The sequence below is a fragment of the Gambusia affinis genome, linkage group LG03, assembly GCF_019740435.1.
Source record: "Gambusia affinis linkage group LG03, SWU_Gaff_1.0, whole genome shotgun sequence".
NCBI classification, from domain to species: domain Eukaryota; kingdom Metazoa; phylum Chordata; class Actinopteri; order Cyprinodontiformes; family Poeciliidae; genus Gambusia; species Gambusia affinis.
In genome coordinates, this window is record NC_057870.1 from 21,142,930 (window position 1) to 21,431,287 (window position 288,358).

General features: G+C 37.7%; 11 protein-coding genes across 33 annotated transcripts in view; 4 read left to right on the plus strand and 7 right to left on the minus strand.

The window, feature by feature from the left end:
- Nucleotides 1-4,877: 4,877 nt before the first annotated feature.
- On the plus strand, nt 4,878-34,864 carry LOC122828778 (transducin-like enhancer protein 1). 4 transcript variants are annotated; one of them, XM_044112646.1, is made up of 20 exons: nt 4,878-5,633; nt 7,453-7,553; nt 8,832-8,895; nt 9,659-9,703; nt 19,354-19,416; nt 19,547-19,651; nt 24,340-24,559; nt 24,803-24,819; nt 26,844-26,957; nt 27,038-27,091; nt 27,918-28,067; nt 28,156-28,294; nt 28,570-28,769; nt 29,950-30,026; nt 30,180-30,429; nt 31,213-31,460; nt 31,628-31,775; nt 31,947-32,097; nt 32,204-32,280; nt 33,209-34,864. In XM_044112646.1, exons 1-20 carry the CDS (start codon nt 5,610-5,612, stop codon nt 33,314-33,316), a joined length of 2,355 nt encoding a protein of 784 aa, XP_043968581.1. In that variant the 5' UTR covers nt 4,878-5,609; the 3' UTR covers nt 33,317-34,864. The 4 variants fall into 4 exon arrangements, with proteins under 4 accessions (XP_043968581.1, XP_043968582.1, XP_043968583.1 ...); XM_044112647.1 differs by having other exon boundaries at nt 24,343-24,559; XM_044112648.1 differs by having other exon boundaries at nt 19,547-19,621.
- Nucleotides 34,865-52,156: 17,292 nt separating this feature from the next.
- Nucleotides 52,157-70,405, minus strand: rasef (RAS and EF-hand domain containing). Its single transcript, XM_044112469.1, has 18 exons — nt 70,344-70,405; nt 66,472-66,801; nt 62,583-62,729; nt 62,414-62,504; nt 60,191-60,286; nt 59,074-59,151; nt 58,866-58,981; nt 57,089-57,157; nt 56,935-57,001; nt 56,703-56,791; nt 56,102-56,369; nt 55,755-55,895; nt 54,933-55,083; nt 54,745-54,826; nt 54,484-54,598; nt 54,004-54,111; nt 53,412-53,488; nt 52,157-53,201 (listed from the first exon to the last, which is right to left on the minus strand). Exons 1-18 carry the CDS (start codon nt 70,370-70,372, stop codon nt 53,102-53,104), a joined length of 2,154 nt encoding a protein of 717 aa, XP_043968404.1. The 5' UTR covers nt 70,373-70,405; the 3' UTR covers nt 52,157-53,101.
- Nucleotides 70,406-73,481: 3,076 nt separating this feature from the next.
- On the minus strand, nt 73,482-120,190 carry frmd3 (FERM domain containing 3). 6 transcript variants are annotated; one of them, XM_044111948.1, is made up of 16 exons: nt 119,771-120,190; nt 104,933-105,037; nt 103,359-103,401; nt 99,336-99,417; nt 97,629-97,726; nt 95,834-95,957; nt 94,690-94,777; nt 93,316-93,404; nt 93,026-93,089; nt 92,662-92,697; nt 89,011-89,099; nt 87,481-87,555; nt 86,232-86,300; nt 85,981-86,105; nt 79,789-80,026; nt 73,482-79,128 (listed from the first exon to the last, which is right to left on the minus strand). In XM_044111948.1, the coding sequence occupies exons 1-16, from the start codon at nt 119,873-119,875 to the stop codon at nt 78,648-78,650; spliced, it is 1,911 nt and encodes a 636-aa protein (XP_043967883.1). In that variant the 5' UTR covers nt 119,876-120,190; the 3' UTR covers nt 73,482-78,647. The 6 variants fall into 6 exon arrangements, with proteins under 6 accessions (XP_043967883.1, XP_043967882.1, XP_043967884.1 ...); XM_044111947.1 differs by having other exon boundaries at nt 79,789-80,029; nt 99,336-99,414; nt 119,771-120,189; XM_044111949.1 differs by lacking the exon at nt 92,662-92,697 and adding an exon at nt 92,200-92,208 and having other exon boundaries at nt 79,789-80,029; nt 119,771-120,189.
- Nucleotides 120,191-120,630: 440 nt separating this feature from the next.
- Nucleotides 120,631-125,164, plus strand: LOC122828672 (probable gluconokinase). 3 transcript variants are annotated; one of them, XM_044112437.1, is made up of 6 exons: nt 120,631-120,843; nt 121,885-121,962; nt 122,336-122,366; nt 122,472-122,582; nt 123,873-123,916; nt 124,512-125,164. In XM_044112437.1, the coding sequence occupies exons 2-6, from the start codon at nt 121,925-121,927 to the stop codon at nt 124,855-124,857; spliced, it is 570 nt and encodes a 189-aa protein (XP_043968372.1). In that variant the 5' UTR covers nt 120,631-120,843; nt 121,885-121,924; the 3' UTR covers nt 124,858-125,164. The 3 variants fall into 3 exon arrangements, with proteins under 3 accessions (XP_043968372.1, XP_043968374.1, XP_043968373.1); XM_044112439.1 differs by having other exon boundaries at nt 122,472-122,558; XM_044112438.1 differs by having other exon boundaries at nt 121,890-121,962.
- A 1,777-nt stretch (nt 125,165-126,941) lies between these two features.
- LOC122828715 (ubiquilin-1-like) lies at nt 126,942-133,969 on the minus strand. Of its 3 annotated transcripts, XM_044112527.1 has the most exons (12): nt 133,715-133,969; nt 133,451-133,605; nt 132,195-132,319; nt 131,981-132,096; nt 131,834-131,893; nt 131,505-131,672; nt 131,271-131,418; nt 130,993-131,114; nt 130,561-130,644; nt 130,241-130,356; nt 129,424-129,592; nt 126,942-128,889 (listed from the first exon to the last, which is right to left on the minus strand). In XM_044112527.1, exons 1-12 carry the CDS (start codon nt 133,844-133,846, stop codon nt 128,746-128,748), a joined length of 1,539 nt encoding a protein of 512 aa, XP_043968462.1. In that variant the 5' UTR covers nt 133,847-133,969; the 3' UTR covers nt 126,942-128,745. The 3 variants fall into 3 exon arrangements, with proteins under 3 accessions (XP_043968462.1, XP_043968461.1, XP_043968460.1); XM_044112526.1 differs by having other exon boundaries at nt 131,834-132,096; nt 133,463-133,605; XM_044112525.1 differs by having other exon boundaries at nt 131,834-132,096.
- Nucleotides 133,970-134,447: 478 nt separating this feature from the next.
- gkap1 (G kinase anchoring protein 1) lies at nt 134,448-140,626 on the minus strand. Of its 3 annotated transcripts, none has more exons than XM_044111298.1 (12): nt 140,467-140,626; nt 139,906-140,177; nt 138,717-138,875; nt 138,378-138,455; nt 137,794-137,929; nt 137,623-137,645; nt 136,997-137,158; nt 136,767-136,853; nt 136,319-136,382; nt 136,162-136,232; nt 135,999-136,076; nt 134,448-135,244 (listed from the first exon to the last, which is right to left on the minus strand). In XM_044111298.1, the coding sequence occupies exons 2-12, from the start codon at nt 140,161-140,163 to the stop codon at nt 135,203-135,205; spliced, it is 1,158 nt and encodes a 385-aa protein (XP_043967233.1). In that variant the 5' UTR covers nt 140,164-140,177; nt 140,467-140,626; the 3' UTR covers nt 134,448-135,202. The 3 variants fall into 3 exon arrangements, with proteins under 3 accessions (XP_043967233.1, XP_043967232.1, XP_043967234.1); XM_044111297.1 differs by having other exon boundaries at nt 137,794-137,932; XM_044111299.1 differs by lacking the exon at nt 138,378-138,455.
- Nucleotides 140,627-141,780: 1,154 nt separating this feature from the next.
- On the minus strand, nt 141,781-150,684 carry LOC122828706 (kinesin-like protein KIF27). The gene is made up of 15 exons (XM_044112511.1): nt 150,182-150,684; nt 148,971-149,165; nt 146,996-148,008; nt 146,724-146,867; nt 146,411-146,587; nt 146,094-146,314; nt 145,589-145,701; nt 145,332-145,451; nt 144,847-145,034; nt 144,368-144,427; nt 144,077-144,247; nt 143,805-143,996; nt 143,498-143,725; nt 142,562-142,760; nt 141,781-142,468 (listed from the first exon to the last, which is right to left on the minus strand). Exons 1-15 carry the CDS (start codon nt 150,480-150,482, stop codon nt 141,894-141,896), a joined length of 3,897 nt encoding a protein of 1,298 aa, XP_043968446.1. The 5' UTR covers nt 150,483-150,684; the 3' UTR covers nt 141,781-141,893.
- A 152-nt stretch (nt 150,685-150,836) lies between these two features.
- Nucleotides 150,837-157,748, minus strand: lg03h9orf64 (linkage group 03 C9orf64 homolog). Its single transcript, XM_044111315.1, has 7 exons — nt 157,418-157,748; nt 155,761-155,957; nt 154,810-154,957; nt 153,603-153,715; nt 153,035-153,178; nt 152,224-152,419; nt 150,837-151,512 (listed from the first exon to the last, which is right to left on the minus strand). The coding sequence occupies exons 2-7, from the start codon at nt 155,947-155,949 to the stop codon at nt 151,283-151,285; spliced, it is 1,020 nt and encodes a 339-aa protein (XP_043967250.1). The 5' UTR covers nt 155,950-155,957; nt 157,418-157,748; the 3' UTR covers nt 150,837-151,282.
- A 598-nt stretch (nt 157,749-158,346) lies between these two features.
- On the minus strand, nt 158,347-170,586 carry hnrnpk (heterogeneous nuclear ribonucleoprotein K). Of its 2 annotated transcripts, none has more exons than XM_044111314.1 (17): nt 170,500-170,586; nt 169,462-169,534; nt 169,184-169,346; nt 168,780-168,877; nt 168,543-168,599; nt 167,564-167,607; nt 166,115-166,187; nt 165,398-165,511; nt 165,031-165,159; nt 164,412-164,740; nt 164,003-164,050; nt 162,270-162,309; nt 161,479-161,494; nt 161,103-161,135; nt 160,540-160,607; nt 159,806-159,975; nt 158,347-158,711 (listed from the first exon to the last, which is right to left on the minus strand). In XM_044111314.1, exons 3-17 carry the CDS (start codon nt 169,239-169,241, stop codon nt 158,681-158,683), a joined length of 1,308 nt encoding a protein of 435 aa, XP_043967249.1. In that variant the 5' UTR covers nt 169,242-169,346; nt 169,462-169,534; nt 170,500-170,586; the 3' UTR covers nt 158,347-158,680. The 2 variants fall into 2 exon arrangements, with proteins under 2 accessions (XP_043967249.1, XP_043967247.1); XM_044111312.1 differs by having other exon boundaries at nt 164,003-164,053.
- rmi1 (RMI1, RecQ mediated genome instability 1, homolog (S. cerevisiae)) lies at nt 169,569-181,020 on the plus strand. 4 transcript variants are annotated; one of them, XM_044111311.1, is made up of 9 exons: nt 169,569-169,648; nt 171,250-171,473; nt 173,590-173,700; nt 174,878-175,027; nt 176,277-176,347; nt 176,530-176,653; nt 176,775-176,856; nt 177,637-177,808; nt 179,126-181,020. In XM_044111311.1, the coding sequence occupies exons 2-9, from the start codon at nt 171,312-171,314 to the stop codon at nt 180,288-180,290; spliced, it is 2,037 nt and encodes a 678-aa protein (XP_043967246.1). In that variant the 5' UTR covers nt 169,569-169,648; nt 171,250-171,311; the 3' UTR covers nt 180,291-181,020. The 4 variants fall into 4 exon arrangements, with proteins under 4 accessions (XP_043967246.1, XP_043967244.1, XP_043967245.1 ...); XM_044111309.1 differs by lacking the exon at nt 169,569-169,648 and adding an exon at nt 169,881-170,055; XM_044111310.1 differs by lacking the exon at nt 169,569-169,648 and adding an exon at nt 170,634-170,721.
- A 30,368-nt stretch (nt 181,021-211,388) lies between these two features.
- The window catches only part of ntrk2a (neurotrophic tyrosine kinase, receptor, type 2a), a 94,975-nt gene continuing 18,005 nt past the window's right edge, over nt 211,389-288,358 (plus strand). The window contains exons 1-19 of one of the 5 annotated variants that reach the window (XM_044110766.1): nt 211,389-212,136; nt 214,621-214,695; nt 215,351-215,422; nt 215,921-215,989; nt 218,394-218,542; nt 226,956-227,089; nt 227,913-228,045; nt 228,143-228,214; nt 228,336-228,563; nt 229,457-229,480; nt 233,787-233,795; nt 234,074-234,088; nt 234,959-234,996; nt 235,217-235,316; nt 272,244-272,432; nt 280,475-280,605; nt 286,882-287,054; nt 287,239-287,394; nt 288,084-288,174. In XM_044110766.1, coding sequence (XP_043966701.1) covers nt 211,883-212,136; nt 214,621-214,695; nt 215,351-215,422; nt 215,921-215,989; nt 218,394-218,542; nt 226,956-227,089; nt 227,913-228,045; nt 228,143-228,214; nt 228,336-228,563; nt 229,457-229,480; nt 233,787-233,795; nt 234,074-234,088; nt 234,959-234,996; nt 235,217-235,316; nt 272,244-272,432; nt 280,475-280,605; nt 286,882-287,054; nt 287,239-287,394; nt 288,084-288,174 — 2,112 coding nt within the window. In that variant the 5' untranslated portion in view covers nt 211,389-211,882. The remainder of the gene's footprint in view (nt 212,137-214,620; nt 214,696-215,350; nt 215,423-215,920; nt 215,990-218,393; nt 218,543-226,955; nt 227,090-227,912; nt 228,046-228,142; nt 228,215-228,335; nt 228,564-229,456; nt 229,481-233,786; nt 233,796-234,073; nt 234,089-234,958; nt 234,997-235,216; nt 235,317-272,243; nt 272,433-280,474; nt 280,606-286,881; nt 287,055-287,238; nt 287,395-288,083; nt 288,175-288,358) is intronic. The other 4 variants (XM_044110768.1, XM_044110767.1, XM_044110769.1 and 1 more) reach the window with 4 other exon arrangements.

Below are 288,358 nucleotides of genomic sequence, written 5' to 3' on the forward strand. Positions count from 1 at the left end.
AAAAATCAATTTCAATATTAAATTGGTGTCTCTTACCCCACATGTAATGCATACTAAATTAATAGAAACTAGTAGAAATACCTTTCAGTTTGAATAATATGAAGACTTGTGTTTTCTCATCACTCTTGTGAAAACTACACATTGCACTAGTTGCTGCATCACATGCCATGTGTGCACATCCACACCTTCAGTTAAAAAGTAAATACAATGTGTTTCACACTGGATATCTGAGCATACCTGAGCATATAAAAAGGACTAAACAAATAATTTATGAGCTTATTCCAGTGAAGGTTTCCAGTAAAATTTGATAAAGAGAGCAAACAAAGTAAGTAATCTTCTGTTTGCGTCATGCATCTTCTTTGGTTCCAGTTGATGTTGGCACCACAGGTTACAAACATACCCGGTGTGGTTTTCATTTTTATATTGATCTGAACAAATACTGAAATGGGACCTGATCTCCTTTTTCTTCCGTCTTCTATTTTCTCAAAAACCTTTTGGTCCTTCTTCCAGATTTAAAAGTGGTCATCCTCTGAAACATGCAAAAGTTATTCTTTTCTCTCCCAGGTAAAATACAGAGAGAGTGGCACCGAAGCCGGGTCAGTGGTATTCAAAGGACGTCCTCGGCTCTCCATTAAAAACAGAACATTCAAAAAACAACAAAAGAGCTCCAGGGGACAAGTTTGCTAAAAACCCTCACGCAAATCATCGGCTGTTGACACACACACCACCTCCTGATCATGAATGCACTCTTTAACACCATCTCCTGACACACATAGGCACCACCACCACACACACATACACACGGATACAAAACAAACTAAGCAAATGTGCATACACACACATTCAAATAGCCCACAACCCAACAAAATGCACATTTGCATATAGGTTCAAACACACACATACATAGCAGCCGAAAAGCTCTTCTTGTGTTAAGTAGAACGAGAGTGGGATCACTCTATTTGCCGTCCCACACAAAGCTGCTTGTTCAGCCATTATCTGGAAGAGCCTCTTCTCTCCTCTACAGACAAGATGACCAGGTCACAGCTAAAACAGCCTCTTCTCTCCCCTTGCCTCCCCTTCCTCTCCCCCTCTCCCTCTATAAACAAAGCACAGCCATTTGTTTTAGCCTCTAAAATCAGAAAGAAATTGGACATTTGCAAACCAAATGAGGCTCATATGGCAGGTTCTTGTACCCCCATCCATGGCAGAGGCTAATTGTGTGACTAGCCACTCTAAACAAATGACTGGGAGAGGGGGGTGAGGCGGAGTGGGGGATGGCGAAGTGAATAAGGGGATGGACATTTGTTAAGGAAATCAGGAGGCCAGTGAGCTCATGTGGCTTCACCGTCTGATTACTGGAGCGAAACACAGAAAGTATGGCTAAGTGTATTCAGCAAGTTTGAAAGTGCAGAAAACTTTGAGGATTTAAAAAACATGCATGGTGCACAGTGTAAGATCACTAACTTTGAAATCTCAACTCTGGAAGGACACAAATGTAGCCGTAGAATGTTCCACGCTGATGCTGTTCATTATTTCATTCACCTTGATAAAAACTAGTTCCTACTGAAGAACGGCAGACACAGATCATGATGCTTCCACCACCCTGTTTTGTTTGCCTTTAGGAAATGTGGCCAAATGTTCAGTTTAGCTTAATCAGACTGAAACTTGTTGTTTTTCTAGTTTTGGAGGAATTTTAGCCAGCTCTGAAAATGTTTCCGTCTTTGAATATTATCGATTGAACTGTTTGGTGAATACAAGATGCAGCTGTCACGTCAAAAAACACAACCATTAGTAACCTGAAGTCTATGCAGCTACACCTTTGTAATTGTCAGGTGATTGGCAGCCTCCATAATTTGTTTCCGTCTTGCTTTTTATGAGTTATGGGGAAGTGTTAACTTTTAGCAGTGTTACTGACTCTCAATATCATCTCCAGCTGTTGGGTGTTTGCTGTGCCATGATGGAACATATGTGGTGTCTCCTCCTGACTGATACCTTTCTGCAATTAAATCATTTTGATCCTTCGCAAGCTTTAAGCAAAACTACACAATAAACAAAATCAAGGAATTCCCAATAAAATATCTTACCTTTATCAAACTGTTAATCAGACTCTCTATAAATGATGGCATGTTTACCTAAGAGGAACGAATGCTGTAAATTTGTTTTTAATAGCTTATTTTACAGTTCAATGCTGCATGCACATGTCACATTAAAAGGCGCAAAAAGTTCAGCAAGTCTTTCTAAAAACCATAGATATGTCGAGATTTTACATCCACCTAATAGTAGAGACCAACGTAAAAACTACACAAGACTGCAGTGAGTAGTTTGTTTCACTGACAGTGAAAAGAAATATTCTGTAAACATAATAATGTGCTCAAAGTTCATGTTGCGGAGCGTCTAAAATTCAAAGTTCATTCCACAGTGGAGCTACGAATTCACCTATCAGTGTTATCAATGCAGGTATGCGGCAGGGTAAAGATTTGTCTATGATAAAATGGGATCAGCTCACACATCCCTCACAAATCAATGCATAGTTTCACATTAAACCCCTCCACACACCAAAGCAACCCACTCAAAAGCACCTGCAAGTTCATGCACGACTGTGAGGTCTGGAAAAAAGCTATCGGTTGGTCACAGTCAGGAGTCTCTCATATGGACTGGATCAGCCGTTGCAGGTGTCAGAGGTTACAGGGTCAGGGGTTGAGCTCTTCAAGCCAATCAGAGGTCAGTATGTGGCTCAGGGGGGTTTTCCTTGTGAAGTGAGGGGTGCTTAGATGGGATAAGTGGAGCAGAGAAAACTCTGGGCCTGCGGGATCCAGTTCCAACCAGATACTTCACAGTCACTTTATCACGTCTGTTGTTCGTCAGACACGTATTTATGATACTAGTTGGATTTGCCAGATCACCTACGATAAAAAGAAATTTGAATGCAGCTGCTATCGCCTCGTGTGTGACTGAACCTCAGATGAAATAAATTTGGAAAATTGTGAATCCATCTTTTAAATTTAAAGGAAGATGTTAAGGGTTCTCTGTGCTCCAGCCCAGAGATAATACATCTGCTTTGTATTTGTTTGACATGAGAGAAAAGAAAATTATACCAGAAGTTTAAAAAAAGAATGAGCATAGGATCAGATAGTATTGAGATGAAAACAAAACATAAAAAAAAAATTATGGTTTCTTTCACAACTTATATAATTACTTATCCTGGTTAGTATTTGCATCTTTTTCATGTTAAAAATAACAAATGGAAAAAACTTTATAGCAAATATCCACATTTTCTTCCCATCCATTTTATCTTACCCTTTCTGTGAGCAGCTCTGATATTTTGGTTATATTCTGTTTATGTATGTCTATGCAGCTTGTCTGAGCTTTTGTTTGTGTTCTGGGGATGATATTTGCATTTAGACCAAGATGTATTTGAGAGATAATGAGGTCAACTTCTCAATGAACTCAGTCTTTTTGTTTATTTTTGTCGATAAAAAGCTGATGCAAAGTGATCCATTTCTACAACTTACTGCAGCATACAACAACTTGCATAAACTTGTGACAGATGAGCAGCATAATTTGATTTTTTCTTTATTCTACAGAAGAGTCCATTGAATCTGAGTGATAATTGACTGTAAATTGAGTTAAAACCTCATGGAGACAATGTAGGAAATAATCTAAAACCAGTGCAATGTTACAGAAGATATGCTGCTCCCTTAACGTACGACATAGGAAAGAATATATTCCCTCTTACAGTTCTCTTCTCTTTATCTTTTCTGTCTTACTTGGACGAGAAATTCACCTGAATAAATATGAAATACAGTTTTCAAATGATGGGTGCAATGGCTTTATAGCTGTTGTTTTGGCTGTACATTTCCTCACAGAAATGTACAGCCAGATTGCTTTGGTTTACAGTTCTTTTCCTTCTATAAATGAAGTAACATTTTGATTGTTGTATTTAGTCAGATTATGTGTGATTTTCTATAATGATCCTACATGTTTAGGTGTCACAAGAATATATATATAAAAATACAAATTTTAAAAATACTTTTTAATTGTACAATTTATGATTAGTGATGTAGAGGTGTAGAAAGCTCATGCTAAACCAGTTAACAGAAAGAAAAGTGACTGGACTGCTATCCCTCTATTGAAATATTTACCAAACTGCATGCATTTAAATTTGAAGCCAATACTGCACTGATAATTTACAAGGCACACAATAATCTCCTTTTGGAATGAACCTTTTACTAAAACAATATGTGGACTAGACTTGATAAGACCAATCTTAACTTCAAAGTAATTTTCATCTATTAGTGTGTCTTTTGGTCAGTTCTGTTACACTGGTTGTTAAAGTTCACAGGCAGGATAACCTTGCGCAATGATTCATCTTTTTGCTGCTGAACTTTCTGGTTATTTACATGTGTTGTGCAAACGTTAATTCTGACCTCAAATCAGTAGGATGATTTTTACTGTCCATAGACATAGCTACCAGGTAAAGAAGAGCGAAAGGGAGGACTTTCATAAATTGCCATAAGACTGTTGGTAAAGTTTACAGCCGCTAAAGAACAATATTTTGTTTGTGTCTGGGTTGATTTGCCTGTGTGTGTTTACGTGCATGTGTATGTTTCCTCTCCTCCTGCTGAGCCCCCACGTTACTTTGATTGACAGCTGATACTCGCCTCTACACCAGCGCTCTAACCCGCCCCTCCGCTTCCAGAAGTGGCAGCTTCTATTAGGGCTCTGATTGGCCGTCACTGGCGGAGCTCCGCGAGGTCAACGGACCCGAGGAGATTTGCGTTGCGGCTATTGGTTAATACTGAAACCAGGTCTTGTCCCCACGTGGAGCGGCAGCTCTGATTGGTCAGGAGTCGTCTTGTGGGCGGGGCTGTAGTTTCGGTTAGTCTGGGAGCGTGAAACCGCGTGAGAAAGTTGCCATTGATGTAAAGCGCTGCTTTGAAATAGGAGCATTCGCAGCGCTGTGGGGATTTTCGCTATCAAAACTAACAATATATTTCCTTCTTTTTTCGTAAAATCCAAACGGACTCCATTTTCCACAGAAGCCCGTTGAGGAAATACATATTCCGGTTGTTTTGACTGTTTAACCGCCAAGTAGCGACCGCGGCGAGTCAAGTGGGAACTCTTCACAGCAATTAACTTGTGTGGATATGTTTCTGATGCGCTCACTGAGAACCGACAGTTTGCGGCTCTGTGGCTTGTTCTTCTTTTGATTTGATTGAGTTGGTGGGCTCTTTGTACCTGGAATACCCTGAATAAACCTGAAGACAAACGCCGGAGTTCCTGAGGTGGATTCGAGGTTTCTCCTTTCTTTCTCACCTGGTTCGTACCCTTTTATCTAATGAGACCTTTGCCGTGCTTACACGGTTGATTTGCGGCCGCTGGAGCGCACCAAGAGACAAGGACCGAGAGACAGCGAGGAAACGGTCCGTAAATTAATTCAGATCAGCAAGCAGAGGGGGACTCGGTGTCTCTGAGAAATAAACGATTGTTGGCCACCATAAGCAAGGCGGATGGATTTGTTTCCTTGATCCGGAGCTTTATAAACACACCCCTGTTCTTTGATTCCTCCTTGGCGGGGCTTGAAGCACTCCTTCCCCCGGAGAGAGAAGATGTTTCCCCAGGGGCGACACCCGGTAAGTTACTTCCCCTCCAGCAATGCTTCACCTGGCAGTAAACGACTGTTTACGCCTCCTCTTGCAACTCATCGTTAGATTTTCTTGTGCGAATACCATCCCATATTTGTTCAGAGGAGCGGAGTGGATTGACGGCCAATATAACTTAAAAGTTGTGGGATATTTTAAATGTGCGCCTGCTAACAGGGGCGCCAGCAGAAAGGTTTGTAAGGGATCATCAAATGGAAGGCCCCTTGGAGTAACACTGAGGTTGGTTGATAAACTTCCAATTTTATTATCACATGGTCTTTTTGTATATCTATTACGATAAAAGTGACAGTAATAAAAGGGTATCATTAAACAAGTCACTAAAAATTAAACATACTATCAAGCAGAATTACATTCTGGCTGCAATCAGTTGTATTTAAACCATTAACACAAATCATTCAACACTACAAAAATAGTTCAAGCACTTAAAGTAAATTTCCTCACTACATTATTTTGTGAGTTTATTTAAGTTTGTTGTAATGGTAAAACTTAATATTTATGTAAGTTTATGGTTAAATTAATTTTCAAGTAGCTTTGTACCTAATAACTACCTTGTATAAGCTAATTTGTGATATTGGATGCGTGGATGGTTAATTTTCCCAATGGGCCACATGAGTGTTGTTGATTCCAGTTGAGGATCACTGGATGTAAAATTATTTCTATGAATCAGTCATCATAACTGAATGTGGTGGGGAACTGCAACACGTCAAGCTGAAAACAAGAGCTACATGATCTATAACATTGCAAACAGTATAAATTTGTGAAACCGTGCAATCGTGTGGGTTGGATGCAATATTTGTCAGGATATGTGATAGACATTGTTGGATACACTTGATTATCTACACATGATGTTTTTAGTGGCTGAGATGCTAAACCTCACAAAGAGTTCTGGGAACATTGTGGTGAAGGAATAGAGTTTGGAGTCAATGCAGCTATATTGAAATGATAGATTTTCCTAATTATCTGAAGTCTTACTGAAACATTATAATATTCTAAGGAATTAAGTTTAGAAAAAATTATTTAAAAAAAGAAAATCAAAGTTGTTGTATTTGTACGTTTATTCTCAAAGTCCTATTCAAGCAGACATCTCTATAACAGCAGTCTGTTCTCCACAATGAAAAGCCACTTTATTTGTGACTTTTTAAAATAAATATTTCACAGTAGGGCAATCAAGTTGTTCTTGCTGCCCTATCTATATGACCTTTTAGTGCTCATGCCAGGTGTGGGCATCTACTACAGCGAGACTCTCAATAGGGTAAATGTCTTCTCAAAGTATTGCTAAGAACACATTTGGCTTTAAAGCCAAAATGTTTTGTTTTTTTCCCTTTTCTAAAACATAAGCAAGGCATCTGGATCTGTTTGCAAAAGTAACACACATTCATGCAGTGTTCTCTATTGACAGCGCCTGTCTGGAACATTTAGCCAGATGTGGGCTGCGGGCCATTACATATCTGGATCTGTGTTACAAAACTCTTGTTTTAGTACCTAAACACTTAGTCCATGATGGTTAATACACCATTTTTTTTCTTTTTTAGCTAAACAGGTGATCCTGGTATTCTTTAAGGATGGTAACAGGAGTGAGTGACAAACATTTAAAAAGGGACACTAAAGAAATCGCCAAAGAAAACATATAAATATATAAATGACATGTTGCAAGTTATCAGACCTGGTCATTTCTTCTCTTAAATCCCTGAATGTAAATATTGTTCCTATAAGATTCGTAAGGCATTGCCCTTTCAGCAGTGATGGGCTATAATGATGCTGTTGATGATTCTGTTTGTTTTTGTGTTAGACACCGCATCAGGCTCCAGGCCAGCCCTTCAAGTTCACCATTCCAGAGTCACTGGACCGGATAAAGGAGGAGTTCCAGTTTCTCCAAGCACAATATCACAGGTACGTTTTCTACAATAGCTATAAAGATTCTAATCATTATTATTATTAGTTGTATAATGCAGTTAAATTCAGGTTACTTATATTATGCCATTTCACAACTACTGCTGCCTTCTGCAGGCATTTTACCAGACAAGCAGGTTAATATCCATGCCAGTCTGACTTTATAGGCAGATTCAACTACATACAGAATGATCAGAATTATAATCTAAAACAGGCAAATCCAATTGCTCACATAATGCCAGATCCAGCAAACCGCATTGAGTCACTGAATTTGTAGGAACTCTTTATCCTGAGCATGCGTGTGGCGATGGTAGAAAGAAAAGACTAGTGTTAGTTGTAGAAGAATGTTCAGCAGAACCAGACATGGTGTCAGCAGATATTTGCTGTGACCAAATGGGTATTTTGAGGACAGAAAACTGATAGAAAAAAACCCCCAGAGACAATCCAGGTAATTGCAGCAATTATTTCAAATAGTACATAAAAAGGTTGTTCTAGGAGAAAGTGAAAAAATGAAGTGCGGGATTAGTATGTTCCCACTGTCTAATCCTACAGCAACAAAGCAGCAGTGATAGCTCTGGAAACCTTAAGGCAATCTGACTATAAGCTTTTTCCAAAATGAAGGTTTTACACCATGCCTCTAAAGTAGACAATCACAGAGTTCAGCTGTCTTTACAGAGAAATCCCTCCACATTGTCCTGTACTTTTTAACTATGAATCTCACCCTACCCACAGTCATTTCCCTCTTACCACAAAGAAAACAGCAATTCTGGTTTCAGCCTAACCCATAAACCTGGATTAGGTTCACATACATGAACATGAAAGCACACACATTTGCAGCAGGCATCAGTGTTGGTTCTTAGACTGCGGTAGGTCTAAGCCTTAGTGATGGGTGAGAGCCAAAGGGTGGCGTGTGGGCTCAGTTTCATAAATCACCCCTGATTTTTTTCCTTGTGTGTGTGTAGTAGTAGTTGTGCACTATAGGCCAGGGCTGCTTGTGTGCGGTTATCTTCCCTTGTGGTGGTTGTGTGTGCACAGGCATTTGTTTGTGTTTTTGGTGTGGGTTGGCAGCCTACCACATTGTGTTTTTAACTTCACATCTTGATAAAGCAGAGTTGAAGCAAACCTCCCACATCCAACACTTTGATTTTCAACATTTGACAGTAGAAATACATGTTTGCTTTGGTGACTAAATGGAGGCTCAAGTAGAGATGGTTGTTTTTGACAAGATGTGTGGATGTACAACTCATGACTCACTCTTTTTTTTTTTTCCCCCTACAGTCTTAAGCTGGAGTGTGAGAAGCTGGCCAGCGAAAAAACAGAGATGCAGAGACACTATGTCATGGTGAGATCCCGGCTTTCAATTTATTGGCCCTGCAATGTTCCACATGACAAACTGCAGCAGGGCTGCATAAGTGTCCTTGGGGTAGATCATGTTGTTCCCTACCCAGATGTAAAAGTGAACTTTAATCTTTTCAAAGAAGGGGAAATGACTAATGTGGATACTTTATTACCTAAATGAAGAAGGCTTGTATAAAAACCACAGCAACCTGAAGTACCTCTTGTTTTAATTATGTGCAAATGTTTCTTATCCTTACTGAGGCATGCCTGTAGATTGTTGGTATATAACAAAAGCTTAAAAATACTAGACATTGCAATGGTGCTCAAAAACACAACGGTAAAATCTACTCTAAAGAAAATTTACATATATCTCAGTATAACAGCAAAAAGCCGACATTTTAAATATGATTTTATTGTTTACATTGTTTATCTGTTTATTTTTTGTCCCTACATGAACGCTGTAGGGAATGTTTAGCTTACTCATTTGAATGTTACTCAGCACAACATTTCAAACAAGTTATGTTTGGGGATGACTGCTGTCTCAGTTGAGCTCTAGCAGTTCTTCTAGGGTGCATACAGCCACCTTTCAGTCGTTAAATCAGACTTTTTGATTGTTTTATGGGAAACAACGTAAATAAAAAACAGACTTGATATGTTTAAGTGATAAGATGCTGTAGTGCTGAACATTCATCTGTAAAGTTGGGTTTACGCTTTAATGTTTTATTGTGACAGGTGATGCTAACCCTCTGACTCTCTGTTCTCCTCAGTACTATGAGATGTCATACGGCCTCAACATTGAAATGCATAAGCAGGTATAGCTGCCTATCTGTCTGCTCACTATATCTTCTTGTGTCTCTTCCCTACGTTCTCTCTTCCACTTCCTCGTGGCGGGGTTTTGATGTATTTAGTGTGTGCGCCTATTGATGTGTCCTTGTGTGTGTCTGCGCGCAAATGTGTTTGTGTGTTAATGGTTTGTGTTTATGTGTGCTACACTGTATCTCTGCCCATGTGTGGATGTGTGTTTATTTGTGATCGATGGGGCTCTGTCTCCATTTCCCCAGTTAGGGCCGGCCGGCTGAGCCCGGAGGCAGAATGAATGGCTCTGTAGATTGATTGGTGCTGTCTAGGGGAGCGGCCTGCTTTATTACATTAGATGGGCAGGGCAGGGGAGGGCAGAGGAATCGATCAACGCGAGGCCAACCGAGGAGATACAGTGTAGCTTGCTCCTCTATTTTTTAAAATGTATTTATTTTGATGAGCTGAAAGCTTAAAGTCGATGCAAACCTTGAATGTAATGTAGTAAAGAATGTTTAATATACACACTGGTACTTGCTGGAGGGGACTCTTGTCTCTAAACTTTGTATAATGAAAATGAGACTAATTTAATGTGGTTTAGAAAATTAATTTAATCATGAATGCAGACATGTTCACAAAAGAGTTCACACAAACATCCGCACATTTCCAATTTATAAGAAATATAGTTGACGAGGGAAACCTCTCACCTTTTACACACGCAAACCAACATTTCCCACAGGAGTGCTGCAGAGCTGAGAGCTTTTGCCAGTAATTACCACAGCTATCGACCAGTCAGACCAGAGGAAATTGGAGGTGGATTGGCTTGGCTACTTCACTGAAAAAAGGGAATTTTTTCCTTATTTTTCACATTCTTTCTCTTTAACGTTTTTTTTCCCCTCACATTCTTCATCTCCTTTGTTGCCTTTCTTTTTATACTCCAATTTTCTTCCTTTTTCTCATCACTTCCTTACTCTCCAATAACTGGTATGGGATCTCTTTCTTCTTTCACCCGGACCCCCACCATCCATCGCCTTTTTTCACTCCGTCTCTATTCACTTTGTTCCTCTTTCATTTTATAGCCACGTGAAGCTGGCGTTCACTCTTTGTGAGGGAGATGCATCTCCTCCTATTGTTCAAACACGTAAACACAAACGCACATACACACACGCACGCATACTAAAACTCCAGGGGAGGTCATTAGCTTGGGGCTGCAGTTGTCAGAGCAACAGGCTTCTGTGGGCGGGTGGTACGGGGATACAGACTAACAACCCACCTCCTGCTGGGGATGTACAGGGGGATGGGGTTTGTGTGGTAGTAATGCTCCAATTATACGTGTAATGGAAAGTCTGTTCTTTTTGAACTCGTTCTATGTGCATGTGGGAATCAAAACTTTTCTCTATCTACAACTTAGTTTAACCCCCCCTGTCTCAATTAGAAGGCTGCCATGTATTGTTAAAATTAAGTTTCCCAAAAAAGCACATTGCTGTAAAAAGAGCATTACAGATGACTTTTGTTTTTGCTGTTTTGTCATACGTAAGAGTTTTCAAATCAAACAAATTTAATTTCTAACATGACGTGAGTAATTCTAGTGTTGGAGCATTCAGTATTTTACATTAGGTGTGGTTTTGCTGGTGGTATGCTTTAAATTATTGGTCCTGCTACTTTTAAATTTTAGACATAGTTCTCATGTGGCGTCACACTTGCGCATACTCTGTAACTGACAACCATCTTGGTAGGCAGTTGCTATGGAATTGTTATAACAATAACCAAGCTACAAACTTAGAACTAGCTCTCTCATCATTCCTGTGTAACTTGTAAACAATACATTTGTTACAAATATTGCTCGATTACAATTTTTGGGTACTCTACCCATCTCTGTGTAATACTAAAATAAATATCAGTGACATTTACTGTAGTACCTGGTATCAAACTAGCAAAATTAGCTTAGCTAATTAGCTTTTATCTGCATGCTAAGATGGACATGTAGCCTACTTGTATGTCACTACAGGTACTCACTCTGCCAGTCATCAGAACCTTGTTATTCACATGAAGAGTTTGTACATCCTTTACAAAGCCATTGAAACACTGACTGTGTGCATCCATGGAGTTCAGGCTGCGAAGCTCCTCCATGGTTCAGACGTGTGTATTCAATTCAATTCAAAAATCAAATCTTCAAAGAGCTGTTGTAGATGGTAGGATTAAAGACACCGTTGTTGTGTAGCAGTCTGATGAAGCGGATGTACACGATTGTCTATATTCTTAACTTCTTGATGCCTTCCCTCCACCTTCTTTATCACCCTGTTTAGCCTTTTCTTTAGACTATGATTTTGCTGGCCCAAAAAAACTGAGCCCACAAACTGAGGGCCGAAGGTAGTTTTCATGATTGCCGGTCCTCCAGATCCAGCAAAGCATCCTCACACTTTTACACTACTACCACCAAGTTCAATTGTAGAAATGAGTGTCTACTTCTAAAATGGTATTTAGTCTTACAAGAGTTGGACCATGACTCAAACATTCAAGATGTTTGTTTTTGAGGTCTTTTAGTCTGTTGTAAGACAGGTTTTATTTAAGAAATCTATTGTTTTCTGGCAGAAATTTAATAATGTCAGTCTCTTATTAAATGAGTTTATACTTTGAAAACTACTTTGTGTATTTTCTATACTGTTTTTGCCTCAAATTACATTTTTGTTGATATGGAACTTTAAAGTGTGACAAGAAGCAAAAGAAACAAAGTCTACAGGGTGACATATACTTAGTGATCAATATCAGTAGACTTTCTATGTTAATTTTTTCATTATTTTTAAAAGATAAAGTCACAGATGTCTGTTGCAACTTTGATTAATCGTGATTTTGTTCAGTGGGTTAGATTAGCTGGGATAACCTGATAGTAGCTTTGCTCAAGCTATTCTACCTGCCTAATCATTTAACCTTTTCTACAAAGCTAATTATAGGCTTACGACAAGATTCTGTAAATGGATGAACACATGTAGTCTGCCTGAAATAGATCTGTATTTAAAGCTCGTTAAGCATTGTTGGCTGGCTTGACATTGAGTCTTTGTAGAATGAAGGTGAGACCATTTAAATAACTAAGGTGTGTTTTTGCCTTAAAAGGCAAAAAAGGCAGTTTACTGTGAGAAAAGGGATACACAAAGTTACCAGTGATGAGTTTGGACATAAGTATCGGTTTAGACCAGTTTTTATCTCTCTAGATGACAACATTTTCTGACTAAAACATTGCAGAAAGTTGACATTTTGGACATAAATGATGTAACACAAATCATTCTACAGATTATTCTTTTTAGTTGCAGGTGATTTACAGAGTTGCTTTCTATAGTGTACTATTTGTTACACAACACAGAACAGGCAAAAGACCGCTTTCTACCTGCAGCATAACACATACTCTGCAGTAGGCAGATAAGGTGCAAAGTTGCATACTGTGTGTAACACAAATAGAATCACCTTTGATCTACCGTTGTTTCATCGCAGATAAACACACTATTGATTATATTTCAAATGCATACACTTACTGATCTCATGTCAAAAGCAGTTCCACACTGACTTCAGTTTGCGCTGTTCCGAAAATAAATGCTGTATTTGCTGGAGTATGTAACCCAATGATACGTCAGTTTACAGGATGAGTTGGATCGTAGCTTTCATCTTTAAAAGGTACTCAAGTATTTGAGATAAATTTGATTACATCTGTATAAACTGTCCTAATCTCCGTTATCCAGAATAAAAACAATGTAATGAAACGACAGCCAATTTCAGATCATTAACCTCAGACTGATGAATAAATTCTACTGTCACATTATAAAAGTCAGTTTGATGAGGTCACAAGACTTGTGTGCTTTCAGAGCTTAAAGTTGGGATTAAGGAACCAAACGCGTGTGGCTTACAAGTCGCAGCAGTCACCTGAGCAATATGTAAAACATGTGGATGGTTTGTTACCTTCCTGAGGTGTATTAATGACATGATATTTGGGCGACTCCACATTCTGTGTGAAAAGCATTCACAAGGAGCAAACAGCATGTAGCTTTTTAATTGAAACAATGATCTTAAAAGGCTTCTGCTGCAGAATTCTTCTCAGTACATTTTTTATTACATTACTAAACTAGTTGCTAATTTTTTAATTGGGGCCTGCCCATAGCAATGCATAAGGAGAGCAGTGACTGACTTGCGAAGCAAGTCAGTCACTGCCTCCATGCATTACATGGCAGGCACCTATTGTTCTACACCCAATAGAATGTCTCTTTATTGGGGCCTGCCCATAGCAATGCATAAGGAGAGCAGTGACTGACTTGCGAAGCAAGTCAGTCACTGCCTCCATGCATTGCATGGCAGGCACCTATTGTTCTACACCCAATAGAATGTCTCTTTATTTATTTATTTTTCTTCCGTCAACCGAATGCGGCTCGTGCGCTGAGCTCACCCACAAAAGTGGTATCAAAAGCGTGCGGCTCGATCCCGGAGGAGCTATTACTTTGGTGGGATTTGGAGTTACCATGGCGGCGTAAAAAGCAAAAACGACCCCAAAATCACTAACGAGCTCACCAGGTGCAAGTCTCTGCGTCAAGGGGATGAGGCAACCAGTAAATCCTGAAAATACCCTATTTTGAGGATTTTCTGTGTAAATCATAACTTTATGTAGAAACGCCATTCAAACTTCATTTTGTAGATCGTCCGTGATCTCTTTTAAAGTGAAGCCAGCACGTCAATATGTATTATGGTTTGTCCACAACTTCTTTCTAAGCGACCCAAAGTTTTTGATTTTTGGAAAAATCAGAGTGTGAAGGCCGCTCCGCTAGAGTGAGAGTCAGAGCGACATTTTGACCCCAAATCATTTTTTAACTCGCCCTCACGCTCACAAATATTGCATGATTGGTATCAAACTTGGTCATGACATTGATCGTGCCTGCTCGGTCAAATGTTTTTCAAAAATTATCTAAGCTTACAGTTTTCTCTCCAGGTGCTTCAGAGCAAAGTCATGCGCCAGGGTAGCAGACAGATCTCACTGATTCACTTCCATGTATTTCTGAAAAATTTCAGACCTTGGCACACACTTTTTTATCTCATCGCTGTTAATACTGTGGTGAGGTAGAGATATGAATGGCGGGACTATGTGAGGCGACAAATAGCCTCTCATATGCTTCAAGCGGTTTTCGAATATGTATTCTACGGTTCCCGAGCAGGAAACAGTTTTTTGCAATGCTTTTTTAGTCAAACTGGCTGGCTCAAACAGAGAATTGTCTCCCCTGGATGTCTCACTCACAGCTGGCAGAGGATTATTTACCATGGCCGGAACCCAGAGCAGGGAGAGCTGCTTGAGGACTACAAATCGCATCACTGTAGTTCTAACTACTAGTTCAGTTAAAACAGAGGAGGACTGAGCTGGCCTTTAGAAAACTTGCTGCTATGGGCTGTATATAACTCATTTAACCCTGTCACTGTTACACATGGGATGAGTCTAGCCCTTTGAAATGAAGCTTACTGAAAATTTCAAAATAAAAGCCCTTGAAAATTTTACATCAGGTCATTGCTTTTTGAGCGTTATATGACTGATTTAATCCAATGACTGTTACACATGGGATGACTTTGACCCTTTCAAATGAAGCTTAACAAAAATTTCAAAATAAAAGCTTTGGGCAATTTTACATCATGTATTTGCTCATTTTGGCTTTATGTGACTGGTTTATCCAAAGCACTCTTACACATTGGATTAGTGTGGGCATTTAATATGAAGCTTACTGCAAATTTCAAAATAAAAGCCTCAATATGCCCCTCTGGACAGTGCACGCCGGGCCGTGCAATGATATCATTCTGCATTATCTGTTTATCCGAGGTTAGGGAACTGCCTTAGCAAGGCAGTTCTATTAACATTAGCCTTTAGCTTAAATAAGCTATTTTCTATTTTTCAGACTTATTAGCCATGTTTAGTATACTTAATGGAGTAAGTAAATGACAGTAAACATTCTAATGATACCCCACATGCTACTGAAAGTATTTATGCTTATATTAGCATATTTGCTCATTTTAGCTAATACACTTACTTTATCATACTGAATGTTGCATGTCCAGCTTACTTAACATTCTTGTGATTCTCCACATGCTATTGATTACATTGCAGCTTTCTTTAGCATTGATGCTAATTTAGCATCAGAACGCTGGGTCCAAACCGACGGGCACACTTTGGCAGGCCCCAGTTAAATTTCTTCAGGAATTTTCTAGTTTATTTATTTTTTCTTCCGAACCGGAATGCGGCATCGCTATGCAGCCCACCCACAAAAGTGGTATCAAACGTATGCTCGATCCCGGGCGGGGAGCTATTACTTTTGGTGGGATTTGGAGTTACCATGGCGACGTAAAAAGAAAAAAACGACCCCAAAATCACTAACGAGCTCACCAGGTGCAAGTCTCGTCGTCAAGGGGACGAGGCAACCAGTAAATCCTGAAAATACCCTATTTTTGAGGATTTTCTGTGTCGTCATAACTTCATGTAGAAACTCCATTCAAACTTCATTTTGTAGATACGTCCGTGATCTCTTTTAAAGTGAAGACAGCACGTCAATATGTATTATGGTTTGTCCACAACTTCTTTCTAAGCGACCCAAAGTTTTTGATTTTGGAAAAATCAGAGTGTGAAGGCTGCTAGAGTGAGAGTCAGAGCGACATTTTGACCCCAAATCATTTTTTAACTCGCCTCACGCCACAAATATTGCATGATTGGTATCAAACTTGGTCATGACATTGATACGCGTGCCTGCTCCGGTCAAATGTTTTCAAAAATTATCTAGCGCTTACAGTTTTCTCTCCAGGTGCTTCAGAGCAAAGTCATGCGCCAGGGTAGCAGACAGATCTCACTGATTCACTTCCATGTATTTCTGAAAATTTCAGACCTTGGCACACACTTTTTTATCTCATCGCTGTTAATACTGTGAGTGAGGTAGAGATATGAATGGGGACTATGTGAGACGACAAATAGCCCTCTCATATGCTTCAAACGGTTTTCGAATATGTATTACGGTTCTAACGGAAACAGTTGTTTGCAATGCTTTTTTAGTCAAACTGGCTGGCTCAAACAGAGAATTGTCTCCCTGGATGTCTCACTCACAGCTGGCAGAGAGGATTATTTACCATGGCAACGGAACCCAGAGCAGGGAGAGCTGCTGAGGACTACAACACGCATCACTGTAGTTCTAACTAGTAGTTCAGTTAAAACAGAGGAGGACTGAGCTGGCCTTTAGAACAACTTGCTGCTATGGGCTGTATATAACTCATTTAACCCTGTCACTGTTACACATGGGATGAGTCTAGCCCTTTGAAATGAAGCTTACTGAAAATTTCAAAATAAAAGCCCTTGAAAATTTTTACATCAGGTCATTGCTTTTTTGAGCGTTATATGACTGATTTAATCCAATGACTGCTACACATGGGATGACTTTGACCCTTTCAAATGAAGCTTAACAAAAATTTCAAAATAAAAGCCTTGGGAATTTTTACATCATGTAATTGCTCTTTATGGCTTTATGTGACTGGTTTATCCAAAGCACTCTTAGACACTGGATTAGTGTGGGCATTTAATATGAAGCTTACTGCAAATTTCAAAATAAAAGCCTCAATATGCCCCTCTGGACAGTGCACCGCCGGAGGCGGTGCAATGATATCATTCTGCATTATCTGTTTATCCGAGGTTAGGGAACTGCCTTGCGCAGCAAGGCAGTTCATTAGCATTAGCCTTTTAGCTTAAATAAGCTATTTTCTATTTTTCAGACTTATTAGCCATGTTTAGTATACTTAATGGAGTAAGTAAATGACAGTAAACATTCTAATGATACCCCACATGCTACTGAAAGTATTTATGCTTACATTAGCATATTTGCTCATTTTAGCTAATACACTTACTTTATCATACTGAATGTTGCATGTCCAGCTTACTTAACATTCTTGTGATTCTCCACATGCTATTGATTACATTGCAGCTTTCTTTAGCATCGATGCTAATTCTTAGCATCAGAACGCTGGGTCCAAACCGACGGGCACACTTTGGCAGGCCCCAGTTAAATTTCTTCAGGAATTTTCTAGTTTTGGCATTAAAGTGTAGAGGAAGTATTGTCTGTTATCTCTGACTTTACAGTCACGACAGCCTGACTTCATGGGTATTTTAATTTATTTTTGTTGATGAATTTTTCATTCATTGTCTGAGTTTTCAGACTTCTCTTTTGATTCAGCCTTCGTTTCAAGTTGTACTGTAAACTCCAGTGTTAGATTATCTTTGTTGACATTGAGTGTTATGCAACTGTGGTCATAAGGATGTTGAAGCTGAAACAATGTTATGTAGACCAAATAATGAGTTAATTCTGTTTGTTAGCTTAGTCTCAGTTTACTTTGACCTTATTTATATTCGTCTGGGTTGTATTATTATAAATCTTTCCAGTTGTTATCTTTTCGTACTTTTTGCATATAGTCATATAGGTTAAGGAGTTGCTTGTTTGGTTTGGGATCCATTGAGAATGCACTGGTTCCTGCTTAAGCTCCTTCTAGCACATAATTGGATGAACTGTGGCAGGGTTTGTAGTTTGGTGAGTTGCCAAGTATGTGTGTGTTGGAGCTTTCCAATTAGAGCAAGTATATTTAAGCTTAAAGGGAAATTGCTTCCTCATTTTCAAAGGAATCCACTGTTTAAACCAGTAAATACTTGTGGTTCAAGGGGTGACAAATATCTCAGCAACTTTTATTGAAATAATCCACGTCTTAATTACAATTCATGCTGATGTATAGCGGTTAGTGGAAGTTTTTTTGACATCTCAACAACATTTCCATGAAGTTTTTGGATTTAAATTAATTTCAAAGTTTATTTTCAGGAGTTCAACTGATGAGGTCACTTTTCCCACATGTTTGCTATGAAATACAAAATACAACAGTGATTATAGCCTGGTGAAATGTGAATAAGTTCAAAGCATATGAACAGTTGTGGGTGATATATTTCCATGCGCCATGTTCTTCAGCTTCTATTTATGTTGGGTGGGACGTTTTCTCTGTTGAGCCATGACAGCTGATATTTGATGGCTCCTCCGATTCTCTCCTCACGCTGGACGTTGTTGTATCTGTTTGATTGGATGATGTATAAAATGGGACACTTTATCTGATTTGGAGCTACTGAGGGGGGTATCTGGTTTCAGCCAGTTGTAGCCACCTCCGGGGGGTTTAGGGGCAAGCGGATGTGTTGGCATGGATACAGGGGGAAGGAAAACTAAGTTAGGAGGTGATTTGATTATGTTGAAGTGCTGATGGGAAAGAAGGACAAGAACACAGAGGATAGAGACTGAGCTAAAAGACATGAAGAATAAATTTACAGAGAAACTTGACATCCCCAGTTGTAATTAGAAGAAAATGTTATTGTTCTGATCTGAACAATAAGAACCATGAACAATCAGAACCAATATCTGAAATGAATTTGAGTGCAGATAAAAGTTGTGTTTATGTGTAGCTTCAGATGAGACTTTCTGTCTGTGCATGGATTTGTTCTTAAAATGCATGAGTCTGTATGTGTGTGTGTTGCACTTGTATTGGTTTATTGGTGTAACTGAACAGCTGTCATTTCTAAATGGATGCAATTATGTTATTAACAATCGAGTCTCTTTTTATCTCCGTGTGCCTCCTCCATCATCAGACTGAGATTGCCAAGAGACTAAACACCATCTGTGCGCAAGTCATTCCCTTCCTCTCACAGGAGGTAAGTATATGTGTGACTTTCCTCAACAGACTGTGTTTTGTTTGATGTTTATACACCGTTTTTTTCATTTTAGTTATACAAGCTGCCTCTCAGACATAAGCATTGTTCTGTCTGTCTGCGTGTGTTATAGCATCAGCAGCAGGTGGTTCAAGCTGTGGAGCGGGCCAAACAGGTGACCATGGCAGAGCTTAACTCAGTCATCGGGGTACGTGGACTGCCAGGTCTTCCACCTACAGTGTGTATTCCTCTAATTTCTCTTCACTTACACAAATCCCATGTTTTTATGTTCTTAAAAATGCATTTTATTTTGAAGATGTGGTAAAAGTATAAGCCTATGTCTAAGAAAGATCCTTGGAGAGAAAAGGGGCCTTTGTTTTGTTTTCTTTATGTGGCTTGAATAGTCTGTGTGGATTGTGTTGTGTGGTTGTAACAGGTCTATATACACACCTTTCAACTTCATTTGATTAAAAATTCCTTTAAATAACCATTATACAAATGCAGTTCTGATTTAAATGTAACTGCACTCTTAGATTAGATGTATTATTTACCTGATTGTGCTTGAAGTTAGAGCTGCACCAGTCAGTCTACCAGATTGAAGAAGAGACCAACCTAATAACACACAATTTGCTTATCACGTAACATATTGATCAATTTTGATGGAGTTTTTTTGTTTAACAAAAGCGAAATAAGAAAGTAGGCACAACTTTGTAGATGCAAAAAAATGAGTAATTTAGAAATTTCTTAATTTTCTGTTGGATTAAAGACGATTACCTATATTTAATTACTTGTAGAACATTGTTCATTTTTTGTTTTTGCCTTTAGACTTAAAATATTGAGTTGGTCAAAATTAGACTTTGCTGGCCAAACCTTTAAAGAAAATTCAAAAGTTTGGTGTTGGCAGAAAAAGCCTGATGGCTGAATCTCTGATGACGATTTATCACATAAATTTCCATTCTTTGTCAGCTGTTAACACCTGTGTGTGTATTCCATAAACTCTTTTATAACTACTGCAGCTATATTTGCAGGTCACTGATAGTTCACTTGCTGGTCAGTGTTTACAAGAATGAAATGGGAAACTTGGATAGTATTCAAAAGAAAGATGAAAGATTTAAATATTAGAGTCAATATCACAAGCTGTATTATTAAGTGTCTTTGTTGTAGAAATGTCCCATTCAGGTTTGTCTGTGTATTTAACATTTTGAACTACAGGAATTAAATTGAGTCCAAAGAAAAAAAAAAAAGTTAAGTAACCCTTAAGTTCTAAATCTAAAACTTGTATCTTACACTAACTTAATTTTATCTACAAGCTAAAAAAAAATACAATTAAAAATCATCCTTTTGTTTTGTGATTCACAAATGGAGCAATATTTAAAGAAATCAAATATAACTAAAATAAAAACAAGCAAACACTGTAATCAGGTCAGACCAGTTCAACCATTAAAACTGGACTGAAATTATTTGACAGCAGAGACGAACAGAAATGTTGTGTTTGGTTGTTTTTTTTAACTACAGTGCTTTCAAAATGTTTCTACCTTGTATGTCACTGATACCATTTCATTTATTCATATTGGGTTCCCAAACGGCGGCCACACAAACTATTATAAGATGGTGGACACTTGGTGCTAATTTACAGCATGTTATCCAAACACAATCACCTTATTTCAGGAGTCATTCATTAAACCTCCTCCAATAATACATTTGACCTAATCAATAAACTTTCATTGTTCTTTATACCAACACCTGATTTACATCTTAATGATCAGAGAGCTCATGGAGAACCGTGGCAGTGTTGCAGTAATAGAAAAGAAACAATTGTGAGGAAAATATTGTTGTTGCAATATTCAACAATATTCTAGCAATGCCATGTTTGTTGTATTATAGTGCATTCCTGTAGAGTTGTTCAAAAACACTGTTTTTTTTTAACATGCTCTATTATTTATTTTCTGCAATTTTGATTGTTAAAGTCAATTTGAGTAGAAGAGATCTTCTGTATTATATTGCCCAGTTGCCAAGTCGTCTACCATAAAACTTTATTACTTTTCTAAACTTCAGTTTTTGAAGTTTTTGAATCAGCAATTTGTAGAAGTATGGAAAAAGGTTTGGATTGCACACAGACTCTGCATCAGCAGATACACTCTCTTAAATCACTGAATCACGCTGAAGGTACTCGCTGGACACCAGTAGTGGAATATTTTCTTTTTTTGTAATAAGTTAGATTTATTTAATTAAATGTATTTAATATTTTGTAGACGGAGAAGTATAAAGGACATCGATGAGATGATTGATGGAGAACGCTCAGCTCCAGAATGAAACAAAGTTTCCGCCCACTTGGTGAATGAGATGATCTTTAAGTAGGAATTTAAAAAAAAATCTGAACCTTTGTAGCCACAGGGTTGGAGGGGGAGGATTAGAAGTCTGAGTTTGGGGAATTGTGGGAAAAAAGGGGGGTGTATGTAGCTTTTGTTTTTGCAAAGAGTGGGCAGGGGGGATCAGAGGGTTTGATCCCACTGGGTTTGGTTAAATGTGGGGAGGGCTTGTTAGCTGGCGTGGACTGATGGGGGGCTTCTGTTTTTTGTGTGATGGGGTGAGAGGTGGATTTGGCAGTTGCTTTTTGAGTCTTAATTGCAGGATTTTAGTGTTTGTAAAGGAGGTGAAGGCAGGGGGGGGTCACAACGTTGTCCTTACACCCAACCCCCCCCCTTCAACCTCCTCGTCTCCCACGCCGGTCTGTCATTCACCCTGTTTGTGAGTTAAATGAGTGTAATGAAGCATGCTGCCCCTGCCTCCACTCACACACACACCCCAAATATATTTGTACACACCCACTCACACTAACATCCCATGACAAACTGGGCTCCCCTTGCCTGCACCAATACTTCCCCTCCATTTACTCCCATCAGGGGTGCTTTTTGTGTATCTGTGTGTGAATGTTTGCGAATCTGCTTGTGTGTGTGTGAAGTGTAGCAGAGCATACATTTCTGTTATCCTCAGAAAACAACAAGCAGCAGTAGGATGGTTGAGTGAAGGTGTTTCTGCCTGCCTTGTTTATTTAGACTGTGTTATACGTGTTTGCATGATCTTGTGTGACATGGTTTTCTCAGTTTTTTTGTTTTGTTTTGTTTTTTTTATGTTTTATTTTTTGAGGGGAGGGGGCGCAGTTAAGCCGGCTCTGGAAATTGAGCGTCAGGCAGGCCATGTGGCCAAGAGAACGTTTAGTAATTTTACTTTCACTCATTGTGGATTGGTGGCAGACAGCGAAGGACGGATGGAGAGGAAGAGAGAAGGTGGAAGCTCAGAGGGTGGGGTGGGTTAGTCAATTAGGTGAGATAAAAGTCGGTTTGACCTTCAGCACTCCTCCCACCCCTGCTGAGTCGCCTCCTGTGCCCCCACGCCTCTCCTCCCCCATCTTCCTCCTCCCCTCCTAGCGGCGAATCAGTGAGCTCGGATTCCCGCGGCTGCTGTCTGAGGAGGCAATAATGATGTTTGGGAACACAAAGACATTTCACGCTCAGACGAGCGCCTGATTTGGTGTGAAAGAGAGCAGGGCTGCCAGCCAAACTTGCCCTCCCTTTCTGGTTTTGACCCTCTTGTCTCCTTCTCTCCTCTCTTCTCCTCTCGGCCGCCTCGCTCCCTCACCAGATCTGACAGTGCAAGCAGCAGCTGGGACTCTCCTCCCTCTCCTCCTTCGTCATTCCTCCTTTTCCTCCTGGCCTCCCTCCCCCTCCTTTCCCCATCCACATCCTCAGGCTTTGGGCTGTGATCCCAGCTGTCAGTATTGTTCAGTGTTTGACCTCAGAAAGAGGAGTGTGTGTGTGCGTGTGTGTGTGTGATGGTGTGTGTGTGAGCCAGTATATAGGGGTGATGATGTGTTCACCCTCTTGAAGAAAGCAGCAGCTTGTTGAGCTGCTGTAAACCCCAGACACCAAGGATCCCATTCCATCTGTTGAAGACTTTAATTGGGCCACAGTGTTGATTGATAAGCTTACAAAGTACTATTGATTTTTTTTTTTTTTTTTTTTTTTTGCATGTGTACACATTAGAGGTCTATGTTTTATTTATTGGGGCATTTGGGGTGTATGTGTCAATGGTTTTCACATTTTTGGCAGCTGATTTCAGTAGTTCAGGCAACGACTGGAGAGCTTTTTTGCTCATTTAATTGTCAGCATTATGTCATTGGTGTGGTTTAGATTTTAGTTTTTCAAATACAATTATTTTTCAGCTCGTTCATGAGTTGCTAAGTTAGTAGTTTTTTCCTAAATTGGATTTGGCCTTTTAATACAAAATGCAGAAATATGACAATCAAGGCTAATTGAATTTTTTTCCCCTAAATATTAGGATTTTATTAGTCCATGTATGTCCCTGTAAAATTTAAACTTCTTCAGCAATATGTCAGTCTGAGGTTTGTTTAAAAACTAATCTTTTTACTGCTAAAAAGATTGGCAACAGACCTACTGTTGGATGTTTAAAATCTGTTGTAATATCTTGTGTAAATTCATAGTTTTCTTCTCCCTTTAAGAAGTTAATCTTTTTGGAATTTGCTGCATGAAATCTTCAAATTGAATGAATTAATTTTGTTTAGCGCTTTTAGATCTAAACTAATAGTTCTTGAGGCCGAACCTATGACATGTACCTGTTTTTTTTATATATATATATATAGTTTGACATCTTTAAACTGTGTTTTTGTGTTGTATTTGTTACTGCCAACTTAATCTCAGTGGATTTTTATCCTGGTAAAATAAAGGTTAAATAAAAAAAATAAGCTGCAATTGGTATCTGGAAAATTATGGATTACTTAATTAATTGCAGAATTCTCCACCTTCAGACCCTAATCTCCAGCTTTGTCTTGCAGCTGAACAGTGCTCTGTCTCATCTCCCAGCTAATCATCTGTTCCTTTTCTCTCTTGTGCTTGCCTTGGCCTTCAGCAGCAGCATCTCTCCCATAACCATGGCGGTGCTCCGGTTCCCCTGACCCCTCATCCCGCCGGCCTGCATCCCTCTCAACTAGGTGGTTCAGCAAGTCTCCTGGCGCTGTCAGGAGCACTTGGTGCTATTCCTCCCCATCTGGCAGGAAAGGAAGGAGGTGAGAAGAAGCCTCACCTTGGTGGGCCAGATTCTCACGCTGCAGGACCTGATCACCTCAGGGGTAAGAAAACTTTTCTACCACCGAAAAGCCAGATGATATGAGATCAGTTGAGAAATTGGTTATGTTTCCACTAAAAATGTTTGAATCAGCTAATCATGATCAACAAGGTTTTGTCTGAATGTTGCAGAAATTTAAATTGCTATCTAGAAAGATGCACTCAATGTTTTCTCGTTTGTTTTTCACTTCGGCGAACACCCAACCCTGCGTCCTCAACCACATGCTTGCTTTTTCCAATGGCAACAGAGAGAGAACCTGGCACAGTAAGTTCTTCCAGTTTCTGCTCCAGCACTTTCTGTTCCAGCAGCATGCTTTCTCCTTTTGTTTGTCTTTAAGGGAGAGTTTGGTTTGGGGGAATTGGAGATGCATGAGAAAGATTTGCGTTTCTCAGTTGGGTTGATATCTGGTTCAGTAAACGTCAGTTTACGTCAGCCAGAAACAAGTTTAAACAGTCAGCTCTAAGTAAATAGATTTTACACTACATGGGAAAGTTTGTCTTGGAGGTGCTTTCAAGTGGGACGATACAGTCTGATTACATCACTTCACAAAATGCAATATGAATGTATAATTCACATTCACATATTGACAAGGTTTTATACGCATTGAAGACAAGACTGGGATTAAGTTTTGAAGTAAAGTATTTTACAAATCTTACAATAGGAATGGCGAAAAAGTACAAAAAATCGTATTTTCAGGTTTTTATCCATCTGTCCATCTTTCTGTTCATCTGTACATCTATCCTTTTATCCATCTGTCCAGTATTAAGTTTTTATTTTATTCTCTTTAACCTCTGTTTCACCTTACAGATGTCACTATGAATAGAAGTACTTTGTCTGTTTCACACTGAAGTGACTTTCATCCTGCATTAGTCTTTTTACTTTTGTTTTTGAATGTGCTTGGGGAATCTGCTTTGGTAGAGGTTAGGCCTGCTTGTTTAGTTTTGCCCCAGAACTGCTGTGAACTGTTAGATTTCTTTTCTACTCCAAATGAGCTTTTTAGCACGCTCACACACACACAAAAATAGGCGCACACACCTACAACACACACACTTTTCTCTCCTAGTCTGCATTGTTGTGCCTATTTAACACCTCAGTGAGCAGATTACCCCCTTCCCTTCCCCTCCTCTTGCATCCCCTGATCCTGCGCTTAAAGACTCTCATTGTGTTTAATATCAGCACTGCTGAGAGGGGAGGGCTTGGGAAAGGGTGGGAGCGAGGGAGCAGCAGTCATATGACACTAAGCTTGTGTGTGAGTGAGAGACACCATGCTAAAAGCAAACGGGGGGGAAAAGACCATGGCGGAGGGGGAATTGCTTGTGTTTTGCGGGTCAGTGCATCTGAGCTCGGCTCACTAAAACCTTTCAATAAAAGGGAGGAGGAGAAGAGGGAGGGGCAGCTGGAGGAGGAGGACTTTGGCAGTATGCAACCCCCTCTCACTCTCTTCCTCATCAACCTTTCTTTTACTCCACACCCTCCCATCTTTTCTCTTCTAATCTCATCTCCCCCTTTTCCCATTTTTTTTTTTTCGCCACCCACTCCACTCCCGATCCTCCTTCATTTACCCTTTCCCCCCTCAAAGTGCTGCTCGCCCCCTCGCTGGATGTGTGCATGCGCTTGTGTTTGTTGGATGCACATTTCATTGACAGACTGAGACTATAATGGACTCAACATGAAGCTTTAATCCATTAACAATAGGATCCGTTGGTCAGGAGGCCAGGGGGGAAGACTGCTCTGTCTTTGTGTGTGTGTTTGGTCTTGGGACTCTAGAATATTATGCAACTAACACACACTGACAGCCTGTTACACTTTTGATTCTACACACGGGCTTTCACAGTCAATTACACAGTGCGTGCACCCACACACACACACACATGCACATGCTGCAGCTTGTCAGAGCCAGGAGGAGAAGGAGTACTGATAGATTTCGAGAGCCACTTAATGTAATCATCAGCTTCAGAGGCATGTGTTTGTATTTGGCTCTGACTGGCTTTGGTCAAGTGAAAAAGCGCTTGTTGTTAAAGTGTTAGCGCTGCTTAATTCATAATTTTGCCAAACGTTAACCTATTCCTGGGCAACAGTCAGTTTTTCTAACCTGCTCTACACATAGTTGGAAAACACTTGTAATTAGCGACTAGTGGATCCAGCAGTTAACGGGTTCATGCAAAATGCACACACAGCAAAGCAAAACCTAAACTGTGTAGTTTAAATTTGTCTTCCACTTTCTTCTATCTTTCTCTCCAATCTCTTTATTTCTATTATTTCCTGCTCTTCCTGTCCTCTACCTACAGAGCAACTCTTTGCTTCCGGAAAGTTTGAGAAACTCGGATAAGCGCCGCAACGGTCCTGACTTTTCTAATGATACCAAGAAACGCAAAGTGGAGGATAAGGATTCCAGCCATTATGTGAGAAGTTTTTCTGATTTCCCGTCTCTTTTTGTCCAAAGTAAGGCTTTGATGATTGATTATATGATGAACTCCATTAGGATAGCGATGGAGAGAAAAGTGATGACAACTTGGTCGTGGATGTGTCCAATGAGGTCAGTGTGTTTTTATATTTTGTTGGGTAAAACTATTTATACTGCTTGACTTTTTTGTCATATTATGTGAAACTGTACTGTATTTTATTGAGATTTTATGTGATAGAGCAGTGGTCCCCAACCACTGGTCCGTGGAAGAAATAATTAAATATGTCCGTTTTGTGTATTGACTCTGGAGGAGCTTTTATTTTGAAATTCCTAAACCGGATGCTGTCGGTTACATTTGTGCGCCAATATGCAGCAGAGTGAGTAAGAAACAACGGCATCGATCTCGGTCCCTACAACGCGCGCACCCCTGTGATAGAGCAATACAAGGCTGCCCATTTTCCAATGCAGCTTTACCAAATTTCCCGATTCCAGTGCAAGAATAGCATACACACAGCATGGTGGGGCCACCTCCGTGTTTTACCATTCAGATTGTGTATTCAGGTTAATGTGTGCTGTGAGATTTCTGTCACACATAGTGTTTTAATTTTACTCCCCTTTGACCAAAGCATCTTCTTCCACATGTTTGCTGCTTCATCGACACGACTTGTAACAAAGTTCAAACTGGGCGTCTTCTTGCTTTCATTCAATAATGACTTTCATCTCTCCACTCTTTTGTTAAGTGGTGATGTCTTTTTGAAAATAAAATCCATTTATTCTGAGGAGAAATTACTTAGTCAAATTACACACTTTGTAATGCCTGTGGTATCTTGGAGGGTCACGTTATTCACAAGATTAATGTTGACTCTTTGCTTAGTTTTCTGATAAACAGGAAAATCTCTACATCACTGTTGAGGAGCAGCTTTGTTCTCATGTACTTCACTGTTTGTTTTTCCATCAGGATGCAGCTTCTCCTCGCGGCACGCCACTTCCATCCCCCAGAGAAAACGGCTTGGATAAGGCACGTCTTCTCAAAAAAGATCCTTGTAGTCCAGCCTCGACCGCCTCATCGGCCAGCTCCTCTTCTCTCAAGTCCAAAGAGATGGCAATGGTACAGTTGTATATCTGCGTTGCAGAAAAACACAGTAAATGACTGAATATATTGTATTTATATTCTTTGATTTGTTTCCTCTTGGCAGCGAGATAAGGCTGGGACCCCTGGTTTAAAGTCTAGCACTCCGACACCCAGAGGCGACTCTACACCTGGTCCGAGCTCCACTCCCGGGGTCAGACCAAGTCTATCGAAACCACCATCGATGGAGATACCCCATCCACCAAGTAGGTCATGCACAACAAATGTTTCAAATGAATCAAAGAAATATATTAATTCCTGTAAAAACATCCTGTTGATTGTAATAGAATAGAGTTTTCTTGCTCAGTCATTTATTTTTATGGCACACATGTATTCTCTAAATGCCCCGGTAATGTTAGATCTTTTAGCTAAATTTGTTTGTCCTGATTTCTCTTTGCATCCTGGACAACAACTGAGTTTTCATCAAGGATTTTTTTTAAACAAGAGGGCAGACCTCACTCTCCTTGTTGCATTTCTCCAGCTGCAGGTCTGCGGACTCCTCTGGCGGTACCAGGCCCATATCCGGGTGCCTTTGGGATGCTGCCCCACGGAGCAGGAATGAATGGAGAGTTAGCGGGTGCAGCTAGTGCTGCTGCTTATGCTGCAGGCCTGCACAACATGTCACCTCAGATAAGTGTGGCTGCTGCAGCCGCTGTAGCGGCATACGGTCGTTCACCAATGGTGAGTAGAAAATTAAGCAATTTCTGGAACATGCTAACAAAATAATATATATTTTTTCTTCATCTGTATTAAAAATAAGAAGATCAACCGTACTAAATTAAACTTGCAACTTAAGTATAACTTAAAAATTTTAATTAAAACTCTTTTTTGAATTTATTTGTATAGTTTTAATCTCCAAATGTGGGGCTGGAAAAATTTGGAAACTTACCTTGAAAATGCTAAAAATGTGCATGAGTGAAATTAGATTGAAATATTCTCAAATGCAAAAAACAAAAACAGTTAGTTAATTTTATATCTGCCCAGTGTGGGTATTAGTAAGGTTTAGATTAATAGGAACTTGAGTACCAATACTAATACTTCATTGGGCTCTATAGTGGTTGCTTATTTTTTCCTTTGATTTTCTGTAAAATCACAAGTGGGCCTAAAGCTGCAGTTGGGTCTTAAGCTCCTTTTTAATTTACCATCTTAATATTTGTTACTTTGAGGAAGTATTCTTGATGTTTTAGTATCCAGAAGGTTTATGACTCCAACATCTGTGTAGCTCAGTTGATATTTGTTTGTCTATAGTAGGTTTTGACAGTAGATCAAACATTTGCACTTTCAGCTATAAAGATCAAATTCACTTGTCACGCCTTAATCAAACATGGATGCCATCGATTTCTGTATTTAGGGAGTTCACTTTTTTGTTCTACATTCTGCGTTGTATTTGTAGTTTTACTTGAACAAATTTACTTTGAGGTTGAGCGTTATTCCAACAGGAAGGGGATGAAATACTATTGGCTTCACTGACTGCCGAAGCATTTTATTTTCAAGCTGTGTGAAAAGTTGACGAATGGTGAACATCATTCCACTGGTCTTTGTGAGCAATCAGCTCATCACTTCTGGGTGTATTTGCTCAGTGTTCATTACACAGTTTAAATAGATTTAGGAGACACAGCTGAGTCTGGGCAACACTTGATACGGGGTTGTGTACTTAGCAGCTACATGACTTTGTGTGTGTTGGATCAATGTGGGGAGGAGGGCAGTAAAATCATGTTTGTCTTGTGATCATGAGGGTTTGTGTTGTTCTCTGTAGGTTAATATTGAGAAACTGCTTGTGTGTGTAATATTGTCTTTCTGATGTCTATTTATGGGACATATATGTGAACTGTCCTTCTAAAATGTGTCTCCTCTTTTCAAGGTTGGGTTTGATCCTCATCCTCACATGCGAGTCCCTGGAATGCCCCCGAGTCTTACAGGAATTCCTGGCGGAAAGCCGTAAGTATGATTTTGCTGCCGGGGTGTGGGGTATATATAATTCCTAAAAAGCCATGTTTTGACATTGTATAGTATATTCCTTTCATGTTGTCTGTTATGTTTTGCTCCCATAATTTTCTGCAATTAATTTTCTCTCCTCTTTTGTGCATTCAGTGCATACTCCTTTCACGTTGCAGCAGACGGACAGATGCAGCCAGTTCCTTTTCCCCCAGATGCTTTGGTGGGACCAGGAATCCCTCGTCATGCCCGCCAAATCAACACGCTGAACCACGGAGAGGTGGTGTGCGCCGTCACCATCAGTAACCCCACCCGCCATGTTTACACAGGCGGAAAGGGATGCGTCAAGGTCTGGGACATCAGTCACCCTGGAAATAAAAGCCCTGTCTCACAACTTGATTGCTTGGTGAGTAAAGTTTGAAGTTGTTTGATATTCTTTTTGTTTTTTTATAGGATGGTTGGAAGAAAGTGACTACATTGTGTCATTTGGGTGAAAAAGCAATTGTGGGGTTCCCAAGGATCCATTATTGGGCCACTTTAATTAATCTATCTTTAATTATAGAGTACTACAATGTGACTCACTAAATGTATGCTTACAAAACAACCTTATTCCTGTGTGTCACAACAGCCCACAAGAATCAGTGAGTCTAAAATAACAATGAATTGATGGGACAGAAAGATTCCCTTCTGCTAACCAAAATCAGAAAAATGGGTCATCCTACAGAAGTTCTTAAATCACTGCACTGGCTTCCTGTTTGACATGAAAGACTTTAAAGTTTTCTTGTTGGTCTGAAAGGAATTTAAGAAAAACATTTCTAAGTTACTTCTCAGTAATTTACCATGTAGCCTCCTTAGGTTTTCAGATAACAAGTAGAGGAGTTTAGGGACTACGCTCCTCGGCGCTGGAACAAAATACCTGAAAAACTGGGATGTTCAGACGCCTTAGGACTAATAATATTTGTTTTACGGCAGTTTTGGTTCCAAGAGTCTCACTCATAAACTACTTTCCCAATTATTGAGAAATCAAAGCTTGAGATTGAAGACAGACATCATGACTCTTCCAGAGCAAAGCGACAGCTTTTCCTTAGCTATTCATTTGCTTTAAAATTACATTTAAATTTTAAATTTTTTATTTCTGTGTGAGATTTTAAGTGTTCAACATGCATTTCCTTTTATCCCACATCATTAGAACCGGGACAACTACATCCGCTCCTGCCGTCTCCTCCCTGACGGTCGAACACTCATCGTAGGCGGTGAGGCGAGCACGCTCTCCATCTGGGATTTGGCCACGCCCACTCCCAGGATTAAAGCAGAGCTGACATCATCAGCACCTGCATGCTACGCTCTGGCCATCAGTCCCGACTCCAAAGTGTGCTTCTCCTGCTGCAGTGACGGCAACATTGCAGTCTGGGATTTACACAACCAGACCCTTGTTAGGTAAGAGACGAGATGCGTTGATTCTGCAACTAGAACTGACGATGTGGCAAGTTCTCTGTCATAACTTTAAACGCCTCCGAAATCAACTGTCCTTTTTGAATTCCCGCTGGAGCGATGTTGTGTCTTGGTTCTTTGTTTAACCATGACCTTGTATGTGTATTCTGCAGGCAGTTTCAGGGTCACACAGACGGAGCCAGCTGCATCGACATCTCCAACGACGGCACCAAGCTGTGGACAGGAGGTCTGGATAATACTGTTCGCTCCTGGGATCTCAGGGAGGGACGGCAGCTTCAGCAACATGACTTTACTTCTCAGGTGAACACTCGCATCAGAAAATCAACTATAATGCAATTTCTAAAATTAATAGAAGTTGCTTAGCATATTACGTATCAAGTAAGAGTTAATAAATCCCAAGTGAAACAAAGATACATTTTCCCACCTAGTTATAAACTCAAAGCTAATGCTGTTTCTGCCTTTTCTGTCCAGATCTTCTCTCTTGGCTACTGTCCGACGGGAGAATGGCTCGCTGTTGGAATGGAGAGTAGCAACGTGGAGGTCCTTCATGTCACCAAGCCTGACAAATACCAGCTTCACCTACATGAGAGCTGCGTTCTGTCCCTGCAGTTTGCTTACTGTGGTAGGAAACTCCGTCACACATTCAGGAATGTTTATTTATCTATGGTTCCCATTTTGTTGGTAACGGCATGTTGTTGACAATGTGATTGTTTTTGTGTTTCACACAGGAAAATGGTTTGTGAGTACAGGGAAGGACAACCTGCTGAATGCATGGAGAACACCGTATGGAGCCAGTATTTTCCAGGTTGGTTGAAGGAGTTAAAACATTATCTGATTAAATATGTAAAACTGTAACCTTCAATTTAGCATCCACCTTTGTCATTTCGTTACTCTTTCTCTACTTTGAACATGACTCCATTTCAATATTTCCATGTCATGGTACTAAAATATCAGGATATTGTCCACGTTTAACCGGCTGCTTCAGTGTGCTTCAACTTTATGTGTTAGAATGCTGATCCTTCTGAATATTTGTCAGTTTATGTGCATTTCCACTATGAGGTCCAGAACTGTGACTTTTATGCAAATCATAACTACTGCAGATGTAACAAATGTCCCATCTCTTTTGATTAGAATGGAAAACCTTTTTGTTTCCTTCCCAACATTCAAACTCTGTCATTAGTTCAGTTTTAGTGATCTATGGAGGAGCATCATCATCCACAAAGTTCAAAATGCAAATTAAATCAGTGAAATAAGTCAAATACTGCATTCATCTAAGTAAATTATATTATAATATGTATAAAATGTTCTAACATTGTTATTTTCTCTGCCTCCACTGATGCTGAAAGTGGAAGTCCACTTTTCATTTAATGTTTTCAACAAAGCCAGCAGATTCATTACTGCATTACTGAATATAAGCTCTTTAAAGCATTGTAATATACAATATGAGAAACTGCTTTATATGTCATTTACTAACAAAAATATAGATCACAAAGTGCATTAAACATGCAACCACAACCAACCCAGTAGTTCAGACTACATACCAAAAATGCAACCTTCCTACTCCAGTTGTTTGCCATCAGTGTTTCAGTTTTATAAAGGATGTTGTGATAATTACTCTTATTACATTGGAGAGGGAGCACCAGACATGATTCATAAAGCGTTTTGGTTTCACTTGAAGCTTTTGTTTCTTACTACTTCCTTTTCCCTACTTGTTTTTTTTTTTTTCTTCTCAGTCTAAAGAATCCTCCTCGGTGCTAAGCTGTGACATATCTGTGGACGACAAGTACATTGTTACTGGATCAGGAGACAAGAAGGCCACTGTTTACGAAGTCATCTACTGAAGATATAACACAACCCACAAACATTTACAGAATTCTGATAATGTTCACCTCCACTCATGAAAAGGGGCGTGCACATTTTTCTTTTCCATCTACTGAAAAGACACAGATATTTGATCTGCAGATATTTATTGTGCCTGTGAACATGCCTCTGCAACCACTGGGAACCTTTGTGGAGCGGTATGTTGCCGGTTGAGGACGAGGAACCGTATGGCTGTCAGTAGTTTCTGCTTTCTGAGGTGGACCAGCTGCTGGTCGGTGACCAAAGGGGAACTCTGTCAGACCGGACCCCATTCTGCTGATGAACACTAAACTCACTGTAACAACCAGAGGGAGATGCGGAAAAGAGAAATGAGCAGGACAGGCGGGAAAAAAACCAACAGATGGACGTTTTACAGTGTGTACAATATAAGCTGTTCTGTATTTTACTTCAGAGATCAGTCTGTGGAACTGCCAGCATTGACAGTGATGACTTTTGACCTCGGCTTGCGTACCTGACACACCTACCATCTAAGATGTCTTAACAGTAACTCATTTTTTTACTAACTGCACTGTAGGAGTAGCAGTTCACCCATGCACTGTACCTTTTACTGTTAAAAATGACTCAAATGGGATGTTTTGATTTATTTAACACAACAATACCACAAACGAGCCGCAATGACATAATTCACACAAGTTTCAGACATGGAAAAATGGAAAAGGTGTCCATTGTCTGAAGAATTTTCAGTGTTACAAAGGGACCTAATGGGGCTTATAAATGGGGGGATATTTCTTCTCTAATCCTGTTTTAAAAGAACAATTGGTGAAAATCTGAAGTAAGAGTTTAAGGGGTTTGATTTAATCCTCAAATTCCATTAATGCCCTTTTCATAATTTGCCCTTTTAGCATCCAATTTCTACCTTACATTTTCTCTCTTCTTACTCACTGTTTTCTCCAGGGCATTTACTAAAGGTTAAAGCTGTTCATCAGTGAAAAAGTGTCGAGCAGTCTTACTGTGATTTACTTTTTATTTCCCAGAACTTAATCTATTTCAGCTTAAGAGTCCACAGACTTGTTCTGTTAAAAGTACATTCCCATCAAGCCTTTCACTGCAAAACACTCAATGTCTTGTTTGAATAGTTTACGCTTTGTAAACTGGAACCAACGATGATTATTCTGTCAGCTGGGTTAATCTTCCTGAGTTAGCTGGTATTTAATGTCACTTGTTCTAACATGTTGAAATAAAATACTACCGTGCTGGGGGGGGGGGGATTCTCTCTTTGTGAAGCATATTTTAACGGTAGAGAATTAAATTATTGAAGTCATACTTCAGGTTAAGGAGGAATTTGTAATTTTTACAAAACTCATTCCTTGTCCCTCTCTCTTTTTTTTTTCTTTTCTTTTTTTGTGGTCTGTAAAAATGTATATATCTTTTTTTCTTTCCTACCAGACATGCTGTAGAGATGACAAATTGTTTTTGTACATGTTTTACATTTAATCAGGAATAATTCTTAATGGTCTTAAAGTAGCCAAATAATCGATTGGTCTCAATAAATGTGAGTTGTTTTTTTTAAATTTTGTATATTGCCTGTTTTACTTTCTGATTTGGTCAAGCACACAGGGGCCGTTATACATGTACATTTTGATCTAATCGAGGCATCCAGCATCGCAAAAGGGAACATTTTTAGAACTGAACATCCAAATAAAACACTTTAGACTCCTTTATTTTCAAATGATGATTGTAGAAGTTGTATAACCTCACCGCCATAATCGTTGTGCCCCTCTGCATCTTGCTTAATTTAAAGCAAGCTGAGCAAACGCAGCAAGAGGATGCAGTGATCAGAGAAAAAGCATCTTATCAAGCAGCAGCTGAACAAGAAACCAAGACTGATTCCCGACTGAGAGAAACCGACCTAAGCTTTTCCAGAACTCAGTCTTAAACCCAATTAACATCATGCAAAAACATTTGTTCTGGCTAGAACATTTCATACTTTCCAACAACTAGATTATAGAATTCCCAGGAAATCTTTATAAATTGCTTCAGTTGCTGTACATCATCACAAAATGTTCTGACCAGAATATGCTTCAAAAACAATATGCAAGCACAGAATTTAGACATTTAGTTCTGTATTTAGGCCTTTAGAGAAGCTTCACACTTGGCTGTGAAACACTCCAGTGCTTGATGAAAACTCAAACAGAATCACATTGTCTATATCCTGTTAATAGAAACCTCAAACGGGATCTTTCACAGTGAAACTCTGGTGGAGTCGAACCTGCATTGGATGAAAGCTTGACTTTGTGGTGAGGAGGTGGACAAACCTCTTCTGGTTCTAAGGAGAACGAATGTTTCTAAGCTTCCACTAAGCATTACAAACACCTTGCAGATCGCTGACAGAAGCCCTCAACAGAGCCACAAAAAACACGACCCTCTCAGCAATTCTGTGCGATTTAAAAACCTGGTCCACTTCTCCACGGAGCTTTCATTTAAGTCAATCCAAGGCTAACATTTATTAATGGATTTTAATAAAAATGTCAGCCCAGTGAATGTATGCCCAGTTTATATAGCTGATGTTTGCTCTGGGATCATTTTGAATGAATTACTACGAAAGAGGTGATAAGTGTTTGTAAATTAGAAGTGCTTTTGAAACTGTCAACGTGGGAAAAGGTTAAATGAAAAACAAAAAAACATTAGCAGGGTCAACTATAAAGTGCTCTAAAATTTGTTAGTAGATGTCATTACAATCCTCCATTATGTCATTTACAGTCGTTCTTATGAGTGTTGGACTGATGGGTAGTTTGTATGATGCCCAGCAGACATGCAGTCCCACTGGGTGTTTACTAATTGATGCAGCCACTAGTCTGGACGAGCTGAGTGGGAAGGTGGAGCTTTATGAAAGTAAGAGTTTAGTCACCCCTGAAAGGCCTCCATGGGAGATAAAATAATTCCTCTAGCATGCATGAAAGAATCAAAGCAACACTAAAATTATATTTTTGATGAGTAAAGAACATTGCATCATGATAAGTAAAAAAAAAAGTTGATTCTATCATTTCCCTCCTTCAAATAATTGCCGTTTCTTGTCCCTTTTATTTTTTTAACCACAAGCTTTAGCGTGTTGCGACTGTGTCAAGCTGCACATAAAACAGCACAGTCTTGTTTTCTTCTTCGACAGGTTGCATTAGACGTGCAGATAAAAATGAAGCGTTTGGGCAGTCTGCTGAGCCAATCAGAGGGGCAGAGACGTGAGAGCTGTGTAGAGCTGTGATTTCACACAGGGTGTTATTTTTATGGAGATATTGTGCAGTGAGCTTCAAAACAGAGCAGCTGTTCAAATCAACTGTGTGTTAAATAAGTGAATCCAATCCCCTGCTTAATACTAACTCCAACAACAAACAGACTAGCTCTGTGTCTTTCCCCTGATGTAAACTGTAAATCAGATTAATTACTGTGAATGTATAATTCTGTCTATCCCTGGCGCTCATACACACAAAATCTCAAACACACACACACACACACACACACACACACTGTTGTACAGAATGAGGTGATTATGTGGCAATTACAACAGTCGCATTGACAAAATGGAAACTGATCCTTGGAGGGGGGAAAAATGGAAGAAATGTCGCTCCAAGTTCTCAGTCCATCCAGAGATTTCTGAGCTCTGAATCACAGCGTTCTCTTTTGATCATCACGGCTGCTGCCTCTTTCCGATACACAGACGGATTATTCCCCCTAAATCTCCCAAATCCCTAATCCTATTTATCTCAACGCCACACAAAAAAGGTGCTCTCTGCCTACTGCTCAGCTTATGCGTACAGTATGGGTGTAAGTATGTCTAAATTCATTTCTATATCTGTGAGAGCGTCTTTACTCATTCATTTGAGCTGTGCTCACCTCCAACATGCTTCTGTTGGAGTTTAAGGCTTCAGTGTTAATGTACCATCCACGTTCAAACCGCTTCTGTAAAAGTATCGATAACTATTGAGGTTGTGTATTTGTTATCAAGTAGTACAGCTTTCTTGTGAATCTGGACATCGAACATCAGTTCCAAAGACAAGGCTGCATATTGCATAGAGCTAATAACACAAATGAAGCTTTAATATGTGGATATTTAGTGGCATGTCTGCAACTTATCTATGACTGCATGTCTCTGAACAACAAAGTTCTGTAAGAAGAAAAGCTGCAACACACCTAAATCTAACTGAATTCACTCAAATCTGAGCAGAGGATAACAAGTGAGCAGCTGTTGGCAGTGAATAAAGTCAGGCGTTTAAAACCATTACACCCAGTTACGCTCCTTTCAAGCAGTTGCCTCCATCTTTTCCCTTTCTCTTTGCCTTCTCTGTCTCATTCAGGTTTTCCTCCTCCTCCTTCTATTCCTTCCTCCAAAGCCTTTGTATGTAATCTTATTTCCTTTTTCTTTTAATCCCCGGTGGTCCCTTGCTTCCCAATTTCTCACTCTCTCTCTCACACAAACGCACACACACACACACACCCATCTCTGTGTTTTCCACAAGTCCCTCATTGTGTTTAGTGGTAAACCGATTTTCTCTCCTCTCAGAAATCTTCGCCTCCTTCCACTTCTCTATTTCCCCTGAGCCTATTACTTTTTTTCCACCTTTCTTCTACTTTTTATTTATTTATTTATTTTTTTACTTTACACAATCTTACTCGGGTTGCTCACCGTGTATGTGTTAGTGTGTGTGAGTAAGCAAGTGAGCGTGCTAATGAGCTTAGAGCTGTCTTCCTCCCAAGGTGAGGTATCATGCTGAGGTGATCAACACTGCTGGAGCTGCAGGTATCAACCACAAAACACCTGCCTGGTTGAGCACTGCTGCACACACATCTGCTCCCTGCATCCTAACCCTTTCACACACACACACACACACACACACACACACACACACGCACGCACCCACACCCACACCCACACCCACACACACACACCCACACCCACACGCACGTACACCCCCCCCCCCCACACACACACATAAGTCGGATTTCCGGAAGTAAATAAATCACTTCTTTTTTTCTTTTCCAGGAACATAAAGGATTTCTCATTTCTGTCTTACACACAGTTTACAAATGCATGCATCTAAAATTTGGTGTCTATTTTATTTACGTTTTTATTTTTTTTGTCTGCAGACACGAATACAGCTCGCTGCTGCACAGGGCCGATAGCGCAACTCTTTCCTGTCAACACACGGGATAATCAGCTGCTGGGGATTGTGGGTAAGCTGTAATAATCCCTCGCATGGAATATGGAAAGCATCAGAGAGTTATTCAACAGGACAGAGATAAAGGTGCGTGTGTGTGTGTGTGTTTGTGAGGCTTTTCCATCTTCAATATGCATCTTCACCTGAAACTGACTGTCAGGTGGGATAATTGAAAAGAAAAGGAAAAAGAAAAAAAACAACTGAAATCGCTCACGTATGCATGTTTGCCAGCAGCTATCTGCACAACTCTGTCCCCAGCTGCTGAAATGATGCTTCCTGCTGGAGGAGACACAGCGTCTTAATTAAGAGCTACATCCTGAACAAGTCTCGTCTAATCAAAAGAGCACCGTTGCAGCTCTGCGTCGCGTATCACCCCTCCACCCCCAGTCCCCTGAGAGGCAAACTTCTGCTCAATACTTCAGCGGTTTTACAATCAAACTTCAGTGCGAGACAGTTCCAAGATCAGCCTTTCATTTGTCGAGAGGCTCGAAGAACAGCTATATCTGTCAGTACGTCAATATTCATAAGGCTCTCGTTAAAATGGACTGGTGCTCATTGGCGGGCAATGCAAGTCGTTAATGTCTAATCTGTCTGAGGCGTTAAGAAAACGTTTACTCCAAGTCATGTCGCTGAAGCGACATTCACCAAAGTTATCGTTTTTCAAAGGTTTTTCCATTATCCTGGAGCCCAAACCATGGTGCGACTGTGGCTTTGTGGGTAGAGTAGTCGCGACTCGCTTGTGATTGGAAGGTTGGAGGTTCGTTTTCAGCTTCCTCCTTTAAGGTCAACATGCCCCTGAGCAAGGCACTTAACCCTTCACTGCCTGCTGATCTGTATATCAATGGGTGAATGTGACTCTAGTGCAAAATACTTTGCATGGTCAAAATTTTGTGGAAAAAGCGCTACATAAGTTCTATCCATTAACCATTTTACTCTGCACTGACTACAAATAATTTGTATAACTAGTTACTTATATAGGTCAGCAAGTGAGTCCTAAATAACTATCATATTTAGATAGTTGCCTCAACATGAGGCAGTCTAAGCTTTGAATTTAAGAGCTAGCATCATAAACGGCACTGATCTGGTAATGACCTGAAGAAACAGACAAGACAGCAGGAGATATATGATCATTTGTGTGTAAGTCTGCTTGGAAAATTGAAGTCTTGAATTAAGACTTCAATTTTCCAAACAGAAATAAAGACACACAAGTCAAAGCATTGACTAAGCTTCCAGTTGTTGAATGTGCTCAAAAGATTAACTGGATCTTCAGAGGTTCAACCCTGAAACTGTGTTCTTCTGCAGACAACCTGATGGTGAACACCACCAGCGTCTCAGTCCGTCTTAACAGCTGCTTTTAAAGCTGTTGCTTTGTGAGAACGATGGTTCACAACACTGATTCCCTTCTCCACCAGTTTTAGTGGAATTGATCAGAAAATTGGCGCGGCCCTTTCAAACTCATGCAGCTCCCAGAGCACTTCCCCAGGGACTGAACGCTCATTGTGTATTGATCCACCTGATCAATAGTTATAAACAAGGTCTGATGATCAGAGCCAATGGTTACTTTTGGCATGGAGAGCAGCATCACTTACTGCTCTCAATGCCAGATTTATGACTAACGGTCATACTAGACAATAGACTGCAAAAAAGAACAAGAACTTGTCACTTGTCAGGACACAAAGAAAAATGAAAGCTTGTCATCACTCTCCCGGTTGCACTAATCCTGAATATTTTCTTTAAAAAGATTTTAGCTATCAAACAGAGAATACTTTCCAGAATTATACTGCCAGTGAGCGTTTACAGGAAACACAGATCCTAAATAGTGCAGGTCCTCCCAAGAGTTTGGTTTTTCAAGGATTTTAATCAGTTAAATATGCGCGTTGCTACGTGTCTAATCTGCTGGTTAATCTCACTAACACTTTTTTATGAGATTGCTAGCTGCTGCAAGGATTACCGCATCAGAGATCACATCCTGATTTCCATAATCCTCCTCTTGGGATAAAACTCTGTTTGTCCCCCAGCTTGTCCCTTTGTTAGACTGTGAAACATCACTTATCTATTTCAGCAAAATCTGCGTCTGTTTCATCTTAAGGTATTTTACTTTGGAATGCCATATTTTTAGTTCTTAACATTAAGTTTGAAACATAAAGAGCTGCAAATTCTAAGTTACAAAATAATATTTTCAGGTCGACAGCTTATCGTAATTATAATCATAATGGATATTAAAAACTGGATTGTAATTGCTTCCTGCTTTTTTAATCATTTTTCCTTTACACTGAAATACACCAAAAGAGGCCTATGAAAAGCTAAAAGTTTCTCTTTGTCTTTTAACTGCTAGCGTTTATAACAATGTATATTCATATTTGTAAAAAAGTCAACTTGATTCTTCAGTGCAAGGTGAAATAATGCAGCTAGTAGAAGACAGGTTGATACAAATTTAATACATCAGAGTGAAAAGATGTGAAGAAGTTGAATCTTTCTTGGGTTGAAGCACAGAATATTATTCAGACTGGCAAAAAACTTTAAGATAATTACTGAAACAAACTAAAGTGAATAAAACTTAACAAAAAAACAAAACTGAATTGTTAGAATTTTTCAAGTCAAGAGTCTTTAAATTACAGCATTGTATTAAGTACTTATGGATAACTTTTATGACTTAATTTGCCCAGCAATAAAAACATGAACATTTTTATAATTAATATAGATATAGAGAGAGAGTTCAATATTTTTATTTAACTGTTTTAAATACAAATATCCTTGAGATTATTGATGAATTTAGCCCATTCATCATTAGCCCATTTAGTAATCTTTAAGATGCATTCGACATTGGTTAAGCTAATACGAAGCTAAATTCAGAGGCATTAAATGTTCCCTGTTGATGTGTAACTGGTTTTACGGTTAGCTGGGAGGTTTATGCCCGTGTGTGTAAATGTGTGTGTTTGCCACACATTTAGCAGTGTGATTTTCTCCTTTATCTCCTGGAGTCTCCCTCCACTAGGCTCCATTTTCTGCTCCGAGGGTCCAGAGCATCTCCTCATGTGTAGAAAAGCTATAATAAAGTAAGCTAGGAGGCGGAGGATAAGGAGGGACAGGAAACAGCAGAAAAAAGGGCTAGGTTTGGGTATTGGTGTGAGGGGGGAAGGCTGCTTAAGGAGGATGAAGAGTACAGATGGAAGGTGGGATGTGGTGGACGACAGCAGAAAAGCTTTTAGGAGAAGGAAGATGGAGGAGATCAGCTGGGAGGGGTGCAGACATTCAGTCATGATGCTGGTTGAAATAGAAGTCTAGATGTATTACAGTCAGAGGCTCCATCTCCATCACTTTGTGGGTGAATGTGTAAGTTTTCTTGAAAGGCTAGTGGTGTGTGTGTGTGTGTGTCTGTCTGTAAAACCCCCACTGGGCTTTTACTCTGTCAATGCTCAGCGATAATCAGCCTCTATCTCTCCTGATCCATCTTCTCCTCTATTCCTTCCCTGCCGCGCTCTCTCTCCCCCTTGCCCTCCATCCTCCATCCTTCACTCTCACTCTCACCCTTTCCTCCCACTTCGCACAGCCGCACACCCAGCCACATGTAGCAGAGATTAATGTGTGCGTGTGTGTTTGTGTGTGAATCGATTCAGCCTCTGCCCTTTCTAAGCGTTCTACAAGCTTCATTGGCCTCTCACTCTCCACTGAGCAGCATCTGTTTCACACTCCATCTCTGCTGTACGCCATATTACTCCATCACACCGTCTCTCCGGCTTCATGTGTCACTCTGTCTCTCCTTGGCTGTCCTCTCGTCTTTGTCTGTTAGTGTTTCTCTGATTCTCTCATGTATTTATTTATTTTTTTCTCAAAAATCTGATTTGTTTCCCCTGGCGGGTTGAATTGATTATTGTTTTCTTGGACTGAGTGAAAAACTATAAACTGTTTCTTTATATTGATGAGATTTACGGCTTGTTTTGAAAGAAGTTTGCAGCAACTTAAACACACAAACCATATTTGTGAAGCAGTCTATTGGCCTCCTGGGATGGGATGTGATTTCTGTTACATACTAAAACGGTAGCTGCTCTACGTCACAAGCTGTTGAATCTCTTAGTCGTGGGCAATTCTGTTTTTCTATTTGTGGTTTTTAAAAAAGCAGTATGTTTATTTTGCTCAGAGCAGCTAGATTTTCTTTTGTATGACGTGTAGCCAAACGAGTCTAGTTGAGCGTTTACCTTGTAATTGTGTGAAAGAAATCAAAATGACTTGTCTTACCTTTATAGGTTTTAGAAAATCCTTCACTTGTTCATATTGTGGATTTGCTGACTGAATGTAATTGACTATTTTTAAATGTTGAGACATAAATATAAAGTCTAGTGTCATTAGTATACTCAGATGTTTTAGTACTGCATTATCTTGAGCTTGGCAAATAGTATACACGTTAAATAAAAGTGACCCAAGAAGGAAGCCTTGAGGAGCTCCTCATATTTGTTGCTTTTGATTAGTAGTAAATTGAACATTGATCAATATATTTGTAGTTATGATTTTGACTATGTTTTAATGATGTGAAGCACTTTGAGCTGTCTTGTTCCTGAAATGTGTTTTAAAATTAAATCTGAACTTGAACTCGTATGACTGTTGTTTGGCAAGATTTGGCCAAAAGACACAAAATAGTCCAGCATAATCTGAACCAATCCAGCACAGCTGTGTGGAAAACAGTTTACAGAAAACATTCAGTAAAATCGACACAAAAGCTTTAAATTCATCATTGTTGATTCATATGGAATTTAAAACCTTCATAAATCTGATTAGAAAAAAACTGAGATTTTTTTTTTTATTCCATCCAATTTGGTCATAAATATCCTTTTCAGTGATCTTGGCCACAATGTTTAGGTTCAATCGAAGCATTTACTATTTATCAATGAGGCTTCAGACGAGGCTTCTTTTAAAGAGCTTTGAAAGACAGAACATTTTGAGCATATTTAGGATTGTGCTTTAATTTTAAAACCCAATGTGAGACTTGGCATATATAAGACAGGTGTTCTGCAGTGCTTTTGTTTTATTCGCTGTGTTTTATTATCATAGCGCTATCAGGTAGCTCTGGCTCTGAATAAAGGCAGTTAGTGTGCATCTCTAATTTCCCTGGGAGAGACCTCAACACGGGCCGTGATTCACAGCTCGGAGAGGAGATAATTACCGTTTCCTCCTCACCTCGCCTCTTCCCACCTCGCTCCATCCCCGCCTCGACTTTTTCCTCAGTTTTTTTTTTTTTTTTTTTTTCCGCTGCTCTTCTTATACAGCTGAGTGATTACCCCTCATTAAAAATCAGAATAAAACATTGTTAGCGCAGATCGTTAGGGCGCTAACTCCCTTCTCTCCCTCACCCACCACTCCATCGTTAGCACTCAGCTCCGGCACTAAACGAGCGGCCTTTGAGGAATGTTATTCTAATTCCAATTAGCTCTTCAGGCTTGGAAGGAAGCCAAGTCCCTGAGAAAAACACTAAAAGTGGCGAGCACGCTTACACCCACTGGAAGCAAACAAAGATACACACACACACACCCACGCATGCACGCCTACACTGAGATGATGTGCACACTCATTTTTGAAGAGACCTAACACACACACTCAAAGCGACACACAGAATTGTCTGAGAACAGCAGCGACTAATGGCTTTGGCAGCGCTGCACAGGGACCTGAAGAGCAATTAGGCTCCAAACTACACATTGTAAATCCCGTCTGATTACTCTGTGTGTGTGTGCGTGTGCGTGGGCGTGTGTGTGTTTGAGAGAGTGAGTGTTTGTGTTAAGCCCTGTTTATCTGCCACCAATTACCTCGCCCTGCCACAAGAGATGCACAGTGGATAAATGCAATCCATAAACATACACCAGCACTCACACTGAGTGCATACACTCAGGTAGAGGCACACACAGACACACACACGCACACAGGCTTACACAACTGCAAGCACACACTCGCAGAGGAGCTGTCTTATCAGTTTATGTTGGTGTGACTGGAGGATTTAGTCACATGACCTGCAAGACAGGAGCAGCCAGGCGCCAAAACTAATTTCCACCTTCAAAGACTCCCTTATCTCCTCAGACGCCATGTGTATCTCAGTGTGCATGTGTTCGCCTGCTGCTATGTGTGTGCTTGATGATCTGATGTCCTCTGACAGAAAGACTTGCAGCAAATCATGTATCACTGTCTCATCTGCATCAAAACGACACACAGACAGATCGATGGGAAGATCAAGAGAAAGAACCTCCACCCAGCAGTTGAAGGGGAGATGGAAACTGTTAGGGCATTGCAGATAGTGAAAGTGAAAGATGTATTAGATTGGGATGGAGGGAGAGATGACAGTTAAGAAAAAAAAGATGAATGGAAGAAGAGCTGCATCTGATTTGGCTCCTATAAAGTCAGCAGATATAGCAGCGATAAAAGCAACTTGCCTCTCACGGGCATGTCTGCTTACCCGACCTTATCCAAAGCAGAAAGCAAGCAGCAGCTGATAAGGGAGAAAACACACCTGTATGTTCGAGGATTTCAGGCGACAGGGGTGTGTTGTATATTTTATGGCGCTCGTTTGAAGTCGGACCTACATTTTCCAACAGCTCTTCAAAAGGTCAGACTGGAAAACTCTGCGTTTCATCACCCGTCCGCCCCACCTTCCCCTCATTGCTCCCACTGATGTTTCGCTCACGTTGCAATCTCTCCTGTCGGGCCCCTTCTCTTGTCAACTGAGATTTCTCTCAAATCAAGTCGCAATCAGACTGAAGTCAAATCACTGGTAATGCTCGGTGACGGGGGTGGAGGCTGTGATGCTCAAAGGAGACGCAGCGGGAGCAGATACGGGGAGACAAGTGGGAGAGTGTGTGACCTACAAGATAAAGCACAAAGCAAGGCAGAGATCAGAGAGGAATGAGTCTGTATGATGGTGTTATTGAATGGAGTGAATAAAAGTTTTTTTTGTTGGTCAGATCAAGCAGTTTACTGTATATTGTGTTGAAATCTTTTCGTTTTGGGGAAAACATTTGCACCTTGGGTTATTTCCACTGAAATTGTCCAGCAGGAGTCATTTATGTAAAAATAATTAAAACATAAAATAGAGCTAATGACCTAATTATCCAGTGATAGCCTATCTGCTATTAGCAATAATTGCCATGCTAATGATACACACAAAGTCAGACAGGAGGTGAATGTGCATTAATATGCACAGGATATCCTTTATACAGTATGTCAGAATGTGACCTATTTCCTTATGTGTGTGTGAGTTGGCGTGTGTGCGTGCGCGTGTGTGTGTGTGCGTGTGTGTGTGTGTGCTCGATTTGTTGTCCACAGCATAACCATTAACATCCTCCAAACCTGGAGCTGTTCCAACCAATCAGATTTTAGCGTGCTGTCAGCAGGTGTCGTCAGCTCGCTGTGAGATTTATCAAAGTGATGGGGCGCACCGCACAGTACGACAGCAGCATTTATCTCTTTTTCCTGCTCTACCTCTCTCTCTTTTCCTCTCTCTCCCTCTCTGTGCACCACAGACACACACAAACCAGAGCATTGCTATATTTTCTGCAGCTGCAAAAGATGTTCTTGCTAAAGAGAAGTGGTCATTTATGAACTACAGTTTCAATCTAAAACAATCACAGATTACTGTGGACGTGTAGGGTTGTGAAAAAGTGTTGCCCATCCCTTCCAGATTCCATCCATTTTTGCATTTTCTTTGCCTCACTTAGATGTTTTCGATTGTAAAATGATGCTAAATACATACAACATGAGATATTTAAAATAGTAATTGTATGCTCTGTATTAAAGGAAAAGTTGGCCCTATTTTAAAACCTAGCAGCTCTTTGTTCCACCTTTCCTGCCATCAGATTTTCACGTTAACCTGCAATGGGCCTTTTCCCTTCATTTAAGTCCAGACTTTTACTAGGCCACTGCTCCATTTCATTAATTACGATAAGGTCAGAAGGTTCTGTTTAGGTGATTTCTTGATTCTACCAGTTTGGCAATAATCAGGCTGAATGAAATTGAATTAAACTTCTCTTGAAATGTATTAGGTTCAGTGGGAATATTGTCTTTTCATCTAGAGCTGGTTTGGTTTGGATAACCTTGTTCCATGATGAGTAAAATTGTCATTTGAAAGAAAATTTTGTATTTACTCAAGGAGAAATGTTTTATCTTCACCTGCTGGTGAAACGCCAAGGAGCATTTCTTACATTTGAATTTAGAAAAATATGATGTTTGAAGGTAATATCTTCAATCATCACGTTTGAACACAAATGTTCTCATTTGTGGATCCTTTGACTACAAAAATGAAATCACCTTTTCTCACTGTGTTGCTGCAGTGTAAACTGCTTGTCAGTTTTTTTCATCATAGGGATGTTTAATTTTCTTCATGGAGTGTTAGAAATGACATGGAGTTATTTCATAGAGTTTCTAAATACATATGTATTGTGGTAAACTGAAAAGAAATGTGGCAAATAAATTAGGCCGTTCTAACCGTAAAGTAAAAATTTCACAGTTGTTTTCAATTAGATAAAGTATTAATGTTATAGAATTAAAAAACTTGACGGCGTAGATGCTTTCCCCTAATTTCTTATTTAATATTTAACTCCTAACCATATTGCTGCAGTCTCATGTAAATGCCTTTTTCATGCTGATTGCTCACAAATTGCCCTCACACTGCAGGTTGTTCCCCTCAGGTCAGTAGTATTGATGGACTGAGACACTGAATCCATTCTGCTCGTCACCTTTGACCTATAACTCTTCCACGACCCCATCATGATGATGTACAGCAAGCTCATCGTCTCCATAGTAACATAAACTAGTTGCATCAAACAACGCCACAGGGGAGAGAGAGTGCATGTGTGAGTGCGAGTGTGTTCTGAATGCGTGTGTGTGTGTGTGTGTGATTTTGGCAGAGCTCATTTAGGGACGAGAACACACACACAGACACACACACACGCATTCAGCCACAGACACACAGATATCCACTCGTATGGCTCTCCATCTGTCTATGTAAATCAATTCTGACCTTTGTTGAACTCTGGCTGTGCAGTTTGAGAATTAATCACTTGATAAGTGCATTTTGTGATGTGTGTGTGTGAGTGTGTGTGTGTGTGTTTTGGCAGACAAGTGCTTTATTCTCTGTGTAACAGCATGCAAGCGTTTCAACACTAATATCCTTTTAAGTGAAACAGAGTAGAGCAAACTGCCAGAGCTACAGATATATAAATAGTACAAAAGACGCATAGCAGGACTTTTTCAAACTTTCTGACCGGCAGTGAGAAATAAATCCGGCTAAACTTTTCCTGTTTAGAATTACTAACATTGCATATTTGTCATACATTAAATTGTTGTGTTCCAAATGTTTTACTCTGCTGGAAAACTTATTTTTGTGAGCATATAAACTTAATACATTTTGTTGATTGAGTGTAAATTGAGAGATGCAAATGGAAATGGATGTTTTGAGTGAGAATTGAATATTTAATGAGACGCCCTGGTGTCATTACATGGCTGATTACAGCTAAGTCCCAAATTTTTTATACCTCTATGTTCATCCAACCAAAAAAAAAATGTAAATTTTGTTATCCTTCTCAATTGTTAACTAACCTTTTGTGGAAGCACAGAAAAAAGAACATGTTTGGCCGACAGGTTTTCTGGATGTTTCCTCTGGCGTTTTTGTAAATTTATCCTTGGTGATAAGCTCCAAGTGTTTGACGTTGGAGGCCCTCTGTGCCATCACCCTAATCTCCTGCTTTCTCCACACATTCTCCATCAGCTTTAAGTATAAACTCTGGCTGGGCCAAAACAGCAAAATGACCCTGACTCAGGTAAGTCTAATGGCAACCAAATGATTTTTGGTAAGTTTCCGTCTTTGCTTAGCTTTGAGCATATTAGGAAAAGCCGCACTTCACCATAAACAAAATCCTTGTGTTGCTCTGCTCCATGAAAATGCATTTGATTAGTTTTTAGCTCACAGTGGAGATCAAAGACTTACATGACGGGTTTCTATCTGTTTGAGCAACACGTCAATATTGATTGCTCTTGTCTGAGATTACCTGTCAATATTCTGCAACGTTAAAACAGATCTCAATATTGTATGGATCAATATGTCAGCGGGTTCAGAAAAACACACAAAGACAACGAAATTAAGCTGCCAATGGATTTGATCACTTAATAGAAACTTCGACTGTCAGGTTTTTTATTCTGTAATGCAAAATAATCCAGTTTTACCAGTTTTAAGGCCTCCTGAAACTCCAGTTAATTTGGCTGTTTTGATTGTTGACATAAAGAGTGAATTATGTTCAGGGAGGATCTATGTGGACAATGAGTCTGAATTCTGGCAGGAAAGGCATTTAAAAGCACTGTGTGCTGTATCAGCTTGACTCATACTACCCCACATATAAATTGAGAATTATGAACTAACCTAATGAAGCTAATCTGCCAGATTAGCACACATTATGAAACGGTCACTAATCCACGCTCGTCCTTCTGGAGAGCTGATTGAGCGGTCACAGAGATGAGCACAGACCAGGAGGTTCCCTCTCATTGGACCTGAGCCCACATTACACAAACACCAGAGTTTCTCAGTAAACTTAAACTGATTCTAAGAGACATCTTTAGGGCCGAGCTAAGCTGTCTTCAGGACACTTTTAATTAGAACAATTACATATATCATCTTGTGTATTTCTGAATGAACTCAGACTCCTCTGTCACCCTGAACACAAAGTCTTTCTTTCAAGAAATGTATTTGACCTGCTCCAGCTTTTTGTCAGGTTGTTGTGGGGGAAAAAGGGACAAAACAGAATAAAAGTGTTTTGTCCTGTGGGTTGTACACCGTTTTGCAAAGGTATTCACATTCTTTTCTCAGACTGCATTTTATTATGTAACAGATGACAACACGATGAAGTGAATTGTCAGGTGGAAGGAAAAAGATACACAACTTTAAATTATTTTATTTGGTAAAAAAGAAATATTTGTACATCATACTGTGGGAGTCCATTTCTTTAGCAGGGACTTGGAAGTTAGTCAGAGTTGATGGGAAGATGTTTGAAATCTTCAGAGAAGTTTCAACAGGCCACAAACATGCAGCGAGAGCAACGATGGAACGGTTCAGATCAAGATTAATGTGCATCAAAATGACCTAGTCAAAGTCCAGATCTAAACTCAATTACCACCTTTTTTCCAGACTTGAAAACTGCTGCTGTGATCCATCCAATGTGACTAAATAATTTTTCAAATAATGTGCAAAGCCACTCATCTCCAGATGTTCAAAGCATTTAGAAGTATATGCCAAAAGACTTGCATTTGTAATTGCAGCAAACAAGTGGATGGCACGCTTTTTATTTATAAAAATAAATAAATATTCATTTTATTTACAAAACATTTTAAAATCATGCACTATTTTGACTTTCATTATAGAATTATAATAAACTACTACAGTTAAGATACTATAGTAGTTTCTAGTGTGGCTCACAAAACAAGACAACAAATTCTCCATGCACAATGCTACTAAATCTATACTATAGCAGACTGCTGCCCTCTTGCCTGCAGAAGAGGCATAGCACAGTAGGAGGTTAAATGCCAACTGGATTTACATGCTCTCACTAAGACTTTCCACTAAGAAACTGCTTCTTTCTAATTATATATTAAGGCTTTATAAGGAAATGCATCAAGAGTCCATTAATATTAAATTATTTTATTTGTTGTAACAGATTTCTAATGAATTGTTGCTCCTGTGGGAGTTGTAAAAATAACACACATTACCACTACTGCACCATCAACCACACTGGCGGACATATTTAGAGATTTTAACAACAGACGACAGTTTGACCAACATCTCTATTGTGAAGCAGACAGCAGCATGTGCCTATGTGTGTCATGAAAGTGGCGCGTGTCTGACATGGGCGTCGATTTCGACGGACAGTATGCTGTCCCAGATGTCATCAGAACTGGACCTGTTGTCTGACCCTTAACCTTTCCAGATGGTGACAACACTTCTGCCCTCGTGTGCTGGGAGAGCGCGCCCCCTCTCATATGTCTATGTTAAAACCTTTTGTCTGTGTTTTCTGAAGCGGTCCAAACTAGGGAGGAAAAAGATTGGAATTGATTAAGTCTCTCTTCACACTCTAATGTAAAAAAGAAATTGTGCAATATTTTTTCCAATTAGGTCCTAAAACATCATAGATATCATTTTAAACTTTAAAGGACCAGATTTTATTAAACATTTTTTGTATGGCTTTGATTAATACTTATGTTTTTCTCCCACTCATTTTTCAATCTGTATATTGAACATTTTCACAGAAATACTTACTACTTTATGAATCCACCTAACTTTGACATGAAATTTTCAGAAGTTAAAAAGATGCCTAAGCTCATCATTGTTCACCAATCAGCATTATGTCAATCGATAGTTGATCCAGACTTCATAGTCCTGTGTTACTGCAGGTCATATTTTAGCAGGTTCAACTGTAAAACTAAGCTGATAAAATGTTGTTATACACTTTGACATTAAGATAATTAATAATTTTAGCCTCTTTAACTAAATGTGATCACTGGACATTATAACATGTTCTGCTCTGATAGAGATAACATAAAAAAGTGAAACAACATTGATGGAGAAGCAAATCTTGTTCAGAGACATTTCAGAAGGCTGGTACACTTTTATGTTACAAAAGTTCATTTTAATTAATTAATTAAGTTTCAAACTTTTTAAGGTTTCAAGATTTCTTGCTCTAAAAAATATTTTTAAACAGTTTATTAGACAAAAATTTGTATTTCAGCACAAAGGGTTTTGTTTCCCACCAAAGCAATTTTTTACTAGAGTGATGATGAATGACAAAACGTTAGTAGATGCAATCATGAGAATGATGTGTTTCTTGTGCATGTTGTCAGATATTGATAACCAGAGGTTTTCTGAAAACCAGACTCCTATGATGGAAAAGTGCAATCACTGCTGGTTTAAATCTATTCCATAGAACTGTATGTGATTAAATGCACATAAATAAAGTAAATAAACGTAAAGCCAGTTATCTTCTAAACATTTCAATTCCTTATTTTGTACCTCACACATTTGTCTAGAACAAATAAAACAAAAATACACACAGGATTCCCCAGAAGGATTCACTGATTTGAGAGCAGATGCACATCAGGAAATAGAACCTGCTCTCCTCTTCACTAATATATTCATTACTGTCATTAACCTATTTGGCTGCACAGTTCCCCTTATCTAATTATCCCCTTATTACCACTGAACACACACACACACATATACACCGTGCACGCCCACAGAAAAATCATTATCTGCTGCTTACTCCACACACACACATCCACACGCACACACACCCCCACATGCCCCATCTCCACTTCTGTTACCCCACATGTTGTTTGACAAATGAGTGGTCTCGCCTCATCAAGCACCTGACAATGTAAACAGATGGGAGGTGTAGACAGGGATTTGTGCCAATTCGAACACACAAAGTGCAGAATCCCCAACATATGTTGTAGTTTTTCAAACAACTGTGCTTAGAGCGACCTCCAGATGCACTGCTAACAGGAGGTTAGTGTCTCAAAGTGTCTCCCGAGAAGAAAGTCTCTGATTTAATGTCTCCTTCTGTCAGAAAATAAAAACACTTCCAATAGCTTCAATAAATTACTTGTACGGTAAATACTTAGAAATCACTGCTGTCTTTACGGCAAGTTTTAAAATAAATTCTTTACTGTCTGAAAGTTTATTTCACCAATATATTCCATGTTCACACAGAGGACAAATAATGATTCAAACTGGAACAGCTTTAAAAAAAAAATGTCCCCCATCTTGAGACTATTTGTGTTTTAGATATTTCACACTCATAGGTTTTTTTATTCAAAATCACACTTTTGTTGCCTTTTTGGCATAGAAAACAGAAGGCATGCAATAATTCCTTTATTGAATTAAAATTGTGCATTGCTTCTTAAAAATAACAGTCTATACACTGTTCTACTCTCTTATTTATTTATTACTTAGAGAACATCTTGAACTTAATAGTATTTGTAGAGCTGAAATAAACAAATAGAAACTTTATAACAACAAAAATGTAACACTGCTTGGTATTATTTAGAAGTGGATCGGGACATTGCACCTGAAACCATCATGGACATTTACTGCTTAAATCTGCCTCAATTCTCAGTCTCTGTTTTCGTCATCAATACTCTTTGCATCTTTTCCCACCAGTAAAAAATGCAACACATAAACCGATTGCACCTCCTACATTATTTTCACATCATTTCATCATATTCACTTCCTCTTTTTTTTTACTTTCCAACTCCTCTTCATTTCCCCAGTTTTAGTATCAGGATTCAGTTTTTCTCTAAGAAAAAAGTTTGAATGGCAAACAATTCATAAATACATCCTGTAAAGTACGTATAACAGCATAAAAAAAACGATTAAATTATCTTTCACAGAGGAAAAAGTCGGCAATAACTCAAACTTCTTGATGTGCAGCGGCTGAAGCGTATCTCTCTTCTTTTTGCCACTTTTCTTTATAAATAAAACAGTTTTGGTTGTAAATTTTTTCCAACAATTACTTCTGTGTTGCTCCTTGTATTCTTCACATTAAGGCAGATGAGGAGGCGTAGTTCTGGTGAGTTTGATCAGGTGCAGCAGGAGAGCTTCGGTTTATTCTTGGGAGCATTTAAACTGGTCAGCGACTGATGGCGTTTCTCCTCAAAGGAGGCCTGCTTTATTACCAACCTGCCAGAGGCAAAAATAAAATAAAATAAAATAAATAAAAAATACATTTACAAGTTTCCACATGTAAAAGAGCATCTAGTGACATTGATCAGTCATTCATTTAACAGCAATCTGTTGCATTCTACGTTTTAAGCCTTCAAAACAAATATAAGTTAGGGAGGACATGAATAATTTAAACTAAAGGTGGATAAGAAACAGACAGCGCCTCACCTGGCCAGGTGCAGCACAGCCTCCAGGATGTTGGAGCCGTCTTTGGCACTGGTTTCACAGAACAGAGTGTTGTAGGTCTGGTGGTTGGAGGCAGAAATACAATATTATGATTTATTATGAGGTGTTTGTTTCTGTTTACTTTCAGTCTGAACACTAAATAGAAAGAGGATTTGAATATAACTCAAAAAAAGATTTTATTACCTAGATTACTCATTACCACAACATAAAGCATTATTCCTGACATGTTTATCTGCACCTAAGAGAAAAAACCTAACAGAAAGGTTTCTGCATCAACTTTCTGCATATCTCCACTAGTATTTTGATGATTTGTCTCAGGTAAAAGGCTCCAAGTGTTTGAGGTTGAAAGACCCCTTTGCCATCACCCTAATCTTTAGCTTCTTCTACAGATTATCTGACAATGTTTAGTCAGGATTCTGGATGAACCTTTCCAAATTGTTAAGATTAAATAGTTTTGGGCTTAACTGTAAGAAATGCATATTGTGATAAATACAAATGTATTAACCATCAAATAAATGAATGGATTCAATGGATTACAAGTTAAGTGTAATAAAATAATTTTCTTTGTTTCTACCATTGCAAGCTTTTGTCCATAGCTGGTAGGAACAGATTTATCTCCATCTTGCCGAAGATCGCACTTGTTACCCACAAGCATGATGGGAATATCATCATGGGACATATCCTGGAAAAGAAATAGCAAATAGAGCTCTGATGATGTCATGGTGCAGATCATGAAAATTTAAGTGTTAAGATTTCAACACAGTGCAGCACTGAATGGACATATTTCTATTTTCTTTTCACCGACATCACACCACGATCAAAGACCAGCATGCAAAACTCAAAGTTCACAGGACAGCAAAACACACCAAATACATGCCGTCCATCAAAAACTTACATATCGGCTGCAAACAGGAAGAGAGAAACGTGTAGGACCACTTAGTTTTACTTTTAAATGAATTTATTGCACACATTAGTTGAAGGATTAAACAAGTTTTTTGAGTTGGCTCAATATGAAAATGTCTGGAAACAGCAGGGAAGCAAACCAGTGTGTTACCTCGATCATGTCCACCCAATCTCTAACGTTCAGGAAGGTTTTCTCACAGTTGACATCGTACAACAGTAACACACCATCTGCACGCCTGAAGTAGGACTTGGCAATACTGCGAAACCTGTGAGGACAACAGAAGAAGAGACGAGGTTCACAAAAACATAAGAAAACAAAACCTTTTCACTGACGTTATTACACTTTTATGGAGTAGAACAATTCCTTTTATTGTGTATGTACCCAATATAATTTTTCTTTTTCCTCACTCACCTCTCCTGCCCTGCAGTGTCCCATAATTGTAATAAAACTGGCTCTCCATCCACAATGAGTGTCTTCATCTGAAAGTCCACGCCTGAGAACACAGAAAACAAAAACTAACTTAAAATCAAGATGTCCTGGTTCTAGTATTTCTATTTATTTATCAGCAGCCAGAGCAGGTTTTAGTTTCTCCAGCTCACCCAGAGTAGTGCTGGAGTTCAGTTTAAATTCGTTCTTGCAGAGGCGAAGCAGGAAGCTAGATTTTCCCACAGCCACGTCTCCTGCTAAGACAATCCTGTAGGCCTTCTCTGACGTCATGTAGCCGAGGTCAGCGTTTTCTTTGTCGTCATTCTGCAGAGGAGAAAGTGGAGCAGAGTAAACATCAGAGTAACCATCAGCTCTGGTCATCCATTCAGCTGCCCACTGTCCTTTACTCCTCTACTGACAGGGAAACATGTGCAGGAGAGAAACCCAGACATTAAATTATATTTTGTTTTCAACAGTGTAAAAAAAAAAGACATAAAATATATCTTTGCTTTTAGAAAATAAAACTCTTTGTCATTCTAATTTGATCTAATCTGATGCCTCATTTATAAAATGTTGCTACATATTCTGAATAGTGTTTGTCTTAACATACTGACTGATCAGCAACTATTCAGACTGTAAGCAACATGTGGTTTGAGTAACACAAAACTACATAAAGAAGACAATTCAGCTAAGCACCTATATCCCATATAACACAGTTTGGCAGATAAAAATAATAATTTCAACAATTCAACAATTATCAAAAAGCTAGAAAAATGCATCTTTTAGACTCTAACGGATACTTTTTTCTGATTTTTAAGGAACAGTACAACTTTCAATGTTTATATCTGTGGCAAAAACTAAAAAAACACTTTAATCTGAAACTTACAAATGTTTACAGAATTATGATGCATTATAAAGTATTGCTACATTTCTCATATGCTCCATGGATAAGTTACTTGAAATAGTAGTTTCTAGCTTTTGTGTCTCTCCCTCACCTGAACGCTGATGGCGCTGATAGTTTTCTTTGTGGTCGGGGCGGGAGGCGTAGTGGAACCGAGCGAGTCAGTGGGCTTCCAATCCAAAACTGAGCTGCAGTCCGACCCGATCGCTGACTCTCCGTCCTGAGTCTCTGCTGGCTGCGACAGAAACACACACACCGAGCAATTTCACACTAAGATTAGAATCTGTAGACGTTGAATAAAAGTCTGGCATTTAATTCAGGTTTTTGGAAATGTCAAAAAGTAGAGTGTACTCTCTTGAACATATATTCTTGTAGTTCTTGACTTTAATGGTAAGACGTTTGTACAGAACCATATATAAGCGTTAACCTCTATTATCTGACCTCTGTGTCAGAGTTTTCACCCAGTATGCTGTCCTTCTTCTCTTCCTCTTCACCATCTTGACCCTGGACCTCTGGCTCCCAGTCGTAGCCGCTGTGCGAGCCTCTAAGCGTGGACATGCCGCTGTCCACGTAGATCTCAGGCAGGCTGTCCTCCTCGCACTCGCTGCTGTGTCTGCGCCTCAGCCCAGGGTCACAGATGGCCAGGGCCAGAGTATCGCAGCTGGGCCGACGCGGACTCAGAGGGAAATCATCCAAACGCTGGCCAAGCCTGGGAAAACATCAAGTCAAATGTACTCATTTATTTTGCTGACAGGAGTTTATCAGGCTGGATAAGTTGGGATTACATGTGGAGTTCCTCCTGTAATCAAGTCATGATCTGCTCTGAAGGTCACTTTGTTTTTTATTATACTTATTTTATTTTGCTGCTATAATCACAACATACATATGTTACAGCAATGGCCTGGCTGTGTAAATAAATCTGACTTTTTCTCATCACCTTAACTTCCTTCCTAATCTTCATTCATTTGTTTCATAAATATTATTTTACCATCCGTATTAATGGTAAATCAGTCTGCACATACCTCAGTGTATTTTATTTTACCTGTCTAATAATGCATGTGGCGATGGGTAGCAGATGCTTTTACTCCTGTTTCTGTTCTTGATGTCTCCTGGGGTTCCACTGTTACCAGACTGTACCACAAAAACAACATAATTTAGTTGAAGATCCTTTAAATTTGAAATAAAGTGAAATTTAACGGCATGTTGTTGCCTACAAATGGTCAGAATCACATCAAGTTCACGGGGGGAACGGGAAGCATTTTCAACGTCTTTACCCTTGTGACTTTCTCCAAAGTTGATCTCAGGCTGTCGTTAGTGTCATGGAGCTTCCTATTGGCTGTCCTGTCCATTCAGAGAAAAATCAAATAAAAATTCAAGACGGCAGGTTTTATGTTCGTGTCTTTATGTTACTTTTAGTGTCAGACTTACTGCAGAATCTCAATCTGACTCTCCAAGATGTCTCGCTCGTCGGCAAAATGTTTCATGAGCTCCTCATCTCTGCAGCAAATCACAAGACACAACAAAGGTCTAAAAATCCCTCGGTCTCTACATACCATCTTAAATATCAAACTTTTAAAAGAGCATTTGTGCAATATAGATCATAAAGTTTAGATGTTTAACCACAGCAGTGAAATCCCCAGGCTGCAATTGAAAGTTTGATATGATTTTTGAGTAACAGAAGTAAAATACAGAAGCGACTGTGTGAGGATGATGAGGAGATCCGTGAAGGCGAAGTGTTTGTCTGCCAGTGACTTTGTTTCATCTGTTGCTTGGCAACCCTTCTGAAAAAGTTATTGTGTGTGCAGAGTCACTCCAGGATATCCTGTTTCGGCTCTGACAAAACAAAACCTCCCGGGGCCAAACCAACGTCACTCTGCAGGTCGACTTGGGCCCTCAGCTCCCAGTCTCTGTGCTTCAGTTCACACGGGGCCGTTTGATTACAGAAACTCCAGGTCGTTTGTGGGTTTTACAGATCATAAAAGAATCAGGACACCCCAGGAAATAGTCCGTTTTTTTATTTTCTAAGAAACGTTCACATGTTGATGTCTGAACTCATTTTGAATATCTGAAAGATAGAAAGTAATCTCATACAACTTAAATGCAGATATTTGTGTTTAGTGCAATAAACAATATGTCAACAAAAAATTGCAGTTTGTAGTAAAAAAAGCTTAGAATACTACACACATGGATGACTAGTGTTATCCCTTCAAATGAAATATCAAAATTTAAAGTTTACATGCTGCATCAGGTCGTATTGGAAGGCCGATTGATGTGATTAAGGCTCCTCCATAAATACGTTCTCCTTTCCCTTCATTTTAAGGCTGATCGATTCTTCCCAGTTCACCCTATCTGAACATTTATTGAGGGCTGAATGAGAGATTTTTGAACTTGCAACAGTGATGCATGAAGCAGAAGAGGAACACAGATTTACAGGTGAGAAGTAAAATCCGATGGTAATAAAGTTAAAAACTTAAAGAGGTTGTGTTGTTAAGCTTTCATCACTTGAATAGATATTACTGAATTCAACAGTTAGTTTAGCAAACTAAAAATGATTCAAGACTTGACAGAAAAATTCAGCAGGATTTCAAGCTCAATTTTTACCAGCTAGTGTTGTGATGTTTGTGACGACTCAAGTGTTTTTGCTGGTTGACGGGAAATATGCCGAGGTACGGCTACACTGTCCAGTTTCCAGGAAGCTCATATTTTAGTCTTTGCTGTTGACTCCAGAGGAGGGTGCAGCCCATGAATTTGGACACTCTGTAATTTGTGTAGAGTGAAAAGACTAATTTAAAACTCTTTTGAGACCTCCATGAATTTCATAAAAGAGTAATGAACACAATCTTCTTTGTGATGGGTTGCCAAGGGTCTTTGTACATCGCCGTGGTTTTCACTCTCACTTCAACAAGAGTGAAGTGAGAGATACTTTGGTACAACCTAAGTAACAGGTTTTATTATGTGATACAGCCATCCTAATTTATTCCTCCCTAAGAAGAAACAACCTTTTATAAAAACATTTTATTTCACGGAAAATGTTAAAATTTTCCTCATGACTGTTGTTTTGCTTTGGCTATAGAACAAGGAACAGAAAAAAACAAGAAACCCTGCTCTGGATGCTATTTCTATTTCACTGAACTGAGAAAAAACAAAAAACAAAAATAAACACCACATAGAAGAATAAAAATATGCCAAATGATGTTTCTTTTACCGTTCTGAGTTCATGCTTTGATCAGTTAACTCTGTCTTTAATCCGTCCATCTCACTCTGCAGACAGGCAACTTTGGTCTGAGACTTCAGAAGCTCCTGTTTTAATTTTTGGTTTTCCTGAAGAAAAAGATAATAATAAATTCGCAGAAGATCAGAAAAAAAGAGCAAAACTAACGTAGCATCATTACGTAAGCTGTATTTGGTCTCACCAGTGTTAACTCATTGATCTTCTTCTTTAAAGCTGAGCTCTCATCTTTCACTGTGATGTTCTTGTACTTCTGCTCTATCTGTCAAAGGTCAAAGGTGTGGGATTATTTGTCCTTGCAGTTTGTATATTTTGCTAAAAGCAACAGTAAGATCCCAGCTTGATCTTAGTTTGGCTTTTTTCAGTGTTGAAAATGAACATGCTCACTCACAAGATTAATTTTCTTGGGCAGACAGACAGTGTGACTGTGGTGGAACAAATTTTTAAGAGGCAGTTTTTGTTTTTAATCTTACTTGGTCAAACTTTGTCCCAGTTTCCACATGAAACATCTTGTTGTTCACACTTTAGGGCAGAAACTTTCTCAAATACGCTGATTGAACAGACCTTTCGCATTTTGCATCAAGTTTAGGATTTTTTTGAGTGAATTTATAATATAAATATTTTGCATAAATCCCCATTAACTTTTATTGAATGGTCTGCTCTGGTTTATTCCTGGTTAGATGTTTTCACATCCTTATTTGTAGAATTTGTTGGTCTCCTGACCCAGTTCTAGTAAACAAGCATGGCCAATATATTTCCAAGCAGCTCAAGAACCCCACAGCATTGTGCTGCCACCACCATGCTTGACTGATGGTTAAGTGTTCTCAAGTTTTAAAGCCACATTTTTGTGTTGTCTGATTTTATTAGCTTTTCCCTGAAGGAATTTGGTTCGTCCACAAATGTAAATTTTCAATGAGGATTTTGGAACAAGTTCATCTTTCTTACTCTAGATTTTTTTATTCATGATGGTGGAGTTAAACTGGTCTGACTGTGAAAGTGACACTGGTATTCCAGCAAACTTCAGTCTGCTGGCAGCTGCTTACGGGAAAGATCTGAGTCAGAAAACCACCTAATTTAAATGAATTCATTTAGCAAAGAAGAGCAGCCAAATATTCAGTCGGGATTATGCAACACCAACTTTTTGTTGATTACAAAAACAGTGGATTAAAACAAGATTGATGATGTAAGTGACTTTTTCCAATCTCTGCTGTGTTTCAGTGTCTTTCCTGATTGGCGTCTTTGTTTTAGAAACATGCGTTTTGCAGTGCTGATGTTTTATGGTAAGAGAGAATCAAAAATACCATCTGCATCCTCTGGACTTTACACTGAAGCTCACAAACTTCAGTGTCGAAACTCCGTCGCAACTCACTGAGTGCAGCCTCTGTTCGCTTCTTCTCCTAGAGAAAACACACACAGAGAAGATCCAAAATTACATTTACCTTCAAAATCTGTTTTCTCTCTTTAAATATGAACTTTAAGCTATCACTGTACCACTGATATAAAGTGACAGGAAGTTCAAAGAGTGCCCAGATGCAGACCGTTTGCACATTTATCACACTGTGGGAGGACACAGGTGAGCGCCCTCTGATTTTATGAGTTATTTTAGGAAAAAACAAACAGCAGCTCCTTCGCTAGAGAACACTTACATAACACACCGGAACAGAGATAAGACAGCCACCAACGCTGCCATTAACATCAGGGTCTCAAAATTAAATTAGGGTGACTAAATATAGTTTTCCGAGAACTGATTTGTTTACTATTTGTACTTGAAACATTAGAGGATTAAACTGTAGTTGTCTGCTGGTGCAGCTTCTCAACCAACACTGATCAACTTTATGTTCAACATGCAGAATCTTTTCAAAGAAAATGATCTTTCTTCATTTATTGAAAATGGATTCCAGTCGATAAAATAATGTGAAATTTAAAATCAAATGTATATTGTGTTTATTAATTGCTCTTGTTGTGGCCTTACATGACTTTCCTCAGATACATGATGCAGAAACCGTTGATGAAACACAGTAAATTTGAATTACATTTGATGTTTAACTGGAAACTTTAAACATAAACTAACAGGATCAGTTTTAGTATTCTCATTTATTCAATGTATGTTTTAGGAGTTTGTGAGACAGGCTAACACAAAGTACTGTACAATTTCTAAAAACAACATTCTGAAAAGTGTGGCATGCATGTGAAATCCCAATCACCTTACAGTGCAATTATAGCAGAAGGTGTTTAAGTCACAGAAGCTGTGAACATACATTTTCATGCCACAAATTATGTTATGGGTTTAGGTCTGGACTTTGACTAGGCCATACCAAACACATCAGTACACTTTGACCTATACTTTTAATTGGCCGTGTGAGTTCCCATCAAATCTGGGCGCCTTTCTGCCCTTCTGAATAAAAGCCAACACACTGCAGGGTGGGCGATGATCAGGTTCAGGTTCAGGTGTAGTTTCAGTTTTCTATCATTCCACTTGTTTTCTGTGTGAGGTTTTACCTCAAAGGTCTTTGCAGGACCGCTGTACTCACACTTCAAATGAAGGGCCTCTATTTAATAAACAAGCTGTTTCTAAAGCCTGTAGCTTGCACTGGATTTTATTTGGTAGCCTCAGAGTGAGAAGCTGGATACAAATGAACGTCTCCCTTTGCATCGTTTTGTTTGTTCATAGAATTTAAAACCACATAATGTTTTTGCTATACAATTCTACACTAATTTTATCTGCTAAAATCCTAATACACATGAAAGTTGATGGTTGTAACTTCACAAAATGTGACATAAATTCCAGGATGTGAATCCACTTTCTCAACATAGCAAAGAAAAAAGAACTTCATCTAGTGCAGAAAAATGTCAAAGTCAAAGAAAAACATTTGGCCAACCATAAAATGGGACCTAAAAGATGATTCGAAGATGCTGCAAAGTGAAAATTAGTCATTATTTTTTTAAAGATTTCTGTTTTCAGAATGTCCTTCCTGTGCTACACTTTTTACTTTGGCTGGAGAAAAATTGGATATAACACGTTGTGACACTGAAATCTCAGACTCACACCTGAAGTCGCATTGCCTTTCACTCATCCAGATTTGAAGTGCTGGCTGTTATCTGGCACCACATTGATGGTGGCCCGCCGGCAGACGACACACACATTGTCGCTTTATCCTCATGCCACAACTCTTATCGCCCCAAATATGTGCAGCCTTATCATTTTATACTGGAGGATAAACCATGCCCCAGCACCTCCATCTGCCTTCCAACTGGTTTTATATCCACAGAGTTGGGAAATCCGTCTGATCAGCAGGCGTGTCGGAGTTTGGATCGGTAATCTGATATACAGCTGTGCGTGTTTGTTTGACATGAGGGAAGAGCTGAACAAATGCAGCCTGCTTATCACGCTGCTTACACAAACTCCAGAGAAAGGAGCAGAAACAGCTCGCAGCAACTACCCTGGCATGTCAAAACATGGTAATCTTCTGAATGCATTTGAAAGTTGCAGGTTTTTCATGTGTTAATTCAGATCATGCCCCCACCTGCTCACGAGTTTTTCTCTCTGCAGCCTGAATTCTCTGGTCCATCTCCTCCTCCATCTCACTGAGCTGCATTGACGCCTGGTCCTGTGCTCTGGAAAAGAATCACGACCATCAGAGGTTTATTCTGTGCTCCATCGCAGGGCCATTTAGGTGTGCTTGTTTTGCTCACCTCTTGATGGCGAGAGCCAGGTTCTCCATCTCTGAGTTCTGCTGCTTGATCTCTTTAACGAAGTTTGTGATGACTTTCTCAAACTGAGGAATCAGTCTGGGCTCAGTCAGGCTGATGTTCTGGTACAATGTTGCTGCCTGTTCATGCCTGAAAAACAAGCAAAAAAAATAATCAGGTTACCAATCACTTTTTTAAGGGTTGGTTGGTTGGCTTTAAGGGGGTGACAGAGACAAATCAAATATATAGCTAGTTTTGGAGTAAAACAATGTTTGATCTTAAACTTTAAAGCATTTGCCTACAAAGCTCTTGATGCTATCTGGTTGTAGTTTCAAATGTACCTAAATACTTTTGTTATATGGAGCATAAAGTATCATAAAACTTTGTCCATTTGTCAGAACGGAAATATCATCTGTTTAGTAGTTTTTACTAGTTTTTATAGTTTTTATCTGAACTTTGCAGATTGCATAATCATGTTGGGGAAACCTTACTGTGGACAGACTTTGAGTAATTTGATAGAATAATAAACTCTCCTGCTTTATTTTGAGTAGAAATAACACATTTACACCTTAAGGTTTAAATTACAGAGTTGACCTCTTTTTACTGTTAAGTCAAGCCTGTTTTAGAGAAAACATGGAAAGTTTACTGCTATTTTATTGACGCCTTTGCCAAAAACAAACTTTTAATTATGCTGATTTACCTCTCACTCAAAACATGATGACATTTTCAGGAGAAACCCTACAATAATATATCAACTTGAACTAAAAGTGTACTTTATAGCCGCAATGTTGATCAAATGTATGTTGCTTTAGAAACATAACAACAAGATCAATTTTCTCTGACTCAGCAGGAAGGTAAAAGTAGATCTTGTGAGTGCTCAGACTCTGTTTGTCCAGTGAAGAGGATGAGTGGCTATAATCCTCTGCAAACAGACAATGTTACATAAAGTAATGATGATGGCCCCTTGTGACATATATCTTTCTGCAGCGTCACTACAGAGTCAAACAATGACAGAATACACACAAATAAATGAAAAAAACCAAACCCCACATGATCAGAAGTGCAAAGGTTAAGTGTATACAGATACAAACAGAGGTGGTTGTCAGGATGTCGTTTATAACATCGAAAGTTGGAAGTCCAAAATGAAAAGTGAAAAAAGCCCCACAAGATTAAAATGAAATTGTTTGAACGTTTTCACACTCCCCATGGGAAATATCAACCCAAGGAGCAGAAAATAAATTCACGGCATGCCTCACAGATGTTTTTGTATTAGAACGCAAGTTGAAGAATTGCAAGGTGACAAAATGCAAAAAAGTTTAATAAATGTCTCTGATGAAACTTAAAGTGGTTTATACATCCAAAACCAATGAGGGCAGACAAGGCATTTTATGTATTTTAATTAAAATAAGTTGGGTTTGAGGAACAGCTACCTAATCTCTCCAACTATAAAAAGGATCCCCTAAGATTTTCTGAACAATATTTAAACCTAAACATGTGAATCTTTTTAACCAGGTGTGTGAAAACACCAAAAATTGCCTCAAAAGATCTTCTAGTTACACCAACTTCAACTAAAATAAAATTCCCAGTTGGCAAATAACAGATTTTCTTATTTTTTCTTACGTTGATTCTTAGAAACAACACATTCTCTCTTTATTTGAAAAACAGATGTGAGGTATGAGCTCATTTGTAAATTATTGTCTCTCAGCTGACTAATGAACCAGAGATTGACAGAACTTGAAGCTAAATGAGTCCTTTTACCAGAGACCACCACTGTGACAATTGATCTCCTGATGCAACAGCGCAGTAGCGCGAGGATCAGTCTCATGCAAGGCCCGAGGCCACACACACACACACATCCCCGCACATACACACATACACACCCACACACCCACACACGCCCACACACATTCACCCAAACATCAATAAATTCACCCTTTTTGAGTCAACTTTCCTTCTTTAGCTTTAAATATGCTATGGCTGGCTTAGACCATTAAATTAGATTCACAGTGTTTAGTAAAGTCCAAAATGTCTGTTACCACATTTGGAGAAAAAAAAAACGGTGAAACCTGGCAAGTCATAACGCTACCCAAACTGTTACAGGGGGTGACAGCATCATGTTGTGGGGTTGTTTTCTTGAGGAGGAGCCAGTGCACCTCATAAAATATAAAGCAGCATTGATGCAGTAACTAATGTATGATCATCTAAGTTAAGAAAAATACATTTATATCACTATTGGTAATGAATCTGTGTACTGGGGAATGATCTCCAGCCATTATTAGGTGATAAGTAATGTTGGACAGATCACAGGACAATACAGAGGCTCACAAGACCAACAGCTGTGTGTACATCAATCATCCTAACATGGATATTTCTGGACTGTGGGAGGAAGCTGGACTATAAAGAGCAAACACACACATGCTTTGGGAGAACAAGCAAACTCCACGCAAAAGGCACCAGCCAGGATTCAAACCCAGGACCTTTTTGGCAACATCAGTGAGAATCAGAATCAACATAAATGACAAGTTTATTTACACTAGTGAGAGATGCTTTCAGCATAAAGCAAAAGAGGGAAGACCAGACATGTATAAACCTTCAGATGAACTACACAGACAAAGCTAAAATGTTTAAAATGCATGTTCAGTGATATTGGAACCATGACTTTGTTCTTAGGATAACAGTGAGACTGCAAATGCCCAATGAAAGTAGAATAAAGCAAACACTGAAAAAAACTATTATCCTGGCAAATGTTTATTATTATTATTATTATTATTATTATTATTATTATTATTATTATTATTATTATTATTATTATTATTAAAATATCATATACTTGCTGTTTAATTTTTTTAATTTATTTCAGAAGTAAATTGAGTTTATGGTAACGAGTTGTCAAAAAGTACATTTTGACTTGCCTTGAATAATAATGGACAAAAATTGGTACAAAACAAATTTAAACCACAAAATCTAAGACATAAACTGATGAGTAACTATTTACAACATGTTTGACAAAGTGTAAGAAAATAGGTGCAACTCTTTAGTAAAACCACGTAAGAGAGAGAACAGATAGACTGCTGATCTAAAAACGTTCAAATAAACACAAATAAACTTGATTTATAGAGAATTAACAATTATTAATATTGGTAATACATAACAAAAAGTGAATAAAGAGTTAGGGTAAAAGATTGTTCACGTAGCTACTGATACAAAATCACTTTTTAGATAAGGCAGCCTACACTTTTTACTCCTTTCCGGTCTTATAAGAAATTACTAATAATTGTTTATCCATGGTTTATTAAGTGCTGCCCAATAACTAGTGCTTTAATTGTGTATTCGTTATTTGGAGGGGGATATTTATGATTTAAACATATTACAAAGCGCTACTGGAAGTTATATAATTTTATTTTATTTTATTTTATTTTTTTAAATCCAAATCGTTGTCTATTTTTACGTTGTGCTCCTTCTCAGACATTTAGCACTCTTGTTTTTTTAGGAATCGTGTAATAATTTTATTTTTATAAAAACTTCATTCCACTTTTTAGTCCTAATGACTCAGTTTTATTTAGTTTATATCTCTTACAAACTCAGTGCTTTCACTGCCCAAGAAAAAAAAACACGCAACTATCCACTTTTTTTCTTTTCTTTTCTTTTTTCTTTTTTTTTTTTTTTTTTTTTTTTACAATATGTACTTAAATGTTCGCATTCAGAGCAGTCTTTCGTATTTTTGCCTTCTTTATAATGTTAAATAGTTCGCAGCAACGATGAAACTGTCGGTGCTTTACGCACACTGCGCTCTCTGTTGAACAGCCTCCTATCTTTCTGGACATTTCCATATTTTAACGCATTCAGCCACCCGGACAGGTGCGCTCTCTCTCCCTCTGTCTCTCTCTCTCACCTCGGGATGAACTTGGCCTGCTCGCCCAGTCTCGTCTCGAAGGTCTCCCAGGCGATGGACACTTGCCCTCCGTCGGACTCCATGTCCTCTCCGTAGCGGTCGTGGAAGCCGTGGATGAACTCCTCCAGGGTGACGGTTCCGTCCTGGTCCACGTCCAGCCGCTGGAAGATCCTGTCCGCCTCCACCGCTGACACCTGCAGCTCGGCGCAGATTGTGAGGAACTCGTTCCTCTCGATGCGCCCGGAGTTGTCGACGTCGTACGCGCGAAAGAGTGCGCACAGCCTGTCCCTCTCCTCCGCACTCATACCCTTGACGGAAGACTGTGGCTGGCTGAAGGGGAAGATGAGGATGTTGCGGAAAAAATTAGGATGACCACTGAGAAGGGGAAGGCAAGAAATCCAAATAAAGTGGCAAGTGTGTTTCCCTCCGGATGCAAAATAAAAGGTTTAGCGTGTAGTTTCGAAACGCTCCTGCCAACTGTTTTCACCTCTTTTTGCATCAATCAAATTTTGGGTAAAAAGTGAGTAAAGTCAGAGTAAAGCGATATAAAATCCATCCCAGCTGCCTCAAATGAAAACTGCTATCTAAGTCTCAGGTAACGCACCTGCCCTCAGTACCTGTGTCACAGTGTTTGCTCACTCCTCCCTCTGATTCTAACGTGAAGGTGTAGGCTTTACGCAGAAGGAAAGTAGCTGCAGTATCTTGTACTGAATGAACTTAGGGCCAGTAAAATTTATGGAGGTCAATTTTGACCACTGTCATATTATACTTTCTCATATTTCTAGATAGCCAAGCAGAGTGATGGGATAGAATCCCATATTATCTAATTGGTATGAGAACTAGTTCTTAATTTTGCTAAAATTTCGAAATTTATGATATACTAAAGGCATAAGTGCTCAAACTAATTATTCAGTGCAAGTAACAGTTTAACTCACAAAATACACGATTCATTGTTATAAGATCAAATCTATTACTTGCTTATCACATAATTATGAGATACATATTCTTTTTGTAAGCACAATGACAGGAACACACAATGAGTTTTTTTGTTGTTGTTATCCATATCTTTGAAAATAATTAAAATTTTGCACTTTTAACTAAAAAACTTTACCAAACGGCCAGGTTTTAAAATGCTCTTGTTCAGTGTTGCATCCCACTTTGTGTGGTTGCAGCATGATGAAATGCTGCATGTAACCACAATATTTACTGATAACCGTATGCTGCTGTGCAAGACACAGGCTTAAAATTAGGTCAAAGCTTTAAACTCTCTTTGAGCGTCCATTTCTTCTGGAACAGGAGGGCACAAAAGAACATAATGCTAAAAGTATGGCAGCAGTCTGAGATTATTCCAGCTTCAAAACCACGTTTATACACAAAAACATTTTTTATGTTTTATATTTTTAACTAATCTTGACCTTATTTATTTATTTATTTTTTATCATTCCAGGGTTGCAATAATGAGTAATAAGTATTGTAATCTGAAATGAGTTTTTCCTTCCATCATTCAGAGTAACTTCATGTGAAAACCTGGAACAACTGTTTACTTGTTTCTAACTACCTTTGACTGTAAACATAAACACCTTTATACAAACAAATCTGACCGCTCACCTGATCATGACCTGCTCTTTATTGATTGAAAATTCTTCCCCAGGTAAGTTCATGCCTTCTTCTTTTTCTTCTTCTTCTATTTGTTCCTTCTCATGTTGGTCTGTGAATCCACTGAGGAACTCCTCTAAGGTAACCGTGCCATCACCGTCAGCGTCCAGGCGGCTGAATATGCTCTCTGCTTCGTCAGTAGGAACCTGGAGCTCTTGGCAGATAGCAGAAAATTCATTTTTTTCTATCCGTCCTGAGTTGTCCACGTCGTAGGCGTGAAAAAGCGATCTCAGGCGGCCCTGTTCCTCCTCGGCCGCTTTGTTTGTTGATGCCATAGTGGTGAAGCTTGAAGTTTAACAGAGATTCAGGAGCCCAGAACTGATGATGACAACAATCAGAGACTGCTGGAGCTTCACTCTCCTGCAGAGTTCAACTTGCATTTCGTGTTTGAAGACACTCACAGATTATGGGGAGAAGAACAGCCCCATTAATAAAAGGCAGCAGCTTCCTAGATAATGCTCTGTCATTCTGTTACCTCACTTTTATATCCCTCCCTCCTCCTTTATATCCTTCTCTTTTTATTTTTTTCATTTGTCATGATAAATGTCCTGATAAACCAATGACAGGATTCTTGGAGCGTGTGTTGCTAATGCTGTTTAAACCATGGCTGTTATTGATGAAGAAAAAAAATCCCAGGAGGAGAAAATTAATCAGGAGTTTCATCCAACTGAGGTGCCGTTTTGATCAGGTTTCCTAGTAGATTTTAGACTCGGGTTTTCAAGTTTGTCTGTAGTCACATCTGTTGTGAAATAATCATCTAACAATGCAGTAAAAGTATATTTTCAATCTTTTAGTTTTGTTATGCTGAGCGAATTAAAGGTTTGACATCAAAGATCCATCCATCCATCCATCCATCCATCCATCCATCCATCCATCCATCCATCCATCCATCCATCCATCCATCCATCCATCCAGCCAGCCAGCCATCCATCCATCCATCCAGCCAGCCATCCATCCATCCATCCATCCATCCATCCAGCCATCCATCCATCCATCCATCCATCCATCCATCCATCCATCCATCCATCCATCCATCCAGCCATTCAAGTCAGGTTGTAACATTGTGGGAAGAAGCTGGAGTAACCGGAGAGAACGGACCAATGCACAGGGAAAACATGCAAACACTAAGCAGAAAAACCTCAGGCTGGGATTTGATTCCCAGGAACTTCTAGCTAGAAGGCAACAGAGACACCAGTTGCTCCATCATGCTGCCCTGATGTCATAATACCTCTGAAACAAGGCCGCAAAAAACCACAAAAGAATCAATCACATAAATGACAACGACAGAGTTTATTGAACTCATTATAATAGGTCATTTCACATAATAACATTAGATAAAAGCCCCCCTCTTTTTAATTTTTATGATTTCGTGGGCTTTTTTCCTCCTAAAAGGCATTTTTTGCAGAGTCCATCCATTGTTTTAACACACAGGTGTCAAACTCCAGTCCTGGAGAGCCACTGTCCTGAAACGTTTAGATGTGCCTCTGCTGCACCACACCTGAATCGAATAATTAGGTCATTAGCAAGACTCAGGAGACCTGATCTACACAAGAATGACTTAATTAAGCCATTTCATTCCAGTGTTTTGTACCTGTGGCACATCTAAAAACTGCAGGAGAGTGGCCCTTGAGGACTGGAGTTTGAGACCCCTGTCTTAACAACTTCAAACCCCTGCAACCTTTAACACAGTGAATATGATATTTAAATTAGTGAATGCATGTCTACAGGTTTCTTACTAAGGGATGTAAGTACAGTCAAAAGATCAAAACCTTTAACCTAAAAAAGAGAAACACAGCATTTTGTGTGTTTATGTGGCACAGCAGCAACATTTGAACACTCCTGGGTAAGTATGTTGCTCTTATTTGTCATTTCTGCTCAGTATATTTGGAAATACCCTTATCTCTGTATTCCAGTTTATTTTTTCCATTAAATCACACCAGTGGCAGCTGATCTTTCCTCTTTTTTCATAAAGGTCTCTGCATACAGTTGATCCTTGTTTTAATCGTGGATTTGTGGATACGCTCTTTACATGGTTTTGTATAAATTTCTCTGTCTTCTGATCATTAGTACGTTTTTTGAGAACTTTTCTTTTTTTCTCAGAATTAATTTCTTTGATGCTTCAGTTTTAAAAGTTGCAAATTTTTCAGCTCTGGGATTTTTTTCCCTCCATGAAAGCAACAATTTTGTTTGCAAATTATTCACAAAGCCTCAGTTACCTTGCAGACAAAATGGGTTCAAGTCCCATTCTCTCTGGGGTCTTCTGCTCGGAGTTTGAATGTGTGGGTTCTCCAACTTCCTCAAAAACCCAAAACCATCCCTGAAGAAGCCTGGTGTAAGTGGGAGCATGCATTGACCCTGTGTCACATGTCAGATTTTATTCCAGAATCTGTTGCTTCACACCAACTGATCACATGACCAGCAGTCTGTCTAGTCAGGAACAGCACTCTTTCACCATGAGGACAGATGTAACTTGTCATTTGGAGTTCCTGTAATCAACAACTAACTGTTTGAGAAAAATGCTACAGGTTTTTTTTGTGTGTGTGTTGTATTCTTTAAAATTTTTTCCTTAATTGTTCACATAGTTGTTTATTGTTATTGTTCATTCCTTTTCTGGGAAACATAGGTTCTGCAGGCTGTGTGCCGGTTAGGATTGCATGTGAAAACGCGGTTCTAGGATATCTTTTGTTTGTCCAGGGAGTGGTGCAGTTCGCTGATGCATTGGAAATACTCACATCATGAGAACAAGCCATGTGCTGCTTGGAAAAGCTCGGGACATTCCACTTACCGACTGTATATGAAATAATATTCTCTGTGTTTGGGAGTTCATCAGGTTTATTAACAGAGCCTGTGATCTGCAACCAGCAGGCCAGTCTGTGAAATAATGTTCACAGCTGCAATGGTGTACAGCAGATTAACAGAGTGATTATATGAAAAAAAAGAGACTTTCAGCTGTTTCCATTCATGCTAATGCGCTTTACATAACCAAACAAATATTGTTCTTAAACAGAAACTGAGTCCTGGTGGATGTTCATGCACATCAGAGTAGCAATGCTGATCAGAACTGTAACAAATATTGCTCCATCTACCTAAATGCTGCTATAATTTTTTCCTTTAGAATAATTATTTGTCACTATCGGCCATTCACTGTTGTGGTGAACTACAGGCAAACTGGATTCACAATATTTCCCTTAGACATTCCTGATGAAGTCTTCAGTCTTTTAGATCTCCAGCTTGTCCTCTAAAGCTTCCTCCTCCAGTCTGATCTTCATCCAAATCTTCCCAATATGCACTAATGTTCAAAAGGTGATCACTGTTAGACAACTTTCATCCCTGTTATTTTTGACTTTAGACGAGGAGATGGCTCTGCCAATCACAATTGTAGTAGTTGTAGTTGTAAAAATGATGTTATACTTTGGCTCCTGTATCATTTGTGAATGTGAGCGTTTCCTGAATTGGATCTGCTCTGCAAGTGAGCTGAACAGCCTCTTCAGATTCCTTATAAAATCACTGCATTTGTTGCCATAAAGTTTTATGAGCACAAGCTGACAGGAGTATTTTTTTTATCACAAATATCTGCTTTGAGCTCTGATGGCTGCAGGTGTGTCTTTCACAGTCAAATTGTCACAATACTTGGTTTCTTTATGTTAACAAAATGTGGCTAATTTTTAAAACTTTTTTAAGGATTCGTGGCACGTTTTAATGCTGAATTTAATCTTCCGTCTTTGTGGCGTCTGTTTCATGCAGAACAAGGATTCTTAATCTTTTAAAAATTACTTACAGTTTATTTTTTGCTTTTCATCTCCTGCTTCTCTATTTTTTCCAACAGTGAAATCATTGACTGAGCTGCTTATAAAGAAAGACTTCCATATTCCAGTTCCTTTTTTTTCTTTTTTTTTTTGTAGTTGTGAGGCACTCGCTGCATGCAACCCCATGCTTCTATGTAAGAAACATTTACCCCTGATGACATAGACTCCTCGATCCAGTTTGTCGCAGCATCTGATGTAAGAACTTGATTTTTCCTGCTGTGTGTTTGTAAAGGTGCCTTTGACTAAACCTGTAGAGACTGTTCCACAGTGGAGTTTGTTGGTACCTTGCAACATATTTTCAGTTCATGTGAAATTATTTTTATTGCACATATTTTAAATATCACACAATGAGGGAGATTTGTAATCACGCCGGGTCATCAAAATGGCCCTCAAAATGCCAACGTCATTTGTGTTCGTTATCTGTTACTGAAAAGTAACAGATAACACATAAAGGAAACCTAACTACATTTTTAAAGAGAGCGTCAGTTAATACGCAGACTAGTTTTAGACAGTAAAAATACAATAGTAGTTAAAATAACCATCCATTTTTAACAAGGTATGCAGAATACCATCTCTGAAGATACAAACACCAAGACTTGAAGAAGATGGGCGACGGAAGCAGAAGACAACAAGTGGAACTAAAAATAAGCAACCAAGTCTACATTTCAGTAGAATCTGTTCCAACAGGCAACAGATTTAAAATATGTTTTCTGGTTTCAGATGCAACCACCAGTTTTTGGTGTAATCTATACAAATAGCAAGGATCTGGCTTGAATCAAGAGGTCAGACTATTGGTGATTTAATAGTGTGAGCTTTTTTATTTTATTTTCTTGATTCAAGCTGATTTCAGTTGAGTCTTGTTTGGTTGCCAGAGTCAAACTGAGCATCAATGTAGCCATGTCTGTCTCTTTACCGCAGTGTGATCATCATCTTCTGAAGGCTACTTCCTGTAGGAAAAACATGTTCATAAGGCTTCACAGGCTATGAAGTTCAATCAAACAGAGCACCTTTGAGATATCTGAAAACGCTTCCAACTATTATAGAAAATGTAATTATGAAGGCAACAGGATTTTCCAACCTGTTCCAGCAAGGTGCGCCCGTTAAAGAAGACAGTGAGTGACAATAACACATGAGTGAAATCTCATCAGCTAAAGTGATTGTGTTTATTTTTAGTTATCTTATCTTAGTTGCATTGTTCTGGTCTTTTCTACACAGGAGGAGGATCTTGAGCGTTTCTGATCAAGCTCCACCATAAGGTTCCTGTTTCTGAAAAGGTTTATGAAGAACTAATGAAATTGGTTCTGGTTCTGATCGTTGTATATTGTTGTATTCCCCTAATCTACAGTAGTGTCGGTGCAATATATTTTATTATACAGTATGAGGACAGACAATGTAGTTGATAAAATGTACCACAAGAGGGAGACAAGGTTGTCATAAAATACATTAAATAATGCCGCTGTCCTGAATTGCCTGTGATCTTTTCTGATTTTTCTGATATAACAGATTATCGCTAAAAGAATAAACAAGCCCATGTTAACCATATTCTTTAGGGATCTTTATTGTGGCAGTATTAACATAGAAAACAATCCATGTTTATTTTTAGAACATACAAACATTCAAAGTTTTACTCCACAAAATTCATAAGGCTTGGTTGTCTCTGGTTTTCTTTATTCTTTCTTTTTGTATTTTTTCAGATTGATTTTAAAAAGAAAAATCTCCCAGAGTGGCTTAGTCAAAGAGACTGAAAAGAAAAAAAAAATCCAAAACAGACAACAACAAAAAGAACTGTCTAAAAATAAAAAAATAAACTTAAACAGCAAAAGCTACAACCCCAGTCCGTAGTTTACATACAGCCATCATATTTTGGGTTCTTTGTAATGCATTGAAATGTTACTTTTTCCAGGTTGGATGGATAATACAAGCAACATAAAAAATGTTGGAGGACAGAACTCCAAAACAAAGTTCACAGATTTACTGTGGATCATTAATCATAAAATGTATAGCCAGACATTTTCACTGACATTTGGCTAATACATCACTTTGGCTACTGTCTTTCAGAAAACCTACTAACTTTCAGAATAATTTTGACTTGTCCACAATCAAAACATAAATGTTCAAGTGAAATCCTCAAATCAATTACATCCAAGTCACATGATGGCTGTATGTAAACCTCTGACGGGAACTGTAACCAAAACAATCAGGTTGGTTGACAATTGAAAAAAAAAAACACCAGAGGAACCGTGCAAGATAATCTGCTACTGTACATGCACATAAAACACACTTCCCGCACCTTTTTACTCATTATCCAGCATTTTTTGCATATATAAGACCTGAGTTTTATAATCTTAAATACATTTGCTAAAAACTGTTGATAATTTTATACAATTTAAATTCCAGGTATTATTTTCTTTGTCAAATTTGATTTGGATGACAGAAAATTCAGTTTTGAATTTGAAATTATGATTAAAGAATCATATCATTAACAACTCAAGTGACATCAGCTGGTGCATCATTTTGTGATTTATTCGATTCAAATCACAACCAATATCAGCAGTAGGCCTACTCTCCATCAAACTACTGGGTTATCAAACACGGGAGGCTAATTAGCTCAAAACATGACCTACAAACTCAAATCAATCAAATGCCATCAAAGAATGCTAACAGAACTGAGAAATGAGCTACAGTGGCGTGCTACATCTCATACCAGGCTATGGGGAGTTTTCAGAACCAGAAGGTTTTTTCATTGTTTGCAGAGGTTAAGGGTTTTTACATTTGCTTTCACAAACTGAACATATATGTTGACAATGACTGGAGTCCTGTTAAATGTATGTTTCTCTCAACTAAAATCACATGAATCCAATTTTTTGCAGCTAACATGCAAGCGTGCCGTTAGCGATGAGATTAGTTTAGCTTTAATGGCTTACAATGACGTAGCATAGCATGATGAAGCTAACTCTTCAAGTATTTTACAGATTCTTTTTTGGGAGCCAGAAGAAATGTACATTTCCAAAACTTCTTGAATTATTTAAGAAGATTTTTATGTTTTATCTGAAAGGAAGCTCTTACAGAGTTGGTACAGAAAACCACGTGTAACCAGTATCAAGTAGATAAATAAAATTACAGCCTAATTATGAATGAGAACAAAAGCTTTCAAGAATATGTGGGATGAATGTTCCTCTCTCAGCTGATAGAAACACAGATAACATGCATTATTTTAAAATGGATGAGACAGCCAAGCCTCTTTACACAAATACATACATAGGGAAGAAAGGAGGAAAATCTCTACCTGCAGTGGGCCTGTTCTTTTTTTTTCTTCTCTTTTCTTATTTAAACCACAACTATAAACACAATATTTACAGATGAGGACATGCAGTTTGCACTGAGAGCTAATGGAGCCAGTGAACTAATAAAAGTTGCAGCACAGCAATCAAAGACTAAAACCAGTGACAAACTGTCTTTATAAATGTACATGTGTAAATGATGTGTTTGCGTAGTCTTTTTTTGTTTGTTTGTTCTGCAAAGTATCACAGGTCTTCTGATGTCATGACATTTAGGAAAAAAGACATATTCATCTGTCATAGGATGGGAATTATTTTACAGTGTCAGTGCATATGGGTCAGGTTCATCCTCCACAGTGAAGCAAAACTGAACTCAGATCTGTGACATTTAAAGAAAACGCCATCATAGCGTTTTGGCCCTTTGCTTGGTTTCACCTATGAAAGTCAGTGCACGTGCTGTCGTAGGAAAATAAATGCTTTGTCTTAAAGTACATGTTTCTGTTGTTACTGCATATTTCCTATGCATAAAACTTGCAAATGCATAAAGTGTATAAAGTTACATAGCAATACAGCCGATCATAAGACATCAGATAGAAGAAAATTTGATGTTAGACTGTGTGCTGCAGCCTCACAGACTGTATGAAAAGTGACATCTGCATGTAAGGTAAATGTTACTTTAGCCAGTAAAAGTGCATTGAAGGAGACACTTTATGTTCCAGTTCCTATTAGAATGACATGATGCATACACAGTTGATTAAATTAGGCAGACAATTTACAGCCGTAATAATATCTTGTTCCACATAAACTGCTTTGGTGTCCAGAAAAGCACAATGTGTGACTTTAATGTATCCCTAGTGTGACATCTGTTTTCATGTTAACATAAACAGTTGAGCTTTCCTGAGAGTAAGCTACATATTATAGTTTCTTTTAGTCTCAGACCCATTCTCACCATTGTTTGTCTTCCGTAGCCTTTACATATTAATAATTTACTGATAGTTGTATATTTTTCCGTCTCGGATGATTTCATTCCGGACTTTCTTCTCTTGTATTACGTTAATGATTCACAAAACAAGGAACTGAATGACAGTAAGATACTCCAATGCAGCAGGTTCCTCAACTCCTTTTACAAGCAATTATCTCTTTAAATACTTTTGTAACTTTTATCTAGAACAACAGAAAAGGTGGAGGGAGCAGATATTTCTACGAATCATCCTAAAAATGAATACAAATCAATTCAAATTTGTGTTTGTGATGGGTAAATATGTTTGGTATTATTTCTTTTACACTAGCGAACTGTTTGCATGATTGGACTAGGCCCGTGGTTCTCACATTGTGGTACAAGTACCACTGCTAGTTTTAATATTATGCAGTGTTTGATTTATCAAGGAAATCTGGGCTGAAAATGAGTTGGAATCGGTGTTATTTGCTAAATTAAGGGTGTTTACAAAAAGTAACGGCTAATATTCTAGGCAAACAAACAGCGAGTGTAACACAAGCAGGAATGTTGGAGAAAGAAATCATTAAAACAGCTCTGAAAGAAAAACTGGACTGTTTTTCAGATAAGATTTCAAATTTAGTCAATGACATGATGCGTACAACAGAAACCAAATGGCAAATGTAGTCGGAATTAGGAGTGACTTATTTGGGTAATAAATATATCTTAGTGGCCTTAACAAAGATAACGCATCTGTTTTTACCAGCAAGATAACCATTAGAAACGGGCACCAAATTAAAAACCTACTAATTGTCTTAAGTAAGACCACAGCAACTAACAATTCAACATGTTTCCAACCTCCCTATACAATCAAACTAACGGTAAAGGACAGATTTTTACAAGGCCCGATGTTTTCAAGCAGCTGAAGCTCATAAAGTCATGGCAGCATCATCTGGGCTTTCTCAAATCTTAGTGTCTGTAAACCTCTGAATTTATGGTAGTGAGCTATAATTGACAGTAATTTGTTCTCATTACTCTGACATTTAGCAAATAAAAATACTGCTGGCAGCTACAACAGCAACATATCAAGTCTTGTTCATTGTGAGACAAAGAGAAAAAATAATCTACTTATTTTTTACAGTGTATGTAAATATCTGGTTTCAGCCGGGTGTGTGAAATGGCTTGATCACTGGCAGAGTCAAATTGTAAGAAGAGGCACTGACCCAGTTAATAGTACCTAGTGTTCGATAAGGTGGTACTTGTAATCAAAAGTATGAGAACCGTTCAATCAAACAAACCTAAAAACTCACTTATTATTTTTGTTTCTTTACTTTGTGCTAACGTAAACTTCTTCAAAATCATCAAACAGCGATTCTCAGTTTCACTATTTAGAAGCGTCTTCACTTCCCTTTTCTTTTCTCTTCTTTGCTGCATTTGTTGAAAGATGAATGCTAATCCATGAGCTAACATTTAAAACACTTAACGGTTCCACAAAGGACATCCTAACGTCACAAACTGGTTTGTTTTTCTCTACGGCGTTCCTTCATAATGACATCAAATAATCCGAAAAAGCTGAAGGGTTTGTGCTCTAACCTCTGCTGGACTAAAACCAGATTTCTACCACAAAGACAACACATGTTGACGGTAGACTTAAAAAAATAGTTTCTCAACACCCTTCATTCTGATAAACTGCAGTAAATTAGCTTTTTTTTTTCTTAGTAATCTTTTGTAAACTCTTAATTTGAAAATAAGCTCAAAGTAGATCTTCTGACTGAAAAATTCCTGAAAGATCTGGATCACATAAAAATGTACAAAACTTTAAAAACAACTTATTTAATATTGGTAGCAATTTTTAATATCTTGGTGTAGTTTTTTTTTTTTTTATCTGTTGCTCAGATTGTTGCTTTTGTTTACTGGTAAGTACGTATTGTTTCCTTTTCCATATCCCACCCACTCCGTCATGACTGACAGACTTAATAGCCAATGAGGTGATCTGGTTGGAAGGACGAACACCAATCAGAACGGTTTGTGAAGCCTACTGTAGAGGCTTTGCCTGAACTTGTCAGCATCAGGAGTGGAGAGGCCTTAAAATCTAAAGGAAAATAAAAACAATAAAACTAATACATTTTTCAGTTTCCCTTCCCTCCATGACTTCCCTTTTTGTTCTCAGGTAGTTCTTGGCAGAAATGTCAGTCTTATCAAGTGATTCAACTTCATACTAAAGAAGGATTTCCCTCCCTAGTTTCAGTTTTACTAAGAGGTAAGTCGTTCTACCAATGAGGAGAAGGAACAATACTTGTTTCTAAAGTGTTTAACACGCGCTGACTCAATTCAAACAAGCAATTTCCCTTCACCTCATTGGCAGGTTGAATTGTCTGCCTTAAGAGGCATCATCGCTTTTTAAGACTCTCACAATAAATCACAAGTTAAACAGACATTTGGGCCCAGCTTTTTTCTTTTTCCTTGACTCATCACTGATTTCTCTCTCTTTCTCCGTCTTGCCTAGTCAGACCACAGGTTCTCCATGGCCATGCTGATCTTGCACAGAATCCAGCGTCGAAGCGGGCAGTAATACTCGTAGTGGAACTGCTCAAATTCTGGCGTCTGTCGGATCTCGTGGAGGAACGACACGTCGATGTCCGACTCCAGCAGCAGCAGCAGTGTGGGCACAGTGATAAACAGGACCCCCATGAGCACAGCTACAAACCTGGCTACCCCCAGCACCCAGGTGTTGACTCTCTCATTGGACGAAAGCAGCCGCAGGCTACTGGCCAGGACTCCACTCATTCGACTTCTGGCGGCCAGGCGAGTGCGTTCAAATTCGCGGTCTCGCTCCCTCTCAGCCTCCAACTGGGCCTGGATGTCGGGGTCAGCATGGAGCTCTTTCAGCAATCTAGCGGGACTCTGGACAGGACTGGAGAAGAGCTGGTTGACCCCTCCCTGACTGTCGTCCACTGGGGTGGGGAGCATGCTGGCGCAGGGGCTGGAGAGGGGAGACAAGCTGTTCATAATATCAGAAAAATCCTAAAGCAAAATGCAACGAGGCAATTTTTTTCAGAGAATATTTGCAAGTGCAATGCTTCACTTTATGGGATAGCAGAAGACCTAGGCTAAAAATACCACCAGATTAGTTACTAAGTGAGTCATATAAAGGCAAAGAAAATGTTTAGGTAGACTTCAAAAGCTGTTAGCAAGATGGCCTCTCAACCTGAATAACTTAGATGAGTTCATGCTGGATTAATGGGCTAATATTCAGCGAGCTATTGTGAAAAGCTTGTGGAAGGATACCCAAAAACGTTTGACCAGGTCTTAGAGTTAAAAAGGCAATGGTAGCAAATACTGAGCAAATATGTCTGAACTTCTGAATATGAAGAGAGTTAAGAATCAACACTTGGTATTCTTTCTCCTTATTGTAGCAGTCAGCAAATATAAATAAAAATGTAAATTCTAACTGATCTAAAATCTGAAAGGTTTATATTTGATTTATTACGAATTAGAAAGATACACACAGAATTGCATCTTTTTTAAACTAGTAATCTTGAATTAACTGATAAATCTTTTGCCTGCTACTTAGTCAGAGTGACATAAATGAACATACATTTTAAAATATAAATATGATCTATGTTTATGCAACTTTAAAGACCTGTATGCAAGTTCAGAGATGGTGAGTGCACTGCCACCCTCGTCGTCTTCCTCCTTCCTTCCTTCTTCAGCTTTTGGTGTTAGGGGTGGGAGGTATGGGGTTTCCATGGAGACACAGTGAGGCTGCAGGTCGTTGATCAAAGAAGAGCTTCCCTTCTCTGCACATGATTGTTCTGTGTCTGCTGCTGCTGAGGGTTCGAGAGGAGACAGAGGAACTGGGTCCTTCACAGCAACAACACCTGCTAAAGGACAATTACAAACAAAAACAAGAAAGCCATTCATTATTCAACAAAGTTAAACATAATTTCAGACAAACGGAAATGAAATATTATCACACAACGAAGGTTAAGCTTCACTGGATACAAATCTCAAAAGTGATTGGATTGTCATGAGTAGTCCAAAGCCCTTTTTTTTTAATGCCTGTCCAAGGATACGGGTGGCAAATCCACATCTGAATAAGTCACCTTCATAAAACACACAAAGATTAGCTTTCCAGTACATCAACCACATGAGGGCGCTCCTATCCTACTTAAAGACAGAACAAGTGCCGCATACAATGAAAGAAATACTGCCTAATAAAGATGAAGTAACCAGCTTTGAATTAAATGTAAAAGAAAATGAGGTCAGTTATGTAACTTGTTGATACAGGAGTGATAGACATGAAAGAGCTGCCATCTGCTTGGTTCAAAGTGCATGTCGCAGCCGCAGGATGTTCTGTACGGCCTGCAGGGACCAGTAGGGGAATCTTGCTGTGCATTAGTTGAGGTTGAGATCAATTCTGAGATGCTGTTTGTGGTTCTGTCTCGTCCAACTTCAGGCTCGTGGCAAAGTAAATCTGTTTGATGATGTGATGTGGACGGACAGGAGAGCAGCTGTGTGCGGATTTACTCAACTCCAAGGTGTTGACTCAATACTGAGTGAATGAATCTAAATAATGAATCTAAATACAATCTGACTAAATAAGTGATGTATGTGTTAAAAATAAAGCCAGCTGTCATCCTGCAGCCGATAAGGAAGATGCTGGGGGGTAAAAGTCTAGAGAAATAAGACTCAGATGAAACACACATTCATGAGCGAAATCACAGCTTGTGCCGATGGATGGGAAGCTAGTGGTGACAGTAACCATAGAAACACAGCCAGAAAGAAATAACATGTGCAAAACTTAACACATGCAGATCAGAATCAGAAGTAAAGTACTGTGGAAAAAAGAGGGACTCTGTATTGTTTCTTAAATCACTGATTTAAGATGCTACTTTCATGCTTACATCTTAAATATCTTCTTATTTCATGCAGGTTGAATCCCACAATCAAAATGAACTTTTTTATCTCTTTGACCCTTGAACTCTGATGCTGCATATTTCAAAGTTTGTCTTGAAATAATGCACTTATTTTACTAATTCAGGTGTAAAAAAAAGCTTCTAAGTGTTTCTTTTTGTACTAATCATGAATAAACCTTAATTTTGATCAATATCCCAGAATGTAATTGCTTCATTTATTTGATATAAACTGTTACTTACCTTAAAGGTTACCGTAAACACTCTTCTGGGACTGGGAACTAACTTTGCAAGACTGGGACAAATTTGTTTATGAAGCTTTAAAAATTTTAAACTTTTTGGTCCAAAATGTTTTACACAAATTGTTTTCCTCTTTTCTTTATTCAGCTTTATTTAGCTGACAAAGGTCTGGAAGATTTGTGATTTCCAGTTTGTAGAGTTTGGTCCTGCATGCATCAGGTTTTCTGGGTACCAGGCTTTCCTCTCAACAACACAAGCACATCATAGGTTAACTGGAAGAACTAAAGTTCATAATTATGTGATCAAACCACATTGTTCATAGTTCACAGATCTACATTGTTTAGAGTATAGGGCTATTCACTTTACAGTTTATAAGGACCAGATTCACATCATGACCAAATAATTCTTAAAATAAAAACTCTGAGTCTAAGAATCCTCATAACTTGAGGGGAGACTATACAGGAGTTGCTAAGAATCGTCTCTTAGCAACTCTTGTTTGCTGTCCTTCATGCTCTGATGAAAAGCTCTGCTGAGATGAGGTGAAAAGCACTTCAAGGTGTAAGATTCCTCTGTGGTCACCACACAAACTCCAAGATGCACACACAGTGAAGGTTTTCCACTGGTTATCCAACACAGGCCTACTGTTATTCATCATGCAATCTCATTTTCAGGTCCAGAACACCTAAATTAGTTTATGTGAAATAGGTATATGTATGTGACTATGCCTCTGATATATGTCAAACTATTTCTCCCTTCTTTGTACTCATCTTACTTTGTTCCAGTGAGCCTCTCTGATGTACTGTTCTGGTTCCGGCGATCCGTCCGCCATGCCCCACCAGCCTCACGTAAACATCTCTTGCGGTGTGATTAGCTATCCGTAGATGGATGCTCCGCCGCGTTGTGATCTTAACCTGACATCTGGTAGCCTCGGCCACCACCACTGAGGCTGCTTGCTCCTCGAAAACCTCAACCCGTCCCGGCTCCATCCCCTCTCCCTGTGGTCTCTCTGGTATCAGGTCCACCATCAGCCCCCCTGTCTGTCCTGGACTTCCACACCTTATAGTGTCCCCTACTTTAGGGTGATCACTGACTCTCAGCTCCAAGCTGCTTTGCAGAAATTCTCCTCCAACATCCCCACCATTCCTGTGCTCAAGAAGCTCCATGGTTCGGTTTTACGGCAAACTACGGACTGGGCTGCCAGCTGGACTCAAATGATAGAGACAGACGCCGTGAGACATTCACCAGACACATGCCCTCACTCATACACAGACACAGTGGGCCCTCCTGTGAATGTCAGGGATATTAACATGGAGTGGAGGGGGCATTAGAGGCGGATCAGGCCCAAAGCTGCAATTTCTATATATAACCAAGTGGTCCTAGCTGCAGAGAAACAGCTAATCTAGCTGTGATTACAGAGAGGCAGGCCTGACCCCGACCGCCATGGGGATCACTTTCTTTTCCTTTCTACAAGTCTGACTTTATCTGCCTCTTTTCCTCCTGAGATAAATTTGGTTCTGTGGGGCGTTAGTTACAAGGCAAAGACAAACATTGTTCACTGAAATGCATCCTCCAGGCCCCTGATTAACCAGAGGTGACGACTTGTCGCATCTCTCCCATGTCCTTAAGTGATGCCACCGTCTGAGGGAGGTCCAAATTTACAGTGCCGTTGAAATAATGAATCTGTAGACCAAGCTGTGACATATAAAGTTTGTCTGTGTGTATTTGTGTAAAGAATTTGATGCTTCAGACTGGAACAGGCTGCACTAGTAGGCCAAGGACAGCACTGACCTTGGGTCAGCTTCCTGTTCCCCAACTAATGGTTCAGATTAGTGCTCTGAATATAGATGGTGATCCTAGACCATCTTGAGGACACTTTATCCCAAAGTCCTTGCAGCAGATTCTTCAGTCAGCATTTGACAGTTTATTGGTGAGAAAGTGCTTAAAAAGGGTCGTTTTAATGATACTGGCTGCAAAATTTATGATACTTTAGTGATATCTACACTGTAGAGCAAAGAAGAAACATTTTTAAATTTAGTTTTATAACACTCTTTATGTTAATAGACGCTCAATTTGCAGAATAACTCATGATGAGAATTAATAGGGAGAGGGGTGTGAGGGAAATGACAACTTGGGTGATAAAGAATAATAATAGTAATAACTTTCCACCTTTACATTAAGTGTATTTAAAAATAGATGTGGAAGAATTTGATTTCTGTAAAACGTCTGCAGCTGTTGGTTAAACATGGCAGAAATATTCTAATCATTGTCATTATTTCACTTTTTCACATCAGATCAGATAATGCATTGTAATGCGAAGGTGAATACTAACTTTTACAGACTTATTGTAGAGCTTTGAGCAGTGAGGTATTAATTTTTCTTAAAAACAAATGAGGGGGAAAAGAGAATGACAGAAAAACCAAGAAAGTGGTAGAGAAATCTTGTCCCTGAGGATAAAGAGGAAGAGGTTAAACATGATGATGTTTTAATGAAGCCAATAACAGGAGAATCCAGGTAGATGTGAGGGAGTAAATGGAGGAACAAAATAAATCAAGAAAAATCCAAATAGAGATATGGTGGCAGAAAGTGATGGCAAGAAAATAGTTGAACCAATTTGATGGAAAAGAGAAGAAGGTTTTATTATGGACCATGATGTTCCTGAAAAAATTCCTGATCCTTCCCATTCTCTTACCACAAACTATTCTGCTCGGTTTCTGATGTTTCTACTTTATATTCCAGAACCACTGAGAGTGATTCTGTCTGAGTGTCTGACTTCTCCATCCTAAACTTCACTGATCCTTGACTCTGAAACTGTAAAGATGAGGATCCTCCAGATTGATGTTTGCACTTATCTTCTCTTTTTTAACTCAGTTAAACTAATTAACTCCAGTTTCTTCTCATTTAGTTGTCTGACTTCTCAAGGTCAACAAAAATATTAGTTTTCCTGCATCCCTTTCTAATTGTCATTTGTTTATGATTTTTTCCCACATCCATGCCTTTCACTCAGTTTGTGACGCACATCCCTCCTATCATTTAGCTCCTCTCTCATGTTGCCCTGTCTTGTTTCCATTCACCCTGTTTGTCTCTGCTCTCATATAATCCTACCCTGAGCTCTTCCACACCAGTTTTCCTTCCTGTCCTATCAACACCACTGGTAGATTAATAGACACATGCAGGAAATAGTGTAAAGTAGACATACATAATATATTTAAATTGACATCTGTGGCCAGTGCATGTGCATGTGCACAGGTTGTGCATGATTACATGCAACAAGATGCCAGATGCTTTGTTTCTTCTCTCTGACCACATGAGTCTAAGGTAACAAGTTGTGTACAAGACAGGATTTGCCACCTGACAATGTAAGTTCAGTTATAAACAGTTTTGTTTTTGTTTTTTTTATTATTCTTGTCCCATTTCAGCTGAACAAAGTTGGAAAAACTACATGTGAACTACAAGGTTTGTTAAAGACCAAAACTGAAATACTTTATTAACATTGAAAATTCAGATAGCAGATTGTTGTTGCCGATTGTTTTTATCCGCAACAACAATCATCAGATTGATGTTATCAAACATCAAACTGATAAAGAGCAAATTGCTTTAATATGGATCTAGGTAATTGCTGGAATCAACGTAAAATTATATTTGGTCACTTTGTTCTCATCAGATTTTAGTTTAAAAAAAATCCTAAACCTTTTCTTTAGTGTTTCATTCTGGAAATGTAGCCTTATTCACAATCAGATAGAAAACAAACATTCATACTAATGGAAGGTTTCTACTTCTTCTATGATGTGAAAAAATGTTTTTTTAGGCATCCATGAAACTGGAAATTAGTACATAAAACATATTCAAGGGTTTTTGATACATTTTGACCTTCCTTGTTGCTTCATGTATATATTTTCTAATTTGAAAATAAAAAATATTTGACTAAAGACATTTGACTAAATACTTTTAGTCAAATGACTAAAGACTAAATACTTTTAGTCTTTAGTCAAATGTCATCCTGAACAGTATAAAGAAATGTAGGAGAAATAAATTAGCAAAATGGAGACAGAAACAAAGGGGAATAAACCGAACAACACAGAAACACGGCAGGGTAAATAAAACACAAGAACACGTAAGTGGTAGTAAAGTAAAATACTAAGATGAGTAAAATGATTCTTTTAATATAGTTGATGTATTTTACTGTCACTGAATGTTGAAATCATTTATTATTAGTGCAGAGCCTACGACAAACAAAATTAACAAAAACTTGCAGGCCCAGATGCTCACAGGGGCGTAAACAGACAGACTCCTTGGAGCCAAATGCATCACTAGTGATTGAGTTTTTCTTAATGATACAGTGGCAGATGTTTGCTGTGCGGCTGTGCTTTTGAGATGACAAAGAGTACATCTGACTTTGTGAAAACAACACACACACACGCAGACATGCAGGCACTCAGAGGCATGAGGGGATCCTCGGGGTGGATTATGGGAGGGGTATTTTTAGCGTTCTGCAATTGGAGTCTCCAGGGAGACGAGGCTGATGGAGGGAGCATCAGCTGCTCAATTAACTCTTGCTGGCTGAGAGTCACACATGAGCTTCCTCTTACACAAGGGAGGCCCAATGTGACTTTCTGAGGCGTGTTACAGGAGGACACGAGTGTGAAGCTGTAGGGTGTGATGTGTACGCAGGTTCCTCCTACCGGGGTCAGCTGCCGCCTCTTCGTATTCGTTGGTGGATGGCAGTGCGGGTACCAGGGGCTCCATGTTCATGATCAGGTTTTTATGGCTCAGAGAGTTAAAGCTTCGACTCTGACCAAATTGTGCTCTAAAAAAAAAAAAAAAAAAAAAAAAAAACCCACATTGAGACACATTCAACATGAAAAGATGTTGTGTTGTCCTTCAGAGCATCCAGCTGTGCAGTCCTGAACAACTGGAGGTGTGTCAATCCTACCTGTGAATCTCGGGTGGATCTCGCTGAATCTTGGAGCTGGCCTCTATCACTTCCTTTGCGACTTTTCCACTGAGGAGGAGAATCACATACATGTTGATGGTTTTACTAACAAACATGTCATTTTTCTAAATACTCTGAAGCCTCCATTAGTTACTCTCTTAAAAGCAAGAGACTCTAAAATGTCAAAAAGCAAATTAGTTAGAAAAAAACCTGGCTGAGATTAAAAAAAGCTAATTAGTTAGAGGTTTCCTCAGTGTGTGGTGTGAATTATAATGAATATACCGTACGGCATTTTTCTAATTTAGCTGCAGAAGCCTGCAAAGAAAATGACTAAAATAGGTATCTCCTATTAGTTTAGCTGATATTGCTAATAATTAGTGCTATTCTTTACTGTTTCATTTCAATTCTTTCTCACATTTTGTAACATTATAACCACAAACGTCAATACACCAGTGTTGTTGTTCCACAAAACGTGATAAACTTAGCAAGTATAAACACATTTGTGAGGCATTGCAGCTCCCTTTGTTTTGAACAATGGGAGCTTAGAGGCTTGTTTCAGGGTCAGCAGGCTCCACCATCACATCTGCTCCTTTTGTGAAGACTGAGGGTAAAATAAGAGTTCTGCATGGTGCAAATGTATACTTGTCATATTTATGTTTTTTGCTTTCCTGTATTTCTCTATAGGGCAATTTCACAAACAAAGAGTTATCATTTGTCTGAATGAATTCTATTTAAATAGCTAAAGAAACCAAGGATCATTAGATAATTATTCTGGGAAATTCTCATTTTTTTATTTTAATGAATAAACAGACAAAGATAGCAGACAAAAGTCTGTCAAATAACAGATAAGAAACTCAAAAGATACAAGAACTTCTATAAAGTCAACAACCAAATTTGATGCACTGAACTATAAAGAAATAGCTAAGATCAAACTGGAAGTATGTAAGTGAATCTGATTGTCTGGATTAAATTGTTTTCCTTGTAAAGATGTTGAGATGAGATTTAATGTGAACTAGTAGTGCTAGCTCATGCTAAAGATTTCGGACTACAAAACTTATCTAAACAAAGAATAATATTCTTCTTATTTTTCCATACACGGAAAAATATAAATAAAATTCCACACTTCTCTGGACTTCAACAATGTGTAGGAAGCCTTCCTTCCAAGCATGAACTTTGATTTTTTATCATGTTGTGAATATTTCTCACATTGCTCTCTAACACCACGCCTCCGCACCGTTTTCTGTCTCACCTGTATCTGAACCTGCTGCCTTTGAAGAAGATGTTGCTGCTTGAGACGGTTTTTATCTGACTCGACTTCGCACATCTGACAGACAGACAGAGGAAGAAACAGCAGCAGACATTAAGCATAGCTTCAAAATGCGATGCGCACTGCAGTTTCACAGACTCAGTGGACATAGAAGATTCCAGAAACATTTTTCTAAACAACTCCAACATTATTAGGTCTTTTAACATCGGTTATTATGTTCTTTAGGTTTTTATTAATAATCTTGCTTCCATTCCTCGTCTTCCAGCAGTATTTACAGAAAAATGTGGGCTAAGGTGAATATTTTTCAATGTTTTTCATAATAACATCTGACTATCAATGATCAACAACCTCATCTTGGCAGCCATTTCCAAACTTAATTTATTGTAATTTGATTTAAAGGTTCTGATGCTTCTCTGACATCAGAGCTGACTTTTACTCCCTCTTTCTCTCAGAGACACACTCACTCTTTATGGTATTCATCTACTTCTCTACAACCTCACTGTTGATTCCTGCTGCACTTTATTGTTTTTGTGTGAATGGATGTTAATTTATTCCAGAAAATATTATTTATCAGGTATAAGATGATGCCTTACATTGTGACAGATGAGGACTCGAGATAGTGTGTTCTTCATAAGTGGGTCAAATCATGACTAAGTCTGATAGAGATGTTTTTTAAGCCATGTGAACTCAGTGGCTAAACTTTAGAAATTGAGGGGCAAAGTTGCACAAAGCCTCTTCATTTTTCACCTTAAATGGCTGAATTTAGATGCTTAGATAAATTTCTCATGACCGTTCCTCCTGACTGGACCGGTGTGACTGAATCAGGTTTGTAAGTTTATCAGATTAAACTTTTAAAATATTCTTTATGCAGATGCTAAAACATACTTCTTACTAAGCGCACAGTAGTTGTAAACAGAAAACAATCATAATTAACAGGAATAATGGTTTGAAAACATCTGTCTGTGTATACAACTTATATGTGTTTCACTTTATGAAGTTGCCGAACTAATAAAAATTTCCATTAATACAGCAATAAATATGATTACATTTTCACCTTTTAGTTGACTTTGTAATGACTCAAATACTATACTTTGTTGTTTTGTTTAATTTCTGTGATTAATAAACTTTTATAGTTCTTGACATTAAATCCAGATTTTATTTTTTATTTTACTTTTTGTCTTTCTTTGTATTACTTTGGACTTAATTGTAATACTCCTAAAAATTCTCATCTATCTTTACCTCTTATTAACTTAATCACCATTTCCGCTTTGTCTTCTTTAATCCAACACAATTTATGAATACTTTATATATTTCTGTACAGTTCTGCTTTCTCCCTAATTTAGAATTATTTTCTTCTTTAGCCGTTTGACTTTTAATTTTTGCTGTTTTGTCTTTTGCTAAATGTTTTCTGTTCACTTTGAGATGAATATTTGCAGCAAATTCTGATGGAAAAAAAATATACATCCAGAAATTGTATATACTGCAACAATGCATATGTGTTTGCAGACGCACTTGTAAAAGGCCTGGTTCTCCACCCCACACTTCCATAGGTGCTTACACGCTGCAGGAGTCGAGGTGTGAAATGTCAACACCAGCTTTTTCTGCACAGAAATAGAGAGACAGGAAGAAAAAAGAGTGAACGACTGCCCAGAGAGGCATAAATAAGGGGAAGTGCTGAACATAATGTGAGGGAGCTGCACAAAACGCTGACCCATAGAGCCAAAGCTATAAGCTTAGCAAGATTTAAGACAGATATAGTGACTTGGCCACCGTGTTCAGCAGTAAAAAGAGCTTGTAGCTTGCAGAGGATGGGTCTTTATGGACAGAGAGAGGGGATTTATTCCTGTAGATGTCTCGTTTTCAGGCCTGCGTGTTTGGTAACATGAGATACCAGATCAATATCACTCAAATGCAAGGCGCAGAGTGAGCGAGAGGCAGAGAGGAAACAATGAAGTCAATATAATGGAGAGAGTTACAGTAACACAATATGAGGCATACGTCAGAGCCAAATGAAAGTGGCACAAACGGCTTTGATGGTTTCTTTTATTTTTTTTTGTCCAGTCTGTTTCTTTTCCTGCACAGCTCCCTCTTTGTCATGCAGCAGGGGCAGTGCCTTGCAAAAGTATTCACACTCCAACATGATCATTTTTACTCACATTGAAACCACAAAGCTCAGTGTGCTTATTTTAATTTGCATTTGACAGACCAGCATACAATAGTGTAAAATTGTAAAGTAAAAGAAAAATGATACATGGTTCTCAAAAGTTTTTAGAAGTAAAAATCTGAAACAATTGATAAAAGCCTATTGAACTTGTTGATTAGTATCAGAGTCCATTTATGCAGTGTAACCTGAATATAAATACAGACTCTTGTGAAGATTTGTTGGAGAACCTTAATAAACAACCAGCAACGGGACACAGCAAACAGGTCAGGGATCAAGCGGAGGGTAGATTATAAAACAATATCCAAAGCTTCAAACATCTCAGAGCACTTTTCAATCCATTATGCAAAAAATGAAAATATATGGCACAACTGCAAGCTCCACCTAAACTGAAAGGGTTATAGAGCTACTTTCATCAAGTCCAAATCCTCGTTGGACTGTGGCTGAACAATGAGTTACTGAACTGGACTAATAATACAAGGCAGCTGAACATGAAGGGACGCAGCAGGAAAAACCTTCTGAGGAGATTTCCATCATTTAAAATGTGCAAGACGAATCCTATGGATGTTTTATCTAGTGGTTGCTACTGAGAGAAAATCCTCTGCTAATCTGCTGGCCTTCACCTACATTACATCCTTTTCTTAAACATCTTTAACTTTGGATCATGTTTACATTACGTCCTGCACACCACTCAAACTGACATCCCTTAAATTTTACAAAATAGAAAAATGTTTTAAAGCCCATGTATCATTTTTTTTCGCATAAAATCCCAATCAAATACACTGAAATTTATGGTTTTAGTGTGAACAAATCAGAAAATATTGCAGGTGAATGACAACTGTTGCAAGGGTCTGTGTGTATTAGGTTTGTACTGTGATTCACATACATGGACTTCACCGGCTACATCTGTGCTTACATGTGTGTAAAAGAGATGAGATGTTCAGAAATTATTGACGAATAATCTTTGGTCCCACTTTGGCTGAAATGCTGAAGAGCTCTAAAGGACGACTTGATGACATTTATCATGCTGATTCAACAGTTCCTATGGAAGTACACACTGCTTTCCTGTTTCAAGTTGTTTAATCTATTTTAATATATTTATAATGCCCTCAATAATTCTTTGTACTTCTGGTAAAGATGTATAATAAGATGAAAAAGGAATTAATTTGTAATTGCACTAACATAATTTTGCATTGAATGCATTTAATCTTTGAACAAATTTCATGAAGAGAAATACACTAAAGTCATTAGCTCTTATAAAACAAATGTACCTGAAACATGTGAACTAATATTTAAACCATTTATAAAGTTGATCAAAGTTTTGTTGAAACTTTATTTTGTAATAAACAACTTCCTGTTTCACTGGGGTATGAAAACTGTGTTGAGTGTTAATTTCTCTTAACCACGCCTCAAATCTGAAACATGCCTTTACAGCAAGGCAGATTTATATTTACCTTAATTTACCGGAAACCAGATTAACTAATATAAATGTATCTTAAACAAGCCTTTGCCTGAGTGCTGCACAGCCTTACAGTATTTAGGAGCAGTTATTTGGTTAGGAATAAAATAAAGACTAAAATAGAAAACTTTCATGTTTAATTTTACAGAAAATTAAAGTCCCTGTTCTCCAGTTTTGTCTGCCCATGCTACTTGAACTTTCAGCATTGGTGAAATCGATGTTAAACATGTAAGATTTGATATAAGATCTGTCAAAACGTCCCACAGTCTCATGTATACTGAGAAACTTTGAACGCATTTATTTAAATTATTATACTGACAATTATGTATTTATAACACTAATTATATATCTTTAGTCCTTGACAAAATATAAGATACAAGCAATTATGAAAAGTAGGGTGTAAGTTTGTAAGTTTCAAGGATAGGTTTGAACAAATCTGTGGTTTGTTTATTGTTTTATATTAATATTCTTCAGATTCGCAGCTACTGTCTTGTGTCTATTTTTGACTCTGCAGAAGATATAAACGTTGACATTGATTCAATTTAAAATGACACTGAAAAGGTTACGAGACGAGAAAGAACAGGCTCTTCAAGCAAGTGTTGCATTACTAGGGGAGTGAAAAGTTGCAATCAGCCCAAGGTGGGAAACACGGAAAAAATGATCATTTTTGTGGAAAACTTTGTAAAAAATAAAAATAAAAGTAAAATACAAACACAGACACACATCCACAGATATAAAAGGAAGCACAGAAAAATGAATACAGTATGTCTGGGAACATTGTTGAAACAGGAAAAGAGGAATTGATTATGCATCTTGACGTTGCATAATCTACAGTAACTGACGATGGAGCTGTGAGGGTAATTTTGATCATGTGGCTGTGAAGATAACAGGAGATAATAGAAAATAAATTTATAAATCATTTCAAAACAGTGACAAGACAAGACAAAAATACACAAACAACAATAAAACAACAGGAAACGTCACTCCAATCATTCTCTAAGGTGAGGGCAGGTCTGCAAGGAGAGGTGTTGTGTTGAGGATTTAATGCTTGGTGCTACTGCGGTTACTTATATCTACTCACCAGTGAAGACTATGTTTTTACACAGAGAGAAAAGACAGAAACACAAAGATAAATCTGCATCTTCAGCCCTTTGCGAGTTGCCAAACAGACAAGCAGGCACACTGACATGCTAAGCGGCGATGGAAGAGCCGGGTTAAGCTGCAATGAGGAGAATATTTATGAGACTTGCTGAAACCAATCAGCTGAAAGGTAGATTATAGAGCAAGCACACTGTGGTTGCTTTGAACACAGTTTTATCAAAAATAAATGAAGCATATATGCAAAGTTCTGAGAATGCTGCTCCAAATCTACCATGACTGCAGGATGATTAACACAGAGATGAAGCACGTGTCCCAAATGTTAGGACACCTGCTGCGGTGCGATGCATGTCTCCAACGTTATGTATCTGTGATGTAATGCTTTCATTTGGACCACACTCAAAACACATAATGCGAGGGAGGAGATTAGTTGTAACAGACCCACCATCCTGTTACACTGAATCCTGCCTGTTAAGGAGATCTGAAACAGTGACATACATATAGATTGTGTGTGATGGTGGACAGGATTACAAACAGTACAGTTAATCTGACAAAGATGACGGACAGGAACACGGAGGGGGAGAAGGGAAGAATAGAAAGAGAGAGAATGAGGGATGGAGGAGAGTTCAGCAGGATTTTATCTGTTTCCAAACGATAACTGTGGCTCTAAGTCACAATGGTAGAGAGAGGAGATATTGATTTAACATGGTGATGAAGATGACTTGTGACAGTCAGAGAAATCTACATCATATTTGACTCCATAGTAAGAACAACTTAATGTTTTCAAAATGTACAGGAACAATGCTCACCTCTTTTTGGACTCCAATGACATAAAAGGTTTTGCCTTCAAACTTTAGCTTGCTTACGTCACCCCTGCAAAAAACAAGTCGCTGTCAGAATATTAAACATGCTTATGGTAAAACTCGTAGTGAAACTCTGCTGCAGTGTTGTGAGAATTTAAAAAATGAATGACATACAGTTGAGCCCATAACTTTTCAGACAATATCAACAATTTATATGTCACTTCTGGTTAGTTGTTTCTGAAACCAGAGTCAAATATTCCATATGTAATTTTCTTATTTCAGATTCTAGTTTTTACCACTTGAGGAGGTGAATCCTCTTGTTTCCCTGGAAAACCACAAACCCCGTGGCCGTGAAGCCCAGAAAGGCAGTCGAGCCTGTAAAGTCCTGGAAACACAAACACAGCAAGGGGGAAAACAGGATGTCAGTGATCTCCATGAAAATGACACCTGCACAAAGTCACTTAGTAGAGTGGAGAGAGACAAAAGAAATGTCAGCAGATCAGAGCAACGCGGCTCTTCTCTAATTATATACAGCCTGAAAACATTTTCTTTTTGCTGTTTCAATATAAATCACACTATTCCTCTCTACTGTCCTCTACTGTTTCACCAAACCTCTCATCTTTTATCCATTGTTCATCTCCAGAGGTTTGTGCATAAAGCACACAAAACATACATCAAACAGTTTTCTCAGGTTGAATAGTTTTAATAGAATTTTGTTATTTTGTTCAGTGGATCTCTTGGGCTCTTAAAAAGCTCAGGTTTTAATTTTTTGTTAATGGCTCTATTAAATGTTAATCTGGGGAAAATTTTTGATATGCTCAACACTTACTTGTTTATGCTTGTTTTGTCTATAATCTATAACCTATTTGAGTCAAAACAGTAATTACAACAAATCAGATGAAAATATGTGAAATGACTGAGGGGACATGCAAACATTAAAGTATATATTTTTACTTATATTATTCCTGCTCCTGAAACAGCAAATTATATATCTAAGAAACTTTATCAGACATGATTATAAAAGTTGGCATGAGGTGTGTTTTCAGCCAGTATTTGTTACGGGTCCAGCTACAAAAGGAGAGCAAAGATGGCTGACTTACTACATCAAGGATTTGTTTAGATCGATCAATAAGATTATTGATTCCTGGAATCTTTCATTTTTGTTTGCTGCAATGACATGCCCAGAGGGAAATTAAAATCCAGGAAGTAATTGGGATCTGAGCTCTGGAGCCTTTTCTCATTAATTTAATTTCTGCTTTATCCTCAAAAGACTATGAGAGAGCAAAACTGGGTTTGTGTACGGCCTTTTATCTGTTTAACTGTAAAGGTCATAAAGGTAAATTACTGTGGAAATGGTAGAAAAGTAGAATTAGCCAGTTTCTTCACTTATACTTTTATAATAAAGAAAAATCTAAAAACTATTTTTGAGTCCTTAAAAATCTTTCTTTATATGGCAAACATATTAAACTTTTTTTTAATATGTTTAAACCCACAAGTATGACTGACTTTACAAAAAGAACCAAATGGAAACATATAAAAATATCCAAATCAGTGTCGTTTCTTCTCTGTCAATTAACACAATTCATATAACAATTCTTTTTTCATAAAAAATAGATTTGACCAGACTAATTTGATCAATAAAGTAAAGTTTCACCATCTAGATTAATCACCTTGCATGGATGAGGGTCGACTCCATACGTTTCCAGGCTGTGGGCTCTTTGGAGCATATTTAACTCTGCCAAGGCTGCACACTGACCCCTGAGGGAGATGAAGACACAAAATTCAAGTTGGTGTGGCACAGAATGCACAACCAACATTATCCCCATTTTATCAGTTTGATGGGAGGATGCAGGTCACAGTGTGTCCCTTAATGGTCCATTTGCCCAATAATTTCAACAATCATTTTGACTCTGCTCAGCAATTTATACAATTTATATTTTGGTTCATGCACTCAAAATGAATAACGCCCACAAAACCCCAAATCTGTGTGTTAAGGACACTGTGGATTGTTTATATCAGCAAACATAGCAGCCATGCTGCTACAAATGTTACATTAGCTGACATGGAGCCCTGTTGGGCATAGCAAACTTTTCCAAGGCTACAGCCAATCAGTGCCTCTACCAGACAGACCCAGATCCATCTTTTAAAATCAACAACCACAATGTCACTGTGGAAGATCCATGAACGCTCGAGACAGACAGGAATCTCTCACACTCAATGTAAAACTATGATTTCTCTTGGAGTTGACTTGACTGTGGAAATCACCTGAAGTCTCTATTGCTTAGTGTTAATCTACATGCTGTTAATCCTATCAGTCGAATCCGTCGGGGCACATCGAGCGCACAAGAGGGAAATTAAGGATTTGCCTTTGATGTTCTCGAATAAAGTGAGACGGACAAGAGCTAATTTAACATAGGCCTGATAAACAAACACCCCAGTGTAGAGGGTTTATATAACTATAAAAATAATCTTATTATGGAAAGGCATTCATTATCCTAACTTAAATCCTGGCATGACTAGAAATATTAAATTATTACTTGTTAATATTTTGCAATTTTTCTTGTATTCTAGTCTAAAAGACTATTGCCTAAATAATATTTAAATTATATTAGGTTGACTCTATTATTAACTTAATTTTACCATCTAAAATGAAGTATCTCAAAAAGAATAAGTGACACTTTTGCTGTCTGAGGAGCATTACACCCTGTTCACACAGTGAACATCTGGCTTCACAAGCATCAAGCTGAAAACACGGGCCTTGGTCCAGATAACAAGCGACCCCATCAGACTCTCTCCATCATCTTCTTTTGTTACCTGAGCTCATTTTTGTGTATTTCCATAATCTTCCTCTCCAGTTTCAGGGACTGTTTAGGGAATAGCTTGAAGTCTCTGATGTAGTCTGACGGATGCTCCTCTGGGTCATAATCTCCCAGCTCGGCTGCAAAAATAAAAAAAATAAAAAATAAAATTATATATATATATATATATATATATATATATATATATATATATATATATATATATATATATATATATATATATATATATATATATATATATATGTTATATTTCGGACATCTGGCAGCATTGTTTTTGTAAAATAGATCATCTTAGAGGAAAATATGGAGGCAAGTCACATAAGCTTCTCAAGTCTTACAGCCTTTTTATTGAATCTTACGTTTGTTCTTTCTAAAAAAAAACTATTTTTAGAAGAAGTTTGAGGCAGAATTCAGAGCCAATCCCATTAAAGATGCAGGACCGAATAAAACTCAGTGGATTTTTATGTCTCAGTCCTTCAGTGTTTGACAGAGCAGATTGCTGAATACATGGCACAGATTTTAGAAACAAGTCTAGGCTGATTTTAATAACATTTATCTGGCAGATTCCAGTTCATTTATGCCAACAATAAATGTGCTTCTTGCACTGGAACAGGCCATGGAGTTCCACAAGGCTGTGTAATTGAGACAATATGTTTTGCTCGATATAAAGTTGAAACCAGAGGTTTGCATACACTGAACAGAAAGACACACACACCTTTGTTTTTTCCTCACTGTTTACAGTTAAATAAGACAGAACTTTGTCTTATCTTAGGTCAGTTAGGATTACCAAAATTATTAATATTTAACAGAGAGTGATGTCCAATGCAGAAAACAAAAACAAAAGAGACAAGTAAATTTTTTGTCAATAAACTTGCAGCTAGAATAAAAATTACCAACATTTTGTGTTGCTGTATTTAACAGTCAATGTGCAGCAGAGGGAAAATTGCTTATTGGATTCAGAGCAAATCCCTCTCACCCCACACTTATTTCTGGATCCATTCTTAATTAATATCCATAACAAAGGTTAAATGAAAAACTTGCCCAGAGTTTAATTTAACAATAATCCTCAAACTGCTCTGCAGCTCCCTAATCAACACCTTGACAAAGTGGGATGGGGACGTGTCCTCGTTAGTCAGAGCAGCCAATGATACGCTGCAGACACGCTGTGGGTTGAGATAACTGAGCGAGCCACACTTTGCTCTGTGAAGACATGAGCCAATGAGACGATGTTAGCACAGCGCAGAGATGTGTGGATCAGCCAGGAGGCTTCATTTATATGGTAGAGCTTCCTAATCCATATCTAAGTGGCTGTGATATGACGTTTATCTGTTACTGTTAATTGAGAGAAGGAAAAAAAATAAATTTTTTAATTCCTATTCCCAGAGGTTTACAGAGAGATCTCTTGGTGTTTTAAAATGAGGGATTATAAAATAAGTCTAATAACTTCAGCAGCAGCTGGTTAATGGGCAAGAACTAACTGGTTCGACAATGAAAAATCCTGTTTGTGTTTATTTCATACAGTCTATCATTTTGGTAATTTATTTAAGCAGCAAATAGCTTAAGGGACATCCTGTTTTATGGACAGTACTGCCACATTTTCACTTTTGGTAATTTGTAAGGATTTGATTTTCAAGGTTTGCTCTTTGCAATGATTGAGCTGGAACACGGTGCAGAGCTGGACACATTTCCCCTGGTAATGATGAGTAAAAAGCCCCAAACAAATAATTCTTTTAGCAGCAGCAGAGACTGTATGATCACACATAGTTTCCATGTCAATGAGTCCTCCTCACCCTGTATGATGCAGGCTCCCAGGTACGCCGCCTCAGCAAAGGGACACAGGAGGCGGCCGTGGTAAACATCTCTCTTCAGCTGGAGGTACAGGAGATACCTGGCAGAATACAAACAACCACAGAGGAAAGCACAAAAAAATATTCTTAAAATGTGCATTTATGTCTGTTTTGAATCCATTCACAGTCAACAATTTATTAAATTTTTTTTTTTTGGTAAGAATTATTTAAACAGGAACCCTGTCACAGCAACATCGACCACACCGCAGAGCAGTGCTGTGGTTACTATAGAAACAGCTTCACCGCAGACGTATCCATGCTGCTAACATGCTGATTTGTCTGGTTTTACCACAGAGACAAAAAAAAAAATGACAGCCATTCTGGAACCGGAGACACTTGTTGCTGTGGATGCAGATGAGTTTGCATGCGAGATCACATCAACCAATGAGATGATATCCAGGAGATCAAACTGACTCAGCTTGGATGGTGAAAAGTGGCAGAAGGAAAGCATCACAGATTGAGTGGAGAGAAAAAAGACCGCTGCAATATCTAAACAGTTTTATTTATAGGCTGCAGCTGCATGGATGTATAAGCCTAAATGTAATGATGAGATTCTTCTCCGATGGGATTCACATCAATTTCTTTTTACACTTTCTGACTTTTTGTGCCAATCTGCAGATCTTTTTAATATGTGGTGCTCTGAGCAACAAATAGTTAATTTTTAATTTTAATTTTATTATAGTATTATTACTTTTTATTTGTTAATATTTAATATAACTTTGTCATTGTCATCAATGCTCTAAGTGTCTGGTTTATTAAAGCCCTGTACTAAATATCATTTTTATGATAAAAGAATGATGCTCAGCAGAAGAGAAACCCCTAAAAACCGGAGCTGGCAGTGAAAACAACTCGTTCTTCCTGAGCCGTCATCTCTTCCAACCTGAGCAGCTTCAAGGTGCTCAGAAGGCATCTGGACTTCTTTTCTTGATTTTTTTTTTTTAGAATCCAATATATTAATTAATTTAAGCACTTTGCATATCATGTCCTAGATGGCTGAGAATCTACACTGATGCAGTGAGAAGATGTCAATGCAGGGTGTGAGTTTGTTTAAGCTGAAGTGACTGGTACATGACTCAGACTCAGCATGTTCACTTCATATCACATGTTTCCTTTTTATGTGACATCAGTTGTCTCACATAAGCTCCTGACGTGAATCACCTCCTCATAATTTCTCTCTGTGCATATTGTTGCTACATGGTGCTACTGGCACATGGCTAGTATCATGTTTACAGGTTTCTCTTGCAAACACAGCATTGCTTCAGTTTTTTCACAAAAAAATATTTTTGATGTGATAAAAAGTCATCTTGGTTCAACTTTTTCTTCTGTTGTAAATTTGTCTCTTATTTCTATATAGGTTTAATATTTTTTTTTTTTACGTTTGTGTGAATATGCATGCGACCATTTGCCTTTCACTTTCCTGCTGGTCCACCTGAATTTCCCAACTTTGGGACAATTGAAGCAAGCCGTTACTGTTCTAGTAACGGCTATATGTTCCCATTAAACACATTGGGAAGCTGCTGTTGCCCCCCCCCTCCAAAAAAACCCAAAAAAACAATTTTATCTGCTCATATTAAATATAAAAAGCAAAAAACTATCTATTTCATAGACATAAATACTTTCTACAAATTATATTAATCTGTTAGTTTTTACCTGGTGAGCTCCTCCTTAATTTTCATTGGCTCGTGGGGGTAGAACTTGACCCGGAAGCACATTGTGAACGGCTGCAGAGCTGCTGAGGACAAGAGACACAAACATAATCATTTTTATTACATTTGGAAATTACTGAAAAGTTTATTTGTTTCCTCTAACTCAGCTCATGAAGTTGAACACATTGTAGATTGGTTAATTAAAGGTGATGCTCTCTGTGACTTTCTTCCTGTTAGTTGAGGATTTTCTGATTACAGCTAATGAAAACATAATCTTTAACCGCAGAATACTACATAAGACTAATAAAAAACATTCTTAATAAAGAAATGTTTTCAAAAAGTACTTTTAATCTGCATCGTTCACCTTACTTCTTACTGTTAGACAGTTTCTATTTAAATTATTGCTGCAGGTCTATCAGTAGTCAGGCCTGGATGTGTGAACTGACACTGTACCAATATTATGTGGGTAATTTATGGCTACAGAAGAGGGGGGATGTATTTCCACACAGGGCTAGATTGGTTTGGATAATTTATTTCCACAATGTCCATCCGTCCATTTTCTGATCACCCTTGTCCCTTAGTGGGGTTGGGAGGGTTGCTGGTGCCTATCTCCAGCTACGTTCCGGGCGAGAGGCGGGGTTCACCCTGGACAGGTTGCCAGTCTGTCGCAGTTATTTCCACAATAAATGAAATTTTTTTATAATTTCTTTTCGAATTTACCCTGGGTATCTTCTGATAATTTGTTTGATAATCTGATAAGTAGTTATTCCTATAACTGCATGTGATGTAGTGATGTTTAAGTCCACATTGGACTTAAATTTGTGACGCTCATGTTGAAATTCATCAATTCTTACATTTTATTTGATCTCAAACCCATTTTTTTTTACCTTATGTTAGGGTAAATGAGCTTAGAGTTCAGAGCAATGACAAATAAGAATAAAAGCAGAAAAAAAATTGAGAACAAAATAAAATTAAAGTGTGTCTCAAAAAACAGTCATTTGATTATGAGCAGGATGTATTGATTTTCTGTTAAACCCAAAACAGGTGTCTCTGTGTGAGACCCATAACTTTTGTTTCCAATGAATCTGCAGCCTACTTTTATTCAGTTTTATAAGGGGCAAAACTCCAACATTAAATGTTCGAAAAGGAGCGTTTCTGAGGAAGAAATGAATATCCTCTAACCAGTAATCTTCACAGTGTGCCCCCTCCAGCCTGCCTTTAAAAGCAGGAGCCCCTATGGTATTATCTAGCCATGAAAGAAAGGGAAAAAAAAACAGCCCACATCTACATAATACATGCTGAGCAATGTGAAAGATGCAATCCTCCCACCAGCTCCCAAAGAACTTGAGCTGCTTATTTGCTTGGGCTTATGGGATGGCAACAGCGTCTCTGAAAACATTCTTGAGAAAGGCCGTTGGTACAAACGTCGGGTGAATGTGACGTCTACCGATGTGCGTAAGCCGAGAACCACAAAGAGTCCTGAAAACACCAAGCCACTGAAACCCAATTTAGGGAGAAAAATCTTGCTACATGCAGAGCTGATGTGTCATTTCAAATCAAATCCTTTCAACGCTCTTCCTCCATCCTCTTCTTTCTTTTCTTTCTCCTTCTTTCAGTCTCTGTCAGCTTTTTTCATTTCAAACTCACCAATTTCTATTCTATTCACTAATGTGACTTCCCTCTTTAGCTACATTATCAATCAGTGTCGCTCAGTCAGTCTGAATTAACTCAGGAATATATTGGCTTTATTTCTCTTCCAACATCCCATTTCAGTTTGCAGTGATATCCACAGTCTCCCATTTTCACAGAGGGAGAATATGCAACTAATAGCTCTTTTATTAATTTATGACAGGACAGAAAGAACAGTGCCGTCATTAAAAGAGTGGGTGAACTTCAGATAGCGAATTGAGGACATAGGAAGGAAGAAAATGAAAAAACGAAGAGAACATCCAGACTAAAAGGAAAATTATGAGAGAACACAAAAAAGATTGATGAAAAACATGGAAGCCAAAAAACATTAAACCTTGTAAGGAAGATCTCAAAACCCCCAAAGTGAATTCTATTTAAATCTTTCATCAAACAAAGCTGGATTTTTATCCCTTGATGTAATTTTAGTTTCATCAAAATTAAATATGTCCCACAACTTGCCGCAGGGAAATTTGAAACTGTTTCTCAATAAGTACAGATTCAATAGGTGCAGTTTCTGCTTCCAATCACTGGGAGTAAAACACAAGCTTGGAACAATGAATTTGATCTCATAAGTCAAGTAGGTTTTAAAGCATCAAACTCTGAGTGAGACTCAGAAAGGTGCTGGCAAACTCCCACCAGTCCAAAACAAAGAAATACTACTGGAAAAACCCACAGCTGCTGGGATGCAATCACAATCTGCAAGGCTGTTGTTAGCAGCTATAAATGTGGCAAATTTCCCTTAGAGTAAAAGCAACCTCTCTTCGTTTTTCCAGAAGCTATTAAATATTTATGCAGACTTCCACAGAAAACAACTCTCCTTATCTCTGTTCCTGTGAGCAAAAACGCAGTACTGTCACTTTGTCCACCAGCACTGCGTCTCGTTTTCCTCCTTAAGGTCGGCTAGAAAAAGCTTCTTTCACCCCGATTGTGCCTGAACTGATGACAGCGGGTCACTGCCTGCTTGCTTCAGACTTAACATGCTTGCACTTAAATGAACCGCTGAAGACACAGGCAAAGTACAAACAAATACATTCAGGCACAAAAAACACACAGTACCTTTCCCATTTATTGGGAAAGCTGTGGGAGTCTTAGAACAAGTTTAACTTCTATTAGCGTAACATGAGTATGAAACATGTGGCTGAAATATTTAAAGTTCTTTAAGTTTGTACTTAATATTCTAAAATTAATCAAAGTGTGAATTTGAATCCTTTTTTCCATGGAGGTCTGTTTCTCCTAGCCTCTCTTCAACATTGAAAAGAAAAGAGAACATGACGTTTAAATAAAGCATCTCTGTGTTGATCTTACTAAGTCAGGACATGGCTGCAGAAAAACAGAAACTGGCTCAGACTTGCCAATTCACTTGCTCTGACAGTCAGAGCAATAAATTAAAACGTTAAAAGAACTGGAACTGTGACAAACAAGCTTGAATAATGTAATGCTGACTCTTTCAGAGATTACCAAAAGATGCCTGTAAGAACCAAAGCGAATGTTTATGTTTGGTTGATGTGTCGTGGTGGTGCATGTGTCCAGATTGTCCTACACCTCAGCTGATGTGTAGGGGTGTTTCAGCATGTTATTTTCCTGATATTGGTGTACCCAACAGGTAGGTTTTGCAAACTTCACTCTAAATCTTTTTTTTTTTTTGTTTTTTTTTTGTTTTTGGTCATTTCACATAATTTTTCAATCTTGATCACAAGTGATGTGTTTGATTTGATTGAGCCAAAATTCATTGTTCAAAGTTTTCAAATTAATATAAAAAATGGGGCTCATCATGACTTATTTGAGATACGTTACTCAGTCAGCAGCTGCTGCATTTCAGGATCAAAGTCGCTGCAACATCTTTGACTGAACACACGGCCAGAGTCCAACAAGGTTTTATAGTTTCAGCCACCCAGTACACAAACCTTACAGCATGGAAGAATCTATTTAATATCACACCTACTGTCCAAGAACTTACAACTCAAGAGTTTTCTGAGGATATTATTTTTTCCATCTGTGTCTTAGGTAATAACCTGAAGCTGGCAAAGAACCCGGGAAGAAACTTGAATGACAGATGATGATACAAAAGGACAGAAAATAAATAAATGCTCACTCTAAGAGATGTCACCCATTTCATCTTAGTTTCACATACTATAAGATAATATAGGAGGTAAGAAATCTCCAAAGGTTAAAGTTCTGTCAGTTTCTGATGCTGCTGTTGCATTTAAACATTAACTTGCTTAAAGCTTTTTGCCTTTCTGTACCAAGGCTGCTGGTCGTCATGGAGGGCGCTGTAGTACACTTGCTGTTGCATTTCCAGAGACCCTAATGCAACAAGGTGAGCAGAAGGGACACTTACACTTCATTTGCTTCACCACAGGCTTGTTGGGCTCCAGCCAGTGCTGAAAGAGAGGAAAATAGGACATGAATGAAAGTCAAAATGAAGTAAATGACACACCTCTTGAAAGATCAAGGCAAATAAAGAGAACATAATATTTATGCAGACATTTCTATTCTTTTCCCTCTTTGTTTGAAGATGCTTATGCATCATGACATTTAAGTAAAGAAAACTAATTTCAGCTCCACATCTCAAAACTGTTGGAGAAAGTTCTAATTTGAAATGCCTTTTTACGGTCCAAAATTTTAAAACAAAGTGAGACAATGCCTTATAAAACAAAAAACAGAAATGAAAGATCTTTTTTGTCACACTGAGAGGAAAAGTATATTGAACTGACATGCAGAACAGAATATCTCCGATTATTGATAGTTTATTCAACTTCTATGTGGAGTTTAAAGTACTTTTGAGTCATCCTCCCTTGGAATACAAAACCTATAAACTTCTTGTGTGCATGTTTGGTTTAATGAGCAGTCTGTAGTATTATTTTCCAACAATATTTGCTGTGTGTTGGTGTGTTTTTCTCACTGTAAATTCAGTGTAGCTGAATGAAGCATCTGGTCTCGTCTGTGTGCGTAGGCTGTTTGAAATATTGAGACTGATCTTGATTATTTGTCACTCGAGCCTGCAATGTAATGCACCCACTGCTGTCGGAGTAATATCTAACAGAGCTATTCTGGCAGCGCTGACTCAGTGCAACTACTTTCTCTCAGTGAGTGTGATTCTGTTTGCGATTGTTCTTCTGCTGACGATTTCATTTTGTTAATAGAGGTAAAACATCACCATTTGTCCCTGGAGACAGTCCTGCAAGGCCTGCTGAAAAAACACTAAGCAGTGCGTATCTGACTGGTGTTAGTTTGGGGTATTTCCACTTATTTTGATTTGCTTAAATATATTATTTTAAGAAACAGAGGATGCTACACATAAAGTTGCTAATATGGCGACAAAGTTGCTAAGTTGGCAACAGGAGGGCGACTATTGTTAGCCGTGGAGACGAGACCCGGTGGGTGGGTCTGTCTGTCCGCCCGTCACGCCTGAACAAAAGGAGACAGTGACTGATCTTCAGACTTTTGTAAAGGTAGATAAGATCAGTTTCTCATTTAAGTATCAAAATGTAGTATTTAGAAGGGAGCAACCCTACCAAATACATTCACTTCTTAAAAACTGTTTAGAGTTGCTCTTGAAACATAATCAATGAAACAATAATCAACAATCTGATGTGTAACAATGGCATTTGACAAACTCTAATGTTTCAATTGTTGACTGTATGTGCTATGACTTGGTATTTTTTGTGTTTTTATACTTTTTGAAACACCTTGTTGCTGAATTGTGCTACACAAATCAAACATGATTTGATTAGATTTTGTGTTTACAAGCATTTGAAGATGCATAAATTGGTCACTTACTGTGTTTTTTTTATTTAAGCAAGAAAATATGGCTTTATCCTTTACCCTCCACCACCTGTCACTGAAATTGACTGAATGATGTGAAAGAAAGATGAAAATAGTCCATTTTGTGTTTTTGTGTTTCATAGTTACCCTTTGTTTCTCAGGATCTACGTATCGTATACCAAAGTAGTCCTTCTCCAGCAGGTTGTAGTGATTACAAACATGGTCCAACAGGAACTGGCCTTTGGTCTCTTTCTGTAAAGCAACAAAAAGCAAAAGAAGTGTCTTGTGCAGCTATACGTCAACCACTATTTTGGTGTAAAATCTGCAACAAACAACAAACCCCACAAACAGTTGCAGTTGGTAGTTGTTCCAGCACACATTTTAAAGACAATGGCCCTTAGTTGGACCATATTTCTGTGCTGCACACATTATTTCACTGGAGTATAAGCCACTAACTTAAAGAACTGTGTCTGCAACTTTTTAGCCTTTTGGTGCTGATGTAGTTACTGTAGTTATAGTGTTGACTCAGCCGCTGTGGTTCATAAACAGAGCTGGCTCAAAGCAATCAATAGTCCATCAATATTAATCACCTCCACATCTACACACTTCATAACAACCTAAATGTTTCTGTGCTCATCCAGCCACCTTATCACATTTTCACACAGATGCACTTCATTCTTGTTATAACCTTTGATTATGAATTATAGTAAGTGATGAAGCTGTAAGTGTTTATTAGGCTGAAGTCTCATCATTTCACATGCATCACAGCTTCTCATCACGCCACCCAGGGCCAGTATATTCTGTGCTCAGTTATGCAAGACTCATTGATCCAATAAAACCCTGCATTTGCCCTCGATGTGTTTCACTAACCCCTTTCTCATCAACACACAAACAGAGCCACAGCTGCAGCTGTGTCTTTGGCCACATGATGGAAACAAAATAAGTAAAACTGCTGGCCAACAACAATGTCGAGCTGCGCCACAGTCAAGCAGTTGCTAAATATGTTCTAGTTTTATTCAGCTGCACTCATACTCTGTTAAACAATTTATACTGATTACATACGTATCTGACACTTATAATTTGATAAAAAATTTTCAATTTTATGTCGCTCCTCCTTACAGGAAGTGAAATAGATTAATTACACATGTCATGAAAATGTCGTGTTCTGTGTTTTACTTCTAATTTTTGGTGATAATGAAGTTTCCCAGATGTGTCTCAGAGGTTACATATAGTCCTCGTCTTCACACCCTAATTAGCTAATGAACTTAAAACACCTGCAAAAGTTTTCTGAGCTGTTAAACAATCTCTTTCTTTCTCTGCTGACCTCACAAATGAAAACAGTCATTTACAGTCATCTTGACAAGGAGGCTAAACCACAAAGAGTAATTGCCGAAGAAGTCAGTTTTTCACTGAGTGTGTATGCAAGCATATTCCTGGAAAGTTGAGTGGAAGGAAAATATGTGGTAGGAAAAGGTCTGCTAAGAACAAGGATAGTTGCAGTCTCCATGCTACACTGCACTGATGCAGTAATTCATACAAAAGATGACCAAACACTGAGTGAATAGAATTACCAATCTTTCCTGAAGCTTGGTAAAATATTATTTTTTTTATTGATCTGAGGCAAAAAATAGGGTTTCATGAGACACATCATAAAATGTGTCTCATATGGCGACAAAGTTGCTAAGATGGCAACAGGAGGGCGACTGTTGCTAACCGTGGAGACGAGACCACGGTTAGCACCTTTTTTTTATTATTTGTAAGCCATAATCAGAAAATTTACAAGAAATTGCACAAAAGGCTTGAAATATCTTACTGTGTAGGTAATAAATCCATATAAGAGTTTACCTTTCTGAAGTACGGTAAGTGAAAAAATATTAAACTTTACACAATGCTAATATACCTGTATCTCTACCCTACATGGCAGCTAATTTCTTTTCTGTCCAGTGTCATTCTCAACAGCAGAGAAGTTCAGTCCCTTGTCAGGAAACCAGAGTGATTGCACCTGAAGTTATTAGCTTCGTCTGCATCTTCTGAGAGCAAACATTTGTGACTAAAACGCATTGGAATTGTGTCCAGTGCATACTGCAAAACTTATGAATGAGACATTCAATAAATTAAAGTGCTACTCACAGGACATTACATTACAATTTCATTGACTAATTGTTAAAAAATCTTCCTTTTTTCTGTCAACTTAGTAGTCCATCATATGAAACAAATTTGTCAGTTAAAATAAAACATAAAAGAACAGAGTCTAATCATTCATTTATTCCCAAAAGAAAGGAAATTGACATTGTGTAGCAGAAAAAAGGATCAAATAGAAAAGGAAGTACTAAGCACAAGTTTATAACTCACCAAAATACAGCACCTTCCACAGTTACTGGAAAGGCTGATAAATATGAGCAAAAAGCCTCAAAACAGTCCAGCTTCCCATCATAAAATCCAGTATGAATTCCACCATAAACCAAAGTTTAAACCAAAGTCAAAACATATTAAAGAATTGGAATGTAAAATCAAATCTAATCAAAGCCCAGATCTTGACATGTGTTGCGTGGGTTACTTTAACTGGACCGTACAGTAACCCATGAATCTTTAAAAGGACAGAATAATCTTACACTGAAATTGTAAAAATATCTTGATTATTGGTGAAACCTGCATCTCTGTGTGTACATTAAGGGACTGCATGTATTTAACATTTTCGATTAGAATCCCTGAGTTCACCCTCGAAACAAGCAAAGTAAAAAAAAAAAAGACTACAAAAAATACCATGAACATGAAATGCAAAATAGATGAAGCCAGAAATTTCAGGTCAATGCTTTCCACAATGAAACATAATTAGACATGGAACAAGCACACAACTGCACATTACACAAGCGCTCATATAAAAGAACATTCTACAAACATAGTACAGGACTCATATTTACAGTCATGTGAATATGACATTTCTAATTAAGAAATGACCTTTAATTTATTTTAAAAAGATTAGGAGAATTTTAAATCAGCCATTTTGTTATCAAATAAAAATAGTCTACAGGTGGAAAACATGAAAAATAAAAAAAAACAGACTACATGTGTGGCTTTCCAAGCAGATTTATTCAACAAAGTCCCCAAAAAGGTGCCACAGCAATTAAAAGAGGCAACTCAAGTTTAACTGTGATAAAATGTGTTCAAAGAGGAAATCTTTGGAAAGTCTAAATTGTTTTGTTTTTTTACACTAGAACTGACAAATAAACCAAATTCAGCATTAAATTAAAATAATGTCATACGGACTGTGAAGCATGGAGGATGTGGAAGTGCCATGATATGTGGATGCTTTGGTGCAGCTGGACTTGTCCAGCTTCCCATCATAAAATCCAGTATGAATTCCACCATAAACCAAAGTTTAAACCAAAGTCAAAACATATTAAAGAATTGGAATGTAAAATCAAATCTAATCAAAGCCCAGATCTTGACATGTGTTGCGTGGGTTACTTTAACTGGACCGTACAGTAACCCATAAAATATCTCTCAGCTGAAGAAAAGGATTACAGAAGGACCATTTAGTTATTTCAGCCACAGCAGCAAACTCAAGCTGTCACAGTGTCCAAACATATTCCTCAGCAAGAAAACACATTTTTGCTTATATTTTTTAACGAGTAACACAATTTTTTTTATAAAGGCAAATAAATATGAAACATTTTAACAAATAAATCATTATTTTAATTGTGTCCTATTGTCTTAAAATATGAATATACATGGAAAGCGTAAAAGCATAGCACTCTGAAATAAAATAGTCTCCTTTTGAAGTAATCTTGATGCTGCACATGTTCATCAAAAAGTGGGAATAAAATTCAGTATAACACGGCACTATCCAACCCTGAAAATATCAGCGACAGAGTTCAGTTTTGATCTCTGGGGCCTTTGAGTTGTCCTTCATTCAACAATCATTGTCCATTTTTCTCAAAAGAAACATGTGCATGTGCAATACGTGACTGTCTTTATGACAACCTGCGACCTGAATGTGTTTGTCTGAATTCCTTCTGTCTGTTTGTGGGGTTAATAATTTGTGAAGTTGCTATAGTTGTGTGAAGATGTTTGAAAGCATAGTTTTAGTTTTCTGGAATCCTGCACCATTGGTTTGTCCGTAGAAATAGAGGGAAAACACAAGTGCGTTTACAGAACAGATAGAAAGACTTCCCTCTTTCTGTATAATACACACCACATCTCTGTCGGTGTGTATTTGGCCATATCTCCTAAGGATTTACACCAGATCCGTGACAACATAGATACCAAGCTGTTAAATATAACAAGCAAACACAAACAGACAGAGAGGGAGAAGGAGAATAGAAGAATCAGAGTGAAAACGGCAACGCTTCAAGCGCTTTCCAGTGAGATCATCAAACAACACCTTCCCTCTGTCTGGTTCTCAGGGCAAACATTCAGAGGAAGAACAGGGGTGGACAGATGCCAAGTAAGAAGAGAGAAAACCCAACCAGACAGAGAGTGAAACAAGGCCATACACGCTGAGAGGCTGAAACAGAGAGAAAGCAAAACATGGATAAAAAAAGAAAGTATATAACAGAGAGACAGGAAGGTTGACTAGTGAGGCAGAGAAAGACACAAAGTGAGGAAGAGAGATGTAAAGAGTCTATGTCATGTCCAACAAGGGCTGGATGCATATTTTATATTTCCAAAGGCTGGACATTAAAAATTAACCCAGTCATACTGTCTTTACATGATCTCACCTAATGACAGCAAAGTGCTGTCTCTCCCAAACTCTCTCAGTCCACTCACACACACACACACACGCCCACACACACTTTAAACAGAGCAGCAGTGACGAGTGTGTTCAGTTTAGCAAAGGCAAAGTGCACTTTGACATCGGTTGTGTCCAAATCCACTCTGTAGTTTTTTTCTTGCTCGTGTAAAACAGCACCGTCACAGCCGGCTGAGTTGACATGATGGCCAACAAGTGAGCAACAACTCTTCTAAAAGCATGAGGAAAATGCAACAGTCATCATTTTTATGGACCAAATTTGTCCTGCCCAAGAACAAGGCAATTGCAGGAATGCACAAGACAAACAACCATCCTAAATTCACCTTCTTACGCAGACATCCAGTTTTCTGGTTTGGCAAAGAAAGTCAGATCACTCAAAGAAAGTCATGCAAACACAACTTAGGATTAGGAGGAAAAACTTTTAACAACTTTTATAAAAATAAACTAACAATTATTTATTGATAATTTTTGCCAAAATGTATTATCAATATAAGAAAACATCTGGCAAAATCCAAGGAATTAACTAAACTTGGTGCTCAACTTTTGTTTGACCGGAAAAAAGGCAACATTATTCCTTTAATGTAGTTTCTTTGTACCTAAATTATTGATTCACAAAGCTAATCTGGCAAAAATAAGACCATAAAAGAAACATTTAGTGTAGTAAAGCAAGAAACCAACAATATAAAGAACGAAGGGGAAGCGTATTTCTGAAGTGAGGATTTAAGAAGCTTCTACTGTTTCTTTGTTAGCTCCTTCTGTCCTACATCTCACACAGCTGCATCTTTGTCCTGAATTTTGGTCATAGGTAAAAATAAATGCATCGCACTTCCATGCCTCTGATACTAAACCTTTTGTAATCTGATGCACAGGCATGACTGCGACTGAAAAAATGAGTAAAATTATAACTAAACCTTAACCATTTCCATTGCTGATCTTTACAACAACAAAATTTATGTAAGAGACACACAACTATCAATTGTCAATGTCTCATGTTACACTATGCAGACATCCTGTCTGCAATGACTAAGAGTCACTCACTTCAGCATCCATAATGCTTGAAGTGGCTAAAACAGTTGGGACTTGACCCTTTTGATTTTGCTGCTAACAATCGTTTGACCACTAGGGGGCATCACCAGAGAGTGTTGTTTCAGTGCACAGATAATTAAATATTATGCACAAGATGGTCCAATGATGATATAAGGAAAAAAACTGAAAATGTGATGTGGTAAAAATGTAATTTACTCCATCCTGAAGGAGTGGACACATTTATGGTTTTTGTCTTTTGCGCTATTCCCGGTTTGTCCTACATAATCCTTTTCAAAATTCTCAACCAGTTTACTGGTATGTTTTGGATCATTGTAATATTACAGGTCCAGTTCTGTTGTATTTATTTTTGTATACATGATCTCACATTTTTCAAGCTCCCTCTGATACATTTCATGATGATGAGCTGATCAGGTGTTGATGTCCCACATCATGACACCTCCATCTCCATGCTTCACATGAGGTTCACTTTTTACCAAAACGCTGTTTATTTAGTTTATGGTAAACCTGACTTCTGTTCTAGCTCTCATGAAATTTAACTTGTGCAGCCACTTTCTCATTGGCATCAGTTACACAGCAGCAAGAGTTTGCAGTGGGTCTATCTCAGGGGTCGGCAACCCAAATTGTTGAAAGAGCCATATTGGACCAAAAAAAAAACAACAACAAACAAATCTGGTAAAAGTAAAAGCCTTAGATAGACTCTATCTAATTGAAAAATTGCTGACTCATTTCACTGCGACAGACTGGCGACCTGTCCAGGGTGTACCCGCCTTCTCACCCCAAACGTTCACTGGAGATAGGCACCCCTCCTAACCTCACTAGGGACAAAGGTGTACAGAAAATAGATGGATGATTCATTTCAGGTGTCTTTATTAAAATCAATTTTAATACTTAAAACATACCCACTTCATGGTATTAAAAAATACAGTTTTACAGCTTCAAACTTCCAGCAGTACTTGTCCTTCATTTTCCCTCTGACTGGTTCGTAAAATGAATTTTTCAGCAACAGCCTGCCAGTCTGCTAATGCTCAGTTGTGCAGAAAGGATAAATGGTGTTTGTATAAACAAACTTTAAAGTCAGTGATTCAGACACCTTCAATTAGCTGAGGAGACAGAGCAGACATCGAGCTGCAGACACCCCTTAAGCTGCGGGATAAATGAATAAATGAAGGAGTGATATTACTAAGATGCAGTGCATATTAAAAAAAAAAAAAAAACTCTATCAGAGCACCTGGTCCGTCCAACAACTTATTATTAGGAAAATGTAAATGATGTTGATTAAAAATACACTTTAACTGCAGTCGCCTGACGAAGCTGAAAGATATTTCTTTGACCAGATCTAGACTTAGTGACCTCAAGAACTCCTTCACTGGCAGGGTGCCTTGCCCCAGTTAAGCACTACTTGTTATTTTATCATTTTGCATGCCAGCTCAATTATGAGTGCTCCTTATCGACTGCTATACAGTTCATCTCATGACACAGCGTACCTAATTGGCAGAGCTGACACGCTTTGAGAGAGTAAGTGTAAAATTCCTGCCAAATGGGGTTTGCGTTCATGTCTGCAAACCCCATAGGAAATGAATCAGAGGGGAGAGAAAAAGAGAGTAAGTGTTTAAATACAGGGATATGTCCTGCTTAATACTGAATGCACAGTAATTTAAAGCATAGCAACTAAAAGAGATGAATACCAAACTGATTTATTTTTATGTATATGTTCAGTGCTGCGGGTCCTCACGGAAAATAAAGATTAAAAATGGGATTGGACCCCATTTGCCAACATTTTCCCCAATTAGGTATTGGAATATAGGAGCAGATTTTTCTGCAAGTGTGACAACATTCTTGTCCAACTGTTAAGAGTGCCAATATATCTAAAGCCACCAAACACATTAGGCTTGGAGCCAACGAACAGATCAATTTGGGGCCTTGATGACGGAGACAAATCAATGTGCTGGATGTGCAGTGGGCTGCTGGAAAAGCAATGGAGCGTTTCAGTACTCATAATAAGAGCAGAAGTAAAAGGATCGCAGGTTTTTGACATGGAAACTGTGTGTACTTTTTACTTCTTTAACCTATTTTGATTAATACATTGTATTTTGTTTTAGTTTGGTCTTGTACTTGCTGTACAAGCTTTATTCAAATTTTTTTTCTGTTTTGCATTTACAAATGCAAAACATTTATAAATGAATTTGTAGCCTTTACTCTTTTTTTGTTCTGAATAAAATAGTCAAAGTATTTTATTGGGAATTTATGTGATAGACAAACTACAAGCGATCTTGTAGTTTGTCTATCACTACAACACAAACTACAATAATAATAAGAAAAAATAATAATTTGTTGGATTGAGAGTGATTACGAAAAAGCAATTTTCACATCCCAATTTTTTCATTTGATATTGGTTTGGACTTTGACGAGACCATTTTAACACTTGAATATTCTGTGATCAGATTATTTTTCTGTCTGTGTAACATATTCAAATGTATTTGGTACAACTTAGCCAGGCCGCAACACAAAGCACTGAACGGTTTACAGGAACATGTTCCTGGGTTTTATTCACAGTCAGAAGCTGCGAATTAAATTTGCTGAGTTTGCATGTTCTTTCCATACAAGTATGGATTTTCTTAAAGGAGTCTCATTTCCTGAGAACCATAACATGCATGCAAGGATGACTCTAAACCTTTCTTTCATATTAGTATGTTTGTCTCAAATCACAAAAAACTTTTCCTTGAGGCATAAATGCACCACAGCCCCTGCAATCCTAAATGGATGAACAAGGTATAGAAGATCGATGAATAGAACATTCATTTCAACAATTAAATTAAATCTACTTTAGATTAGGTTTCTGTTGCCATTTAGCTGGCGACGCTCTACATTCCTTTGAGCGATAACAGTGACCTTGTCCCAGAGTGCAGGGAAAGAAACCAATGACCTTTTCATTGCCTGTCATGTTCTGAAGATGCTCATATTTATAGGCAAAAAGAGTTGCACAAATGAACACATAAAACCATGTTACTTGCAGCTCCAAACACTGAATTTCATGGCTGTGCACACAAGCTAATCTCCTCACAGGAAGAGCTATAAATTATTACGCAGTTCGCGTTTAATGGAACATCATCTCTCTCCATAAAGCTGGAAATTTAACAAAGTATGACGATACCAACACGACTGCAGATGCAGCACTGACTGAATGCATGAAGCACTTTTTGTTTCCAGCCATTTCAAAACTGTGCCCACGCAAAGGAGGAACTGTGTGAACATAAGATATGTTGTATACCATTAGGGACTTGTTTTGTTGGGGTAGAAGAAAATTATTCCCTCTCCTTGCATGTAGGTTTGTCACATGCAAAAAGAAAGTGTTTGTGTTTTAATCTAGAGAAAGGGACAAAACAAGTGCTCTGAAAACAATCTGTCCTTTAGATTTCCTTTGTTTCTGCCGCACGTGTTTGAACATGCAAGAAAAATGTTTTTTACAGTTCCTAAATGTTTATGTTGTAATTTAGATCCAAAAAATGTGGTTAAAAGAAAGAGAAAAGGTTGGGAAACCATTTGTCTCCTTCTTGAAATAAGTCAACAATAAAAAACACTGCAAAAAGCATGATAAATTACACGACTGAGTTTAACCTTCTACATTTGAAACAAATAGTTTTTAAACATATCTAATCTCTGCAATGAGTTAATTACTACATTAAATGACTATTTTAGATTATTGCATTAAAGATGATGAGTTATAGCTCGTATTAGAGTCTCAAAGGAAACTGGTTTCTGTAAATGGACCCTTATGACACCTGTCTCCCTCTTAATTTTTTTACACTGAGCTTTCTTCTTCTTTGATGACAATTTAAACAGTTTTTTATTTTGTATGTTTAGGTTTATTCCTCTCTTCCTGCCTGTCTTACATTATAAAAAAAGAAAAAAAACTGTGAGCTGGCGCAGCCTCATTTTGAATCCGTTTGATGTTTTAATCTACTTAATCTTTTTTTCCACAGCCACGCCATCACATTTCCTCTTCCTCTCCTTCATGGTGTTGATTTTCAGTGTCACTCTCTCCCAGCTACAATATACGTATAACCCACATTATCTCTTATCTGCCTTCTAAGTGTTTTGCTCACTTGTACTTCTGTTGACAAGTCCCTTCCTTAATTATATGGTGCCGTCTGATCTCTTGCTGCTTCCTGTTGTTTTGCGAGCAACAGTCACAGAAAGGATTATTTGTCTTTAGTCATCTTGGGCAAAACATCAGAGAGATGCTGGCGAGTGGGATAAGAATAGAAAACTGCTGCTATTTATAAATTACTTCAAATAATGCCTGCAAGCTGAAACAAGAGCAGAGTGTTGGGTTTATTCACAAACACACAGGCGCACATTTCTTTGCCCAAACTGCAGAGATAGCATGATGTGATTCTATCATCTTAATGATTCTTTAAATAAACTGTGTTTATAATTTATTGCTGACTCATCTCAGATTATAACTGTAAAGCTGACACACTGAAATCCAATCATTTCTTCCACGGTGAATTAAGGTCTTTATGGAATAACTTTGATTGCTTTTAGAGCTTCACTTGTCCTCAAACAACACACACACACACACACACACACCCACACACATACACCAACACGCCAACACACTTTTATCACTGACAGCTGACTGATGCTGGCCTCATGAAGAACAGTGATCTTCCTTAATTAAACATGATGTGTCACAGAGAAGGAGGAGGGAGCGAGGCAGCAAAAGGATAGATAATTGAGCAGAAAAAGGTGGTCTGATGGGGATGAAGCTGAAAGTGGAACAGAGGATGAGTGGGGGGAGCGAAAGAGAATAAAGTAGAAGAAGACACTGAAGGGACAGATGGGAGGACGAGAAGAAAGGGAGAAAGAGTAAAGGAGGAGGTGAAATGAGAGGAGGTCAGAGTGTATTGATCTTAACATGTCTCTCCTGCAGTGGGTCTGACTGAACATGGTCCTGTAGGCCACAACACAAACATGAGGAACACACACTATGCATGAACAAACACACACATAAACACACCGACATCTCCTCAGACTTCCTATCTGTCTCACTAGTAAGCTATCTGCAGCTGACCACAAATATACATGTGGAAGCATATGTTTACATTACCTGTCTAGAAGGAAACATACCGTAACACTTTCTGTCATGTTCTGAAATTAAATCAGACTAAGCTTCTCTTGTTTTAAGTCCATTTATATCCATAAAATTCATAGGAAAGTTTAACCCTCATATACTGCTCAGGAAAGAGATGGGCTCTGTGTTCAAGAAATCACGGTGGTTAACTTAATACTAAGAAAACATAAGTAAACTGACTTTAGATAAAATAAAACTTGCTGAAATGAATAGTGCATAATTGTGAAAGTATGAAGAGACAGTGGTATGAATAACAGATCTAAACCTTTGTGTTATTCTAAACGTAATCTAATAAAACAAGACAAGCTCTTCTCTTTCCTTCCTTCCTTCTGACACTCCTTGGTAATCCTATTAAGAACATACTTTATTTCATTTCACTTCATTTCTTTTTCAAGATTTTGTAGCACTTTTATTCATTACTAACTAGAAAAGAGGGACAGTGGGAAGAGAAACAGAAAACATGCAGTAAACGGGCCAGGAATCAAACCCAAAACTCATATAGAGCGTCTACCATCAGTCATGTGACTACCAGTTGAAATTCCTTTAATCTTGTATTCAAACTTGTATTGAAAGAGCTGTGCATACAAGATTACATAAATAAATAAATTACACAAAGATTCATGCTTGATTCTTCTGCAATTTGTGTGTAAGTTAGTAACATGAAGGTGTTGGAAAATATGTTTTTTTAGGTCAGAAATCTCACTTGACATTTTCCTTTCCACCATAGATATATTGGCTGGAAAAATATGCTGTTTATGATTGTTTTAAAGTTTTCTGAACAGCAGTGAGTAGATGTCAGTCAGTTTACTGAAGCTGTTAATATTGTTTACACTTATAGCTCTAACTCAAACTGCACATATCATGCTGCATTTAAGGACCTAAGTGCTCTAAATCCTACTGTCTTTACGATTTATTCTCTTTTCTTCATTTTAGGAATTACCACAAAGTCAAATATTGGAGAAAAAAAGTTACATAAATACCCTTCAGATTTAATAATATTCAGTTAATTCAGGTAAAGATAAGTATGAAAACCACATGTTTTCCGCTAACTACAGACCTACCTTTTTCTAGCTATTTTTAGTATCATAATATCCTAGTTGCTAGTTTAAAAGCCTAAAAAGTTCTTTTATACTAGTTATTTTTAAGATATTCAAAATAAAATAAAAACATTGCTGTAGTTTTCATGCTGGTCTGAATATGATGATTCTTCAGTTCATTTTTTCTTAGACCAGAAGATGTAAAAATCTCTAAAAGCATTAAAAAGCTCTTAAATTATTTATTGGATTTAGATAGAAGTAAAAATTTCGATTCACATACCACTTTTGGTATAAGCCACTCAGCTGGTCAAGCCACATTTTTGTACAATCTCCAATCCCACCTGACTGGACATCTCAGTAGAAAACCAGTTTGGTGCAAGATTTCTAAGTCTGAAAATTGGAATGAACAAGTCAAGTCAGACTCACTCCATGCACAATTTTCAAAAGGCTAAATCCCAACGAATTCTTCTTATTCCATCTGTTTAATCTAGCGCTGCCACTGATATTTTATCCTGACCTACATACACAGCACAGCAGAATATATAAAATAAGACAGATGATGACACAGTGGAGAGAAAGAAAACTAATTCCAGAGCCGATAGTCTACACAATGGAAAGTAGAGAAGTGCTGTTGAGCAGCCAAAGTGTACTGTGACGAGATCAGGATGTCATGAAATATGTAGGAAGGAGCAGCTTAGCACTGGAACACAAAGCCATTAAAGAAAGCCCAGGAAAAGGCAGTCAGCTAGAAACGTAAATGTCAATTTCTTGATAATTCAGACAAATGCACGCACCTGGTTAAAAGCCCTAAAGCCCATTTCAAAGTGCATTTCAACGTCTCCTGGTGAATGTTCACACTTTCATGTTTTCTGATGTGTACACAAACCCTAATACGTTTCTGAGCATTCAGAGACCTTGTTTTGGTGTTTTGCGAACACCAAAACACATAATCTGTGTCACACTCTGCTCCATCCATTTCTCTTTGTGCATAAAATGCTGTTTTTTAAATCATTGATTGGGTACAGGCAGAGTATCACAAAGATGGTTAGCATGACATGGAGCGAGGCCGTTTAGTCATCCGGAGTGAAACAACAATGCTGATGTAGGCAACTACTTCTGAGACAAAGTGCTGCACTTACAGATTGAGCCATTTACAAAAAAAAATACGCAACTGCGCTAAAAGACCTCAAAACATCAACCAGCAGCTTGCACTTTCATGGATTTTTTCACTTTCACAAAAGTTTTGATAAATGTTGATGGCATATCAACATAAATGCATAAATGCAGGTGCGTGCATTTAATGCCCTCAATGATTTTCTCTTGGTTTCTCAGCCACATTTTAGATCCCATTTGTCTGTTATTTTTACGGAAACTTATACATGCAGGCTGAAAAATATGTTCCTACTGGCTACTATTTGCATAAATGTACTTTAGTGAATACATACTTTATTTAGCCATCATCAAGCTCCACTAGCAAAATTCTGTCAGGAAATTTGGCAGCTGCTCTAGGCAGGGCTGACAGACATTCTTTTAAAATGTTGTGGCCTCCTATATCTGTCCCAGCACCAGTTTTAATTATTTAGTTTAACTAATAGTTGATTTGATGTAAGGTTGAATGATTTGGAGATAGCACTTCATCTTCATTATTACATCCAATGTACAAGTAGCACAGGTAGAAATCAGACCCCACAGCATGACACTGCCACCACCATGGATAATAGCTGATACAGTGCTGACTCCTACAATCAGTCTTCTACTGAGTATGGTCAAACAACTCAATATTTGTGTTCTCTGATCATAAGCTTTTTGTCCAACTTAGACCTTGATGTCAATTTTGGAGCAGGTGCTTCTTTCTCAATCAACGGTTAAGTAATGTAAAATGAACTTATGTTTGGTTTGAATTAATTATAAAATGACTGATTGTCATAATTTATTGTTCTATCATTTCTGATAAGAAGAGACAACAAATGTCCTGGCAGAATTAAGTCAGAAGGTTGATAGCGACACAGTGCGTGGTTTTTCTGGGGACATTTTATCAAATAGTAGTTGGGGTATTTCTGCATGCAATTTGATATGTAGGTATAATTTCAACCAATATATGATTAGAGAAAATTTATGAAAAATTCTAACTTGTACACCCAAATTTTGTTGTTTTAAGTTACATATTGTTGAATCATTCCAGCTTGTAATTTCTCCCACTAATCTCAGCTGGAGAAAAAAGCTGCAGTTCTGGAACATACTGCAACCTGAAACTAAACACTATCACTGGCCACATCTTAACTCACTCGAATGCTTTCATACTGATAATTATCTTTCAGCAACAGCAGTAGCAGGTAAGAAATTGGGTCAAATTAGATACGAATCTTGTGAACTCTAAGACTAACAAGCAGCTCCATTTAAAATGGAAATAAAATGGAAATAAACTAAGATGAGATCCATATAACTTTAATTAGAGATAAATATAAAGTAGCCTAAATCACATAAAATAAAGTCCAAAGATTTGTAGCTAACTTAAAATAAAACAAAGCAAAATTAATTTCTTCTGAGAGCTTTATGATCACTTTCTTAGTTTTAGTAGTAAAATTTATCACATCTATGGGTGCCTAAATCACAGAAGTAAACACCAGCCTACCACTAATCCAACTTTATTTGGATATTTCAAATGAACAACCTCTAAATATATATTTCCCACCAATCCCATGGAGCTCCATCATGTCTTTTTTGACGATGAAGCAAAGTTCATTATAACTTCTGTCACTGTGACTCATATTAATATTTCTCATCAAAATGCATGTCCCTCTTTAGTATAGAGCAAAGAGAACCAATCCACAGTAAATTACGGCATGCGAACTGCAGGACGGATGCGCGCAAATGCTGTTCCTGCAAGTAAACATCATGATATGGGGATAGTGATATTCACCATGAGGGTAGACTGTTATAGTCTCATTCTAGCTTCTTGTCTGTGTGTACAAATAAAATTTAAAGTAAAATCAACAAGGTTTTCATTCCTCTACCTGGATGGTGCAGGAGATCTCGGAGTCGTCCAGTAATCGGATCGTGCAGAGGACCTCCTGGTCCAAGGAGCGGATGCTGGGGCTGCGAAACCGGAGCATTTTCATTGTTGGGTCGGTGTCGGTTTCAGCTCCTCATGTTAGTGGCTCCAAGTGCGAAACAGGTGCAAAAAACGTGTAAAAAAAACACACCGAGGGGTCACGCTTTACGCACAGCATAACATGTGTCCGTCTGGTCTCGTCACCCCTTGAACCGCCCTTGGAGATGAATGGATGGATGGATGGATAGATGGATGAATAAGAGAATGGATGGATGCGACAGAGCGGGAGGGAAGAGTGCTTCTATCCGTCTGCTCTCTATGTGGCCCGCTCATTGATCTCCAGGAAAGATGATGGCTTTTCTCCTCTCCCTCACTCTCTCACTCTCTCTCCGTCTGGTTTAACCCTGCTTCCGCTGTGTGTGTCCATCAAATTTCAGCTCCATCACTTTGTTTATGCCGAAGATTAATGTGAATTCGCTGCATTCAGATTTCCAAACAATATTCTAAATCTCTCTCTTTATTTAATGTGATTATATATTTATTTGTAATTAAGTGCAATCACATATATTTTATAGAATAAAACAACAATACAACATTAATAATTAACTACTTAATTTGCATATATTCATACATTTTATTTTATTTTAAGCCTTTCTGGTCCAAACTCCCTAAATTGCCCGCAATAATGACGTCAAAGCCAGCTTAGACGTCCCTATTTATTTTGATGTAACGCGAGTCGAGGACCCTGTACCTTTAAATTGTCAACGTAAGCGGCGTGCGTCATTACGTATCAAAACAACTCGTGGCCACGGTCCAATCGCTTTCAGAGCTGCAGTAATGCGTTCGTTGGGTTATCTTGCCTCTGCTGAGCCCTGCTGCTCGGTCGCCCTGAGGCGTTGTACCCCCTCAGAGAGTTTTACAGACACTAACAAATAAAGTGGGCCGTTTGTCAGCAGGGTTTCTCCACTTATTGTTTTGCTGCTGCTGTGACAGAAGCTACGGAAGCAGCACCTGTTCAATCACTGTAGGCTAACGGTGAGTCAGTATACAGTGTGCAGTTGTTTGGACCGCTGGCAAAGATAAATAAAAAGCCTTGAACTAATTTCGGCTGCATTGAATTGTTAGAGAATCATACGCTAAAAAACAGGAGAGTTACTGGTAGCTACCTCTTCTGTCAGCACTTTTACAACAGGACAGCACTTAGTCTTGTAACATTTCACAAGGCTAGAGAAGAACTACTGGAGGATTTTTTAAACTCTTTTCTCTCTAACAGTCCTATATTATTCTTCCTTCTCCTAACCTCGTCCTACATGATTTAGGATTCAAAAGTATTTAAAAGAGTTCATGATATATTGCTCTTCTAACTAGGTACTTTCAAACCAAAACAGGCCCTCGTCACCCCAAATCCTCCACCATACATAACAGTGGGCTTGAGATCATTTTCCACTATTTGGCCTTTGTTTCAAGCTAAATTCTCCTTAAGTGGACATCAGAAAATCTCTATATTGTTGTCCAAATCTCACAGAGTTTCATCAAAACTATATGTGTAGTGATACGGCTGAAAACAGGCCACAAAAATCTATTGGCATGTAGATGAATTGTAACAGTTGTTACAGAGACTTGATTAGCTTGGTCCTCTGAGCTTTTGAGACTTTATTAACCTATCTTATTCTGTTTACTGTATTTAATAGCAAGATAAAATTTAGTTACACCTTGAAATTGGCATTTGTGGCTTTACATAACAGCATGGTTTTACTAGACATTTTCTAGACAAGCTGATCGATTTAAAAATGTTAAATATAGTTTAAAAATAGTTACATTTATTTTGCAGTTAAGTGTAGCAATGACTGAGGAACCATTGACTTTATATAAAACTACTTCTCTAAATGCGTTTTTCTTTTAACTAAATCAACACATAGTAGGTTGCATTTAAAAAAAATTTCAGTGTAAGAATATGTTACTTCAATAAAAAAAATCATTTTAAAGCTATGGTATTATTATTTTAGTTGCTAGAAGGATCTGTAACCTTCAACTCTTGATTATGCAATATTTGATTTGTTATTTCATTTATTTTAGCACAGGGCGTACGTTGAGACTTCTGAACGTCACAGACAAGATGATCTACATTATAATGGGAGTCTCAGGTTGTGGAAAGTACGTATGTCTTCTTATTGTGGTCACTAACTATTCTTTAAAAATCTGTGATTTTTTATACATGAATGTAACAAAGTAGTTTATCAAGTGATACATTTAATAAATAGTCCAACCTTTATGAGGTATTGTCATTCACTTCAAATCACTCCACTCTGAAAACAGGATGACTCAGTTGAATTGAATAATCAAGATCATGACATTCATTTTGAGATCAGTGTAATCTTCACCTTTCATAGTGAAAGATATGTTTTTTTATTTCTTTTCCACCAGTCTGAAATTAGGTTTATTAACATTGCACTGTCTTATTTCCAGCAATTATTGTGAGCATTAGTTTAATAATTTAGCTCATTTTTGTCTGTTTTTCGGAAAACAGAACCAGTTTGGGGACATTCCTTTCGGAAAAGGTAAAAACTTGGATGGCTCACTACCCAGACACAAAACTCTCTGATGGCGTTCTGTTCATATGGAAGGACATTTATACTGACCTTGTCATGCATGGTTCTCCTCAGCTTGGCTGGCCCTTCTATGAAGGCGATAACTTCCACCCGCAGGAGAACATTGAGAAGATGGCTCGTGGAGAACCGCTCACAGACCAAGTCAGCCCAGGAGCCTGCATACATGTGTTTATGTGCATTTTTTATTTCACCCGTCAGTTACAGAAACTTTGATTTTGTAAACACTGGGGAGATCCGTAGCTTTGTCAGGACTCTACAATTAAAATAGTATAATAACAGGACAAACAGTGTATACCATGCTACTAGTGTTTCTACACAAACAATGTCCTATAGGTTGTTATGTCAGCTTTAGTTACGTGTAAATTATTACCAAAGTTCAGTCCACGATTATTCTCCTAAACCAAAACAAAGCTTGACAACTGGATTGACAACTGAATCACATTTGTGTTTCCAAACTCTTATACCCATTTTATAAAACTCGGGATGCACTGTTCTAAGAAATTTGGGTGAATTGCAGATATTGATATTGCTGTTATGGCTTATAACTAGTATTTAAATATATTTTTCCTAATCTTAGGACATCATAAAACGACCACCCCATTTCCATTGCTTCTCTGCGTCAGTGAAACGCCCCACAGTCTTAACACACTTTATTCTTTCTTTGAGTCAAAAGAAAGAATCCTCTCTCCATTGTCTCCTTCCATCACCCCTTCTGTCATTTTCTCCTTTTTTCTTTGTCTGTTCCTCTTTCCTTCCTGGCAGAGAGAATCTGGCAGCATTTGGTGTCATTTTGCTCTTTAGTGACAGACGATAACCTCCCACACAGAGGTTTACTCAGAAAGCTGAGGAGGAATACCTCTGTCCAACACATGCCGCCATGATTCAGTGACAGTCAACAGTTGGCAGATTGAGATTAAATGATGGAGCGAAGCAGAAATGTAAATAAAGGATTACTGTCAGGCTTTAGTGACAACAAGCCTTTCATTTTGGTGTTAGCTGGCAGAATGAGGCTGGCATAAACAAAATGAGTTGAAGCCAGGACCTAAAGGTGTGAGACTCCGCTATGGAGCTCATTGATCTCAGATCTCACTGTCTCTGCCTGATTAGTTTGTTTGAGTTTTACTAACATCACCTAAACATGTTTATGTGTTGAGTATCTTAAAACGAGCCCTTAGTGTATTGGTATTTCTCTTGCTTTACAATTACATACATGACATTAGTTAATTTTATTTCTTAGTTCTCAAAGGACTCTTACTTGTTTTCAATTTGCATACAAACATATCTGTCTGGCAGTGGAAAAGTTCTGACTTTTTACCTAATATTTGACCTAATTACATAAAATAACTATCCCATCTTTTCTTAAAATATGTTTAGGATTTATATTGTCTTCAGATCACCTCAGCATCTACGGTATTGAACTGAAAACATTGTAATCTCTTATTTCTTGTCTTTCAGGACAGATTTCCTTGGCTTCTCAGACTACATGAAGTCATTGAGAGGTGAGAACCAGTACAGAGACTCACAAATATTATTTTTATTACATTGGCTCACACCCATGCTAATACTAACATAATTTAGATCTAATCTAACTTAATGTTTAGACTCTTTGCACTATTGTATGCAGCAATGAAATACTTGATATTTCTACTGATGGAAGCAAACCAGATTCAGTTTTCCAAATCTCAAATAGCAGCGAGGTAGGAAGAAGCAGGCATGAAATTGTTCAGAAAGATCAAAAAATATCAAAAATGGGTTTGAAAATTAAGCTGAAAACCGCAGCGACTGGGAAGGGAGTTTGGGGGAGTAAAAGCTGATTTAGAGAGAGAGGGTGAGGAGAAGAAGTGAAGATGTTAAAATGCCTCCGGTGACATCAAAGACGGCTTCTCCTCGGCAGCCGTTCGTCCTTTTTTTTCTGTTTTTACACTGCCTGCTCATCGTTGTGCTGCTCTTTTTTCTCCATTGCTTTGTGACCAAAGTAAACTTTGACATTTTAGTTCATTCCTCACTTTAAAAATATTTAGAACCATGTAGTATATCTGGGGGTATTTCTGACATCTCAATATTTAAATGCATGTTCATGTTTTCCCATCACAGAGAAAGGTCTTCAGGCTCAGATGCTCTTTTAGCGTGTTCAGCTCTGAAGCACCTCTACCGGCAGATTCTCCTCCACGGCTCCACTGTTGTGGCACCAACCAGTAGTGCCTCACTTGCCTCCTCTCCAGAGGTCTTCTTCCTCTACCTGCATGGCGACTACGATCTCATTCACCAGAGGATGGTGGCCCGACAGGGACATTACATGAAGGCAGATCTGCTGCGCTCCCAGTTTGATATTTTGGAGCCTCCGTCAGACGAGGAAAACGCGCTTACCCTGGACATCAGGAAAAGCCGGAATGAGATGATCCTGGAAGTAGAGAAGCACATTGAGAGTCTGAAGTTGTGAAGCTGGAATCGTGGTAAACGAATGGGAACACTACATAGTTTATTGAGTGATTCTTACCCATTTTTGTATGGGTAAATGAACTGAACTTTTGCTTTATTGCCCTGAAAAGGTTCTAAAATCCAGATGTCTTAAATGTTTCATATGAGAAATAAGCATATTATTTGCTACATAGCAATAACTCGTTTTGATAATTTTCCCCTTCTCTTAACCTACTTTTTTGTTTTCATAAAATGAAGTTCAGAATTTATTCCTGAGTGTTGTTATACGTGTTTTTCTCCCCGAAAGAAATAATATTTTTTATAATCAATTGTCTTTTTATGGGAATCGACAACATGATAAAAGTTTACTTTATGATCACATACTTGCTCACTAAGTGCATTCCTAGAAAATGTTCTCACAATAAGTAAAAGGATTTGCAGTAAAACATTTTCAAGATTATAAAAAGTAACAAATATGCAAAGTTAAGATTGAAATTATTCGTACTCCTGGCAGATTTAAGTTTAAAGTAATATTTTAATTTTGCCAACTTGTTCCTGCTCACTGGAGGTAATCTTAATCTTTTTAGAGTGGTTGAATTAAATCTGATTAGGAATCTGTGAAAGGAGCTGAAGATTAGGGTGATGACTAGGAGCCCTTCCACTCAAACATTTGGAGTTCATATAGAAAAAAATCTGCCTCTCTGCAGTTATAATGAAAGCTTGATTGCTGTAATGTCTATGAAGATTTTGCCTTTGGTTATTGAGAAGGGTATAAAATATTAAACATTTATTTTTTTATTATATGCAAATAAAAACAATTGTTTTATTCTTTTGGGTATGCCTGCTCCACTTCCTACCAGAAATAAACGTCTTGGTGGAATGAATGTTAAAGCTACAAGTTGTCTGAAACCTTCCAGGTTTAGCTGGAGGGATTCTCGGCTTTGCAGCAGGTTCAGCCTCAGGCGTCTCTCTGCAAACTTGGCACTTTTGATTTGGGGGATTTTGTTGCCGTTTTTCTAAAGCTCAGTCTGGTTTTAAAGAAACACTCTACCTTAGACGAGCAGTGAGAAGCTTTACTCTAGTTTTACTTCAGGATAACATCCTAATCTGCGTCCGTGGATTAAAGCTGAAAAATAGACCACGTCAACGTTTTTCCCCTTCTGCCTAAAATAGGGAATCTTTGTTATTTTGTGCAGTTAAAATGTTTGAAACCTCAAAAGATCTGAATCGAATCAAAGCTGTTGAGGTTTAATGTTTGTATGTCCTGATCTGTCCTGGTTTAACCACAAACCTGGTTAAGAAACCTTAATTCTTACAGATTCCATATATTTTAATATTTTTAGAGAAGTTTAGAGGTTCTTGACCATCTTGTTAATTACAATGTAGAAGTTCACACTTGCATAACGGAACATCATTAAATATAGGTTTCTAGGCATCTTTCTCATTTAAATCATTTGATCAAAATTTTTAAAATTACACAACGTTGGTTTTAAAATCAAAATTTTAGAGTCAATTGAATTAAACTTTTAATTCTGTTGTCAGAATGTTAGAAAATTAAATCTCAAATATTTGTTCTAATTTCCACTGGAAAATGTTTGAAATAAACAGCGAGTTCATTTTCCGTCTTTGCATCTTTTATGGGTCAACATCAAAAAGCAGCAGCCAAATTTTAAAGGTGCATTCCTCACATTTAATAAGACCAAAGATGACTGCAGATTCAAAATAAGCACACAGGTGGAAGGCAAGTTTCACTCTTCTCGCTACCTTGCAGGGCAAAGCAGGTCGAAACTTTGTAACCTCATTTGTCAGGTCTGTTGGTATCTTCAGAGGACACTCTGAGCGAGAGAGCGCTCCACTCCATACTGAAGAGTTGTTTCTGTGCCATGACTCATCTTCAAACCTCAACTTGAATATTTTTGGAGCTTCTAATCCAGAAAACCCCCTCAGCTACTCCCATATCTCTCACCCTCACACAGCTGGAGATTAAACCCCCTCTGTCTGGCAGCCACAGAGAAACTCAGGCAGGTTGTCAAGTGGAGAACACACACACACACACACACACACCACACACACATGTTTAACGTGTCGAGAACACCTCATGCTTGTCAGGAAGCTGAAGATCTCAGAGTGACTCTTGCACATTTAGGATACACTTTAGGTAGACAACAACTTTTATTGTTAAACAAAATAAGGTTGCTTCTAAAGGTGGCATTAAAATGTTATTTTTTTTGTTTATTTAACCATTTAAACTGTAAAGTTAATGATTTCTAAGTCAAGCGTTGCAGATAAATATGAAGATATTAATTAACCTGTAGTGCCAAAAAAAACAAACAACAACAACAAAAAGGCAAACAAAGCTGCCCTCTACTGTTTAAAGTTAGAAAGAAGGTTTTCCTATCTGTAGAGATTACAACCTCATCTAAAGTAGATAATTTCTGGAGCCTTTTCGGAAGCCAGACACAAAAGTTACTGCAGGTATTTTGAGAGCATGAAAACACCTGAAACAAAGTCACAGAGCTATCATAATACATTAACCTGTTTGGTTTTGTGTGACTGATTAAAACATTAAAATCAACCATAAAACAGCAAAATACATCTCTCTTTTTGGAAATAAGGCAGAGATGTTATTCTGGAGAAAAAAAACCCCTTGAGTTGATATTGGTTAAATAATACTAACAGTACTGCAACAAATACAAGTATGTTTCATCTTCAGTTCTTTAAAATTTCAGTGAAGGGGATGAGAGAATAAAGCTGGTAATGTTTGATGATGCTAATTAGACAAAAAAAACCCAGCAAAAAACAACTATAATATCTCACAGTGACATATAATATTTAATGCACTACAATAAGTTTGTCTTCAAAATAAAATGGGTTCACAAAATTGGATTCAAGTGTCATATCTACTGTATAACATTATGTTGGGTTCTACTCAGCAGGTAGTTATTTTGAGAAGAATTATATTTGAAAAAAGTTGATTTTTCCCTTCCACATCATGTGCACACAAGAGATCATTACTCATCAGCTTGTGAGTCTGCAAAGAGATTTTTTAAAAGTCTCAAAATAATTAGAAATTAGCCACTTCAGGGAGTAGAAGATGGTCAGAAAGTGCAGGACATTAAAATGAACCTGTAACATGTTCAGGACTGGCCATACAAACAGGTTGGCCCTGAGAGTGGAGCACAAGATGCTCAAAGAAATCTCTCAAAGTCAAAAGTGGAGTAAATTTTCTAAAAGAAGAATCTCACAGGAGTTATTACAGCTAAAACAGGTGAGACTGTTATGGTGTCCTTACTTTTCTCTCAGTTAGAAAACAAGTTTGCTGTTTGCCTAATGAGGAAAACTATGTTCATCTTTATTAAGTGAAATTAAATATCTTTGTTTCTATTTAAATAAAAATAGCATGTGTGAACTTACAGGACATCTGCCTGGGTGTGCGATGGTGAGCAGGAGGTAACAAAGCAAAGAGGCATCTCCGTGTGCCACACATTCATAATAAATCACCTGCTTTTAAATATTGATGTAGATGCTATGAATCTACTGCATGTAGAGTAGAACTGAAGTAGCAGAGCAGATAAAATGAAAGCTATTTTATTTCTCCACTACAAACTCCTATTTTTCTGTTAAATAATTCATCTGGTTCCTTTCAAATACTCAGATTTTTTACTAAAATATGAATATGTGGTGTAGATCCCTGCCACAATTCAATTAAATATAGGTGTTATTTTCTCCTGTGAGTTCTGTTTTGTCAGCGCCTACAATCTACATCTGCACTGTTACTCGGTTGTGTTGGTGTATTTCTACCAGTGATATATCACTACATAGATATTAGATAACACCTTGTGTATAAATATGGCTTACAATTACTTATTTTATCTTTGTAATTCACTTGTTAATAACTGATAGTTAATTGTTAAGGACTGAGCAGGTGTAGAGCAGAGGAGAGGTCGCCTCCTGAGCTGCTGAGGGCCTGAAGGTTTGCCTTTCTGTCTCTGAAGCCCATTGAGTTCAGCTGCTGCAGCTCCTCCTGAAAATCCTCCTCTTCCTCGTGATGGACCTGATAGGCAACAAAATCAAAATCATTTGAAGTTCTCGTGACTAAACAGTTACAATCTGTACTTTAATTTCTTAATGTAGTCTGAATGTTTTGTGACAAACTGCAAATCTCTAAATTATTAATGGAATTTTACATTTTTGTACATAGCGGAGCAGAATGAAAGGAGTTATTATAACAGGCTATTTGACCATTAATCTTTAAGAATTGTATTGTTATTTTATTATTTCAATTTCAAATGTTAACAACCAGAACAGGGAAACTGGTTGCATAGTTGAATCGTGTAGCTGGTTGGAGTTGATGAATAGAGGTAAATACTGGGCAAACTGGATAAAAACTTGTTAAGGTTTATTGTGGTTTACTGAAAATAGGTATAAACATTTTTGGCAAGACAATGTAGGAACATCCATTTAGCAAATACTAACATTTGCTAACAATAAAATTTTGGTTATTTAAGGGGCTTATGCTTTCTAATATTACAATTTTACACGTAAAAAGAGTTAAACAATTTCAGTCACCATTGGATCAGTGAGTTACCTCATTGTTGGTGTTAGCCAGTGCCTTTAGCATCTGATGTACAAACTGCTGCTGCTCTGTCAGTGGGTCGTCCTGAGGATGGCAGCCAGTCTGGTTGTTCAGGTTAGGATCAGATGGGTGCTGAGGAGAACCAGTAAGACCAGTCCCAGTACTGGTTCCAGGTCCAGCACTGCCAAAAAGATACATTGTTGAAAAAGGTAATTTAAGTTTCAGACTTTTATGTATAAAAGACATGATCATTTAAATTAATAGATTACATAAATTAGGACAGATAAATAAGTCTAGTTTAGCTTTATAAATTAAATTGACTTACTAATTATGAATTGAAAATATATTTGTACCTATGTAAGTGGATGTTTTTTGACTTGTAATCATACTTTAAGGTTTTCTTACAGAATAAAAAAAACTTCAGAACAGTGACTTATAACAGGCTCTAACCAACTACTGAAATTCCAATTTTCATACCAAAACTCTTTAAACATTTTATTTTCAAGGACAGTAATAGAAATTGTAACAATATTTTCATTTTCATTGCCTAAAAAAACAATGTTCAGATTTCTTTTTTTCCCTCTTTTATCAATAAGGGGAAAAAGTGGAAATACAAAATAAACAAATTAAATGTACAAATTAAAGATGGAACTTAATGTAATTTAATACTTAGTTTAGAAAATTTTGACTTTTTAAGGCCTTGAATTGTTAAATTTGACAATTTTCTTTAGAAGTTTTAAGAGGGTTTTTGACAACCCTCTTAATAAGACAGCCGTTTACTTTAGAAACTCATCTAGAACAAATGAAGTGTTTAGACATTTTTGCTCACACAGGCATGAGGGAGGGAGCCTCTACAGCCAGAGTCTGCAGCCCCTGTTGGATATGCAGCAAAGCCTCCATGGCTCTGGGGTTCAGCATCATGGACAGCAGCTCTCCACTTTGCGTCTATAATTTTTTTAACAATAATAAATAACATTTTTGTGTATCAGAGATAGCTGTATGTTGCAAATGGCAATATGCTAAGACCAAACCCTTTTCATACCACATCTGTTTTAGTAAATAAATATTAATTGCACACAAAAAACTTTGGTATCTGTCATAAATATGAAGAATATAATATCACAATAACCCTGGAGTGAATAAACAAACCTGCTGCAAAAATAGAGGAATGTGCTGCCTCATCTGTTCCTGCAGCTGAACATTTCCTGAGAACAAGGGATGGCTCAGCAGCATCTGAAGCAACAGGAAATACATCAGCACTGAACTTTCTCAGCGTCTCAGGAAGTTTCTCTCAGAAGGTTTGGTTTAAGGCCGTGGTTAAAAGAGCAATGTGTGGGGATTTAGTGACATCTAGTGGTGAAACTACATCTCGCAGCGGGATGAGGTTGAATCTGGAATCACCTATGTTCTTACATAAACGGTGGCAACTTGTTATTTAAGTGGTGAATGATAGAAAATGATTTATCCTGAAGTAACAACAGATAATAAATCTTTACTTTAAGTGAAAAAACCCCCCAACTCAACCATAAAGCAGTATTGCTCCTTATCTTTGCAATATATCCAGACCCATCCATGCAACACCTGTGCGGCAAAGTCCGGGTTCTGGCTGAGGCAGTTCAGAACACAGTTGATGTGCGGCCCAGAGAGGAGAGTCTCCATCAGACCCGGACTGGCTGAGATCTCCTGCAGGAGCGTCTGCAGACCTGAAGGCAGCAGCCACTTTATGTTCATATATCACATTTCAGATATTTGATATTTAACCTTGTGAGAAATGCCCAGGACTGAATTGAGATTATGATTTCCTACAAATCATCCATGCCTTATGCATAAGTTGACTGGATGCATGCACATTTTCTTACCTGGATTAAGAGAACCGGTTCTGGGAGAAGCAGTCAGGTCTCTGAGGGAATCTGTGGAGTCAGTGGACGGAGGTGATGTTGGGCTGGTCTGTACTCCTGGTCCCTGGTGACTCTCATATGATGTAGTGAATAATGGAAACATTGCTTCCTGAAAGACCAGAGGCACCAGAAGCAAACCTCTGATATAACAAATTAACTACGTGAAATATCTAATCATGACCTTTATTGCTTTACCTGAGTCTGTTTAAGATCCTGTTGCTGCATTTTTGCATCATTTGTCTGGAGGACATGCAGAGGAGCGTTTGCAGGGACATCCTGCACCACGGACACGTTTTCCAAAGCTCTGTCTTCTTTTTGTATCATCTCTTCTGTCATTTCAGGCTCCCTGATGAGTCCCAGCACCTGGAGAGGAACAAAGGGAGTTGTGATGTTTGAGGCACACCACAAAAGAAGAAAATCGTTCCATAATCATTTAGTTATTTAAGTTTAAATGTGAAAGGTACAATAATAGAAATACCACTCACACAACTTGCACAAAAACTGCACCTCAAACACACACTCACCTGCTCTATGGCATCTGGGTTGTTCAACATGTCCTCCACCTCAGGGTTTGTTGTCAGGAGCTGCTGAATTTGAGGATTAGACAGAGAGTGTTGTCCTGTTAGCTGAGGGCTGGAGGTGCAGAGGGCGTTTTGCACCAGTGGGCTGACCAGAGCACAATGCATCAGTTCTGGGTCACTCGGTAACTGGCTCTCCACTTGGCTCCAGAGGGCATTAAGAAAGCTTGATCGGCTGTTTTCTGAGCTAAGACTGTCCAAACGCTCAGCTGAGACAAGATGGAACGAGAAAAGACAGAAGGACTTAAAAACACTGGAGAGCAAAGGGTAGACGACTGGAGAGACATGAAAGTTTGACGGGTTTTACCTGAGCAGAGTGGTGAGGTGGGAGCTGGTGTTTGGTTGGGCTCTGGGTCAGGACCAGATTTTAGCTCTGACTCAACAGGTTCTGAAACTGGATCACTGGAGGTCCGAGCAGATGGAGGTTCAGGCCTGAGAAAGACAAACTGGGTTTATGACTATAAACTATAAACATATAACTGATGTATGCACTGAAAAGCCCATCTTGTAAATCATTTCAGTGAAGCGGTTTTCCAATAAAAGTCTGCTTGTTTGGGGACAAAAAAAACATTAATAACCAATTGGATCTAAAAAAGGATTTATTGTGGTCTTATTTGCCAGAATGAAAATAAAAATAACATCTCAGTTGTGCTCTGCCCACCCACAGTCAACAAATTTCGGACAACAGCATGATGAATCTGTTTTCCATTCAGAATCAGAGTGACTCACTTTAAGAGCCTTTTCTGATGTGTTCTTCAAAACTGAATATACCTGCTAATTTAAAATTTTATTCATTTTGGTTGGTTATGTCCCAAATTTCTTGAATGAAAAAATGGACTGCATCAAGTCCTATGAGAAAATATCTTGGCCTGCTTATTAAATCATGATTTAACTGTAACAATATTTCTGAAGAATTAAGAAAACATTTACTGTAAATAAAACTTGTATGACAACAAGAAGTAGGCAAAAGAGTCTGAAAAAGCGATACATCAAATCTCATTCAAAAGAAATTCAAGAGGATATATCAGTCCAGTGTAAAACTCACACAGCATTTAAAAAATAAACAACATTCTGACAATAGCCTATTGTTAAGTTTTATATTAAGTGCATTCCTACATTGTCATTTCCCCAAAGTGTATAAACATTTTGGAGGCAGTGAAGTGATTTGGACCTGGCTAATGCAAAGTGTGGCACAACTACTGGTTAGATTTATGGAGTATATGCTTCTTAGATTTGAAATAAAATCTCTTATTTCAAGGATTTGTGTTCACGTCCAGACAAAAAGATGCTCTGGGTGAGGAGCCATACAGGCCAGACTATAGATTAGTCTGACAAGTCAAGGCACTGAATGTCTTATGAGTATCGAGCAAAGCAGGAGCCGCCTCCATGCTGCACTGAAACAATAAATTACAACTGAAACTCAGCAGATACACCAGTTTAGCTTATTGACGTCTTTAAAACACTTGTAATTTTTTGTAAAATACCTAAAAATTTGTCATCCTTTATGTATTTCAGAATATTTCTATGAATATAACTTTTCATCGCTGATGCATTGATCATCACCTTGCTTCATACCTCCTAATCATGCAGAGGCTGATCGATCCTTCCTGTTCTTTAAGGTGACTCATGAGTTCTGGCTCCCTGAGAACCCGTCCGGAGTGGATCAGCACCAGCTGCTCTGCTGGGACACGCAGCCGCTCTGACAGACACAGTTTCAGCTGTACGCACACAAAAACACACACACGCCAAAGCAATGACATCTTAGTTTGAGGATTGCACTAGACTAGACCGTCTGCAGACGACAGAAACAGTTTCTAGCTTCCTGACCTGTGTGACGGTGCAGTCTCCTCTGACGGTGAACGCTCTGCTCTCCGAGACGCTTCTGAGGATACCGTGGATCTTGTCCGACCTGAGGGGGTTTTCAGGGTTTGCCGGTTTATCTTTCACTGAGTCCGACATCTCAGATTTTGTTTCGGGCAGAGGATGAGGATAAAAGGCAGACCTGGAGCAGTCGTCTCAGAGTGGAGGGGTGTGTGTGTGTGTGTGTGTGTGTGTCTGGATGACTTGGCAGAAGGTTGTGAATATGTGGGCCAGCTGGAACTGCACAGTCAGGGCTGTACGCTGTTTCTCTATGTGAGCATTTTTATACCCTAATCAACTTAAGAAATGTTAAGAGTACCTGAAAAATACTTAATAGAAAAAATTAAACAAAATTTTTAGCAAACCATTACAATTTTGATAATGCAGCACATTTTTTACTAGTTGGTCTCCCTGAAAAAACTTGCTCTTCTGTCTTTATCATTAGTTTTTGTCTTTAATTTCTTTTTTTAATTTTTAACCAGGAAGATAATAAAAAAAATATTTATATTAAAAGCAACTTCATAAATTCTAACTAAGTACTTAATTTAATTCTTTGGGTTTCTCTGGTTTGCCTGTTAAAGCTGGAAACCCTGACCTCAAAATCTAACATGGCTACTATTGAAAATTATATTTCAATAAATTCTTTATGTTACCTTTGTTAATGTGTTAGTCATATTATAAACTACGAATTGAAGAGAAATACATTTTTATTTGCTTTTATTGCCATAGTAACAACATTGGAACCCATGGAAAGACAAACACAGCCACCAGCACTTGTTACTGGTTCACTTTCATCCACTTCAGTTCAAAATAGGAGTTTTTAAAATCTTTACTCTGCAATTAATGGACACCAATGTTTCTCCTTAGCATCAGTAGACAATGCTCAGTATCATGAGTGATTCCAGAACGACACTTTGAGAACCATGGTTTCACAATTTACTTTTTTTTTGGTGCAAAATATAAAAATAAAATAAAACAATAATAATAAATAATAATAAGACACCAAAAATCTCACCGAAAAAGTATTTTATTTTACTTCACAGTGAGCAAGAACAGCTTACCACCCCCATTAACATACATTTCAATCTGTCAATTTGGCATCAGAACCCATGAAAAGAGGCACACAGATTTTGGAGCATTGGAGATGCCGCGGCTCTGCACAGCAACTGTTTCCAAACAGACTTTGAACTCAATTTATTTCAAAAGCTGTAAATAAATGTCACTTGGTTGTTTAATACAACATGTCACATCTGGAGTATATTCTGTGTATTTAATGGGACATGCAAGCTGACAGTCAGGCTATAAAAAGTAAAATAAAAATAAAAGGGGGAAAAATAAAAAAAAAGAAACAAAAAGAGAACCTTAATAATCAGGAGTGATTTTTTAATTTGTTCATTTTTCTTCCTTCTGTTCATTTTTTATTCCTCCAGACCTTTTCTCCTCCTTCAGAAATCTTCATTGATCCACTTCAGAGCCTTTCTTCCCTTTCTTGTTTCCCTGGAAACCAGAAAAAACGCATAGTTACTTTAGGATGATGGTAGAAATTAGTTTACATAAATGTGCATTTTTCTCCACAATTCAACCGAAGCAGATAAACAAAGAAATGAATGCATAAAGAAGAAAAGACAACAGAGGAAGCAACATGCACCATGTTAGCCAGCAGGCCGTCAATAGATCTATGTGAGTCTAAATGTTTCCAGTTTGCTTGTAACTTTGCTGCTGGTGCACTTGAATTTCCCCAGTGAGGAACAATATAGGGTTTCTGTCTGATGTTTCTAATCTATTAGAGATCGCACCTAAACAAGTGATTGGGTTTTCTAATGACCAGTGTGAATTACAGGTACTAAACTAAGAGCTCAGCTCCTCCTCTTTATGTAAACATATCTGTCGTGGAAAAAAATCAATTTCCAAGCACCGTTCAGGTAAAATCACTCAGTCAGGTTTATTCATATATTGTGCACAACATGGAGAGCTCATAGACAATCAGTAATGAAACACGTCTGGATGCAAAAGCTCCGCTAGGCAGAGACAACACATGAGTTTTATGCAAATAGGATAAGAGATCCTGGGGAAAACAACATCCAACCTTCTACATGTAACCCAAATAGTAAAAACTTGATGGGAATATTCAGAAACTTAGAATAAACATAGAGCAATACAACTAGCAGGTGTGACCTCATTGTAATTTTTCCACATCAATATCGCCACACAGAGAACAAAACAAACAAAACACAATTATCTTTGGCCTCACCTGATGTTTGGGTTGCTCTGATTGGAGCCCTTTAACTTTTGATCTTTCTTGTTCAAGAGCAGCATGTAATAATGTTACCTGAGTAAAAGTACAAAAATATTACTTATGTCTACAGAAATGTACAAACGTCCAAGACACCAACATTTGTCTCTGCATGACAAACCTGTGAGGAAAGTTCTTCTTTGATGTGCAACAGTTCTTCTACCTGCAGAAGAATCTCTGCTTTGTCTTTCACTACAAAAGACATCGATCACATTATAAAACAGGAGGCCGAGCAAGTGGAAGCTGCGGAGTGAAAAGGATTGTGCTGATAAACTCACTCTCCCCCTGTTGGAGCATCTTAAGAAGTTGGGAATTCCTTGCTTTCACCTCTTTGTATTTTCCCTGTAAAGTTGAGATGTGAGCAGAATAGATGGTTAGTAATGAGTTCAAACAGGAGATGCACAAATAAAAGCTCCTGATGTGATGTGGTGTAACTGTATTCACTTAAATTGGAGTAAAACATGGAAGGTCCTAATTTATTCCTGTATAGTTCAGTATTCAAGATTTTTTATAATGGTTTATTTGGCTCTTCTAAAATCTCTCTACATAAATAGCAATATTTACAACGTGAAACAATTATAAAGCTAATTTGAACTAATCACACAATATTGCATTAGTTTGCGTTCTTGTGTGTTATCCGAAAAGCAAACGTCTGTGAAGTTAAAAGTTTTTTGGTTTTTTTAGCTCATTCAGAGCAACAACAGTTCAGCTGTTTCCATATCTGACCTCCCACTCTGAGATGGTTTTCTTCAGTTTCTTAATCTCCTGGTCTTTTTTCTCCAGCTCATATTTCAGCTGTTCTGCTCGAGGATCCTACAAAACAACAATTCAACATTTTACACATGTAATCATCTGAAGGAAATACACATCAAAAACAAATGACTCCTTTCTTAAGTTGCATGTGAATAATAAAAAGATGAAATCATGTTAGTGCTTCTTTCCACATCTATACTCACCGGTTCATGTTCTGTGGATGTGTTGACTTCTTGTCCCGGGCTGTTCACAAACTGCTCAAGTCTTTTCTCCCTCTGGATAATCCGACTCACATCATCTTCTACTTTGTTAAAAAACCGGTCCTCCTGTCCGATTCCTGGCACTAAGTTTGTCCCTCTGGTTTCCTGGAAATTATGCAAAGATTTGAAGTTATAAGCACTTTGCAACACAATGGTGCAAATAAAGACACACAAGCTTCTGTTTTGTTTATTCACACTGAGGAAAAAGCTATTTGCTCTGTTGATGCTATATCGTAATAATAAAATGTACATGGCATAAATGAGTTGCTGCAGAATGAAGTAGTTTATTATGCTGCATAACTAAAATACTCAGTGTGGCCAGGCTTTAAATGGATGGATCTTTTAGACAAACTAAACTGTCCTAATACATATTTTTTCACATTATTACTTTTGTTTTTCTATATTTATTCAAAGCTGAGGAAAACTAAATTCAATACTGTTTTAGACCACACAATGCAGAAACCCTGTCAAAACCAAACTATTTATTTATTTTTTCTTACATTAATAAAGGGGTTAAAAATGTTGATGGTCAGAAAATTATTGAGGTAAATAAAAATAATCTTTCTCACCTCTTGTTTTCTACTTAATTGCTCTGCAACAAGAAAAAAACAGACGTTAGTAAAATCCATCATAACACTTTATGAAAACATAACCTACTGCACGAGTGTTTTTTTTATGTGCAAGCAACTAAATATATATATACATAAAGATTTTGCAAGTTATGAACCAGTTTATCTCACCAGCAGAGCCTTCAGCCTGGAAGTCCTGCAGAGAAACTGTCTTTTTGTCTTTTGCCTGCTGATTTTTCTTTTTGTCCTTCTTCCCGCCGCCCTCTTTTCCTCCTCGTGACTTTGGCGAGGCTACGTTTGTGTTGCCCTGCTGACACAAACACATTATTTGCCTCTTATTGATTAATTTTTATGGCTTTCACACCAGTAATCTGTAGTGCTTAATACTGTCAGTAGCAATTAATTTAACTCAGTTGAACATCAATGACCAATTATTCATGTCAAAATGATCACCATGTTTTACACTGACGACTCAAAGAGTCTCTATGCCTAATAATTGTGACATAGGATTTTTTACTTTAACAATTTTAACAGCCTTTGCATTAAAATTGACTTATAATACATTCCTGTCTGAACAGTGCCTTAAAAAAGTGTTTATTCTTCTTGACTGTTTTCAGATTCTACCATGTTATAACTAGAAACTTCAGTTTATTTGGAAAATAGTAGTGATGCACTTCTCTAGATCTTTAAGCTGTGGAATCTACACTTGTTTCAAGCATTCATCAGTTATTAGTGTGTGAATGCAGTTTATGTACCTGTTTCTGTTGTTCATACTCCAGTTTACTTAGAATCAACGCCTTTTCCAAATCTGCCTCATACAGCTCTGTGGTTATCTACAAAAACACGGAAAAGACGGTGATGTCAACCTGAACTTGGAAAAAAAAAAACCCTTGGCCCTGAGAGAGCAGTTTGTGATATAAATATTAAGGACAAGTATCCTTCATTTAACAAATTTGCTCTTTTATTGTAACAATGGAAATCCTTTAAAAGTGTTCGCTGCATAAGCTTCTCTACTGCTGAGGAAAAGTTCAACTCCAATAAGCCTTAAGTGTGACTCCAAAATCAGGACACAGTCTCTAGTCATTTTCTCTAACCTGTTCGTCTCTCTGTTTCCACTGTTGCCAGCCCTCTGAAGGTAAGCTGTGGTCCACTGATGCCGGGCTAAGAAGGTCGCTGGCTATTCCTGACAGCGTCATGCAGGGCGGAGGGGCACAGGACTTCTGGGGAATCTTCTTGAAGGCCAGATTACGCAGCTAAAGGAAAGACAGACAAAACATTTATCCAAAATGTTTCAGAAACTGAAAGGTAATTTGTTTCAATTAATAATAACACAGCTACCAATTCACATTAGAAAGCGAGGATTCGTAACAACTGCTCAACTGGCGCTAAACTACACCTTTAGTGGACACTTGAAGAGTAAGAAGTGTTCCTGTAGAAGTAAAATATCATCACACAGATTATATCCAAACAGCTGCCTGAGGCTTTCAGTAAGATCATCGTAGCAGCAAATGAATGTAGTCAGATATTTAAGAAGATATCAAATGAATTTGAAATAATCAAGTCCCTTGTCCAAAAAAAGAGAGAAAAAAACAGTAGACAAGCTTCTGTTCTTGTATCTTAGACAAAACGTAGCTTCACCATTTATTCAATACAACATGTTAAGGTTTAGCTATTCAAGCAATTTCTAAAGGTCGAAAAAAACAATGAAAGAAGTTTCCAAATCCCGGCTGTCGCCTCTTGCTGCAGACGGTGATTGCACAAGTTAAACTTTGATGGAAGGTGTTCAAGGAAGAAAACTTTGAAAAGAAAAGAAAAACATGGAGGGCGCAGACTAAAGTTTTCCAGAGAGAACAAGACAGGCAATTATTTGTGTTTACCTATAAATAAATCAGGGATAAATAAGAAAGATGTGGATTTTTTTCTTTTTAAACAACTCAATGTTTAATTAAATCTCCTAACTTCATTTCACATGACTGTTGGTCTTTGTGTTGTGATTTAAATATGTGAAGACAATTTAACTGGCGCTACAAGTACAAAAACAAAAACAAACAAAAAACAGAATTAATCTAATTTTTGAAAACATTTGCTTCCAGAACTCTGCATTGTTTTGCTTTCAGCTAATTAGAGTGGAGGTCATGTTTTCAGGCATGAATACACCTGACTGTGGCTGCAGAGCAGTTTCAGTTCCGGTAAAATGAAACAAAGATGGAGCAGTCAGACGCTCTGCTCTGTAGCAGATTAATAAACAGAAAAAATGAGGGCATGGCTAGCAGACTGTCTCACCTCGTTCGCCTCACTCTGCTGCTGCTCCTTCTTCTTCTTTTTCTTGTCTTTCTTCTTCTCACCACCCTGACCACCTTTACCCCCTGATCCAGTTGTTGCTCCTGATTTCCCCTGTCTGGACTTCCCGGAGGAGTCCCTCCCGCGTTTGGTGTTGGACTTCCCCGGCTCGGAGGTTTCAGAGTCCGAATCTGAGTCAATCTGGAGCAGGGCGAACCGGGAGGCGGTGGTGGGGACGGTGATCATTGCAGACGATGCCATCACGTAACGGGAAACTAAATCACAAGAAATGGTCCCATTAAAAATAACTATTAACATGAAATAGTTATGTATAATGTGGAACGATGTTTACATAGTCCTGAAAAATATCCGCCTAAATCTTTATTCATAATGAAAATTAAAATTACAGCAATTTTCTTCAACTCTGCCGATAGTAACAATCTGCTGATGGAAGCAGCAACGATACAACCGGGCTAGCAGGTTTCTGTTAGCGTACTAACAAGTGTAAAAAGTCGACAAAACCTTCACACGCTCAGGCTAAGCCTTTGTTTGTGTTACACTCACAGAGCTGAGTTGCAGAGACAACGGTGACAAGAGAAGTTGACTAAAAGTATTTCTATCTACGTCTTGAGGGAACTGAGCTGCAGTTGGTTGTGCTACTAGCGATTGTCTAACTCGGTACGGAAGCCCGGTGGTTCTAAACAGCACGAAACTACATTTCAACTGGTGCTGGCCTCCTCCGCTGCGATCTTAAAATCTTAGTGTTTCCTTAGACATTGACTGATTAAAAATACTAAAAATGAAAGAAATAAAATATTGTAACAATAACATTGTAAATATGTAAGAAATTGTACCAGTTGTGTAAATGTTGTTGGTCTATCCCAAAAAGACAAACGAAAATACATTGAGACTGAAATGAAATATAACAGGTTAAAGGTAAATCTGGATACTAAGTATTTATTTAGAAATTGAGTGAGTTTTGAAGGTTATGTAAAGGTATGCTTTCACCAAGATTTTTAAAAAGTGGCAAATCTGTCACTTGTAATCATTCAATGAAAATTTCTAAAAGGTTGACAGCTGTCAAAATCCAATAAGCTGTGAAAATCTAACCAATGGTGAGTCTCTATGTTGTCCATCACACACATAGACACACATGTTGCCATGTGTGTCTATGTGTCTGTCATAGACACACATGACAGACAAGCATGCATATACACACAGCTATAGAGACCTATTAACCCAATGTTTTTGGACTATGGAATTAAGTCAGACTACCCAGAAAGAACCAATGCATGCATAGGGAGAATCTCCAAGTGGAAAGACCCCATAAGACACAAAACAGTCCATTGTGAGTCTTACAGATTTTAATAAGTTAATAAAAAAGAAAAGATCAACATAAATACACAAGTTTTCATTAGGAATGCATAAAAAAAAAGCTAATTATATAGTGAAACAAAGGGAAAACATATAATGTGTGGTAACTATGAGACTTTTAACTGTATAAATACAAGGCAATAATATGAGAAGTATAATCTGAAAAGTGCTGAGCTTTGCCTTGTTAACCTAATTTAACACATTTACAAAAACATGTTTCACATTTAGCATTTAAATCCAGCTTTGGACAAGAGCGTATAATTATGTCTCCCAAGTAACAGAAAGAAAAAAATCCCCCTTCTAATATGTAGTGCTGTACAATATTTAATTATTTTCAATATTTGGAAATTTATTGTAACAAATAATAATTTAAAACAAAAACTTTCACTTTCATATGAAATCAACCCAAAACACATTAAAATAAAATTTTAGATAATAATTTTTTTTTTATCATTTTGAACGTTTTATGATCTCACTTGAAAATTGTAAAATCTTACCAAAAAATTAACAACATATTTAGTGCATTTTATTTTTAAATTAGTCATCTACAAAATAGAACTTTTAATATTATCGACTCAAAATCTGCCACAGTAAATAGCACAGAAAATAAAGCAGAATCACGTGTTTCTGGGCACTTCTATAGAGTCCTCCATCATTGACTCAGAGCTTGAATTAACCACAGATTGGTGCCTCCTAGCGGCAGCACCAAGGCGCTGCAGCTCAGTTGCAGGAATCTCCCTCAGCTCCCTGCGACACAGTTTGACAGGTGTCATTTCTAAACTAACCTCACGCTGACCTCTTGTATACCTTTCATGGGACTGTGTAAGTGCCTGACTGAGTTCAGAGACTTTTGTCTTTGGGAGTGTTTGGACGACAGAAAGTGATGGCTTGACTGGTTTAGATTCTATTTCCTCTGTATATATTTTTGTGTATGTGGTGGAAATGTGTGTCGTCTCTCCCTCCTCCTCACAGTGTGTTTTGGGTTCATTCACACTTAAAGGTAAGTGCGTGCCCTCCCTTTCTCTGCTCTCCTGTGTATGTGAGGACTGATTGTCATTGTAGGGAGCATCACTTCGAAGCTCTTTGAGCTTCTTCTTCAGCTGCCGACTGGAGCTTTTGTAGAAAAACAACTCTTTCTCCAGATGCTGGACTCTGTCTTGTATGGCTTGTTGTGCCTCTCCTGACATCCCCTCTAAATAACCAGAAACACATGAACAATACAGAAGGAAACATGAATGAAATAGCAAAATTCACAGAAAATATCACCAATACTCTGGATCCTCACTTTTAAGTTCCTGTAGTAGCAGACGGACATTGTTTAGGTGATCTCTGTGTTGCAGGGTGAGCCTGCGGTCTGCGTCCAGAGCAAAGCGCTGCATGGCTGCCTCCATCTCCCTAAGTGCTGCTTCCTGCTCTCCGGCATGAAGCTCCAGCTCTTCACACTGCAAATGTAGACGACGCTCTGCCTCTCGAAGACAAACAACCTGGAGTTGTTGACAGTGGTGGTTTAGTTCAACAAAGCAAATGACAGACTGAATGACTATAAATTTGAGGCATTAAAGAAACACACCATACAAACAGGCTGGGACAATAACAGCATTCTGTAAGGACAGTCCAGAAAAGTTAAGACAAATCTTAAATCTATCCAGAATCAGAATTTTAGGCATTAAACAACTCAACACTCAGTTAAGGAGTGGCTTAAAAGGCTCTTAAAGATTCTAGCAGCAGTCTGCAACTTTTGATTCTCCCCATGACTTTGAATTAGACTTTTCATCACAAAAAGTCTAATTTTAAAATGCAGTAATTTAAAATGCAGTAATCTCTGATACTTGTGGCCCTTTTATTAAAAATTACTTGTTCTTTCCAGTCAACTTTCCATTAATGTGAATGTATACAATGCTCTGTGAAGAGCCAGCTTCTTTAGGAATGACCTTTTGTGACCTATTTTCCTTATGGATGCAGTGAGAGACTGGCTGTCAAGTCAGCATATGGATTTTCATCTGCTATAAGCTATAATCATCAAAATTAGCCGAAATAAACACAATTTCTGCTTTTACATTTATTACTGAATTACTAAAGTAAATTAATAGACATGATATTTTATTTTAGTGAGATGCAGGGTGTCAAACAGCCCTTTTGCAGGAAATTTAGCCCAGTCTATGGCTTAAATATTTTACATGTAAAGATAATTAAATATATGATGAAGATAATTTCCTCTTGCCTTGTTGAAATATTTGATCAACAGCTCTATGGCCTCAGGTAAAGAGAGCTTCTTCAGCTTCCTGGTAATGTCACAGTGCTGAGCAGGTTCTGTGTCTTTGGACTCGAACAGAGGTGAGTTTTCACCGAACAGGTGATTCTGCCGCTCTTGGATGGAGTTGTTTTTAAATTCAAGAGCTGCATCTAGAGCCTCAACAGCTTCCTCCAGCCGGAGGAGGGAATGCTCCTCCTATACGACAAGCATAAATCAAACAAATGAAAAATAATGTAAGGAGGATAGAGAAAAATCCAAACATGAAATGTCTTACCTCCACAGAGAGCACTCTGTTGTCCCTCAGCTGGGCTTCCAGAGTGTCTCTTCTCATCTTCAGCATGTCTCTCTCTTTCTCCAGCTCCCTGACTGTAACTCCTCTGGTCTTTCTCACGCTGCTCTGCTTCTGAAGCTGCTCTTCCACAGACTCCAACTGAACAGACACTTGCAGCAAGTCCCGACTCAAAGCCTGGAAGTCAGAGAACACGTTTAAAAATGAAACAATTCCAGATTTGAAAACTGACTTTACAAATGGAAGCAGAGGCCCACCTGACTGGACTGCAGCATCTTGACCTGGAGTTTGTTTTTCTGTTGGACACAGGCCTCTCTGTGCTGCAGCACCTCCACTTTCCTCTTCAGCTCCTCTTCCAGCTCCTGCAGCTCTGCTCTCTTATGAATGGCCCGTTCCTCTTCTTCTTCAGGCCAACTACTGTCATGGAGCTACATTAAGGAAATGCAAGGACGAAAGAAAGAAAGACGACAAAAGAAAATAAACTTCTGCTTTATCTTACAAGAAGATAATTGTGTCTAAGAACAAATAATGTCTGTTTAATACTTAACCATTCTGTTTGTTTCCATGGGAAAGTTTTCAGGAACAGATGAACTCTTTAAACTTTGTCCCTGAACACAAGAACACAAAATACTTCATTTAAGAAAAATGGTGATCATTACACCACAATGCAAGGATGGCTTGCAAAAATTAAGTGGTTTTGTATTTTAAATTATGAGAAACTTAAATTCCTGGCTAATAAAACAAACTATAAAACTCTTAAACGCCTGGAGAATAATTACGTTAAAATACTGATACAAAAAAGTCTAATAAAAGTTATTCTTATCAACCGAAACAATACAGTGAATTTTTATTTAATATTGTTTGTCTGGCCTAATTAATGTTTTGAAATTATCTTTGATTATCTTAAAAATCCACATGAACATTTTTAAAGGAATTTTCCCCAATTCAAATGCTACATTTGGACAAGAATGGATATATTTAAATGAAGTGAAATTCACTGTGTTTTGTTATTTAGATTTGTTCTGACCCCGTTTTGATGGGGTTTTCTGTTGTTGGCCTCGTCCAGCTCCCTCAGGCTGCTCTGAAGCCTGGCTCTCTCCAGCCTCATGCTCTGCAGGCTGTGATAGACCTCGGCTCGGATCTGCTGGCTCTGCATGGAGAGTCTCTCCAACACATTTCCCGTTTCACCTCTGTCCACTGCTTGGATTTTTCTTTCTGTTGGTAAGAAACAACTACGTTGATTTTCAGGATTATTTATGTTATTAAAAAAAACGTTAACTTAGAAATCTAGTTAAACATGTACAGTTTACATAATTTTCTTTAAAAACAATGTAATTGAGATTGAGTTCATCTAATTTACTTCCTGATAGTGTATATGAGTAAGTTTTAAACTTGAAGTACTAATCAAACCTTTGGAGACTTAATAAAGCCCAGATGGGTTCAATTCCAAACCTATTAGAGCCTTTTCTTCCATTTCTCTACATACAGCAACATGAAACCATGTTAACTCACCAGTTTTGTCAAGTTCTTTGATAAGCTCCTCCTTTAAGCGCAAGCTGACCTTCAGCTCATGGATTCTTCTTTCAACAGTGTTGGCTCGCCTTATTTTCTTCACAGGGTTTTCTTTTATGTCTGATAAGTTGGAAAAGGAAACAACTCTGGGTACAGTTTATGTCAATGGGATAGTTAAGCAGAGAAATCAGAAATGAGAGGATGGCATAAACTGTGTAAACTGAATGAATGTAAAATAATGAACATATAAAGAGTACCTTTGACCAAATAAGACTCTGGTACTGCTGTGTTTTCGTCATACATTTCCAGTCTTTTGGGTTTCAGTAGTAGTCTCTTTTCCCAGCTTGTCCAGGTTCGATTTAAAGGAAGCCTAAAATAAGAAAATAATATTAATAGAAAATTCAGATTAATTTGATGCTTTCAGAGAAAACTGTAGACCAAATTGTCACGTAAAACATGTTGAAAGTAAAATTCCATTAAAGTGGCCAAAAATATTACTGTTGGCCAGTAGAGTTTTAACTGAGTGCACCAGAAAGTCCACAATTTTGTTCATCCTGGCAGGGACCCGGTGTGTCTGCAATGTTTACACACAATGATACTGCAATACTAATTCAATCAAACAATGATTCTCCCTTTTTTTCTTACTGGAAAAAAGGGTATTAATAACACCCTCACTCCTAGGCATAGTACCTGTAGCTATAATTATTTATTGATCTTAATATGGTAAACTGCATAGGATAGCTCTATAGAAAAGACTCTCACCTAAATTCTTTCCTGCACGAAGATCTTTCCATTTCTGTCTCCTCCTCTTTTGTCTCCTCCTCATGATTATTTTGAATTCTGTCCTTGCTTTCGGCCTGTTGTGCAATGAATGGACAGTAGACCTCATCTTTTTCCTCGATCTCAGCCAGAAGGAGATGACCACGCATCCTAAAAGCTGTCATCACCCTGTCCAGCGAATAGGTGGGTGGACTGGAGTGAATCTACAAACACATCAAATCAAACAAAAATATATATAGACATGGTACATGCATCAGATAAAACACACACCCCTATCCGTTTAGGATTAAATGTCATACCTTTCTGGATTGCCTGTGTAGCAAGCTGTGTGTGATTAAAGGGACACTCTGGGGTCTTGTGCATGAGTTCCCAGAAGGGCTTGCTTTTTCGGTTGCCCCTGGAGTCATCCCACGAACAGCCATGAGGCTGCTGCGAAGGCGATCAATCAGAATCTGCTGACTCACCAGTTGTTCAGTCTGAAAATTAATACAAAAATATGCATGTAGACGAAACTTTTTTATTGTCAAGAGGATTTTTTGACAATAAAAAAATCCTTGAAATACAAGAAGGCACTGAAAGCAGGCCATTCATCTCTCTGTTCATTCTTCTCACCTGTATTCGAGAATGTTCCTTCTCTTCCTCTGAAGCTAAAACTTGGTTTCTTTTCTCTTCAAGCAGTTTTTCAACTTCTCTTTGAGTCCGTCTCAATTCTTCATCTTTTTGCTCTAGAAGTTGCTCTTTTTCTTGGAGCGCTTCCTATGGAAAAAGAAAAAAGCTTAGAATTTATTACTTTAAGGAGTGGACTATTAATAAAATATTATCACATTTACAATGCACACGCACACTTTGAATGTAACTAAACCAATTCCCTTTTTTCTTTTTACCTGACACTGGCGGAGTTCTTCTCTCAGGTTTAAAGCGGTTACATGGAGCTGGAGGTCTCCAACCCCCTCTGAACAGTCTATACTACCTGTGTGATGTGACTGGCTGACAGCTGCCAGTTTCTCCTGCCATTCTTGCAACCTCTGCCTGAAAATAACACTTGGAAATGCTTTGAACATATCTGTAAGCAAAGATGCTGCTTCCTTTGCCAAGAACAGATACTGTGCAGCTGTACCTCGGTTCAGCCTCTTATCCAGTGTGGACGCTGTAATCTGATTGGGCTGTTTGAAACCATCTCCATCTCCACCTCCACCCCTTGTTTTCTCCCTTTCCATCTCATTCATGTCCTTCTCCTTCTCCTTCAGAAGCTCTCTCAGTGTCTGAACTTCATACTCCAGCTCCTCCAATCGAGTCTCGGTGGGCTGGCAGGCTTTAGGATCTGACTTAACGTCTGTTAGAGAGAGCGCTGGTCCTGGACAGTTGCGGATGTGACGGGCCTTGGATGCGAACTGAAGAACATTCAAAGTCTCCGCAATGAAGTGGTGGGACGGGCTCACACAGGCCACCATCACCGTGTGGGCGTTGCCTCCCAGTGAGTCCCGGAGGAGTCGAGTGATCTTGGCATCACGGTACGGTACATGTGGACTGCTGCAACCGTTGCCGCGACGACTTCGCCCACGTTCGGAGAGGGCGCGAATAACATTACCAAGGGCGAGCAGGCCAGTGTTGATGAGTACAGACTCTTTGAATTGAGCTCCAGTGTTTCCTGTTTTGCTAGCTCGTTCTGAGCCTGCCAGGTCCACCAGGCAGAGTTTGGACAAGCGCACAGTCTTTAAGGATGGGTTCTTGTTGCTGTGACAACGGATGCGGACCTGAAGAGTGAGGATCACATGAGAGCGACTGGAGTGCTCATTCATTCCCGTTGCACCAGTGTGACGCAGGGCGTTTCCCATCTCCACAGCACCGAGTAGCTCTTCAGCTGATGTGACAACCATCTCTGTGGCACCAATCACAACTGAAAACACAGTCAAAAAAAGAAAACAAGATGGTTTTAACTAATGAGACTAGCGCAGACTGTGAACTGAAGGTGAAAGAATAAGGGTATTACTGACGGGAAGCATTGTCTACCTTCTACAGCTAAAAAAAAAACAAAGCACGCCTGGATCTTTACCAGGCTGCAAAATTAATTAAATTTCATTCTATGAAAATAAACAACAAATCAATCAATAAATCAATGTGTTTTGGAGGAGGGTGGGAAGGGAAACACACTTAAACAAACCCATGCAGTAAATGGCTAAACAGCAGAGCAATTAAAAAAATGTTGTAAATGTAATTTCAGAACAATAAACCAAAAAAATTAAAAGATGATGGCAAAACACCAAGTGACCCCATGATTTAACAACTTGTAGACGTGCATTTAGAGCAACAATTTTAAGCAGGTGTCTTCTGAAAAACAGTATTGGTGTCTTTGATCACTGACGAAAACTTTTCAGCCACTCCTATTTCAGACATTGCTTCCATTAATTGCTGTAAAATTTTATGACTCCACAGAGTGCATAGGGTCCTCTGTGGGTGTATTTCATTGTCCAGCTTTGTGACCAGGGTTTGGTAAACTTTCAGCAGATGACAGATTACCTTTAACATTCAGCAAGTGATGCCTGTGAAATCTGGGATATGGACTTTGTGGAATTCCCTTGGGTTTTTGGATCGTTCCTCACAGATATTCTGTTAACAAACACTTGTTTTCTCCACACCAACAAGCTGCCAAAACTTCTGTTTTTAAAATCACAGTATGTAAATCTTTTCTGTGTTTTTGCTTGCTGGCTGTTGAATTTAATCAATTTTACAACCAGGTAAAAGTCAGATTAATTCATGTCAATACACACAAAATCTTTGAACCAAACGAGTCTGTCATCTCTTCTTTCCATGAATGCATTCATTTTTTCTGCCATATTTAAATGTCACAATTTGTTTTACCTGTGTTCCCCTTTTCATCATCTCTGATGTGAAGCTCTTTATGACTGGTGTTCATGTCCAACAGGTCCCGCAGTTCCTCTCTGTACAGCTCCATGTATGAAACCTGCACTGTTGCCTCAATGCTATCATCGTTCTTCCGCTTTGCCAACAACAAAAACACATCCTGAGCAACACAGTCAATAATTCCTCCTTCATCTGCAAGAAGGTTTCAAAATATAGACAAAGATTTAATTAGAATATTTTGTCTAAAACAATGAGAAATATGACAGTTTTTGGTTTTATTTAATTTTTTTTGTTAAAGTGTTCATCATAAAAACACACAGGCTATATCCTATTCGTTAAAAAAATAATCTGAAAGTTAATTTAATTTCAGTCAAAATTTTCTTTTTTCATTCCACACTGGGATATATCTCAAGTTTTTACTCAAAGCTGGTACTCTTAAGTTTGATAATGGTTTAGAGCTAATAAAAACCTAGATTTGAGTTTCTCTATGCTCCTTTTAGAGAAATTATTGTTTCAACGCTGTGTTGCATGGAAGGAGTCAGGAGTTTGCAAAACCCAGTTGACCAACTGCTTAGACGGTCAACTGCTAGTAAATGAAATATGTATGCCCATGTGCTTGCCAGCAGAGAGATGCAAAGAGGGCTCCAGCATATCCTAATAGATAACTCCATTTTAGACTTGACAAAACACAGTAGACCAGCAGAAGCAGATAACACGTCTCACAAAACGACCTCAGACCACATAGGGTTTGTGCCTCTCACTCATGCCATAAAAACTTCCTGAATTCTTGAATGGGTTTTCTTTCACAATCCTCTAAAAGGCACTTATGTTGCATAAGCACCTCTCTTTATCACACTTGTTTCTTCAGCTAAATTTTTCATTCATATGCTTGGATACAAAACTCTGGTAAATAGGAATCTTCTTTAGCATTGCTTTTCTTTTGTGGCTTACCCACCTAGTGAGAGGTATCAGTGACTATTTCCTGGACATCTGTCAAGTATGCAGTCTCCTCCATGATTACTGTATCAAATTTCTGTATCGATATCTTATTTAATAGTGTATTTGAGAAAGTGTTTCTTGTTTTCATTAGCTAAAAGCCATTATCATCCAAATAAACAGCGATTAATACATACAAAAGCACTATGTGTAATACATTTATATTAAGTTTTTCTTTCAATTGAAATAAATCGACTTTTTTAATAACTTGCCTTTGCTCCCCCCGCCCAGTGTGTACGTCTTGCCAGACCCTGTCTGTCCGTAACAAAACACGGTAGCGTTGTATCCGTCCAGCAGAGACTCCACCAGGGGCTGGACGCAAGACTCGTACACTTCATCCTGGCTGGCTGTCGGTCCGAACGCGTGGTCGAAAGAGAAGAGGCGGTCCGAGCCGAGCCTCACCTGCCCGGAACCCGAGGGGACCACCCGGACGCACACTTGATGCTGATGGAGGAGCTCTTTGCGGAGCAGGGGACGGATACGAACCGCCACCCGGACACAGACCTCACTCATGAGGCCGTAATAGACCAATGAACTTACACGGGGTTGAACTTTTTTTGCTCACATCTAACCTCTGAGATGCTTCAAGACTCTGGTTTCAAAATGGTTAATTGCTAATTCACTGTTACTCGAAGAAAAACAAATTTAACATAGCCCGTGTTTTAACTCTCATGGTCGTTTTCTCTGTAATTTCTGCTAACTTCGCCTCTACAAGTTTGTTAGAAGAGTCAGAAATCCTTTGGCTGATGACTTCAGGTTTCAATAAAGGACACATGAGATACAGGTCAGAGTGTGCCTTGAAGGTCATAGATAAATTCTTAAAATTGGTTGTAAAACTAATTGGCAGAAAAAGAAGAAACAAGAAAACATAAGTAAAGTAATTTATTTTTCTGGATTTAGTGGAAAAAACACTGTACACATATGGTACATCAATAAAGTAAAAAAAACACTGTACAAATACTCACAGCTTTGGACAGTTTAAGATGAAGCACAGTTACATGATTTTGAATGGTAGCAAAAAAAGACTAGACAAAAAACTAAAAAACATCCTTTTTTGCCATCTGGATGTTGAAGGTCACAAATTCAACTCCATACTAACTAGACATTACAAAACATGCATGATGTAAAAGCATAATGCAATCACTTGCTTAGCTAAAACAGGATGCTTAATACAACAGACTTGATGTGCAAACATTGTCATTAACTGCACACTGACAATTGTTTCATAGAATCACTGCCATGATTGGTTTCTTCGTAAGGAAAACCATCAGTAAGCAGGAAACATTCTGTATGTTCAGCTTGCAGTCTGTTTGTCAGTAGTAAATACAGCGTGTATGGTGAATGGGAATGTGGGCCATCTCTTTGTGGTGCTGCTTAGCGAAAGGCCAAAGGTAGAAGTCAATGATAGCAGAATTGACGTTACAGACGTATCCGTCTGTCTCCTGTACCATCTTATGCAGTCTTTGCTTGATCAGCTCCACAGACCAAATGGAACATCCTCGGATCTCGACTTCTCTTCGATCCCCTGAAGGCAGCAGCTCACCTGAGACAGATCACACCTGCTGATTTTTAGATTGGCTTACATTGGCTTTAAAAAGCATTCTTACCTTTGAACTTTTTCCAATTGTTACATTATAACTATAAAACTAAAATTATTATATTAAAATTTTATATAACAAATCAACACGATGTCATGCACAGACATGAACTGAAAGTACAATGATGTCTTTATAAGGGCTCTTTTACAAATACAAATCTGAAAAGTGTGATGTGTGTGTAGCAGCAAAGTAATGGTAAATCTGGAGGAGCTGCAGTTATTCACAGCTCAAGTGGGATAATCTGTAGACAGAAGAACTACTAGTTGCACCCTCCTCAAACCTAGCCATTGTGGAAACTAAATACTTAGTACAGCAGAAAACTAACACTAACACCTCTTTTCTTCAGTAATCCAGTACCGGAAATAAACAAAATCATCAAAATCAAGTAATTTTTCAGAGATGCTACTAAACCAACCCGAGTGAACTTAGGATATTTTTTTTTTAAATTGAGAAAAACCTTCAAGAATCTTTTGAAAACCATATAGAGTTTACCTTACAATTCACAATTATGTGCAACTTTGTGATGGCTAGTCAGAAAAATCTTAAAACTCATTGTCTTAAAAATGATAGAATGTAGAAAAGTGAAAATAGTATGAATACTTTTTTAAGGTGCCATATATTTACAAAGACCAGGGAAAACATGCTCGGTCCCTCACCATTCTTCAGTGCCTCCATCAGTGCATCAGAGTATTGCAACACTCCTAAATAGACAAGCGCCTGAGGAACCCTGTAGTCTGCAAACATGGTGAGACAGTCCATGTTGATGATGTACCCTTCTCCTCTGGCCTCCATCACTGCCCAGAAATCTGCCACCAGGATCTGGGCTCGCTTGTTGAAAGAGATTTTCTTGCCCTTAAACAGCAGATGAACACATTATCAATGAGTTTCTGACTATCGGCTTCAGACTATTAATTTTTTGACAAATTATTGGTTTGTAAATAGCATTTAATTTTGCTTCATTTTTTGTAATGTTGTAAAATTACCAATATAAAGCAAATATGTAAAAAAAAAAAAAACTTGTTGCATTTTTTGCATTTATTGTAATCCCTTTTGCCACTTTTTGTCGGATGATTACACAGCTGTGATGCTAATTTTGTCCAGCAGGGGGAACTCTCATGCAAAAATTTAGTCAAAGTCCTCCAAAAGAGGCTACTCAAGGTGTTTCAAGTGACAATTTACAGGCTTTAAGTGTAATTTAGCAATTAATTACTTAGTGTTGACATGGAGTACAGTAATAGACATAATATATTGAGAATGGAGTAATTTTCAGACTAAATGTAGTATAAATTTGCACACTGGGAGGAACTCCATAATTAAAACTTTAAAAAGTTCAGTATTCAAAGGAAAGCGGCTAACCCTCAAGATGCAAGGCCTGTGGAGATGCTTTAGTAACAGTTGATGTTTATAAAATATCTTCGCAGTCTTTCTATACGTTCAGACATTACTCTATTCATTTGGCCCTCTGACCTCATATGTAGCTTCATCCCTGTAAGACGGGATCTTCTCCACAATCAGCTCCACCATCTTCTGAGCATCGTTTCCTGCTTGGCTGATAAAACTACGGAAACTTCCTCCGTGCTCCAGCAGCACGCGCCCGCCCTCGGTCAGGACCTTGGAAGGAAGATTCAAACTCAACACCCATGATGAGCAGGAGATAAACTGCACGTTTTCATTTTCTCTTTATAAAGTAAGTAATGTGCATGTAATAAAAAAGCTTGATGAATAATGATGATGAAAAATTTTTTACAGTATGAAATCCTTTACTTATCAGGCTCCTCTCCTGTGGAACCAGCTCCCAGTTTTAGTCTGACACACTGTCTACTTTTAAAAATAAGCTTGAAACGTTACCCAATGATAAAGCTTATAGTTATTCTCGCTTTGATTATCCTGAGCTATCGCTGTACTTAGGCTGCTATTTGTTTATGCTGCTGGAGGACAAAATGACCACTTTTTGTATGCTGTGCTATACAAGTATTTAAAATGAGCATCCATTTTATATAAAATGAAATGGAAATATGGATGATAAAAGCAGAACCTGGTGGCGTTCCTGAACCATCGGCATGGCTGTCTCATTGTCTGATCGGAGAACTTTTCCCAACTCCTCCACACTCATCTGGGAAAAGTACTTGGGATCAGTGATGGGTATACCTAGAAGAACAAAGGGGAATTATTATTATTAATTCTGGTTTATAATGTGCAGTACGGTAAAGAATAAACTAAAATGATTTGTTCTGATCTCATGTCTTCAGAAGCAAACTCTGGCCAGGTCTACCTCTGCTTCTCTGAGAGCAGCTGTTACACATGTAAAGGGCACAGCGACAACACATTGAGAGCGGTATTCCACACGAGACATAACTGATTCATATCCGGAGCCGTTCTTGCTAATTATAAATGATGATCAGGCTCATTCAGAGCCACCAGCAATTTCCTCAAATTCCAAACTCACAAAGGGCACACAGACAAAAAGTGACAATAATAAAACCACAATTTTCTCCTTGTCTCTTTAGAATAAGAAACCAAAAAAGAAACACATAATGGAAAAGGCCACATTGTCATGTATTATGACACAGTTACAGTATTTTCTGCCAGTGGCTCACTGTTTAGACATTTTCAATCACACCTTTGGTGGGTCTGGATCCCTGACAGTGGTAGGGCAGATTTATCCCCATCAGTGGGATATTAGACTTCATATATAATAAATGTATTAAACTACATGAAACAGATAACGTGTGATTTCAAGCCTTCACATCTATAAAGATGACAGGTGGAGAAAAAATACAAAATAAATGACAAATTCATAGAAGTAGCTCACACAATTTTTGTAATTGTGATTTATCAAACAAATAGTGAATAAAGACTTTAATCTCAAATGTATTAGCTGATGCTTGCTTATTATGTGTGCAAGTTTTAATGCAGTTGTGTCTCTGTTTATGTATACATGTTGTGTTTTTCTGTCCATATTTCTGTATCGACAGAGTTTGCCAGAAGTTAAACTCTGAAGGTGGTTGCAAACGAAGGGAGAAAAATTCCAACCAAAACTCCAAAGTTTGCAAAAGCAGAGAGAAAATAAATCAGCAGTGTGGGGCAGACAGAGATCTGACAAAATAAATCCCCATTAATTATCCTCATCCTGCATTCATGCACAACTCTCTGTCAACATAGAAAGGAAGACACTCTCTTTCTTCCTGATCAAAACTGTAAATACTGAAAGTACAGTGCATGATGTATTCAAGTGGTCTCACCTTCCTCCATGGCTCTGGTGATGGCAGCACACAGAGTCATGTAGCCTGTGTAAGTGGTGCTTTTATAGGTCACCTCACACTGCTGAGCTTCGTTATCAGGCCAAAAGGAGAAGTTCATGGTATCCACCACAAACACCCAGTTTAATGCCTGCAGGGTTTAGAAAACACCATAAGCAAAAACACAACATAAACCTTTCAATAAGTAATACGTTTTTGTGCTGTCTCTTAGGTTGGTTACAAAGTTCTACATGAAAGACAATGTTGAAAAAGTAAAAAAATAAAACTGTTTAGTTTTAAGCATCGCTAAGGAATGTAGTAAAAACACTTCATATTTTTCCCAGATTTTAAATGTGTTATTTGTGGCATTAAATGAAACAAACAAACGTCTAAATCTAATCATGTTCATTGTTAACCAATACTCTAAGGGATATGGTGTTTCATGATGAATTATTTCAAGAGAACCCAAATTATTGGAGTCAAGTGTCTTTCTTACAAGTGTCTAAAAGCTACACTTTATCAATAGTAACTGGAAATAAGCAATAATCTATATAAGGCTTGATGAACCAAATAATCATATACTTAACATTTTTTATTTTGAGACTATTTTCTTCTTAGAACTCAAATTAGAAAAATATCATATTTTATGAATATGAGCCCAATTTAAATCTCATAAAAACAAATGCAGCATCTTCTTCAAAACAGTAACTTGTGCTGTTTGAACATTTCTATATATTTTTTTTATTTTCGAGCTCCAAATCTTCAAATGCAATTATTTGTGTAATCATATTTTTTTTCATTCAACATTTAACTCGTATCAGCTTTCTCCAAAATCAAAAAATGTATTAACTCTTTAATTGCCTTTGTGCCTTAAACCCAACTGTCCAACCAAGTGATTTGTTGCTTTTGCACTGGGGTAAAAATAATTCAGCCCTGCGGTGCTGAGAAACTCCCCTGATCAGAGGTGGATGCTGGAGCCAGTGGATTGGCCACCTTCCAGCCACTAGCAGTCAGGGCGTCACTGCGTCTGAGATTGTAGAGCATCTCTGCTACCTTCTGGACTCCTGCGTCCCTGATAAACACGTCTCGGCTTCGCTCGGCCACAAACTGCCCAGACTCTCTGGGAAGGAGAGGCTTCTCCATAATAACTGCTGCAGAAATAAAACAGAAAAAAACCACATCTGATATTCAGTGAAAAGCTTTGAATTCTCAACAGCTAAATTTAAAGATGATAATCGTTGACCATATATGGCAAAATTACTTTAGGTGCAGCTTCAATTATCACATGATTTGAGAAAGATTTTATTCCCAGCAAAAAAGCCCTTTTTCATACCAAAACATTCAATAACCTTTTAAACAAGTACCACTTGAAAGGAATTTTAATAAATAAATGTAAACAAAGGTAAGTTGATCATATTATATATATTAATGGCCAGGTGTATCAGGCGTAGGTATCGGGATTTTTCCAGATATAATTTTTTTTGTTTTTTTCTTATTTTAAAGTATTGCTCACTGGGCCATTTTGAATCATGTTATATCTATATTTATTGTGTGTCGCTATAAAATTCCCTGTGTGGCAAGAATGCTGACTCACTCGACCAAATCTACCAAATGGAATAAATAAAGGTGACTGATTAGTTAGTCTGTCATGAGCTCTCAGCCCTCCAGAGGCATAGCGTTGCACATCTTGAGATGATTTCTGTTGACCTTTCTTCTTGGTGAAGAAGCTCAAGTTAAATTAAACTAAATAGATAATGTCTGAACACAAGTTTCCAAGTCTTGTCAAAGGATTGAACCACCTGAAGGTGAGCATCAGCAAGGCCATAGAGATAGTGATAGACTTCAGGAGAAGGAACATGCTTTAATTGTTACCGACAGCAAGTTCACAAAGATGCCCTTATTGATATTGGAGATCTATCAGTCAGTTGCTTTCAGAATTACATTTTTTATAGCAGCAGCAGTCAGTCACTGAAGAAACTGTCAACCATCATGGGCAACCTGGAAATCCACTGCACACAGGACAGACTGTTACAACTCTGTTGTTTGACAGGAAATCTTTCCTGCCATATGCCACCACCCTGTAGAATAATTATTATTGGTGTCCTGCTCATCATCAATACTGCATTTGCACAAAGATGCTCATTTTTGTGAATTTATATACGTACATAAAGTAAATATTTATATGCTTTAAGGTTTAAAAATTAAGTTACACACGAGGTTGATTTTATTTTCTAGTTTGTGTTCTTTTGAAGACAGACGGCAGTCCTGGTTTTTATTCCAAGTCCTGTAAATTAAAGAGGCTAATTGACTCTTATTGTGCCACACTTTTCAATTTGTTTATTTTTTAATGAGAACGAAACAAATTGTTTAGATTGACATGAATACTTTTGCAAAAATCATTTTTCAATTTGGTTAGTAATTGTAATTAATTTCATATCTTTTTGTATGAAGGGATTTAAACATGTCTATATTGTGCAATTCTGCGATAAACACCTGGAAGGGCAAAGTACATCAACAGATCGAGCATTCACGTCAGCTTTGACTTTTGCTACGGTATGATCTATCCGTAGCATTTCAAACTATAAACAAGTTATTTTCTTTCCAAACTTACTGTTCAACTGTAGCTTGTTTATATAGATGCGTGGCTCCTGCAAGGATAAAAAAATTACTTATGAACTTCTTTGTACTACCGGGTTTTCAGCTGCTGACCAATCTCTCTTTAAGATTCACTCAGGTCAACCAATCAGAACGGTAAGGCGGGAAATCTTATGAGCCTGCGCAGAAGCAGTTTGCCGACAACGCCGAGACGTATGCTTTTCTGCTAGTATATCCTCAAAAGGCCTTTTACAAATAAACAAAGGGATCTACATAGAACTAAAAAGAAAATAAAATCTGACGTTCATGCGTTTTTTTTCTCTTCTAAAAGGACTGGCTCGTTAAACTGCTGAACTGCCGAACTTCTTTGACAGATTTGAATTAACTTCAAACAGGAAGTCAATCTAGCTGTCAAAGTAAATGTGAAAATCAAAACGCTATTAAAACACCAAAAAAAAAAAAAAATAAAAATCATTAAAAAGTGGTATCTTTATTTCTCTTTAAATTTGACATTGTAAAGTTCACAACAATGAAGAGCAAGCAAGTTCAGAGAGGAACCTGCAGACAAAGTAGAAAAGTTTAGTATATGTGTCCAATAACTAATTAATATGCTTCAACTCTAACTACCAACACAAATGCTTACTTTGGGAGTTACTTCAATAATCCAGGTTTATTTTGTTGCACCGCTAGAGTGTTCGTAGAAATTCTGTTTTGTTTGTACACAACTCCCAACAAATAATGTAAAATCAATTCATTCTAGAGATTTAAATTTCCCCAGAGCAGTTAGATAAGAATAAAAGGAACATCTTACATTCTGTATGTTGCACAAATTTGTAGGAGACAACTGAAGGCATACCAAGCCACACACACCCACATGTGCACACACCCACCAGGACACAATCATCCACATTTATGCATAAAAACAAATAAAATCAATCCAAAAAATAAAGGTTAGGTTTATTTTTTTATGTCTGAGGGAAATCTTGAGATGTTCTGATATATGAGTTACAAAAGAATAATCAAAGCAAAAACCAGACAAACTATTGGACTACACTCTTAAAAATGCAGATCTTTTACATTTTTGTGGATGCACAGGAATGTCGGACATTTAATTAAAAATACAAAAATAAAAGAAAATTAAAAAAAAAAAAAAAAAAAAAGACACCCACAATCCAGAGTAAAAGTCTGAAGGGGGAGAGGGTGTTGGACAAGGGCAAAAGGATTTGAGAAGAGGAAGCGGGGTTCAATCCGAGTTTTCTTCAATCTGCTCCCTCAAGGTCTACAGCAAATGACCAGAGTACTGCTTCACACTACAATGAAAACAGAACAGAGAAGGAAAATGAATACCAAAAAATATTTGCATTTCACAAAATTAACAAGAGTAAACACTGCAACTGTTGCAGAATAATGATGTGAGAGGATGAACTGCAGGATGGAACAAAGAGCACAGGAGAGAAGATATGATTTGGGATGAGGAAAGGAGAAAAAGAGGGTTGTGGCTAGCAGGTGCAGAACACAGAAAAGGGAAGACAGGAAGGAAGAGGGAGGCGGGGTCTGTTATCATGGCAACAGTACACTACTCATGAGACAGGGCAGAGGGTTTGAGAATGTATTAGCAATCGGGCAAAGCTCAGATGGCATCAATAAAGAAATGGTGTGTATTATACGTGCCTACTGGTTGCCAAGGGAGACAGAAGAGGAGGAGCCTGTGCTATTTGGCAGACTGTGATTTGTTGTCGCTTAATCTAACTAAAAACAACAAAATCACTAGTCTTCCATACAGCAGCAGCCAGGGAAGAATCAATCCACTCCCTGCTTCACATTGAAATGGCTCTGATGGCAAATAGACATCCTATTTGTCTTTTCCATCTACTGATCAGATTTACCAGACTAGTGCAAGTCAATCACAATTGTCACCCGCACTGCCCCTTTATAAAAATAGCTAATAATATGCACCTGTGAGCGTGCATATTTCTTCACAGCCATTTCATGTAATAGGAAGGTTAGAAGTAGTTGCAGGTTGCATGGGGAAGGAAGGAAGGGGGTTAGTGAAGAGAGACAGCAGGCAACAGAAATGTTTAATCCAAGAAAAAACTGGCTATCTAGTGTTGGAATGTAATTCTATTAAAAATATCCTAATTGGTAAACAATATATGTGATTGAAAAATTTGAAGTTATTTTAGTCATGTTTGCACAGAAAAAAAGTTGAAAAGCTTCAGTATGTTGGAGGCCTGCACGATTCGAGTGCTACTGCATGAACATTTTCACCTACTTGGAATTTAAGAATACAATTTTATGACTTTAAAAAATATATTTTAAAGAAAATGGTGGCATTTCAAATAGGATTCTGAATCAGGCATTTCTACTAGTTAGGACAGAATAAATGCACCAAGCAAGAACTTGCCTGTTCTGTAGAAGGTACTGGGCATTCTGGATCTGGTCCTGGGTACCAGTGATGGTAATGATGCGATCCTCTGAGCCCTCCAAAGGTTCGTCTATCTTGATAGAGGCCCCCGACTCGTGGCGAATCTGTTTGATCCGCTGGCCTCCCTTACCGATGATGGATCCAGCCAGCTGTTTGTGGAGAACACCACAGGAAAAAAATGGGATTAGGGCGGATCTGACCTTCCATTACTTTACTGACTGAAAGAAAATATGCTGCAGTACCTTTAGTAGAGGTAAAAGTTTTGAAGGAACACATATGAATTTACGCATCAAATCACATGTCAATCAGAATTTTACTGAGCTACTAGAAACTAGTAAAAATGAAAGCTTGCTCCAGGTTTAGATGAGGCAAGATTATTTGATAAATATATATACAAATATCTATATTTTTTTCTGTATTTAACCAGGCAATCAAAACTGTGGAATTGGCCAATTCTGACCTCTGACCCACTGTTCGGTGAATCTTAATTTAAATATAAAATTATTTTCTATTTAGCATTAAACATAGCCAACATTAAATAAATTTGACTTCATAACAAAAACTAGCTCAATTAGTTGAGCAGAAGCAGATAAAATACAGCAAAAGAAAAAGGAAAACTTCAATACAAAAAAACAGTTCAACTAGATATGTACAATCTTCAGCTCCATCTCTCTCTGGTTGCCAAGCTGTTGATGTCATGGTCATAAACTCACGTCTTTAGGGATTGTCACTTGTGTGGTGATGACAGGACCGCCCATGTCATTATAGGATCCACGTCCACCTGTAGGCACGCAAAATACAGAGACTGTTAAATGATAAAAGGATTCAAGACAAACACTTATGTCTTTTTACCAAAACAGCCGAGTACTGAAAGAACAGATCAAATTACAATTTGGCCTTGTCAAAAAGACAAGGGAAAGCTTGTTGTGACTGCAAAGCTGCCAAGTTGTAGTAATACAGCATCATGGTGTGTTAGTTACATGAGTGCTGCTACACCAACAAATGAGTCACATAGATGTTTGGAAGAAATAAAGTTGTAGAAGTAGGTGACTGAAAAAACTACCAATGACAAAACCAGAGCAATATTTTTTCTCCCACACACTACTACATTCCATCCTTTGGCCAGATTTTTAGTGACATCAATGACGTTACAGCTGTTGTTTTGTAGAGTGCTTGGAGTATGAATAGTGAATAAAATATAAATATACCAAAACAAATCAGAACTCTGTAAATGTCTCAGACTGGAACTGATTGAGGGCAAAGGAGGAATACTAACCTGACTGGTAGCTATCCCAGGAGGAGCTGTTATCTGAGAAAGACAGGAAAAATATCTAAGATTGTATATATATTAAAAAAACACTAATTTGCCACACAATTCAAAATGTACTTTAAAAACTACAAAATACACCACACCATCAATTAAATGTGAATAGAAAAAGAGATCTCAAGTCCTCAGTTGAGACAAAAAAAAATTATACAGCTTTACACAAATTACAGCAGCCATTTCCTTTCAGTCTGATGCCCCATCAATTTCTATCATTTTGTCTTCTTGCTTCCTTATGCTGGGGAGAAGTCTGAGGCCTGCAGTCCAATGAATGCAGCAGCCTTGTAACAACATTTACACAATGCGAGTGAAAGAGCTTTGTACTTACCATATCCACCACCACTCTGTAAGGAACAAACAAAAAGACAGAAGTGTTACAGCAAGGAAAAAGATACGTCCGTCTCCCTCGACTAAAGAGCCGATAAAAATCGCTACAGGTTGGTGAGCAGAAACCTAACGAGGCAGCCTCGTTCAGAGTAGACCCAATTGAAAACCACCCAGTTTTCATCCCTGAGACAGACTCCACCTCCTTTCCCCCCTCCCCATCCCTACCCCTTTTCCTGTCTCTCCTTGCATCTCTATCAGCCCCCATTTTCAGCTGCTGCTGTTACCAGGGCAACAAGCAATTCAAAAAGCTGTTGCCAAGCAACGATAGGCAGTATCCTGCCAGGTCTCAGGGAGGGAGAGAGAGAGAGAGAGAGAAAGAGAGAAAAAGGCAAAAAGAAACCTTCCAGTCTGTCAAGAAAGCATTATTAGTGCTTAGCAACGAACCATGGCCACCCCCACCTCCCCACCTTCTCCACTCCCAACATCCTCTCTCTCTCTCTTCGCAGGAAAAACAAGCTGGCCATGAAAAATACACAGTAAGAGGGCAATTACAGCTGATTATTATGGGGTGTTTCCGGCTGAGGTGATTATGGTCATTTGGTGGGGTGGCTTACACCATGCAAAAAGTGCCTTGGCTCTATGGACATTGCTTTGTTGTTTTGTCACAAAAATACTATAAAATGGCAGGACAATGGACAATCACAACATATTGCCTTGTGCTAGCCTGAAGATGCTCACACTTAATAGGATGCGAACACCAGAGCTGCACGCATTTAGCAAAGGGTCACTAACCATGCTATCACTGTAGCGATCCGGTCTGCCTCTTCTGTCACTGGCGATGGGGAGCACAGACAGACAGACGGAGAGGGAAACGGGGGAAAAAAGAAAAGATAAAGTGAGTTGGATGGGAAAGAAATAGAAAATACTTGGAGGAGAAAAAAGAAAATCTTGAAAATATTCCATGAAAAATTTCTGGTCTAGGTCAAGCTGCACACACGCGCTGAGCAAGATTACAGTATAAACACATTTTCTCCCAACCATCTTCCCACACAGTAACAGGAACAGCTCTGACAGTGTTATGGTGAGAGGAGTGACAGGTGGTGGTGATGCTGATCAGAGCCAAAGGCTGCTGTTATTTCCCTCCTAAAAGCTGAGCACAAATAGTGAAAATAGCCGACAAAATGTATTAGGATTGTACTTTTGTACTCCATAAAAACACATGCATGTGTGCCAACTTTGAGTAGACCTTAAATGTGAGAGGATTTTAGCACCAGTAACTGTTTACATTGACTTTTTTCCTCTAGTCTGGTAACACAATTTGTTGTTACAAACCACGCCTGACAATTAAAGCTGCATAATATTGGAAAAAAAACATGCAGCTGTATTATTTATTACTGCAAGGATTTGTTTTGGTGGAGATTTTTCTTTCCTTTACTTTTTTGTCTTTACAATTTCACCCCTACCTACACTGTGATGTATATCTACTTTAGATATCTTAGGCTATAAAGGGCCATCCCACTGGACAATAATTTAAATGCATGTTACATGAAATATAAAGCACTTAAATATTGGAGCAAAGAAGTTATGTTTGATTGCCATTTTGCACAACTTGATAATACAAATCAATATATTTAACAGTAGAAAACCAAAATCTTCAAAAATGTTAGAGAGAAAATTTGAGCAGCAGAGATTCTAAAGCATATACAAGAATTGACCAATAGATCTACGACACTATTAGTGTACAAAATGAAAATACCAGTTTCTTATATAAACATTTTTTCCGTCTTTCTACCCTCAGTTTATTGAAAACATAGACTACTGATGGTAAGCAGTCTACCATCAGAAAAATATTAAATTTTGCATTTCTTCTCTTTTCTTCTTTAACTGTGTACTTTTCTGTGTTTTATTTGGACTCCCTTGAAAAAGAGATTTTTCATTTCAATTAGCTTTTTATCCTGGTAAAATAATAGTTCAATAAAAAAATTTCAGTTCAGCAACATTTGTTGGAGTGTTGCTAGCACAAACGTGAAGGTGGTTAAATTTATCATTTTGGCAAAGAAAAAATGTAGCTGCAGGTTTTTTTAGGACTTTACCAGAACATCTTAAAGCTCTCATAAAACATCCTCTGCTGCATTAAACAAACATCAGTAAATATTTTGCTGACCGAGCGCTTGGCCGGATGACGCTTTGAAAGCCAAGTAGTTACTTGCAATTTTGATAAAATAAAATATTATTGTAACCTATTGTGCAGTCCAAGTTGTCAGAGAATGAGAGTCAGCACTAGAAATAAACCACCCATGCAATCAAAAACTCTGATTACAAAATATAATACACTTTTAGGACCTGGAAATTTATTCTTAGTATTAAAGAAAGCGCATGCCACTCAATAGTAAGCAACAGAACAGATAACAGACAATGCAACAGGTATGACTTATTTTGCAACATAAATTGAAACAAGAATCTTAACACATTCCTGTTAGGATGAGTTAGGAGGTTAAGTCAGAGGTTTGGAAACAAAAACTTACTTTGACCTGTCATCTGAGCCACGGTATGAGTCATAGTAACGATCGTCTCTGCTGAAACATGGAAATGGGAAAAAGAAAAGGAAGAAAAAGGACAAACACAACCAGACATACAGTGATGAGCACTTATGCTTAATGAAATGATAAATGCGAACAATAGTTTTTCATAAAAAAAAAACAACATTAGCTCACATATTAAATAATAAGCATAATTGTTTTGGTAGAAATTTGAATTTATCTGAATGGAGAGAAAGCAAAAAAAGCTTAACATTTTCAGACAGTGCAATAAAATAGCTACAAGTGAGATATTACAAAGGTAAAACTCAAAAACTTTTCTCAAAACCGATGAGAAGGTGCATGCAGGCTGCTTGCTACTCCAAAATTCAGATTCAGAAAGCAGCACTGAGCTTACCCTCCCCTATATGGGTGACCCATTGGCATGTTTCGAGGACGCCCACTTCCCCTGCCAACCCTACTGGGGTGTGGTGGAGGAGGACCCCGGCGGGGGCTGATATCATCGTAATCACGGCGTGAGGGAGGCAGGGGTCCACGCGCCCCTCGGCTGGAAGGCATTCTGTCATACCCGCGGTCGCCACTGGACCTGCCTCCACGCATAGGGAAGCCTCCCATGAGCCTGCGGCCGCCTCCCCTCTCTTCAAACATCATGGTGAAACCACCGTACTCGTATGTCTCATCATAGAAGTTAGGGTCGTAGGGCTGTGTACGGCCTTTTATTGGAGCCTGAAGTGGAGATAATCACATTTTAAACAAAAAGAAATATGTAAAGCACTTTTATGCAGTAGTATATCTATTTTATATGCAAGGAAACCTTTTTAAAAATAAATATTCATATGACTGAAGAAAATCTAAATCACACCATCAAATAAGACATTTAAGTGGATATCTTTAAATCATTACTATATCATACGCAACAACTCACTCAATAAAGGGCTTTGAAACAGAATCAAATCTTAATGTGCAAAGCCTGAAATGCATAAAATTCACTCATTAATAGTGGAAATCACTCTTACTTCAGAGATGAGCTCCAGCATGGTCTTGATGCACTCCACCACCCTCTCCATTTTACCACCAACCAGCACCACACGGTCCGTTGACTGGGGACAACACTCCTGAAACAGCTTGATGCTGGTCTTTGTGTTCTGCAGAGACACGCATGAAAGACACACATGAGTAGGAAGAGAGAAAAAAAACTCCAACAAAACAAAGGCGCCTAAAAGGGAAATCAGAAGGTATTAAGACTGATTAAAAAAAGATGAAAAAAAGGAAATTTTACATGGTACTTTTTTCAATGGATAGAATGCAAAGGACATGATGTCAGAATGTCAATGTCTTAAAAAAAAGGAAAAATAAAGTATTAAAATTTGTCTATTCACATACCTCCCGAAGCTCCTTGATCTTTGCTCCTTTCACACCGATGATGGAGCCCGCCAGGCTCTGATGGATCAGCAGACGGAGCTCACAATCAAAGTCATTGCCATTGTATTGCTGGTACTGCAAAAACAGAATAAAAGTGATATTCACACATTCCTTCCTAAACAAGATCATAAACTTGCCTGAACCATTTTCTTTCATTCTGGCAAAAATCAATACAGTTTTGCTGTAATGTTTTGTCTTTACATTTCCACTTCATCTCCTACATTCTCTTGTTTGGAAATTATTCAGGTCAAAAAATAACACAATCATTGGAAACTTAAAAATAAAAATCACCAATCATTTATGAAAATATTTTTTTACATCTTTGTCATAATTTTTGTTTTTAGCAAATTATATCTTTATTGTATTTTACACGTTTTCTCAATATCCTGTAGTCAAAATTTGTTTAATTTCTTTGCACAAATACAATTAAACCATTACATTTTTGGTCATGGTCATCTCATTGCGAGAACCTGAAAGACTCATGACTTATGCATGGCTTTAAACCAAAATCAAACTAGTCATGTTGACACAGTGTCAAAAAATAAATAGTAGAACTACATCACCTACAAAGCAGATAAACAAATGACAGCAAGGGAATCACTCCCTTCTGTACAACTTATTTGAAATGTTTTAAAGTGTTACTAAAGATTCATAAAAATCAAAGTCAGAACAACTCACTTCTTCCAATGTAGGGATAATCTTCAGTAGGATTTCTCCAATAGTCTCTATGTCTGCACTGATACTCAGGATTCTTCATAGTTTATCCACCAATGACAAAACAGAGCACGGCAACAGAGACGGTGTGGGGTTGGGGTACCCCGGAGGCATCCCAAGGGAGGAGAAAACAAAGTTTCAGATTATAAAGTTCATTAGACCTCTAGTTTAACTCATAAAAAAGGCTAACACTGCTAGAAGTGGAGAATAAAGAGCTATCTCAATGGTAAGATTCTGCGTTTTCTAACATTTTACACAATACGTTGGTGGTCATTTTATAGGGAAAGTGAGGAATATAGTACAATAAAAAGGCATTCTTTCCCAGAGAATAGCAGTACAGTGGCAAAATAAAAAAGGACCCAAAAGAAAGGAGGACTGGATTTGGCAACCAGGAAGCAAGATGGGGAAAGTGAAGTTTTAGGAAGAGATAAAAGTGCCAGAGAAAATTCTAAAAGGTTTATGGTTGGTGGATGCACACCACAAAAAATGACCCTCTAAATGAGGTGAAGGACACAAAAGCCAAGATGACAAAGATGTTTTGTTTTTACCATAGGGGATTTTAAGTTTAATTTTAATTAAATCTAGTGGCTGAAATATTGTTGTCTGCACCCACCTGTGGCGATACAGTAGTTACACTGATAAGAAGAACTAAAGCAGATTACACATGGAAGCAACATAGTCTGCAGATGAGCAAAAGTGACAGAAGATTATGCTATTGTAAGGTTGTAAATTTGCTGTCGCTGGAGTTAATGTTTATAACCGAGTCAGGGAAATTGAATTATATGAACTCAAATGAAGCATGGATGGACTAAATCAAAACCTTTAGTTTCAAAAACTCCAGCAATTAAGGATTTGCTTACATGAAAGACAGACAAGGAAACAAACACACTCACTATTTAAGAATCAATAAAAAAACCCATTATCTAAATTTTGATATTTGGAATTTGAAAATAAAATAAAATGGGATGAGGCTAAAAGCAAGTGAGCTCAAAGAACTAACAGAAAACCAAAAACACCATTATTTATACACAAACACTGAGCTTTTAGAAAGGAAAATGAAGAAGATTCACAGGACAGATGGCCACAAATAAGAGAAACCTACAAATCCTAAAAAGAAAAAAAAAAATCTACACAAATTATAGCAGACATTTTCAAAGACAGTGGAATAACCCTGACAGCACCAACTTTAGATACAGTCCTGACATGACTTTAAAAAATGGCATAGAAAGGATATTAACATGATGTTTAACAGGCAGATTAGGATAAAAATCGCATTTAGGCTCAGTCTGATAAACTTTAAATATGTTTAAACATAGTGACTTGACAAAAGGTAGGACTACAAATTATTGTTCACTTCTTCTTGTTTGTTTGACCTGTAGTCAGGCATTGAGAGGGAGGAGCTTAGGGACATACCGCTCAGGCCCACTGCTGTCTGGGACTGACACACTGGCATTGTACTGGGCGTGGCATGGGCAGGGGCCAGGGCCATTCGAGCACAGATGTCAATCAAGTAACACGCCCATTTAGGGACAGGGCACGATTATGGGCGGGGCCAACCAGGGTGTCAGGTGGGCGGGCGCAGGAGGGGCCATCCAGAACATGGGCAACAGAGGAGGAGGAGGAAGTGGGCAAAAAAAGTAAAGAGTAAAAATAATAAACAAGGAAGAGGGGAGAGGAATACATTTTTAATATACAGGCTCTGCAGTGTTGAAATGTGATTTTAAATTGATTCTCTCAGAGATTGGGTTGTCAAAGAGAGAAGAAGAGAAACTGACATTGGAAAAAAGGGAAATGGCATTTCAAAGAACACGAAAATTTAATGTTGGGGGAATAAAACCAGAGACAGTGAAAAAAGAGGGGGAGAACAAACTGTAAATGACCAGAGAAAGAGGCAATGACATAGAATTATTCAATAATTGGCCAGTTTTCAGCAACATTAAAATATATATGTATATGTATATGTAGCTACTACAAATAATATTAGCTTGTGACATTAAGCACTGTGCCAGTTTCATTCTAAATTAACTAGAGCATTAATATTGCCAGCTGCATTAAATATTTTAACATCATAAAACATAAACTGGGCTTTTATGCCTTTGTCCAGATTAGATGGATGCAAAAATATAAGTTGTTTAAGCTACAAGAACAGGATGAAATTAACTCCAGAATTTTGTCTGAAGGTCTAAAGGAATAAATTGGCTGGCCTGGGTGTTTGTTATGTTTACAATAAAGGAAATAATTGAAAATACTGCAATAACTTTTAACACTTAAAAAGGATTGAGGCAAAACCTGGTCCTGTCCAAACAGAGAAGGTTGAGTCTGAGAGGCCAGTGAACAAAAAAATTTTCTTTTTGAATTTCTGGCTGTGATAAGAAAACTTTGATGTACTCACATCTGAACGGAGGGCTTTGATGTTTTTTCCACCCTTCCCAATCACAGCTCCTGCATTCTGCAATACAAAAAAAAATTAAACATTATAATCGTAGGATGTTTAGAAATAAAAAAAAAAAAAGTAAATTAAGTAATATTAAATAATCAGAAATCATACTAGTAAAAAAATATGAAATGTTAAAATAAAAGCAGAATTTACAACTAGACTAAATTATGAAACAAAACAGGGCTGAATTACTTTGCTCTGCAGGAGAATGCGGAGCTCTACCATCTCATCACAGTTTCTGGAGCGTTTGAATGATTTCTGCTCATCTGCATCCTCAGCAGGGCGTTTACCTGGAATAAGAAAATAAAATAAAAATAGACGCAACACTGTAGATCCCTTTCATAAAAATGTTACTCATAATAAATAACTTCATGAATGTCTAATTTTTCATATACTGACAATAGAAAAGAAATATGATTAAAGAAACTAATCATTTTAATTACAAAAGAACACATGCAGGTCTCAAAAATACTAAAAAAGAACATTTAGTTTTAGTGGAATACAATATATCACTGCTATCATGTGCATGTACAACACAAAGACAAAAAATATAAGTATCCTTAAAGCGCACAACATAAATAAATTACACTTTATACCATTTGTCTCTGTGTTGCTGAATGAGGTCTCATCTTGCTGATCAATTTCTGTGTCCATGGTCTTCAGACAGTATAGTGGAAAATGAGCACCTTGATCCGATGTGCAGGTGACAGGAGCAGGAAAAAATAGCAGGAAACCAGCCCCTGTGTGTGTTCTTGTCTCCTGGCATGTTGAAGGCGATTAAAATGGGATAAGAAAAAAGGAGAAGAAAGAGGCAGGTCAGCTAGTTTGAAGTCAGCATTAAAACTGTTAAAACGGTTAGACAGCCTGGACTCACCGATATTTATTGCAGGGAAAAGGGCGTGTTCATAGGCGGATCGAAGTGAAGGGGACCAAACAGCTCTTGCAACCTGTAAGGGAGGGAAGCTCCTTCTTTTAATGCTGAAATGCAGCCAAACAAAACTGATCGCACTCTCATTTTGCATCGTACAACCATGATGTTGCATAACAAAGCTTTCTGAACAGTAAGCGATAAATACCGATATTTATGGGGCAAGGTTTTGTTGTTTGGTCGGAGGGCGCATACACAGACCAAAAGATAAAGTAATCAAATTGTTACTCAATTATATCGTACGCTACATGCTACAAGATATACATGTACACAAGCGCTGATCGATTAACAAACCTCTGTTTTTAGTTTTAAAATACAAAAATATATACATTACATATTAGTCTTGACAAAATTGGAAGTGGATTACTTCAGATTAAACTGAAGGCACGTCGTGGAAGCTGGTTTAAGATTTACTTCCTCCTGGTCGGCAAATATGCAAAACGTCCCTCCACTTATTTTAGGCGTGTGGAATACATCAGATCTAGTCGGTGTAAAAAAATTTATAACTTTGAGTTAATAGAATACTACAACAGCAGTTTGGTGAGTATCAATTTTGTCCATGTAGTCGGACTCCGGCTTCGTCGTGCTAAATGGCAGCCGTTGCTTAAGCCTACGGAGCCACGCATTAGCTTAGCGAGTCATTTCCCCGTCTCTGAATTCAAACTTTAATATAAAGTAGACCATAAATACTCCGAGCATATTGTTTTGAGACAGTTTATAGATCTAAATTCAGCTGGCAACTCCAATTGGGACGACGTCCAGTACAAAGACAAACAGTAACGATTCAAGCTAAGGGCTAGCTAGTTTCGCCATGTTGCCAAGACAGTGTCTAACCGTAGCTAGGTAGGCCAGCTTTTAAGGCACCGGACACAGATGAAACAACTCGCATAAAACGTACTTTCTCGTAGTTATACGTGTGCATACCAATTATTTTTAACCAACAGTGCTCGGAAAAAGCTGAAAATATCGTCAAAAAACACAAACCTGCAGCGTTGTCACCTCGCTAGCTTGCTTACTTCCTTCCTTCTCTTCCGAGCCTGGAAACGAACAACTCGATGTACTGTGTCCTGATTGGCTGAATGGAAAGCACGTTAACAGTTCGACGACTGCCATTGTGTGGAAACATTGCCAATCATGTGAAGAGGGGCGTTTCTAATCCCTTATTTCCGGATGTGGATATGCAAAGCTGTATTTCTAGTTTATTTTGTAGGTAAAAATAATTTACCTACCAGCCTAATAGTAATCTGCTTGTTGTTGTGACATCTTTTATAGTAGATTTGTAATGTTATATTGGCCAATTGTTGTGTTCCGGATGTTCTGAGGACATTAACAGCTATTCTCTCGGTCTTGCTAACTGATGTTTTGGTTTGTCAACTTTGGCGCCTTCGTTTCGTACTGGCTCGCCTTGTGGATGAAACGCTTTCATTTTCTGCTTAGGTAACATTACGCAAAATTTACTTTAGCATGCATACTTTTCTTAATCACAGTATTTAATTGCTCTTGTTTTGATGCCTCTTTTTTTCTTCTTCAGTTTACATCCACGCTACACTTTCATATTAGGCATACATATTATGATAGAGACTATTGAGCCCTTACCACTCACACTCCTATGACAATGGATTTTAATCCGTTGTATAATTACATGAAATTAAGAACATCAACTAAATAGTGATAATTCTCAATTAAAGACGGCTCACATAACAACGTTTAAAAATTGTCTGCATGTAATTCCAGATAATAGTGAGAAAACCTGCAGAAAATAGCTGCGCTATAAACTGCAGAGATCATTGAGGAGGATGGCCCCGGAGACACCATCAGTAGTTCGGGCTACTCAGGCCTGGCTGCAGTCCTCTCGCCATGTCCAGGTTCCCTTTGCCTGGCTTGAAGCCTGCGTTGAGTGGATTCAAGGAGAGGCTGGAGGAGCAGATCATCTGTCTCAGCAGCAAATCAATCAGCAGGTAGGTACAGCCAGGTCATCACACTCCGGTCTGACAAATCACATCATAACATCCATTTCAGTGCTCTTTCTGTCTCCTTCTTTCTTACTGTCTCTACAGGTCGCACAATTGCTTTATGTGGCAAACATCCATTTGTTTTTACACAACATTAGAGCATACTTAGAAAGTCCAGAGAACCCTTACTTATACTTATCTAGCAACCCAGAGCAGGGATTAGAACAAATTTAGAATCCAGAGAAACTACCTTAGCAACTATGTTTTAGACTCCTATTCTTCCAACCTAGAAAAGGAATTAGACTATGGGTTACTTACTTATACTTATCTACCAACCCTGAATAGGAGCACCTAGTTTATCTAGTTTATATAGTTTGGATCAACATTACTAGACTACTTTTTAGACTCCTTTTCTTCCATCCCAGAGATGGAATTAGACCAGAGGATACTTATCTAGAAACCCTGAACAAGAGCACCTAGTTTACACACTTTAGATCAACATTAGATTCTTTTTCTTCTTTTGCTCTTTCCTTTGGTTTGTTATTTTGTTTATATTTCCTTTTACTCCATTCCTGTAAAACACTTTCTATTGCCTTGTTGCTGAAAATGTGCTATACAAATAAAATTACCTTTACAATAAAGGGAGAGAAAGCACAGAGATCTAAGATGCTGTTTTAAAGGAAATGCATTTCTATTCATTGTTTAGTCCTGTAGGTTAGTCAGGGAGAGAGCGAGAGAAAAACATTTTGCAAATAATGGAAAGGCTAAACAAAGAACTGCAAAACTGGTCTTGTTTTATCCTTTTGAACTTTTTAACCTCTGGTTTGACACATAATGTAATGAAATATGTTAGCAATCATTTAGAAAACACCCAGTTATAGTACAATTTTACCTTCTTTGGAACATACATGAATACGACTGCTTTTTAGAATGTTAACTTCCCCTACCTAGGCCCAGAAGACCAAGGAAAATATGCCCAATTTGTATACCTTGTTATTTTATATTTAATTAAGAAAAAACATAATCTGTTGAAATTGTAATTTGTACATTCAAGTTTTGCAAAAACCAGATCAATAATCAACCACAAACCTCAGTTAATCTGGCTAAAACTCATGGAGAGTGTAAGGGACATAATGGTGATGGAAAATGGCATCATCATTGCAATATTTAGTATCAACAGCATGCTTGTTTTTATAATATTATGCAGCTTTAGTATCTTTTATTTTTTTCAATTTGAAAATGAGAATTTTTAGAAAATTTTTTAAATGTACTATTTCCCAATTGAAAGCATTTCACTTTAACTTTGAAAGCCTATTACCATAATTATTTAATAGTTACAACAGAGAACAATAAGATCAAATCATGGTACGTGCTGATCATGTGGAGTAAAATGACACCTCCTAGTCTGAAAATCCCTGGTTTCTGTTGCAACAGATAGCGGAGAAGAATTTTAGTGTAAACAGCACGTATCCATCATGCGGGGTGTCAGCTGTACCAGCTGGTGGTGGCGTCATGTGGGGTATGTTTTCTTGCACTGACGCATCTCTCATACGCCACAGTGGACTGAAATATTGCTACTGAGCAGCTGTGTCCTTCCAGGGCCAAAGTCTATCTCTTTTCAAACAGATACTTGTCAAAGATATTGCTTCATTTTTCAGGGGTGGGGGGCACATAGTCTCCTTATGGTTCCAGGATGACCATGTTATCAGTTTATTAAGGTAACCCACATGGTTCCCAGATGCCAATCATTCCAGAGCACTTTTTTTATTTGACGCAAGCGTACGTGTGCAAACAGTCATTTATAAGAAATGAATAAGCTGCAGGGATTTGATTAAATAATAAACTGAGTCACTGCGCCTCAAACACCCCGTGACAAGGCTAATATTTTTGTTAAGTCATAGCTTTGACTAATTCAAACCTTTCAAAATGCATCATTTGACTCAGGTCAAATGAGCTCAGGAGGTCAAATGATGCATTTGATTATTGACCGATTATTCCTTTTCTAGGAATGATCAGTTTTGATTAGTCACCTGGCAATAATTCGATGGTCAATTATCTTTGTGAAATTAAGAGATTTGGTACAAGTGTCACTTAAAATTATCTGTTTGGTGCACAATTTTAGGTCCTGGACCAGTGGCTCCTGACAGATTTGAGAGACCTGGATCATCCGGTTCTCCCTGAAGGGCTCGCTCAGGCCCAGAAGACAGAACTCAGTGGCACCTTTTGTGTCCAGGTGCTGTTTTCTTTTTCCTTAAATGCATTATTTAAATGCAAAGACCTAAAACTATATTTTTAAAAAAAGGATGATGAAAAAGAACATTTTGTGTTTAAAAAGAGATCTACAGTATTTTAAGTTATTCCTTAACTGTCAGCAACTACAGTGTTTATGAAAACCACTTGAGACCTTATCTAATAAAACAATAGAGTGCTTCATTTTAAAATACTCATTATAGCGAAAATATACATGGTTTTAGGTAAGTACATATTCATATTGCCAACGTGACCCATTATGACTGCAGAACTATGAATTATTATGAGTATGGATGCTTTGTGTGGCATAAATATCAGCAAATTAAGATCAATCAGATTTTAGATAGACAACACACAGACCGGTTGAGAAAAAGATGAGCAATTATATAACCGGCATTGCTGCCTTGATTTATCATGCTAGGTACATTGTCTGAAAAAAAAAATATTTTTGGAAAAACTAGATTATTGAAGACCAGAATGGTAAAAATAAAATATAGTTTAGTGTGGGTTCTCAGTCCCAATCCTTTCCCTACTCAGCTTTGGCTCTATGTTTTTGCTTATCATCTCAAATAAATAAGGAAACTCAGGAAATAAAGTCAAACAATAAGCTTTGTTGAATTCAACAGCTATATATAAAAACAATATGAAAAAGGGGTACAAGTTCCTTAAATGCAAAAAACAGAATTGTGGCAGGAAACATTTGAAGTTTTTTTTACAAAAAAAGAAGAAGCGCACTATCTGCTGGTTTGCAGTAAATCTGGTTCTGAAATTATTTAAACACCAACTCAAGTGCACAGAAATACAGATCTCAGATCCAGCCCTTTTCTGTATTTCTCAAGCAAAGTTGGAGCCAAATTAGGGAAATTTATGGAAAACTAATACGCTAAATACATTGGTTACATTAAAATGGTTTAAATTCACAGAGCCCTACAAGTTCGAAAGCATCCAAAATGATAGTCCTAGACTAACTGTAATTTAATATTTTTACCTAATAGTCAGGTATGGATGGTTAATTGAATTTTCATTCATTACAGTACAGGAAAAATATTTAACTTAGCCTCTTAACCAAAGAATACAATATGAAAAAAAGCTACCAAAAGATCATAAAATAATTGTGATGGCAACATGAACCATAGCTGATTAGTGTCCTTTTGCTTCAGGTTGACTCATTGCTGGATGTCAGTCAGCCTGCATATGGTCAGCTGCAGAAGTGGAGGGGTACAGACTGCACCAATGACGAGGTCTCTGCTGTCACACAGACCACTCAGAGGCCCTGGGAGGCCAAAGCGACCCGTATAATGCTACTCCAGGTCACAATCACTTCTTCATTATGGCTTAAGAAAAAATAAATTTCTGTGTTGTTTTTAGAAATTAAAGGAAACAAGAATGTCATGCCTTCTTACATAAACATGTGAAAGCATAGGGAGAGAATATAAGTAGGTTTTCTCGCTCTCTTAGTTATAACAAGCTGATTTTTATTTTTTATTTTTTTGAAAGGTTTCCTTAGAAGAGGGCTTTAATTGAAGACGTTTTTCATTGACGTGCTTACTGGTTTTAGCACTTTGATGCTAAAAGAATATGAGCACTAAACTTCTGAATGGCTGCACAATATTTGTTGCTAAGACCCCACTTCATCTTTTATTTAGTACGATGCTCTTTCTGAATCAGAGGGATAGGATGCAATCAGTGAGAGCACATAGAGGAGTAAATTGTAGAGATGTCTTATTGTGATGTTTTTCATAAGACAATCATTTTCTCTGAATTTGTGCATATTTTATATCGCTAACATTAGTTTGAAAAGTTTGAAAAGTTTCTTGTTTTTTCTGCTGCCTTTTATTTTTCCAGACCAAAATACCATTAACACATGACTGAAACAAGATCTTTACATACACTGTGTGTAAAGACACATAACCCGTTTTCTCTCTGTCTGATATCTATTTAAACTAAATTGTTCCTGTTTCAGGTCAGTTTGGATTGCCAAAATAGTTTGTAGAATGATAGAATTATAAAGAATGTTTTTAGCAATTACTTTCTTCTGAATCAAAAGTTTACACACAGAATAATAACCATAAATTTAAACAGCTTTGGTATCTGGATTTTGTAAGTTTCTAATTAACTTAAGGGCACAGATACAGAGGAGACACATGTCAGCAACATCTCAAACATACCGCTTAAAGTGCATTTCATAAAAGCAAAAATTTATGTTCCAAATGAACAATAACCCCAAGTATACAGATAAATTATTTACAGAGTGGCTTTAGGACGAGAAAGTCAAATGTTTTGGAGTGACCATCACAAAGCCCTGATCTCAGACTAATTATACAATTTTATTCAGTCCTAAGAAAATATGTGAAAAATGTCTGAAGTTGAGGAAAGTTAAACAACAGCCTTAAAAATGTTTATTCTTATTCTGGTAGTTAACAAGTCATTTTTAATTATTATTTATTGTATGTAAATACTGCAGTTTTTGTCTGTGACATCTGCAAAGGTTTGAATATGTGAATGCAAAAGATGCTGTAGAAGAACATATCATGAAAACATGATGTATTTGCTCTGCAGATTACAGATGGAGTCCAGAGCTTGGAGGCCATGGAGTATCAGTCCATCCCTGCGCTCAGTTCAACACTCAGGTTAACAACAGATTTATAAAGCATTGACTGCTTAACACTGTTTCGATCTTTACAGAATCACCAAACTTTACATTTACAGTTAAATAATTTTTACTGTTATAGCTTATTACTAATTCGTGTTTTCATATTATTGTGTGCATTTTTACTAACTTGTTAATTTTCTAAGTTGTTAACTTTCTTAGGCCTGGAGCAAAGCTACAGTTGCAAGGCAAGATGGTTTGTAGACTTGGTGTTTTGCTTTTGGGGCCGTCCAATGTAAAGATCCTGGGTGGTGAAGTAGAGGACTTAGTGGAGAGGAATACTCAGGTTAGCTGTACATAGAAATATTGGATTTTTCATGTATTTGTTCTGAATCTTTAAAATTCATTCTTTCTGTATTTCTATGAGTAGAACACAATAATTGCGCACATCTATTATTCCACGACAGGGCCGGGTGTTGTGCCGGACCCTGGGCCTCCCAGAGGCAGAGCAGCAACCAGATGAAGAGGCTTCGATACAACCACGACAAGGTGGAGCCACAAGAGTTTATGGATCTTTTTTTTTTTTTCCTTCCCCTCCAGGGGGTCTTTTTGTGGGCTCTAGTGTCCCTTATATGACAGTAGGCTGACAAGAGAGGGGGGAAGACATGCGGCAAATGTCGGTCGGGCCCGGGAATCGAACCCGCGACGGCCGCGTCGAGGACTAAAGGCCTCCAAATGTGGGTCGCGCTATCCCCTACGCCACCACAGTACGCCCCAGAGTTTATGGATCTTTGATGAAGGGCGATATGAATTTCCATGTTTCCACTATATTTTGTGGTACCATTATGTTAGTGACAAGAGGGATGTCAAAAAAAAAAAATTATTACTTTTCAGTCTTATTTTAAGTAACTGGCTGTGACTACATGCCACAGCAATGACTGCCCCACAAATGCTGCTCTTGAAATATATATTCACATTTGAAATTGGCTTTTTCAGAACACCAGTCACATAAAGAAGTTTGATTTGTATCACTAAGCTGCATACAGTAACTGCATTTAATCATATATTCTCATTTACTCATATTTATTGATGCTCTCACGGAACAAACAGTGGAACAAACAATAATAACAATTTTGAAAATACTGTCAGTTTTTCAATTTAGTATGGCAACAATAAATCTAAATTCTTATCATAAAATATTTTTCATAATAATCACTACAATAATTATCAAGTCATACTAAGTTAATTTGTTATAATAAAACAGCTAGATGAGAATAACCCGTCTTTTGTAATAAAAATGATCATAATTTATTTTTTTGGTCTGTGAAGACAACCAGGCAGTGGAGGACCTGGAGGTGGACGATGCAGAGCTGTTGGCCAGTCTGGAGGAACACAGTGAGGCTGAAGTCATTCAGGTTCAGCCATCTAGAGATAGTGGTTATGGGACCGTGCAGGAGACCTTGACTCTGTCCTCCATCCTTGGAGACTTTGTCTCATTCAGGTCAGTGGGCAACTGTCCCAATATGCTGTGCTTAATTATTTTTTGTACTGTTATATATGAGTGAAATTAAATAGTTTACATAATCGTCTTTGAAGAAAATGGGCAAAATGTTGGGGTGACATGTCTGTGGGTGTTCTCAGGTTCCCATTATTATCATGCCACTTGGTACAACAAATGCAATATCTACTCTATGTAACATCTCCACTCTGTCTTTTAACTCTCAGAGTTTCCAGTTAGGCCTTTCTGGTGACTGTCCTTCTTCCAGATCGAATAATTTACATCCCAATTCCTGTCCATCACATTAAAGACCAAATCATGCCCAAATTTAACAATTTCTTCCAGGTGCCTCATTGTTTTGTCAGTTGGTGTGTATATGCTGAAAAACAAGCTCCATGTGTCTTGGCAAAGGGTTGCGGTAGAGATGGACCAATTAGTTCAATATTTTAGACAATTTTATCTACTGTAGTTTAAGGTGTTGTAAAGTTTGGTATCAGAACATAATTTTCTTGCCTTCTTGCCATAATAAGTATATAATTATTTGTTTGAAACAGAGGTGACAGCACAACGCCTGCAAGAGAGTAGTCACTGTAAACCAAGATTTTATATGTATTTTAAAACAAAGACAAAATTATTACTATTATTGTTTAGGCTCTTATAGTTATTACCACATCGTTAAACCAAATTAGCTTAGCCCTCAGATTTCCAAACAAGCATTTAACACTTCCAGATAATATTCCATGACAGACAGAGATTGAAAACTCAGGATGACAAAACAGAGCAATTTTACCATAAGACATTCAGCCTTCCTGGTGTTTGTTGAAAGTCTTGCTCTCTCGCTTCCTCACAGCCTGAATAAACCACAGACGTGTTTTAGAAAACACAGTTGCCCATAAAATAGCCTTTTAAATTTCTGTGCAGTCCTATTATGATATTTTAAAAACGAAATACTGACCTAGCAAAAATAAGTCTTCCTCATTCAGTAACAAATTCCCATGCCAACCATGTCAGTGCCTAGCCTTTGTTGTACTTATGTTTACAGGTTCGAAGAAAAGTTGAGATTTTTCAGTTTCCAACAGACTGGTCATGCTGGAAATCCTTTTGTTCTGTTCGTCTACTAATTTTTTGTTGTATGTCTAGATTAAATTATAACAACAATTAACAATTTTTGCCAAAGTTTATAAACTATGTTGTTATAGTTCCATAAATGCAAATGTAGCAAGTTGGGGGGTGTAATCTTGCAGCAGTTACTGTATATCTCAATAGAAACCTTTTCTTTGCAATATTTTAAAAAATAATCGATTTATTTGTATCTTTTAGGAGTCAAACTTCCACCCCTTTTCACAGAACTAATTCAACACAAACTAACAGGAGTGGGTCAGTTCGAAGAAACGAGAATGACGAGGACCTCGTTGAGTTGCTCCACTCTGATGTGATGGATCAAAATAGCCAAGAAGACAACATGGCAGACAATGAATTTCCTGATGAAGATTTTCCCCTGGACGAGTTAGACAGCGTTATATTACAGGAAAGTGGAAATGTTGACAACGATCATAGAAGCACACATCAGAATAACAGAATATTAGAAAATCAAAGCAGTGTGGAAAGAGCAACAAAAGCCCAACCTGTTCGGTTTGAGGCACCAACTTCACATGGGTCTGGGACATTTGAGGGATCTGTTCCCTCCAGATCCCTGAAGAGAGATCATCAAGGATTCAGCAGGGAGGCTTCAACGACATCCAAAGCCTTCTTTTCTCCATCAGTTTTAGAGCCATCGAAAGAGTTAGGGTTGGGTGTTGATGACGATTTTATGGATGAAGACATGGACTGTCTTTTTCAAGAGGTTGAACCCAATCCAGTGCAAAGAGAGAAGTCTGGGGGACTGGCTCAAATCTCTGCTAAAGAACAGTTTGGAAGAGATAGAGAAAGCAATACCAGCTCCGGCCTTTCCTGGATGTCCCCAAAATCTGTGACTGGAACATCTCAAGAGAAAATTCACAGTTTAAACACTGCAGGTGACCCCAGCTTTCCTGTACTCACTCTGACCTCTGTACCTTTTACCTATTTATGCTTACTTGACAAGCTTATGTCTAAACCATGTTCACAACCCACTGAGATCTGCGTCAAAGCCTTCATTGTGACTCTGCTGGGAAAGCTGACCAGCAGTAATGGAATCTGGAGTGTTTCTGCTTCTATATCTGATGGAACTGGTTACCTGGATGTGGAGTTATCCAATGAGGTTTTGACAGGCTTACTGGGGTTCTCCGTAGCAGAGAAGACGGCTCTAAAGCGTGACCCGTCACGCAGGGGGGAGCTAGACTCCGGGATGCAGAGATGCCAGGAAGAGCTGGTGGACATGTGCTGCATCATGACGATCGTTGTGAAGCCAGGCGACGGGAGAGCTGTGGTGGCCAAGGCTCAACCAGTCAGCGAGAGAGTACTGCGGGAGTTGGAGCAGAGGGTGAGGGAAAGTAAACGCAGCTGAGTGGAAGTGGGTGAAATTGAGAAAATTACCTCCAATGGAAATGTTAAATTGCCCTTCGGCAGAGATGAAAAATTGGCAATAAAGCTATGATCAAAATTGATGATCAACCTGCCCCTCTGCCACATTTTTGACAGCAGAAGGTGTGAACTGGGAGTCTGATGATCTGATGATCTTGTGTTGCAATGCATCCCATCTGCTATATGCGAACGCAGCATTCTGCTGTTTTGCATTAGAGGGTTTAATCCTTCTATTTATTGTGGTCTTACAGGCTGTAAATCTACTGTGTTGTGTTTAGTTTACAGAAGAAAGAGGGTATCTAAATACTCACATGTACCTATTAACTGAATGTTGGTTTAAACAACCCAGTTTTAAGCATGACACATTCTGTGTAACATTGAAAACTACACGGAGAGAAGAGTGGAGACGAGAGTAGAGGTTCGGGGGTGTTCATGTTCTGATTACAGTAATGAATTGCCAGTCTATGCATTCATGCAGCACGACCATTACTTTTCACTGAAAAGTGATTGAATAGGCAAGGGCAGCATGGGTCTTTAATAAACTTCCTCAGAGGAGAATGAAAGGAAAGCGGGGGATAAAGGAGAGGCGATGAGCTTTGATTATTTCTGTCCTCTCCAGAGCCACGTCCATGGTTTTGGTTTTAAATGTAGTGATGTGTTTGTTTTTTTTTGCTCTAAGTACTGGAAATAAAAAGATATCAAAAGGTTTATCATATCAGACTTTGCTTCATGTTTTTTTCACTTGTAGTATCTGTGAGCTTGGGGAACATATCCATTTAAGCTTCCTTTTAGTAACTAAGTTACGATTGCGCTGACGTGTTACAAAACCAGCTTTTTCTCTCCTACTTCATATGGTTTGTAACAGTTTTGTTATAGTGGAAACACCTTACTGCTAATATTGACGGGTCTAACCTTACCCATCCCATAATTTGCGCAAGGTTTGTAACATTTATCTGTACTTTTTATCCATCACCTTTTTCACAGGATATTAGTTTTTAAATTGTTCTTCTTAAAGCCAAAGGTCTTTCCTTTGTCTTCTATGCATTCAAAATGAGGTAATTGTTCAAAACCCTTCCACAAAGCAGTCCTCTCAATCTCTGCACCCATCTAATGTATTTAAACACTGTTTACACAGTAAGGCATAATTGTGATGTTTATAAGGATTTTTTTTAAAACTTCTCAATACATATATATTCAGAGTCAATACTTTGTAGACACAATTATAGCTGCAGATCTTTTGAAGTTTCATGCCTGTGCCAGATTTGCTTCTCTATAGGCTAAACTTCTTTGGCTCTCAAGCTCAACCTGATCAGAGACTATTTACGTTCTGCCAAAGCTATCATTTGGATTTAGGTCTGGGCTTTGGTTGAACTATTCTAAAATGTTAATATGTCAATAAATAAATAAATTCATTGTAACTCTTGCTGTATGTTTAGGGTCATCCATACTTCACTGCCTAGTGTTTTCATGGTGACATGCAGTGTTATTTTTTCACTATACACAGCATTTAGCAATTAAGTGAGAAAGCTATCTTTTGGTGTAACCAGAGCATGTTCTTCCAAATGTTTTCACTTTCTCATAGAGGGCACATTTGAAGAGTGTACAACTGAATCCTCAACTTGACGTGGATCTCAAGAGATAACCAGAGTTACCAGAGTTACCAGAGCAACTTCTTTAATTAAAACCCTCCTATCCTGGCTGATTTGATAAGGAAGACGACAAGGCCTTCGTAGGTTTTGTCATATTCTTCATTTTCAGGTGATGGATATAAGCGTATTCCTTGAGATGATCGAGATTTACATTGTTATAAACTGACCCTCCTTTAAACTTCTCCACAACTCTGTCTGCTGTGTTCCTTAGTCTTACTGATGTTATATTCTTCTCTCCACACCTGTGTGTAAACTGGTTTGTCAGTAAAGTAAAATAATCCAGCTGTTCAATAGTCCTCCCTTTTGTATTTGGAAGAGACCTTCTCTCATATTAGTCAATCAAGAATTTTGATAGAGAATTCATGGTACCATGAAAAGAGTGAAGAAACTCGGTCCTCATAGTGCTGCCTACTTTGTCCAGATGTCCATATTTTTGGATTGTGAGTGGAAACTGGAGTACATGGACAAAACCTACAAAACTGAAACTTTCACAAATTCCAGATGGGAAATTTTAGGCTGCATTTAGACAAAACAAAAGCGAGAACGACAGAAATTCAATCTTTAAAATTCTTCAACATACCTAGACTTTTTGAACAACTTTTTGATGGTCCTGTTTCAACACGACTGAGCCCTAGTGCACAAAGTGATGTTCATCAAGACATGGATGATCAAAATTGAAGTGGAAAACCTGAGTGGCCTCCGTGTTACCTCAACACAACAGAATAGATTAATTAGAGCAGATTTGTCCTGTTGGACAAACAGGACAGCTCTTTGTTGTTCTGGAAGAATCCAAAAGCTTACTTTAAAGTTCTTCCAGAAATGTCTAAGCTGCTATAGATGCAAAGGGTGGAAGAATATCAGATTTATCAGAATATCAGAATATCAGATAACCCTGTGGATTACGACTGGGATGTCACTCAGGGTCATCTGTGCATGAAGGCAGACAGATGAATACAACATAGGGTATGCTTTCAGGTATTTCCTATTTTTCTCCAGATAAAACCATACATCTTAGCTTACAGCTATAAATTGCACTTAGGTCTGGGCATGTACGTGTGTGAATCACTGATGGTGTGTTGTCATTGATGGACCAGCAACTTGGCTGTGGTGTGTCATGCCGGTCCTGTATTGGCTGAAGGGAATATGCTCCAGCTTCCCTGTGATCCTGAATGAGGATCAGATAAAATTAGGAAATGAACGAATGGGAGGAGAATTTCTGCGGGCATAATGCACAAACATAAGACACAATGACCGAACTAATGGTCTTAAAATTAATATTGTTTGTTTGTGACTTCAGTTTGTTGAATTTACTTGGAGCCATAAATATTTTTACTTTGAAAGAATGCCAAAAAAAATAAAAGATCCTCATGTGATCATATGATTCCTGGTTTTCTCTGATCCTGAGAGATGAGCACACCAGGTGATGGATGAACTAATGCAATTATTGTGATTTAGTGAGAGCAGTGTGCTGCTCTGTGATTGTTCAGAGGGTTGGGTCAAAATTCAGCACTGAAAGGAGGAAATCTGACACTTTTGAACACATGTATGTAGTAGTTTATGCATTTATTTTTTATTATTAGGTTTTCTTGGTGCAGGGATAGTCTAAAAGTGATCTGGCTCATAGTGCAACACAGTGCTTCAGTGAGCATGAGATGCCATTTTCACACATGGATTGATGACCACACAGTGTGACTCTCTGAGAGAGCTGGAGAAGACTTCAACTCTTTCTGTTGTTATTTTAGGAACCTGTCAGTAAACACAACTGGGATCTGGAATAATGTTGTGTTGTGTGATTTCATCAAAACAATGTTATTGCATACTAGGCTTTTGTCTATGCAATGCATTGATAACACAACAGTATACAGTCTTAAGTGGAGTATGTGGACAAAAACACAGTTATAGTGTGATTTAGATTGATGCAGATTATGCAACCTCTGAACTTTTCTCTTAAAGTCACAGTAAAACAACAATCCTCTGAGTATTTTATAAAATTTTTTTGGGGTGCTGTGGTGACGTAGGGGATAGCGCAATCCACATTTGGAGGTCTTGAGTCCTCGACGCGGCCGTCGCAGGTTCGATTCCCGGAACCCGGCCGACATTTGCCGCATGTCTTCCCTCCTTTCCTGTCAGCCTACTGCCATATTAGGGACACTACAGCCCACAAAAAGACCCCCTGGTGGAAAAATAAATAAATAAATAAATTTGTGACAGACCAAGTCAAATTAGGGGAGACCAGGGAAGATCATCAGTTGAACCCTTTAGGGAATAGAGAGGGAGTCATGAGATTCTTTCAGTATTTAGCTGCTCCCTTCCAACCCTTCATGGTGGATGTCAGGGACTGAAAGCTGATGTGTTCCAATATTATAGAGAAAAAAAACAGAAGACAGATTTTTTTTTTTTATTTTGACCAGAGGCAAACTTTGTTTGACTCCTGGAGTTAGGCACCAGCACCCTTTGTACCAAACAAAGTTTACATGATAGTAAACTTTGTTTGGTACTCATGCACTTACTTCTAGAATCATATGACTATAATGTCAATTAAAAATGTAGCTTCTCAAACGATGTGTGGTGCATTTGTCCTCAGCTAATTCCAAAGCGCAATGCTAATGCAGCTAGCTGAACTGTGCAGAGTGTGGTTGTATTAATTTACAAAAACATGGCATTAGTCAAGATAGCAATCAATGCCATTATGGATTGTAGAACAAACACAAGGGTATTTTGTAGAACAGTAAGAGAAAAACCCCAAAGTCAAGGAGATACAATCATCATTTGTCTCCCATGTATGATTGGAAGATTATTTTAATTTTTCTTTTATTGTTTAGTTTTTTTTTTAACAAAAAATATTTTGCAAAACTTATTGTGCATTTGGGTTCAGTTCTATTTCGAACCATCTTTCATTACAGCCGTCTGTAACTAAAGAAGCTTCCCTGCTACGCCTACGAGCAAATGTGTTTTATTTACCGGTGATCATGTGTTCCTCACAATAATAGAAAAATACATACGGTATATCCATTATGGCTCCTCCTTCGCTTGTCTGAGATTACAATATCACACCTTCCAACATATTTGACCTTTAGAAAGCTCAAATATCTTCTTCATACAGTAAAAAACTCCAGAAACCCACCTGGATTTATTTGCAATAACAAATGATACAACAAATTTGAAGTAATATTTCTCAAACCCAATGACATCTCAACAGGCATCTCCTAAAATATATTTATGCTGAAAGATTAATGTAAAGACTAAAGGAAAACATAAGAGAATATATAACACTTTTGAATCTTCTGTTAAATGCTACAACAACTGTGTTTTATTCAGAACTTTAACTTACCGACAATAATTTCATGATCAGCATGATGCCCGTTACATGTTTTTAAGAACATAAAGTTGTATACAATTTTCATAAAATACAAATTACTTTGAGTCTTTCCATAAAGTTTAGTTAAATCAAAGTTTCGTAAGACTAAAACTGCCTGTGTGTGATAATGAGCAAAACTACAGGAAGAAAACAGGAATGTACATTAAAACCTGATGTTTTACTGTTTACTGTTGTGTTACTGTATGTTCCACATAGACGTAGGTTATTATCCTGCTCCGCAGTGCACACTTCCATTCAGGTAGCCGCTCTCGGCTCATTAGGAGCTAATTGAGTTGAATGTCTAAATCAGGACCCTGCCATGCATGTTGATGGGCTGTTATGAACTAATGAAGCTGGATATAGGAAAAACGGTGGCCAAGAATGAAAAAAAGGAAAAAAGCAGAGTCCAAAGGCAGATACAAGCGGTATCTGCCTTTGGATGATAGAGTAAGTGAAATGAGAAAGAGGAGCTTTGTCTCAGCAAAAACTTCTCATAAATCCTGTTTCTGAAAAAGTATTTGAGAATACAAAAGGCATATGAACATTTTGTTGAAAATAAACATTGGGTGTTTATTTTCAACAAAATTACAATATATGGGTGTAATACACAAGTAATATATGGACTAAGGTCCAGTTGTTCTTAGTCACAGAATAGTGTTTTTTTTGTTGTTTTTTTTTTTACTTTCGCTTAGCTTAAAATATAATGTATACCATATAATGCAAAAAACCCCTTCACATTCTTGTTTTTTATTAAATCTAATTATTTCAGTTTGACAAACCTTAACAAGCTGCCAGCAGTCATGAACAACAACAAAAGCTGAAGGGTTTTAATTTTATTTTATTCTTACCGTACAGCATATGATTTATGTGCAAAATTTCCTTTGAAACTTGAAAGTTTTGTAAAGCTCAAGCACAAATTAACCCAATAGATTTCAATGAGCACATTTTAGAAAGCTATTCCAAAAACCCCCCCATTTAAACTTAATACTGTGAATAATAATACTAATGAAAGAAAAAAAACATTTTCACTCCAGTGCAATTCCTTTACTGTCTAATTAAATTCTAGCTAATTGTATATACTTTATTTACAAGTTTGATTTCATTTTAGGAGAGAAAAGGAGTAAAAAAAACTCAAATGAAAAAAGATTGTTAAAATTTCTTTCTCTAGTGTATTTTTAAAAATATTCATTGCTTATCAACTATAATACTTGTATCTGTGAGTCTGTGTGTTCATTGGAGGACTGGACAGCAGAATATGAAGAGGAAATTACAATTTTTGAGTCTATAAAAGTTTCTCATGCAGGGGCACAGAATAATTGATATATTTCAAAGTCTGCACAAGAAAGTGCCTGCCTGCCCTAATAGCTTTCCATTTTGAACCTTATTTTTTTTTAGATTATGTTAGTTTTCCACTTCTATCTTGGTTTGGAGTAGTCAAAGGGGAAAAAAATCGTCCACTATGAGTTTTGGAAGTACCTTTCCCAAATTACTAGTAGCAGGCAAATGAAGGAGCCTGAGACAGGAAGGACAGAGCACACACATCACTACACAGAGCACCATGAGCACCGTGATAATTTCTCTAATGTTCATCTATCTGCACTCTGCCAATTACAAATATCCATGGAAAAAAATACATGAGCAATCCTAATGCTCTTTCTGCTGTAGCAGCTGTAATTTTCTTTGCCCTATTACATTCGGTAATGAAAAATCCACTTAGACAGCTCAACTTCTCTTTTAGGCCTCCATCAAAATGAGCAAATGGTTTCTCGTCATGGCAAAAGCATAGCTCTTTATATCTGTGCATGTGTGTGGGACTGTGTGTGTGTGTGTGTGTGTGTGTTTATGCAAGCTTCCTTTATGTTTAAGATATGAATCATTAAAGAACAGAATACAAAAAAATGCATTAATTTATTTTGAATTGGCCTCTTCTGGAAGGATGGATGGATGGAGGGACAGACGGACGGACACTTAGAAAAAAATCATATTTTAATGTCTTCCTCAATATAAAAAATAATGAAGCATTATGAATCAAACACACAGATAACTCACAACATCTTACTGCATGTGTTGTATCTATGTCAATATACAGAGAAATAATTTACTGATATTTTGAAGAAAAGATTAGAAGTAACTTATTTTTCCCTCAAACAAAATTTAACCATGAAATTCTTTGTAGTTTCTGTTTGCATCAGAATATTTCTTAAAAAAATATTTACTCCTCTAGTTCATAATTGTGATCTGGTCTTTCCCCACAGATTTGCTCTCAGTTTTAACCATGAAAGAAAAACCAAATCTCAGAAATACTGAATAGATAAACTAACACACTGAAACTATACACAAATTAAAATTTTGCAGTACCGGTAACTCTTTTTTCAAAATGGTTTGCTTTGCTTTTGAGCTACATAAATTAATTTTAATTGTTACAGCCTGACTTAAATCTTCATAAGAAAACAAAATGTTTCTTTTAAAAGGATCTGCATCATCTTCCTCAGTTATAACAGTGAGGTAGAGAGAGAGTCACGTCTAAAACCTGAACAGAATCAAGAAAAAATTGCATGTACAATAAATATTGTCTGTTTGTAGAGCAAAACCTAATTATTCACTGCTGTCCTAAACCCCCCAAAAATAAAACATACAAAAAAAAAAAATCAACAATAAGCAATAAAATAGCTAAAATAAAATAGGTGAATTCTAGCAGCTCTAAACCAGCCGTGTTCAAGTCTTTTAGATCTAAATAACTTAGATTGTAAACAGCATTAAACTATGCAGATGACTCATTAGACTCATAGCATAAATGATTTTTATTGTTCATATGTGATCTAAAGAAACTGCTGAAGAGACTTCACAAAAGTCAAAATGAAATATTTTTGGTCATTTGATTACTACATTGTTTAAACTTGATTTAACAATGACAGATGGGTTTAAAGCAGGGGCTGCACAGTGGCGCAGTTGGTAGAGCTGTTGCCTTGCAGCAAAAAGCTCCTGGGTTCGATTCCCGGCCGGGGGTCTTTCTGCACGGAGTTTGCATGTTCTCCCTGTGCATGATGGGTTCTCTCCGGGTTCTCCGGCTTCCTCCCACAGTCCAAAAACATGACTGCCAGCTTAATTGGTCTCTCTAAATTCTCCCTAGGTGTGAGTGTGTGTGTGAATGGTTGTTTGTTGCCCTGCGACAGACTGGCGACCTGTCCAGGGTGAACTCCGCCTCTCGCCCAGAACGTTAGCTGGGGATAGAAACCAGCAACCCTCCCGACCCCATTAGGGACAAAGGGTGAATAGAAAATGGATGGATGGATGGATGGGTTTAAAGCAGATTAGACTTAATGCATAAAAAAAGTTGGATGAGATGTATTGATCACCTTTGTGATTGAAATGAAGGAATTAGCGCAGCCTTTCAACCTCTTCTCTTTTTTCATTTCATCTTTGTTATCACATTTGTCATTTAGGACAATAAACGCAATAAAAACCAGACTCAGACTTTTTCAAATCATAAATCAAGACAGTTATTCCACAGTGGATGGTGCTAATTGTGTCAGATTATAAGCATATATATAAACGAAGACAAATTGTAAAGAAAAGTGACGTTGCAATGGTAGTTGTACATCTGCACCTCCATATTTCTTATATAATTTTGCTGTGGCCTTAAAATAAAGGTTTGACCTAATCATCACCAAACAAAGTAAAATCTAATGAGAAAAAAATAAATAATCACATTAATCTATGGAATTTTCTTTACAGTAATTGTCACAAGAATCACATGAAAAGATCCCAATTATTTTTGAAGATGTCCTAATTCAGTTATAGCAAAACCATTAATCCAGTGCTCAACCTCTTATGGATGACTCAAGTGAGTGAGTAACTAGGCTTAATAGAAAGTCCTATTAACAAAGTGGCCTTGAAAGCGTGAAGACAAACGATTGACAGGCCAACAATGCAGCTGGCCCCTCCCCTCACATTCTGCTCCCATACCACCAAGTCATTACTACCATTTCAATACGAGCATGATGCACTTCAGATTCAGGGTTTAAAAGAAAAGAAAGAGAGGTACTATATAAAGACATGAATGGATGATTTTGCTATGACAGGAGAGAGAATTATTCGCTCCCCTCCACTTGTCCTTTCTTTCTTTAGAACAGAGGCAGCCTGTCAGGCTGGCCATTAGGACAGTAATTTGACAAGCTGTGCAGAGTGCATTTACTTTGCCCTTACACCTATTGAACATCCTGAATCCCGGTTCTGTAGTTTCAGTTCATATTCAGACAATAAAGAGCTGAAAAAGACTACAGCGGACGGATGGAAGACAGATGGTGCATCGATCTTCTGTTCTGATCTGGTCAGCAAAGCTGTCTGACGACGACGAAGAATATGGGGGACGAGTGGATTTGCACACACAATCACAGAAATCCTCCCAAAATTTATTTGCTATCTGAGATAGCAGATGTTGATTGGTTATTAGGCCAGACAAATGCCTTGCAGTCATTTATGTCATTAAGATTTTAATTTATGTGCGTGTTTATTAGAAGAGATGACTTCAATACGAGATGCAGGAAATGAAATGAAAGGTTAACATCAGGAAACCACATGGGGAGAAAGAAGGAAGTAAGAGGAAATGAGATCCGTTAGAAAAGACAAGGTGAGATGGAAAGAGAAATTATTTGGTGGTTAGTAGTAAGCGTCTGTGCAGAAAAAGGTTTTGTGAGGATTTTATATGTTTTATTTACATTTGAGCAATTAATGAAGATTTAAATAAAAATAATTCAAATTTATTCCTCACAGCATTCTTTATTACATGTTGCTTAATTTTATTTTGTATATATATATATATCTATAAAACATACATGTTAAACAACATTTCGAATATATTAGAAAACATGTAGATGTCATAAGGTGTCTTAATGTTATATATCTGTTTTATTCATGTTGCATTCTTGATATTTCCTCAGAAGACAAATCTACAAAAGAAATTAGCTACTGAAATAAATGAACTTTTCAACAATGTCCAATAATGCTTTCAAGAAATGTTTTAGAATATTTTTTAAATATATATTTTTTCTAATATTTATTATTACACAGGCACGAGAAGAATTAAAGAACATCTGACTGGAAGAGCAAAGCAACAGGGAGAGGGATGCAGGTAACCCAGCATGGAAAGTGATCTGAAATGATCTGACAAGGAGGTTACAGATGCTGAGGCAGTGATTCATCGTCATGAGAACTATTCAGTTAACAGAATGGAGAACCTAAATAAACAGAAAGGTTACAGGAAGGTGACTTGTGAACAGAAAACAGCACAAAGTACCTGACGAAGCCAAAAACTAAAGACTAATACAAACATGAACCAACTCAAATAGCACAGAAAAACAAAAACAAACTGAGAATGACAAACAAAAAGTAACTCATATCCTGAAGGCTGAGTTACCGCAACGACCCAAAGGGTTACAAACACAAAACTAAAGTTAGAAACAAAACTCAGAGATTCACAGACAATGACATTTTGGTCTAAAGCTTGAATTCATACAGATGAATTATTGTTAAATGATAAAGATAGTCACAAATAGCTTCTCATTGTCAGTAAAGTCACGTAAAAATGTAATATTAAATATTCCTTTAGAAGCACTTCCTCCAGGAGAGTCGGATTTAATACTTTTGGGTCAATTTTGGTATCTTCTGAATAGTTTTGTCATGTTTACTTTTATGTTAATTTTGAAAAGGCCTGTGAATTTATTCAGTTATTAAACCTCAGTTCTTTTTCTCATTTTAGTTTCTGTTCATCTACGGTCACACATTCTTACCACACAAATGTGTAAAAGTAAATAAGAAAATAATTGCAAGTTACTTAAGCAAGCAAATTTAAACAATCAAAATCAGTAGTTAATTTATGCCTATTCACACATAGATAACAAATCTTGGGTGCCTAAAGGGACATAATCAAGTCGTATTAATGGATCAGATCAGAACTGGTCCAGCTGGCTGATAACTGTTGCTCGCCCATTAGAATGCATTATCACACTCTTGCAAATGTCTTGCCCTGTAACCACATTTGTTTTTCTATTGATGCCAGAAATTCGTCTTTGTATATCACCAAGTTCTCCATGGAGTCTGCTTGAATCTGCAAAATAATGAATCCAATTTTAACATTAGGAGCAATCATTAAGTATTTTTTCTCTGGTTTCTTAAAGCAACATGATCGTTTGTTTCTGATTAATGGTTTGTTCAAGATTTTTCCGAGAATCATTCCTCCGCTGCAGTTTGCACAGGTCAAAACAAAAGTTCAACAGCATGCATTAGTGCCTTTGAAAAGTTATAATTAAACTGCCCCTCCTCTTTGCTCCGTCTCTGACAGGCTACTCAATTAAGTAATCAGTTGCTGAGGAAAACTGGGATGCTTTTCACTCCAAACCCCATTTTGATTGAGTTCAAGGCATTAAAAAGGAGAACTGAAAGACAAGGGAAGAATTTTCATGGATGTGTGATGAGGGTGGCCGAAGAAAGCAGACAAAGTTGAGAAAAAAGCAGAAGGAGAAAGAAGAGGTGTTTCCTGATGATGGATGGCATGAGGAGAAAGTGACAGGATGTGGGAAGTGAGGAACATAGCACAGAGAAGGAGTTATAAGTGAGTTTTAAAGTTTTATAATAATAGCTGAAAACACTGTCGAAATCATGCAGACTTTTAATTGTTCAAGTTTACAACCACACAGCCAGTAATTGTGAATGTCCAGCAATTCAATGATCCAAGACAAATGATAGATCTCCAATTCTCAACAAGTATTATCTTAAGGCATTATGTAAGCTCAAGTCATAGAATGCTATATAGTTCTAATTTGGTCTAAATATATTTCAGATCAATTAAATCATTCAGTCAATCATAACCATGCAAATTATAACATTGTGCATTCAGATTGAGTTGATAATTTACTATCACATGAAAGACTAGCTCAGTCTAACAAGAGTGACTTTCCTGGACAGAATAATTCACAGATCAATTTCTACCTTTAACACTAAATGTATTCTCTGTCTTTCTTTTCATGAGTCTGGACTTTTTTCAATGCAGTCCTGCCTCAGTACTGTTCTTTTAAAACACTTTAAAGATTGAAAGAAGTAATACTACAATTAATTTTGTGTCTATTTGTATTTCTCTTCCATAAAAAAGCACCCATGGCACAGTATGCCTGTGTTTAACTATGTATCATTGTTTCTCTTTTCTTTAGAAAGTACATCTCACTATGTGCTTCCTTTTATCAGTGTTTCTGACATGTTCGGATTTAACCTTCTGACCCACATGCAGAATCAAGTCTAAGTGAAGGAATAGGTTTTATTTTCAAAAGAACAAGCAACAATTGACAGGTCTTCTTGATCTTTCTGGGGAGTGGTTAGAGTCATGCGATAGGTGGCGCCTGGAATGAGAGATGGGTTACTGGTGGCCTCAAATGAGTTGATCAGAGATGCAATATGAATCAGCTTCTGGTTCTGGTGAAGCATGGGGGGAAAGAGTTAAAACAAAAACAAAACAAAAAAAATTACCAAGATTCTCCAATAGTATTTTTCCACTATTTTGCTTTTCAAAAACATTACAACAAACAATATCCAGTTCCCTTCCCTGAGGACTACCACCAAATGCAGTTTGTTTGAACAATAAAAACCATTTTTTTCTTGGGAACAAAAATGTACAGGACTATTGACCACTGTTCATCACAGAAAAGAGTATTGGCGGAGCAGGCAGGCAGGTTACATGCAGGTGGGATCCACAGGAGGTTGAACTGATCCTTCTTGGAAAACCCAGTGACAAACCTAAAGGTAGCAAACATAAGGAATATGAAACTTCAGGTAAATGCTCAAGAGACAGATCAAAAGTGTGTGACAGCTGACTACAGAGAGACTACCGATAATCATCCAGCACTGAGTGAAGGATCTGCTGCTCCTTTATCCCCAGCACTCTGATGAGGCTGATGAGCTCCACCTGTGTAGACTGCCCAGGCTCTCTACCAAGATCCTTGCTGGAAAAGATGTATTACTCGCACTCACACACACAAACCCTGACAGTTTCTTTCCTGGACAAATTTAGTGACAGATCTACTACTGGCATTAGCTTTGTGTAATCTCTTTATTTTTATTTTTTATCCATAGAAAGTGCTACTGGCTCGGTGCTGTTCACTTTAGTTTCTTTTCTTGGCTGAGAACAAAGTGATTGAGAGAGATAGTGCTGCTATAAACGCAATGTTCTGTTTGTTTTTGAATGTTATTCATAAATTTCATTGCAAATTGTTTGCCTGTATATTTGGCTCAAGCTTCAGACTGACAGGCTGTGGTCTCTTGTGTATTAGTTATTCAAGCTCCAGTAGGTAAACTCAGGAAGAGGAAAGTGATTGATTCACCTTCACAAAGTTTTGTTCACTTTTTATTCCCTTTATAAAAATAACTTTAAAAAAAAATAAAAAAATCCAAATATTAGTAAGTTTTGGGGCAGTCTTATTAGCTTTTTACTGGTGAGAAGAAAACTATTTTTGACACCACTACAAAATGTTCTTTTTGTTTCATTTTTAATGATAGCTTTTTATTTTATTTTGTAGAGGTGATGTGACCTGTGACCGTTGTATTTTGAAGGCTAATTTCAAACAGGAACACTAACACAATAAAAATAGCATGTTGAGAAAAATAAATGATTCTTCACAGTGGCACAGTCATTTGCACTGTTGACTTGCAGGAAGAAGCTTATGGGTTTGACTCCTGGGGTTTTTCTGCATGGAGTTTTCATGTTTTTCTTGTGAATGTGTAGCGTCTCACTCTGTACTCCATGTTTTTCCTACCGTCCAAAAACATGACTGTTAGGTTAATTGGGCTGTCAAAATTGTCGTTATGTGTGAGTGACTGCTAAAGAGGCACAAATTGCTGTGTTTTGTTTATAGCAAAAGGCATGAAGGCACATAGAAAAATAACAGTTTAATAAACATTTTAATTCTCCCCAAAATACACAAGACAGCCAAAGTTGTACGCAAAATATGATTTAAAAACATAAAACTGTCATGGAAATTAAGAAGGTTAAAGATCTATATAAAAATGTTTGTGCTCTATTTTTCTCTACATGATTGCCTTTTCCCAATACACTTTAAGATAGAGATACTTATTTATGTGTACAAAAAAAATCATTCTTTATTGTCTTACTTGGTGTTTTGGCTCAGGTCAAATTTGAAATAGAGAAGGAAGCTGCAGAAATAGTTTTTTGTATGATAAGATTGCATCTCCCTACCCTGCAGCGCAGAGGGTAGACTGCTGCTCTGTCCTTACAGCTTCATACAAGACGTTTTTAAATATACAAATATACCGATGCACAATGAAAACTGCAGAAAAATCTTAAAAGGTTAAAAACATCAACAAAATGTATTAAATATTTTTTTACTTTGAATAAATAAGTAAAAAGCGAGAGATGGGGTATGCTTTGGACAGATTGCCAGCCCATCACAATACAATTAATTAGATATTTTTCTTTATTCATAATTTGAAGGCAGAATTTTTTCACTTTCCGTCATCATATGGTATCTAGTGTGTATTCAAAGTGTATCTCATTAATGTAAATTTTTTCCTTGTTTGTTTTTTCAACGAATGGCACATTTTTGCTTCAAATCCAACAGACATTCAACTGTCTTTAAAGGAAAATGTACCACGTAAAAACCATTAAATATCTTGCTTTAAAAGGCCAGTATTGACCACAGTTCACTTGTTTTCATTTACTTTTTTAAGAGTAGGTTGAAAGCACATTGTCCTTGATTAGGATATTCAGTTGTACTTTAACTATTATTTATAATTTTCTTTTCCCCGATGTAAAGTTCGTACTTGATGTAAATGTTTTGCTTCGTAATCAAAGTAGCCGGGTCATTTAGATTGCTCTGAGTTGAGTTTTTCATGCCAAGTGACTGACAATTTCAGGCCGAGACAATGAACCCTGCTCAGGCCCTTGAAACGGGGCCCAGACGCACAGTTCAGCTTACAGTGAAGATGCATCCTGCTCATCGCAAGAAGGTCCTAATGCATCCTCAAGGGCCCTCCACCTGCTCTCTGCTGCTACCGTCACCATGGAGATGAGCCTATTTCAGCGAAACGATAGGGTTAAATAAGTACACATTCAGTGGAGCATGAGCAGCGGCAACAACATGTAAACACTTGTTGGATACCAGGAACAACAGCCTGCATGAAGAGAGAAGGGATGTGATGCTTTGATATGCTTTTAAAACTTACATCTCTCTCCTTCTCCATTTAAAAAAAAACATGTTTTAGTAGCTGCTCTTTTTGGATACTAAATGGGACACAAATTGATGAAAAAGGGACCAAAGAGCTGGTGGAGGGATGGTGTGAATGTAAAGGCTGAATAGAATTAAAGAATTAAGCAGCACTTGATATTCTTCAGGCCTCCAGAACCCATTAGAGAGGAGGGGAGATCGGGGGGAGCAGCCTTTCCTCTAAATTAGAGTAATGAGGAGTTTGGTACCCAAGAACAGAAGAAAGGAGTGGAGTCTGGGATCAAGGCAGAAAACATATGATTCTTTGATAGAGAGAAAGAGAGAGAGAGCAAAGAGTTGCAAAAAATCCCCCAGATTTTAATCGCAAGTATCTAATTGCCTGTATGGGTTTCAGGAACAGTTGGCTGGAGAGTTGGTGTGCAGAATATGCTTGACAGAGTCAAGGCTTTTAAAGACACAGGACCGTAAACACAGCAGGCAGAGGTGGGAAGACAGCGCTGGTGATAAGAGAAGAACGGATGAGAGGAGGATTGAAAGACGGAGAGAAAGTAAGGAGAAATTTGAATCACACATGGCAGCTATGATCCCAGCATGTGTCCATCTCTATCCCAACCAGACCACCCGCCTGGCCTCCAGGGAGCGCGTGTCTGTGTGATTGACAAGCTTCGGCTTTGGTCAGCAAGCACACACTTGTGGATGTGTGTTTCAGTGCAACCATTATGTGCAACCATTATGTGTGTGTGCGCGCGGGCGTGTGTGTGTGTGTGTGTGAACACTCTCAGCAGGGGTGAAAGCACATGGGATGAAGGGCACATGCGACTAAACACACATTTAGTCATAAAACAGTCTCTCAGCAGAGGTTTTTCCCAGAAGCTGTTTCAGATTTGAGTCGTTAAAGGAGAGCAAGGCTGCACTGTTTCTGAGAACTAACTGCAAACAAGAGGCTGAATGCAGCTCCGGCTAAATCATCAATGTTACCCCTGACCTGGAGGAGATTATCTTCATCATCTTGCTAGGAATGTAGAAACTAAACAAAAATAACAATAATAACAATAAAAAGTTTGCTTATTCTTTCAAATAAATTATCTAACTACATGTATCAGAGACACATTTAGTTATCATTAGTTGTTTTGTCAGGAAGATACTTACAGATATACACTGCACAAAATATATGTATATGTACATTTATAATGCTGATAAGGTAGAAATACAAAGTGTTTATATCCTTTTTCTGAAGGAACCAAATATTACACAACTTTTGAGTGATGATAATTAGTGCTTACTTCACTTTTGAGATGAAGAAACAAACCCTAAATACACCCATCTTTCAAAACCTTTTATTTATTTTCAGTTTCATCTACATCTCCCTCTTTTCAGGCCCTCTTAAGACGCAGCTCAGAGTTTTAAAACAAAAAATTTATATCTGTTTTTCCGTTACATCATCTCCCATTAAAACTATTGTCATTTTTAGTTGTGAAGACCTGTTTCTCCTCCTTCACAATTGCTCTCAGTGTTTGCTGGTTGAATAAACTTGGGTCTTCCTCGTACAGCTTTGTCTGCCACAGTTGCAGTGAATTCAAACCTTTAAATTATTGCTCAGTCTGCAAATATGGGGATGTGGAGGCAAGTTACTATTTTTCCTGTAAGTGTTACCTGATTCGTTTAGCATGTTTTTGTCTCTCTAATTTTGTGGCTAAATGAAATGGGCCTCATCACAGGTATACTTCAAGGAAACAGAAAATCTTGGGTCTCTGTTAAAGTTTGAAACATGTAACAATTATTTCAGTCACATTCATTTTACCACCAGGAGTAGAATATGATTGAATATAACATACCGGTAATATAATTTAAATTACATTTCTCGTTGCAGTGGCTACGGTAAAAATACTGCTTGGCGGTTTTGACAGAAAACGGTAAACATAAATAGAATGAAAACAATTTGATTGCTAACAATATAACAGGGTAGAGTTCAATGCTGCAAGTGATAATTTAGATTCTACAGATAGAAGTGAAAACATTTCTGCATTAGTTACAAATATCAGAGTTGTTGCGCAGCCATTCTGACAAAATTCAAACAGTATTAGCATTGTCTGGCTGCAAAATATTTTAGGTTTAGAATACCACTAGTGTGACACTGTTGATTTTGTTTAAAACAATTGATTTATTCATTAACTTGAGATTACTTTTTTACTTGTTTGATGGATGTGTTTAGATTCGAATTAGATTTTTTTTAGCTTGGGATACTGTTACTGCAATAAAACTACAAAACTTATTTTGAGTTTCTTTTTTTTTTTAGAACATATTTACCAAGTGTGCCAATCTGTGATCAAGATGCTCTGTCTTCAGACAGAATAAAATATGAATGCTGCTCAAATACCAATCAGGTTCCAAGTGTACCATCCATTAAAAATGTAAACAAATACAAAAAAAAATTGCAGTTTATAAAATAACTATGTTAAAAAAACAACATGTTGAACTTGTTTAAACTCTTGATCTCCTGATGAAAGTTTTACAAATATTTGCATTTCACACTGCTAGATCACACCCACACAGTAAGCAGAGCTTGAAAATGCAAGAAGAAACATAAGCAAAAAGCAGATTACTATATTTATGAAAATGACATTTGAACTGGCCTCTTCTGGTCAAAGCTTTATAGGCATTACTCAAGGAGAACATTGACTTTTTGATAAATTGTATGTTTTATTTCTTTGTCTCTTGCTCTTGATTCTTGTTTTTCCATTTCAAAACTCTATTTAAAACCTGGTTCTGATCCATGACACAGGATAGTGTGGATTAAAACAAATTAAAATGTCTAAACAGATTATTTTGACTAAAGTTTTGAAGGTTGTTAAATATGAAGACAAACTCCTTATCAAAGTACATTGACATCTGAATTATTTATTGTTTGACTTGGATACAACCATATTTTATATATGTAGCCAATACTGATAACAGTAATGTAAATAAATAAATGCCGAGGCAAATGACTGTAAAATATTTTGTTTTAGTTTAAATTTCCCTTTTAAGGTAAAGTTGTCTGTGTAAATGATGTTCTTCTGAAGAACATAATTACTGCTTTTTTGCATAATCCACTGATGAGAAACATGTCATAAACCTATTAGACACAATTAAGGATGCATATCATCTCTTTGTCTGCACACATTTGTCAGGGATTCTCCTGATTAATTTTTCACTCTGTGCAAGGACACGTCCATGTAATTACGTGTCAACGAGCAATTAAAGATGTAGTTAGGATCATTTAGTGTTTGTTACGCACAAAACGTGATACAGTTATGAGGTGCTCTGACTGTCTGTCTTTTCTCCTGCATTTGCTTCATGAAGTGGTGGTATTAACCAGATTTTAGGACAAAACGCAGCTTCATATATTGTAACACATTAATATGAATTAAGCCTTTCCATGAATATGGAGAGATATACTTTATGATTTGAGTCTTTGGTGCAATTCCTTTGTAGTGAGTAAAGCATGTGGTGACAGTAGATAGCAAAACTCTCCTTTAAAAATAAGAAACCTCAAGCAGAGCCTCAAATGACTGGGGATGAAAACAGAAAATACCAAAACACTGATCCAAAGCACAAGTCCTTTCTTGTGTTTCCACAGGTTTTTGGCAGCAATGGTTCAGCCACAGGCCTTTCCACAGGAAGGTGTAACAACTAAACAGAAACACAAGTCATAATTGAGGACTAGTAGAAGCATAGGCTTTGATGTATTCACACAATGACATTTACCAATAGCCCTGACAGTTTTTGAACTTGACTTCTACTTGTTCCCAACATGTCTTGGAGTTGTTATTTTTATGTTCCCTGACATGTTTTTAAGATCTTTCACTTTCCTTTCACCTGTGGCTTCACTGTAATCAAAGAAAAAAAAAAAAAAACAGACAAAAGAAAATTATAGGAACTATCCAGACAAATTGCTGCTATTAGTAAAAAGGTTCTGACAGCAGACTTTAACGAGATTTAAATAATGAACCACAGAGTAACGACTTGGCTGAGAAATTTTATCCTCCTTTTTTCAGTCAGTTTTTTTAATCTTTTAGCACTAAAGGTACTAATTGGCTTAACTTTTCTATTTAAAGCATATTTCATTCTTCTTTGTAGCCATTTTCTCTGGGGTGCTTATTCAAAAACTTCAGAGGGAATCTTTTTGATATGCAAATCCTCACAAAGCAACCATGAGAAAATCATCCAAGGACAAGCAACATATAAAAAATAAGCAATATATATGCAGTACTATTTTTATTGTCTTTTGTCAACATTTCTTTCCTAATTATAGCAAAACACATATTAAAAGTTCATTTTGTCAGTTCTGTTAGATTTGAGCTGTCTGTTTTGATAGCGCATAGAGAGATATTCACTCATGTGCTCTTCCAATTCAAACAGAAGGAGCTCAACTGGTGTCAAAAACCAAATGCTCTGAAAATGGTTGCAGTGATTTGGATCTAAATTTATATGAATCATAGGCTTAAATGTGCCAGTGACAAATAAATCTGATATTTTTTTTTTATCATCCGAATGAAAACAGCAAAACATTACAAAAGTATGGTGTTTTCCATATATCTCATGTTTAAAATTCAGTTTTTTTCCCCTCTCATAATTAAATATTAACACGATGAGTTCGTTTTTTATTCACAGAAACACTCAAACCGAAAATGCCCTATGTGTCAGTCTCTGATGGCTGATTTTAATGTTCCCTCTCTGTGGGTGTGTGAAATTCACACATGTGAACGCACCTCCTGCCCACCGAGAAGGGAGCCATCTGACCTTTTGCTTGTGCCATTTTTAATGAAGACACTGTCATTTGGCGTTTCTATGACTGCACTCTCGAAACCCTCCTCTTTGTTCCCCTGAGCAGACTGATTTTATCACATTGGCTAGTGGTAATGAGCTGGATTCCTAAAAAATCGGCCTGCCTATCAGACCAGCGAGCTTTAACAAGTGGCCTCAGGTGTCAATGGTGTGGAGGAGGAACTAAATGTCAATAGTGACATCTACTGGCCACAAAGGAAACTGTTGGATTCACCAAGACAGGACGTGTTTGTTGCATATTAGTCTCTTTGGTGAAACTCTCTGGCCACCATCGATGCAGTGTGTCATGACATCACAGCAGATACCTTTAGAGACCAGATAACACTGAAAGATTCTCCCCATGCTGCATCGCCACGGAGGATATTGTTTGTAATGTGGATGATAATTTATTTCACTGGCGAAGAATTTCATGGAAGGTGCTGGAACACTAGACTGTAACTCCTACAGAACTCATGTTGTTATATAGACAACATGAGTAATACATTTGATGGTTTCATCACCCCATACACAAGGATTTGTCACCCTGAGGTAATGTGTAAAATTGACAGATTAAATTTTTGAGAAGTGAACTGAGGATTTTGAGAAATAGACTGACTTTTTTATGTAACTCATGGTGCTTTGATTTACTCCAAATTGTTTTTAGAAATGAACTTACTGTTTCGTAGATGCTGAGGACGATTCGAGAAATCTACCAGTGATTGAGAGAAACTGCAAACAGATATGCTTTTTTCTTTTTAAACGGAAGTGACTATTGTAAATACTATCAAACACAAGAGGGGAAAAAAACTACAAATTTATATGATTATGTTATTGGGCTCTTTGCACGTCAGCTTCCGCGTTCAGGGATAAGCGGCTCGGTCTATTGAAAATGGGTTTTACACTAGGCGCTTGCAGGGCTTGCCCAGGGTAACAATTAATGATGTACCTCGATCCAAAGCCCCCACAAGTAAGCTGGAGAAAGGTTTTAAGATGTACTCCTCGTTATACATGGAGGACTGAGTTGATCTGAGACTGTAGCTGATAAACAGACCAGAGGAGAGAAGGTCGCTGGTTATGAAGTTATGAAATAAGCAAATTTGCTGCCATTTTACTAATTAAGCCCTAATAACTGTAGCTGTTGTAGAGGTTAAATTTCTATTTAACCACTTGACTGCATACTGCTTTATAGATCAAAAAGGCTCGAAGGGGTTAACTCTATATAATTCTTTGATGTTAGAACCTCTGAGATCTAGAATTGTAAGACATCAAGAAGAAAACTATTAGCTGCAGGTAGGGGCCATTCAGGGGCCCCTAGAAATGGTTTAATTGTAACACAGACCATAGATCTAAACCTGTAGCATTCATTTATAGAGAATGACAATGATATTAAATTTTATTTAATGTATTGAGCTGAGAAAAAAAAAATACATTTAGGATTTAATTAGGAAGTTTACTTTGTAAAAGTTTAAAGAATCATCTTGATAGTTTGATTGTTGTGTTACCATGGCTACAATATGGTGTAATCTTTGTGTTTGAGTTGGGTTTGTTCACAAATACATCACAGCAAATAACCAATAATCAGTGATTAATTTTAAACTCTGCCAATAAACCTGGTCTTCCTCTCACAGACTTCATTGACTTCTCAGAGGTTCTAACATCTACATTTAAACATGTTAGTGATGCTGAGGTTCTTCGTAGGAAGGGTTTTGGGGGAGGGGAGTTATTCTGTCTAAGGCCCCATATTACCTTGGGAACAGGTGTTCTGTTTATCTGTGTTACCTGTAAATCCGATGCCATGTCACATACTGCTTACTCAGCAGATTTCTTGTAAATACTTCCAACCTGTGGAACTTTTGTTTCATGTGTTTTATTTCATCGAAGATCATGGTAAGCTTTGTTTAATTTATTTTATACATGGCTTTCATTAAGTTGCTGTGTTACTTAATGTTTTTAGTTTACATGACAGGCAGCTTGCAAATAAAGTGGCTTTAGTTTATTGTCTGCAATGTCCTTACTACTGTAAACAAGTCAATCTCTGGCGGTTAATCAGAATAAAATACATTGTTTTTTGGGCTATTTTGTCCGTATATTTTAAAAGTGTTTTAGTTTATTTACACTCTTTGTTATTATTAAGCTTTTCTAAATACATGTTGGTAGCAATACTATGTGGGATTGAAGCTGTGTAATTTTGCACTGCTATTACACATCTCGACTAATTTTGTTTTTGAATAAAAATGTTTCAGCGTGGTGTTGCAAACAGATCCAATATAGGTGTAGAAATTGAGAAATTACTACACAAAGCAAAATCAGATGTGCATATTTTGTATATAAAATTCTATTAAATTAAAAAATCTGCAAACTGTCCAGCTGTATATTCAGTAGATAGACACCATGGTACTCAGGCATGTGTAAACACTTTCATTTAAAATCCAGAAATAAAAGACCTATTAATAAAAGACCTTAGTTACACAACTGATGTTAACGAAGATAATCTATACCTGCTCCCAAAGCCATTGTCACAATCAGTAGAATCTTGTCTTTGTACTTTGCCAAACAGACCCAGACTGCCTCTAGATTCCTTTCCAGCAAGGTGGACTCACAAAAACAAGACAGATGACCAGGGAGACAAGGAAAAGGGGATATAAATGTTATCTTGAAGGAACAACAGAAAGGCTGGGCATTTATAAGACATGAAGAGATATTGCATGTTTAGCAAATATCAACAAAAGACAAATCACAAACCATTTCCTCTGGTGGTCTGTCGTCTTATGTGAATTGTTTGTCTCTTTGAAGGCCCATTCAACATCAAGGTTTATCTGATCCTGTTTTTATCACACAGACAGATGAACACTGAAAATAATTCATTGCACATGAAGACCGTTTTTTCCCCCCACTCAGTGTTTGTGCAAGAAGAGATGCTTGAATTTGAAGCAACTTGAGGATTGTACTGAAACCACACTAAAACGCCACAAATCACATTTTAGGAACTGCTAAAGACAAATTCATATCAATATTTATATTTGATGGAGGATGTCTTGAAGAGCCAAATTTAAAAGAAGCATAAACCAACAAAAACAAAATTTTCTGATACATGGAGAGATTTGAATGATTTTTGGACAAAACACTAGGACAAATAAATTTTTTTGCTTACCTCTAATTGGAATGCAACATTGTCTGTTCTATGGGTTTCTGTCACATATCGCTCCATGGTCTCTCCTTCCGTTAATGTTCCAACACTTGCTGAGGGACCTTATATGGAGACCTAACTTATTTTCACTGCCGTTGCTGTTTTTCTCTCCTTTCTGTCCCTTCTGGAGTTTCTTATTTATGATACTGTTCTTTCCCTTCTCCAATTTTTTACTGATATTTTCTCAATCTAAAAAGAAAAAAAAAACATATATTGTTTCTTTCTCATCTGCTTTCTTTCTTTTTGTTATAAAACATGTGGAATATTTGTAGACATGTTCTTGTTTCAACTTAACTTAAAAATATCTACTTTATTGTGTTTCGCTTAAATTGTATGTAATTGGCAAAAATTGTAGTGCATACAATAATTATGATGTAGAATAAAAATGATAACGTGTTGTAATCACCATGTTTTATGGTGTGTTTTGGTTATTATTGATAGCTTTTGGTTTGCCACACTGTTTTCGGATTCAGATCAAGAAGTCTTCTTTTTTTCATTTAATCTGACCAGAAAGCCTTCTTTCATATATCTCCTCTGTTTTCCACGTGTCTTTTGGAAATCAAATTACTTTGAGTTTTCACACCGTTTCTTAACGGGCAGATACATGGAGTGTTCTGAGCTTCTTCAACCTGAGCCACGTGCTGCAGGTCTTCCAGTTATCCTTTGACTCATGGTTGCCTATCTGATTAATGCTTTCTTGCTCAGCCTGTGTTAGATGAATGACAATTTCTGCAGACCTTATTATGTAAGATTGCAGTTGTGTGATGGAGTCAGCTAGTGCTCTGTCAGATGTTCAAAGTATGGGATTTTGTTTCATGAACAAACTTTAGATTCCTCCACAAGTTTCTCACTGACTTCTCTGCTGTGTTTCTTCATGATGCTGTTTGTTCTTTAAGAAATATCTGTGGCCTTCAGGGAGCAAAATTTATACTGAAATTAAATTACAAAGCAGTGGACCCTCCTTATTAATTAGGTGACTTATGAAGATAATAGCTTTCACTAGATTGTATTTATCTTGTGTAGAGGAGCAGTGAATACATTTGCAGATCACACTTCTGAGAATTTTATTTGTAAAAAAAAAAGTAAAACTTTGCATATTAACCTTCCAATTTGCAATTACACATCACTTTGTTTTGCTATGTTACATGAAGTCCCTGAAAACTAAAATTAGTGATTGTAATGTGAAGAAATGCAAATAAGTTCATATGGCAGAAATACTAGGCAAAGCATTGTATGAATTGAGGCCACATTTTGTTTTTGAAATGCAAATTGGAGATTTATGGTATTTTGGGAGCCCAGTAGAGGGCAGTGGTGTATAATTTGTCATCACAGTAACATCATGATGATCACAAGAGGTTCACTCAAGTCTACATGGCAGTCTGGATGATGGATGAGCAAGCAGTCATTTGAATCTGCTCTGTTATTAGAAAGATAGTACATATCATTTCCAGTTCAGATACAATAGTAACCTGTCTGTTACACACAATCTGACATAATTTAAACATTTTGTTTGTTTTCTCACCTGTATGTCTCATGCTATCCTTTGAATATTGTTGAAGTAATTCCAGTTCTATTGTTCATATATTTGGGGGGAGATTGCAGAAAAAGATTCATTCTGTCATTCATTTTCAGGCCAAAGTCCAAAAGTTCAAGGAAACAAGGTTGTTGCAGGAAAATAGCTCAGACAGACTCAGATTTGTTTTTTCATAAATCATTGATTTAAAATCCTCTCAGCGAGGACAGAATAGTATTGAAAATAAATGGCAATGTTTTTGTTGTTTTATATAAAAAAAGCTGCAGAAAACATAGGATTTCTGTATATCATTTGTTGAGAAAAAAAACAATTAACCAACTACAAAGCAGTACACTAATGAAACTGGACATTTTATTCTACTGCAGAAAACTGTATTAATGTCAGTTACAGCAAATTAACATATGCTACAATACCTTATTGTTTAATTCATCTGTTATTAATTTTATAACTTTTAAAGCTTTTGATCAGTTTATTTTTCTTTGAACCAAGGCATTTAGTAGTGAATGTACTTTGTAGTGAAAGCATATAACAATGAACTTGTTTGTGTTTGAACAACATTTATTAATATAGCTACAAAAGTTACATTTTGTAAAATCTATCCTATCTGTATCACATGTAGATGTAAATTAAAATGAACCAAACAAATAACTGTGACTTTGGAAAGATTGCAGTGCAACAATTTAATTAACTACGATGGAATAAAAAACTTACATCAGAGAAAAGTATTTGAACAGCAAGTGATTTGAAAGTAGCATAACCAGTCATTGAAAAGCAATTATATCTGACTCTGAAGTGAAAACATAATTTATTTGCAGCAGCAATATATAACAACTGATGTAATAATGAAATACATCATCATGCATCAAGAAAGATGGTCAATATCCAACAGCAAAGTTAATTGCAACACATCAAGACAAGAGATTTTATCAAATGAAATGCGAATGTCATTCAAAAGGAGAGGAGATTGTAGTGTAGCAGGACTAATGATTCACTTCAACATCAGAACAAAGATGATTTTGAGGGATATAAGCCAAGTAAATTATCTTCAGAAATAAAAACTGAGCATGATGTGGTACAGAAAGACCTGCATGTAATACAGTTACATGGAGGTGATGACAGGTATGACAACCTCTGTGACTATCAGGCAAAAGGAAGTACAAGTGATGTAAGAATGGAGGAGAGTTTAAGGGATCTGAAACAGAGTACTGTGACAGATGCAAAAATGCTACAAGCTGTGATGTGATGCAAAACATGGCATCATAAGCTGTTTTATGGAGCAGCTGCAGTGTGTGGTGTAGAGGAAGAGGTGATGCCCCTTCAATTGAGACTGTTAGCTCTGATACAGCTGTCTGGGGTTTGATTCCCAACCTTGGGACCTTTATTGCATGTCCCTCATCCCTGTCCCCATTCCTGTTTGATTACTGCAACTAGTACCACAAAAAACCCCTTAAAATGACATGTTACATATGAGCAGATTATTTTCCTGGAAAATTTAACTATTGTGTCCTGAAAAAAGCTAAACAGGTAACTGTGATGTAACCAAAATATGTTGCAATAACAAATACAAAGTAGAGGACTTTAATGAAGCAAGTGAACTCACTGCAAGACAGGCCAACATTTGTGAACTACTGAGTGTGATTTGATTTTTTTCACTGTTTACAGCAAGAGGAGATTTTGATAAACTGACATGAAATTGTGATGCAACAGAAGCAAGTAATTCTGACATCAGACCCAAATAAAATGAAAAAACAAATGAGACTGGGTTTAAAAAAAACTCACAACAGTGCTATAAGTCATAATGATGCAGTGGTGTAAAAAGATCCCATTAGTGAGACAGGGTTATTAGACTGTAGCTGTGATGTAGCTTTAGTTTTTATGGCTACAGAAAAATATCCATGTATCTGGCTGTGCATTTTATCAAATAAAGACAGAATTTTAAATAAAAAGCTAATTTTAATGCAGTGTTTTTAATATAATTTGTGAAAATATATATGTTTTGATTATAAGGAATTTTGTGTCATTTCCACAGTTTTTACTTTTGACATGTATGTTTTGTTTGTAGGTTGCATTCTGAACAACTTTTGAGGTAAGAGGATTAAACAGCCTGCATAATTTTGAACCTCATATGAGATATTGTGACCCAGAACTTGATGTTGATGTTTGCTGTGTCAACATGCCCTGAAATGGGTTATCAATTGCTTAAATGTCAGAGACCTTCAACTCAGGCCTATGTTAGATTTCAGAAGGAACACAGAGCAACTGGAGTATTATGTTTGTGTTACAGTGACTTAATTGGTCCGCCCACCATGTTCTGTCTGTGTGAAACGTGTACACTCAGTTTCTGAGGCAGGGATCCAGATTGGTTAAGACACAGACAGAGCTCCATAATTACGCTAGCCTATTCAGCAGCACTGCCTGTGCGTCAGCGCAAACGTCATGTTTGAGCTGCACGGGGAGAGACAGGACACTGGAGAGGGCTCCTCACATGCTGCGGTATGCTGGGCTGGCTGCTGCTAAGGCTGCTGCTGCTCACAGGCAGATGTGCTGTCATCCTCTGTCACTCAGCTGCAAGGTAACAGATTGAGGAGAAGTGGCTTCGTCCTTCGGTGATTCTGCCGTGTTAAAGACAGATCCACTCTTATTAGAAATACAGCCAGCTGAAAGAGATTTATCGTTGCAGCGTGACTGGCATCCAGCCTCCACCCTGAGATGACATATTGATTCAAGTCCAGTAAAGCTGTAAGCCACATATAATTCACATGATTGTGAAATATGACCTAATGTTTTTAAAATGGGATGCCTGGTCTTGTAATTGTAGCTAAAATCGTAATGACTGGAAACTAGTCCTTTGGTTTCTTTGTCTCTCGTTCTCTCTTGTCTATTGCAGGAACCTCATTCAAATCTCACCTGGATGTTTAAGCTTCTGTCAGCTCATTTAAGAGTCTCAACATGTTGCTTAACCGGAGATTTGCATGTACATTACCTTCCATTATATTTTTAATATTCCCTCATCATGATTTGGACAATTGCACTTGTGTGGAAGAAAGAGCCTAATTTTAAACAGCTTTGATTTGAACTAATTAACCGTATGCAGGTTCTGAGAGGCCCAGCATGACAACCAAATGATAATTATGACAACCACAGCGTTGATGAGAATGATTATGTCAATTATAGCATAAATTGACAAGCGCTTAAATCTCATTCATGCAACGATCTCAAGGCAGCAGAATGAAGCAAAGTCTCCAAGGCAGATTTTATCCATCTCCATCTTTAGTGCAAGGCCAGCCAGAGCCAGCCTAAAGCTGCTGCTCTGGGTTTCCTGTCCTGCAGGGAAGCCCAAAAAGCATTTGGCTTCTCAAAAAGGATATTGCTAATTTTCTGAATAAAACATTATAAAAATTAAACATTATTTAAATTACAAATTATTCAAAATACAGCCCAAATGTAGTTTTAATTCTGATAAAATTTTAATATTATTACAATTTTAACAGTGACAATTTTATGTTTCTGCAGTTGTATTTATGTGGTTGTATAGAATTTCAAGCACATTGCTTTCTGCAAAATATATATACATAACTGGTGTTTTTGCTCTGGTCCTGGTAAGCCAGTTTAACTGGACCCCTTCTTTCTAATTTCACTGAGCTTGCATAATAATGTGATACTGTAGTCCAGACAAAATAAAAAAATCCATTAATTACAATTATTTATTTACTGCCATCCATCTGTCTGTGCGTCCAACCATCTATCATCAAGCTTATCTGAGAACTGGTTGCCGGAGTAACAGGTCCAGGTAGGGAAACACTGACATCACTTTTTCTACATACACTCTCCTACCAAATCCAAGCCATCCTAAGGTGTGTCCTGCCTGGATGGGATATATAGTCACCTCAAACTAAACGTGGTTCTGCCTTTGGTTCTCCAAAAAGGAGGAGTTCAGGAGACATCATGGTTTTATGCCAGAACCAGCCGTACTGGTTGTTTTTGATGCAGAGGAGCAGCCTCTTTATGCTGAGCTTTCCCAGAGGTCCTCACCTTGTCTTTAACAGTGAATCCATCCACACTGAAGAGGAGGCTCATTCCAGATCATTGTATCCAGGATCTCACTATTTCATAAACTATTACAAGGAATTTTGGTATTGATATGACTTCAATTGGTTGATTATCATTATGATAAAATGCAGGTTAAAGGTGATTTTATGAACTAACTGCAACATAACACAATGTAGCAGTACCGAAATAAAATATTTCCCATTTTACCTTCTACTACACACAATTGTTTAACTGAGTCTGTTACTGTAATCTGCATGTAACCTCAGTAGGAATACTATTTTCCCTTCAAAATAGGAAAAACAAACTATTTCAGGTTTGAGGTACAAAGCTTCTGAGACAGATTGGTGACCTGTTCAGGGTGAACCCCGCCTCTCGCCCGGAACGTAGCGGAGATAGACACCAGCTACCCTCCCGACCCCACTAAGGGACAAGGGTGAACAGAAAATGCATGGATGGTATAAAGCTTTACGAGTGTATATTTTTTTATTTCAGTAAGATTTTTTGCAGCTGCTTGAATAGATACTAATAGTTTAATCGGTATGCTAAAATTGGAACTCTGATCACAGATTACACTGTGAGCCAAGATGTTTATGCAGACAGTGCTGGAATGAAGCTGCGCTTATGGGGAAAGTGAACAGATTGTGTTTGAAAGAAAGCAGACGTTTTGAATGCATACATAACAAAAGTATGAAATCCTGCTCTCAAACTGAAAATGTGAGCTCTCGATTTTTGGCATTTTAATTCCTGCATATGAGTAATTTGCTGAACATTTAGAAGAGAAACTTAAAACAAAAGCATCAATCTTATCATGTTTGCATCAATCCGGTGCCTATATCAATATTGATAATATCAATATTTAGATTGATACACCATTGTCTCATGTCACCCAGACAGATGAGACCTTTACCTTTTGACTCACCTCTTAAACCATAACCAACTCAAGCAGGGTCCACCTTTAAACATATGAGGCTTGAATCCAACTATCAATGTCCTGTTCCATCATTTGTTAAAAAGGACCCCCACCCTGAACCAAAATCTGAGCTCAGTGCAGAAGGAAACAATTCACCTTTTCCCAGTTGAGATCCATGGCTTCAGACTTAAAGGGCTGCTTCATGCTCATCTACAAATTACATAAATACACTCTGAAGGTCATGGTGTGAAGACAAAAATAGAACCCCATCATCTGCAAAAAAACTGAGCTGAGCTCCAAAGCAGACCCAGGTCTCTCAATGACCATACTTTGAGCTCTGGTGTATGATAACAATAAACAATTTTAGTGACAAGAAAGGAACTTGGACTGTCTTGTACTGAGAATGTGGACACAGGTCTGACTTTGGGCATACAACTGCCAGAATGATGTCCAGATAGTCAATACTCCTGGATAGAACCACCTCCAGTGACTTAAAACTGAACCTTCATCTCACACTGTTCTGAGCAAGAAAAAGGGATTGTACTACACCAACCTTTAAATACCTGCACTGAGCCCCTGTGAATAAAATAATATTATGTTAAAGTACTGGGCTGGTATTGGGCCTAGAAACATTTCGGAGTTGCTTGTATGGAGCATGTTGACCCATCAGGTCATGAGAAACCTGTTTACCCACTGCTCCCAACACCACAACTAAACAAGTGGAAGAACTATAGTTTTATAAGCTCATCAGCTCTGGAACAATCTGACTGTTTCACATTTGCATTTGTAATTTATTCATATTGTGTGTTGTTTATTATTCTTTTCCTAAACTCAGTGAAAACTGTTTTCTCTTTCCAAGGTTGATGGACAATTGGGATCCCTTGATAAATTGATCCTGTCCTCTTTCTTGGACATTGAGACCACCTCCATTTCCACTTCATAGGTGCTAACTCTAATATTTATCTAATAACTAATGTGAAAAGTAGAAGAGTCAAGTGACACATTTCACAATATGTTCAATATACTGTATATGCAAGTAAACCATGAACTAGGATGGTAATTGCACAACCTGTAAAGTTGGACAATGAATCTATACTACTTGTCAAATTAAATTTGGCTTTGGTCCCCTAATAATGTTGGTCCAGTACAACCAAACAATAGAGAAGAACCTTAAGTCAAAACAGCTGTATTCAGCAATGAAATGTTCCAGCTCTGTCCCCAGACCTTCCTGAGAGCAGATCAAGAACATCTTTTTAAAAAGAGATCAATGGTGTCTCACTTTGTACATGATCTGCTTTGATGCTGGTACGCATCCTTTCCCTTCTCCCCCCTTTCTCCTCCTTCATCTGTCCTCATCGCAGCCTTTATCTCTGCGCGCCGCGCATTTTATCCGAGCACCCAGCAAAAAACAGCAGCAGCAGCAGCAGCAGACAATTATCCACACACAGAGAACATTGTGCCGAGGACGCTCCGGTCAGTGACATCTGAGAGAAAGAGAGGGGCAGACAGAGAGGGGGAGAGAGAGCGATTCTACTTGGCACACAGCGCCCCTGTGGCAGAGAGACTTTGACTGACTGGCTGTCTGACGGAGGATTCTGGAGGACAACGCAGCTCTTCTAATCCTTTTCACACCTTTTTCTGCGTCTCGTCTGTCATCTCGGAGACCTCTGATGGTTTTCTAGGGTCTCTTCACCGCTTCTCGCCACCTCAGCATCGGATTCTGCTTATTATCCCGCACCTTTCTTCCCCTCTCTTCTCCTTGACTGGCCGAACCGGGGCTGATCCCAGCCAACCCGGGCCGGGCCGTGGGGCTTTTCGGCGAGCCTTGTAGCTGAGAGTCGGGACACCCGAGATGTGCGCTTCGGGACCAGGGATCTGGGCTCTCCCCTCGGCGTGGGGAACCTCGGGCTCGTGGCAGTACTTCTGGTGGTGGGTCGTGGCAGTCGGGGTGACGGTGGGCTCGGGGGACCCGTGGATGTCCGCGGAGGCATGCCCCTCGACTTGCTCCTGCAGCAGCACCAGGATCTCCTGCGTGGACCCGGAGCGAGGGATCAGCGCGTTCCCCGTCCTGCAGAGCGAGGCGGAGATGGAGAACATCACCGACATGTGAGTGTGGAAGCTGTCAGGACCGCATCTCCATTTGGCCTAACCTATTTCTTTTTAAAGAGCATTTAATCGCGGCTGCGCTTCTATCAAATAAAGAAATGCTCAGCCCTCCAAACATCATCTGTTGCTGATCATTCGCACAGCAACGAAGGAGCCTGAATAGAAAGCGGATTTTAAAAATTATTTCACTCAACGTGCCTTCATGACTCTTTGAAATAGTCCAGGTATGTGAGGAAGGAAGCAACCCTTTCTATCTGCACGATTAGTGTTCAGTCTAACCTGATTGCATAGAACACCAATTGCAACCGCGGAGCGATCAATGTAGAAAAGTCTGTTAAAAACAAATCTGTGTTTACTTGTGTGTAGTTGGCTGCGCTCTCGTCAGACCCCACAGTCCAAATATTAGCACAGACACTTCCCAAGATGGCTAATATGAGTATTTGGATGAACTGAGATGAGAGAATTGATGCTGAAGTGGGGATTTGCTTAGGCAACAATTTTCTGCCCAGACTGAATATTTTGCTCATGTTTGATGACTAGATTCTTTTTTGTGCACTTCAGGATTTGCAGCATCCCTGCGTCATAACTTCGTAAATTTATACATTTTAGATAAGAAAACTTGAAGATAAGCTCTTTTTTGGCACATGTAAAAACGGCCTTGTTGATATGCTTGGTTAGATAGAAACAATCCTTATCACCGGCCTTGGAGGCTGTTTAAATGAGCATGAGAAGCAATCATGAAGCGCTTGGCTTGAGTTTGAACCAAAGACGACCTTGCCAAAAGCCGTGGAGATGGTTTATCTTGTCTGCATTAATTGCTGAGATGTCCTGATTTTTTTTTTATGCCTTGAGATGTCAGCACTTAGTCAAAATTTAATGAGCTGCCAGTCCAAGTCAGGCAAATGCACTCAAATATAGTTGGTTAGGAAGAGAACATTTTTGATATGCTTGTGTATATCAAAAATCTGTGTTGATTCACTGGGTAAAGTTAGTTGTGCTAGTTTCTTCATCTTAAATAAATTTTACCAGACAGAAAACCTCTATAGTGTTATTCTTAGAACACTAATTAGAATTTTCTTCTGAATCAGAACTTCTTGAAATTAAGCTTGAGAGTCATATACATACACAGAAGGCATAAGATTATGACCAACACGGAGACCCTTTACACTTAACTCTTGAGATGTTCCTCCTATTTCTTGCACATTGCATTGTATTAGGGCTGAACTTAGAAAGCTAAGGGCCTCTGGGCTGGCACCAGATTCGCTCTCCATATCGATAGTTAGTCCTGTACATTAGCAGTATGAATTGATGGATGGTAGGTTTATTATGTAAGTTCTCCCTAAAAATAATTTCTATAACATCATAATTTTCAAATTCTTAAATATTATTCATATTCTTAAAAATCCTTAAATATGATTACAAGTCATCTGATATGGGCCTATAAGTTTTATATAAATTACATTAAAACACACATTTGTAAAATATATAAATAAATAATTAAATAAATAAATAAATAAATAAATAAATAAATAAATAAATAAATAAATAAATAAATAAATAAAAAAAATCTTTAAGCCCCCCACAAAATTGGGATCCTGGACTGCTTCCCGTTGAGCTCTTTCTAAAGTCTGGCCCAGCTTCTGATGACACAATAGTCACCATTCTTTAAAGAAGAGATAACCAACGTCATTCCCTTCACCTGTCGGTGGTCATAATGTTATGTCTGATTGGCAACTGCATTAGTTAGTTTCATGACATCAAAAACAGAGAAGGTGGGAGATTAAATAGATTGGGGAATTGCCTCAAGTATTATATTACATAAAGTAGATATTTTGTTGCCTTTATAGTCTTTGCACACCTTTTCACTAGCAGTATATAAGCTAATAGGAAAATAAGAACAGCAAAAGCAGCTCTGTACTTAGCAGTTTCGGATCATTTTTCGTAGCTGGCTGATGGGAATTCAATAGTATTTGTAAACCTTTGTTCCATGTTTTATGTAAAATTACCCTGAGAACTTGACCCATACAGCAAGTGCTGCTGTAGCTGTTATCCCAGTAAAATAGCGTGTTCTTGTTTCTCATAGTCTTTTGTTTAGCTTGAAATATTCTCAGACATCTAATCCCAGAGCTGTAATACATGAGAAGTATGTATGCTGCTTTTCAGAGTATGTTCGCTCCGTTCTTTTCATGCACACATGGGAGCTGCTCAGGAACCGTCTCCTGCTGGCCCCTCATACACAAACAGGTCAAGTGTTTTGCTCAGATGCTGCTGAGGAAAAGAGACAATAACACATTCTGCTTCCTGACTCTGAGAAGCTACAACGATTTTCCCCTGTGTGCTGTGGTCCTTCAAAAAGTATATTTAACAAAAACATGTCCATTTATGTTGGTGTAACATATTTACGTCTCAATGACAAGTTTCTGCTTGTACTTCCCCATGCTAACAAGTCATCTTTGTGTTATGCACGCTTGTATCCCCTGACAGCTACATTGCAAACCAGAGCAGCTTCTCCTCCATTAATGACAAAGACCTGCACTACTACAAGAACCTCAGGAACCTGTGAGTCCTTTATAACTTTATTTTACATGGGAAACTGCATGTAATATTTAAGTTCAAGTGTTGTCTTCTTGTTTTAACAGAGAGGCACATTCTGTACATTGTTTATTATCTTTTGAGTAATGCCACATTTTCTATCACTAACTTACTTCTTTGATGAATGAAAACAAAATAACACCTAAATCTGCCAGGGGTTTCAATAATTTTGGGCTTATGTGCATTAGTTATTTTTTATGGTATGCAGTATTTCATTTTTCAAAGAGCAGTCAAACCTTAGTTGATTTCAAACACGCTGAACTTTTAGTTTTTCTTTTGCTTTGTTTTGTTTTTGCTAGTTTCATGCCTCTGGATCAGCTTTCCACTTATAGTTATTATAACTATCATCATATTGTGCATTCAGAGCGGTAAACATATAACTTGGTTTCTAGAAGATTTCGCTAAAGTTGTATTACAGGTCAGTAAATCAGAGTTAATGAAAAGGGAATTTGTTTTGGAGCCTGTTTTTCTTTTGGATGCATTTTGCTCATTATAAACACCCCAGCAGCTGCCCTGTAATTTGCTGAAAGGTTTTGCTTGCTGTGAATATGAATAATGTGTCAGGTTTTTAATGTTCATAAGGACTCTAATGAAACTGACGTATTTGTTTGCTTTGTGTCAGTACGGTGACCAACAGCAGGCTGACTTACGTGTCAAAACTGGCATTTCAGAGCAACTTAAGGCTACAGTATCTGTAAGTAAAACTATTGTTTTCTTTTTTCTATTAACGTGACAAAGATTGTGCAGATAAGTTCTGTACTTTTTTATGCGCTAATTCATCATTTTGTAAGACAGCATTTAAGCGTTACCATTATATGAAAAGGTAACATTTGTTTTGTTGTATAGTGAATTTAAGGGTGATGGGAAAATAGACTTACATACTATTTCATACATTTTACATATTGTAATAATTAAAACCATATTTCTAACATCGTGAAATTAGTCATAAAGGTAAAAAAGACAGAAAAATTTGAAACATGAGCAAGATAATTAATCTACATTTGACACAAAATGACTTAAAGTATTTCTAATTTCATTCACTGCTGTAATCTTATGTGGGCACAGCAACATTTGTGTATTGTACCAAAACTTCAATTGGTTTGGATGGAGAAACATTTTAAAACAACCTGATGCAAAACTTTTTGTTTGTTTATATTGAACTTCATTCGCTGATTCTTGGTTTCATGTGCAGGAATTTGAAAGACAACAACCTGTCATCCCTCTCCTGGAGGATATTCAAGCACCTCAACATCTCATATCTGTGAGTTAACAGAAACCTTCACCTTCATCATGAGATGAACTCTGATGTTAGCTCAAGTTTTGTTTTGAGTTTTGTTCACTGGCTGTCAGCCTTAAAAAATCTTACAGCAGTTATTTTACCATTTAGATTTAAGCAGCAAAGATATCAAAATACAGTCATACTCATATCAGCTGTAGTTCCGCCACCAGGCTCCAAACTACCATAACTCATAAAATATCCATCAGGATCAATGCCTCTCATTGTTGGAGGAGTGTTTAGCTGGTATATAGTGAGTTGAAAAATATACACGCTATGCTTGCCCAAAGAAAACATTTAGAGTTACCTCACACTGTCTGATTATGTCCTGCGGTGTCTTTGAACTTCCCATAATCCTCTTAAATGAGCTGTTTTGCACTTGCAGGAAAACTGTAATTGGGTTTCTGGAAGAGAATTAGATCAGCAGGATTGATAAAGATCTCATATCTGTCTTCAGAAAGAATAGCAACATCTGGAAACAGCTTTTCTCTGTCTCTCAGTAGTAACATAAAGAGCTAACACATCACTGTAAAAACGAGAAAGAGAAATATATCATAAAGCAAATCCCACAAAAAATTGCTAAAATATAGGTCCTTCAGCCTCACATTCTTAAAAGACAAAGTTTGTTGTTTTACCAAACTTAGTTAATTATCTAACCTATTTTATGTTATTCTTTAAAGCCATCATTTACTAATCTGAAAGTTTGGGGAAAAATGTTCATCTCTGCATCTCTATGTATATAACTTCCATTCATTTCCAGTATCTGATGAATTTCAACATTAGAACACTTTTTTTTCTTACTTCATAAGATACAGAATAAGTAATTAAATAAACCAAACATTAATGTGACAGCAGTTTCAGTTCCCTCTTTTGCCCAGCTGTCTGTCTTCTGAAAGCCCAAGGTTCAGCACTCTCTCCTTCTCCGTTACTCCTTTGTGCTGGTCCATGCATCTCGTGCTCCATTTAGTCACCAACAGTAACTAACTTCCTCTACGTCCTGAACTTTTACCTACTATCTACTTCCAACATATCAGTGATCTTTGATTGCAGTTATTTCTGATTAGAAATACATCCAACATGATTACTGCTTTGATTGTTGACATTGTAGGCCGGTCACAGTAACTTTTCTTAATTTCACATAATATTTTGTTATTTCAACAGATCAATTTTTAAGCACTCTTTAAATCTGGACTTCCCATTGGAGGGAGGCCAAACGTCACTTTATTTGGAAGTTTTTCTACCAAACATTGATTTGTGAACCTCTACAATGATCACACATCAGAACTGTGTTGCTTAAAAATTAATATCAACATGTTCTCCATCAATTAATTGAGGTCTGAAAAACAACATGTTATTTTAAACAACTTTGATTTTCTCCATAGAACAGTGACAAATATTTTTTTTTAACATGGCCAAAACAGTATTTCTACCAAATTATTCTAAAGTTCCACTTTTAGCCAAACACCCATGAAAACTAACCCAGAGAACCCTAAGATAATATGACATATATGCAAAAAAACACATGTAATGTTGGGTTAAGCATCAGAAAATAGGGATTTTGTGATATCATTGTGTATCCTGTGATATCATTAATGCATGTGTGTGGATTGACAAGCACTTCTAGAGTGAATAGTGCACATGTATTAGTATCAAGGGTGTGGAATTTATAATTTCAATAAATTAAGTCATGTCATCAATTTTCAATTCAAGCATTCAGCATGCCGAGGTTCATGAAGAATCTGCAATGCGCAGCATGAGAATAAGTAATATTATTATCGAGTCATTGCTGTGACATTTGAGACCCAGTTGTGTCAGTTCTGTAGGTGTGGTGCATATTGTTAGATGTACACTGCATGTGAAAAATGCTGCACTCATGCAGTAACAATTTTTTGTCATGACCAAAAAAGCTGAAAACAAGGTCTGCCTGGCTTGTCTGGTGATCAAATTGTATTTGTACCTGTTTGGTGATACTTAAGGTAAAGTTGAAGATGGTGACGTTTTTAACCGTACTACAAAATTACCCTGATAAAGATTAAGAATTGTCAAAAATATTTTGTTTTATCGAAATTGTTGTTTAAAACAAATGTATTTCATTTTTAACAGCATTATTATTCTTATCATTAATCATTTACTTTATCTATAGGAAATCAAAATCTCATACGCTCATATTCTCATATTTGAAGCCATTTAATTAGCTTGTAAAAAGATATGAATATGATGTTTTAGAGAAAAAATTACTTGAAATATCAGCCTTTTTTATTTAGGCTTCTTAAAACCAGAGATCAGAAAGTTGCCATTAGCTTGCCTTGAAGTCTGTGTTGCACTTTTTTGTTTTGGTACTCAGTCTTTGTCAGAGTTTGTCACCATGTGTGTGTATGCATCCATCCAGAATCCTGTCAGGGAACCCTCTACACTGCTCCTGTGAGAACATGTGGATCAAGCTGTGGTTAGGAGAGGAAGCAGACACTCAGGAGCTGCGCTGCATCGAGGATGGAGGAGCACGCAAGCCATTGTCAAGACTGAGACTACCGAAATGTGGTGAGGGGACACACACATGTGCACACCCACACATGCACGCACTCGCGCACACACACATACAGACAGAGAGGGAAAGTGGAAAAAAAAAAACCATCCACAAGCTGTTCAGCATCTGGAGGAAACACAGTCATACTAATCACTACCTTGATATAGATGTTTGGATGAAGTTCTGTATTTTTTAATATTTGCCTCCTCTCTGTGTTAATGTGCTGTAATTGTAGTGTTGCAGAGACGTGTTGGTGATTAAGCACGGGCTGAGAATTGGTACTGTGAACCAAATGTGCTAAGTGTTTTGTCAGTTCACAGTGGATGTGGAGAGTGTATGAGTGAATAACAGAGCTTTGCTGTTATCACCTAAGAGAATAACTGTACAAAGAACACAATTCACACAGCGACAACAGTCTCTGCAGTAATCAGTTATCCGTATCTGCGATTGGGTGTGCGTGCGTGTGTGTGTGTGTGTGTTATGTTTGCACAGGCTGCAAAGAAAATGCTGCCCACACTTTATTTCAATTACACAGAACTGTGCTTAGCTTGTATATTCTAATTTCTCCCCCCACACACAAAAGAGCAGAGAAAGCTGCAATGTCCTACACATAAATGCCCCAACAAATAAAAAGAAAGCAAGCACACACAGTTTAAGTGTTGATGTTTATTACTGCTTTATTCTACTAAAGTGACATCAGCACCAAACAGGTTTATGTATACCGCTATGCTGTAGGCATTTTTTGGACTTCAGTGTTGTGTATAAATTATAAATTATTTGAGATGCTCTTCAAGATCAAAATTTAAAGCTTTACTGTTAACATTGAATCTCAAGTTGTTTAAAGTTTATTGTAAAAAGGAACGTCTTTACTTTGTCCTTTACTAGCAGTGACGTTTTCATCTAGCAGAATTTATTTCCCCTTTTTTCCTTGAATTATCATGCCCTTTTCATAAAGTGAAGAATCCTTCCTGTGTTTATAGCGAGCTGCATGTATATGCTGAACTGCAAGAACAATAAAGTCTTTTTATATCCATTTAATTGTAAAGCATTATTAACAAGGGTAGTGAATGACACAGTTTATACTTTCTCTATTAGGAATAATTATGTTGTATAACTTGCAAATATTTTCCTTACAGAGCAGAGGTTTATGCATAGGTGTGTTATGAACCTTACCCACAAGTTTTCTCTGACTGCGTGGCAGACTCCTACAGATTTTGCCTTTTGTGTGCTGTATAAGGGAAGGTTCATCAAGCTTGAATGTATAAATGTCAGCAGTTAATTGACACTTTATTCCTCTCTGCTTTATATACGCTGCATGAATTTTTCATGAATCTTCTTCTTTTGGACTCACTTCTGCTCATAAATAGGGTCGAATTACAGCTTGACCTGTCTGTGGATGTCTGCATTGGACCAACTCTTGCTCTATTTTCATTTTAGCATCCCATAAGTATGAGACTAAGACTGATGCTTGATGATGATTTAGGATTTGAATTTTATTTTGCTACAAATAAAAATATTTTTTCTTTCTTAATAAGCATTACCTATATAATTTGTTTACATTACAGTTGTTTAAGAAAGATAAAAAAAAACAACAAAATAGAAAAGAGAAACCAGCAACAGAGATTAAAAAAATAGTTATGATGCCAAAGTTTCCAGCAACAACGTGAGTTCATGAGGTGAAATTTTCAAAGAAGATTTATAACTTGTAGTAATTTGTAGATCCAACTGTATGTTGCCCTATGTTGAGATTTAAAAACCTGGTCTACCTAAATTTCATCACAATTATAAATAGCCGTCTATGGAAAAATGTATGGGCATTGCAGACCAGCGGCAGTGAATGGAAGCAGCTGAAAGTCTGCCTCTTTTATAGTTTAATTTTTTTTTTTTATGTGGTTTAGCATGTGGGAGGAACATTTTGAGAGAGCAGTTATTGATTTAATTTGAAAGCTCTATCTGTGGAATATACATAAAGAAATAAACACTGCATTTATTTACTGAAGAAACCTCCCCTCAACCGACACCCAGGTTAGTGTTTCCTTCACTAACCTGGCTGCTGCTTTCTTCAGAGCTGCCTTTGGCACAAACTGTGCTGTGTCCAGACCTTGTGTTAAAAAAAAGTTTCATAATCCTGAGGCAAAAAGAATTTCGAACAATTCAAACAACAATTTAAAGTCATTAAAGAAAAATCTATCTTTAACTGTTTATGTTCACAAATCTTTACTACTGTGTTTTTTTGGTGGGGCTGCTTTCTGATTATTAGGTATTTGTGCTTGGAAATATATTTGTGATTTATCTTGACTTTTAGCAGCTAGGTCCAAAAAAACAAAAGAATGCATTCAGAAAGATTATTTTCATGTTTTTGCTGACAGTGTAAACTGTACAGAAATAGCTCAGGGCCATCAGGGCACTTAGAACAATAAGTTCGCTTACAGGAAGCTAACAATGTCATTGATAACTCCTATTGATCTGTCCCCTCTGCATCCCCTCCATTAACAGACGTTATTTTTGGCATTAGCGTAGTCACAGCAGGGCCTCTGGAGAGGTGGGCAGGGGACCCCCAGTAGAGTGACATATGATGGGAGGACGTGGAGGGAAAGGAGTGCCAAATGATGCCCCAGGGCGAACTGTGATACACCAAAGAACCTCTCAGTCTGGCCAAACTGCTGGTTGTTGGGCCGATTCTATTTCTCTTTTTCCATTTGTCTGTCTGATTCATGTGTGTCCCTGTGTCTGTGTGCTTGAGCATTTCTGACTGACACTGTGAGGGAGGCACAAAAGAGAGGAAATGCCCAGTGAAGCCCCAGGGCTGAGCTGACACTGATCTCTATCTGTTAGTGTCCACTGACTGAATACTGCCAGAGATCTGCTCGAAAAAGCTTGCTGAAAAGACGACTGACCAATGCAATTTATTACAGAGAGGTGCCGTTCTGACTTACTACAGCCCTACTCGTGTAATATAAAATCTAATCCACTGTGCGACACATAAAAAATGTTAGAGTTCAAACAGCTGCAGGTGTTATAGGCTCACACTGTCTGAAACAATAAAACTGGCACATAAAACTTATGAACTTCTCACTGCTGCATAATTTGCTTCTAACAGTCTTCTTTCAGCTGTACGTGACTTACTTGCTAATCTAAAACTCTGACTTTTTAGGGGTGTTTTAAGCTTACGAAAGTCTGCAAAATTCACCACTGCAGAGCTAACCCAAGACTTAAAATACCTGAGCAGAATTTGTGCATTCAGTTCCATTTATTAAATTAAACATGTATGTATCATCAACATGTACAGATTGATGTATTCTACGCATTTTTTGGGTTAATTTTTCATATATATAGGGACTGCACAGTTGGTAGTACTGTTGCCTTGAATCAAGAAAGTCCTTGGATTAAGACCAAGGACTTTCTTGCTTCAAGGTAATGGATGATTTATTGGGTCATTTTTTTTCTATATAAAATGATATGGCCTTTTTGTGACTGACAAAATCATGATAAAACATAAAAGTTGCCCAGGAGATGGTCACTGACACCCTTCAGAATGAGGGTAAGACAGAAAAGGTCATCGCTAAAGAAACTGTCTTCCACAAGTTGCTGTATCCAGGCATTAGCATAGTAAGTCTAGAGAAAGAGTGGGTTAGGGTTAAAAGCCTGTGCTGTTGGTATTATGTGATGTTTTTTATGTCCAAAATTGATTGTAGAAATTAACCGATTGTAAAAGTGCCAAACATTTAGCTACCTCATTTCTCTGTCTAATCTGTTAATTTCTGTTTTCCTCTGTGTAATTAATCTACGTACTTCATCAGTTTCACTTTCTAAAACTAAATTATTAAAAACATTATTATTTTCTAATACATTTTTAATTGATGAGAGATATCCCATATCTCACCCATATCTCCATACAAGTGCCATTTTTCAACATATCCTGTAATAAACTGATTTTCTACTGGGGCCTATGGCCTGTTGGCACCTGCAGCATTGTTTGATCATAGCTCAGGCTTGCCCAGCACAAACACACATTTGGGGGGTAAAGCTTTATTAATGTGGAGCAGAAATGGTAGCAGGTTGGTTACCAGACCCGTCCGCAGGTTTACTCTGTCTTCATCTGTCTGCTTTTGTGTTTGTTGGTCTCACTGTCACTTCATCTATTTGGCTGGAATGACTTTGACCCACAATCATTCCTCTTTTAATGTCCTGAAACAAGGAGGTAACATGTAGACACAAGCCTTTGATGGAAGATTACCCAGCAAAGCCAGATGGCTCTTCTTAGTGTTAGCAGGCAGGAGATGATGTTCATGTGTGAATTTTTTAGAAACAGAAATTTGGTGACACACTCATTCATTTCAGTTTGTAAACCGGTTACAAACTAAAAAACGAGATCCAAAAACAAATTTCAACCAACCGAGGAGTTTAAAAGTTCCTCCTCATAACGAGCATCATAACGAGCATTCACTCCTAGATTGAGTGAATGCTCATTTCATTGTGTTATTTATAGAATCAGTTAAAGATAAAAGACATTTTTTTATATATATATACTGTCCTTCCAGCTGTTGGGGCTCCTGACTTCCTTATAAGGTTAACTGTTGTTCTTTAAGAGTAATGGCTTGTTAACAGTGACTTAAATTAGGTGCCTGTTTTTGAATTTTATTCAGTCCAGACTGGAAAAATTTACTTATAAACATTTAAAGGAAAAAGCAGAATAGTTGGTAGTGAGAAAGAATAATCTTTGTGACTTGAGAAATCTTTTATTTTCATAGGATCATCAGTATTCTAGACAATGTTCAATAAAATGTTCAATTTGACTGGTCAATTTAGAAATTTTCTAATCTGCACATCTAGACTAATATTTTATGATAAATTAAGTTGCCATGCTGTTACAAGTGAGCAGATGTGACTGTTTAAACATACAATTCTTTCTTTCTCCTTGAACATTGTTTTAGTGTTTACACATGACTTACTATGTCTTTTGCAAATATGTTTTCTTGTAATAGCATGAATGAATGACAAGACAGACAGAAGAAATTTCAATGTCCTAATAATATACGAAACAAAAAGATATACAAAAAAGAAGCGGATCAAGTTTCCTGAAATACTTGATCAGTTTTACAAGTGACATTCTGTCAAAAAGAAATCTGTATCCCACTTCAGCAAATACCTGTCCTTTATACTTTTTATTTTTCTATTATCCCTCTTGGAGAGCAGCAGCTGTTTCACTGTTTAAACAAACAAATCAAACAACAAACTTACAGAGTTAGCTCTGAATTACTTTGAGAAACCTGTTTCTGTTTGTCTGCTCTCTATGTCTACTCTTAGAAACCCCACTGTTTTTCTCTGATGTGCTTATTGTGACCGACCACAATAGCAACATTGGCATTGCAAGGAAAAAAAGGTGAATTATTTTTTTGGCAGAGGTTCCAAATCAGAGCCCAGTGGATGTTTTTCACCAGTAGTGTCCTTATATCAGTGATATATCACAGAGCATGCAAAAAGTGTTAAACTGTTAGACTGCATATATGTAAGTGGTCATTTTTCATCTTTTTCAAATGCAAGTCATTGTTTACAGATAAGAAGCCTCCTCTCTACAGCAGACTTAAAAAAAAAACATCTTGTAAAAGAAAAAGCAAGAGAGGAAAAAATTAAGTTATGAACATACTTTTATAGTTTGTACAACTAAAAGCCTTTTACCTTAATTTGTTCCCCTGAAAAAAACTTTGTTTAAATGAATAAAAGCAGCTGGCATTAAGTTGAAGAAAGAAGGCAAAATCAAATCAGAATTTATTATGCTCCTGGTACATCCTGGCAAAGCTATTCATACTCCTTATGAAAAAGTAACATGTAGGCAAATAAAATACAAATTATGTCACATACAAAAGTATTATCTGGTGTTATATTCTGTTCATAAAATAATACTGATTTATTACATACAGTAGTTGTAAAGTAGGAATCCATCTTTGTGAAAAATCTATCAGCTAAAAAAGTACAACTATGAATTCAGTTGATGCCTTCAGATCCACGGGGTTAACTTTAGCCACAGTTTGGCAGATAAATTTGCACAGCACCATGCAAATCTTAACCCTCCTGTTATGTTTGTTTCTGAGGTACAGCAATAATGTTTGTGGGTCAATTTGACCTGGGCAGTGTTTAATCATGCAATAGTGTCAGATACCAACGAATTCCTCCAAAACATTTTTGTATTTGGTTATTAACTATAATACTAATCAATTTAATCAATATTTGTGCAATGATGTTTTTTTTATTTCTCACAAATTAAGATTCAGTAATGACAACCTAGTCATTTACGCTGAAAAAAACCTAGACACTCAAAAAAATAATTTCCTTGAAATTGATCTTTGGTAAAAAAATTTTATATTACACCTTTTTTTTTTCATTGGGGGATCTTTATAATTGAATTGAGACACACATACTGTTTAGGGTCAAATTGATCCACTGATTAAAATCAAGATAAATGAGTCATGTATTTATGTTTCCCTCCACTTCTGCTGAGTGTCACTCAGAGTGGGTGGAGTTTGTCCACGAGAACAGAAAAGAACTGAGTAGGGTCCTGTCAAAAGTTGTATGGACACCTGCTTTCTCACAGTTTCTTTGTGAAGTAAAGAGAATAGTGAGAAAGTGGGCTTGTGTGTGTGCACGTGTGCATGAATGTGTGTGGTGTGTTGGGTTTGTGTGTGTGTGGTGAAATATGGTTCATAGCTGCAAGGAAACATATAGAATTGGACATTTTTAAAAATCTTTTTTACCCTTCAACTTGACTGCCGACTCAAATTGACCCAAACAGTATCTATGTAAAAAGTAGACGCAGGGGGAGTTTGCAAATGTGTAAAATGAATATATTTTCAATTTATATGTAGAGTGTACCAATTAAAACAAATAGAAAAAGTTTCATACAAAAAAATGCTTCCAACTATTTAAAAAAAATCTTAAACTTTAAAACGAGTCAATTTGACCCACAACAAAACAGGAGGGTTAAATTACTATCCTATTGACTTCAATTTTTACAGCTCTGGCAATTTCCGGTAAGCTTCATAGTGTTGAACTGGTGTCATGGCCAAACAGTAGAGTTTAGGTAAAGTTTTAAACTTCAACACAATCCACGACTCCTAGAATCAGTTGTTTTTCAGTAACTGAGACCCCTCTGTAATTAGGTGTTTAGTGGCATATAATTTTCCTCAAATTTTGACAATGTGGTACAGTGTGCAACGTGTAATTTTTGTAAACAGATCAATGACCAGATCAATAGCAGGTCATTGATCTGTTAAAACACTGACAAAGAATTTACTTGGTTTTTACATTCACCATCCATATTAATAGGGTTTAAACACATTATAACTTATAATAGATCTCAAGTGAATTAATTTACAGTTTTAGTATTTGTGTGCTCTAACTTGATAATTCTCCACAGAAATTCCAGATGTTGCAATTTGCTTTAATTTCCCTTTTAAGTCCAAACTGAATCATCCAAATAATCTTTGAATCACTTTTTGATAAAGTGACCCTTCAGCAATTTTATCTTTTATAAATTGCACCTTTAAAGTGAGTTGTAGATTTTTTTTAGACTGAATCGGGAGAGTGGTGAGAGGTTAGCGATGTGTCCATGTTGCTGTATTGCGTTTAATCTAACTTGCAGACGGATGCAGTGGCTGTAGAAAGCTGATTCATTGAGAGGCTGTTAAGATATTTGAATCTGATACGCTTGCTGGCCTGCCACCAGCAAAATGACCGGTTTTTACAGCATCTCATGGTGATTGAGTGGGTTTCCCTGCAGATAAGCGGTCTGCTGACGGACAGAAGAGGTTGGACAGTTAGATCTGATAAGAAATCTTTCCAGCTTTATCTGCAGCAGCTGTCAATGCCTATTTCTCCCCTCTCCTCTCTGAGCTCCTCTTCTCCTTTCCAATAGAGTTTATATGTGGGAGACAATGGTGGCGAAGTCCTTATTGAAGCTGATTGGTCATACCCAGGTCACCTCCTGGTCAAAGTTTCAGACACACACAGTGTCACCAGTATCTTTGCTTTGACAGAGGCTTCAGACTGTGTCCAATCAATTTAGTGCCTGGCCTGCTATAGACATGCACTGGTAATCAGTGTAACCATCACTGTGTTTGAACTCTGTCTCTTTGTCTTATTGTGTGATTGGGGTGAGTGTGCAACAATGAAAGCAGGAGAAACAGAGTGGAGGACAGGAAGATTGAATTTGAACTCTTTTTCCTGTGTATCTTTCGTTTTACTCTCTACTGGGTGTATGTTTGGCTGCTCCTCCACATTCCTTGTTGAGCTTGTTTCGTGCCCTGTGTTTTAACAGGATAAACAAGAGTTGGCCAGGAATCCTAAGTTTGCTCCTTTTTGCACCTCCTTCCTCTCCTCTCTCCATCTCCATCACTAACTCTTTATTTCCTGCTCTTTCTTTGTGTGTAGAGGTTCCAATGGCAACCCTGAGCCCATCCAAAGTGACCAAAATGGAAAAGGATAATGTTGAGCTCTTCTGTACAACATCGGGCATGCCCTCACCTGAGTTGATCTGGGACATGGCACTTGTCACAAACTACGTGGTAAGCTCTCGCACACAATGTGCAGCAGTATGTGAGGTTACTTTAGACTAAGAATTGTTAAAGATAAACGCAAGTTTAAACTTTTTTAGCTTTCAGTTGCTTCTTTTCCAAGTTATTTTTATTTTAATTTATGTGAAAGATCAACACTGAGTACAAAATTGTAAAATTGGGGAAAAAAAGGATATGTGGTTTTAAATATTAATAATAAAACATTCTAAAACTCGTCAATAGTTTATATAACAAACTTTCCCTGCAATTACTGTTGCAAGTCCTTTGGGGTAATCCGTTGATTGTATTATTCATCTAAAAGTGAAATTTGTTCCCATCATATTGTATGGGAACCACAATTTTCAAGCAATGATAAAAAATCTTGTTTGGATTTAGGTCTGAACTATGAGCAGGCCATTTTAATACACATCACTGTTTGATCTAAATCATTACATTGTGTCTCTGGCTGCAAAAATTTCTGCCCTGTCTGAATGTGATGGTCTGTTATAGTGTGAAGTGTTTCTTCACTCTACCGAGGCCCAGTATTGATCTTCACCCAAGATAAAAGAACCACCAACTGTGCCACCAGGCATCCAATTTTACCATCCATCTATTTGTAATTAATATGAAACATTGTTGGAAGCTCTCTACTGTATTTACTGATGTATACTTGCTAAACATTTATTCAAATTTACTGATAAACCCTAGAACCCTTTTGTATTTTGGACACCTTTTAAAACTTTACTGAAAAAAAAACTGTATAGATGAGCAGATGCAATTGAAACAAACTAATCACAGAATATTATTGATCAGTTATATTTTTTTTATCTTGCAGATCGAGACGTCTGGCCAGATTTCGGTGCTGCGGCTCTCAAACTTGTCATCAATGGACCACAACAAGAAGATCAGCTGCACGGCTGAAAATATTGTTGGAGAAAGAGAGTCCTCTTTGCTGCTGGATATACTTTGTACGTTTATCTTCTGCCATGCTGTTTTAATTCAAGTCTAACATAAGTGGACTTTAAAACAGAGCTAAAATCTATCTTTTCTTGACTATACTCATAGTTGCACCCCAAATCACAAAACTGAGCGATGCCATTGCAGACCATCACTGGTGCATACCCTTCAGTGTAGCAGGTATGGAAGACAATCAAATAAAACCCATTTGCTACTGTTTTAAATATACTTTGAATATATTTTTCTTGTGAATTCCATAATCTTAAAGTAGTCATTTGAACAAATTTTATTCTGATTTCAGCAAACCCAGAACCACAAATCAAGTGGTACCGGGACAATGTGGAAGTGACAGAGGGGGAGTACATTATGACAATGATCCACGACATCACAGAGAGAGAATACCACGGCTGCCTCCAGCTGGACAATCCCACACACATCAACAACGGGGTCTATCGCCTAGAGGTTAAAAATAAATATGGCTCAGACGAAAAGGAGATCACAGCTCACTTTATGCGCGAACCAGGCGATGGTGAGGAGCAATACTGGAACTTATTCTCTCTGGTCAGGGGTGCCTGCAGTTTATCGAAGGGTGCACACAAAATGATTACTGTACCTGACCCACATGAACACAACCACATCCTCAACATGAGTCATGTGTGGTGTAAAAAGCCAGCACAACTCTAACCCAAACAAATACAGGGCACATTCGCGCGATGCGGTTGGCACATTGAAACACAATGTTTCAGAACGTGGCCGAAGATGGGTCCTGACTCTGAACCCCGACCCATTGATATGTAATGTATATTGATGAACTGACCAACACAAAAATGCCACATGAACACAGCGACACACACACTTAGATGCTTTCATAGCCTACTGATTTTTACAAACACCTTAATTAATAAAAATAGGAAAGCAAAGCCTGTTCTAGTACTCCACCAAACGAGGAGGATAGAGATTCCCAGGCTCAGTTGGATTGTCTGAGATATCCAGAGGAAGAGGTGAAACAACAATGTGTGCTTCATTCTTACTGGTTTTGGCAAACAAAAGTCTGCTTACTTTTTATCTAGCTTCAATCCACAGTCACATTTAGCTTAGAGTGTCAAACCACCAAATCAATAAAAGTAAACTAACCAATAAAATTTAGGTGTAGGCCCACCCCCAAAGACGCACAGGATGTTTTGACACAAAAAGGCCATTTTAAATTTTTGTCCATAATTTTAATTGTAAAGGGGAAATATAATCAAAAGTCAAATAACTATAAGAATGATACTTATTTTAACTCATATGAAAATGCAGGTGCTCCTGTCTCTTCTTCTGTTAATTTTGACTGGCTAACAGAAAAAATTTGTAATTTAACCAGAAAAACATAAAGCTTGTGTGTTTACTTAATGTGTTTTTTTTTTTTTATCTCCCAATTAGGAGAAACTGAACCTTCCTACTATGGTGAGTAAAATGTTCCCTTTCAGTCTGTTCACTCAGTACAACACATGAGTGTGGGATATCATCTCCTTGTGTATCCTGGCTGAAGTCACCTCTAATCACGCCTCCTAAGTAAAAGACGACAAGTAACAGGTCCCACCTGCTCTATATATCTGTCTGTGATCACCACCATTATTCAGTTCTTATGCTCTTCACCTTTTTGAGCACACTTCTTGGATTCAGGCTACCTGGCTGCTGCTGTTGGTGAGTTCTGTGTTTTTGTGAGGAGTTAAATATTGCTGCGAGTGAAGCGCTGATTTCAAGCATTCCGGTCTGGGTTTGTAGTTAATAATGAGCACAAAACTAACACAACTAAAGCTTTCGATTTGTCCCTGTCCTTAGGAGTGCAGTTTCTTTCTTAATAACAAGGATCAGCATGAAGCCTTTCCCATTTGCCTAGGGATTGTTCATACTCTAAGAGCATTGATGGAGCTTGAAGCATGTGCATTCGAATGCCAGCTTCATCACTTGACCCTGGAGAGAAAGGTTGTTGTCTCAGCAAGACCCACTGCTCTCAGCATCAGGAAACCTGGTTCTATCAAATTTCAATTAGGATGACCTTTTAGTCAGAATCTCCACTGGGCAGACCAAATGGAGAATGTCGATGGCTTAATGACAATGAAGTTGCTCAGTTTCAGCTTTGACTGAACCCTCCTTAGGGAGAAAAGGACGTGTTGGTCATCGACAGAGACATCGAAGGATTTGTCTGAGGATGAGTTCAGGCTGGGTCAGGCACCACCCCGGCAGACGAGGATGGCATGTCTTTCTTCCCTCTTTACTGGTGTGCAGATGTAAAACTGGATGTGGAGTGGCCATCCTCAAACCATAGTGATTGGGCAAGTTTTATCTCCCCAAAAAGCTGCCACAATCAAAAGGTGTCTACCCTTGTTCCCAGACTTTGTTTCAGAACTGACATCTTCGTGGAACAAACCACTGTCCTCCCAAGTCACTGTAGCAGGCTTTCGACAATATCCAGACTTGGAAGGCACTGAAAAAGCTGTGCTGGTGAATATTCCACCTAAAGAACCTCCAGGGGCAGCATACTTGACCCCATCTCATAACCATTGTGTAGGCATCCCCCCACATGTTTGCACTAAATACCCCCAATGTGGGTGCATTAATAAGTTTGCTGATAGCAATAACTGTTCCCAATATTTGTAGAAATGTTTCAATCATTTCAATAAAGACTGATTTTTCTATGAAAAAAATGCTACCGTCTACAGTCAACTGAGGCTGCATCTCTTCCAGCCATTGAGAGGATGTAGAACCTACCTGTCAACCATGTAGCAGGCTGGTCGTCCAGCTGCACATCTTCACAATTGGGGCTCATGCACACTCCAACCTTGAGTGGAAGTTGCAATTACAGTTTTGCCAGATGCTGCCCTGTTTTATCACCGTAGGAAACTCTACAGTCACAGCCACAGCAATGGAGGTTGTGAGGTAGGAAAAAAATATGCTGTTTGCAAAAAGAGCTAGTGAAATAGTTCTTACGGCTCTTAAATCAGAGATGAACAGTCATTATTTTGTTGCCATGAAGAAAGTGGGTGGTCTTGTTCCAAAGTTAGATTTGAGAATTCTGAAACAATACCTCCAAACAAACAAGTTCAAAATGCTAACAAACCTTTTTAAGTGCTGTCATCTTGGGGAGCTGGTTTTCCTGACAGATTCCTAGTGATACACCATGACCAACAAGATATTCTGAGATTGCCTTTGAGAGCAAAGCATATGAGTACCTTTTATACCCTTTCAGATTGTCTGTAGTGCCTTTCACCTTTTCCAAATGTGTGAAGGCAGCGCTGGCACCCCTCAGGGAAAACTGAGGGAAACCACCGTCTGCATTTTAACTTATATGGGCTGCAATAGCCAGCTATGGAAAGCAGGCAACAGTTCAACTTTCTCAGGTCTTATTGAGGCTCTGGGGTTTTTGGTAAACTTCTGGAAAAGCTCACTGATCCCAAATCAGCAGATCCCATTTCTAGAGTAGCCCCAGAAATGGGGCTTCTCATTTCCCTTATACTCCCTGACAATCCGAGTGTGTCTTTCAATGTTTGCGTTACATGGCTGTCAAGCTCAATTTCAGTTTGGATACAAACTGAGCTTCCAGATGATCTTAAAACTGATGGGGTTGATGGAAACTATGATGGCAGTGGTACCACTTGGTTTTCTGAAGATGCATCCATTTCAGCAGTAGATCAGCCCCCTTCAGTTGTGTGCATGGTGTCACTTTCACAAAAAGCTGACGACAACTGCTACTTTCATGCCAACTCTGTGTCCTTGGTGGAAACCAAGCCTGTTGGGCCAAGGTTTAATAAAAGAAAGGTTGTTGCTTCCCAAGGAAGGTCTATCAGGACTATTCTTAATGGAATCTGTGTAGAGCTGCTCTCCACAAGTACTCCTCAGGTGACCGATTATAGGCTCCACTCTTCTTTGGTGGCACAAATATGGAGTCCACCAGGCTAAAACACACACTGTTCTCTGGGTTTGGATTGAAATGTTCAGCTGGCGTAGTTGCTCTAGCACACCGATAGTCCTTTGTACTCCTTTATGCACTTTTGAGTATAAATGATACTGCCTGTAGCTGAAACTGTGCACAAAGAGGATCTGTCCTTGATTTTGGCACCACATTGACCTGCAGTCATTTTAATAAGTGGTGGGAGGATAAGTACATTGTTCCATTTCAGTGCTCAGTGGTAGAAGTCTTAACATTTCTGCAAGAACTGTAGAAATGTTTCTTTGTGCAGTTAATGCACAATTAAGGTTTACCTAATTCAGTTTCTGCCTACCATGTTGGTTTTGATGAAGTCACACCAGGTGCTGGCATCGACTCATACCTGTGAGTACCCCCAGCTTCCTGGGATCTCACAATAGTACTCAAAGCCCTTTGGGATCTTCCATTTGAAACTTTGGAGTCAGCAAATATGAAGTTTCTTTTATATAATGTTGCTTTGCTCCTTGCTCTGATAACTGCAAAGTGGGTTTAGGACAGAGGGCCGGACTGATCGAATGTTCATTGAGATTTTTTTTTGGTCTAGCAGCGGACCCCAAGCCTTTCATAAATTTCCTGGACCGGGGTGGCCAGAGGATCGAACGGGGTGCCAGAGGATCGAACGGTGCACAGAGGATCGAACGGGTGGCGTTGTGAGGATCGAACGGTGCATCTCGCATTTTTTCAGACGGGGTGCCGGCTTGCTGCGGGCCGGTTCTAATAATAAATCAAGATCATCCCAGGGGCCGTAGAAAATCTTCTAGAAAATCTTAGAGAAAATCTTCAAGGCCCGCGGGCCACATCCGGCCCGCGGGCCTTGACTCTGACATATGTGGTTTAGGACCTTCATGCTTTGTCTGTAAATCCCACCTGTGATGATTTTCCTCCAGATGGCTGCAAGGTCACATTGCAACCTAATGCAGAAGAACTTACTAAGGTTATAACTTTGGACTACATAATCCATGACTATAGATCATTCTAGTTTTTGTCCACCTCCTTTAGCATCGGTGAAACAAAGGAGGGCACACATTCTTTGCCCTGTACATACACTGCTCCTTTACATTGATCACTCATAGAATATGAGGTTGTGCGATCAATTGTTTGTGTTGCTAACCCAGCAAGGGAGAAGACTCTATCCTGACAGAGACTCTCCCACTGGTAGCTGGAGGCCAAATCTCTGGCTTATAGCAGCAAAGGTCTCCTAATGCCTCAAGTGTGAGGGCTCACTCCACCAGGGGCATAGCTATCTCCTATGAGGTGTTCATAAGTGATATTTGTGCTGCATTGAGCTGGTCTTCACCGCCCACATTTCTACAGTTTTGTGGTTTGGATGTTGCAGCTGCTTCTGTGGCTTACTCCCTTCTTTCTGCTGGATCTAAAGTGCTGGACTAGCTTGCTGTGCCTGACCCAGGTTTGATGGCTGCTCTGCAGGGCATTTATATATGTCCCATACTCTGGTTGTACTGAGAGCATCAACTGAAAGGGAAACATAATGTTATGCATATAACTAATGGTGGTGAAGAAAGGCAGATGTATAGTACAGGTGGGGCCTATTACTTGTTGTCATCTTGTCATTTAGGGGTGACTACAACCAGGACATACACAGGCGTAATACCCCATACTCTTTGGTTGTACCTCATTCCTTCCTTCTCTCAAATGTAAAAGATAACCTGTCTGTTCATTTTGTCTTTGTGTTTAGATTCTTTTTCACATTGTCCCCATTAGTTGACTGAAATTTTGTTTTAGAAATCTGTTTTTCTCTTGTTTTCTTATGTTTCTTTAAAGGTCCTAACGGTGCGTTACACACCTACACAACTTCTTTTCCTCACTGTCTCCTTGATGTTGTCTATATTTCCTTTAAGATGCTGTGCATGTTTGGTGTGTGTTGTTTATTGGTTTGTGTGCAGTGTTGAAATGGTTGTGCTTTCCTATAACAACTCTAAAAGCAAGCATGGTTCACAAGGTTACCTGTTAAGTGCTGTATGTTAAAAGTATTTTTAACTAAAATGTATTTTTCTTTTGGATCTTATTTGTCTCTGTCTGTCTTTTTCTTTGATGCCTCCTCCTGCCAGCAGATGTAACCCCAGGTACAGCTATACCCTTTATTTGATCACCCTGGATTATATCACAGTTATAAACTGACTGCCAAGCTTTCAGCTAACCTTTGCTAAACTGTCAGGCTTTCCCATCATTCTCACTTACACATAATAATTGGTCCGTAATCTAAAACACTCCCACTGTGTGTGTGGAAGAAGACTTCAGTCACTCTTGTCATGGTGTCAATGCGGCAGTGCTTCAGTACCTTAGTATTATCGAGGCAGGAAAATATTGGCTCTAAATCCTTCATGTTGGCCTTGGAGATCAAGCTGCAGAAGGCTGAACCCTGCTGCTGATTTGGTTGTCTTGTGTCAACAAGATCATCACCTCAGCAACATCCTTCCTCAGAAGTTCTGATGCCCCCCAATAATGCGGACAAATTTTAATTGAGTTGGAAAATATATAAAAAATATTTTTAATTAAATTTCTTGATACTTTTATAATTATTTATTTGAATACTTATACTTAATTGCCATAATATGTTATCTTTAATTGTTTTAAACTATTATAATGTATTGAGTTCTGCTCCAGGACAAGGGATTTTACAGACACCATCCACCTACTACAAAGTTTGAAATAAAAAAATATTCAGCAAACACCAGAAAAACATACATTGTTGTGCTCACATGGCCCAAGTTAGTTTAGTTTATTTTAAAAAAAATTACATTTTGTGTATATTTTATTCAAATTTTAGGCTTTATCCATAGGACCTGTTTTGTCCCTCTTCTCAAGAATCACTGAATTTGGATTAGTCACTCTGAATTATATTCTTTACCAATGATAAAAACAAAATGCAAACAGTGAAGTGACAGTTTGTGACAACTTACTCTCTGTTTTCCTTTTTGTCCTTTCATCCACAGAAAATCCTCCTCTAGAGCCACCTGAGGACAGAGTTGCTGTAAGTGTCTTTCTTTGTATCTCCTTCTTAAAGTTAGATCTGACTGGATGAACCCAGATCAGAATATTCTGTTTTTACTGTCAGCGAAATAAGAACAACCATCGCCTTCTGTCTTTTGTTGTGCTGTGTGTTTTATTTGATTTTGTGCAGCTGTCACTGTGTTTGCTGGCTTCTCTGCAGCAGATATGTGGAGACATAAAGCTGCTTTGCCTTTTTGCAGGTATACGTAGTTGTGGGAATTGCTGCTGTAGCCTTCACTGGTTTCTTGCTGATGCTGGTTATCCTAAAGTTTGGAGGAAATTCCAAGTTTGGCATCAAAGGTATGTCTCCCAATTTATATTTTTAACATACTTGTGAGGTTATTGCTGAAAGTGGTTGGTAAAATGAAGGTGGTTTCATGGATAATTATGCCCCCTCTACCCTGCATATATCATACTCCAGGATCAGAAGCAACTTCTCACTGCTAATCATTAAAAAAATAGATATATTATGCCATTTTAAGAACTGTTGACATAATTTCCTGATGCCTTACTAAAATATAAGATACTTTGGTCAGAATATAATTTTGATTCTTGATTTTTCCAATGACTAAAAAGCCCACATTATATTACTTGTTGGGATTGAAAAGGAAAGTGAGATCAGTTGTTTCATACGTATGTTGGTGAGAAATCCCTCACTTTATTCCATCTTCATGGGACTTATCCTCACAGTCTCCTGCTCCTGTCTGCTGCAATAATTGCTGACAGTGGGAAAGTTAACAGTGGAGCCTAACCAATCTGAATATGAGTCACAAGATGGAGGAGCTCCAAAACAGTTTCAGCTGGGTTTGTTATTTATCTCGTCCTCACAGTGCAAAGTCTGAAATAACAAACAAACAAACAAACAAACAAACAAACACAGCCATCTTAAACTGGAAGTTATTCAATACCGTAAAAAGCTAATTGTTTTCAGATGATAGTAGAAATATCAGGTCCTGTGTTAGTTTCACCTAAAAAAAAAAAAAAGATAGTCTGAAATCAGCTGTTGCCCAATAAGTCTTTTTTTTAAACATTTACTATAAGTGAAAGTGAATATTTTGGCCACCCTTACCATTATAATGGTGGAAGGTCCTATTTTCTAATGCTAGGACATTGTGTTCTTTTGGTACAGATGACAGCAGAACATTATCCAGATCATTTTTTGTCTTATATTGAGTTAAAAGGCATTCAGTCTTATTCAGTTAACTGTAAAAACTTGCAAATGTAAAGTTGTAGGTTAGAGAATAGATTATTCACATTTAACTAACATAAAGGTAGATATGTTATTTTTCTAATTGGAGAGAATTCACTACGTGTCTTGCAATAACTAAAAAGGTATTTTAACCATCAACAGTTGTTTCTGTTTCAACAGGGATGACAGATGCTAAAACCAGTGAGAGGATGGTTGGAAGGGTGGCATGTAAGTTTAGATTCCACCCTTGGAGATTTAGATTTAAAATTATTTACCTGAAATTGATGGAGATAAACATGTCATCAAACAATGTGAAATTAATATCAGATCTGAAGACAAAAGCATTTATAGTTTTATTTCTATTTTATTATAAATTACCATCCCAAAAATTATTTATACCTTGTGCAATAATCATTGGAAAAACCTGTCTGACCATTACAGCAATTAAACCCAAGTTTTTAACATTTCCAACCAGCTATTTGCATGTTTCCACTGGAAACTTTAAAAAAACAAACAAAAAAGAACTCCAAGTCGTTGAGGTTGAAAGACCTTGAAACCATCCTGACCTCTATAGATCAACTTTTAGATTCATGTCAGGACTCTGACAGGGATGACTCAGAAACATCCCTGGAAATTTTGCCAGTGTATAAATTAAATTGCATAATTGCCTGTTATTTAAAAAAAAATTCATATAAAAGTTACATTGTTCGGACTGGTTTATTATTTTCAATTTACATTACACAGTCTGCTGTGTAATGTAAGTAGCAGCCTAATTTCAGTTTTGACTCTTGACTTTTTTTAATAAAATGGTCAATATGTATCCATGAATCCTCCTTCGATGGGTAGAAACTGCTATCGTTTAGTCTTTCTTCTGGGTCTCAGGTCTGTTGGTGAATAACATGCATGCAGGTTAAACTTACAAAACCGTTGTCATGGTATTGCAAGTCTGCTGCTCTAGCCATTGTTGAATCCTTCACACTCAGATGCTTGCTTTTTAAGTTTTCTGTTGCAATTTTATTTTCGAATGTATCTTAAGAACATTCACTCACTGACTTCTGTATTGGCTACTTAAGAAACTAATCAGATTCCTCTTGTAGGCATTAACCTCCTGATTTATTAGAATGGATTAAGCTGAACTCTTCTGTAGATGTTTTCTTTTTCTTGTGCACTAACAGTAACATATATACTAGATAAATTTTGTATACATAACTGGAGTTATATGAACATTTTAGTTGATGCTGTTTTTTGTGTGTTTGCCATTCGGCTGAATCTACCTTGGTTCATCTTACCTATATTATGAGGAATTAAAGCAATATTTTGAGGAAGTCATTTTGTGCCATTATAGCCGTTTCAAAATTAGATTACATTTTGGCACCGTCTGCTCTGCCAGCATTTACATTTTTAAAATTTAAATGAGCAGACGTAAAGCAAATGTAAATTTAGATATTTAGGGACTTAATAAATGTGTTTTCCAAACCTATGTGCATTTTACTGCTGAACTGAAGTAGTTTGGCCTCCAGAGAAGATGGAGGGAAGGCAAGGGGAGCGAATGTGCATTTTGTCAATTTATGGAGTTGCATAGTTTTGTTTTGCTCCTGCAAAATTTCATGAGATTGAAGAAAAATGAAAGAAATAACCTTTCTGCTTTTTAATATACTGTGTAAAACATATATGGGTGTGTATTTTTTGCTAGCCAAACACTTTTTCTTGACTATGCACTTCCACTCATGTGGAAAGAAAGATGTTGGATCCCATTGCTGTTTCTCTCCTTCTGATTGCTCGCCTTGAGTCTTTATCTTTTCTCATTTCCACTCTTGCCCTTTGTCTTATGATGTGGCCCCATCCTTATACTCCACAAACAGCCCGATGAGTGTGGCCTACAGCATGTTGAGATTGGACGGACTTTATCAAGGAAATAACTGTAGCATCAGCAGGAGCAGATTGGAGTCAGACAGAGGCTAAGGTCTGAGTCCACACAACTGCTGTTTGCTTAAAATTCTTCATTCTGACCATTGACCAGTTCCTCTAAACTCTGGAAATCCAACCCCAGATGGTAAAGGACTGTGGGTGTTAATGTAAAGTAGCTAGCATTTTTTCATCAGAGCATGTTTGCTAAATCATAGATTTGTGCACGCAGACATACTCACCCACATGAGCACAGTCAGAGCTGACAATGATGATGAACTTGTGAACAAAAAGTGTAATCAGCATATATTGCGCTTGGTCCAACAGATGTGCAGTGTATAAACACAGCCTCTGATGCTGGCAGTATCTCTTTCTGATTGGAAATTAAATAACTGCAGTAGCTCGTTTACATTTTTGTAATGAATGCGACATTCTGTTTCTTCATCATTAATAACCACAGAAGACATTTAGAGCAGGATTTTTTTGTTAGTCTTTAGTCGTATTTACATCTCTTAAACATTCTCACATTTTGTCATTTTACAACCACAAATTATATAGAACAAAGTATATTTTAATTGGATATTACATGGTAAACAAATGCAAAGTACTGCATAAAGATGAAGTAGAAAGAAAGGATACACATTTTTCACAACATCCACTTCACCCAAACACCCACCACCACCCCAGAAAAGAAGGGAAAGTGTCTTGTAGAAAGTCCTATTTCCTTTCAAATCCATAAGTAAAACGCAGGGCTAACAAACTAATTGTTAGACACTTACCGTAATTGGTAAACAGTTTCACTCTAAAGCCCATGGTAACTCTGAGTTGAAAGCCATTGTTGAAATAAGTCCTGAAATGTATAAGCAGGTGCTCTTCTCACTGTAATTTTAATGCTGTCGTGCAATGCTGTAAGTGTGGTGAAATCTATTATAGGAATGTCACCCATAAGCATAACGTTCCCAGGGCAAAACAGAGTGTTAGCAGTATCATGCTGCAGGAATCATTTTTATTTCAGACACAAGAAAGATGGTCAGCTGTAGTTCTTAGTGTACAAAAACAGAAAAGAAAAAGCAGAAGAAGATGGTGTATTTGGTGCAATGTTTTAAATAGGAATTTTGTTAAGTCTGTACAGTCACAAAACTCTGGACGTCTGAAGAGAGACCTATCAGGTTGTAGTGGGCAGATGCCTGAGCAAACCTCCACATGCAAGCTTTGCATTTTAGGAGGCACTAGGATGATAACTGTATCTTATGCAGTAAGATTTTGGTGGTTTTGTTGGTGATTACCCATAAGGATCTTAAAGAGTCATTATAACATTTACTTTAGTTTTTTTCTGGTTTCTAGATGTCTCTTCTCCTCTTTCTGTCTGCGCCCCTGCCTGCTTCTCCAAACTGGGAACTCTTGCTGACAATCAATTGACCACAACAAAGAACTATACTTTCAAAGACAGATATTCTTCACAAAATAATTTGGATCATTTATGTTTTAATATTTAAATAATTTCCAGAAATGACAAGAAGTTCTTTCTGTTCCTGTGGTTAGTATAACGTTAAGCAAGATAGGTTGGGATCCAAAATGTTTTCTACGAGTTTTATGGTGATCAATTCAAAAAAACATTGATTGGACTAATTAGATGAAGACATCCCATCTTGTAAAAAGGAACCGTGCTGCAGCTGGTGCTTTTTAACTTCAAGGCATCCTTTGTGCAGCATCATTGCAGCAAAGAGACCCTGTTGGCTTAATGGAGGGCTGCATGCAAATGTGTCTCTGTAGGCTTTGTGTTAGTTTAATGCTCATAATCTTCCCTGCATAGGCAGACACCTTTTCCAATAAACACCAGTGAGAGCCCATAAATTGGCGCTTATTGTTTCGTGGTAAATGTGGTTCTACAGTAACTAACCGGTGACAAAAACTTAATCAAATCGTCTTTTGCTTCTATACATATGCAGAAAGGGGAGATTTTGCACACCAATTTAGTTTTCTAAGTAACTGAATGTGCTGAATCAATAAGATTCTTGAGAGAAATGAGGTTTGGAGTAATTGTGCCACATTATCAGTCACTGGATTAGAAAGTAATATATCAAAACGTGGTTTTCAATTTTTCACATTTGTAGCACGGCAACGCTATTTTTAATTTTTTAAATGTATTTTTTATTGACATACAAAAATTAGATATGTTTAAAAAGTTCACATAATTACCCTGGAGGAAGTAACACACATTGACATGATGCTTAAAAAAATGAAAGTCAAAAAATGTAAAACATGACAGTTGGCTGTCTTAAAAAGAACATCTGTGGATAAAACCCCTTCCAAACTGAGCCTTAATGTTTTTATTTACAATTTCATATGATTGACTGATGCAAAGTGTTTCATGATTTTGAAGGGGAATGAAAAGTTTGTATAGACAGGGATATTTTCTGCTTGTTGTGTCGCCAACATGCAGCTTCAGAGTTATCATGGGCCTCTTTAGTTTTATTGATCAAAATTCCAGCGAAATCTATTCAAGTTTTTGATAATAGTATCACAAAAAGCAAAGTTTTCAAGGTGAATCAGCAGCTGTTGTAGCTGCATCCTGTACGCACAGCTGCTGTTGTGGTGCTTCTGATTTCTGTAGAAACAGAAGTACTATCATCAACCCTTTTTTTGACACAACAGTGAAACTGAAATGTCATGACAGACCAAAATGACTGAAAGTGAATCAGCTCTTGTGAAGTAGAGAAAGTGAGAGCCAGCTGGTGAAGAGGAAGAAGATGAGGAAGAGGGAAATAAGGGCTAAATTTGACATTTGTCAGGAAGTCAGAGAAGAAAAACAGAAATGGGAAAATATCAGAGAATTTAAAGAAAGATATAATAAAATGCTGAAAGATTCTGGAGACAGACCGCAGGCATCAAAAACAAAGATGGGACAAGGCAAAGAGCACAAAAAGGAAAAAAATCAGAGATGAAAGACGAAGTCTTCCTCTGTCCACTTATCAATGATTCATCATTAGTGCAGGTTTCAGTTTTCTCCTTGTTTGGTGGAGTTGCACGCCTCCATCTTTCTTTCCCTCTGTCTCCCTCACACGCATACACCGCTCCTTTCTGTCGATCGATCGAAATGACACCCTCAAGGTCAGTGGAGCTTCATTCAGGGCCCCAGGCTTCACAGAGCATGCTCAGCATACCCACCACATCCACTGGCACCACCACCACCTCCTCTTTTTCTTCTTCAGTCCCTGCTGAAAAGCAGCCATACCCTCCAGCTTTAAGGCTCTCTTATTGCTGTGCAACAGCAATAAGAGAGCCTTAAAGTGAAAACTATTGACCCTCTACTTTTTAAAGTGTGGGCAGAGACAGAGCTGGTTTGAAACAAAAAGCTTCTTGTATCTATTTGATGAAATATTTCCTGTTTCAGTGAAAATTTTATAATTTCTAAGCTATTGTTGTGTTAAATGTTTCTTGAGCACTAGTTTAGAGTCTTCACAAACCTAAGTTTGAATGGAATACGTCATGAAAACCTCTTTAAATGAATCTCTCTTCAGTAACCATAACAACATTTTTAAAGGACAACGGGTTATTTGAGGTAAATTGCCTGAAGCTCTTACTTCTCTGCTGCTCTAAAGGCCTACCTTGAAAGTGCTGTACAATTTCATGCACAATTATTGTGCAGCTGACAAGCCTGGTTACAAAAACAATAAAAACAAAACACAGAAAATGCATATTTTCTAAAAAGAAACATTTTGCTGAATTATTGTTGATGGATGTGTACACCTTCGATTGTTTCTCAGCCTGTTCATGTTCCAGTTTATTGTTGGAGAGCGTCCAAACATAGAAGTACTTTTCACTGTTACATGCTGTCCAGTAATGGAGCTGAGCCAGCTGACAATTTGCCTTGAATATGTTTTGCACATTTGATCTCCATCATAAATATAGTTTTTTATTTTTTAAGTGTGTGTGTGTGTTGCGCTGGATAGTTCACAGCCAGGATGGGGATTAATTCATCCACATCTGAGACCATGGTCATGATGGATGGATGGAAAATTGAGAAAACTGTAGCAATTTACCTCCACAGTAAACTTCAGTTATACTCTGCACTGCTAAGTGTATTAAACACAAATGCAGCTATTAATGATGTTTCGCATTGTGCCTTGCATTAGTCCTTTAAACTCGATACTCAGCATTGCTGGATGAAAGAGGAAGAGGACTCAGGCTTCCGTTTTATTATTTTATTCTATATCCTGAGTCAACTTAATGTGTTTAATGGTTTTAGCGTGCAGAGCAGGAGGAAGAGAAGTTTTAAAGCCTATGGCAGGACCTGAGGGCAATGATTGTTTGAAGTGCTCTGAAGATGGAAGCTGCTCTTTTACAAAGTCAAATGCTGCTTGGAGACCTTGTCTGTGCACTTGCCTGACGGCTTTTTGTTCCTGCTGTGCTTTACAAGTAAAGTGAAGCGTATCATAAGTAAAGTAAAATACACTTCTGGAGAGAACTTTTTAAGCAGAGAAACCGACAGACAGTTTTGAGCACCTTAAAGAGACGCCTTCTCTTATCTGAGGAAAGATTTTGTGAAGATAGTAGTAGACACTGGTTTAGGTTTTATTAATCTTTGAAAGTTCAAGTTGACATAATATTGAGCATTCAAATATTTTCATATCCCCATTCCTTCTGCAAGTGTAATTAAGTCAGGTTTGCAGACCGCCTTGTTCGCACATGCCTTTTAAGATCTCCCTCCAAACTTTTCATAAAATTGAGTTCAGGGTTCAGTAATGAATATGATAAAACAGTGACTTTGTTGACGTTGTTGCCACTTTGTCCTGAAGCAACCATAAATCTCTATTAAACATATGTATGTCTTTAGATACAGCAATGTTCTTGTATTATTTTTCAAAACAGTTATTGATCTCAAATCATTTTGAAGGCAGGTGAGCTCATTATCATTTTCAAAGAAGAATGAACAACTTATTTATGTTTGTGTTTTTGTGAATATACTCTTTGTAAGAATGAGAATTTTTTATAGTAAAAATTGGTTTGTGAAGATTTATTCCCAGAACCACTCAGTCACAATTAGCATTTCTCCTTATATTATTATGTAAGTTCAACATAAGATTATTTTTACAATTGTAATAAATGTTTAGGAGTCATTTGGATTAGGCAAAAAAAGAGAAAGGCATCAAATCAAAGACTTAAGTTTTTATGATATAGTTTTGAGATAGTTAAGTGAATTGGTTCAGATCTGTTTTGTTTTTTTTAGCATTTACCACTTTCATTTCTCATGTGTTCTTCATCTTTCTCTCAACTGAGTGAATACATACAGCATATAGTATCCCTGCTTTGGCTTTAACTGTAAATTGCTTTTTCTCTTATAATTTCTTCAGAAATAATCTGTATTAGAATAAATTACTGGGAAGTCTAAAAAGGGAAAGTATAAACTTATTGATTATTTTTGTAGGGATGAGAAAGCAATCCTAGATAAAATATTTAAAAATGCATGTTCTAAAGAAGTATTGTTGGTTGATTAACAGTCAAAAACCTTGAAAATAGTCACTATTAGTTGTTGTCTCCCTCATATTTGTTAGGGAGTCTATTGTACAGCTGTACATCATTTCCTGTCCTGCATTGGTCAGTCTGACCTTTGCGAACTGTCAAAGCGATGAAAAATGAGATGACTCAAACAAGGAGAGCAGTGTGGGAACAGGACATGGTGTATACATACAATCAAAGCATGGCTCAGATGAAATTATTGCAGAGCAGCTGAATCTTCAGAATTTGTTTTCATTTGGAAAGATGAGTTTGAGGGATGTGGGGGTTTACAATTTGATTACTTGCCACTTCAAACAGATAGCACTTTGAAATGTTCTGCATGAGCTCATTTTGAAAATCAGACACCATAAGTGGACATTAAATGATCCTACAGGAAACCAGGGGGTCATGAAACTCAAACAACACATGATTATCTAATGTGCATATTTAAAACATTAGAGCTTTTAAAGTCTGGGACGTGCTGCTTTCTGGCGGCAGCACCGATTCATTAATGCAAATATTTCTTTCCCTTTAATCATATTTTCAGGCAGCTGTTTGTCCTGGACGATGCATCAAAATAGGAAGTCTAGCCTTACAGTCCCACAGTCACTCCAAAAGAATCAACATAATTTGGTTCAGTGGAAGAGCCTGTAAGTGCCGAGCGTATGCCGATATGCCCTGGACATGACGTCTGTTGGTGGGACTCAGAAAGGCTATTATAGCACCAGCACAATGTTTTTATTTGTGAGGAGACAATAGAATTACGATGTAAAATTCTTGTAATCTGGTTTTCTCAGAAACACAGACCTTTTATGTTGTTGTCTAGACTATCAGCAAGTAAAACAGCTGATAGTACTGTTGCTTTGAAGGAGGAAGGTCCTAGGTTCAAATCCCAGGCAGAGCCTTTTAGCATGGAGTTGGCATGTTCTCCCATTGAATCTGTGTGCTCTCTCCAGTTACTCTGATTTCCTCTCACAGTCTGAAAATATCATGTCAAGTTAATTGGTCTCTCTAAACTGGCACGTGTGCATGGTGGTTCATCCTTTATGATGGTCGGTGATCAGTTGTCCCTGAATGGAGGAGTGAGTAGCTGGTCTCTTTATTAAGAACCCCTTTTCTAATTCAAATAAAAATTCAAAAATACTTCACTGATCCCAAAGGGAAATTCAATGTTGCTGTATCTCACATTATTTCAAAATTCTTCAAAGATTTATGATAGATGGTGAAAAGATCTAGCGGTCTGATTACAGCATTTTTTAAGACTAGTTCGGAGGGATTTAACCAATCAAATGGCAGGTGCTCAATGCATTTAGATCTCTAGATGCGGTGAAGATTGTCTGCTTAACTTCAAGCTGTGCACCAAAATGGGGAACACAGTAGAGTGCAGAGTGTAACCATCATGGCGGCTACTTTCTGTGAAATAATGGACCATGTTAGAAGGCTTGAGTTCAGATTGAGTTCACCGCAATTGAGCCTTGAGTTTTGTTTCGCTCTTCTGAATGTGGATATGGCCATAAAAACATAAGCTTACAATATCATCCAAAGAAACTAAAACACAGACATTGAGCTATTCTCTAAAGACATCATTAGCTACAGCCTGGGAGTCAGTATAGTTAGTCCATATTGCATCACTAAAAGAAAATATGTGTAATAAGCAGTTAGAAGTTGATGTAGAAAAAGAGTCGTGCCTTTTCCTTAAAGAGAATGGGACCCTTGTAAAAATTAAGGAAGCCCCCAACCAAAAATCTACAACCTCCACATCATTTCTATCTCTGGGGGAGAAAGATGTGGATTTTTGCATATGCATAAAGTCTCCCGTTGGACCAAGAGGTGCCATATAGGAGGTCAATCCAACACACAGATTGATGGTCAGTGAAAAAGGTTTGCTTAGCCTGGAAGAACTTGTTATGTGAAACAAAGGGCACCAGAGAGGTCAGAGTCATCAATCACGTTCTCAATGAGCTCCTTTAGAGAAGAAACACCTGGGTTTTACAGAAGTCTACAGAAAAAAACAACTCCTGTGGCCTTCCCTCAACAAGACAGAAGTTTCCAGAAGGTCAGTTCATCTGAGGATTGTTGTGTAGTCAGAGGAAATCTAGAATAAAGGATTGTTGTGGGAACAGATGAAAAGGTTTTCCAGGAAAGCGAGAAAAGTGTGGTCATTGTGAGAGACATGTTTCACCTGGAAGAAACATTTCCAGGAACTAGGATTTTGTTTTCTTGGGTCATTCTTTAACCCCTTATTTTCTACTGTATATAATTGTATATAATAAAGCAGATAAAAACAGATCCAAATGTAGCCCAGAAAAATGCTTTAAGTGGCAAGTGTACTCTTTCATTTAACCTGAATGATTATGGCAGAGTTTGTTAGAGTTAAGTGTTAAGGATTTTGGACAAGTTGCTTATTGTTTAGCATCATATTTTCGTTAATATAATTTAAACTTGTCTGTTTTCTGTTGAATGTTTTCTGTGAACTTTAAGAATGTTTCTGTTTTAGTTGGAAATTTGCATCTGATTTTCCAAAAAGCTGCTCACCCTGTGAAACCATCATGTACTCTAGTGCTGCCACCAGTTTCCTTATCATACGGTGAAAGTGCTTCTCTTGTTGATTGATGTGCCTGGTCCAAACTGGAGTGCAGCAGCCAGAGGATTAGATTGTACTTTTTCACAGCAGTAGGGAATTTGGACTCAACTGTAGTCGGCAAGTTGAACTACCAGAGATTTATTCAAGCTTGGGCAGCCCACAGGAGAGCAATCAGTCAGGCAGGGATATTTAAATCACAAAAGCTGACGCAGAATCCAAAACCCCCCAGAAAACTTGAGAGTTACTGTAGGAGAGAGCTGAAACACTTGTCACCAAAAACAGAGACGAACTGTCACGGGAGGAAGGGAGCATGAAAAATGAATACACAACGGGGAAGGAGGCAATTAGACAAAGGTGTGACTGACGGGAGCAAAATAAGCCAGCTGGAGAGAAAGCCAAAAGGAGGAAAGATGCAGAAGCAGAGACCACAAAATTACACCAAACAGAGCTTGCAATGACTCCAGGTTTAGTTTGCATTTTATTTATTAATTTATTCTTTTTACTTCAACATAAGAAATTACTTTAAGGAACTGAAAGAGAATAAAAACTAATGTATACATTTTGAAGACCATCACTTAAGTGGATAATTCCTGTTACCATTTTTTCATATTTAGTATTGTAGCACTTTCAACTATTTTGTATGTGTTAACATTTCAGATTCAGTCTGTACTGAATTAGTCCGTACTGAATCTGAAATGGTAATTGCTTGACCAGGCAAGCCTTTTTAATGGATCCTAAATGTCTGTGGTACCAAACTCAGACTCAGCTCCTCTTTTGTCACTGCACTCTTCCAGCAGAGGAGTAATCACAAGGACCGCCAATCAGAAGCTTAATTTTGTGTAGCATTGGAGTTATGTTGTGTTAAGCATCGAGGATGAAGATACAACATAATAACTATCGCATGGATGTGCTTATTCAAAATTATAGACACATATTCATGCCATTGACTGAAAGATAGATCCACATTTAAGGTTTGAAACAATCCAAATTTGAAGTTGCTAATATTTATGAATGGGAAATCAATCTTTTGCTTATTACCACTCAGAATATACTAAGTAGTTATATTTTGAACAGATCTGTAAAAAAATAACGTCTCGTTGACAGAAGATAAATTCTTAGGTGTTTTTGTACATCTCTGTATGAGATTGCTAGTGTTTCCAAGCTTCTATCAGATTAACTTACAAATTATTTACACATGCAAAGACATTATAATGTTGTTAAGCATTTAAAACAGTAATACGTTTATTTTCAGGGTTTTTCTTACCAGTGTTCCTTCATATCAAATGAAGCAGAAATGAGCCCTCAGAATTTAGACTGAGCCATATGGGCATTCACACCTTTGAGATTTGCCGACGCAGGCAAGTTTACCGTGTAAACATGTACGGCATGTCAGCGTGGTAGTTTTGCTCAGACACCGTGACAGTGAGCTGACTCTCAAGGCGCCGCCGCTTAGCCCGGAAAGGTCTTTGCTGCCAGAGAGCGAGTGTGTTGCGTCAATGTGACTTTTTCTTGGCAGCCGGTGCAGTAAATATCTGTATGACAGAATCTATGTTAATGAGGCTATTGCTATCAATCAGCACTTAGTCCTGCTATACTGAGGTAGAAACTCAAGTAGCCAAGACACAAAGTCCTTATTGTCCTGAATATGCATGAGAGTTGGCAAAGTTGCTTGCCAATATCATTTAGCATGTCTGGCTGCTTTGTTGTTGCATGTGTGTGGATCTGCTGTGCAGTGAACGATGGCAAAAAGGGACAGAGACAGCAGCAGTTCTGGGCCAGATGGAAAGGCACTAAAACAGATAGAAGTTTATTGATGAATCGATTGATCTTTTGCCTGCCCAGGCTGAGGCAAGATTCTGCCGTCTTCATAGCTCTGCTTTTTTGAGAACTGTCCAGTGCTAAGGTCAGCACAGCTCTACTGTGTGTATGTGTGGAGACAAGAAAAAGATTTGTGAGGAAAACTGATTGTGGTTGCATTCTTTCTTGAAATTCTTCTGCATTCGTTTTAATACCTATGAATAATTTGTGCAAGTATTAATTTATACAACAGTCTGTTCTCTTTTTTTGCCTTATCGTGCTAAAATGCTGCACTAGATTCATCACCATTCCAGTCCATCTGCTGCTGTCAAACAAAGCAAAAAAAAAAAAAACTGAATTACCAAGATAAATGTCTCAACAAATGTAGTAAACATAATGACAGAATGCAAGTTTTTGGTGGATGATGTCCATTAGTTGCTCCCTTCATTGCAGCTGTGTATTTGATTTGCCAGGATATTTATGTCACAGCAGTAGCACGCACAAAGAGCAATGCTTTTAATTTGAAAAATCCATCTTGCAGTATCCTGTTCTGCTCCCTCTCTTACTTTCACACTTGGCCTTTATCACCCTCAGCATGAGTTTCCTTACTTGTGGTAGCACCTCATCTTAAATTAAATTATTGCAGTTTTGAATTAGGAAGCTTGTTAGCTATCGAGCTTTTAATATGCAGAATTTATTCACAACATATTAAATGCCATTCAGTGTCTGTTTGACAGTTTTAAAATGTAACACCGACATAATTTGTGTAATGATACTAAAAAAGTCCATTTCTGATACAACACAAGCTGTTTGAAGTTTATTCTAAGATTTGTTTTTGCCACTCAGAAGTTTCTCTGTAGTATCTTTTTCTTAACTTGCCAGGTTCAAATCTTTTTTGATACATCTTTTATCTCAATTAAAATGTGAATAGCTCATAAATTATGAAATATGAATACCTGCCAACTGGATAAGTATTAGGCTTGATGGAAAAAAAGTAATAATCCCTATATCTTCTTCAGAAATGTACTGATAAATTAATTGTAAAATTTAATTAACGTAGAAGACAAAAGCTGGGTATTGTTTTTTGTTTGAAACTTTCACCTACTATGTTGCATTGAGGGTTTTTTGGTGTGTTTTCTCTCAATGCTTCATTGAAATAAATCATTCTGATCTGGAAACTTGTGAAATTAATGTGTTTAGGAAAAGTTCCACCTGATATCAGTCTTCAATAATTTTACTTTCGTGCTGGGTCACCTGCCTTACAGCAGATCTCAAAGGCTTATAGAGAAAAATAATAAACACACATATGGGCTATAAGGTGCCTGAAACTCAATTTTAAAGCTACTGTCTCTCTCTCTCTCTCTGTGTCTTTGTAGCTGTTGGATTTTGTTTCATACATGAGTCTTTATAAAATAGTATCTGATATGCAGCCAGCCTCCGCAAAGCAGCTGCCTTCCCTCACCAAAAAAGAAAAAAATCTGTGTTGGAATGAAACAGATTTTATTAACAATAGCAATAACCTAAAAGTCCAGGTATTTCTATGAAACTGAAGAAATGTCTTGTCTACCCAGGATTTCAATCATCAGAGTCTGAGACGGATAGATCGTATGTTTAGATCAGTGCTACAGGAAATATTTATTTTCTTATAAATTAGCTGTATTTTTATTGTTTTGATCTAACCCTTAGTTGAGCAAATAATGATATAATAAGAAATTAGCAAACTTTAATTACCAATGATTTCACTTTAACTGATCAATCTTCTCTTAATTGGTAATTGGGAACAACATTGTAGACAACTGAAATGGGACAAATGAAAAACACCCTTCATCATGACATTTTTAATATGATCGGAACCAGTTAATGTCCTGTTAGTTTATTTAACAAAGTTCTGAAATATATTATTCTGGTTACTAATAGCTTAGGTACTTAATCAGTAATTCTGAGAATAAATATATTTTTATAAGATTTTGTTTTTTATAAGGTTAAGTTTCAAGTGAAATTATGAAGAATGATGAAAAGGAAATTCAGGGAAAAATGGAAGAAATTACCTAACATGATGTTGAGGGGAGGTTACATCATCAGTAAATAGGAGGATGCAGAATTTCTCTTGAAGTGAATAAAGAAGAAAGAAAAGTTGCTTAGTGCTGCTTGTGTGAGGATCTGTGACATACTGGATTGTGTTTTTCTTTTTCTGTGTAGAGAGAATTGGTGTCTGTCTGTGTGTCAGAGAAATAAAAAAAAATGTGGACGGAAACAAGACAAATGAATAAAACGGCTGCGGCGTACACGTGTGCAGTTGTCAAAAGGTCTACGGCATTTATATGGTCAACTTCCGTTGCCCATCGCATGCTGTTGCCATGACAACCTGCGTCATTGCCAACCTGCGCTGCTCCAAAACGAAATCATTATCACTAGCTGTGTCTGGGAGAGAAGTGAATCACTACTTCCAATCATGCGCATGTACACGCACACACACACACACACACACAGATGAAGCAACACCTGCAACCAGCTAAAGTCATCAGTCGAGACAAAAAAGACGTCAAATCATTAATCCAAAGTTCGGGCTTTTTTTTTTTTTTTTTTCTCCATCTTGCCTCAAGCTGAGGCATCTTTTGCTCCATTTTTCGGCTTTGTTTATAGACTGAGTCACAGCACAGAAAAAGGTTTTTCAATGCTTCTACAGGGGCAGGGGATGAGTGGCAGCCAGGCCTGGAGCTGGTACAAATGTTTGAAGTTGACATGGGAACTTTGAAGATGAATTGGAGCTGATTTGAGTCAGTGAAACACAAAACTTCACAGTTTTGGTACATTAAGAGTTGGACTATATCCTGTTTGAAGGTTTGGTTGAAATTCAAACATCCAGCTGCTGATGTAAGATTCTTTGAAAAGTAAAAAAGTGTACATAGGTACAAAAAAGGAGGAAAAAAATCAATGAAACAGGTTTCATTCAGATGTTGCTCTGTCTTTTATTTATCTGAATGCCAAAGCTGAAACCTTCTCTATATCACGATTCTGTTTTCACGAGGTGGAGGATTTAAAAAGAGAGCCCATGTCTAGCTCTGCAATAGAAATTGTACTGTAAAGTTGATCACTTATTATTTCAGGTGTCACTTTATAGCGTCTAAAATAATATCAGGCATCTATCTTATTGCAGCTCAGATTTTGAAACTGGAGCTACAGAATAGACCCCAGACCCTGTTGTGGCTTTGTTAAATGCATAAACCATTACCAATAAACCCCCTGATGTCACATTCCTCTGTCGTATCCTGGGACTGGTAATCCACTAAACATTCACAGTACACAGGCTAACCAATGTTACTGGGTTGTCGTCTCCTGGAGCGAAGTTGCAAATTAGATCCTCAAAGAGCTCCCTGGAGGATTTTCTTTCTGTTGCTGTGTGACATGAACACAAGGAAGCTGAAGAATCTCTGTCCCACTGGGAAACACAGTGTGTTTTCTGTCTGATGGTCACTGCTTACTGGTAGTAACATCTGAGTGTGTTGTTTTTGGCTTGTGTACCTTTAGTCCACTGCCAGCCTGCAAATGTCCCTCAGTTTTCACAGACAGAAATGGCAAAGCCAGCTTAAGGGGAAGGAGAGGTTGTTTTTTTCCTCAACTCAGTATGTACTTTATCTTGAAGTGTCAGCTGCCTGGAATGGGGTTCTCCTTTGAGTCCTGACAGATGAATCAGCCTGCTGCTGCTTTTCCCTGATCTGACTTTATTTCTGCTGCTTAAGCTTCCCAAATACATTAACTTGTATTTTGGACACATTTGCCAAGGTGCAAGACTTAACAAGCATGCTTGCAATTATGGATTACATAAACACAATTTGAACATTTGACTCCTTAAGGTGACTTCTAATTAGTGCCTTTTATTCAGTGTCAGTAAGGTGGAATGGTGGGGCAACCATCCTAAGCTCTCCTTATTCTTCAAATGTATTTTTGGATGGAAGTTTCTGGAATTGCTCCAATTATCTCGTTCTACTCTGCAGATCTTATCCTGTTTGCAAAATTACTGCCACATCAGACAAATCCACACCACACAGTTAACTTATAATCTTAATGTTCTGCAGACGCGGAAGAGGAAAAAAGTTCTGCAATGTCGTGGGCATGGTCAGGCCTGTACCAAGTTTGAATTTCTTGCAAAAGCTATAATCACCATTTCTTCCAGGCACAGACACTTTAAAGTTTTGAACTTATCTCACACCAGGAGGCCAAAAAAATCTTAAAGAGCAACATTTCTGGTTGAAAAATAACACTGGTCTTTTCAAGCAACCAGAAAGAAAGTCATTGGCATCCGTCTGTCGCAAAGGTTGCATAGTTTTGTTTAAGAATGGAAAACCACAGTCCACAAATGTGAAGAAAAACATGGAAAAGTTGTGAACTTTCTGAGAGTGGCTGATCTTCTAAAATTATTCTTAAGAGTGAATCAACGACTCTTTGACTCAGAAGAACTCAAAGAACTCAAGACCTCATTTGCCTCAGTTAAAGTTAGTGTTCATGTTTAAATAGTAGCAGTAAAATTGGTTAAATTTTTATAGGTCTGTCTCACCTTTTGCCAGAAAACATCTTCATTTTTTTCCAAGATGGATTTAGCTTTTTAGAAAGTGTGCGTCCAATTCTATCAATAAAATGTGTTTGTATGACAAACACAACATTTCAACAACAACAAAGATAAAACATTATACCAACAGTAAAACATGGTGATCATCATCTTCAGCACCCTTTGATGCCATATAACTCCATATCAGGTGGATCCTGTTTTTATCTTGCTTTGTTTTTTCCTTTTGGCGTCAAACTCTAACATATCTGTAAGATGTTTTGCAGACACTGCTGATGCTTAGCAGGCACATATTCTGTCCGTTACCATATGTTGCTACTTTTAACATAATTATACTCAACGTCTATGAAGAACATGATGGTATTTGAGTTTGCTTTAGAATAGCAATGAAACATTTCAATGTGATGGACATGTTTTTCTGGTGTCCTTTGTTTGACGTCCAGTGGGAAGTCCATGTACTGTAAAGTAAAGTTCAAATGCGTAGAATCAATGTGTTTGTGCTACATGTTTGACAAAAGGTTACACACCCGCACACACGCACACACGCACACACACACACACACACGCACGCACCCTCACGCCCGCACGCGCACACACTGGTGAAGGTAAAGTGTTTTCCTTTCTTACCAGTTTACTGGAAAATGTTCCACTGTGATTTTGTGAGAAATATCAGAGTGAGTGTGACCTTTGCTGCATTATTGATTAATGAAAAATCTCATCATTATCACTCTCATCTTGAAGGCCAGATGAGCAGATGAATTCCAGTAACCTGCAAAAGTATTTTCGTAACATTTGAACTTTTTTAATGCAGTTGCATTCAGCAGCCCTTAATCTGATACCTTTAGATGAAATGTAGTGAAACCAGTTGCCTTCATGGATCATCTAAATAGCAAAAAGAGCCTACCTATGTGTAAAATATTCTCAGTGAGAATCCAGCTGCTCTTTGAAGGGCTCAGAGGTTTGTTCAAGAACATTAGTGAACAAACAACATCATAAAGAGACATAGTAGACATCCCAGGGAGAAGGTTTCAGAGAAACTTAAAGCAGTGTTAAAATAAAGTTTAAGTGTTTTAGCTTTGTTCTGGTGAGGTTGGGGTGCGGAGTATTCTTATTTCAATCTGACATTACTAGGTTTTATTGTTTTGGCAGTAAGTTGGTGAGCTTTTCTTTTTGTCAGTAATGAAATATGTTTAAGTACTTTTGAAAAAATACGTTTGGCATATGCATGGATAGGTTATTAGCATACCAACAAGTAGGTTTTAAAACTTCCCATTATAAAACCTTAGGTTGCAGAATTAATACTTTGAATCGTTTTTTGATTTTGCTCTTCTTATGAAACATTTTGATCGGGGATCACTGGAGCAAAGAAATAAACCTGGAATACATTTCTGGTTTTTAGTTGTGTGGCAATACCCTGAAACTATCATATTTATTCAGAAATATGATCTAGTAAGACATTTTCAGTCAAGGTTTCTGTCATTCAGTCTAAATACCAGACAAAAAAAACCCCACCAGTAAGACACAAAAAGTGCCAAAACGAAGTGGGCTCTCAGTTTACTCACATCAAAGTGTTTCTTACAATTTACAAATCCAGGCAGGAAGACATGAAGGAGAGATTAGTTAGGGATTCAGACGGGGTCAAAGCTGGCAATGAGGAGTCTGAAAGGCTCAGACAATCTAGCAAATGATGAGCAGCGAAATCTTGATTTGGGTGGAAGGCAGCTGATGAGGGAGGTGGATAGCTTTTCATTACCTTAATGATAAAATAGCTTACATCATCACACAGTTTGCTTTATCCCATCTGAGCTGTGAAAACTCAGAGGAGAGAGAAATGTGAGGAAGGAAAGCAATATTTTAGGACACAAAATTTTACATGAGAATTTGTGGCATGTTTTTGTCTGAAATATGTTGGCACAGGTGAGTTTTACATTAGAGATGGCAGGAATTTCTCAGTCTGAGCTCCTCCAGATGGCTCCTTGCATCTCTGTTCTTATTTCATTTCAGAAAAATTACAAATATATCACATGTCTGCATCGTTCTGCATTTGCTCTGCAACAATGCTGGTTGTTGTCTCACTCCTGTATTGAGTTTTGGCTGCGACTGGGGACCAATAGAGGTTTCTTCTTCTGCTGCTTTTGTAACAAGCTGTTCAGTGTTTCAGCGGTGACATATTGTTAGCTGGAAGATTTACAGCAGGTTGAGCGCTCCCATTTATGGACTTTAGAGCAATGGTTCTTTGCAATCTGTCTGACTCACGGAGGAGTTCTTGTGTGCCAACGTTACTTCACAGGTCTGTCTGACAATACTTGAAAATGTTTTAAGAAGAAGGTGCTTCAACAGCTGAATACATGTTTATATGTTATGTCGGATCTTGACCTGATAACCCCTGATAGGGCTTATCAGGGTTGTTTTGTGTTACTTACCTAATATACTAAACCCCTCTGTTCTAACACTGGACACTGCACACTTTTAGCGCTCTTTTCTTTCTACTTACTTACGTTTAGCTAAAAGATGGATAAATAACATTTTCAACCCTTAGGACTAAAACTTTCTGTGACACTGACATATCAAGACCTAGAACCTTTTATATTTATTATTATTATTATTATTATTATTATTATTATTATTATTATTATTATTATTATTATTATTATTATTATTATTATTATTATTATTATTATTATTTGCTTCAGTCTCTGTTGTTTTGTCAATTTTCTTTTTGTCATTGTTCATGCTTTTTGTGTTTTCCTTCAGGCTGTGTGTTGTTTCAGAACATCCCGGTGGAGGTGATGTCACGCAGATACGAACACACGAGAGACTGAAAAGATTGTCGCGTGTTTGCTTATGTCTATGTGAGTGTGTGCTACTGCGTGTCTTTCTAAGAAACTGCAAACTGCAGAGTGAAAATGTAAAACAGTGGATGTAACAAAAAGGAGACAAAAAAAACAAACACAGCGTGTGAAATAAATAGAGTGGAAGCTGTGCCGGTTGTCAGGTGGAGCTCTCCATTATCATCTGAAAAAGTGGAGGAAGCAGGTAGAAGATGAAGCAGCACAATCAACCAATCACAGCGAGCTTTCAGAGACACATAAAAGCCTCCCTTTGGATAAATTATTCACATCAGAGGCACAGAGACGACCATTAACCTACATCCTCCTCTAACATACGCAGGCTTTTACTCTCCTCAATACACAATCATACATAAAAACACACATGCACGCTTCTGCAGGTTTACTCCCATTTGAGTCAGTTACTTTACTTGCTGCCCATATTCTGTCATGCACATTGCATTTGTGCATGTATTCCACACATTAATAGCGAGTGCATACTGTGTTCACTTCCTTGGTCTAATTCCTGTTGTGACAATATAATAGTGCCAAAATCTCAGGACTGGTGCTGAGAGATTACTTAGAGAACAGAGGAGAGGGTTTTAAAAACAGTCTTCAAGATTGTGAGGAAAATTTTCCCCTTTGAAGACAAAAAGTGATTTTATTTGAACTTGGCACCAGCTTCCTATTACTGGAGTCTGCACTGCTGCGTAAGTCTCATTTAGAGCAAATAATAAAAGTGATCAGAGATATTGGGGAGCCTTTGAAAGAGAATGGCTTCAATTCCAATGGCTTTGCTTTCTGCATGGAGCAATTAATGAAATGGATAACCGCTTGATGAGCTGTGCAAGATTCTGAAAGTCTTTGTTACAGACTGTCACCAGCTAGGAGCGGCAGGGAAAATCTATTTACACTTTCAAACTGCCATGTGGCCATCAAATTAGTTTTGCAGGTACGAACAAGCACGGCTGTCCAAACATCCACCGTGAAACAGTTTCCTCCTCTTACTTTACCAGCAGCTGGATTTAAGAGAAAATCAATGTATGCCACAGTTTTTTTTTTTTTTTTTTTTTTTTCTAAAGTAAAAACAAACATAAGATGGCATATAACTCATCTGTAGCCAATTACAGAATGTAAACATTGTCAGTGTTGAACACAGACGCCTTCATCTGATGTTTCTCTGAAATAAACCTCACCTTAAGGTGATACAGTCATGCTAACACTTCATGCAGGAAATAGCTCAAACACGTGAACACTGCAATAATAACGACAGGTAGGAAGATTCATAAAAAGCTGTGAGAAACTTGTACATTGTGTTGAGTTTTAGTCCATGGTAGCAGACATATGCATGTAAATTGCAAAAGTAGTTCATTCTTCCACCTTTTTACCACATTATATTCACAGACTTTGTTAAATTTTTGCGGGATTTCATTTGACAATTTGGCTTACATTTCGATTAGTCCCCCGATTCACCCCAATGTTTGAACATTGTCAAACAACGACACCATGAAGAACAAAGAACACAGTAGACTGGTGAGGCTTGAGGTTGTGGGGAAATTTAAAGCAGGGTTCGGTTGTAAAACAGTGTCCCATGCTTTGAGGATCTCTTGTAGCATTGTCAATCATCAGAAAATGGTCGCTTATGCAACAGCAAACAAGAAATCACTGTCCACTGAAACTGGCAGGTCTGCTAAGGTGAGCATTACTCACAGAAACAGCCTCGAGGTCATGTTCAAAGTATTTTTACACAAATAACTCACAATATGAGTTAGATACATGGGCTAGACTGAAATTATGTAAAAAAGCAGCCAAAGTCCAAAGAAACATTGATTGGTCCGTCAGGAAGTCTGCAGAACTGATGATAAAGACTACTTCAAATTAATTCATTTTATACTGGAGCCTTGGAACAAAGGCATGAGGAAATCATTGATGTTTTTAACCTTTTACATTTTTCTGTTCATCTAAAAATTAATAATCACAGCTACAAATCCAGGAACGTTCCACCCTTCTTCAGAGTTCGTCTAATGGGTGAGGTGTGCACAATTTGCAATCATATTCAACAAATTTGAATTTTACTGAAAAGTTTATTTATTACAGTAACTTAATTATTAAGGAAAATAGAATGATGTTTTAAAGCCTTTATCTCAACTAGTCTTGACCATTTTCCACGTTCAGATAATGTAAAATACATTTAATGAGCCTCAAAATTGCTTAAAATATGATAATTTATATAATATATCAGTATACCGGTAGCAAGGTATTGCCCGGACCCCACTTTATATGTATGAGGACACAAACTGAGCTGATTCTGAAGAGATGTTTGATTAACGATCTGCAGAGTTGACATAGTGATGCTTTTGTTGGTGTGAAATGATTCACTATTCTACAGAGAACAGCTTTATTTATTCCAAACCCCTGGAACTTGGTTAAATTAAGTCTAGGGAAACAAAATCAAATCTGTGCAAAATGCAAGACAAATTTTAGTGCAATTAAGAAAGGGTTTCTGCTCTTTTGGGGATGTTAACCCACCTTTTAAACCCTGATCTTTGCTACGACATAAGCAGTTTTTATTTTATGCTTCTCTTCAAGTCTTTATCACGTTAGATTGATTTAATGAAACTGCAAGATCCGTTCACACCTCCTGTTTCAACTTTGTCAGCTTATTCTGTCAGCATATTCACACAAAACCAATATAAATTCAAATCAAAGCCAAATTCGCCGCTGCTTTGGACTTTAGAAATAAAGAAAAGCAAACAAATTGTCAATTTGCTCATTTGTAGTAGGTAAGAAAATGGCATTAAAAAACAAACCAACACAATGTTTTTTCAAAAACTTAATTAAAAAGTGAAAAACTCTAACAAAGCAAAGCGTAATCATGAAATCAAAACAAATAAGAGCATTGGGGTGTGTATGATGTAAGCAGTATAGAAGGAGAAATAATTAATGAGGCGTATTTGAAAACTTAAGATGATTGAAAGGCATGATTCAGTCAGAACTTGGATCTTTGGCCACACTTAATAACTGCAAACCTAATAATTTACTCGTTTATGTTAACTTTATTGCCATTTTAAGTGAAATGAAGTTGCAATTTCAGAATCCTGCACACAAATCTAACCATGGGGAAATGACGCCGCTAATCAAGTCTAAATATAAAGCGAGCTTTATGGCTGCTGGGAGATGGACACAGTTTAATTTGTAATTGGGTAAATGAGAGAGGAATACAAATGAATGAAATTAAATATTTTTGTATATTTTAACACAGTAGATCTCAAGTATCTATGTATGTTAGCACAGAGTTATTGTTAATCTCAGAATGTTTTTTTTTCCTTTTGCACATTGTACATGTTTTGCCACTATATATTTTAGACACCTTTGATAAAAAATTACCAAGTTGTTCTGCTAGTATTTTTCCATCCATTTTTATTTTTTTTGCAAAAACTTTAGGACAAACAATATCCAGTTCCCTTCCCGAGGAGTACCACCAAATGCAGTTTGTTTGAACAATTAAAACAATTTATTTTGATAATAGTTTAAACTGAAAGCAAAAGATAAAATTTAAAATAAACTAAAAAAATATTAACACTGGAAAATATGAAATTTAATGTAGAGGGATATGTTGTAATATTGAATGAAAGTTATTCAGATAAGTATGACAGTTTGATTTGTTCTCTTTAATTATTTTGTACATTCTGTGATACATTTGTTTTTTGATATATTTGAGATGTTTCAAAGCTATGTTCACACCTGTTTTTATTTGTTGTCTCCTCACTGAAATGTTCCTGTCTTCACAACATGGAAACAAAGTTATTTCACTTTTTCCAGATATTTTGATAACCAGAAGAACATCTAAGCCATAAAAAAGGCAAAATAGCAATGCTGGGAAAAAAAACCTGTTGCTGCATGCTTCATAAGCTGTTTTTTTTGTTTTGTTTTTTTATTTAAAGCTGCGTTCAAGAAGCTCACTTAAATAATTACCTGAAAGAGTCGTTTGAAAATTATATTTCCTTTTTCAGAAGACAGACTGGGTTACTCTTTTTAATAAATGAAGTCATGTATATTGTGTAAATGTGTCCTTTTCATCTGAAAACGAAAGTGCTTTCAGGTGAGGTTTTGTTTTATCGGTGAGCATTTGGAAAAGAGTTAATTTCTCAGTTTTAAAAATAGACTCAGTTAAACACTTGAAATAAAGCTCATAATATCTATCAAGACATTCTGCCTTGGGAATCAAAACATCTGTTTTCCTTTGCCCTTTTTGAGTCATCTTTTGCTCACTTGTCTCAGAAATTTTAATTGTAGATATCATTAATGTGTAAATCATCAAGGCTTTGCCTTTTCTTACCAGTTGAAGAGATTTGTGAACACTTTGAAAAAAGGTTGTTGACAAGGATCAAATTACGTTGATGAGAAGTGATAGTGAAGCTGAATAAAACAATAATTTGGTTACATTCAATATGTGGAGTAAAATAACAGTCAATACAAAAGTACATTTTCAATTTGCACGTCCTTGTATGTTGCATTGCTTCTTAGCTAATTCCTCTACAATCCTTCTTGTTTATTTGATTTATTTATTCCTTTTGTTTTATAAAATCTGTGTATGCAGAAACAAACAGCAGTGTGTGAAGATCTGCACATGGTTTCGAAGCCGACTTTTACATTGTTCACCTAAGATGACATTGAAGCAAAACCTCCACTTCACACCAACTCTGTGGGCTATTACAGATCCCTGATCAGCTCAATATTTGTGCAGTCATATCTGATATGTTTATAGTCATTAAATATCAATTTGTAACAACAGAAAAATTTTACAGCTAAAAAAACACAGTGGATGACCTGGAATTGGTGCCTAGGTTTAATTACTTTGCAGAACACGCAAACACCATCAGGGAAGAGCGCAGGGAAAAAAAATCCTTAACAGGAAGAAACCTCCGACAAATCCAGGCTAAGGATGAGCAGCCATCTGTCTCTACCAGCTGGAGGTTGCAAGGACAAAAACAGGCACAAACAAACAAACAAACTAACCCAGGAGACCGAGCCAAGTATATCAAGAAATACCTATACCTGCAGGAAAGACGAAAGACACAAAAGTAAACCCATTAATGTCCACAGAGAATGAAGACAGCAGAGTGAGGAGATGTGGTCAGCATATGGGGGATTCCAAGACCACTTAGGTTGAGAACCATTAACTAGATGGATCGCTCATAGATTACTCAAGCCTTGTCTATTAACTAAATGTTTTCCTGAAATAAATGCAGACTAAGTGTCTTCGTCCAGAAAGAGAGACATCAGTTGAATAGCCGAAGGCTCGATCTGTAGGTCGGTTTTATAAACGCCAAGAATCATTAATCTAATGAGTGAAGCAACACATTAGATTAGTTGAAATAATAATTTTTTGGAATCTGCTAGATTGTAAAGATTTTGAGTTTTCTGCCTGTTTGGCATAATTTAAAGATTTTCTGTCTATAAAGGGAATAATGGAAACAAACAAAATCTGTAAAATATGTTGACTCTCTTGCAAGTTCCCTTGAATCTGTTGAAGGCTTTTCAGATCATCATAAAACTAAAAAACCTTGCGTAACAAATGCATGCACATTTTTTTGAACATCAAATGAGATCAATTTGGTGAATATTGTACAAATAAATCATTTATTTCTAAAATGTTTAAACAAACTCAAAGTCCAGAAAGGATATCTAGGTGAAAAATGACTATAGCTAAGTTGGCACAAATCAACTAATGTCATGCAGAGAAACTGACTACAGTTTTTATATTATGATACCTCCTTAAAAGAAGGTTTATAAGGTGAAGTATTATAATATACGACACTCTGGGAGCACCATTCATTTCATCAACACATATGTAGATCCTGATGATTGTAAAAAATCAATGTGAATCTGAATTTGTGTTCTAAAGCTCAAGAGAGGATTGGAATCCCAACAACAACAATTCTAGTACTTGTATATTTGTTGTTTGACAAAACTCACCTAGTGCTGTTGATCTCCATTCCATCAACCAGTTAGTTAGTTAGTTAGTTAGTTAGTTAGTTAGTTAGTTAGTTGCTAAAATTGTTCAACGTTAAAGACGTAAAATGTTCAGCGACAAATAGAATATTGAAGGTTAGTTTATTTTAAGTCTTCAGTCAGTTTAGTATTACAAAGCTTCTTTTTCTTTTTGTAATACTTATTATTTTTTTAATAATATAATATTATAGTCAAAGAAAATATCTGTAAAAGGAACAATGTTGTTTAATTTCTTAATTGTCGTCAATGTGAGATCAAGGACAGCATAAGGAGATATTATGTTTATTGAGGTTCTCTTTTTCTTTTTTTTCCATTTATAATGCCAGGCAATTGAACTTGATGGAATTAATATATAAAAGTATTAAGTTTTTTTTTTCCCTTTACTTAGTATCTTTGGCAGCACTTTCTCCTCTACACCGCCACAGTATTACACAGCGATTCTCCTCAATCTAGTGTATATATATATATATATTTTTATTCTATTTTATTTTATTTTTCTAACGCCCTCATCTGCTTTTATTCATTTTCCCATCTCTGACCACCACTGGCTGCTTTGACTTAGAGGAACTGGTCTTGCAGTGTGTCATATGAGAAGGTGAATGTGGGTTGAGTATTATAAATAGAAAAGGACTGACTATGGGGGCTCAGAGGAAGAAAGAGATGAAGAGAGGAGGATGTGGGAAGCAAAGAAGAGGATGACGAAAGCAAAGAAGGTGGTAGACACACACACATGGATGTGAGAAGGAAAATACACAATGCGAGACGGGGAGAGAAGAAATGTCTATTTTTACTGGGTGGTTGGATAAAGAAAAAGACAAAAAGGGAAATTTGATAGGCCTCTGTGTTAGACAAAACGAGAAAGAGGGATTTGTTGCTGTTAAATGAACATTTAACCCAACTGCTGTGTAAAGAAAAGTTTTGGCAGCGTTTTACCTACTGTTTCATTCTAATTCCCCTCCTGCTGCAAGCTGTTATTTATTTGTTTCTATTGGCTCTCTATAAAATCTTGTATTTTCTTCGAAACCTAAAGAGACGTTTTAAAACTATCTCAGCTTCTTTCTATTTTTTTATGTACCAGACTCATTTGAATTGAATTTGGTTTATTTCCCGCTGCTCTCCACTTTCATAAAGGAAAAAAAAAAAGCTGGTTCCTGGAATGGAATATGCAAGTTTGAAATGGAAAAACTGAAATATTTGCATAAATATTCAAACATCTCACTATTTGCTTTGAACTACTTTAGCAACATTGATGGCTTTTGGTCTTCTGTGAAAGATGTGCAAGTTTGACATGTCTTTTTTTGTGTAATTTATTTGATTTTGTTTGCATAAATATCTAAACACACCCAAACTGAAGAAGGAATTCTCCACTTCATGCGTATCAGTCCAGACTTTGGACTTGAGACTTTTTTTCAAAGCCACTCCCTTGTTTCCTTTGTGGCCATGCTTCAGACTTTGTGAAATGATGAATTGTTCATAGCTTGAGATGCTGAGACTTAGAGAAGAAGGCTTTCTTTCAGAGACACGAATATGTTTTAGCATCTGTGTTTGCCATTAAAGGTAATTACGCTTCCAGTACCTGCTGCCGAAAAGTATATCCTACAAATGATGGTGCTGCAAATATTGCTCTTTTCTTTTATTGAGTTGATGTATTTATACATTTCATCAGCAATGAAAACTTATTTAAACACTGAAGAAAATGAGAATAACTGCTGACAACTACAGTTAAATTTTAATAACAATGTTTGGGTAGAAATTGTTACTAAACTATGGTTTATGTTGCTAGAATTGAACTATTATTGAATATTGCAATTAGCAAAGTATCTAGATCAAAATGCAAACGTCTTTAATTGCTAACGTTGTCTAGGGCTCCATCATTAGCATTAAATCTGTTAAGAAAAGCAGATTTTTCAGGTACACTGGAATCTTGAAAATATGAACAAATTAGCATAAAATACATAGTTCATAAAAGGAATAAACCCTGAGCTTTGAAAAGACAGCAATATCTGTGTACACTAATGCATAATTTTTAACGGCAGAGAAGGCAGACACTACAGAGTCGTATACTCCTGTGTATTTTTATGTCTTTAACCAAACACTCTGTGGTCAGTCTGCAGCTCCTCTTACCTCACTCATTAAACTTCCTAGCATGCTCTCCTCTCCCGTCTGTCTCCGCTCCGTCCCTCCATTCCTCTTCCTCCTGGATCAATTGATTACTTCCTGTGCTCCGCAGGGTGACAGCACAGTAAAGAGACCGTGGGGTTCATGTTACCAGTCGTGCATGAGCGTGTGTTGGTTTGCACACACAGATTGCGAACAAAGGCCTTGAGGGTCAACTGTGTCAGCACGCCAGTCCCGGCCATGAACTATTAAGTGACGGTTGTGCTGACTTCTGCCTGCTGGGATTAAACATTTATTACAGAAAAACTTTGAAGGAAAAAAATATCTTGTTGGCTTTTACATTTGTTATAATTCATTCTGATCATATGAACTCTTTATTTGGTTACAGAAAAGCTCTCCTGGCTCTTAGACTGTCAAGAATAAGACTAAAAATATGCCTAATGGTCTTGGTACAGATGGCTTTAAAAGATGAACAATTTTCTGTTCAGTCGGTTTTTATTTCCCCAAATGAACCTGATATCTAGCTTATCTGAAAGGAATACCTGAAAAACATATTTTAGCCGGTTTTCTGCTGCCAAGGATTATAAAAAGTCTCGAATCATGAAATCTTTTCTTTTCTTTTTACAATTTGTATTCTGAGCTTGTGGCAACCAAATTGTTTTAACAGATAGACTGACAAGCTCAGGCTGCTGAACTTTTATAATGGGCTCCTTATATTTATCACTCCGGGAAACACACAGAGGTATATGGCTTCTGTTTGTCCAGAGTGTACCCAAAGACACAAAGAGAGATCAATACAATCCCTGACCATCATCATTTTATCTCAACTCCAGCCTGGGCTCCTGCCATAAAACTTTAGCTTCACATAAGACCTGAACCCCAGGGCACACACAACCAAGCTGTGCCACAGTAGCAATGTAAAAAACCTACTAAGTATGACAGTCCACACTGTCATATTTATAATTGTATAACAGTGTGCAGCAGCTCTTTCTGTTCTGTCAAACCCATTTCTCCTGCAGGGAATGCAATAACTCTGAATTCCTGCAGAATGCCTCAGGGTTACGTTTTGGCTGAATAGGTGATTTAATCCCTGGCTTCCCTTCACCCTGTCTAAACAGACTGATGCTCAACCTGCTTTTTGTTCATATGCTTTAAAATGTCTCATAATTTCCATGCCAGCTCTTTCAAAACTGGACTTTCTTTTGTCTTATTTTGTGTTTCATCTCTCAGACTTGGTTTGTTGACAGCTACTTTATTACCACAGACCACATCTGGTCAGTTTAACTAAGTATCTGGTTTACAGCACCCCAGGAAACCTCAAGTGAAGTGAGCTCTGTTAAATGGATGTCTTTAATTTAACAGCACCATACTTCAAGAGCTGCAAATGATTGGATTGAAGAGCGCCTGTTGTTTATTTGACAGAAACAGATGTTTAACCAGACATGAAACTAGTTTAGGAGAAAAACCACATGAATAATTGAAAAACAGAGGAAAAGCCCGACCAACCCCTTTTTAATCTTTTTAAGTTTTGTTTTCTAATGCCATCAAGGTAGCTGCGTCAAATCAAGTCAAAACAAAACCTTATACTATCAATAAATCATTACTGTTCTATTTGTAAGCTAGAAAGGAAATTTATGTTTGTTTCAAAAGCTTCTTGATAACAAACTTCATGCTACTGGAAGCCTGTTCATTTTTCTTTAAATAGCATTTAATTATTTTATTTTTTTTTAAATGCCTCTCTTGTTGCTAGATCAATAATGAGATGCCGTCCCACAACAATGTGAGATCAAGCTGGTGACCAATATTAACAGGAGGTGCCAGATTGTTCTGGCTTTAAATGGTTCTCCCACCCACAACTATTGTTTTCTCTTAAATGAACAAACTGTTAAGTTCCCAATATTTGTTGACTTCAAACTTCCGTCAATCTAAGGAACAAATACCAAACAGACTAAATTGCGTAAGAAGCTGTTTGTCATTGCAGAGAGGATTTGATAAGTCACACATTCAACTCTGTTAATGTTTAAGGTTAATCAAACCCAGTTTCCAGCAGCTTGAGATCCATTGCTAAGAAATCTGTGACAACAAAGAAAAAGAAATCAACCAAACATGATTTTTCTTTACTTTTAGTTTGTGTTTATATTGATGCTGGTTTTGATGGGCAAAGTGAGATCCTGAGTTCCACTCTACCCCACTCTTCCACGAGGCGTGAAACTCTTGAGATTGTTTGAACAGCTTTGTACTACTATGAAAATGTAAATGAGAAGACAAATTAGATTCAACAACTCTGGAAGCATAATATTACCATAGGAGTGAGTGCTCTGTATATAGCCTGAGAGCGCCAACCACCTTCTCATGTTTAATTGATTCAATCAGTTAAACACAACTCTAGTCATTATTGGGTTTTAAAGAAAAAGAAAACATAAAAAAATGACAGAAACTGCAATAAAAATGTTTGTGTTTTTATTCAGACTATAATGTGAGTTCTATGTCATCAGGGATGTTTCTTTTTCCTCCCTTTCAGTCAGTCATATTTGAGACTCTAAACACCAAACATAAAAATATGGACATATGTCTTGTAAGCTATGATTGAGATTCCTTAGAGACCCTGAATCAAATATTTAGTTGAATCAAAACAATGACCAAAAATTCTCTAACAAGATATTCAGTGTCAAGAAAATCAATCTACTGTCTCCAAAATCCCTCATTGTACTCCTTTGTATCCCTGCTGTATATAACATAAAGCAGCCTTTTTGCTTAAAGATACCATATAAATAAATTGTAGGACTACCTGACTGAGTGCAAACAGGTAAAGACAGATCAGGTGTGGTGGAAATTCACTCATACCTTTTACTTGACTGTTAAAGCCCCAACATACTCGGTGTACTTCAGTTCACTGATGTCTGTGTGTTCTTGAGGCAGACTCGAAGCGGACGTTTGCAAATATAAATTTTTATGACCGTGTACATGTACTAAGTGTTGCACAGTAAACTGCTTGGTGGAAAACAATATTTGTATCAAATTGTTGTTCATATGACACTGAGTTGAAAAAGTTAAGAGTCAGTGCACCCAGTCGCAAGAAAGCGCAGCTCGACTTCCACTTAGTGTCACACGATGACAGGTGTGTTGAGGATTTCCTGATGTAGAAAATACTGGGCTACGCACAAAAGTACCTCATCAAACTTGCTAGCAGCCATCAGGATTGTAGGAAATAAAGGAGTTCGTCACGAGAGAATTTTAGGCAATCAGAACGCTCGAGTATGAAGACTGAACTACATGGACAGTATGTGATGAGTCTGTGGCTCACAATATAAGTTTCCACAATATGCCCAGCTATGTGTGGATCTTTAGAAACACAAATTTTACATGAACCTTTTAAACTGCTTTCACGAGTTAGGAACCCACATCACACTACTCCCTTGCTGAAATGAAAATGTATATAAAAATGTTATGTGACACCCCCTTTCTTTATTGTGAGAATAAAAAATAAACTGACCAACATCTTCGTGACACTGATGTGCAAACTGCTATCTTACTAGCAGGTGAAAGCATTTATGGAGATTCAATCTTCAGCATCTATACACCCTTTGTCTTCTTTCACAGAAGGCTGTCTGCAGTCAAACTCAGGTTTAAACCAACTAAGTGTTACTGAGGCCCCATCTGTTTGCTCATGGATCTGTCCTGTCTACCACCAGATTAATCTTTGAATGGGACTTTTTGTGGTCCCTTTTAGAAGGGCAAAGGCTTATAAATGATGTTTCACCACTGTTTTCAAGTGTTATTATTGGCAGAGGTTGAAGGATCATTTTTTAAAACCACAGTCTCTCAACCATCCCTTTGAATATACATCAGTCATTCTACAAAGCAGAGCTTTCACCTGTTTTTACTACACTTGCTGATCGGAAAACAATGACATAAAGCCTCTTGCAGCTTCAGAGCTCATTTCCCTGCCACCCACATCTGAGCTGTGGCCTGCATTTTGAACGCTAGACATCATAGTTTATTGACAGCTGCGCAGGCCTCCATTCTCCACCAGTTTAAACACCAGTTCCATGTCTATTAACGGTGTAAGGTCATGACCTGACCCCTCTTATGGCTTTGTGTCTGCTTACCGTCTCTCCCTGCCTCTCTTCTTCACATCTTTTCATCCCCCTTTTACACCGTAACTCCCAGAGGAGGCTGGGCCACCTCTCTCTGTCTCCAGATGCACACAGGCTCCTGTCAGCTCTGAGCTTAACGGTATTTATAACGATCTGACCCTGGGACCTCTCTGTGGTAATGATCTGCAGCCCCTCCCAGCACAAACACACGCACAAGCTGACTGACAATAACCTGCACTCCTGTCTCCATCATGTTGTTTTCTTCCTTACGTTGAGATGGATTTAGAGTTATTAACGCTCCTCAGTGAGAAAATTTGGAGGAACTGTGACAAATTTAATTTTTCGCATTTTGTTGTTTTAATGGTGTTTGGGAAACTAATATTCAGGTATTCCTCATATCTGTTGCAAATTAAACATTCTAGTTTCTTCCTATAAAAAATATACAATCTGTTTAGCTTTTGAGCATTTCCACAAATCATATTAAAGTTGTTCAAAGCTTTTACAGACAGGTATCTTTCTCCAGAAAAATGAAAAAACATTTTTGTTTCTGGTTAAGATGGATCATCTCTAAAAATATTTGTGATAACATAGACTCCCTGTGCCATTCACCGGTTTTGTATATGTTACGTCTCTGAGGCTTTTAGACAACCTGAATATTTCAAACACCTCGGATTTGACCTTTCACCTACAAAAACTGCTCTTCTCCAGGCTCCCTTTTTGCTTTTAATGTTTTCAAAACAAATTCTGACCGTAATGAGCTAGTCTAAGAGTTCTTACTTTAAAAGTGTTTTTTAACGGCTACCTAACCAGAAGCGGCTCCAACTTTCACCCAAGTTTGTCTTTGATTGGTTGATCAACACCTCATGACAAGCGCTTCCTGGGAACCTTTTTTGTCTAGTATGCTAATTTATGTCGATGTAAAATTGTGCATTGGACATTAAAATGGTTTAACACTGCTAAGTCATGCTGCAATAAAATTGTTGTGCATTTTAGTATTGTTGATTTTATTGCTTGAGTTTTTGTCCATGTATAAAAAGACATGGATGCTTTGGATGAGCAGGAAATGTTTTCAAACCATTTTTGTATTTTTGTCAAAGACATGAGGCCCCAGAATTATCTGTTTAAACAATACTTTTAAATAACACAAGCAAATAGGAGATCAACTTACAAATTGTGGTGTTGGACTCAGGTGATGGTGCCAGACTTCACAGCCAACACACACTTTAACAGCACACACACATGCTTGAAACCTCCCTACACAGAAAAACAAACTATTGTGCTCTTGCTTTCATTCTTTGTCTCCCTCTCTCAAGGCCTCGTCTCTCCTCTCATGAGTCACCAAAACACACACACACACACACACACACACACGCCCACGCACACACACACAGGGTGCTTTAGATTCACACACAAACACAATCTCTCAGCTCCACTCTCTCAATCCAGCCCTGTCAACAGCACTAGAGCCTGATATGAGGCCAGGGACAGAGGAAATGAACAATGTGAAGTATTATTATGATACAGCAGAGCCAAATACACATGAGAGGGAAAACATCTACTGTGCTACATGTTCTGGGAAATAGATTTGAAGTCACTTATTCTTTTCTTCTGGTTGAGGTTTTCTATCTTGTAGACGTCTACGGCACTGAGCTCACTTCCAATATGTTTGTGTGTATTTTTCATTATACAGTGAGTTGCAAAATTTTTAAGACCATTTGGACCGTCTCCCCACTCCCTGCTCACAAGACTTGGACAACAGTACAGAGCTGGAAGCATGAAGCAGACTCACTCACTCATTCTTTATTGGTTTACTGAAGAAACAGACACTGAAAAGCAGTGTTCAGATAATGTATTTACACAGCTTTTCGCAAGAAAGTTAAGGATCATTAATGCTTGTTTTATATCAATTATTTAGTGATGCCACTAAAAGGTGCCTGTGGAATCTCTATATGGTTTCTAAAATAAAAAAAACAAAGGAGTGAAAGAGGTAGGAGGTGTTACAGTTCTATTTAAACTGTGGATAATTAACACAATGAAAATCACAAATTGTCATTAGCGTTCTGAACTCTTATAGATACATTTCTCCTCTCACCAAGTGAGCAGCCACTTCATTGTTTTCCTGGAGGGCATTTTCACTGTAGATCCACATTTTATTGCCTGTGTAAAACTGATGCACAAACACATTAGTGTAACTTGTATTGTTTCAGTGAACAAAACTGCACAATCAGATAGCACATTTTTAAGTGGCTTTCCAGGAGTTAAAGGTGGTGGGAAAAAGCCCAAAATTGAGAATCAATGCATCTGCAAAATGTAAATACACTTTAATGATGCAGTCTGTTTCCAATAAAGGCTTTGAATTTGCTTATTCCGGCTCTTATATTTGCAGAAAATTAGCAGTGGTGTCACAAGGGTTTATAGTCGCTGACAAACTTCAGACACCGTATTCATTTCCTTAATTAAAAGCTAATATCAGCCTCCGTTGTGCTGCCAAAACAAATCCTTTTCCTCCAACAGGAAAAGGATTTGAGGTGGTTTCATTTTTCAGTCTGCCATCCCACCTTCCATTCGTCACCTAATGTTTTTTTTTTGTTTGTTTTTTTTTCTTCTGCATTTTTTCAAAACAATTTGCATAACTAGATGCATTCATTTTCATTTACAGTGAAAGGTCTTTTTGGCTCATATTTGCAATGGGATAATTTCCTTTTTTTTAAACTGTCTGCTGCCTTTCTTTGACTTTAACATCAATATTGCAAAGTCTATATTTTTGTAGATTTAAATGTAACAGCTAATAATGAAATATTTAACTATTTGCTCAGCTTGGCTTCATTTGGCCCATATAAACCATTTATTATAAACATTGCTAAAAAAAAAAAGGTGTATAAAAAAACCTTAAGGTGAAGCAGTATTTTGAACATAAAAAGAAAAAACTACGTTTTCGTATGAGCACATTTGTGCATTTAATTAGTGGGGGAAAGCCTTAAGAAAGGATTGTCTTTATAATTGGATGTACATGTACCTCAGCATTGTCTTACATTGTGTTACCTGCTTCCTGATTACAACTTTTACAACTCTTTCAACTTTTTTAAGTTGACCATATTTTCCAAGAACTTCTTGTTTTAGCCACTGGTCACTAGGCTGAACAAGAACATTATTGATTTTGCCATCACACACAGGAAGCTGGATGGTGAAGAAGATTTTTTTCAAGCACACTCTCATTCTGCCTCTATAACAATAATTAAACCACATTTATGCAAACTGTTTGTTAGGAGTTGTGTGAGAAAGAAGGTCTGTCTGTCAAACAAAGGTAAACAATATCATGTTGCTGAAACTTTAAATGGGACTGTGTGCTTGGGTCACATGTGGCTAAGTTTGAGCTTTTTTCAACAAACACTATAACAAATGCTGAATATGTGGACAAGCACTTCATGCCCACTTTTGAGTACACTAAAGGGTTTGTAACGTCATTGGCATGTTTGTCTTCTAATTGTCCAGAGAACCATGTAAGAGCGAATGACATGAAGATCACTTTGAAATGTCAAGAGTTAAAATAAGGTTTAGTCAGCCAGCAAAGTGAAAATGGGTTGTAACTTGGTTGTCACAGATGAGCTGTGGAGAAGAGAGAGCCGGGCAATCTGAAGAATCTTGTGAGGTTGTGCAAAGAGGAGTGGCCACATTGTTTCATCCAAGATGTAAAACGATATATTTTTTTAACAAGTTGTACAATGAATTGTTAGGGAGGATACCAATATTTCCAACTCAAATTATGAACAGAGCCTGAAAGAACAGGATTGACATGAGCCATAACTGCATTCAAAATCAGAGAAATATTTACGACTGATTTGAACAATCAGGAAGCAGGTTGGAGATTTGAGAAGTTTACATAGCATACATCAAACCTCCTGATTGTAAAATAGGTTCTGTAAATCTGTTAGAAATATATATTTTTTTGTTTGTTTGCTTTTGGCAACAATGTGATAGTGGTTAAAAGAGAATAGATATTTGCAAAATGCTACCTGCTGCTCCCATGATGGGTGGATGGATGGATGCGCCACTGCTACCCACACAGTGGCGTTGTTGATAGCACTGTTTGCAGCAAAAAGGTCCTGGGTTTGATTCCCAGGGTCTTTCTGCATGTTCTCCCTGTGCATGCGTGGGTTCTCTCCGGGTTCTCCAGCTTCCTCCCACAGTCCAAAAACATGACTGTCAGGTTAATTGGTCTCTCTAAATTCTCCCTAGGTGTGAGTGTGTGGGTGTGAATGGTTGCGTGTCCTGTATGTCTCTGTGTTGCCCTGCGACAGACTGGCGACCAGTCCAGGGTGAACCCGCCTCTCACCCAGAACGTAGGTGAAGATAGACACCAGAACCTCCCGACCCCTCTAGGGACAACAATGTACAGAAAATGGATGGATGGATGGATGGATGGATGGATGGATGGATGGATGGATGGATGGATGGATGGATGGATGGATGGATGGATGGATGGATGGATGGATGGATCTTTCAGGATGTGCTTAATTTTTAGTATCAATCTTTAGTTGTGTGCTTCCACCCCCCTAACCCAACACAGCTCTAATACTATGAGGTGGTTTCATTTTTCAGTCTGACAGTGTGATTTATTTTTGCTTCCTCAGGACCGTCTTCAGTGATCAGCAATGATGACGACTCAGCTTCTCCTCTTCATCATGTCTCCAACGGCAGCAACACTCCCTCTTCTTCAGAGATGGGTCCTGATGCTGTCATCATTGGCATGACCAAGATCCCTGTGATAGAAAACCCTCAGTATTTTAGGAGCACCAACAGCCTGCTGAAGACTGACACGTGTAAGTGAACCTACACATGCACAACTACTGAAGTTGGAACTAATCACTAAGTATAGATATGGGATACATTGGCGGCCATGTAAACACTTTGGTTCTGCACGACACTGACCTTTGAGTTGATAGGTACAAAATTTACAGAAACTTTCTCTGGTGGACAAACATGCACCACCAGCTCAAAAACTATTAATGCAGCTTAGACGAGCTGAAAAGTTACCACAAGGAAATTTTTTCAAATCAGTTGTACAAAATGTTTACGTCATAAATAGCAATGGAATAAAGACAGAGAAGGAGAAATGAAAAGGAGATTAAAATACAATGAAATGAAGAAGGAAATAAAAACTCAAGGAGAACAGAAGGAACAAAGCAACAGACAAATAAACAGAACATGCAGGGATATTGACCTGCTCCATCAATATGACATTACGATTACTGGCGAGTAATAAAAGCCTCTTCAGGCATTGGCCTTGTGTAGTAATAAATAATAGATTTGCATTTGTCTGTGTGTGTGTGTGTGTGTATGCACTGTGCTTTTTTTGGAGGATAGGTATGTTAGAAGGTAAACTAATGAGAGACTCCGGGTTGACCTCTTTGGTCCCGCTATATAAGTGAACAGCTTGCTAGGATTTACATCTGAAAGACAAGAATGAAAGCTCTCTGGATCAATGCTAATCAATAGTGGTGTCTGTGTAGGTCCTTTTCTTTGTATTTTTAAAAAATATCGCAGTCATTACAATCATTGCTCTGTGTGCCTCTTTGAGTCACATTCAGGCAATATGCTTTAAATACAGCCTGTATCTGAGCGAATATTTGGCAATGGGGCCTTTAGAGACAGGTACAATTGGCTTTGATGGAGACAGTTTGGTAAAGTGGCTCTTGGTTGCTCTTTAATTATGGCTTTAACCAGCTTGTCTCTTCAGTAGTGGGTATGCGTTGCTACTTAAATGATTGCAGAGATCTGTTCCTGGCAGCAGAGAAGCAACAATTACTGTGCAGAGATGATGGATCCATGCTTAGTCACGAGAAACGTTAGATGTGTTGCACGGCTTCAGTTGTGCAGTTTTCTTCAGAAGTGAACAACTCATTAACAATAATAACATCAGAGGAGGCATGATTGTTGGAAACCATAATAGAAGCATTAGGAAGCTGTTACTGTAAAACGTGGAGGTTTGTGAAGGCACAATTTGCTGTGGTAATGATTGACCAGTTTAATCTTTACATACACTCAGTTTATAGTTAATTTACAGTGCAGTTTAGAGACACTATGGCATGAATAAAGGCTGAAGTTCTTTTTGATTGCGGCTTGGTGTGAGTCATAAAATGCAGTTCTTTACTGATGGTCAGATTTTTGCATTTGAACGTTCCATTGTTTATTAACCTTGTCAAAATTACTTCAATATGACATTTTTTTCATGGAGGAAATTAATTTTATATTCAGGATGCTTTCTGCTGTCTTTAACCCTTTTTTTTTCTTTTTTTGAAAGGACTACTGCTGCAGACATTATCATTAATCATCATTAGTAACAATGAATAAAAAACCATTTTTAATTAGATGTAAGCAATTTGGGTCTCTAATAACAACCTAGTCTTGTGTTTATGGACATCAGTTTTACTGTAAAATGTTAAAAAGTTTAGTAAAAGAAAACTAATTCTAAATAACCTTTATGGTTTAAACTATTCAATTAACTAAGTGGCACATATGCTCAGAATAAAGTGATGTGTTTATATTCATTTTATACAGTGGTTCCCAAAGATTTTCTGGGCCCCCCTCGGGATTATAATAATGTTTCCCCCCAAAAAAAGAAAAAAAAAATCAACTGGGCACACACATCGTACAACCAGACATCATCCTGTTCATATATTTCACACTTCAGGTTGCAACAAAACAAACTACAAACCATCTTCACAGTGAAACACTTTTGTGTAACTGTTCTGCTTTGTTTTGTTTTGTTTATCCACACTGATTACTGAATTACTGGTTTTAACAAGACACAAGTGACTCTTCTTGGCCATCTACACTAGTTTTCTGAAAAATAATAGTTTCCTTATTCATGCTCCTCAAGCCATGCTAAGAAGCTGCTCATTTTTATTGACATGTTCATGATGAAGTAAATGCAAACTCTTGCAAACTTTATATACGGCTTCAGCATGTTCGGTAATTTTAAAGAACGGGGTTTTTAAAAAGCTATTTAGGCTTTTGAAAGTGGAGATAAGCTCAGCAGTCAATATGTTTCATGTAGTAGCTAGTGTAAAACTGGTTCATGCAAAGTACAATATTCTTCACATTACTTAGGTTTTATATAAACTTAAGACAGGGGGTCAGTTATTTGTGGTCAACAATGTTCAATGTGAACTAGAAAAGTTACTACGTATAATTTGGGAATAAAAATCCCTTATGCAAAAGTAATAAGGTGCAAAGCAGCACTAACCCCATCGGGGGATTTTGTGTCACAAATGACAAACCACTGCGTGTAAAAATGCACATGACAGAACAGACATTAGAAACAAAAACTAAAGTATAGGAATGAAAAGTATATCTTGAAATTCCTAGAATATCTAAAGTTATTTTGTTGCACAAATCAGACTTTACACACAAGCTCAGACAAGGTCTGTTGGCCATGGATTGAGAGAGCAATGTTCCTCTCTTTCCCTCATGTATTAGATCACTCAGTTGTTCCATCATTATTATCCAGTCAAATCTCAAGGTTCATATTTTGTATCAACCACGGTTTACCGTACTTCTGGAAAATGTTATTCATGTGTCAACAGAAGAGTACAGTGTTCATAAACACCCATTTACAAGCACAGTTCCTCGTGCACTCACACGTAAAAAAATGTAGGTCACAATTAGTTACGCCTCGTAGTAAGAGGGCACGTGGTGGCTCACTTATAGAAAAATGCAGAGGAAAACCAGAGACAGAAGATCAGCGCAAATTATATCAGGGAAGAGTTTGGCATAGCTGGATTTCTTCTCGCTAACCATCTGTCAAACATCGTTTCATCTGACCTGTTGGACTACCTGGTTCCAGCAAAGAGACACACTATGAAGTTGTTTTATGTCACCATAAAAGGTCTTTTGGACAGATGAGACAATCAGTAGTAAAGAAAAGAACAGACGGCGAACAGGCTACAATTAATGTTTTAGGTGCTTAGAAAATGTTGATCAAATTGGATGTCTTAGGAGTTTATGAAGACATTTAGAGCCGCCCATGCTAAAGCTGGAGAAAGTAGTTGGGGAACATTCATTCCCTTTGCTATTAAAACAATTTGAATGTTGATGAGAACTGCTGAGCAAAGAGGAGTAAATTTAAGAACAGATTGAGGAACATTAAATGAAGGTAAATACAATAAATAACTCATTTTTAATGTCAGATGTCATTTATGTGAAATGCATTAAATGTGGTCGACTGCACATCATATACGTTCCAGAGCAGAGGTTTAACAAGCAGCTGTCATTGTTATAATAACAGTAAAACAAAAACCTTAAATTGCAAGGTACAAAAATTGCATTTAATCCTACATCCTTCTTTTATGAATGGATAATAATTACGCTGACACATGACTTGTGCAATAAAAAGAGAATCCACTGTGAAAATGCTGAGAGAGCCAACAGGGCTTCACGCCAAAGGAAAATAAAGGAGACAGAGGAAGCATTGGTCTGCACACATCAATTTATTTGCTATTTGAAGATGTTAATTAAGGAGAAGTGGCGCAAGGCACTTTCATGGACAAATACTTACAGCCACAGTAGGAAATGGTGTGGTGAGGTAATTAGATGGTTAAATAGTGGGTAGCTGTCTTTTAGGGAACATGGGTTCATTGTATTCCGCTGTTGCATGGAGAATTGTAACTAATTTGTGACTGTTGCTGCAGTTCCTGAGATGAAGACTGAAAGAAAATTAAATAAATCACACCAGTCCACACACATGACCTTTTTGCACACTGAAACATGTGCCTTCTTGCAGAATGGAGGAATGTAGAAAAATGAATTTTCTACAAAGCCAGAATTTCTGGCTTTGTTTTTTCTTTGTAACTTGTCACAAAGAGGCATGGTGATTTTTTTTCAGTAGATGTTTTCAGCAAACTCATGGATCATTTGGTGATCAGTAATGGAAACATTTACATTTTAAAAGTAAAGTAAATATTTTTAAGATGTGCATGTATGCTTATGTATACAGAATGAGTTTCCTGTTCTTTGGTGCCTTTCTTGCTGTGTGGCAGTCATATTTTCCAGATAGCAATATCTACATAGAGAATTGCAGTGGACTCCTCATAATTACCTTCACAAATCTTTAATTTAGCAAAGCATAGTTTTCAGTCAGAGCTGTTTAAACTTAGCTGCAACACAGACAGCTACAGGAGATCCCTTCCTTCCCCCAGCCACTACCATTTACAAGAACTCAATAAGACACCAGGAGTTAAACAAAGGTCAAATCAGGTCATGTTTACTTGTTTAGCACATTTCTGCAGTTGATACTGCATTTGCACTCTCTGTAATTAATAACATATTTTTAATTTCAGTAGAACGTCTCACTATGGCCAAAGTATAAGTGAAAGCTCAGCTTAATGTTGCATTTGATTTGGGTCAGAAATTAAACAGATATTTTATCCAGTTGGGGAGAAAAAGCTCCCTCCTGTTTTGATTTTCTGTTTTGTTGCAAACACAGATGCAAACTAGGTTGAGCAGAGACACTTTGTCAAAGGTTTTAAAGGAACGCAAATAAATAACACAAACAAGATTTATTATTTGTAGCATTATTTCACTTTCAGAAGGAATAATATACAACAGAAAATATTATCTTCTATAAAACATTATCAGGTCATGGATATGACATCAACTTTTTATCAAAGCGATTTTTCATACCTTGAACTCACTGCCTGAGGCATTTTTAAATTGCTACATGGCAGAATAGCGATGGAGCATGCAAGGTGCTGGACATATGCAATCAGTCTTCAACAATGTCCTCCTTTCACAAAGTCCACTTTTTAAATGTGTTCATTTTGACATCAAACAGGTCAGTGAGGAGACGAGGCCGGCTGTGAATCTGGGTCAAATCACATCCATAATAACGGTTTTGATAACAGCCTGATCTTTCTGGTGAAAATATCACAAGAAAGGAATACTGTGTAGTCTGAAACTGATGTTAAATATTCCAGAGTATTAAATATATAATAACACTTTTGTTCTGTTTCTGTCTGTATGACACTCTTATGGCTAACATCACCAGTTTACAGTGTGGATCAATGCAACTGATCCTCAGGAACTAGCTGGGCTTTAATGTGATGTTCTGAGCGGACAGCTTTTCTTTAAATATGCCTCCTAATCTCATCACGCATAAGTCTCCTTTATCCTTCTTCATGTGTTGATGTGTGTGTTTCAGGGCGTTCCCAAGCTCATGTGCTTCATGTTTTCTTATGCGTCAACATCTGGGCCATAAAAGCAAGGGGTTAATGAAGTCTAAGTAAGGATAACACAGTGTTAATCATCCCATATCATAAGACATTGAGTCATAATTATGGTGAAAAGCCAAATTTTCCTGAAATCAGCTGGCATAGAGTCACATTCCTTAGCAACAGAAAACGGTGTTGCTCCCTCTGAGCCAACTGTGGGTGAGCTGGCAGCAGGAGGAGATTACATGCATTAAGCAAAACAGAGCCACAATGTATATGGTACATCTGAACAGATAAATACCAAAACTCCTAATTACTTTTCACAATTTTTATGATTCTCTTAGAAACTTGCAGGCTGAAATACAAGCTTAAAATAGTATAAACAATTTGCAAGGATTGGAAACTGTTGCTTTTTTTATTATTATTTATTATGACAGAAATCACATGTGGTGCAAGAAGGATTTTCAAATCATGTGTTTTTGCTCAAAATAAAATTGACAACTGTGAGAAAATGACCAATTAGTAAAAATTTGTAGGTTTTAATCACTGTGAGGAACATGGAGGAAACAACAAGACATGAAAAAATGTTTGACTGAAGTTTTTTAAATGAATGTAGCGACAGAGAAACAACACTGAAAGCTCATCTATAGCTACCAGCTGTTCTTACTTTGTTTTCATACTAATTACAAGATAATAGCAGCACCTTATATAACAGTCATCAGGCCTTATCATTACTATTTAATACAGAGAGAAAATGCAGTATAAAAAAGACAAGGTCAAATTCTGCTCTCTAGGGATTTATTATCTTTTCTCTTTGTGTGGTATAGAACAAAAACAAGATAAAAGGGCCAACATTGTCCTGCACTGCAACAATTTGTTCTTATTTTTAGTCTAAACATAAAAAACCCCCAAAGATAAAACCACCTTACAATATAGTTTTTACAGAGTTTGTTGCTAAAAACAAGGCAAGACATACAGTAAACAATCAACTTAAGGATGATATATCTAAAAAATGACAAGTAATTTAAAATTACTGAGCAGTACAGTGTTGCTCTTCTGATTAGAAAGGTAGATGTGAACAAATGTAATTTACTATCTAAAATAGCTACCAAAACTAAAATAGCGGGAAACTATAAAAGCCACGATAAGAAGAGCGTAAATGTGGGGTTCTACTTTTTATGCACATTATGCTGCCAAAATTAAACTCAGCAAACTATTAAATTCTGCTTTTTAAATACTCTCCATGGTTTTAGGTATGTAAAACTCAGTACCAGACTGCTTCTTTGAAGATTTGTGAAAGAACGGATCACTCTCAGGTATTTGGGGAATTGAAGCGTGACATCGTCATTCAGTCTAGGTCTGGCCATAAAGTACCTCACTGCTAAATATTCCACAGTCAATTTTTATCAATCAATCAATCAAACTTTATTTGTATAGCACATTTCAGCAGCAAGGCATTTCAAAGTGCTTTACATCAAATCAAACACAAAAATACAATGCAACATAGAATCAACAATAAAAACACAACATCAATAAGTTTGCAATTGATTACGTTTCAAATAAAACTCTAAACAAGTGGGTTTTTAGTTGAGATTTAAAGGAAGTCAGTGTTTCAGCTGTTTTACAGTTTTCTGGAAGTTTGTTCCAGATTTTTGGTGCATAGATGCTAAATGCTGTTTCTCCTCGTTTGGTTCTGGTTCTGGGGATGCAGACCAGAACCAGAAGACCTGAGAGGTCTGGAAGGTTGATACAACAGCAGCAAATCTTTAATGTATTGTGGTGCTAAACCATTCAGTGATTTATAAACTAACAACAGTATTTTAAAGTCTATTCTTTGAGCTACAGGGAGCCAGTGGAGAGACTTTAGTGGTATTACGAATGACTGGAAGCAATCATTTGTAAGCAATCACTTTGCCAAAAAAAAAAAAAAATGTAGCAACTCGGCCAAAAAAAAATGGTTGGCCATTTCAAATCACCATTCGCTGAATGTTGGTGCACAGAGTTTGAAAATTTTCAGTAGAGTCAGGAATTACAAACCTTCACTTCCTGGTGCCTGCAGATTAGCTGAAGTACAAAGCAAAACAGACTTCATAAAATTGATTTTCATGGCTTAAATCCCCAAGTCCAATGCAAAGCATTAGACGCTGTTTTGCAAAGGATGTCTCCACTGGACTCCAGGGCAGTCAAATAATGAATCATACCTCTCTGTCTGGCAATCTAAGAAATAAACACGGGTTTGGTGGTTGACAGGAGAACAGCACTTGCCTGAATGCATCATTTCAAGAGTAAGGTTGATGGTGTGAGGCTGTTTTTCAGCTCGGCCCATTAGTTCCAATGAAAGGAACTCTTATTGCTCCAACATATTTGGACGTTTTGGATAAATTCAAGCTCCCTACCTTGTGGAAACAGTGTAGGCTTCAAAATGACTGTACGTCAATAAACAAAACAAGAAACGGACTTGTTGTTCCTATGCAAACTTCTTGTTTTGACATTTTTCAATATGAAAATCTGTTGAATATCTTTTCTTTTCAGTCATAAACATCACAAAATCTGATAAAAAAAATAAAAAATCTGGATGCCTCAGCAATAAGCAAAACTTGCCTTATGTTCATGTTTTTGTACATCGTGTCTCCTGTCTGTCTCATATTGTCTAGTTGTCCAGCACATTAAGCGACACAACATCGTGCTGAAGAGAGAACTGGGAGAAGGAGCTTTTGGAAAAGTTTTCCTGGCTGAGTGCTACAACCTTTCACCTGACCAGGAGAAGATACTCGTTGCTGTCAAGGTAATCAGAAAATTACTTTCTTACATGCATTTTACAGTTCCACAGTATGCCTTTAAGGAGAAACAGGAGCAAATATTTCTGCTTCTGTACAGGAATTTAGGAAATAGCACAGAAATGATCCTGTTCTGGGTTAAATTTTTATCTCCATTATCAGTGCTTCTTATTCTGCTCTCTCATCTTCTTGACATATGTAATCATCTGTCAGAAAGCAGATATTGCATCTCTGAATACTCATTGTGAGATTTTGCTTTTGTGACCATTCAAAATGTGCAGAAAAACGCTGGAGTGTCCTGATTAAAAAACTGGTCAATGGAAAATGAAATTCAAGTCATGATGAGTTTTTAAAAGAAATTTGGTCTAAAAAAATTTTTGGTTCCAAATTAGTTAGTGAGAGTGTAGTTGAAGGTGAAATTATTGCCAGGTCAATTTTAAGAAGTGATATTTGATACTTGCAATATATTCAAAATATTGAGCAACGTACAGGAGACAATCTTATATTACTGAAAAAGATACACATCCTTCCGAGATATAATCCTTCACATGGCACTGGTGCCGTTTTTAGAATCTATGTTCACCTCCATTTCCGCTGCTATCATGACAAAGTCGTCCCTATCAAGGGTTTCTCTGTAAGAGGTAAGGTGGGATTACAGCTAAAACCGCTGACTTCCAGGATGAAATTGAGTGGCATCCCAGGAAGCATTCTTCTGTAACATGTATCTGCCCATCAGCCTCCCCATCAAGGCAGTTCTTCCTCTCTGTTCAGTGAAACAGGATCTGAATGGTGAAGAATTTTGCATTAACAATACATGACCTGTGACAGGACCACCCTTCCTCCCTCCTTCCTCCCCTGCTTCCTCTCCTCTACACCTCCTGCTTGCACCTGCAGTATTTTTATTTCTCTCCCTCTTCTGACTCATCATCCTGGCTCAGATCCTCCTCACGAAAACCCACAGATTTTTTCTTTTCTTTTCTTGGACTTCCTGTTTTCTTCCAGCTTATAACTGAAACCACCTGCTGGTGCTGCCTGCCAGCTTAGCTTCAGCTTAGTCAGCTTGCTCTACCAAATTTTCACCTGAAAAATCTCTAGAACCGGAGTTCCCACTGACAGCTTGGAAAAGCTACGTTTATTTGTACGCATGGACGTTTTTGTGAAATTTAATAATCCTGAAGAAAAAAAGAATCCTTTTTGAAATAAAATACATTAATCAGGCAATTTCTGGAGAGGAATTAATTAGAATTCACTCATATTTCACCTGACTAAAATAGCTAAAACCTCCTACATACAGCATGTATCATACCAAGTTCACATTATTAGAGCAACCTTACTCTTCCTTTTGATGAAGGTCCGTCAGCTTTAAGCCTCAAACAATTAGTTTGGTTTGCTTTCTGACAGCTTAAGTGAGAGTGAAAAACCATTCCATGTTTTTTCACTCTCAAAACTATGGCAGTGAATAGGTGTGTAAAAAAGATCCAAATAATTTAAAATCAGCCATTTCTCTATACAAAAGACGTGGAGAGCATTTTTAAAACATGCCCAGATGTGGTTGTCCAAACAATTTCACCCTGTGAGCAGACCGAAAGACGTTGAATGAAGTCTCCAATAAATTAGAGACAGTAGTCATGGGACCTACAGGGGATCTTGTTCCTGATAATGTGAAAGTACATGAGACTGTACAAGTTTACCTTTGACAGGAGTTGGGCATAGAGTAAACATTTGCTGTTTAAAAAAGAGGAGAAGAAAGCATGTAGACCAAGATTTTTGGAATAATGTTCTTTTGACAGATTAGTCTAGATCAGAAGAGAGTATAACAAGATAATGAAATCAAACCAACTGTGAAGCATAGAGCTGGAAGTGCCATGGTTTGGAAAATCTTTGCTGCAGGATGCTCTACCAGCTCACTAAATTACATTGAGTTTGACAGTGGAGATGAAGGACATTGGGCACACCTATAAAATAAAATAAAGCAGAAGCAGAACTGGAGCCTCCCACATGACAATGACCCAAAATATACCATAGCATTAAATCCACCAAGAACTGGTTGAGCATCAAAAGAAAGGAGTCCTGTGATGAATCCTAGACCTCGTCTTGATGTTTTGATGAAATGGGGTGACTGGAAATTTTCTGCGCATAAACAACTCCTCAAACTACTCACAACTGAAGTGAGGAGTGGAGTGAACTTTCCTCAGAATGAGGCTAGAAGGCAGTCAGTAAAGGTGCCAGTAAAGTCCGTTTAACCAAAAAGTGCAAAAGTACCTGTTATTGTGTTGGATGTCTGAACTTTTGCTCCACTAGAAAAGTATTGTTGATATATTTTATTAGATTTTTAAAATTAGGGTTGCTTTTTGTTTGGATGCAATGAAATTAATTTCCCGTCCATAGATAAAAATATTGCTGCTAATATTTGTAAATTGTAAACATGATGTAGGTGAAAAGTTGAGTTACAATGTTTTATTTTACTTCTTGTTCATTTTAGCTGGTGTAAAAGACTCGACTTGCTTCTTTTAGTTACATTTCCTGCTGCCTGCCTTTTAATGCATTCTGAGCAGAAAGGTCACGGCTTTTAGAAATTGGCGGACATTAAGTGGGCTTCAGAGGAATGCACTTGTGTGCCCATTCGACAATGTCCCCAAGGCCGGAGCTTATTGATGCGCTGCGTGAACTTAAATAGCACTCCCAGACCACCAAACTGCAAAATTACAACATCCTTTGGTTTTTGTTCCTCCACTGACTTAATTTAAAACAGCTTTAATCGTTTTGAAACTCTGAGTCTGATCCCCACTTTCAACAACTTTGTTTTGCATTCACTAGTAAAGTAAGTACAGATTTTTGAGCTAAGAATCATTTGATCACCAGTAAGGTATGGTGAAGCTGAAAATTGTCTGATTGCTCTACATTAAAAAAGAGTGTCAATCAAAATCAGACTTTCTGAATAAAAACTAAAGAATATTTAGCTGCGTAAAGAAAACTAAACAAAAAGAAAAACTCTTCCACAGTTTTCCTAATTAAATTATAGACTTGTTTCTGGTAGTTGATGTGACTTTTGTTTAATCCTCACAAGTCCCAGAAACACGTCTTAAAGGTGTTCAGTCTGCTTTTTGTTCTGCTGCAGCAGGATTACAATCAAAATGTCAATCTTTTTAATTGTTTTGGGAGAGAAGCAGGAGTCTTGGCAGCCAGAAACAGATTTTTTTAAAAGTTTAACATCATTGTGTGAGTAACTTTACTAAATTTCTTATGAAGTCCTATCTGATTAGAAAATATTTATGTAAGAAGCAAGCGGAAAGCAAAATAAGCAAGCAACATGACTCATCAGAGAGGATTAAGAAACTGCAAAAACTATGTTAGATATTTTGTGAAATTAATCTGGATTTTTTAACTGTAAATCTAAATCTTGCATAAATAAAACACAATCTAGTTGACTTATTTTAGCAAGTAGATCAATGGCATATAATATTTTCAAGAACAATCAATCTTTCAAGATCCTGTGTCAAGTGTTATATAATTTCTTAAATCCTCACCATAATCCAAAATTTTTAGTGCAAAGAATCTTCTAAAAATTAGCAGAAAAAGAACCAAAATGTTGGAATAAAAATATTAAAATATTGAGAGAAAGCCCACAGAACTGCTGTTTAAAGTAAAGTTTAAAGTAAGATGGGCTGGTTTACTACTTTGGTTTAATATTATGCTTGTCCTATAAATAATAAATTCTCTTCACTCATGTCGTCTCTATCTACAAATCACCTTTCACTCTTTTTATTTTTTTATTCCACCTTTCATAAATTCAAACACCATGGCAGATGAGCTGTCTGAGCACCGGTTTATAAGCTGACAATCTGCCACAGCCTCGCCATTTAAATATATAATTACACATAATTATTTTGTCCGTACATTGCACTCTGTCTGCGCTGCAGCACGAGAACATGTCCTTGATTGTTTACCACATTAAAACATGCACTCGCTAAGAAAGTTTAATGGTGTCAGTTTGGGAGTCAGTTATCAATCACCCAGTGAGCCATTACATGGAAGCTACTTTATTTTGCTCTTACTGTATATTAAACACTGAGGAGCCATCAATCAAAATCACACTGCAGCAAGTACCAATGCTCAGTGAAATATTCACATCCATGTGAATGCAGCACACTTACCTGACTGTATCCCATCCATCAGAAACACCAAACTCGTCCAATAATGTTTCTTTCTCACATGTAAATGAGCCACCACGTTACTGAGTTGGAGGCTGTTGATTGCTTTTTTATCTGTCCAAGAACCCGAATGTGCTCAGACTGAATGACTAACAGTGTAATACCGTGGCTTTTTGGCCCAGGAATTAAATCAACTTTGAGTTCAGTGAGTGAGAGCGTGATAGGTTGCTTATAGACGTTTCTGCCTCACAGGGAAGTCTCGGCGGCAGCAAGCAGCCCTGGATCCAGCATTATTATGACCAGCTCCTTGCAGTGATTCATGATTGTTTTATAGAGGTTATTTGATGCTCTTCAAAGATTAAGCACAGACCAGCAGTAAAGAGGATCTTTGTAGAAGCAAAATGTGTTCCTTATTTGACCAGCTGTGAATCCATGCTTATAAAAAGCGTTCTGTGTAATCTACAAAGCTGAAAATTGGAGAGAAACTGTCAGTTTCAACATCCTGGAATTAAAGAGGAAGCCAAATCACACTTCCTATATCTAGTGTTTAGCAAAACTATTCATTCACCTTGAACTCTTGCACATTTTGTCGTGTCACAATAACCAGCAATATGATATATTAATATTATAATTAATAACTGCTTGAAAGTACACAAGTCAGTGCAAAAGACAGAAATTTAAATATTTGAGTTTATGAACTTCAGATGTCTACAAAGGCACATAAAATATTTTTTCCCCCCAAGCATCTCTGTTTGCATATTTAATTTAAGGTTTCCTCATCTTTCTAACATTAGGATAAAACAACTGCAGTAAAAGCATATGGACAACTGTAGTGAAATTAGGTTGCCATTTTTCCACACAGAAAAACAAGATTTGGCAAGGAGAAACTTTTGGTTTTTTGTTGAAGAGTCTCTTCTAAGTTTCTTCTTCCTCATAGTTCTGGATTAAAGGCTTCAATGTGCCATAAATGCGCATACATTGTGAGCAGTCAGGTTGCATCCAAGGATTGAGTTGTACGATGTGAGAACATGATTTGTGAGCTGTGAATTATTTAATTATTAGTTTGTACAGTTTGAGCCAGAGTTGAATATGGCTAAAATCATCATGCAGTGCATGCTGAACTTTAAAGGACTGCAAAGGACAATGCATATTCACGACAACAAACAAGCATCTTTTTCCCTCCCATTTCAGAATTATACTTGACTTTATGATGTTTTTTCACATAAAATGACAATGAAACAAACTGATGTTTGCTTGGCTATTTGTAAACAAAATACCAAAAAATGAGTTCATGGGATGTATTGTCAGGTGTTGTATGTTTGACATCAGATTACAAATGTAGATTGAAGAACAGGGTTTCGTTCTCTCTCTATCTTCTTAAAGTCCTGCATGTAATCTTCATGCTGTATCATACTACAGACTGGTATGTACATGACCAGAAAAACATTTCCTGATGCATTTTTGCTTTAATGCTGACTGCAGAATTTGTGTGCAGTCAGATTTTCTACCATCTTTTCTTTCTGAGCCAAGGGTTATGGGTCCTTTACTTCATGACCTCTTGTTCCGTGTGTGTAATCTGAGTTTCTTATTGTGTTTTGGTACACAGAGAGACTCCGACTCACATATATCCATGTCATAAGATGTAGGAAGACAATCTATTATTCATGTAGGACAAGAGAATTTTTCTATATCTTCTTTTTTTTACATGGGAAACTAATACAGAGCCTGTATCACTTTCATTTCCTGCAACTCTTCATGCCCTATTCACACACTGACATTTCTCTCATTTCTTCTTTCTCTGTCACAGATGCTTGTGTTACTCAACCTCCCTCAAAGATTTCCTGATTCACTGAAGAGATTAAGATTAGTTTAGAAAAAGGCTCTTTTACCTCCCCGCCTTGTCTTTGACTGTGTAATATTAATTTAACTCTTTATATTCTGAGCTGGAATGCAATTTGATAGGGAGATCACTCTGTTTGCTTCCACTGAGAAAAAAGGACCAACATAATATGCTGAAAGCCCAGAATGAAAAATGTGACCAGTAGTGTAGAAAGCAAAAAGTGTAAAGTTTCTTTATTTGTTGCTCTGCTACAAATGCCATTTATGTGCATATGTGCGTGTATGTGTTTGCAGACACTGAAAGAGGCCAGTGAAAATGCCAGGAAGGATTTCCACCGAGAGGCCGAGCTGCTGACCAACCTGCAGCATGAGCATATCGTCACCTTCTACGGCGTTTGTGTGGAGAGCGACCCTCTCATCATGGTGTTTGAGTACATGAAACACGGAGACCTGAACAAGTTCCTCAGGCACGTCTCTCTTCCTGATTGCACTGAGTGTGGACACACATAATCAGACAATTGAAAACAATGTTCAGCAGCAGTTTGTCATTTAAAAACTCTCCTCAAGAGAGGCTGAATATTGCTCTGCGTGTTTTGTTTGAGGCTTAAAGTACAAAGCACATCAGAACATTTGTCACCTGTTCTCTCGTAGGGCTCATGGACCAGATGCAGTTCTGATGGCAGAAGGCCAGACCACCAGACCCGTGGAGCTGACCCAGTCTCAGATGCTCCATATTGCCCAACAGATAGCATCTGGCATGGTCTACCTGGCATCACAGCACTTTGTGCACCGCGACTTGGCCACCAGGTGCGTCACTTACTACGTTATTATTTGCTGTAAGAACTTATTTCCATTTTTATTTTATCAACAGGCTTTCTATTTTAGAAAAGAGCAGCCCCCAAAGAAATTACTGGACACAGTGTGCAGTACATAAGATCTGTGTTATACATTTTTGATTTTATTTTGGAAAAGTTAACCAAATCAGTCTGTACCGTGGTGAAAAAGTAATTCCCCCCATGGACAGGGCAGCAAGAATTTGCAATCAAACTTACAACAATTTTTTTTTATCTCTGTGGAGGAATTTTGACTCTCATCTTTGCAGGATAATTGACTTTAGTGACACTGAATGGTGTGAACAGCCTGTTTGAAGCCTGTTCACAGTTTAACTGGTGGAGTACATTTCTTTTCGCATGATTACATGTTAACAGTTTACCACCTAAAGAGGAAACACATGTACAGTAAAAAAAAAAAAATGTATGGAAGATTATGACACAATGGTGATCAATTCCACCCTCTGCAGCTGGAGTCTTGTGTGTTTTGTATCTTTCCCTGCTTAAAAACAGCAAACTTCTGTAAAACTTGGTGACAGTAAAGATAGATAATTAAAGTATTTGATTCTGGAAAACATCAAAACACACAAGACTTCAGCCTCTGAGTTGCCAGCCCACCTCTGTAACATATCAATGTTTTTATTTATCTGGTTATTGTTTTTGCAGGAACTGTCTGGTGGGTGAGAACCTGCTGGTTAAGATCGGAGACTTTGGGATGTCCAGAGATGTTTACAGCACAGACTACTACAGGGTAGGTGTATGTGTCGATATCTTTTCTGGCCCTTTTTTCAACCGACCCTCCCCCTGTTTACTGCTGCATGGGTCTCCATCTGCATCCCCCCCTCCGCCTCACACTGCACCGCCACCCCTCACCCTAGCATGGGCATGGACTAAGTCAACTTTTGTTACTGTAAGCTTTTTGTCTGCCACTTTCCTCCAAT

Excerpts from the sequence above, each read along its gene's own strand:
- LOC122828778 (XM_044112646.1), top strand. The coding sequence starts at position 5,610 with ATGTTTCCCCAGGGGCGACACCCG. Across the intron at positions 27,092-27,917 it reads TCGTGGATGTGTCCAATGAG|GATGCAGCTTCTCCTCGCGG; the intron begins GTCAGTGTGTTT and ends TTTTTCCATCAG. Across the intron at positions 31,776-31,946 it reads AACATGACTTTACTTCTCAG|ATCTTCTCTCTTGGCTACTG; the intron begins GTGAACACTCGC and ends TTTTCTGTCCAG.
- rasef (XM_044112469.1), bottom strand. The coding sequence starts at position 70,372 with ATGGGACTTGAACCCATTTTGTCTGCAAG. Across the intron at positions 57,158-58,865 it reads CAAAGCATGAACTCAGAACG|AGATGAGGAGCTCATGAAAC; the intron begins GTAAAAGAAACA and ends GATTTGCTGCAG. Across the intron at positions 57,002-57,088 it reads AGTCAGATTGAGATTCTGCA|GACAGCCAATAGGAAGCTCC; the intron begins GTAAGTCTGACA and ends CTGAATGGACAG.
- frmd3 (XM_044111946.1), bottom strand. The coding sequence starts at position 119,875 with ATGAAAATGCTCCGGTTTCGCAGCCCCAGCATCCGCTCCTTGGACCAG. Across the intron at positions 92,698-93,025 it reads TCATTGGAGTCCAAAAAGAG|ATCTCCTTAACAGGCAGGAT; the intron begins GTGAGCATTGTT and ends TCACTGTTTCAG. Across the intron at positions 79,129-79,788 it reads ATCTCTGAACTTGCATACAG|CCCCTGCGCCAGCATGCTCC; the intron begins GTCTTTAAAGTT and ends TCCCCTCTCCAG.
- LOC122828672 (XM_044112437.1), top strand. The coding sequence starts at position 121,925 with ATGATCTACATTATAATGGGAGTCTCAGGTTGTGGAAA. Across the intron at positions 121,963-122,335 it reads GGAGTCTCAGGTTGTGGAAA|AACCAGTTTGGGGACATTCC; the intron begins GTACGTATGTCT and ends TTCGGAAAACAG. Across the intron at positions 122,367-122,471 it reads GGACATTCCTTTCGGAAAAG|CTTGGCTGGCCCTTCTATGA; the intron begins GTAAAAACTTGG and ends GGTTCTCCTCAG.
- LOC122828715 (XM_044112525.1), bottom strand. The coding sequence starts at position 133,846 with ATGTCGGACTCAGTGAAAGATAAACCGGCAAACCCTGAAAACCCCCTC. Across the intron at positions 132,097-132,194 it reads CACCTCACCACTCTGCTCAG|CTGAGCGTTTGGACAGTCTT; the intron begins GTAAAACCCGTC and ends ATCTTGTCTCAG. Across the intron at positions 131,673-131,833 it reads ACCCAGATGCCATAGAGCAG|GTGCTGGGACTCATCAGGGA; the intron begins GTGAGTGTGTGT and ends GTTCCTCTCCAG.
- gkap1 (XM_044111297.1), bottom strand. The coding sequence starts at position 140,163 with ATGGCATCGTCTGCAATGATCACCGTCCCCACCACCGCCTCCCGGTTC. Across the intron at positions 138,876-139,905 it reads AGCAGAGTGAGGCGAACGAG|CTGCGTAATCTGGCCTTCAA; the intron begins GTGAGACAGTCT and ends TCTTTCCTTTAG. Across the intron at positions 136,854-136,996 it reads CATCCACAGAACATGAACCG|GATCCTCGAGCAGAACAGCT; the intron begins GTGAGTATAGAT and ends GTTGTTTTGTAG.
- LOC122828706 (XM_044112511.1), bottom strand. The coding sequence starts at position 150,482 with ATGAGTGAGGTCTGTGTCCGGGTGGCGGTTCGTATCCGTCCCCTGCTC. Across the intron at positions 146,868-146,995 it reads AAGAACTCCGCCAGTGTCAG|GAAGCGCTCCAAGAAAAAGA; the intron begins GTAAAAAGAAAA and ends CTTTTTCCATAG. Across the intron at positions 145,035-145,331 it reads CAAAGAACTTGACAAAACTG|AAAGAAAAATCCAAGCAGTG; the intron begins GTGAGTTAACAT and ends TCTTACCAACAG.
- lg03h9orf64 (XM_044111315.1), bottom strand. The coding sequence starts at position 155,949 with ATGGAGAAGCCTCTCCTTCCCAGAGAGTCTGGGCAGTTTGTGGCCGAG. Across the intron at positions 153,716-154,809 it reads CACCAGAGCCATGGAGGAAG|GTATACCCATCACTGATCCC; the intron begins GTGAGACCACTT and ends TTGTTCTTCTAG. Across the intron at positions 152,420-153,034 it reads GGGATGAAGCTACATATGAG|GGCAAGAAAATCTCTTTCAA; the intron begins GTCAGAGGGCCA and ends CTGCTGTTTAAG.
- hnrnpk (XM_044111312.1), bottom strand. The coding sequence starts at position 169,241 with ATGGACACAGAAATTGATCAGCAAGATGAGACCTCATTCAGCAACACA. Across the intron at positions 166,188-167,563 it reads GACAGCAGTGGGCCTGAGCG|AATCCTGAGTATCAGTGCAG; the intron begins GTATGTCCCTAA and ends TAAACTATGAAG. Across the intron at positions 162,310-164,002 it reads GGCTCAGATGACAGGTCAAA|TGACAGAAGAGGCAGACCGG; the intron begins GTAAGTTTTTGT and ends CCCCATCGCCAG.
- rmi1 (XM_044111311.1), top strand. The coding sequence starts at position 171,312 with ATGGCCCCGGAGACACCATCAGTAGTTCGGGCTACTCAGGCCTGGCTG. Across the intron at positions 173,701-174,877 it reads GTGGCACCTTTTGTGTCCAG|GTTGACTCATTGCTGGATGT; the intron begins GTGCTGTTTTCT and ends CTTTTGCTTCAG. Across the intron at positions 177,809-179,125 it reads GGAGACTTTGTCTCATTCAG|GAGTCAAACTTCCACCCCTT; the intron begins GTCAGTGGGCAA and ends TGTATCTTTTAG.